We start from the raw sequence: 217,475 nt of genomic DNA on the forward strand, positions 1-217,475 counted from the left end.
TGGGTGCTAGAGATAACATGCTCAGCCGCACTTCTTACTGCTGCTCCAAAAAGGAGCAATATGAACTGTGCCTTATATCCCACAGGGCTTCCCTCCTACTGTCTTTGACCAATCCCCTCCCATAAGCGCATGGACCCAGAGCTTGGCCACATGCCCCAAGCTGGCTAGCCAAACTGATTAGAATAAAGAAACACTTCCAGGTTTGTTAATCTGATTCCCAGTATCACAGTTCAGGGTAACTGCACCAATATTTCCCCTCAGTGCTCCAGCCAGGGCGCCTACTCTCACACTTCCAGCTCTCCAGCTGTTGCCTTTCTTGGGGCAGTGGGGGCAGCCACATCTCACTCCTTTCTCACCAGGGGATTTCCAGGCTGCGCAGTTCCCTGCCTTCACTGTGTTATCCTAGTAGAGACAGGCTGTTCAAGCACACTTGCCTTCTCTTCAGAGACTGCCCAAGCTTATAGATAAAACACAGCTCTTTTTATGCAAGCCTATTTTATTCTTAAGGTAAAAGCACTACAGAGAAAACATATTAACAATAAAAAACATACACCATGGTAATAAGTTTACCAGACCCCACCCAAACTCTAATATGCGCTCTGGCAGGAGCAATCCTTCCAAGCCCCACCCCCTTTGGGTCACAAGTTCATCACAACTTCAGCTTGGAACAAGAATCCAATGCTATGGGCTTCAGTCAGGCCCAGTCCTTCCAACTCTTCTCTAAAGATTGGGGCCCTCCATTGATCAGGTTCCTCTCCATTTTCTGGGAGAAAGTACATTAGCATTCCCCCTCCACCAGAGAAGGTACGTACAATTAACCCCAAAGGTATAAACCTAATTCAATAAGATTTAATTTAATTCAATACAGGTTATCTTAATTCCAAAAGGTTTGTCCAGGATAATGTCAGCCTATCACATCCAGTCTTGTGCACAAGGAAGTGCTAGTCCATATCCTTCCCTGTGGGGAGACACTCTTTCCCACCTTGCACACTTAGGAACATAGGAGCAGAAGGGACTTCATGGGTCATTGAGACCAGTCCCTAGCTACAGCAGGCAACCGTGTCACTTGCTCAAGACAGTCAAATTCCTCCCCTCGCCACTTTTTTCTGGTAGTTATTTTCTCTTGCTACCCCTGCTGCCGCCCAGTTCTCCATGACACTGAATAGCTATTTTTGTGTTGAATTAGATACATTTAAATATGCTCTTTGATTCCACTGTAGAAGTGGTAGCCCAACACATTAGCCTGTTGGCAGGTTGTGGGGCCTAACTGTATTGGCCTGTAATGTAAATATCTTTTGTTTGTGTATGGGAACCCAGCTGTGCTAGTTCATTGCACCATAGCGCATGCTGTATCTGAGTGGTGACAACAACAACCAAAAACACCAGACGGTTTGAAGGCCCTGTAATTGAAATCAAAGAGGAAAAGACTGGGCTTTGAGCCCACTCAAATCAGTGCCAAGCAGCGCTGTCTGCAGAAAACTTCCTTGTAAGTGGTGGCATTTACAGACTTTCTAATTGGTTTGCAGAGCCGACAGCTGTTACACATGCAGAATTTGAAATCAGAGCCGTGCTGTGCTGACTGAATGGTTTTGAACAGCTTTGCCTGACTTTGCCTTGATCCAGGTGGCAGAAGAGATATGCCCTTCAAGTGGTGCTAAGGGAGACAGCCAACAATTCACAGGCTATTCAGCAAAATGCCATTCCATATTCATATTCTGCCCTGATTTTTGTTTTGAAGTAAATTGGATCAATGTTTCTATGGCTGCAACAGTGGTCTCATTATACACATATGCACCACAGGGTAAGGAAGTTTACATACATTCTTTTTTTACCCCCCATTTTTAGAAAGGAGTTTAGTATTGATTAAAGATGCCAGGAAAATAGCCTTGGAAATTAACATCCTCTAGGGCATTCTTGATTAGATCTCCTCTGAGCAGAATGGCCAGATTATTTGTTAATGGAACATGGAAGTGTTTAAAATGCTGGTAGCAGCAAGACACTCATTTACATTGTGGCTCCCAACATTGACCAGTGGGGAATCTTTGGAAAAACTTCCCTAGTGTAGACAATGCCTTTATTTATACCCACACAAGATGGTGTAAAAACAGACCAACTAACAAACCTGTGGGGCACTACATCAATTTGCCTTAATCCTGACTTGGAATGACCACCTTGAGGAGCGAGAGGATAATTCGGGCTGTATATCCACTCCATTTTTTGCCTAGCTGTCAAGACAGCCAGTGAAGTGAATCAGTTTGTGATGATGATTTTTGCAATGAAGCAAGGTGGCCATGTATTTATGGGAAGTGAACTGAGAGCACTAACTCAGCACAGCATTGTTAAAGAAAGAAATCAAATGTGGGCCCTGCATGTAGTATCATAATGTACACAAGATACTATTTGGCTTACTTTTCTGTAAGTAAGCCATATATATTCATTGGAACCTCTTTCTCACTGCCTTTCACAGGGCCGTTCCTAGCTATTCTGGGGCCCTATGCAGCCCCCCGTAGGGGGGAGGGGTGTCGGGCCCCAGGCCTCTGCGGGGGTAGGTGGAAGCAGGTGGGCTGGCCCCAGGCCTCTGAGGGGAGGGGGTGGGCCCCAGCCCTCTGCGGCAGGGCGGGGGGAAGAAGAGGAAGGGCTGGTCCCAGGCCTCTGCGGGGGGGGGGGGGGCTGGCTTGGGGGGCTGGGTGGAACCACCTCCCAGCACTCACCGGTAGCATGGCTGGGGCTCGGTTGCTGCACTCCCGCTGCCGGTGAGTGCAGGCCCAGCCCTGCTGCAGAGCTCAGGGGAGTGGGGGAAAGGCTGGGGCGGAGCAGGGGTGGGAAGAGGCGGGGTGGGGTTGGGGCAGGGGCTCTGGGGAAGAGCCAGGGCAGGGGCTGGAGCAGCACGCAACTGCGCAGGGCGCCAGGAAATATGGGGCACCAAATTTCCTGGTGCCCTATGCAGCTGCGTACTTTGCATATGGATAAGGACGGCCCTGGCCTTATACCCCTTCCAAACCACATTCTCCTTACATGATTTTAGCAAGTAACAATGAGTTTCTTTATACAGATGTACTCTGACCCGTCAGACAAGCCTGGCTCCATAGGTGAAATTTGAGCAGGGAGCATCTTTGCATCATACGTTTGTATTGTACCGAGTATAATGGGACAATCCTCTACGTGCTACCAAAACACAAGTACATGAGACAATGAATAATAACTAATAAAATAGTTGGCTGTGCTCGGAAGGCCTTACACTCAACTCAGTGGCATTTCTCTGATTGGATGTAGTGCAGTGTCATTTGAACCCCACATCCAAACAGCTCCAAAATTTCAGGGAATGACACTTCCAAAAGGAAACAAAAAAAAGAGAAAGAAGGAGAATAAAAATGCTTGGGAGGAATGGAGAGAAAAGGGACTAGAAGCACAGCACCCTTTTCATAAGGGGAAGGATAGACACCAGAGTCCCTGGCATGGGTGGCAGCGTCATAGGGCAGAGTTCCCTCACCATGAACTATCTGTAAAGAGTCCTCACACACACCAATGGCAAGTTCAACACAAATGCTTTAGTTACAGTGTGTTGTACAAGTCCCTGTCCCCCCATAACTCAAAGCTTTTACCTTCTCCCTAGGCAGGGGCAGGGTAGGGAAACTCACCTCCCTGAGACCCTGGGCTTCTCTGACCCTTCCTCCTAACCTTCCCCTCATTCCTCCTGCTGTCTCTCTTATCTGTCCTCAGCCCAGGAGCTGAATCATCTTGTTAACTGATTAAACATCCAGTCATTAACCAATTAGCTCCTCAATTTGGTCCATGCCAAAATCTTGCCAAGTGCACAGAGTGGTGAGTCAACCTTAGGTGACTAACACTATCACAGGGAAAAGTGGGGCATAGGGGAAGCAGAGCATAGGGCACACACAGCCCCAGGCAGGGAGGACAGGGGTATTGGCATGGTGGGAGGAGAAAAGGGGGGGCCCCCAAAGAGGCCCTGGGATGGGGGAAGAGCGTGTGGTGAGAGAATGGGGGGCCATGGTATGGTGGGAGCAGGGGCACAGAGCCCCTGGTATGGAGTGGAAAATGGGGAACCCTGGCATGAGGGAGGGGGAAGTGAGGAGCACACAGAATCCATGGCATGAGGGCAGGATGCAAGGGGGGGGGTATAGTGAGTCCATGAAATACAGGAGGATGGGAGGGTGGCACACAGGAAGTGTGTGGGAGGGAGAGTGCAGGAATGCAAGGAGCCCATGGTACGGGCAATGAGCTCAGCATGCAGAAGCAACAAGTGTACAACCATCTATGATATAATAATCAATAATATAACCACCATAATAATAAAACATAACAATGGAGAGGGCACATACAAGGGCCTATGTATCTTTTAAACCCACTTTATGCTCTTAGGCCATCTCAACACTACAGACCCATAGCGGTATAACGACATTGCTCACAAAATCCCCTCCTCCCCCAAATGACATAGTTATACAGACCTAACCCCCCACATGGACAGCAATATGTCAAAGGGAGAAGTTCTCAAAAATTATGTAGTAGCGTCTTCACTAAAGCAGTACAACAGTGCAACTGCACCATGAAGCTGCACTGCTGTAGCACTGTACATGAAGACAAGCCCTTTGTTAAGGGTTTCTGTGCTGCATGGGGCCTTGTGTGACCTCTCTGCACTAGAGTGAATTTCACTCTGAAGTTGTAGTCAGTGTTTTCCTCAGGAATTAAAATTATGGGGAAGGGGCGAGACCATTAGGGTGAACGTGGGCTGTATGGCACCATAGTGAAAACTGAAAAATGTTTAACTCATGTTTTAAAATCATCACACAAATACTCAAGCCTCCTATGAAGCACAACATCCACATCCTTCTTGGTTTCTTGTAATTTTGCACAACTCTGTTAATGAACTTCTCTGATGTAGTGCATTCATCTTTGGTGGATTCTTGTGTGTCCAGTACTTCCAGACCTTCATGATAGGCTCATGATCAGGCAGAAGGCAACTTCTTTCAGAACACAAAATTCTATTCAATGAGGAAAAAGAACGCTCAGCTGTAGCTGTTGTGACTGGGAGTAGCAAGAAACGAATTCCTACTTCTTTCATCCCAGGAAACATAGCAACGATTGGGTAGAACCACTAGTGATGCTAGAGAAGAAGTTGAAGTCATATTTTCATTCATTCATCGCAAGACATTCCACTGTGTGTTCAAATTCTCTATTCTGTCCTGATCACATGGCAGCCCCATTGCTGGTAGTTCCTCATTCCCACTCAACTATTGGTGTGTGATAAGACAGACATCTGTAAAAGCTATGTAGAGGTTGAGTAGAATCCAGAAGTTGCTGTTGTAGATTTGTAAGAATCCAGTCTGTTTACTTTTTCAAGTGGCTTAACACTTCTTGTCCTCTTCAGTTAAGGATTCAATACAGGTGCCTTCATTTGACAACTTCTGGACTGAAGTCTTTGCTTCTTCCAGTTCATTTTCAATGGATATCTCTGATTGATCCAAGTGCAGCTTCTATTGCAGGACAAAGATCTACTACTGTTGTAGCAGATTCTTGGATGGCATTGTTTAATGTCCTAAGTGGTTTCAACATTAGGCTTACAACAAGAGGGAGAATGGCAATTGTCTTCTCTGAACTTAGTGGCAAAAGTAGACCACCAGCCTCACTACTTAGAGCCATCCCATCTTGGTAGATACTTTCCGAAGCCAGTGATAATTGCAGACAGCAGCCAAGAATCGCTCATGAGAAAGCCAGCGGGTTTTCCCAGGTTGGACTAATTTGAACTTCAGTCCCAGTGCATCTTCAATTTTTTCCAAAATAGTCAGTCCTTTTGGACTCTTGCGGGGGGGTGGGAGGGAAGAGTATAATGAAGACATTAAATGTATGGCTTTTTAACGTCTTTTGAAGATTCTGCAGCTCGTACTAGTACTATTGGACTGGCTCACTGATGGGGGGTGGGGAGCGAAGGGGGCAATTGCCCAGGGGCCCAGACTATTTAAAAGGGTCCAGGGGCCCCTGGCTGCCACCTGTAGTGCAGCAGGGCTAAGGCAGGCTTCCTGCCCACCCTCATTCCTCACTGCTCCTGGAAGTGGTTGGCATATTCCTGAGGCCCTTGGGGAAGGGGTCTCCATGTGCTGCCCCCGTCCTGAGCACTGACTCAGATTCTGAAGCTCCCATTGACCAGGAACTGTGGCCAATGGGAGCTGTGGGGACGGTGCCTGCGGGCAGTGGCACATGGAGACTCCCTAGGCCTCCTGCCTAGAAGCTGCTGCCAGAGGGGTGTGCCCGTCGCCTTTGGGAGCCACCCAAGATAAGCGCCAACCCCGACTCCCTCCTGCACTGCAACCCCCTGCCCCTGCCTAGAGCCTGCACCCAAAGTCCCTCCCAGAGCCCACACCTTGCATCCCCGCCCACACCAGCCTGGTGAAAGTGAGTGAGGGTAGAGGAGAGCAAGCAATGGAGGGAGGGTGGATGGAGTGAGCAGGGGCAGGGCAAGGATCTCTGGGGTTGCATGATTAGACAGTTGGCAACCCTACTGGGTGGGCATGTGGAAGCCCTGGCTGTGCCAGAAGAGCTCGCTGGGCACCAGCAGCACAGATGGCAGCTCGCTGGGCACCAGCGGCACAGACACAGCACCGCCCAAGTGTCAGGCGGACTGCATCTGTGTGGGTATGGCTTGTGCATGCATGGGGGCCCATTGACTGTTCTGCCCTGGGACTCGGAATTGCTGTCAGCAGGCCTGCTAGAAGATGTCCTCTGCAGTGTGCATAGGAGAGATTAAGGTTACACTTTTCGCTGAGTAAAGCTTGTACTCCACTCTCTCTTCCAGATAATTTTGTAGTTCCATCAAATGCACAAGCAGCCATCTCTTTGGGGTTCAATTTGCAAGCATTTAACTTTTCTCAGCTGTGGGTTGTCACAGATACAGCCAATGTGTTTTCTATAACAGGAAGATCTAGAAATGCATCTATTGGCCTACCACTGACATCAAGATAACGTACACAGTGACTTAATACTTGATGCCCATTTGCATCAGTGCACTCATCAGCCATATATGCACATTTTCTGAATGTGGTGAGAGTTCTTCACTTTTTCAACTTCTGGGTCTTTCACTGTGGCACCACATGCTTCTAGCCAGTCAGCTGAGCTTCTTGCAGAAAGTTAGTGAACATTTGCCGGTCTTGCTCAGAACTAGTGTCCAACTTCAGGATTAACAAGTGACCATGCACTTAACATTGGCAACATCCATAACAACATCCAGTTTGTAGTATGTGGCATCTCTTGCTTAAATATAAAGCATGATGCAACAGCCACGTTTGTTCGTGTAAGCGGGGGAATAGTCCTGCTATTGGGGGGAACTTTCCTGGCTTCTGTACTACCCCGGTGAAGTGGGCTAGCGAAAGGATCCGAGTCCTCGCTCCCACTTCCTTTACCCAGTGCCCTCCTTGCCCTTGAGGACTCCCCTTCCACTCTCCTGTCTGGCAGAGTCCTTGTAACCCCAGCAAAGCTGGGCCCAGGATTCCTGGGAGGCTTGACCCTCAACCCTGCTGTGGTCACCTAGGACAGGGGCTAGGGTGTCCTCACTCCAGGGTACTCTCTCTGCACTGGGCACTTCTCTGACCCACTGACCATTACATACAAATTAAAGCAAATGCAAGTTATTTAATCAACAATTAATTTTAAAAAGAATAAGGAAAAATGGGAAAGGTTAAAGGAAACACATCAACCCACTCTGTGGCAGGGATCACCACAAACAGTGTCTGTGGAATGTCAGGGCAGTTCACAGTCTGTTCCTTGTAAGTCCCAGGCTTTCTTCTCAGGCCCTGGCTGTGCTGCAAGGATGCTGTGGGTTGGACACTTGCTTGGTGGTGGCCACATGCTCTCAGACTCTCAGTGGTAGGACCGTTCTTCCCAGTGTCGCCTCCGCCCTGTCAGGGTTACGATCCAAGCCTGGCCTGCAGACCCTCTTGGCTGAGGCATCTTCCTGGGCTGGGCCCGCTGCCCAGGGTTCCCCTCGCTCTGCCCAGCTGCTCATCGCACCCAACTCCAGACTGCTCCAGCCCCAGCTGCACCACTGTCTCAGCGCTGCTGCTGCTCTGCCTCCAGCTCCCTGGGCTGCTTCTTTGGCCCCTCTGCCTCTGGTTGCTACAGCCCTGCTCCCAGGACAGGTCTGCTCTGCAGGCTGCTTCTGTGACTCCGTTCTCAGCACTGACCTGCTTCCTGGGCTGCTTTTCTGGCCCCTCTGGCTCTGGTTGCTGCAGCTCTGCTCCCAGGGCAAGTCTGCTCGCTCTGGGCTGTGCCTCTGGCTTTGGGGCTGCAGCTCTGCTCCCAGGACAGGGTCTGCTCTCTCTGGGCTGCTTTTCAGGTCCCTCTGGATCTGGCACAGCTCTGCTCCCCAGCTTAGCTTTGGCCCCTGCTTTCTCCTTAGCTCAGCCCCACTCTGTCTGACCCAGGCAAATCCAGCTCACACAGAGGATGGGACTTCCCTGGCCTCCTGACTCTCTGATTAGCCTGCCCACCCTGTCATTCAGGCTGACCAGGAGCATTGGCCTCTCCCCATTATTCCTGGGGACTATCAGTCTCAGGGTCCTGATTTCCCATAGACCCATCCCCTTTTAGTACTGGGAGCTAGCCAACCATAACACCCCCACTGAATGTTAGTAAGGGGACAACAGTCCCCTTACATATGCATGAACTGTGTTTTGTCTCCAGCATTCTTAACAGCCTTGTTAAGTACATCTAAAATTGGCTTTGATAGCGAGAGGCTTATAAGGCTTTCTGAATGTTGTGACAAAGTTCCTGCTCTACCTTGGTGGGTCTTGAGCTTATTGGCGGATTTGCTCACCTCGGAGCTTCACGGCAGCCCTCAGCTTGGCCATTTTCGTGAACCCACAGTCCAGGTTGACTCCTCCTGTGTCTGACCATGAGTTGGGAGGATTTGGGGGGAACACGGGCCCACCCTCTACTCCGGGTTCCAGCCCAGGGCCCTGTGGAATGCAGCTGTCTAGAGTGCCTCCTGGAACAGCTGTGCAACAGCTACAACTCCCTGGGCTACTTCCCCATGGCCTCCTCCCAACACCTTTTTTATCCTCACCATAGGACCTTCCTCCTGGTGTCTGATAATGCTTGTACGCCTCAGTCCTCCAACAGTCTGAGTTCTCACTCTCAGCTCCTAGTGCCTCTTGCTCCCAGCTCCTTACATGCACACCACAAACTCAAGTGAGCTCCTTTTTAAAACCCAGGTACCCTGATTAGCCTGCCTTAATTGATTCTAGCAGCTTCTTGATTGGCTGCAGGTGTTCTAATCAGCCTGTCTTAATAGTCTCCAGAAAGTTCCTGATTGTTTGGAACCTCCCCCATTACCTTACCCAGGGAAAAGGGACCTACTTAGCCTGGGGCTAATCTATCTGCCATCTATTACTCTCCCATAGCCATCTGGCCCGACCCTGTCACAATGTCAGTGCAGTCCAGAGGCTTGGTGCTTTTCAGCCTTTTCCTATAGGTTGTCAGCACTGCCTTTGCTGATCAGTCTGGCAAACCAAGCTCCTACACTTTTACTATACAAATCCATGGTACGCCCACATTTTGAATACTGTGTGCAGTTCCGGTTGCCCATCTCAAAAATATATATATTGGAATAGGAAAAGGTATAGAGAAGAGCAACTAAAATGATTAGGGGCATGGAACACACTCCATATTATTTGTAACCCAACACCAGCCAAAATTGATCACTTGGGCAACACAACTCTGTGTGCTGGATAACTAGGCAGAGTAGGTGAGTTTATGTAAATACAGTCTGGTTCTGAAGCCTTATCCCCACCCCAGATCATCACTAGCTGTCAGGGGAAAGCTCATTCAGACATTGTTTACAGATCATAATTTGAAATTATAAGGTTGGCCAACATCACCGCAACGAATGTGCTGACATTGTCATAAAAAAACAGCTGTGTGAGAACCTAGTCTTTGTTCATACTTTTCAGACTTATTATGCTTTTCAAGGTAAAAGTATTTTATCGTATACTGTATATGCTTTTAAAATGTGTATTAATGTTTCCATTTCATTCAAATGTCCAACCAATGACTAAATTGGCAACACTGCATGTAACTAGTTGACTACTGGGATGGAGGGGGGGGGAAGGGTGATGAAGAAATTCGGGGGGGTGTACACCCCCCCCCATGGAGGTGTAGAGAAATCCCTGCAGTCCAGCTGTGCCATATATCTCCATAAATTCCACAGTCAAATATGGCTTAGCAAGAGGTCTTACCCTATCTTGTCTTCTGCCTCCCCCGCAAATATTCTAACCTGTCATTCAGGGCCTCTCCCTTGCTTGTGCTACCTAGAAATTTGAAAGCAATTCACCAAGAAGGAGCACCACTAAACCAGGTCTTTCCAAGCAACTCCATTAGCAAAGACCCTTCAGCTACAAAAATCTTCTTACTGTCCATTTAGTCACATGAAAAACAGAACCAAATGTTCCTGATGAATTTACCACGCCCTTTTCACATTAGTTTGGGGTCAATGAACTTGTCCGATTCTATTGTTTCTTTTTTAAATGCTTGCTCTATAGTAACAATCTCTGTCTTGACTTGTTTCCTTTCTCATGGAGCTTTTTCGATAATTAACAACAGCATTAAATCAAGAGAGTGAGCACTTGTTTAACATTTCAACACATTTTTTACTGAAATGATTCACTCAGCCAGCTTTCCTGGAAAAGGTGCTTTCTGGATCTGTAATCCCCTAGGTATGTGTTTCATCTTCCAATATTGAGCTGGCATCAACACATGGAGAGAAAAAAAATCTTATCTTGTAATAAATCCCCCTTCCAGAGAAAACAATGCCTATTTGGCAACCCTCTATTAAAGTTTTATGAGTAACTTCTCAATAGATAAGAAAAAAAAATCCCATGCACAAGAGGTAGGAATTAAGAATTTGCTTGCCAACACTTTATAACAAGTGCCAAATCTTTATTACTTTCTTGGATAGTTATCGTAATAACATGAGTCATGATGCATTCTTGTGGTATTCATATGGATAATTTGTGTAATCTCACAGGATCCTCTGTTGATCCTACATCGTTTGGATTTTCCCTTCCATTTACAGGTGAGAACCCTGTGAGCAACATGTGGAACATATTTTATGCACAACAATTCCTCATTCACATTTAAGTAGAGCCTATAAAAATCACTTATTCATAGCTCTATAATCCAGTTGTGATGGATTGTCCTTGTGAATTGGCATATGTGGGAGTAATAGCATGGATTCTTAAACAGAGAATGACTAAACATACAAGTAAATTTTGGAGGAAAACTATCATAGGCAAAATTTTCAAATGCACCTAGGGGACTTAGCAACCTAAAACTCATTTTCAAAAGGGACTTAGGAGCCTGTGACAGGGTGTACTGGACCCTTTGAGGCCCCCCACTGGAGGTTATACAGTCCTACCACAGCCCACTGCAGAAAAGGAGCAGCAAAGGTGGGTCCTCCAAGCCTTCCTAAACAGGATGCAGAGAAGCAGCCAACCAGAGCCCAGCAGGCTCAGTTAAAAGGAACTGCAGGGGTTAAGCATGTAAGTTCCTGGCTGGGACCAGAAGGGAAAAAACACAGAGACAGACTTTCCAGGCAAGGAGGCCCGGGGGACCCTGTGCAAACAGGGAACAAGACAAATAGAACCCATGGACCTGTAACCTAAGGTAACAGATGAAGGTGCTGACTCACAGGGTGGCACTGTGTCCCAGGCCTGCACCAGCTGCCCTGCCACTGTGACAGAGAACAACGCTGCCCTATATCAAGAGTGAAGCTATAGATACTCCCCTTACCCCCCCCATACTCCCCTCCTCTGCCCCATTGGCAGTTTCCTCTTTTGAAATATGGTAACCCTAAACTGTGGGGCATATGCCTACAATAATTTTATTTGATGAAACCAAAGTTAATACTCTATGTAAACTCAAATTCAAAAAACTTAACCAGTTATCTGAAAGTGTTTTGATGCTAACATTTGCATCTATTTGACATTTTATCTATTTACTTTCTCAAAGTCTCAGATGAATCATCACTTTCTTGGAGGTTTTATTTAGGTTATACAGTGGTTTGATTATTTTTTATTTAATGCACTAAAAATAAAAGCATTAGGCCCTTGGTTTATTATACAGAATACTGTTTGTTGAACAGGGGCATTTGCAGTGTGTAAAATGTTTCTCTGGAGTCTGGACCTTGTCTATGGCTTGACCAAGAAATTTGGATCTTGACCAAAAAATAGATTACCTTGGTTTAGAGCAGTGGTGGACAGCCTGCGGGCCACACACAGCCTGTCAGGATAATCCGCTAGTGGGCCCCGAGATAGTTTATTTACTTTGACCATCCGCAGGCGTGGCTGCCCGCAGCTCCCAGTGGCCACGGTTTGCCATTCCCAGCCAATGGGAGCTGTGGGAAGCAGCATGAACCATAGGGATGTGCTGGCTGCCACTTCCTGCAGCTCCCACTGGCTGGGAACGGTGAACCACGGCAACTGTGAGCTGCGGGCGGCTGTGCCTACAGATAATCAATGTAAACAAACTGTCTTGTAGCCCACCAGCAGATTACTCTGACGGGCCACATGCAGCCCATGGACCACAGATTGCCCATCACTGGTTTAGACTGTGTGACTTAGCTGGAAAAGTAGGCCACTGATGACCCATCTGAGAAGGTTAACAGCTGATGGGGTACCGTGAGCAGAGAGAGTGCAGGCTTGCACTCAACCAACAGGAGGTGCTCATGAAAGATGAGAGGCTCTGTGATGGTGCACAAAGTCTCATTAAAAGTCAAGTAAATGGTATTTAGGCTCCTAAGGGGTAGAACCACAAAGGGACTTGGGCATTGCAATGCCCTATTGCCTAATCAAATCCATTGTCTCAATAGTCAATGGGATTTAGACTCAAAATACCTAAACCACTTCAGAAAATGAGATTTTTTTTTTTAGACTCCTAAATCAGTTTGGCATTGCAATGCTGAGCACAGCAATGCCTAAATACCTATAAAAATCTGGGCCTTAGGCACCTGACTGAAGGGAGGTACCTATCTGTGTGCAGGATTCCTGCCTGTAATCAATCCTTCTCCAGGAGTTAGGCATCTTAGCCAGGTCAGCCCTTTTTCTCGTGTTTAAAATAAAAAAAAGGCCCAATTTACCTGGGGTGCAGGAGGTCCTGTTCTGTTCCCCCTTCTGCTTGAGGGGGAGCAAGGCCTTGAACCTAGCATTCCCATCTCTGGAGAATGCCCCTAACTGCTGGGCTAGAGAGTCAATCTCCCTCTGGCTTACTGAATATTTAATTGTTTATACTAAGTGGCACTGCTTTACCAGGAACGATTAAGAAAGACTTCTGCTAAAATTTTCAGTATGCTGTGTTTTTAGCTATTCAACAATATATTCAATTGTTAGGCCTTGTGAAATTAGGAATGAAATCCCGGACTTATTGAAATCAAGCAGAATTTTTTCAGTGAGTTAGAGATCTTGTGAAGTGAATCCTCGACTGACTGCCTGAGCCACTCTTTCTATAGTGCTCCCCTGTCCTGCTGACTGGAGGAATCAGAGCAGGGTTGCTCCTGAGCCTGGTCTCTTGCATAACTTAATACATGTTGGCTTGGTGGGTAACAATGAGTACTATAGAAGATCCCGGGAGTAAGTCCTAGTGCACTGTTTTCTCATTGAATTCTGTCCCAGGCAGGGATCATTCTGCATGGGTTACTGAATTTTTGTGGAACTTGAACTTTCAAAGCCTTTGTTCTGTGTCTGGTGTGTTTTAGAGGTAAGGCATTTTTCTGCACTCACACTCTTTACCTGGAAGGCTTTTCCTAGTTATTGGGAGTTACGCTACTTTGCTGTCTGGTATTTCTAGCTAACTGTGGAATTGTCACAGGAAATAAAAAGTATAGCTGTTTAAAACGGAATGAAATGTAAATTGTAACAAACATGTGACAAATGTGCAAACAGCAATAGAAAAGGCCACAGGGGATGATTTTCAAAGCAATTCAAGGATGTGAGCTATACCTCTTCCAATAATATTTGGAAGAGATGAGTCAAAAATCTGACTTGCCCATTCTGAAAGTAGTATGGTTACCCTAGCCTTTGTTGTTCAACCTGGGGAGAGACCTCTCAGGGATGATCTAGGCCTCTTGGTCCTGCCTTAGTGTGAAGGGAGGGACTAGGTGATCTCACCAAGGTCCCTTCCAACTCTATATTTCTGTGACTTACACTGGTGTAAAGTGGTAGCAAAATGCTAACTAAGCAGAGTGGCAGCATTTTGTTTTCACTGGGCGCAGATGTAAATGGCTACACAAGATGCAAAGCAGTGAAGAATTGGGCCTTTTGGTCTTTCCAGAGGAGGAATGGGAAAGAGTTAGGAATGACTGGGGGTTGTGTGGCTTTTGTGTGTGACACTTATCTGAGGAGTTAAGATTTCTTGGTATTATTGAAAATCATATAGGACAGCAGAGGATAAAAAAGCATATTGTAAAAACCATAACAGATTACAGAATCTCGTTTTATTCACACACTAAATCCTTTCTCCCTGAATACTTCTCAGACGTTTTAGTGCCTTGTCTATCAAGATGTCAAGAGCCCTCAACTTGTATTGACTTCCTGTGAAGTGCAGGACATCCTCATCTTCCACTGATCAGGCTCTTGAATAATTAAGTACTCAATCCTACACCCTTTGAAGTCAATGAGTGTCACCGTTTGTCTTAGATGGGGGCCTGATCCTGCACCCTCTGTCTTCAAAATGATGTTGTGGTTTCTTTTCTGAGGTGATTATATTTTTCATGGATTGTTAACACAGACTGCGACGATCATGTATATGAACCTCAATCAAATATAGTGGATAGCCACTGAGGCTTCAACATTTATTTCTTCTTGACTCAGCAAATAGGGTATTAAAATGAAAGAGGTTAATTTTTGCTTACTAGTTAGTAATCGAAAAATAGTAGCACATCTACAAGAACTCATTCAACGGGCCTGAATTCCTAGCCTCCCAATACCTGCAACTGAGCAATTCTGCTTGCACTAAAAAGTAATCTCCCAAGAGGACCTAAGAACTTAAAATAAATGCTGTTTTATTTGCACTCATTAGGACTGTATCTGGGTTCCTTTATGAGCACTTAGGACTTCAAATCTTTTGAACAGCATTCCTTTACAATTAAATAGGGAAAGGATTTAAGCAGCAGTCTAGGAGACAGACTGGAAGAACATACTGATTAACATACCATATAACCTAACAGAAATATAACACATTTTGGATGTATTTGGCCCAGACTATAATGTACACATTTTCAGACTGGGACTCAGGTGACTTTTGTATAGATATGGCCATAGCACTTCATTAAACGGTGTAGTTGTCCCAGAATATACAAATGCACAAATATGTAACCACATTCAACAGAGCAGAAACTGCAGCATCTTCTGGTCTAAAGGAAACCAACCTTCTTAGTAGCTACACAACACCACATGGCAGCAAAAACTAATACATACCCTAGGGAAGCAGTTCCTACTGGCAACTGGATATAGAATAATTAGAAAAATGCCCTTTACACCTTTTATAAATGAGTGGTCACAATAATTGTGCTGTTTCAATGAGAGAAGTGAACTCTCTTGCTGGTTGTACCAATTTTATTAAGAGATTTAGCCTCCCTTTGTTGAGCATGTAACATTCCTCACTACCCTGTTTGGCTAGCAAAGATATATAGTCATACTGTTGTGACTACTTTTTCTTCTGTATGCAGTAGGCATTTTAATCTGTTAGATTAATATATTTTAACAAACTGTTCAGAGCAACCAAAAAGATGAAGGTTAAAACATTTATTTCCTTCTGAATGTGAACTGAAGCAGTGCTGCCTTCCTGAATTTGCAGACAGGCACGTAGAAGAAACTAGGGAGTATTCCACACCAAAAGAGAATGGTGTACTGATTGGGGGGTGGCAAATAAGCAACAGGGTCTGGTGGGGTATGATTGAATGAGGTAGGAGAAGTAGTATTTGTGCAGAAAGATGGCCGATTAAAAGGAGGGTAGTGACGAAAGCATGTGGTCTCTGGATCTTTCCCAGAGACAAACTCTAGCCTTGACTTTGCCATCAGGTAGATTTGCATGTTTTTGTAGGCTGTACCGGACTGTTCCAGCAAGAAGGATTTTATGGTGTTTTTTCATTTTCTCCCTCTCCAGCAGTTCCTGCTGCTCACACCCGAAACCTACCTAAGCTCTCTGTTTTTATTTATTTATTTAAAGCACCAAAAGACAAATTAAGTACTCTGCTGGAAGCATTTTCACATCCATGAGCTCAAGAATAATTCTTAAATTTCCACATTTAAAAAATAAAGGTCTACAAACCATCACAAGCTAAGTGACAGTTCACACAGGACATAAATAGTTATTCTTTCCTCTTGCCCTCATTGATAGCTACATTGTCCATGTTTGACATCAGACTTATGGTCACAGATGGTTGGCACATCTGAATTACCACCATTCCAACCAGATCCCAGGTATGGTACGAGTAACATGCTTCTAACAGCCACTTTCTACCACCTTGATGGGCTCCAGCGGTAGTGGGGTTGACAGGTCAGCAGCTCCCTGTTTGTTCATCCTCTAATATTGAAAGAGAATTTTTATAGGGTTCATATGGATACACCCCTATGAATGAAGCTTATGCATGTTTCTTTTTGCATTGAACATCCCTTTGCTTAGGCATGAGCCTTTTGAAATGTGCTACCTCTGAGAATATTTCTGTATCTCTGCTAACAGGAGTTAGGAATAGGAAGGCTGATACAGTGACCAACCTTGAGCAGTGCACTAGAGGGTACATTTAGTTTCCTTATAAGTTTGGGTTATGGAATGAAGCAGATATGCCTTCACTTGGTTTGATGGGCCCAGTTCTGCCCCAGTGAACTTGATGGGAAATGTGTCATTAAGCAATGGGTGTAGGATAAGGCCCTATTTGAGTAGCTAATAGTTATTCTTACAGACATTACATAAGAATGGCCATATTGGGTCAGACCAGTGGTTCATCTAGTCCAGTTTCCTGTCTGTGACAGTGGCCAATGCCAGGTGCTTCAGGAGTTAATGAACAGAACAATCATCCATCCCCTGTCACCCATTCCCAGCTTCTGGGAAACAGAGGCTAGGGACACTTCAGAGCATGGTTTTGCATCCCTTCCCATCCTAGCTAATAGCCATTGATGGACCTATCTAATTCTTTTTTTTTCCCTCACTGGGCCCAATCCAACTTTAGCTGAAGTGAATGAAGACTCTCACTGGCTTCAGTGGAAGAGGGATTGGGCCTACTGTTTGTGTAAATAATTGTAAAGGGTCAAAAATAGCTTAAAAAGAAAACTGCATTAAGAAGCTTAATTCAAAGTACACAAATAGAAGAGAAGAGGTGTTCTTAGCTGAAGAGAGCAGTTCAACCCAGTTCTCAAAAAACTCTCCACCTAGACAAACTAGCAAGGATAATGGTGTGGCTTTATGCTGAAAAGTGACTGAACATGACATTGTAGGGTTCCATGTGTCTCAATGACTTCTATCTACTCATTTTAAGTAAAAAAAGTGGAATCTAATTCTGATCTCACTGAAATCAGTTTTTTCACTGGGGTAACTGCACTGACTTCAGTCGCTTTATTGCTGATTTACACCAGTGTAATAGATCAGAGTCAGGTGCTCTGTTTCTAACTGCCAGAGCTGCAAACTCCACTTGGAACCTGAAGGCTTTGCTGGGCTTTTTTCTACACTAGCTCACATATCACCAACAGTAAAGATTCTGCAACTAGCTTTTAGAAATTAGCTATTGAATGCAAGAAACCAGAACAGAATTTCTCTCATTCTCCCATAGCTATGTTGGCTCTAATGGGCTAACAGGAGTACAAAGGACTAAATTTAAGGGCCTGATTTTTAGATGTGCTACAGCTTCTAGTAAGTTTAACTGGAACTTTGGGTACCTATCTTCTCTGAAAAGCAGGACATGATTTGTGTCACTAACAGCAGATAACAGTGAATATAACCCTGCTGTGCTGTTGAGTAAGAAGGTGCAATTTTTACAGTGTCCCCTTTTCAGAGCATAACATAGTTGTAAATTACAACCATTACCTCTTCAGCACAAACTCTCATTGGTTGGTGGTCTTGAGAGCAAGACATTATTGCAAAGTTGATTGGCAAAGATTCTGTTTACAGATTAACTCCATTCATAGGATATGCATTTCACAGCCATAGGCCTCACAGAGCCTAAGGCTCCAACTTTTCTGTGGGCGGTTAGCATTGGGTTGGCTTTTTTGGTATTGTCCTCGGTAGTTTTCTATGCGGTGAGCACAGAGCCCAGTCCTGATACCTGCAGTAGGGAAATTAAAATTTAAACAATACCCATGTGTTGAAGTGAAGAAACAGATTGACAGCCAGAAGAATACCCAGAAGTCACCTACTCCAGGACAGGCCCATCAAAGAAAGTAACAGAAGGCCACTAGCTGTCACCTTCAGCCCCCAACTAAAACCTCTCCAGTGCATCATCAAGGATCTACAACCTATCCTGAAGGAAGACCCATCACTCTCACAGATCTTGGGAGACTGGCCAGTCCTTGCTTACAGACAGCCCCCCAACCTGAAGCAAATACTCACCAGCAACCACACACCACACAACAAAAACACTAACCCAGGAACCTAACCTTGCAACAAAGCCCGTTACCAACTATGTCCAGATATCTATTCAGGGGACATCATCATAGGGCCTAATCACATCAGCCACACTATCAGAGGCTTGTTCACCTGCACATCTACTAATGTGATGTGCCAGCAATGCCCCTCTGCCATGTACATTGGCCAAACTAGACAGTCTCTACGTAAAAGAATAAATGGACACAAATCAGACATCAAGAATTATAACATTCAAAAACCAGCTGGAGAACACTTCAATCTCTCTGGTCACTTGATTGTAGACCTAAAAGTCACAATATCACAAAAAAAACAAAACAAAAAACTTCAAAAAGAGACTCCAATGAGAGACTGCTGAATTGGAATTAATTTGTAAACTGGACACCATTAAATTAGGCTTGAATAAAGACTGGGAGTGGATATGTCATTATACAAAGTAAAACTATTTCCCCATGTTTATTTCCCCTCCCCCCACTGTTTACCCCCCTACTGTTCCTCTTGTCAGCTGCTGAAAATGACCCATCTTGATTATCACATCAAAAGGTTTTTTTTCTCTCCTGCTGGTAATAGCTCACCTTAACTGTTCACTCTCATTATAGTGTGTATGGTAACACCCATTGTTTCATGTTGTGTATATAAAATCTTCCTACTATATTTTCCACTGCATGCATCCAATGAAGTGAGCTGTAGCTCATGAAAGCTTACGCTCAAATAAATTTGTGAGTCTAAGATGCCACAAGTACTCCTGTTCTTAACATGGCTGTTACTCTGAAACCAAAATTTATTTTGTTCCTAAACTTAGAGAATGTAATTTTATATACAATTAAAAAAAAAAAAGAATATCAAGCTGACATAAATCAAATCCATCTTTCCAGATGATGGATAGAACTACCCAGAGGATTGCTTTTCTGGCATTCAAAGAAGGGAAAAAGCCTTCTAAGCCATTCACTTCCCAGGCAGGTTAACAGGCCTTAGCCCAGCATGCTCTGACCATCAGTGAACTAAATTTTTCCTACGACCTAGTCTCCCTGCTGGGAAGGAATTCAATACACAATCAGAGGTCAATGTGAATGTCGTCGTGCTAAAGGCAGCCAGCATTCATTCACAAAACAAGCCACTTAAACAGCTGCAGCAAGAAAAGGAAGTAGCACAGAAGAAAAGTGTGAAGATTTTGTATTAGGTCAGAGCAGATTTACAGCATAAAAATAGTTGCAAAAGGGCTGGATTGAATATTGGCATAATATAGTCTTAAAGCCGTTACTTAAGTGTGAACCAAGAAATGAAGGAAGATATTTTTGCCTGTTTTGAAGCTTAATGACAAACGTACACAAATAATGCATCCAATGAAGTGAGCTGTAGATCACGAAAGCTTATGCTCTAATAAATTTGTTAGTCTCTAAGGTGCCACAAGTACTCCTTTTCTTTTTACAGCTGCAAAGAGCACCAGTGCTGCTGCAGCGGTTGCCTATTGCAGTTTACAGAATAAACATTTGGGATCTATCTGGATAATCATGATATACTTTTCATGTAATCATCTGTTTATGCTTCTTTGGTTTATGTTTCTAATAACTGGGCTTTATGCCAAGGGGCTGGGGTATGGAATCCACAAACACACACCCAACCCCATGGGATTGCAGGGGAGAGCCTCTCTGCAGCTGCTGCTCGACTGGAGTAGAGACTTCAGTTCTTCATGTTCCCTACACCAGGGTTTTGTTTTTTTTTTTAAATTCAACAGCACATCCCCGCTCACCCAAGAGTAACCCTCTGGGCTCAGAAAAGAGGAGGCATCCAGATGCTCCCTATGTAACACAGTCATCTACACTTACCCTCTTTCAGAGGAACAATGTGAGGTTTAAGTGATGAGGAAGGCCTTGCATGAGCCTTCAGAATGAGAGTAAATTTCACACAGAGAACTAAGCAGCGTACTGTGCTCAAGACCTCGCTAAGGTAGCAAAATTCAAGGTAAACAAAGATACTTTGACTGCAGGGTTCTTGAGAGTGAGGGTGAAGGGGACAGGGACACAGGTGGTGTTCTCATCCATCCTGCTATTAGAAGGTAAGGGCCCACACAGGGACAGAAGCATGACTGTGCAGATGGTGTCAACAGAAAGGCTTTGGCTTCCTCAACTATGGGATGCTGCTCCATGAAGGATAACTCACAGGAAGAGATGGGGTCCAGCTGATGAAGATAGGAAAGAGCTTCTTCATACCAACTCACGAGCATAGCGAGAAGGACTTTAAATTAGGTTCAAAGGTGATACCTGTGCGCTTTTGTCACCCAAGTATAAAAAAGGTGACTTTGAGAGAAAGCAGGAAGGTGGTGAGGGAGGGAATGGAAAATTACAATAGTTAAGTTTATAGGAACAACAAGAAGGAGAACAGCAGCAGGATCTGTGCACAAATGCAAGGAGTGTGGGAATTAAACTGGAAGAAATTGAAGTCTTAGTACTCAAGCAAAATTATAATGTAACTGGAATCAGAGACTTGGTGGGATACATTTCATGACTGGAACATTGCTAGAGAGGTATAGTTGGTTCTGGAAGCACAGACGAGAGAAAAATAGTAGATGTCACACAGAACATCAAGGTTGTATGCACTTATTCTGAGGTCCAGAAGGAGGTGAGAGACAGATCAGTTGAAAGTCTCCTGGTGAAGATAAAAAGGGGTGATGCCATGGTACGGGTCTACTACAGATCGCCAAATCCGGAGGCAGAGGTGGATGAGGCATTTCTAGACTAAAATATCCAAACCACAAGACCTGGTAGAATGGGGGGACTTTAACTGTTGGAAAAATATGGCAAAACACCAAAAAGTCCAATAAGCTGTTGGAATGTGTTGGGGAGAATTTGTTTCAGAAGGTAGAGGAAGTAACCAAAGTGGCAGCCATTTTAGACTTGATTCTGGCTAACAGGAAGGAGTTTGTTGTAAATCTAAAGGTGGAAGGCAACTTGGGTGATCGTGAAATGAAGTCATGATTCTAAGGAAAGGGGGAAATGAGAGCAGCAGAATAAGGACAATGAACTTCAAAACACTAGATTTTAACAAACTCAGAGAACTGGTAAGTCAGGGTCCCATGTGAAGAAAATCTAATAGACAAAGTAGTTCAGGAGAGTTGGCAGTTTCACAAAGAAACAGTGTTAAAGGTACAACATCAAACTCTTCTGATGCAAGGGAAAACAGAAAGAACAGTAAGAGGCCAATATGGTTGCATCAGGAGCTCTTTAATGACCTGAAAAATCAAAAAAGACTGCTACTAAAAGTGGAAACATGGACAAATTGCTAAGGATGAGTACAAAAGAATAGTACAAGCATGTAGGGACAAAATCAGAAAGACTAAGGCACAGAATGATTTAGACATAGTAAGGGACATAAAAGGCAATAAAGGTTCAATAAATAATTAGGAGCAAGAGAAGGGAGGAAAGGAAGTGTAGATCCACTACTTAGAGGGGAAGGAGGGCTAACAGATGACATCAAGGAGGCTGAGGTTTAATGTCATTTGTGCTTCACCTTTCTTTAAAAAAAAATTAATTATGACTGGATGCTTAACACAATATATGTTAATAGCAATGGGAAAGGAATACAAGCCCAAATAGAGAAAAAAGAGGTTAAAGGCTATTTAGGTAAATTTGATGTATTCAGATCAGCAGAACCTTAAATAATTCACCCTAAATGGGATACTTAAGGAACTTTAGTGATTATCTTTGAGAACTCATGGAGGACAGGTGAGGTCCCAGAAGACCGGAAAAGGGAAAACATAGTACCTATCTTTAAAAAGGGGAACAAAGGATTCAGGGAATTGTAGACCAGTCAACCTAACTTCCATACTTGGAAAGATACTGGAACAAATTATTAAACAATCTATTTGTTAGCACCAGAGGCTAATAGGGTGATAAGTAATAGCCAACATTGGATTTGTCAAGAACAAATCATGTCAAACCCACCTAATTTCCTTCTTTGACAGAGGTACTGGCCTAGTGGCTACGGGGAAAGTGGTAGCTATGATTTAGCTTGATTTTACTAAGGCTTTTGATACAGTTCCATAAGCAAACCGGGGAAATGTGATCTAGACAAGATTACTATAAAATGAGTGCACAACTGGTTGAAAAACTGTGTTCAAAGAGTAGTTATCAATGGTTTGCTGTGAAACTGGGGGAACATATCTAGACGGGATCCCACAGCCGTTTGTTGTTGGGCTGATACTATTCAGAATTTTCATTAGTGACTTAAATAATGGAATGGAGAGTGCACGTATAAAGTTTGCAAAAAAAGACTAATATTCTTGGGTGTATTAAAAGTGGTGTAAGTAAGACATAGGACATGTTCCACTACTGAGCAATGATGAGAACTCAGCTAGAGTGCTGTGTCCAGTTTTGGGCATCATACTTTAGGAAAGATGTGGATAAACTGGAGAAAGTTCAGAGGAGAGCAACAAAAATGATAAAAAGTTTCAAAAACCTGACCTGTGAGGAAAGGTTACAAAAAATTGGTCATGTTTAATCTTGAGAAAAGACGACGGGGGGAAGGGGGAACTGATGACAGTCTTCAAATGTGTTAAGAACTGTTATAAGAGGATGGTGCTCAATTGTCGACTGAAGGTAAATAAATAGTAATCAGCTTAATCTCCTGCAAGAGAGATGAATCTTAGATATTAGGAAACAGTTTCTAATTGTAAGGATAGTTAAATATTGGAATAGGTTACCAAGGGAGGTTTTGGAATCCCTGTCATTGGAGGTTTTTAAGAACACATTAGACGGACATCTATCAGGGATGGTTTAGATATACTTGGTCACCAGAATAGCATGTTAAAGGCACACTGCCTAGTTTTCACCAGCATGTTAGCACAGTAGTTAACACACATTCCAAATCTTAGTCTAGCCAAGCCATTTGAGTGAAGGTTCCATGTTCAACCTTCACCAGGCATTTCCTGATTGCTGAGACTGTATGGCTAAAGAATTAACAATCTCATCCATTAACAAAGGGGTACATCAATGTATCAATCACAGGTGTGTAACCCTTCAGGAAGGTGCCAATGGCAGCAACAAGGGCCAAGTTCAATATGTCACGTGGTCCTTTGCTAAAATAAAATGATGGCTCAAGCCCCCAACCACAGCTGTACCCCTACTTCTCGCTCTGGGAAATTAAAATATAAATATCCTTGGTCACCGTACTAGTTGTTCTTGGGCATATGGAATCACAAATGTCCTTTTATTTGGGGGACAAAGGGAAGACAAACAAAAGAAGCACAATAAACTATGTATATTTACATATGATAAAGTAAGCAAAACCCAGTCCGTGTGTGGGGAGTATAGGCAATACCACAGTTGCAGGTATTAATTGCCCGGTTTGTTGCGGTTCAGAGCTCTTAGTCACAAACCAATCCTCACCCACAGGTACAATTATATTCTGGAATGACAGAGTTGGCTCTACTCTGCCTGTTTGCTGCAGTTCAGCGAAGGCCACAGCCACAGGTTCTACTCTAATTTGCAGCTACCTGTTCCAGTTCCATGGCTGGTTCAACTGGGCCTCACTTTGAATTCAGCTTTGCACCAACACTGTCACTGGTCTGGTCCATTCCAGTCCTGCAAAATCACTCCATACAGCATTCAGAATCTAAAAGTGGGGCACCCAGAGCACATTAGAAGCCTTGGACAAAGGCTCTGTTCCCCAGGATAGCCCTGCTGGTCTCTAGAACAGGGACATCTGCCCTCTTTTGTTGAGCCTGAATCCCATTCCCAAACCAGAGTCCATTGCCTGTAAACTCAGGGTGACCCACTTTCTCCAGGGTATATCTTGCACAACTCCTATGCCCTCTCACAAGTAACAGTCACAGTAGCAATCCCTTTATATAATCAGAACACAGACAAACACCAAATAAAGCAGCAAAACAGCTATGGAACTGCAAGTAACATTATAATTCATGTAAAGAGACTGGTCACAGCTGGCTCCCCTGCCTGCCTCCATTTCCCTTATAGTGGGAGCAGAGTTCCATCTCTCTAAGCTTTCTAACTCTGGGATTTACAAATGCAGAGAAGTACACTTATTTCCCAAAAAGAAAAGGAGTACTTGTGGCACCTCAAAGACTAAAAAATTTGAGCATAAGCTTTCATGAGCTACAGTGCATCCAATGAAGTGAGCTGTAGCTCACGAAAGCTTATGCTCAAATAAATTTGTTAGTCTCGTGCCACAGTGCCACAAGTACTCCTTTTCTTTTTGCAGATACAGACTAACATGGCTGCTACTCTGAAACTTATTTCCCAAAGTACATAATAAAAGTTAGAAAAATAAAGTTATGTATAAGACATCATCATGCACTAAAGAGCATGTTATGGTTGAAGATTCATATAGTTTGTTAAGCTAGACACAAGTAAGCATTTTAGCTTTATTTTTCTTGTAACCGTTTCTGACTTTTGTGCCTCATTACTTGTACTCATTTAAAATCTCTTTGTAGTTAAACTTGTTTGATCTAATCCAGTGTGTTTAAATTGAAATGTTTGGGTAACTCTATTTAAGATAATAAGCTGCTATATTATTCCCTTAGGAATCACAGATTTGAAATATTTGTACTGTCCAGGAGAGGGCTGGGTAGTAGAGGACATACATTGCTGGGGGAAGATCCAGGACTCGGGGTGTGTGTTGGGGTCACACTGCAGTATAACCAAGGCTGATGCGAGCCAGGTGTAGCTGGCAGGCTGCAGTTACACACAGACACTCAGGGTGTGGCTTGCAAACTGAAAGGCTGTTTGTGAGTGGCTCAGGAGGGAGCAAGTTATTGTAAAGGGCACCCAAGGTTGCAGGGCAGGAGTGACACAGCCTCCAACTACTCTGTCTTGTGCCCCACTATGTCACACTTGTCTACTACTAATATTAAGTAATGCCTGATAATGGAACTAGACTGAGCAACAAACGAGATTTCACAATTATTTTTTTCTTTACATGAATTTCAGTTTTAAGATGCACATTTTTTGGTCAGCAAGTTGCTGTAATAGTAACCTTCCCTAATGACAAAGGTTGCTTTGCTATCTACCTTCAAAGATCAGCTTGTAAATTTACTTTGAAACAATCATGTTTGAAAATTCACAGTAGAGAATCTGAATTCATCTAAGAATGGTAAAAAAAGGTGTATTCCAGGAGACTAGAAACCAAGAAAGAGTGGGATGGGAAGCCCATGTGTCTAATAAGGGAGTGAGTAGCTAAATATCTGAGGTATGACAGTAATTCACCGCTAAAATGACTTAATTTATGGTAAATTCAGGAATCGGACATTTCCCATCAGCTAAAGCTTGAAAAATGAATGCAGCAAGTTCCGTTTCAGAAAGATCATCATACAAAAGTGAACAAACAACCAAGAGCATGATCCAAAATTGCTGAAGCCAATGAAAAGGCTCCCAATTACTTCAATGGGCATTCAGAGCAGGCCTAAGACAGGCAGCAGCATTAAGCAGGGATAAAATTCCCTTAACTGGTTAGATGGATTAGATAGACTATGAAGGCACAGCACATGGTGCACCCTCCTTTTCAATAGTTTCAGTTTGCAGCCCAACCATCTCAAGGCATTATCTCATTAACCTAATCTTCTTACTGGATGCAGAGCTTGCCAAGCCAATTAGATCTAATAAAAGTGTTTCTCTTATTAGAGCACATTGGGCTCACTACTTGGGTAAGTGAACTCTAGGGAAAACCTAGGTGCTGCCTGATTTAGTGATGATGATTCAGTAGATATCAAGGTCCCCCCGAGTGAACACTGATCTAGTGCCCCAGCCTGGTGTTTGGGATCATTGTGCTGCTGGAGGTTCCATCTCTCAAATGAAACTTAAAATTAAGATCCTGATCATTTGTCATTAAAAATCCCCTGGCACTTTTTATAACAGTAGGTGTGTGACCCTCAGTGTCCTAGCACATTCTAACTCGGGCAGTGCATTCTATCTGTTTGCAAAGAACTTTGAGATCCAGCTAGATGAAAGTTACTATGTAGATTTTAAGGCCAGAAGGGAGCACTATGATCATCTAGTCTGACCTGAAAAACTCAGGCCTTAGCCTTTCACCAAATGGTTCCTGCATCAAGACCATCACTTTTAGTTGAGCTAAAAGCACATCTTTTAGAAAGACATCCTATCTTGCTATGCAAGACCATGATCATCTAGTGAGCAATATGCTCTTATTTTTAAATGTACAGGAGTTAACAAGCTAATTCTTCATAAATGAAGCTGAGGTAAGTGCAGAAGAACATTGCAAACATGGACTTTAAAAAGTTGTATTGAAAGGTGGAGTCAGCAAAGCCATCAGCCAAGCTGCTTGTGGATCTCAACAAGGTGCTAAAGAGCAATGGTGGAAGCAGGGCTGTTATGCAAAAAGAAGCTATGGTAAGGCTGGTTCAAAAGGGCAAGAGAGTCCTCCATCATGGTATATCTTCTGCTCTCTTATCCTTGTGCTCCATCTCTATTCCCTTCCCCCATTGCCTGCATTTCACACCACTAACTCACTACGTATGAACTAGCAGGTAAGCTAAAGTGTGTAGAATCTCAATCTCTGAAGCAGTCTGGGCCAGTACTTCCACAATCCTATAATTTAATAAAATGTTGCTTTGCTGCTAAGGGGAAAGCAGAGAACATCATGGGAAGTGGACAGAAGAATGCAGTACAAAGCGTTTGTCTGATTGCTAGGTTGAGGAAGGAATTTTAGGGTGGAACAAGCTCTCCATTCCTTAAGTCCCAATGGCATAATCTTTTGGTCAGGAAGAATATTGTGCGTACCTAAAAAGAAAAGGAGTACCGGTGGCACCTTAGAGACTAACAAATTTATTAGAGCATAAGCTTTCATGAGCTACAGCTCTGCATTTCATTTCATGCATCCGATGAAGTGAGCTGTAGCTCACGAAAGCTTATGCTCTAATAAATTTGTTAGTCTCTAAGGTGCCACCGGTACTCCTTTTCTTTTTGTGAATACAGACTAACACGGCTGCTACTCTGAAACCTGTGCATACCTAGTATCTGTACATGGTTGTAGCATTAGCAATGCAAACTCAACCATACTGCAACCACCTGTGACCATAATTACTGGTATGTGACACCCCATTACTACATATTGTAGCCACAAAAGTAAGAGGAGGACACAAGCTGACAAGTTTAATATTGATAGCCTCACAGGATGGGCTTTCCCAGCTCATAAGCCATTGTAAGAAAAAAAAAAAATTGCTTTCATTAGGTTTACAGCTGGATACACAGTATGAACACTCCCCCTTTAGCGATGCTAATTCACAAGCCCTTCCCTAAAAGTACAGGGCCCTAATCTCCATTTTGGAAATTCTGAGTCCAGTGAATGGAGAGAGTTATGGTCAAATGCAAGTAAATCAGACTGCTGGAGATCAAATCGCTTGCCAGACCTGGTGATCCAACAATAATTTCCAATAACCCCAACAGGGGTACCCACCATCATCAGGCACTTTGCTATGACCTGCCTGTGGTGGGGCTCACTCACCCTTACAGTGCCCTCTTGCATTGGTGCAGCATGTTGCTACTATCTTCAGCTCTAGCAGCTACTGTAGGCCACCTGCCTCTAGTGCCAGGCCATCCGGGGCTCAGACCTTCAGCCAAGTCATCTAAGTTCAGACCGCAGCCAGAATATCATAAATAAATCCAAATGAAACTGAACAAGTCTTCTGCCCCCTTGGGCTACAAAAACCTCCTCTTACAAACTTTATCTCAGGGTTTCCCTTGCAGGAGCCTACATTGTCCTACAGTACATTACCCTCATTGACTCTGTCTGTTACTCTAGCCCTGAGCTTCTCTCAGCCACAGAGAGCTAGCGCCTCACCAATCTACTTATTATGGCTTAGCTCCACCCCACAGCCGAGAGCCAATTAGCTACTCACCTCCCCAGATGCAAAGCATGACTAATTAGATGCAGGTGATGGAGGTTAAGGCCCAGAAGTGCTCTTAACGTGAGGAAGCCTTTTCTGTACCTGCCAGGGGTCTGCTCCCTGACTCTCCCAGCCATGGGCAACACAAGCTTCCCCCCTGCCATGGAGCTCTGCTGTCCCTCCTACATGTTAGTGACAGGACTCTAACCCCCAAGTCCTCCAAACAGCCACCTGGGAGTATTCAGCCCCTTATCCACTGGATACTCATAGAATTACCACTGCTTGCTAGTTACACCTTAGCCCCCAGGCTGCTTAACATACAGCACTTAGATGGGTTTGTAATGAAAATGAAAATAAGTTTGTTTACCAAAGAAGAGAGATTAAAATGCTAGTAAACAGAAATATTGGGAACAAAGAGCTACATATAAAAAAAATCATAACACACATGCTGGAGCTTAAACTTGACTAACAAGATGCCCTCTTGTATAATATGGTACTGTTTACCCAAAGTCCTTCTCACAGCATTTTTCAGCCAAGATGGCTGGGAGTAGGATCCCCCTTTCATGAAAGCAATCCCAATGTCAGCTTGTCTGCCCCAGAAGAAGGATGCTAAGGCATACTTCTGCACCCCTAGCTATATTAAAGTAGTCCTTTTTTCTTTACCTGTAAACAGGGCTCCCTCCCCGCATTCACCTCTTCCTGTTAATTTCTTCTCTGGAAGCACCCTTCAATCTCTTCATTAGCATTTGACTCAATATGCAAATTGACTTCCATTGTAAGACATATAATACACAATCGTCAGCTAGGGAGGTAATTTTCTCCCACCTCCTGCCTGGTGGGACCTGCCCACCCAGCGGCAGTGTGCCTTATCTTTAACTAGACGATCTTAGGAACATAATTTCTAATATATATACAAATCTCCTCCCATATTATCCACACACACTTTTCTCAAAGACTATGATGACGAGCATGACACAGGAATTCAGCAGAAACCTTCCATGACAGTCTTTGGTGAACTAGATCACATGCAGGGGACCCCTATAGCCCTTACACATCCCAGTGCCCTCCGCCAGTTGGCATCAAGAGGTCCTTGGGTAACATAGATCAGACAGCTCCCAGAGTCTCAATATTTCCCAGCATTCCTTCATTATAGTGCCAAGACATTTCCACTCTTTTAAAACCTGGTTGTAGTGCACAAACACAGGCATACAGTTACTTTATATTTGGGCTGCACAAGGAAATTCAGGGACCTAAAGAGGAGAATATTTCTAAAAATCCTTTTTTTCTCTCTCCTGTGGGGGTTCATCTCTCTCTCTCCCTTTTAAATATCACTGTGGAATATAGTCAACCTCTTGAATGTCTAAGGGACGCACAAGAGGATTGGGGTAAATGGGGATTTCTTTTCCCCCTGAGAATGATTTTTCTCAATCAATAGCTACTTTTTCTTCTTTTTTTTATTCCCTTTGTTTTCAGACTCAGGAAGCTCTAAATTCTTCAGCTCAGGATCTGTCTAAACCGGAGTTGAAAATAGAGACTGTGGCCCTTGTGATTAGAACAACATCAGTCTTTCACTCGAAAGAAACAGTTATTGGGAAAATCCAGGCGACAGTTCAGAGCAGGCTTTGGTGGATTTGTCTTTAATGTGTGGGGAAAGGCATGGTCTCATTTATAGAATGGTAACTGGTATTAGCTGATGTCTGGAAATGTCAAACCTATTAACATGAAATACTAAACTCATGTGAAATAAGCACTATAATGGCCCATCTAGTTAACTCCTTGAATGTGTTTTGGACTATATTGCACGCTAGGATTTAAACAAAACAAAACAAAGAAAGTGCTTGGTACTCAACAATAGTGCCCGCTTTACAGCTGACCCTTGTGTGTTTTCCAAAGTCCTTAAGCCTGCAGTTTTCAGAGTCGCTGTCTCCATGGATTTATGAGGTGTTTCCAATATTACTGCTTTCCCACCACCCCCTCCTTTTCTGTACCCCTTACCCCTATATCTGAGGTACTTTAACAGCATATATTTACACATCTGGGTAACGGAAACGAGACACACATGACTTCTGGCCTCAAAGAATGTGTCGTGACAATTTCCCCATGGACTTAGTACCCTCATGGCCTACTAATGTGTCCTGGAGATAGTTGATATCAAATGGAGAAGGGAGGAAAACAGTCCAAGGAAAGGTTACAGACAACAAGGTGTAAAGGCATCCCTCACTGTGTTTTGGTTATGACTGAGTGCTGAGCTTTCAATACATTTTGATAAGAAACAGGGCCTTTTCCTTCCAGGAGGGATTGGCTAGGAGCTGCAGTAGACAAAGCAGGAATTTAAACGCTGTTAACTCACAGCCTGTGATATACTGGTAGCAATGATACTCGATAGCCCCCTCCCTGAAGCCCTTGTTAATTTAAGCCACCCACAGTGAATGCATTCACATAAAAAAAACCCCAAACCCTATAGATTCCTTGTCACTAAATACCTTTGTTAATTGTAAAAGCTGTCTGGTGATGACGGTGCCCTTCAGGAAACATTCCATCTAGCCCTTCACAGAAAGGGCAACTGCACAACATACCCTTTGGATTGTTCTCATTTGCTTGGTTTCTGAAACACCACGAAACAGGCAGGCAAAACAAACCAGCCAGCCAAAAAGCACAAGAGAGAAGATGACTAAGGGCACAGTGCCGCAGACATTTAAGTCCTTAACTTTACTCCCATGAATAATCCCACAGAAGGTTGGGGTAATGTTACTTCTGTGCATGTTTGCAGGCCTGGGCCCCAAGAGATCACATTTTACTCATTTATGATCTAACATATGTAACATTTTTTTAAATAGCCTTTATGATGTCACAGAGTGACTGAAATCCTGAGGGGCCATTATTATATAGTACACCGGAATAGGCAGGTTGTCAAGCTACTCTAGCGATCAAAGCAAAAAGCTGGGAGTCAGGGATTCTGGATTCTCTTTTCATTGATTGATTGGCCTTGGCGATATAGATTTGTATCTGTGACACTCAAAAGTTTGGGGACCACTGTCCTAGAGCATCTCTTTTAGAACATCCAATCTTGTTTTAAAATGCTTAGTAATGAAGAATCTACCACACCTGTTGGTAAATAGTTCCAACGGTTAATTACCCTCACTGTTAAAAATTTACACCTTATATCCAGTCTGAACTTGTCTAACTTCAACTTCCAGCCATTGGATTGTGTTATACCTTTCTCTGCTAGACTGAAGAGCCCATTATCAAATATTTGTTCTCCACGTAGATACTTCTAGACTGTAATAAAGTCTCCCCTTAGACTTCTCTTTCTTAAGCTAAATACATAGAGCTCCTTGAGTCTATCACTTTAAGGCATGTTTTCTAAACATTCTCGTGGCTCTTCTCTCAATCCTCTCCAATTTATCAACATCTTTCTTGAATGGTGGGCACCAGAACTGGACTCAATATTCCAGGAGCGGTCATACCAGTGCCAAATACAGACATAAAATTACCTCTCTACTCCTCATCAAGATTCCCATTTATGCAGTCCTTTAGCCCTGTTGGGCTCAGCACCACATTAGGAGCTCATATTCAGCTGATTATCCTGGGAACCAGTGCCCCAGAAAAAGATTTGGAGATCATGACAGAGTCCTCAACCATGTAAGCATGGCCTACGCTCTTTGTTCGTAGATATAACATTTACATTTAACTGTATTAAAATGCATATTGTTGGCTTGTGCCCAGTTTATCAAGAGATCCAGATGGCTCCATGATAGTGACCTGTCCTGTTCATTATTTACCACTCCCTCAATTTTTGTGCCATTTGCAAATGTTATGAGTGGTGGTTTAATGTTTTCTTCCAGGTCATTTGTAAAAATGTTTAATAGTGTAGGGCTAAGAATCAATCCCTTCAAGACCCCACTAGAACACACTCACTCAATGATGATTCCTTGTCTACAGTTACATTTGGAGACTTATTAGTTAATAAGCTTTTAATCCATTTAACGTGTACCATGTTTATTTTATAGCGTTCTAGTTTTTTCAATGAAAATGTCATGTTAAATGCCTTATGGAAGTCTAAGCATCTTGCATCAACACTATTACCTTTATCAACCAAAGTTATAATCTCATCAAAAAAGTTATCAAGGTAGTGTGACAGGATCAATTTCCAAAAACTCATTTTGATTGGTATTAATTATATTACCATCATTTAATTCTTTATTAATTGAGTCCCATATTATCCTCTCCATTATTTTGCTCATGCTTGATGTCAGGCCTATAATTACCTGGGTCATCCCATTTACCCTTTTAAAATATTGGCACAACATTAGCTTTCTTCCAGTCTTCTGGAACTTCCCCAGTATTCTAAGACTTATTGAAAATCAAAATTACAGGTCCAGCAAGCTCCTCAGCCAGCTCTTTTAAAAGTCTTGGATGCAAGTTATCTGAATCTGCTGATTTAAAAATGTCTAATTTTAGTAGCTGCTGTTTAACATCCTCCTGAGACACTAATGGCATGGAAAGAGTGCTGTCACCATATGAGACTACAGCGTCTGTTTTCTTCCCCAAATACAGAAGTATTTATTGAACATGTCTGCCTTTTCTGCATTATTATTGATAGTTCTACTTCAATGCTGCTGGCTAGGGCCTTCATACACCTTTGCAAGGTATTGTACAGTTGGATTAGCTTAAACATCTGCCATCTGGAATAAATATATTAATTGATAAAAAACAGTTCCAACACAGTGCAATGTGTTTTGGTTCTTTGATTCTCTAGCACAAGCCAGCCATTACTTAAAAAAAAAAAAAAAAGCCCAGATTCCAGAGCTGTAAAGTGACTACAATGCTGGCATTGGTATGACATTTGGTGATTAATAGTCTTGCTTAGAAAAGTTTACAAATGTGTAGTAGAGTTCTATTCAGCAAGGCTTGCATAAAACTGATCTCTTCAAAACGAGCTTAACAGGAGTCAGCGGGAGCCAAGCATCCCAAAAGTGGTTCTCAGCATCTTGCAGGATCAGGCCCAGAAAAAACCTATGCCAACAGACATCTCAGGTCCCATCCCAGAACCATGAAAACATCTGCATCTATATAATCTCTTGAAATCCTTGGACCCAATTCACCATTGCTCTGCTGCATTTTGTATAGTAATTTACAAAGTGAATGTAAAAAGATGTCTATGCTGGGTTTGTACCATTCCTATTTGGTAACATTTTCCACTCACTTTGCACTGCACAGAATAAGATAAATATCAAAGAGTTTCTACCACATATTGGCTGAGTGTTACAAATTTGGGGCAAACCCAGGTTGGCTGAGCATATATGCAGCAGGCACGTATCTTTTCCACCAAATCGTGAAAGGGACACTGTTTCTTGGACTCGACACCCTACGTTGGAAAAGAGACAGGACAAAAGGTGCCAAAAAGCTCTGCCTTCTACAAGCTGGACAGGTATGTATCCTTGCTATTCGTATTGGTGGCTGGGTCATAGAAAATGCATGTCTGATGTAAATTAGCCTCAATCCTTAAACCTACTCTTTAAGTTTCACTGTCCCTTCGCAATTTCGGGCCAAAACCTACTACTAAACATAGGCCCTTTTGCCATGAGTAACCAGTGACTTCATTTGTGCTCTTCACCAAAGTAGGCATTATACTCTGTAGTAAAGGGCCCTATCTGCAAATCTTAGGCAGTAAAAAGGGATCCTTCTTCCAAATGAAATTGCCCACTTAACAACAAATGTGCTATTCAGTATTATTAATACAAATGGATCATACTTCAGCTAAGAACCTATTTCTATAAATCAGCTGCTGGTGGGAATCTTTACAGTGAAGTATCTCCACAGAAGCTCCAAGCTGCCCTAAGATAGGGAAATCAAATGTAGGGCTAGTCCACACTACCACTTAAGTCAATGTAGCTTATGTCACTCAGGGATGTGAAAAAGATACTCCCCGGAGTGACATAAGTTACATCCACCTAAGTACTTTCCAGACCAGCGCTACATCCCTGGGCAACACTCTCCCGCTGACATAGCTTCCGCCTCTCACGGAGGTGGAGTAATTTAGCTGAAAGGAGAATGCTTTCACATCAGCAAGGTGCGTCGTTTTCAGACACGCAACAGCTGCATCGGTGCAGCTGCCCCAATGTAGCGCGGTAGCGTAGACTTGCCCTTAGATACTACGTAGCTGACTCTGTTTAATTGTCCATATGTAGGGTAGTCTGAATGGAATTCTTTGAATCACAAACTTTCATATCTTTGGCAAATGGAAACGCAGGCATTCAGGACATGATGAATGTAGTGTGAATTGTATTATAATTGGAAATAAGTTGTCTATTGCCCTGTACTGGGTGAAATAACAGGAAGGATTAGAATAGCCGTGCTGAAAAAGCTCACACCCTACTTGCATGATTTTTCCTAACATTTTAAACTCATGCCACAGAATCAGCAATATTCTGCTAATAGAAGTTTGCCTATAATAAATTCAAAGAGCCATTAATAAGAATATAACAGAACAAAAACAAAACTTTTTTTTGAGTAGCAAAAGAAAGATCTAAACAACAACAACAAATAAAAAAGAAATGCATGACAAACAACAGCTGTACTATTTCAATTACCTAGGCCTGTATGGGTATGTCTACACAGCAGTTAAACACCTGTTGACTTGAGCTCAGGCTGTGGAGCTGTAAAATTGCTGTGTAGACGTTCAGGATCAGACTGGAGCCCAGGCCTTGGGACCCTCTCCTCCCCAGACCACCCTGTCCAGCACCATCCTGAATGTCTACATAGCAATTTTACAGCCCCGCAGCCTGAGTCAGCTGACCCGGGCTGGCCACAGATGTTTAATTGCTGTGTAGAAAGGCCCAAGAAATCGTGGCAGTGAAGCAAACATTTATATGAAGATGGGCCTCAGAAGTTCCCATTTACCTTTCAGCATCTCAGATATAGAGTAGATGCGTAGACGTATGCCACAGAGAGAATTTAGCACTAAAGACAAATTAGCAAATAGCAGCATGCTGCAATTAGATAATTAGAGTAACATTTACAAAGCTGGTTATTTGGAGGAAAAAAAATATTGACGTGGCCCAGGCTAGATCCATCTGAAAGGATAATTTTCCAAATCTGGGTGTTAGTAAGCAGATCCTTTACTAATGGGCCTGTTTGTCCTCAGTCCCCTCCAAAGCAAGGGTTTGTAATTATATGCAAAGCCTCTGTATCATATTACAAGTAGCATTACTGCCAGACTACGGCCTCTTTTAAAAAAACGCTATTTTTCCAGAAATGTTTATTTTAAATTTAGAGTTGTTATTGTTATTTCTGCTTGGTGGGTTAAGAAGGATTTTCTTTCCTCTGCACCGAGGTTGAAAATTCCTGGAAAGCCATGACAATATTCGGCATTCATGATTACGCAGACAGATATATTTCATCAAAATTGCATAGGCTTTTAATACAGAATTATGAATGAGCTCTAATGTTGAAATTAAATTGCTTTTCAGAACGTATTTAACATATTTCCATATGGAAACCTTGGGGTGTCCTTTCAATAACAGCAATTACTAAGGATAGGCTATTTTTTTTTAATGAAAACATTTGTTCAGAGTGGACAAGACTTCCTGAAAAATGTTGTACATCTTCATGGCTGACATTGCAGTTGTTTTGAATTAGCTTCCGCCACCCCACCATGTTTCACCATATAAGTCGCCATGTGCATCTCCAAACAAACCTAGAGATTTTCCTCAGAAATTTCTGCACTGTAACGTAAGTGCAGATGTGAAAATAATTTTTGAGTTGGGAAATAAATATATAGTCCAAGTTAGCCCATTACTCAGAAAGTATAAATAAACCTAGCTAATGTCAAGCTTTTTTTAAGGCAGTGATTTTCTCAGCTGATTCCAAGGGATTCTGTAAGTATTACCTTGTGAACAATCCCAAATTTGCTCTTTTCCTGGCCTCATACAGCTGACTGCTTGGTCCACTAACCCTGATAAGAACAAGCTGTTTGATTCCTGAATTGAGTGGAATAGAGTTCAGATTTACCTTTGCATAATGCTAAACACATTGTGATTATACATTACACAGTATACACAGGGAAGTATGTGCATTTGGTGCAATGTCTGAGACTTACCTTTGGGCTTTGCCTGAAAAAGCAGCTTGTGTGTGTCTGGGGAATGGAGGGGGGGGCAGGGGAGGGAGGTACATTTAGGTGAGATTCCCTCAGACGGACAGTTTAGTAAACTCTATGATTTACCCCTTATTTCTGGGGCCCTGTTCTCAAACAAGTGGCCAGGTTTTGTATTTCTTTTTCAGAAAAGGCTATGGAAAGTTTTTGTTAATTCATTTAGAAATGTATCCAGTACACTAGAGATCAAGATGGCTGAGCAACAGTTTTGCAGACTACATGGTGCTTTCAGATGCTGACGTTGCCTTTTGTTCATGTTGACTGGCAGCCACTTGGAATGCTGCACTTTGTTGAATGTGGGCTTCTACTCTTACTCACATGGATGCAAATCACTAGGCCATAGAAATCAAGTGGGTTATGCTGGTATAAAAGTGATGTAAATGAGAGATGGATGAGTCCCTTAACTGCATGGTAAGCAAGTTTGATAGTTCTAATCTATCTAATTTCAGCACTGGGCAAAAAATATATTTATTTGATATACTTGGTATAAATGGATATTTTCAAATGTAAACCAATAGCCCACTAGTAGTGTGGATCACTTACTTCTACTGAATAGTAACAGAACTGCTCACCCCATGAGTCACAGGCCAAATGGATTAGCTAAGAAAGGATTGGGTCACCTAAAACTGTTTTGCACGACTGCCCTGGTCATAAATATTTATCTGCTGATTCTTCTTTTTCTTTCTTATGACAAGAGAGGCAATGAACAATGATGCAATATCCAGGCTCCGTTTAGTGAGGCGTAATCTGCTGATTAAATAGCAATAGAGGAAAGTGCTTTTATTGTCGTCATCTATGGCAATTTTAGCTTCTGGACTGAAGATTGGGAGGAATAAAACAACACAAAGTCACACACACATTTGTACTGCATTATATACTCACACCTGAGGATGGAATTAGCTGGAGATGTACGCTCACCAACTCTGCATCAAGAAGTGGCATAGGCATTGGTACTGGAGCCTGTCCGTTCCACTGTAGCAGTATTCAAATATGGCAATTCCTATATTCCTACAACTCAGCCAATTGGTAACCCAGACCCAATGCCATGTGACTCACCTGACTAACCTCATTCTGGCAACCTGGCTCGAAACATGAAATAAGAATGAAAACCTTTGTGTGAAAGTGTCTGTCATCCAATAGTGACTTTTTCTGGGTCATGATATAGCAGCATTTTAACAAATTTGCTTCTTCAGCAGCACAACAAAATTCACAAGAAAGAACAAGAAAGAAAGCCATTTTGAAAAAAATCTTTGCATTCTATTTCACCCATGTCTAGGATGTAACAAAACCTACTGGTTAGTTTTGAATTTTATGTGGAGGGGAAAAAGATGGCCCCTTTGTGACCAATATGCTTTCAGACGCAGGCATTGTATCCCACTACTGGGCACAGCTTTACCCTTTGGAATCTCTTTCCACTAGAAACGTCAGCTGTAGCCAATACATATTTACCCAACTCACTTGAGGATAACTCCTGCAGGACCCCTGCACGGATTGAAGTATTTGATGTTCATGGAGGGAGAATACCAAATATTATTCCCCTTGGACGGACGTCATTCAGCTGTTGGACTTGCTCCCTTCATGTCACGGTGTCACTAGGGATGAATAAAGCCGCCCTTTGGCCAGGTCAGTGTTTGGTTTAGAATGTTAGGTTTGGTGTAGCAATTCAGGCACTGCCCACCACCTCTGCCCTCATTTTTCAATGCAAACAGGCGCTGGCGTCTCGTGACCTAAACAGCCACAAGAGTCTGCCCTTGAAAAACACAAACAATGTTATTTTAAACAAAAGGGCTCTCTGCTTCGACCTGCATCTTCTGGGGAATGACTGCCCTCCCCCTGCAGGATGTAAGCATTGGCCACCCACTTCAGTGGAAGCTACCAGGACTCTGGGGCTCTAAAGGGGAGAATAGGACCTTTGGTGCCTTCCCACCACCCACTAATCTTATCTATCTCAGGTGGAGCAACTGTGCTCCCACTGGGGTCAATGGCAAAACTCCCACTGATTTCAAACTGCACCAGGATCAGTCTTAATCAGTAAATTCTCAGCTATCCTTTGTCACTCATTCTGTTGGGTGATGATATTTACTATGTATGCACAGACCTGTTCTTGCACATACCACTCCAAGTACCAATTTATTGGATAATGGCTTTGAACTGGCAAAACACTAAAAGGACACAATGGCAGAGAAAAACTAGCTGATGAACAGAGAGGACACAGAATTCATTCTGCAACTTCTGACCGCTCAGGTCATTGCTAGCCCACAAAACTATATTCAGTGACCTGGAGACAGATGGCTAGAAATTCGTAAGATTAGGATTGGGATAATATGATAGGTTTTTTGAAGTCCTGTGCAACATTTGAGTCTGCAAAATATGTGGGAACCTATCATAACTGTGAAAGCCTGTAGTGACATACAAAGGGGCAGGGATGTGCAAATGGGGTAACAGTACCTGCAAAAAGACTGCTCAGGCACTTGTTTGCTTAGAAAAATGCAGAATTTCATGAATAAAGACGGATGCATGCATTTTGTATGGCACAGGAATTTGTTGAGAACTTGGTCCACTATTTTTAGAATGGTTATGCCCCAGAGCTCATACACTGGCTAGATCTCTGAGATGCTGGGCCTACATATGCTATGGGTGGGATTTTCAAAAGCAATTAAGAATTAGGCACCCAACTCTCACTGAAAGTTTTCAAAAGATTTTCTCTTAGGTGCTTTTGAAAATCTCAGTCAATGGGCTTGACTCTCCATTCCATTGTACCAGGTTTACAGGAGCTTAACTCCTGGCATAAAACTGATACAATGGAGTGGAAAAACCAAGACTTGTATTTTTGTAAATTATTTCAGAGGCTTATATTGTTTTATGTTTTGAGTGATTTTAGAGCTCATGGTAGCTGCCAGGTTGGAAATCCTTCTAGTGTAAGGCCTGTCTTTAGCCACAAAACAGGCAGAGGATGAACAGTGCGAATGCAAATTTCCCCACTCTGCTACCACTGCTAGAGCAAAGGCATAGTTCAGTCTCTGTGCTCATTCAGTTCTTGGATTATTGGCTGAGGCTGCCAATGAGCAGGGTTATTGGGGTGGTGGGTTTGTAAAGTGGTGCCAAGACCAACTCATTTCACAAAGGCCAACGAACAGCTATGAAATCATTGTGGATTTTGGCTATTACAGAGACAGGCCAAAATTGAAGTGGTGTTCTAGAGGCAAAAGTGTCTCTCCCCCAATGCATACTTCCTCAATTATCCAGCCCTCAGGGGCATACTTTCATGGAAAGCAAAACTTATTGCAGATAATTACAGATATTTTCCACACTGCCCAAGAGTTACACCTGACGATGTTCTCCAGATGTTCATGTATGTGCAAAATGTACAATAATGTTGTTAACTGGATGAGAATGCTCAGACTACAAGAAGAGGGCTGCATGAAAAACAGCCTGGAAAAAACACATTCTGAAAATGTACTAGCCCAGGAACAAAATCTACTTGTCCACTTTTACAGTGATAATGAAAGACATCTCTCACTTGTTTGTCATAACAGCTACTTGCTCTAGGCAAGTGGGTCGATGAATTGTGGCATTGCTCTTTTAGGAACATTTAAGACAGACATTACAATATTTTGATCGCTAATATTTTTGGGAACAGGTATTTTTCCCCACCTGGGCAGACAGGATGTTTGTAGTTCTGTGCTTGGGATGTAACATGAAGCCACAGTTTTCAGTAGGGTTGCCAATTTCAATTGGATATATACCTGGAGATTTCATCACATGACATAATCTTTAATTAAAGATTAATCTTTAATTCCTTGAGACTCCAGTACAATCCTGGAGGGTTGGCAACCCTAGTTTTCATATGTAAGTGAGAGAAAAAAATCCTTCACATTGGAGCTGCATTGACTTAAATGCTACCAGTCCAAAACCAACCAACCAAACAAACGAAAAAGGAAAGAAAAAATAAAGAAAAGAAAAACTGCCAGTAGCTGAAAATGGAAGTAGAAGAAAACAGATCTGTTGTCTTCAGCCAAAAAGAACTGCTTGTCTAATACAAGAGATTAGATTGCTGGTGTCATTCTCAGTGAAGCATTAAAAAACACCAAATCAGAAAGTCCTGTCTGAGATATCTGCAGACTGACATTTTTCCAAGTATTTGAAAGCTGTCCAAGAAGAACAGAAACAAGGATTTTTGAAACTAGAAGACTTTTTTTTTTCCCCATTTATAGAACAACTTTTCTTTTACTATTGGCCTGTTTCGGATAAGCAAAAGAAAGTCTGAAAAGTTTGACCAGAAGTGCTAGAAATTCTGTGGAGCAGGTTTGCAATTAGCCACACCTTAACACATTATTTCTGCTCAATTTGAATGGTTGGGTCCTGAGCCTGAAAACACATACACACGTGTAAGCATGCACATGATGGGAGCCTTATTGCTTAGGGAGTTAAGCACTTTTTACTGGATTGGTTGCCACTATAAGGACTACAGAAAAACTCAAGTCTGCACTGTCTGTACGTTTTCTGTCTTTCACAATTTCATTGACAGTGAAACATCTTGGGTAGAAATATTACTTTCATTTATTTTAAAAATTTATTGTGAAAATAATAATAGTGTCAATTGTTACCAGATTCTTGATCTGAAAAGACTTACTGAACATTCCTATAAACCTATTTTATAATAACGGGGGGGAAACAAGGTCAAAATGTCACACACATCATTCCCACTCAGCTACACAAAATGCCGAGTCAGATATTTTGCAGGTTTATTGTGAGCTATGTAGAAGGCCTCATTTTAATAGTCAATAAACTTAGCAAATATTAATTCAACTTTCCCACTGATCTAAGCAGCATTTCAACCTTGTAGTAGTGCATTGGGAAGCTAATGCATTTGTTCACAGTGCCAATCTTATCACACAATGATCCAGATTGTATTGTATCATGCCTGACTTATCGAATTGCCTTCTATGACGAGATAACCGACTCTGTGGATGAGGGGAAAGCAGTGGACGTGTTATTCCTTGACTTTAGAAAAGCTTTTGACATGGTCTCCCACAATATGCTTGCCAGTATATTAAAGAAGTATGGGCTGGATGAATGGACTATAGGATGGATAGAAAGCTGGCTAGATCGTCGGGCTCAATGGGTAGTGATCAATGGCTCCATGTCTAGTTGGCAGCCGGTATCAAGTGGATGGCCCCAAGGGTCAGTCCTCGGGCCGGTTTTGGTCAGTATCTTCATTAATGATCTGGAGGATGGCGTGGATTGCACCCTCAGCAAGTTTACAGATGACACTAAACTGGGAGGAGAGGTAGATACGCTGGAGGATAGGGATAGGATACAGAGGGCCCTAGACAAATTAGAGGATTGGGCCAAAAGAAATCTGATGAGGTTCAACAAGGACAAGTGCAGAGTCTTGCACTTAGGACGGAAGAATCCCATGCACCGCTACAGACTAGGGACTGAATGGCTAGGCAGCAGTTCTGCAAAAATGGACCTAGGGGTTACAGTGAACGAGAAGCTGGATAGAAGTCAACAGTGTGCCCTTGTTGCCAAGAAGGCCAATGGCATTTTGGGATGTATAAATAGGGGCATTGCCAGCAGATTGAGGGACGTGATCGTTCCTCTCTATTTGACATTGGTGAGGCCTCATCTGGAGTACTGTGTCCAGTTTTGGGCATCACACTACAAGAAGGAGGTGGAAAAATTGGAAAGAGTCCAGCGGAGGGCAACAAAAATGATTAGGGAACTGGAACACATGACTTACGAGGAGAGGCTGAGGGAACTGGGATTGTTTAGTCTGCAGAAGAGAAGAATGAGGGGAGATTTGATAGCTGCTTTCAACTACCTAAAAGGGGGTTCCAAAGAGGATGGATCTAGACTGTTCTCAGTGGTACCAGATGACAGAACGAGGAGTAATGGTCTCAAGTTGCAGTGGGGGAGGTTTAGGTTGGATATTAGGAAAATCTTTTTCACTAGGAGGGTGGTGAAGCACTGGAATGGGTTACCTAGGGAGGTGGTGGAATCTCCTTCCTTAGAAGTTTTTAAGATCAGGCTTGACAAAGCCCTGTCTGGGATGATTTAGTTGGGGATTGGTCCAGCTTTGAGTAGGGTGTTGGACTAGATGACCTCCTGAGATTCCTTCCAACCCTGATATTTTATGATTGTATTGATGTTATTTTTTAACAAACAGATAGTAGCTTTATTTTCATTCTTATGTTTATGGAAAACATTGCTTTAGAATGGGATGTGAGAGGGCACTATTTCATTACCTTTATTAGCTAACGGAGAATAAAATTGTTGGTCAAACCCTGATTTTTAACTTTTATTGCTGGCATTTTGTTACAAATTTGAAAAATAAGATGAATGTAAAGAACATTTATGACAGGTTTCAGAGTAGCAGCCGTGTTAGTCTGTATTCGCAAAAAGAAAAGGAGTACTTGTGGCACCTTAGAGACTAACAAATTTATTAGAGCATAAGCTTTCGTGAGCTACAGCTCACTTCATCGGATGCACCAAATGCATCCGATGAAGTGAGCTGTAGCTCACGAAAGCTTATGCTCTAATAAATTTGTTAGTCTCTAAGGTGCCACAAGTACTCCTTTTCTTTTTAAGAACATTTATGTTACACTAGGAAAGACCAGGTCTCAGCTGCCCTTATGGCTGCTCTGCATGCCAAAGTCCTGTTGAAGCTAGTGGGACTGCCAAGAGTGGAAGCTCTATAGAACTAGATCCAGTGAATTAATAATGAGATTTTTTCCTATAGTAAGTAAATAACTATTAAGCAGCATGACGGGGTGTACTGAACTCTGTTGAGTGCCTCCTGTTGGCTGGGAGTGGTGCTGCAATTTTCTTTTTCTCCTGTTACCCCTGTAGGGTGTTGACCTCATCAGGCGGGTTTTCAATGGCTCAGTCCTCCAGCTAAGTCACAGAGGCCACAATGTTACCTTCCCAGTTAACAAAGTGTTGGTCCTCTCCAAGGTCTTCAGCCCCATCTCTGGGCCTGTTTAAATTCCAGCCCCTTTCTCAGGCCTTTAGGACAGAGTTTTATCCCCTTCTCAGGGCATAGGTCACTTCCCCAGTGTCTGGTGGGTGGATCTGGGCACACCCACTAGTCCAGATCCCAACTCACAGACCCTATAAACAGCAGCCACCTGCTCCTTCCCTTTAATAGTTTCTGCTGCTGCTTTCCCTGGGGTGCTTCCCACTTGATCCCATCACCTTCAGCCATTACCTTAGGGTTACAATCCCTGGGTTCTCCCAGTCTGTTCCTTGTTCGAGCAGGTTCTCCCAAGTCTCCTTGGCTGCAGAGTTTCTCTGTTCTATCTCTGCTTGAGCAGGGTCTCCCCACAGCCTCTTTGCCTGGAGAGTTTCACCATCTTCCAGCCCTTCCTCACCTTTCTGGTCCCAGCCAGGAACTGCCCTACTCAGCCCCTGGAGCTCTTTTTATGTGAGCCTGATGTGCTCTAATTGGCTGCTTTCTTGCAGCCTTTCTAGGCAGGTCTGGAGGATCCAGCTTCACTGTTCCTTTCCTGGGGTGGAGTGTGGTATGACCACAAGGCCTCCAGCGGTGGGCCTCAAAGGGCCTGGTACACTCCATTACAAGGAACTATAGCATCAGCATCCGCATTTATGTTTGTACAGCACACAGGCGTAGGCTGCCCCCCCAAAACTGCAAGCCTCAGGCAGGTGTAGAATTCCCCCCCCATATAGAAGTCAGACTACGCCTATGATACAGCACTTAGCATAATGGGCGTGTCCTTCAGGTGCTACTGCAATATACATGTTAATTTATGCAGCAGAAAACCATAATTTGGTGAAAAAAGAGACAGAGACTTGCTGGTGCCATGGGATAGCAAGCTAGACTTATCTGTAGTTTGAGATAGACATTGTATTCCTCACTCCCTGTCCTAAAGTGGCAAGGAGTCTTGTTGGACTTTGTCAAATAGCTTCTCCAAGTCACCTGACTGGTGGCTGCAATTCAGGTGCAGATAAAGTGATTCCTATTATTATTATCATGGTATTATATTAAGTCAATGGGAGTAGGGCCTTCCATTTATATACTGCCCTTTATCCTGATAGATCACAAAGCTTCTATGAAAACATCACTAACAGATCATTTTACATATGCAGCTGCAAGTACAGATAAAAGTTCAGTTCATACATCCACATCACCTCACCTTTTCTTTCTTTTAAATGACTCTGCTATGGAAATACCTGTATAGATACCAATGCTACATCTACTGAATAGTTTCCTGAATGCATACTTTACTCACTGTATTAAGGCCCCCCATTGTAAGTGATTTCTCACACACTTTACGTATATGATCCTATAGTTTAAATATTATATATAAATATAAAATAAAATCAGATTCTCATATTTGTAAAGAGCTTTGGGAGTCATGAAATTCATATAAATGTAAGGTCAATGACTCACTTTCCCCACTACAAAAACGGAGCTACCTCTACATTGAAACCTGGCAGCTGTCTAACAGCTCACAGGAATACCATTTTTGAACAGGGAGTAAAGAATACTACATCTAATTGAAACTAGAGATAAAAATTTAGCTCACTAACCCAGAGCACCACCTCACTGTTCATTATGTAATATCAGTTAATGGCATGTCTAGAGAGCCTTAGGAGTTTCCTGAGTGGAAGGCACTATTACAACCGCAGGTTAATGGTCAATAGCAACCTCTCATAGACTGCAGTGGGAACAGCAGCACATCCTTTAGCATTATCTGTGGAGATCTGGGTTCAGCTCTAGTAAAAAAAATAAATGTGACAGTCTCATTACATTCCTTTGTGAATAATTTTTGTTATTACAAAACGATGACACAATTGGCCATAGTTTGATAGCCGACGCATGAGAGACCAACGATCAGAACAACAGGAATATTGCAGGTCCTGACTGATGTTTAGTGGCAGAGTTACATAGGGAAGCTTGCACCAAGCCTGCCCAAGTTATCAGTCACAACCTCATCTACAACCAAATGGCAAACAGTGCAACCTTGTGATTGGGGATGCAAAGTGACTTCAAGATCATCTTTACCTTCCGTGGGTCCAGCATGTGGGGCCCACCCCTCTGGGTCAAGATAGAGCAATCTAATGGCCCCCAAGGAGCCAAAACTGTAGCTGGGGATTAACATGAAATGAGGGTGCACCCTGGTCATTCCCCTTTTCCTCCGCTATGCCATCAGCTGGGAAGGGTATTGATGTAAAAGCCTCTACACCAGCTCTAAGCCACTAGAAGATCTTCTTTGCACTGACTGGGATACACTGGTGTTAGGGTCAGATTATACCTGCAGTGCAGTACAAAACAATCAGAGCATGAGAGAGAAGCTGGCCTCGTATCACATTTTAGTCAGTATTATCAGTCCCTCAGTCCCAGAAGCATCAAATGATCTATTAAAGGAGGCAGAAAGGGGAGGGGGTAGAATGGGTTGGTTTGAACTAATGTAGACTATACTAATGTGGCAAAATGAGTCCTCAGAATGTCACCTGACATTCTAATTGATTGTCACACAGATTGTCCTTAGCTGCCCTGCAATACGTGAGAACAATTAACAACTGAATTATTGCACCAATACCTCTTAGGTTCCCAGGAATGTAAACATGAAAGCAGGACTGAAAACAACATGAAAGCTCTCCATCCCCACCCCCCCCCCCAATTTTTGTACAACTTTTTGTAGAGTTGATTTATCAAACTGAGTTAATCTGTGAACAATGAGGCATTCCAAACCTGTTTCCCTAGAGACAAATCCTTAACAAAATGCAATTTTTTAGCCAAATTGTTCAGCTGCAGTCTATGCACTCGCATGGTATAACTCTTATAATTTGCAAAGTGCTATCCACATAGAACTCCCCAAAGTCCTACACTACACACACAAACATACAGAAGTGGCTGAAGTTTTTTGCTAAGGTGAAGGTTGAGCACTTATGTAAATGTTTCTCTCCCCTCAATTATATCTGGATCTCTCAAATACTTTCCCAGGGACTGGTGCATGTAGGGAATCAGAGTACACTACACTGCTTAGGCCCCTACTACAGAAAGCTGCTTGTGATAAAAAGTTGGATATATAAAAAAAATACACAAAATGCACACTGTCATAAGGGGACCCAGATAAAGGAAGCACCTTAGGATTGGCTGAAGTTGAAAGCAGATGAACCCATGGCAAAAACAGATACACTTAGGAAAGAAAACAGAACAGTGTGTATTCAGAAAGTAATTTTATTGCATATTCATATATGATAAATATATGAAAAGAAATTTTCATTGAAAAATGTATACATGATTTCTTAAAAGTAATGAACTGTTCTGAGGAAAGGTTTTAGGTATTAAAAGGTACTGAAGGGTGAAACAATCACTGGATATCTATTATATGTATGTGTACCTTTTACGTAACATTTAAAAAGTTATTCTGTTCAAACATCCAAGTTGCAATATAGAGAGGATATTATAAAAGATAGCTTTCTATTTCAGCATCATTTGCTTTCAGTATATATAAGCCTCCAGACAGTACAAAGTTTAACCAGATAGAAATGCTCACTTGTTACATTAGACAATGTGCTCAATTCCCAAGATCTTTTTGTCATGACCACAGGCTGACTGACCTAAATTTGGACTTTTTAATACCAGCCAATGCTGGCATCTTCTAACAGCACTTACCTTGCACTGTGCTGTGGTGCAGAGAGAGAACAATGAATTTCCTATGTTAAATGGTGCAACTCCCACAGATCACATACACCTCACCATATTGATTCAGTTCATTGCATTCCATATCCTGCAAAAATAAATCTACTGTAGGACAGCTGACATTATTGCTCACTGAAGATTTAGTAATATATTTCTCTAACATAAGACAGAAATACACTGAAACTTGATAACAAATCCAAGAGCAATCTGAAATTAAACCACATGTATGCACCACATTTTTATAATGTTGCATTTTTTACGTTTGTGTCAGAAAATGTGGTAGGAGAAAACTTACTTCTCTTCAAACAAAGGTAAGGAATAAGAACAGCCCTTCTCTTAGAAATTGTTAAAAAATAACCCTGAAAAGCTTGACTGCCTTTATACATTAAGGACTAGCCTGTATAACCTTTACCTACTTCAGTGAGTAATTGTTTACATGACATCAGTGGGACTACTCCTGAGTAGTGGCTCGTTAATGTTCAGATTGAACAATCCAGCCCTAAATATTTAGCACCTTGATTTGTATTCATTTTACTTTAAAGCATTTTATGCTGCCTCCCTACTTTTGTAGTAGTGCTAATGGGGCAATTCTCACCTTTCTATACGCTTTTACAGAGACTATTTTTAAAGTAAAGAGCGACTATGTCTACACTTCAAGCTGGGGGTGTGATTACCATTGGCATTGAACTAGCATGCTAAAAATAGAGTGTAGCCATTGCAATACAAGCCCTGAGTATGCACCCGGACGAGGCGCTAAGTGCAGACTTGGGCTGGGTAGCCCTTCCCTTCAATTGTGCTGCCACAGCTATGCTCTCTTTTTAGCAAGGTAGCTCAAACAGAGCTACTGCGTGTACGTCTCAAGGAGCTGGGAGCCACCCCCAGCTCGAAGTGCAGCCATCCTCTACATTTCAGGTAGTATGTTCGGTTTTATTGATATAATAGGCTCAATCCTGCTTCCATTAAAATCAAGGGAAATTTTGTTCCCAGAGGGAATACGATTGGACCCAATGTCAATCATAACAGGATACTCACAAAGGGAGTACTTGATCTGGTTGGTCACTGAGCATTTCAAGGCAAAATGATATTAGATAATATTGTCTTACTAAAGCTTAGAAAACCTTATTACTCGCAATTATATCCATATGCTACTAAATTAAATTCTAAGAGCAGTTGTGGACAATTTCTTGCCAGGGGAAACCAGCAACTTTTCTCACCAAGTGAATAGTCTAGCTTTTTGCCAGCCTTTTTCGTGCTCATTTGTTACATCCACCTCCGCACCAACATCCCTCGCCATAGCTACCTATTATAAAGACCTGGCCCTTCGAGGCTTTATGGTCCCAGGCCAGCTTAAATTAAAAATGGAGTATTTCAGAAGGGCGTCACTTTTCATTATGCAGTCCCACGGTTCCGCAGAGTCTGCTGATACCTTGTAGTGATTCCTTGCCTTGGGTAAGGCAAACAGCCCACCTACGTCAACCCACATCCACTTCAATTCTCTACAAGTTCTACCGGCTCCTGCCCAAATAAATAATCCCCTTTATATTTTAATTCAAGTCCAGACCTCTAATTGTTGTAGCGGAAGAAGACAGGGCCTCACAAAAAGCAAAGGCTATTCAGTGAACCTTGAACAAGTGAAGCTCAATAGTTTTGAGCTTGATTTAATACCCCATTCCAACATCCAACAAGGGGAAAAAATTTATTATAATGCAATATATATGTCCCTGCAACTACACCCTTTGTATTTTGGCAGTAATTTAGCCAAAGGAAGGGCTTTACATCTCATCCATCACTTTTAGTTGGAAGGGAATTGCCTAAGTCCAAGTTTTTGCAGGGTGTGGTTGATACAGTGAGATGGTTGAATACACATGACCAAAGGCCACATGCCTCACAAATCAGAACCACCACAGATGTGCTGGGATCTCAAGAATTTTATTACACTCAGGAGTTTTCTGTTGTCTGAAGATAACCACAATCCCCTTTTCTTCACGAAAAAAGGAAAAATATTCAGATCTATAGTAACAAAGCAAGAAGAAGAAAATAATAACTAATGGGGCTACAGTCTCTTGTTTTAAACCTTCCCCAAAGCAAACTCCAAAAACAAAACCAGGAGAGTCATTCAACAAATATTTAGATCCTATTATATAGTAAAATACATTGGCAAGCAAGGTCTCAATTTCAACAAAGAAAAAAACCTGATGGTACAGAATGCCTTTATACATTTTAAAATATGATATAATATAGCAGGCAAGTTAGAAAAAAACATTCGTCATAAGCTGTGAGTTTTCTGAAGACCGCCCTTTGTCCTACAGCTCGGTTTTGTCCGTTTGGGCAGGACTGGTGCTACTGCTGCCTTCTCCAGCATTGTTCTTATCTACAGGCTCGAAAGATAATGAAGCAGAGTTTATGCAATATCTTTTGCCAGTTGGACGAGGCCCATCATCAAAGATATGCCCCAGGTGAGCACCACACTGAAATAAAACAACAGAATATCATTGTATTTCTATACAACTACATGGCACGGCAATGGTATTACTATTAACATCTTAAGGTTAGTCTATAGTGGGACAATGTTTACACAGGAAATTAGATTGAAGAATTTCTTAGGTACCTTTCATTAGCCTAACCCCTAGTCGATGTCTCTGTGGGCTGTACTGTGCATATGAGGGAACACAGAATAGTGGAACTGTACATATCCGAAATCATTCAGAAATAATATCATTTCAGGTATGTTCAGATTTTTTGGCTAAATAATTGAAGCCAGGAATAATTTATAAATCGGATTGATGCTTAATTTGTTACTTGCAAGGAATGTGAAAGTATATGTGCTGTCATCACAGAGAGAAATATTGTTTTGGATGAGCGGATTTCAGATATGTATGATAGCATGGAAAAAGCCATGTTGCGGACAATAACAGAGGTAACATTCACTTTCCTTTAAATAGAGAACATAACATTTGAAGAAACTGATCCATTGAGCCATTACTGAAGAACTAAGACTGCTGTAGAGGCACATGATGTGGGGAGAATTAGGTTAACAAACATCTTGAAACCAACAGCATGCTGTAATTAGCCACTCTGATTCTTTCTTATTTCTCCAGCATGTCAGGAGGAATAAAAAATAAACCCCTGCACTGTACAAACATTCACCTTGAATAGGGAGTCATGCTGCTTTGCTAGGCCCAGTGCATCTCCCATTAAAGTGAATGGTTGATTCCAACATGAGTTGAAATCATTGGAGTTACAGCGGTGTCACAGTTCAGAATATATCCCCTCGTGGGCTAGCAGTCTGACAGACAGACAGTCACCCAGCTGGACATCCAGATAACAGAAATTAAAGCAAAGAATTATTCTTTACGCTTAATTCATTTCTAGCACAGTATCCAAAGCACATACTAGCAATATTGAGTATTCCTGGCTGTGCATAATTATTTATGTTGGCTAATTTCCTAACAGCTCAGCATACTGGGGATAATTTTTTGCTCTCTTTGGTCCCTTTTATTGCAGTGTCCTCCTCATGTTATAGTCCTCGATTCACCAAAGCACTTAAATGCACTCAGGCCGCCTATAGGAGCAGGCAGAGATCACTGCTGCAGGTTATACTCTCTTCATGCTTCCAAGAGGTATTTCACAATCGTGAAGGCTAGAAAAAGCTCTTCCCCCCGACCCCCAATGAAAACTGAAATTCTGACTAGAGCTGGGCAGGAAACTGCTTTCCCATCCATCCCTTAAATATTTTCCAGATTTTTGGGAGGGAGGGGAGGGGGCAACTGTCAGCTCAAATTGGGACAAAAAGTCAAAATCTCAAACATATTTGACAAAAATGTTTTATTGAAAAATTACCCACCTGCTCTAATTCTGATCAACACAAGGACTATAGGAGCAGGGGTCCTACGCATGTGCATAACTTAGTGCTGGACAAAGAGACAGTTCCCTTCCCAGGAAGAGTTTAAAGTTGAAGACTCCAATCCTGCAACCAGAGCTGTGTGGGCGGGATCCCTGTGAGTGGCAGGCTCCAGCTGTGGTATTGGGAATGGCACCATTGAGGGCTCAACTTCCCAGACAGAGAGTTTGGGAAGGGCTCTGTGAAACTCTTGTTGTTATGCACAGCCAGTTGGAATCAGCCATAGAGAAAAAAGCAGACCTCTTGCAAGCACCTTAAGCATTGAGTGATCACTGAAAACCACACCAGCTTCCCGAGGGCAGCCCATGATAAAGCCCTTCTGCCCTGGCAATGCAGCGGAAATGGCAGTGGTAGCTCAGTGGAAACACACCATTAGCCAATGAGACTGCTTCCACCCTGTGGCATCATCAGGAAGTGCTTTCAGTAGCTGCTGTTATGCAAATGAGTGCTGGGAAGGCACAGGAATGACTTTTAGGGAGGTGGTTAAGGAAGTGGTTAACAGCATTAGTAAAGCTGGGGACAGTAGAACTACCTACAATTATTTTTTTCAGGAAGGGGGAAAACAAAGGAGGTAATGAGGGTTAAATGAAAAAATAAAAGCATAATATAAACAAAGATGATGTTTTAAAATAATACAACTAGCAAGTCTGATGTCATTCATGACTGATCACTTGCTTGTATCCCTCTTTCCTAGCCCTGATCCCTTTTGTCCTTGGAGTTTGTAAGTTTTTTGAAGCAGGGATTGTCCTCATCTTATTGTTTTTTTACAGCATGTGGTCTAGCATAATGAGGATCTTATTCCAATTGGGGCCTTTGGACATTAACATACTACAAATAATCAATCATAATAATTTAGTTTCCCGACGTATTTGTACAAATCAAAAATATGGCAATTAATCTTCTTGACTGAGAAAGTTTTCAAACCTCATGGCTCAATAGCAAAGTCTTTTCCAAATTAACATTTACCAAAAGATTATTTATAGATCACTCATTCTTCAATGTAAAGGAACAGAGAAAGAGAAATTACACAGAGGAGCAGATTTCAGGAAACATTGACTTACAAATTTACGGACTATCAAGTCAACCTATCACAGCAGAACTTGGCAAAGAAAACTAAAGCCTCAACACCATTAGAGGTGGTTTCATTATATTTTTCTCTGGTAGCAGTCACACCAGGATCCGATTACTGAGAAATTGGTTATATTTTGTGACATTGTCTCTCACTAAAATTTACATATAGATTCCACGTAAACATGCGCTAATACTCATGTGCAATGAAAATAACTCAAATTCAATTGTTTGCACCAGAAAGGAATTGTTTTGAATGTTATTTGAGAGCATGAAAGACGAACTGTCCGTACACTACATACAACATTTCACCCATCACGGGTGCTGACTATTTTTCTTCGGTGACTGTTAAAGTTGGTAAAGCCTCCCCATGAAAATCATCCTATGCTGGTTTATATATTGGGCAGAACATGGCAAGATGATGGAATGCCAAGTGAAACTCTGGCCTTTGGCAGATTGGGAGCATAGCTGACCACAGCCAACTGACAGCATGGTTGGGTCTCTCTGGGCTCCTGGTTCTCGTTGGTTGCCATGAGCTGAAAAAAGCACTGTGCAATCGGCTGCTAATGATTTATTCAACGCATATCAACGTGCAACCAATCTTTTTGTGATTAAAGAATTTTATTGGTTTTTACAGGCACAACATAATAGCTAGAGAGACCCTAAGGGGAAGGACCCCCTGCACAGGAAAGGAAAAGGAAGGACACAGAATGTGCAACTAATTTAATATTATTCCCTAAATGTGCCTGCAATTAACATTTACCTGTAACAAGTATGACATTATGTGTATTTCCAGGATGTAGTATTTCTAACAGAACCCGTAAAAATTGTTTCTCAGATAATCCCAGGGATGCTTTTGTTTTATAGTAAGGTAACACCCCCCAGTGTTTGATCTCTAAATTGAAGACCATTTTAAATATTGGCTTTTACACAGAAGCAAACAGATGGAGGGACATTTACAGAAAAAGCAACTTACTTTTTTCATCTGCAAGAGATTAATACAGTTGGGAGCATGTGCGTGTGTGTGTGTGTGTGCGTTCGTTGGGGGGGAGTGTTTACTAAGAATTGCACTGCAGTAAAATTGTGGTCTTTTTTGCTGCTGGATACATGATTCACATTCTTAGGATTCACAGGAGGGGAGGAAATGGCTGTGTTATGGGTACACTATATGGTGGGGGGTTAGTTGTGTCTTAGAGAAGCTGCAAGTTGTTCCCCACCCTCAGGCTATCATCCTGTGTGATCTGCTGCATCTGCTGGGCCAAGAACGTGGGTTCTACTGGTGGGAAGTCATTGATGGGAAGCTGCTGTTGGACTTTGCTGTGGAGTTTAGCCTCATATTTTCTTACACTATTTAGTAAATTCAGGCTTTGGTGTGTTTTAAATTGGTGTGTGCATTGCTAATGCCATTCTGTGAAATCTGCCAGTCCTAGTTTCTCTGTAGCCAGGTAAAGGACGTTTTCAGACTCCTCCACCCTGACCACACGCTGCTTTGGGCTCCATTCAGATGAATCCAAAAACTTTGGGTTCTCTGGAAGGGAGCTGTCATATTTCAACCCATATGTTGGCCACAGGCTTCATTTGGCTGTACTCACGTCCTGCCAGGTGTCATTGAGCAGGCTGCATTTTCAATGAATGTCAGTAATCACTGAATAAAGGACCCAAATTCTGGTCCCACAGGGACCTTGCTAGTGGCTCACTGACAGCTGCCTGCTCAGATGATGCTGGCTTGCCTTCGCATTTTCTGCTAAGAGAAACAGAAAAGATGGAACGATGATACAAAGCATGATTTTTTGCAGATCCAGAATAGGGCAATTAGATCTCTAGGAGGGACACAGGTGAGTTATGCATCATGTGAAAGTATTTTATTTGATCCTGCTTTCAATTTGAAGCCCTGTGTTTGTATTATGAGAGAAGTAGACATTGCTCTCTTTACTATTCATTATTTGATATATCTCCACTATGTCACCTCTTATTTATTTCTTATTTATACTAAATACAAGAAAGCTCTGATAAGATGAAGATCTCAGAGGAATGCTTCAAAATGAAGTTACTATTTTGATATGAACATTAGATACATGGCCAGATATGGATTTCAGATAACAAAGATATTCAGATACTAGGGGCTGGTAAACACAACCAAAATAATTTTTAGCGTATGCTCATCTGGAAATTTTTCCATGCCTCTAATTTAATTTAATTGCTTTTCCTTGGATTTTTTCTATTTGTACTACATCCTTTTCAAGACAGCAAGACCCAACATGAACAGTGCTCTATGTGAGGCCATACCTGTGATTTACAGAATGGCATTATAATATTTGAAGTATTATTCTTTATACCTTATTACTCTCTAACATCTTGGTTGCTTTTCTAACCACCAAAATCCATTGATCAAATCTTTTCACTGAGCTGTCCACAGTAAAGTCCAGGTCTTTTTCCTGAGTGGTTTCAGTTAATTTAGAACCCATGAATATGTATGGGTAGGGACTTGTCTACATGGCGCCAGCAAAGCTCCCTAGAGAGTTGTGATTTGTACAGTGCTGTAACATGTTATGCACTAGCTGCCCCTTTAGACCCAGCTGGAGCACTTTTTCAAGTACCTGCTTCGCGTTGATGTAGTCCTTTTTCAGACCTTTAGAGCATGGTCTACACAGGGCAGTTGGAGAGCATGTTATTGTGCTTTTCAAATCACACCCCTCTAGCATGCTTTGCTCTGCTGTGTAGACAAGCCTTATTTTAATCGTTTCTTCCAAAGCACATGTTAATATTCAACTGAAAAAATGTGAGGTATCTGCAATTATATTATGGAACTGTTAAATCATTGTTAAATAGCACCAGTTACCAGCTGAACAGGGTCCTAAGCACAGACTGTGGCACAAAGTATTCTCAATATTTCTAGTACCTCAGTGAGCAGTACTGTCCTAAACTCAGCCAGGGAAGAATTAGTCCTTGTTCCCTCCACACATTGCCCAGCATGCATGGAAGGGGAGGTTACTTACTTATAACTGGAGGTTCTTCAAGATGTGTGTCTTTAGACTTGAAATCAGACGAAGGTTTTTAACCATCAGAGGAGTGAAGTTTTGGAATAGCCTTCCAAGGGAAGCAGTGGAGGCAAAAGATCTATCTGGTTTTAAGATTCTACTTGATAAGTTTATGGAGGAGATGGTATGATGGGATATTGGGATTTTGGTAAGTAATTGATCTTTAAATATTCAGGGTAAATAGGACTAATCCCCTGAGATGAGATATTAGATGGATGGGATCTGAGTTACCCAGGAAAGAATTTTCTGTAGTATCTGGCTGGTGAATCTTGCCCATATGCTCAGGGTTTAGCTGATTGCCATATTTGGGGTCGGGAAGGAATTTTCCTCCAGGGCAGATCGGAGAGGCCCTGGTGGTTTTTCGCCTTCCTCTGTAGCATGGGGCATGGTTGACTTGAGGGAGGCTTCTCTGCTCCTTGAAGTCTTTAAACCATGATTTAAGGACTTCAATAGCTCAGACATAGGTGAGCTTTTTCATAGGAGTGGGTGGATGAGATTCTGTGGCCTGCGCTGTACAGGAGGTCGGACTAGATGATCAGAATGGTCCCTTCTGACCTTAGTATCTATGAATCTATGTGTGCACCCTATCTATATTCCACTGAGGGTTATGAGCAAGCAGCCTGCGCCCGGAGCTGGAACTTTTCAAAGTAGAAATGTCCAGCGGTCTGTGCATGCGCCCTTGCACTGCCTCCTGGTTTTTCCCGAGGCAATGAAGGATGGGGCAGACTGACCATGTCTTTGGTTCCTTCTCTACCATGAATCTACCAGATCAGCAACAGAGGGGAAGGAGGGTGGGATTGGAGGGATCACACATCTCGAAGAACCTCCAGGTACAGGTAAGTAACCTCCCCTTCTTCTTTGAGTGATAGTCCCTATTGTATTCAACTGAATGGGAGTAGCAAGCTGTACCTAGCTAGGAGAAGGGTGCAAGGAAGATGATGGAACTATGGAGCAGAGAATCGCTGTGACAAACAAGGTGTCCATTGCAGAATCATGTACTAGAGCATAATGAGAAGAAAAGGCATATACCAAACTCCATGTGGCTGCCTTACATATGTCCACAAGTTGGCACATTTTGGAGTGTGGCGGAATTTGATGCTTGCACTCTCATGGAATGGGCCTATATCCCACCTGGTGGGGATCATCTCGATAACTGATAGAGCATAATGCACCCTCAGACCCACTATGAGATTCTCTGGGTGGAAATGGCCTGCCCTTTAATTCTCTCTGCTATGACAACAAATAATCTGGGAGACTTCCAGAATGGCTTCATTCTTTGTAGATAAAAGGCCAGGGCCCTACGTACATCGAGGGAGTGAAGCTGGCATTCCTCAGTTGAGGTGTGGGAAAGAAAGTGGGCAAATGTAGGGTCGGTAAAAGTGGAAGCAAGAAACCATTTTTGGTAGAAATTTGGGATGCAGGTGCAGTGAAACTTTGTCCTTATGGAACAAGGTGAGAGGGAGGTTTGCCATCATGGCCCTCAGTTTGCCAACCCTTCTTGCAGAGGTAATAGTAACCAGGAAAGTGACCTTCATGGAAAGAAGAGAAAGGGAGCAGAAGGCAAGAGGTTTGAAGGAGTGTTCATTAAATGATGTAAGCACTAGATTGAGGTCCCATTGTGGAGTGATATGCTGAATGGGCAGGTATTTATTTACCAGGCTCTTCCAGAATTGGGCAGTCAAAGGAGGGGTAAAAACAGAATGCTCCTCAACAGGAAGGTGGAAAGCACTAATAGCCACTGCATGCACCCTGATGGAGTTGAGAGCAAGTCCTGAGGCTTTCAGATAGAGGAAATAGTCTAAGGGCATTGGGATGTCCACAGCTTTGGGGGAAAGACCTTGCTCTTGGGCCCAGGAAGCGAAAAGCATTCATTTGGCTTGGTAGGATCATCTTGTGAAGTCCTTACTGCAACTGGAAAGGACATTCTCTACTGCCAACACACACTCCCATGCTAGTGCAGGCATCCATCCAAAAAGCAAGCTGTCAGCATCTGCGGATCGGGGTGTCAGTCTGCCATTGTGTTGTGTGAGCCGTTCCAGAAACATCAGGAGCAGGAGTGGAGGATGCTTCGACATGCAGAGAAAAAGAGGAAACCAGAACTAGTGATTGCCAAAACGAAGCAATCAGGATGACAATCACCATCTCCCATTGGAATCTGTGAAGGATGCACAGCAGGGGAGGGAAGGAGTAGTTGATCCAGTCCAACCAGTTGATGACTAGGGCATTGCCCTATGAATGGGCACCAAGTCCTCCCCTTGAGCAGTATTGAATGCACTTGGCGTTGGCATGAGATGTGAAGAGGTCCTTGATCAGAGTTCCCCAGTGACCAAAAATATCCACAATTACTGTGTCGTTCAACTCCCATTTATGGTCAGCTGCAAAGTTCCTGCTGAGAGCATCGGCAATCACATTCCAGGTTCCTGACAGGCAAGCTACCAACAAATGGATACGATGTGCAATGCAACATTTCCAGAAGCATACTGCTTGTGCACACAGCATTGAGGACTTTGTGCCTCCTTGCTTGTTTATGTAATCAACTGTAGTGGTGTTGTCCAACATGACAAGAATATGAAGAGAATGGATAGCTGGTAAAAACGCATGGCATGCCTTGCGTACCGCCTGAAGTTCCAGGATGGTGATAGGATATCCTTATCCTGACTTCCTGAGAGGTCCAAGAGCCTTGTGTCACATGATCTCCCCCATAGGCACCCCAGCCATTGAGTGATGCATCTGTTATGATTGTCTCCCACAGCGAGGACAGAAGGAAGGGCATTCTGGAGCAAACTTGGAACAGTTCATGAGGCCAAGGAGGACTTCCGAGTCTCCCCAGAGTCAATGGCCTGCAGTCTATGGATGGACCTGGGGCTGATAAGGGGAGTTGTCTCAGGACCCACGAATCATGAGATGCCAGCGGGGCCAATGCAGGAGGAGTATGTGGTGCTGGAACCAGGACCAGCCGATTTGATGAGCGATGCAACTTCTTGTCACTCTTGTGGGCTTTCAAAGGCAGCGTTCCTCTGTGGTCGGAACTCATGGATGGTGTGGTGTCTTTCTTGGATCTAGAGGAAGACTTACTGCCATACTTATGTGCATGCTTCCGAGACTCATGGCTAGGCTCCGGCATGGGTTCTATAGCACTGGTACTGGCAGAGCTGGACTGAGGCTCCAAGGTAGGAGGCACACTCTTGGATTGTTCAGGCCAATATACAGGGTGGGGTCCCAGCCAGGATCCGACTGAGGCCCCCTGGCAACCTCCATGAGCTGCTTCTTACAATGGAGGGCTTGGCCCTCCCATGTATGGGCAGGGAAGTTAGAGGCAGATACTTCACCGGATGCAGCACAGGCTTCCCCCAAGCCGTATGGACAGCGTTGGTGCTCATTGCTGAGCGAAAACAAGCAAGGGCAGGAAGCAAAGATTTTGAATCCTGGCATCTTTGGCACAATCCAGTACCCCAGACATGGGCTTTAAAATACAAATTGTCAACATCACATTTCAAAATATGTGAACTAAATATCCTTAAATCAAACTCTTAAGTTCTCATGCACACTTTTTTTTCTTTCCCCACTTTGGCTATCTGTAAATTTCAATTATTGATGGAAATATGTTTTCATTGCTGTCAAGGTTCCTTCCCCACTCTGAACTCTAGGGTACAGATGTGGGGATCTGCATGAAAGACCCCCTAAGCTTATTTTTACCAGCTTAGGTTAAAACTTCCCCAAGGTACAAACTATTTTCCTTTTCCCCTTGGACTTTATTGCTGCCACCACCAAGCGTCTAACAGATATACAACCGGGAAAGAGCCCACCTGGAAACGTCTTTCCCCCCAAAATCCTCCCCAAACCCTATACCCCCTTTTCCTGGGGAAGGCTTGATAAAAATCCTCATCAATTTGCATAGGTGAACCCAAACCCTTGGATCTTAAGAACAATGAAAAAGCAATCAGGTTCCTAAAAGAAGAATTTTAATAGAAGAAAAAGTAAAAGAATCACCTCTGTAAAATCAGGATGGTAAATACCTTACAGGGTAATTAGATTAAAAAACTAGAGAATCGCTCTAGGCAAAACCTTAAGTTAGAAAAAGACACAAAACACAGGAATATCCATTCCATTCAGCACTGCTTATTTTCGTAGCCATTTAAACAAACAGAATCTAACGCATATCTAGTTAGATTACTTACTAAGTTCTAAGACTCCATTCCTGTTCTGTCCCTGGCAAAAGCATCACACAGACAGAGAGAGCCTTTGTTTCTCCCCCCCTCCAGCTTTTGAAAGTCTCTTGTCTCCTCATTGGTCATTTTGATCAGGTGCCAGTGAGGTTATCCTAGCTTCTTAACCCTTTACAGGTGAAAGGGTTTTTCCTCTGGCCAGGAGGGATTTTAAAGGTGTTTACCCTTCCCTGTACATTTATGACAATTGCTTTGGGTGTATATAAGGAAATCAACTTTTACCAACATTTACTGATAAAAATAAAATCCTTCCAAGCCTATTTATAGTTATCATTTAGTTCCACAAATCAGTAAAGTGATGATTAGAAGCTCATAAGGTTCCTCAGTCTATTATGAAATAAAAAAGACACAGCCTGAGTTCCTCTAATATTGAGCAATATCTTTTTATGCAGTAAATTTTCCTGCAAGTTGTTAAAATTCTTTAGCAATCAGAGGTCGTAGTAGAGCTTTTGAGATTCCTAAAATGTGTACAGCATACTACCAAAAATGTGTTAAATGGCTTTCTTGCAGCATGTTACCTAGATAAGAATAATACAATTTATCCAATTATATTAGTAGATATTTCCCTTCGGACTGATTCAGGCACTGGCATGTTGGGCCCCATCCTGCACACACGGAAGTTCACTGAAATTTTGCCATTGACTTTAGTGGAAGCAGAAATGGCCCCAGAAGAATACATCATCATTTCAGAGACCCTCTTTCTTAACATGCTCTAAGCATTCCTGTATGAGCACAGAATAATCAGGATATATTTCAGCAATGCTGAAATCGGTTATCCCAGCCTTGGTCCGCTCTGGAAACACAAAGACAGGTTTATATAGCATGAATGAAGCTGTTGCATCCTCACCAGAAGGAGACTGAGGATTTAGAGCTGGATGGTTGAGAGTTGCTGGGTGTTTTTGTAACATGCCAAGTCAGCAGTTCCCCTCCCTTCATATAATGATTATGCCATTCACTTCACAGAAAGCTGGGCATCATAATGGATGAAAGCAAGTAGAACAAGACAGATAATGGAAAGTTGGGAGCATCTGGCATTATTATTGAGTTCATTATTATGGCAGATGGGATTACCTGATGTGGCCATTAAGATTGACCTGGGAATGGGTTTTGGATTTCAGTCAGTGCTGCTCTTCAGTAATGCACAGTGATGGTATCAGCATACAAATAGTCCCTACAATGCTTCCAACTTCTATCAAAAACATTTGTACATGGAGGTAGAGAAGCGGCGCTCAGGGATGAGCATTGACGTGATTCCTTTCAACAAGACAATTTCTGTATACTTGGCACCACTGATTCAAGCCAATGATGTATGCTCTGTTAAACAGTGCTTAAGCATACTCTTATTAGCACTTTGTACTTTGATTGGACCATTAGTCTGTCCTACTTGCAATCCACCATGCAATTTTAAGATTATTAGTATTTAATGAACTAAAAGCTTTGTAAATCACAGTGAAAAGGTAGGGTGCTGTAACAATATTTGCAGCCTTTACTATCAGAATGGACTCAGTGCTATATACTGACCTGACTGCAGCCTGTTTCAATCCTGTGCATCCCATAAGAGAAGTCATCGGTGAACGTAATTGCATCAGGACTGATCACATCATAGAATGAAGGCCAACCTGGAAAAGAGGAACAAGAGATATCAAGAGCTTCAGTATCTTTGTGTCAGATCGCGTTACCAACAACTGAGGGGAACACTGTCAACAGCACCTACGTGACTTAGGAGCCTAGGTACCATTTTCAGAAACACCTGTTACCTTGCATGTACAATTATAATACATTATTCACATTTAGGCCCTCTCAGAGAACAAGCTGCCAGCAGCTGCCTTTCTTCTGCGTCTGCAGAGTTCCCTGGCACGCACGTCCACAGACAGCAACTGCGGCGGTCTAGCCCAGGTAAAGAGATGGGTGCTCTGGTAACTCAGACACCGATTCCAACCATGTGAGCTTTTAAAGATCAATAAAAAATACTTTGAGTTCCACCCAGCTGCCCAGAGGCAACAACACTAGCTCATGGGATGTGCATGTTATGTGCTCTCAGTGGAAAGCCCCAGTTACTAAAGGGCTCCTGAATTCTGGAATAGCTCAGCTTCTGCATGGTTTCAGGTGCAGCCCCAAGTAGAGAGCATTAAGGGGTCTAATCTCAGGGCAACAAAGGCAAAGGCCTACATCCAAAACAAAAGACCTCACTTCACTTTGCCATGCACAGATGGAAACATGCGCTCTTCAACACAGCTGCTACCTGAGCCTTCTGTAGCAGCCTCAGGTATAATAAGAGCACTATATTGTGACCCCTATTTACAATTCCATGGCTGCACATCATCATCTGAAGAATGACTCTTCATTCTTTAACTATTTGCTCCCTAGTCTCCCCCTACCCACCAACACAGGGACTGGGGAACCCAAGCCCCTGCAACTACAGTGTCCCAGCAGATTCCCCTCACACAGACTGATTAGTTCACCTAAAAAGCAATCGAAGGGCTGTGTTGCTTATAGCTGGGCTTCCACATAAGAATCTGCCTGAGAGACTTGAAAGGTCACCTAAAAACCCATTCACACCTGATCACCACCAGATACCTGCCCCTCTCATGCAATCCCCTAAGGTCACTCACCCATACATTATACACATACACACACCATTCTCTCTCTGTGCATATATGCTCACACATACCAGAAGTCCTGTGTTCTTTCTCCTAATATCTGTTAAACATTTGTTATTAATGGTTTTATAAAATGCCTTGCAGTAAGTCATTAAAGAATGTAGCTGCAGCTACAAATCACTTTGCACAGCTGAATACAGGATGTACAGAATTTCCCACAAGATTTTTAGTAAAGGGAGGTGTGGAAGCTATCAAATGGTCTCAATATGTGCAGGGAAAGCATGTCAGTGTGGAACAATACTGCACATCTTTAGTCACATTTTACTGTGTAAGGTGTAGACGAAAACTTTTGAGGAAGAAACCATGTAAGAGCGAAATTAAAGGGGAAAAAACAGCCCCTCCCCGAGATGGTTCATTTCTCACCCTTTGGGAAAAACTTGGATAAATACAGTAATATCTTAATTAAAGCCCCAATCCTGCAACGAGTTCCAAGTAAGAGCCCACCAGGACCTGCAATGAAGTCCATGGGGTCTACACACACAAAGCTCATTGTCGGATCAGGGGCTAAAGGCGTTATCCAAGTGTGACCAATGAAAAAATGGACAAAGCTGAAGATCAAATACTCTGAACAAGGCAAACATCCTGCAAGAGAGAAACCCACCTGGAATCCCTCTAGTAATGTCAATCTTTAAAAAGAATGGTTACAAAGTAACAAATGTCTTTATAAATTACTCCATACTGTAAACCGTCCCTGCCAAACAATGCACATAGCTTCACAAACAAACAAAAAAAAAGCAGCCTATTACAAAGTTCTGCAGAATGGGAACCCATCAAAAATTGTTATCTTCCAGTTGGTGGATCCTCTCCAACAGTGCAAATTATCTCCTGAGCAGGAACTCCACCTAATGATGAGTGAGGTCTTAAGCAGACCTGGCTGAATAATTTTCAACAGAACTTTTTCTGTCAAAACCGAAATGTTTTGCGAAGCAGAATTCTTGTTTTCTGGCCAGCCCTAAGTCTTAAGTAAGAGAAGCCCCAAAGAAGAGAGCATTTTCCTCATAATGTGAAAGTATTTGAAGGAGGAACTCTTCACTGCTGTAGAAATCCTCAAAGGTAACCCTCCCTCCCTCCCCCTACGCACAACAATAAGGAGAAAGCTTCAAAGGCTGCTCTGCAGAGATTGAAGCAATCTGTGTCTTGCTGAGAAAATTATCTTGTGCAAAGGGGTTGGGGGGATATGTTTATGTCAGTTTTGACATTAAAGGAAGATCATCCATCCTCCTCTCTCCAGACTTTTCCTTTTGGTCTTCCCATCTAGCACAAAAAATTATTTGTTTTGGATTCATGCCATGCACTTTTTAAAAGTGAAGTCAGCTGAAAACCTGTACAAACAGAGTTGAGCTCCCTTAAAGCAGCCTTTGTACCCAACTGGAGTGACTAGAATTTAGTTTATTAATTTCTAGTGCACACATTGTTTTTTCAGAATGTCCCTTGTTCTATAGATTCTGCCAGTGAGGCATCTGCTCCCACAAAGTAGTGACTACAACATAGTTAGAAAATCCAAGCAGTGGTTCCTCAGATTTTCAACCACTTAATGCTAAATTGTTGCATTTCCACCTCAATGATATCTCCTCCACCTCATCGCCTCTTAGGGTCTCTTACAGTATTACTGTGATGAACTAATAACATTAAGAAGGTTGGTAGTACAGCTGTGTGAAACCTGCAGGGCACAGTTCATGAAGGGCACCATCATGTGGTTGGCCTGGAGATAGAACCAAACTAACCGCTGCATGTTTGATGGAAAGTTTGAATTCATTGGGCAAACTTACAAAGCATACCAGTACCCTTCCCCCTCACCTCTCTCACTCCCTCTTGCAGGAAATGTAGCATATAGGAATAGAAGGGTATCCTTTGGACAGTTTGTGAGCCTTCTAGTAGTGCTCATTGTGTACTATGTTTCAAAAGCAGCCAGAAACCAGTCAGAGCTGGATTATGTATCTAGCTAGACCTGGCATGTTTGTGTATATTTAGTAAACACACTTATCTGGCACCCAGTTGTACCCATGTGGCTTCTTCATATTGCCTGTATTGTGTAACTAGCAAAAGACACAATAGAAGCTTTCTTGTTTCTCCTCCTTTCCCAGCAACCTCCAGAAGATCTCTTCTTGCTTTAGGGTACATCTACACTACAACTTAAGGTGTAACTGTAGCTCAAGTAGGCTACATGTGCTAGTTTTAATCTAGCTAGCACAGGTCACAATAGGAGTCAAGATGTGGCAGCATGGGCTTCATTGCAGGCTAGCTGCCACAGTAATGTCTGTTTGGGATGCTGGTTGCTGGGGATGTACTCGGGTTTCAAGCCCATGCTGAAGCCTCTGCTGCCATGTCTTCATTACCATTGTTACTCACACTCACTAGAATAAAGCTAGGATGGGTACACCTATTCTTCCTTTGCTGCATGGCCATACCCTTAGGACTTGTCTACACTACCGGGATAAGTCAACCTAAGTTACGCTACTCCAGCTACGTGAATAATGTAACTGGTTGATGGAGCTTAGGTTGACTTACCCCGGTGTCTTCACTGTGCTGCGTTGATGGGACACACTTTCCGGTCGACTTCCCTTACTCTTCTCTGAGAGCTGGAGTACCTGGGTCGACTGGAGAGCAGTCTGCCATCGATTTAGCGGGTCTTCACGAGACCCACTAAATCGACCCCCGCTGCATCGATTGCACCAGCGTAGATCTCCCAGTAGTGAAGATCAGCCCTTAGATGTTGTAATCTCCCACCACTGCTCCCTCCCCCTGGGACCTAAGCCCTGCCACCCAGGGCCATCCCTAGCTATTCTGGGGCCCTACACAGATCCTCTGCAGGGATGGGGCCCCAGGCCTCTGCGGGGGTGGGGCCGGCTTGGGGGACATGGGAGAGCCACCCCCCAGCACTCACCAGCTGCATGGCTGGGGCTGGGCCACTGCATTACCTGCCGCCGGTGAGGGCTGGTCAGGCCCTGCTTCAGTTCTCGGGTGCAGGAAGAGGTGGGGCTGGGGTAGGGGTGGGAAAATGTGGGGCTGGGGGGGAGCAGGAGTGGGGGCCATGGGGAAGAGGCGGGCCAGGGGCTGGAGCAGCACGCAGCTGCGCGAGGCACCAGGAAATTTGGTGCCCCAGATTTCCTGGTGCCCTACCCAGCTGCGTACTTTGCATATGGGTAAGGATGGCCCTGCCTGCCACCTCCTCCTCCCTCCCGAAGTCTGGAAGTGGTGTAGAGTGGCTGCAGTAACATGGGTTTCAGGTGGCTGCAAGCTATAGACTCATGCTTCATTCAGTTTTTCAAAGGGCATTTTGGGGCTGGATGCTTCCAAAAGGGAAATAGTAACGGCGGAGAAAAAGCTCTCCCATTACTGCTCTCAGCTGGTTCTACTGCGTTGGGCTGAGAGGAACTGTAATCCTTTGCATTGTAAAGACTGTGCCCGTGAAGAGACCCCTCATTAATGTTCATGCGTGGTTTCTTTAGAAGGGTAGCACACTAAAATTGGAAGTTTATCAGCTCCAGCTCAGCAGATCTAGCTGGCAGCAATAGCAGGAGTGTTTTCCCTTGAAGAACAGTAAGCTTGGGGGTAGAACAGGACAGCAGCTCTCGGGAGAAGGGAAGAAGGATAATTGCAGGAGATAAGCTGGGAACAGGGAGTTTTGGATTTCCCAACTAAGTGAACAACTTCAACCAAAGTTTACAAATTTTTTGTGAATACATTGATCCCTGAACTCAAGATGCAGTTTGAGAAGGACTGATGCAAATGTTACACACAGCCTTGTTTGTTAGTAATTTGTATTGTATTATAGACATTTAAAATGGGTCTAATTCTTATCTTCACTAAGGTCACTTTACACCACTCTGACAGTGGAAAAGGGCTTTAAAACAGGAATATATTATATATATGCACTCACTCTAAGGCCCTGGGGCCTTTGTGTAAATGAGAATCAGCCCCATTTATCTTTGGTTCTGTGGGTTTCTGATATATTACATTACAGATTTAATTGTTTAGATATAGTGAACATCCATTCTGAGCCAAAAGTGCAAACATACAAAACAATGGAATTATTCTATCCATTACCTCACTAAAAAAGGTGTATAAACCATACATTAGAGACAGGTCATTTGCACTTGGCCCTGAATAACAAAAAGACTCTTAAACCAGTCGGTTTCACATATTTAATCAGTCATTTGCTACACTTCTCTCCACCTCCTCCATCTGGGATTTCTCCCAAATATTTTGTATAGCTGCACCCCTTTTGCCCTAAAATTGGGATTATTTGTTTTTTTACTGATGAACCTTAATTTGCTGAAGAGAAGATGGAGGTTCATACTCCTTCCTCAGGGAATGCTTTCTTCAGAACAGAGAACACCTGATGACTGCCCTGGGCAGCCAGGTTAAGAGCTGGAAGGAATAGAAATGTTTCTGCTCATACAGTATGTCTGATGTTGTTAGTCTATCACATTAAGGTTAAAAGACAGAAGGAAGCTTATTCTCCATGAAGATGAAAATTCTAGAAAACCTTTGGCATATGCACTCCCAGGGCATATTTTCATAAGGTGATCCTGACATCTGGGCAGTCTCCTATACAGTACACAACATATTTCCTACTTAAACCATCAAATTACAGCATAAATGTAACACATGATAAATATTTTCAAAACAGTCTACCCCCTGGATTTTGTTATTTATCTTTCAAGGAAAGTCTCAATCCTGCTTCCAATTTTGTGAGTTGGGGCACGTTTTATAGCACTTAGCCATCTAACTGCCTGCGTCCTCGAATTAGGAAGTTAGAGGTTTAACTGCTAAAATGTGAGCCTGTAATTATTTGCAGAAGCAAAACTGCAGGCTGCTTTAGAAAATCAGGCCCAGTTAGCGTTTTTTGTTTTTGTTTTTTGTCCAGAATATTCCTTTTGATAATTTCCTGAACAGCACAATTGCAATCACAAACCATTTTATGTTTTTGCATTAGTGCCCCATTCAGATACCTGTGAATTGGAGACCTCCTCTCTGTCTTCCATAGCAGTGATTTTTAGAGTTATGTTTTCCATTTTAGAATCCAGAGACAGTAAAGGGTAGGCTGCACTTCATCATTTTTTTGCTAAATTATTCCAAGCATTTCCTTCAGAAAGCTGTTTGCAAGTGGAAAGGTAGGGAGTGATGGCATATGCTAGGGCTGCAAAATGGCACCAGCTGGTGGGAGGCAGGGCAGGAGGGAAAAGGGCCTTGACCTGAAAAATGCCTGGTTTCTCTGATGGGTTGGGTTTTTGGAACTCTTATGCTTTTTAAACACAATTTTTGTTATTGTAAACCACAGTATTTAATGTGGAGTCTCATAGTTTGTCTTATTCCACTGAGAAACTACATCTTTGTAAAAACATGAAGCATACAAGGTTTAAATACAGTAATAAATCTTCCACTTTAAAACAGTTGTAGGTCTTTAAGTTACTTCACTCTCTCTCTCCCCATACACATTTATACTAAGACCAAGCCTGACAGAGATCCATATACCAGCCTCTAACTTCACACACACAACCTAGATGTAAAAACGGTACAACTGCTGTAATTTTGTTATATATAATGCTTTTGCAAATACAAGATGTGCTCTTGTTAATTTGGTGAGCTTTACACATTTATTTTCACAGCATTTTCTGGATGATGAATATGCAGCGAACAGTTACAGGAAATAAAATATTTCTTATACTATATCTTGCTTATGCTTCAGTAAAAAAGTGGTACCAGATTTGAAATACTGTCCTTGATTCAAAATACTACTTGCTGGGATGGTATTGGATAGAGTAGGCCTGATTATGGTTTCATTTATGCACATTTTACAGTGAAGGAAAATTAATTTCAGTGGAGTTACTCCCGATTTACACCAGTGTATCTATAAGCAGAATCAGGCATAGAAATCTTGTGAGCTTCCAGGATTATAATCAAATGTTATATACATCCCACTGGAAAGGAAACCATCCCAATTGTCCAATTCCTATGGCATAAGGCTTTCAGCAGGACCATGAACCCATATTATTAGGAAGAGACATGTAGGGAGCTGGCTGGGAGCAAGGCTGAGAATGTGGGGGAGCATAAGGAAAAAGTAGGGCCTGGAGTTTGGAAAGAGAAGTGGATGGGCTCTAACAAACTCGCTGTGATCAGCAGAGTTGCGCCACCACAACAAGGAAATATCACCCTTAGGAATTGTGTCTCAAGGAAATTTTACAAAATCATTGTTGATGTGAGAGGATCATCATCTTGCTATTCTGTCTTGCAGTAAAGGATTGGAAGTCATAAATAAAGACAATGATTTTTTTTCTTTCGATCGCTGCTCTCTGAATGTCAAAACAGGTCTTTACAAAACAATGTATCCAATCTGGATTTATTTTTTTTTTGCTTAGTTTTAGCATGATAAATCTGTTTAAAATGATTGCTGAGAAAAATCTGAAACTTCACATCTACAATCTTGTTTGACATTTGAATAACTCAGAACAATTGGATTGACAAGAGCAACCCAGATATTCCTGGGTCAATGAAAACATACTGCATCTGTTTGCTTTAGAAAATAACAACAATATTAGCATACAGCTATTGCTATGCCTCCTTCATTAATCCTTCCGGAATATTCTAAAATACCTCAATATATATATAACGGCTGGGAATGGGCTGCATTTCCTCTAAACTACATCAGACATCTCCAACCTTGGACTTTATTAAAATGCAACAGGTAGGCAGGAGCACTGATCTTTTCCCCAGTGTTCTTACAAAGATTCAGCTATGAATGATTTATTTTTGGTTGAGATTCAATAAAACTACTGAACCTAACGCACTTCATCCAAAAGCGTTTTTCCTCCCCTCATCTGAACAGTGCCTCTTGTAACTTTATATCATGGTTAATGTTTTTAAATGTATATCTTACACATAAGTCAATTGTAGATCTGCAGCAGCGAAGGATCTGAATAATATCATGTGTCGCAGCGTAACCTATAATTTTAAAATGTGATTAAGAAATGTCTCAGATAGTTTTTTATATTTACTATTGACATGATAACCTCAATCCAAAAGCATTCAGTTTTGGATAATGGATTTATTTTCCTTATAAGAGCCCGAACAGTAAAGCAAATGTATGTCTTGTAAGTGGCTTGTGATTTACATAATTATGTATTAGCGCCATAATTCACTAAATCAACCACAATTTTCATCCAATATAAATAAGTCAGTATCAAATTGTGACTGCAAGTTGTGTAGTTATTTACGTGAGTTAGCCTTGACAGCAACCTGATATAATGCATTAATGGGAAGAACCAAATGAATAAAATAAATACAGCCCAGTCATCAACATAATCCAACTAGAAATGAAACTATTATTATTTATGTTGTGGCAGCACCTAGGAGCCCTAGTTAGAGACCAGGACCCTAACTATGCTAGGTGCTGTACAAACTGAGATCAAAAAGACAGATCTTGCCCCAAAGAGCTTAGATCCTTTCATTTATACAGCCCAATCCTTCAAGATTTACTCAAAAAAAGCTCCCACTAAAATCACAAAGATTTTTCCTAAGTAGTATTAATATTCTAACATCACCACCACCTAGCTCTTATATAGCATTTTTCTTCGACAGATCTCAAAGCAATCTACAAAAGGTAGGCAAGTATCTTTAACCTCTTATCTTCCTGGCTATCCATATTAAAACCAAATTTAAAAAAAAACTAATTTACAAGAGACATTGCAAAATGTCACATTAAATGGGCAATATTTCATAATTTGTTACTTCTTTTAAAAAAGATGTTGCATTGAGGTGGCAAGGGAAAAATAATTTGAGGGCTTTCAAATTTCATGGGCCTGATTCTCTCCTCGTTTACACCAATTTGGTGCAACATATCAATCTTAGGTACTTAGATGACCCCATTACCATAGTATCTGAACACTTCACAATTTTTCTTATATTTATTCTCACAATATCCCTGCACTATTATCCCCATTTTACAGATGGGAAACTGAGGCACAGATAGACAGTGACTTGCCCAAAGTCACTCAGGGCGCCGTGGCAGAACAGGGACTTGAACCCAGGTCTCCTGAGTTCCAAGCTGGCACCTGTACAAAGGACCAAGTATCAAACAGCATGATTCATCAGACATAATTATTGATGAGCTTATATAACAAAGTCCCTTTTTACCAGCTGTAATCAAGTATGTAATGCTCTGATTTCTATGTTTACTCTATCAACTGTGCACAGAGCCTATTTCATTGGAATTCAAGCATGTTTTTGTCGTTTGAGAGGCCTGCATTTGTGACAACTTTGCTTTGGAGTATTTCAAGAACAGAATATCTATAATTGTTTTTTTTTTTAAAAGTGTTAAAATATTTTGGCTGTAATATTCTGTAGATCTATGGAATTTATTTTAGAAAGAACAATCACAGTTCGGTTAAAGAGAAAAACTAGAATCACGGTGATGGAATTCTGATAAGAAAATTGTTTTGACCCCCTAGTAGTTGGTAGGATATCACCAGATTAGAGACACTCAATCAAAATGTGCTTTGTTACTGAGCAACATGTCATAAAACATCATTCCACCCAAACATACTCCCGCATACATTTGAACAAACATGGAGCTCAGTACAAAGACAAGGTTATTAAACAAGGGAAAGAATTATGTGTAATGATAAAAAAGTAAGGCTCCCTTCCTTCTGTTTACTTTAGCTATTAAATGTGATGTCTTTGAAAGAGAATTTATGTGATACTTACATCACAATTAACTTAAAAGGAACAAAATATTCTTACTCATCAAGGACATTCTTTCATAATTTGGAACAAAACTTAGGAAGTCAACTGATGACAATTTCCACTCATGACCTACCAAGAAAACTGCACTCCTCTGAGACAAATCAGTTCACAAAGCCCAAGAGGGAGAGAGTGAAAAACGAGGAGCCATTGCTCTGAGGATCCTGTAATCCAAAGTAGTCTTAGCAGAAGGAAAACCGCCTACCCTGTGGAATTTGGCTCAAGAATAAATGAATATTAACATGGCTATTCCACAGATCTCTCCAGAACAAGTTCAATTTCATCAGGTGGACACTATCTCTCTTATATGAATCCCTGCTTGAGAAAACTAGAAGTTGCTGGTTTAGCAGGCCTCTGAGGTGCCAAACACCCACCAGTTCTAAGAGGTTCTGGATCCATTTTAACTTGCTCACACTACAACAAAAAGGCAGTCAGATTCTGAAAGGAATGTATCAAGCAGCACAAACACCTTACATTCTCTATCAAGAAAAAAAGTTGAACAACATTTTAATCTAAATTAAAATGAAGTGATATGCCATTATTTGGGCGGTGGGAGAGAATTCAAAGGAAAAAAAAAACAAAGGAAAGGCAACTGTCCTCAACACCACTCCTCTTGAGGGTGAAAAGCACATGTTGATATCTAGAGTGAAGATCTTATGTAGCTTTACTAATTTCTTTCTGAGTGGAGCTGAGAATTTTGCTCTCAGATCTGAAAAGTCCTTTTAAAATATTTAACTAACTCCAGGTCACAGTTCTGGAGTGAATGAATTGTGGTAGGGTCTAGGCAGCAAGTTATAATACTTCTTCCAGATTTCCATAATCAGAAGGCAAATGAATAATTGCCACAAACAATCTGGAAGCTGCCTGCTGCACTGCCTTCAAAGTTTCTTACTGCAAGCAGTATTTGTCTCTACCCAATCTGGACAAAACATTCTCAGCACGCTGAGTCATACAATCACATCTTCCACAGTGTCAGGAATGAAGAGTCCCCTTCCCTGGCCTTTACAATCACTGAACATGAGGGGAGCATAGAGAATTGTTGCTCCTTAATAAGAGCTTAGCTTTTCCCCCTCTTTAAACAGTGAAGAAGAAGAAAGAAACCAATGTCTGCTGCGTTGCCAACTTGACATGTGAGGATGCTATTTGAGAATGACCAGCAACGCTAGACCCAGGCCTATTGAGCTTTCACAATGTAGAACCAGAAGCTGAAGGTGCTCACCTAAAATTGGTCACTACTAGCAACATGAACAAGATTGTCTAGAATAGGTCAGAAGTCTGACACACATAAGAAAATCACTAAATAGCACAGAGCTGGTCCCCACTGGTAGTGACAGTATACAACTGGTGAATGAGATCCAGCAAGCAGGCTGCAGAAAGAGTGACATCTAAACTTTTGTTCCTGTCTCTACCTGCTGATAGGGAAAGTAAACCCACTTGCCCAGGCTAATACAGGATTTTTAGAAAGGCCTACATAGAAATATAAGATGACTGTTCTAAAACTGTGTTTGTGAAAGCACATCTATAGCTAATCATGCAGTTCTAACACCAAAATTTGGAGGTGAGGTGTGAGTGGATTGTGATAATGGCATAAATTATAAATGAATGTTTTCTTAACTATATTTTTTCCACTAATCTTCTTGAAGACAAGAGTAATTTTACCCTAGAACTTTCCCAGGCTCTAACATTTTAACATATGGATATAGATTATGCAATGCTAGCATATGTGCTACATTCAGCCATTTAAAATTGTCGTATACATGTATACGGCAATTCATTTATTCATTTGGTTTTCAAAGTAAATATCACAAAAAAGTATTCGCTACGTAGGTGCCAACTCTGTAGGTTGCTCCAGGGCTGGAGCACCCACGGGGAAAAAAACGGTGGGTGCTTAGCACCCACCAGCAGTTCCCCCATCAGCTCCCCCGCTCAATGCCTCCCACCCGCTGGTGGGCCTCGCCAATCAGTACCTCCCCCTCCCTCCCACTGCCTCCCCCCTGCCATGGATCAGCTGTTTAGTGGTGTGCAGGAGGCTCTGGCAAGGAAGGGGGGAAGGAGTGAGGGTGGGGCATGCTCTGAGTAGGGGAGGGAAGATGTGGGGTGAGGGTGGAAACTGGGGGCAGAGCCCTGGGTGGAGTGGAGGTTGAGCACCCCCCGTGAACGGACAAAGTCAGCGTCTGTGATTCACTATATCAATTTTTAATTTCAGAAACTATGGCCCTTTATTTAATGTGAAGCTTTTGATGCTGATTAAAACTGCTCTGCTACATTACTGATTTTAACTATTATAAACAAATGTGAAACCAGATTCTCCATTGGTACAGAGTAACAATTTATACTGAAGTAGCTCTTGTGATTTCAGTGAAATAATGTCAGTGTAAAACTGCTGTAAGAGTGGAGGATTAAGACCAAACAATTTGATAAATAAAACTGTACTGTGACTCTTTTAAAAATGAAATAATTACACAAGCAAGGAGCCTGTTCGTAAGAACAACATAAGAACGGCCATACTGGGTCAGACCAAAGATCCATCAAGCCCAGTATCCTGTCCTGACAGTGGCCAATGGCAGGTGCCCCAAAGGGAATGGACAGACAGGTGATCTAGTCTATCATCAAGTGATCCATGTCCCATCACCCAATCCCAGCTTCTGGCAAACAGAGGCTAGGGACACTTCTTAGAAAGTTTTGGTTTCTAGCTACAGTCTTCACTAAAATAAGAATTACTGTCACAAATTTATATCAGGGTCTAAACAGTTAGCTCAGAATATTTAAATATCTGAATCAGAAATTTGCTGATGGTCTCAAAAGACCACTTTCTTTGCTGTTTTGAATCATGCTATGCTATATGTATCTTCCAAAGTACAATGATCTGAGGATCCTTTACAACTGTCATCTTGCCAAATGAAGCTGAATTCATTTTTAAATGGCATTTAGGCTTACTCTTCAGTCTTCTTAGCTTAAGGACATTCAAATAGATCACATAACTCTAACAACAAACGCATTGTCATTTTACACGTAGAGAGAGAGAGAGAGACAGATGAAACTCCTTGTATAAGCAAGACTCGTTCACACTACAATCACTCTAAACATTTCTGGAACTCACATGTCAAAAAGTATCATCTTCAATTCACTGAACCTTTCAAAACAGAAACACACAAGGTTTCTGGTATTCCAACCTAATATGACTTTCACCCCCTTCAAAAGTAGTAAAAGACTAAAACAAGAAGGAAAAAGGCATTTCTCATCAATTGCTAAATGGTCCAATGTACTCGTAACTCTTTCTCTCTCTCTCTTTCCTTTACATCATGTGAGTGATGCAAACCTGATGGGAAAGCCTGCAAGCGACATACTAACATTAAATCACTGGGATGCACGCTCAGAATTAGATACAAATATTCATAAGCAGATATGGGGAAACTGCAGAGGCAGCAAGTGAAAAACATTGTCCTCATGAAAGGAAGAAGCCAAAAAGATTTAACACATTTCTGAATAAAATGACTACAGGTAAGGTACTGAAGGGGATCAATTTTCTTGAAAAACAGGAGTCAGTCTGTGACCTGGCTCTCCAGATATTACATGGAGATATGAAGCATAGCGTAATTTAGAAAGTAACTGCTTCAGGGAGCCCAGCTAAACCTACAGACATGAAATTCCAGTCAGATACAGGAAATTCTTTAGGAAATAAAAGAATTTTATGAGTCAGAAGATGAAAATCCCCGTGAATACCCAATCCAACTAATCTAATGAAGTACTGTCACCAGGAAAGGAGTTTGATGAATTTGTGTGTAGTGCACCACAAATTTAAATTAGGAAACTGAACAAACCTAAACCTGTTTTCCTTCTTGCATTCCCCCTCTCCCTCACACACTTTGTTTGTTTTTGGTTTTTAAAGGTGCAAAAACAAATTACTCCAGATTCTCCTGTGCCATGGGATTGCGTTTGAGATAAAAGAACAATTCAAAACTACTCAAATATTTGGCAAGTTCTCCCCTCTGTGGGAGAAGTCATTTATTTATTATTATTTATATTACTGTAGGGCCTGGAGGCCCCAATCAGGTCGAAACTCCATTCATTTAAGCACTGTGCAGAAATATAATAAAAGACAGTCCCTGACCCAAAGAGTTTATAATCTAAAATGTAACCTTTGCCTCAGTTTCCCCATCCACAGCATGTGTTCCTAATATCTTCTTCACACACTATTGTGAGGACAGGCACTTTCTGTTAAGTGCTTTGAATACAAAGAGTGCTATGCGGGCTTGATCCTGAATGGTGCTGAGCACTCTGGTCTCACTCAGCATAGCAGTTGGGCACATGCTTACCTTTACGCATGTGAGCAGTCCCATTGACGTCAACAGAACTACTCACATGCTGAAAATGAAGCAAAGACTGAAAGTTAAGCATATGCATAAGTGTTTTGCTAAATTGGGCTATAATGCTCAGCTTTTAGCAGGATTGAGCCTTAAATTTATTTACTAGCATTATCAGTATTCTACTTGGATTCAGAAATGCAACAAATCAAGCCCTAGACTCAATAGCTGGCAACATGATTATTTGGGGATACACAGCATGACTGGCCACTTCAGTTCAACATCACATACAGCATTTAAAATAAGGAGCTGGAGGGTTAATAGTGTCCCATTTTGGATGCCTCTGTGTGGGGCAAGGAGAGCTTTCAATGACTTCTTTGATGAGTTCTTAGTACAATTTCACTAATTCACATAAGCAATGTTTAGTTGTTTGTAATCAGCAGAATGCATTTTAGGACACTTAAACTATTAAAATATTTTTAAAATTGTGCTTGCCCAGAATTCTTGCTGTCTTTTGGCAAGAAGTTGTAAAAACTAGAGCTGCTCAGGAACCAGATTTTTCATTTCAGGGGGAGTTTCGCTATTTTGAAATCTCATCTATTCACAAACTGAACAAAAACGAAACAAAAAAATGAAATTATCCATGAACCCAAACTGAAAAAAATTGTGTTTTGCATCGATCTAAACCTTACATTCTGATTTTGATTTTTTTTCCATTTTATATTATATTTAAATTACTTTTACATTCATTTAATCTACTGCTTAGTTTAATCTCTGAACTGTCTGTCTGCATCCTTCTATTTGGGTTTGATTATGGACTCCACTTAAAATTGTAATTGTTTACATTAAATGGACAAGAGAATGCGTGATGTATTTTACCTGTCAAAAGTGTTGTGAATAGCAGCAGCTGGAAGAAGAATGTCTAATTCACTCACAGCCTTGTAGATTCAAGCCTCAAGCCTTCTATATTCCCTATACCAGCAGCTACATCTTTATTCTTGCATGCAAAAAATCCTTTTCTGGTGCAAAGGAATAGCACAGCAAAATAAAACAAACAGTGATATAGACTCCATAGGTGCTGCCATATTGGGTCAGAACGGTAGTCCATTTAATTGAGTATCTTATCTACAACACCAGCTAGTACCAGATCCTTCATAGGTGTAAAAATGTCCATTATGTTTCTTCCTAATTCCCCGTCACTGGTTGGCTGGTTTATGTCAGAGATGTGATACAGTTTCCCCTCCCTTGTAAATGTTATAAACATTGACTCATGCCTTTACACTCATCAGTTGTGGAATTTAATTCTAATCTCTTTAAAAAGATGTCTGTCATAACAGGATAATAATCACCAAGGGCTGAATCCTGGCCCCAGTGAAATCAACAGGAGTTTTACCATTGTCTTCAATGGGATTTCTCCTCTGATGTCCCTTTCATGATCTAGATGTTGATTTCTATTTGTTTAAAAGGACTTATGCAAAATAATTTGGTGATTCAGTTCATTTCCTAGTGATCAGGTATCCACATGACAAAAGACATCCTTATTCTTGGCACTCCCATCTGCGATCTCTGGAGAGAGAACAAATGCTTGAATGGTGATCGACACTACTCTGTCACCTCTGAAGGAGATCCCTCCCGATCAAAAGAACAACGTGTTGGCAGAATAGTGTAAGCAACCCTCCACTGCCTGTTCATGACCTCTGCAGAGGATAAAGAGAGAACTATAAATAGATGTCAAATTGACCCAATGGAGTCTGTGTTGTATTTGTATTAATACAAAAACAGAAATTACAAAAAATGTGATGAATCCAAGGATTCATATTTATGATTCAGCTGGGCAGATGTTGTACATAATGGCCTAGTTTATGTATTCCTCTCTCTTGAAATAAAGATTAAAATACTATTTATAATATTGCTCTTGTATGGTTATCTACATTACCTACATCCTACGTAGACTGGCACTTCATAAATGCCTAAGATAAACAGATTTTACATTAAATATATAGATTTTATATTATACAACACAGTCATTTGATGTCACAAGTAATATAAACAATGTTAATTTAAACAAAATATATGTTAATATCCGCTTTTCTGCTGCCACCTATTAATTTAAATTTACTTTTTAATTGTTGAGAAATTCATATTACTGGTTTAGTTTACTTTCTTATAAATGAAAAATCAAACAATAAACCTGGCTATACAAGAGCATGAGATACAAGACAACATAACTCAGCTTCTGGGAGATGAAAGTCAAGCTATGATTTTTTTTTTTCTTTTTCAGGCATTACCACCAGTAACTAAAGTTACTGCAGGCCAAATTATGCCTCACTTTTGCCTGTGCAACCCCATTGTCTTCACTAGCCTTGAGTTTAGTAGTTTAAGGTAACCATTTTTATTGTGGTTTATTTACTTGTTTATGAGGGTTTTCTTGAGGAAGATTTTTTTGGGGGTCTATCCCAGAAATGTAAGTGAATTTTAAAATATCAAAACAAAAAGGTAGCCATTTTTATTTAACAGGTTTGTTAAAATTCAAGCCTCAGTTAACTAATAACAGGGAAGTCTGTTTGAGCATTTTATAAAAACTCTTCAAACTTGGAAAAGAAGAAAAGTTCCCATTACAGAGCTATTTATATAGAATCATAGAATCATAGAATATCAGGGTTGGAAGGGACCCCAGAAGGTCATCTAGTCCAACCCCCTGCTCAAAGCAGGACCAAGTCCCAGTTAAATCATCCTAGCCAGGGCTTTGTCAAGCCTGATCTTAAAAACCTCTAAGGAAGGAGATTCTACCACCTCCCTAGGTAACGCATTCCAGTGTTTCACCACCCTCTTAGTGAAAAAGTTTTTCCTAATATCCAATCTAAACCTCCCCCATTGCAACTTGAGACCATTACTCCTCGTTCTGTCATCTTCTACCATTGAGAACAGTCTAGAGCCATCCTCTTTGAAACCCCCTTTCAGGTAGTTGAAAGCAGCTATCAAATCCCCCCTCATTCTTCTCTTCTGCAGACTAAACAATCCCAGCTCCCTCAGCCTCTCCTCATAAGTCATGTGCTCTAGACCCCTAATCATTTTTGTTGCCCTTCGCTGTACTCTTTCCAATTTATCCACATCCTTCTTGTAGTGTGGGGCCCAAAACTGGACACAGTACTCCAGATGAGGCCTCACCAGTGTCGAATAGAGGGGAACGATCACGTCCCTCGATCTGCTCGCTATGCCCCTACTTATACATCCCAAAATGCCATTGGCCTTCTTGGCAACAAGGGCACACTGCTGACTCATATCCAGCTTCTCGTCCACTGTCACCCCTAGGTCCTTTTCTGCAGAACTGCTGCCGAGCCATTCGGTCCCTAGTCTGTAGCGGTGCATTGGATTCTTCCATCCTAAGTGCAGGACCCTGCACTTATCCTTATTGAACCTCATTAGATTTCTTTTGGCCCAATCTTCCAATTTGTCTAGGTCCTTCTGTATCCTATCCCTCCCCTCCAGCGTATCTACCACTCCTCCCAGTTTAGTATCATCCGCAAATTTGCTGAGAGTGCAATCCACACCATCCTCCAGATCATTTATGAAGATATTGAACAAAACGGGCCCCAGGACCGACCCCTGGGGCACTCCACTTGACACCGGCTGCCAACTAGACATGGAGCCATTGATCACTACCCGTTGAGCCCGACAATCTAGCCAGCTTTCTACCCACCTTATAGTGCATTCATCCAGCCCATACTTCCTTAACTTGCTGACAAGAATGCTGTGGGAGACCGTGTCAAAAGCTTTGCTAAAGTCAAGAAACAATACATCCACTGCTTTCCCTTCATCCACAGAACCAGTAATCTCATCATAAAAGGCGATTAGATTAGTCAGGCATGACCTTCCCTTGGTGAATCCATGCTGACTGTTCCTGATCACTTTCCTCTCCTCTAAGTGCTTCAGGATTGATTCTTTGAGGACCTGCTCCATGATTTTTCTAGGGACTGAGGTGAGGCTGACCGGCCTGTAGTTCCCAGGATCCTCCTTCTTCCCTTTTTTAAAGATGGGCACTACATTAGCCTTTTTCCAGTCATCCGGGACTTCCCCCGTTCGCCACGAGTTTTCAAAGATAATGGCCAAGGGCTCTGCAATCACAGCCGCCAATTCCCTCAGCACTCTCGGATGCAATTCGTCCGGCCCCATGGACTTGTGCACGTCCAGCTTTTCTAAATAGTCCCTAACCACCTCTATCTCTACAGAGGGCTGGCCATCTCTTCCCCATTTTGTGATGCCCAGCACAGCAGTCTGGGAGCTGACCTTGTTAGTGAAAACAGAGGCAAAAAAAGCATTGAGTACATTAGCTTTTTCCACATCCTCTGTCACTAGCTTGCCTCCCTCATTCAGTAAGGGGCCCACACTTTCCTTGGCTTTCTTCTTGTTGCCAACATACCTGAAGAAACCCTTCTTGTTACTCTTGACATCTCTTGCTAGCTGCAGCTCCAGGTGCGATTTGGCCCTCCTGATATCTTTCCTACATGCCCGAGCAATATTTTTATACTCTTCCCTGGTCATGTCTCCAACCTTCCACTTCTTGTAAGCTTCTTTTTTATGTTTGTATGTTTATGTTTTTTATGTATTCTTCCTTGAGGTATTTTGAATATAATAGGTTTCAGACTAACAAGAGGTTGTTTTAATGGCTGAGACAGAACAATAGTTTTACTCAACTACAAAATAAACATTCATAAAACTTGTGCAAACAGTCATAGCACTGGTCCTTTTGGCAAATGTCACCATTAAAAATGGATACATTTATTTAGCACTTTCAACTGAGGAACACCTCTTTTTGTTCACCCTATTGCATGTTTTACCTGTATAATTGCCACTTATGTACTAGTTTAAAAAATAGACTTAATGAAGTGTAAAATCATGCACTGCATTCAAAGACAGTGCTGTACTTCATTTCACTTTAGAATTTATTTGAAAGTAAACTCTGCTGACACACTACATAAACAGTGCCTAGTGCATTTGTGAAGTATTTGGAAATCACAGAAACAAAATGAATTCATATATCAGACATACTATGACTTGTTTGGTATCTCACTAGCAAAAATTCTGCCAAAAACTCTCTGAGTCAAAAACCTGGGGATATGAATCCACTATACATTTGACTGGAAGAATAGTCAACAGCAAGATAGGCTTTGCCAACAGAATCATGCCTTTGCCAACCATCAATAATTAAAGAAAATTAAGGTTTAGGGTGGCACTAGGTAGAGAATTTTTTGACACCTCAAGTCATTAGAGGTCTTTTTAATCGTCAGTCACTCCCCTTATTTGTCCCCTCTTCTTTCTCCTGATTTTCATGAATCTTTCCTTCCGCTACCGGCAACCTTGTTCTTCTTCCGTTTTATTTAATGAGGCAGAGAACTTGTTTTCTGAGTGGCCAGCTTTCTCTTTCTGCAGTCTGTGCTTCAGAATGGGAAGCACAAAGCCAAAGGTACAGGGTTTCCAAATAGATCACTGGGAATTCTTTAGCATTGGGGGCAAGTTCCATGGCCCATTCTGTGAGGGGACAATAATCTCTATCCCTTCCCCAATGGAAGGAAGGAATGCTTCAAAGAGATCCTCACAGAGACTTTCACCAAACGAGACAATCCAGCCCAATGACTATAACTAATTCAAATGTTGGGGTTACATATAAAATACTGGCTAATTGAACTATAGAAATATTAGGCTAAAATTTCCACCTGATATTCAGAATCATAACAAATATCTTGAAAGATATGAAATGGCAGGTAGAGATTTTTCTGCACTCACAAACACATGCTCATGTGAAGATTGGGCTGACCAAGCTGGTACAGAATTGAATTATTTTCCTCTTACAGCACAGCAAGCAACTTGAGGTTAGCTTTTACAGCAGTGGTATAATATTGGCAGTATTATGCTGCTGGAGTTGTCCCAAGTGACTCTCTGGAACCATTTTGGAAGGTGCAGTAGGATTCTTGAAATTACTTACAATCCATTTTACAGGGTCACAACTGTCAGTGTTTCCAGTCAGCTAAGCCAAAAGCAACTTAGCTGCCATTTAAATGTCCCTTTCCTTTTAGGTCAGCCTCAAAGATGTAGCAACTAGGTAATTGGCTAAAATGAAGATCTACCTTGATATACCTGGATATAATTGAGAAATTAGGATAAGGCAAGACTTCTGCTCCTAGCAACTCCGCTGCTGAGTCTTTGAAGTTGCAACATATTCCAGTGATATAAGCTAACCATGTGGAGAATGTGTTCAGCTAAAATATTGCTGTTGGTCAGTGTAATTTACTTCTTGATTCATCAGAATTGATAGCTAAAGACGATCCAAAACTGGAACCTCATATCCAAACACTTCTGAATTTTGGGAGCCTTCAGATTCAACTCCTTATATCTAAACACAACCTGATAGTTTGGTTCTGAGTTTGACCATAAGAATCCTATTTTCTGGTTCTGTGGTCCCATGTTAAAGGCCTTCGCCATCCCAACACCATAACAAGAAAAAGAGCCTGAGACTAGAATTTCAAAAATCTAAGGGTATGTCCACACTGCAATAAAAAAACCTGCAACACCAAGTCTCACAGACCAGGTCAACTGATTTGGGCACATGGCGCTCAGGCTGTGGGGCTAAAAATTGTGCTGTAGATATTTGAGCTCAGGCTGGAGCCTGGGCTTTGAGTCCTTCCCCTCTTGTGAGGTTTCAGAGCCTGGGCTCCAGCCCAAGCCTGAACATCTACACTGCAGTTTTTAGTCCCACAGCCCAATCCCCACGATCCTGAGTCAGCTGACCTAGTGCAATCGCTGCCATGCCATGGGTCTTTTATTGCAGGGTAGACATACTCTAAGTTACCACCCACCAGTGGGCCTAACCTTCTCTCTGAGCAATTTCTAGAGTGTAAGGTTCTCAAGACAAAGACTATGAGTACTGCAAATCACTGAGCGTATTCTGGGTCCCTAGGAAATAATAAAAATGCAGAACATCAGCCAATTCTAAATTCTGCCTCTGATTCTACCTCAAACTCCAACCCATAGCACCAGCCTACACCTAACCTGGATTCATTTATATTGTACAAACTCAACACTCTTTTAAATACTACATGGCTATTTTTATAGCAAAGGTAAGATGTAACTATGTAAGGTATTTGCCAGCAATGTCTTTGCTACCAAAATACGGATCATCTCCCAGAGCATTTTCAGTTAATAGGATTACATGAGTTTGGAAATTTCACACAGTGAAAAAATATTTATTTACTTATTTACCCATGTAGTGATAATTGATTTACCCTTTCTGTGCATCAGGAATATAAAAACATGTGACTTTGGCACAGACGCCTTCAGCTAACTGTCTCAAAGACGGAAGTGTTTCTTGTGGATGAGAGGCGCACCCCTAAATACAGATCTACCTACTCTCTCATGCCAGATTCCACTTCTAACTCAATTCCACTTGAGATATTTTCCACTTTTTGTAACCTTTGAACCATCCTTCATCCTGACCTTCCCCTCTCTCCTGGATCTGCCTGCCTGCAAGTCTTCACCCTGTTGGGAATAATGCCTGTGTACCTTACTGCTTTGGCTTGCCTCTCCCGAAATCCTCATCCATGCCCACATTTCTTATAGCTCCCTTCTCTGCAACATCCCCAATTCCAAGTTGCTCAGATTCTCACACAAGCGGAACATTGCTATCCATATGCCCAGGCACGCCATACAAAGAAATTTGAACACGTCACCACCCCGTCCTCAACAGTTCTGCTGACTCCCTGTTCATTTCAGAGTCCAATTAAAAATGCCTCTCCTTCTTTATTAGAATACTATGCAGGCTTGCTCAGGCTTTTTCAGAGCTTGTCTCTCTGCACCCTTCTCCTGACTCCCTTTGCTGTTTCTTACCATAATCTCGCTATGTGGGTGCAGTAGCATTCTTCTCTGCCATGGAATCAGGCTATGTGTGGAGAGCCCAGCTGCTCTTCAGGGGCTTTAGCAACCACCACTGTGCAGGTGTGGCATGGCGATGGCCAATGGGTCACTGACTACACACATTCCACACAGCAGAAGTGGACACCACTAAACTGGGGAGGGTAGTAGCAATGGTGGAGCTTTGGTTGGAGCATTCTGTCCCCACCATACAGCATCCCTACCCCACCCCAAGTCCATTGATTTACGTGTGGGAGGAGAGGATTTGGCCCCATTGCAGTAACTGAGGTAATGTTAATGGACAGGCCCAGAATGCAAGAATTCACTGACTGAGAGTTACTCCTTCCCTTTGCATTCCCATCAGGTTGCCTCCCACATTGGCAGGCAAAAATGTGCTTTATGGCTGCAGTCAACTCTGATCCCTATGGAGAGGGTCTGCTTTTCTTAAGCTCAAAACTCAGCAGAAATCTAAAGGGTGGCTATTGCCCCTGAGATGTTTGTGGTCAACCCTGAAATATTTGCAGCCCTCTGAGAAGCTTGAACATACCAACAGCTTGCACACACTCCTGCTGTCACTGTATAGCACTCCGGGTGTTCTCAATAGGGTTCTTTACTATACAACCACTAAAGAAGTAAACCGCAGTCTAAATCTCTGCAGGAAAAAAGTGAACCACTAGGACAATCAGTTTCAGAGAGCTGACTTGGTTCCCACCCCACAGGCAGTAGCATACAAAGCACATCACAGAAGGCACTCAAACACCTTGCAGGATCCAGTTTAAAATCAAGGATCAAAAAGATCTGAGGACCCCAAATCATGAAGTTCCATTCCTGTTCTCTGAAAACACACAAGGGGTGTTGAGGCCTTGCAAACTCTGTTAATCCAGGACACATTTAGCTACGAACCCCAGCTGCAGCCATGTGGAAACAGTTCTATTGTTTATCTATGAAGTATAATTGTATTGATTACATCTCAGGGGGTGAACTGTGGTATACTTGGGATTACAATTTCTTAGTATTTTAAGATGCCTCAGTCTCAACATTTCAGTTCTCATTTTTATGTTATATTCAGAATATCAGTTTAGTGTTTAATTGTTGGTCTAATTAGAAAATATTTTCTCACATCCTAAAAAAATTTGAGGTCTAAAATGTCATGATATTGTACAAATTATGACTCATTTTCTAGAAAGACGCGAAACAAGCTAACCATCCTTTAGAGATATACAATTATTATTATTTGAACATTTTGGGTATGCTTTTATAAAGAAAAGTTACGGTAAATAACCAGTCCAAATATTTAAATTAGGTTAACAAGATAAATTATGTAGTTTACACCTTCTTCTTTCTGCCCTTGCTTTGACCCACCATCTACTTTACTCTGTCCATCTTACAACATTATTTACCTTATCTTGGCTTTGCATTTTCTTCATCCATCTTTATTAGGGCCTGATCCAAAGCCAGCTGAAGTCAAAGGAAAGACTCACACTTACTGAGGACTGCGTCAGCTCATTAGTGCCAGTCTTTTTGTTGTCTCCACTCACTTTCTGAAGGCTTTTAAAAATGAGTGCTATCATTCCTCTAGTCTCCCATTATCAATTAGTTTTACAATAGGCTTACATAAATAAACCATAATACTGAAATAATGTGCTAAGGGCACAAAGTTTCTGTAAACAGTCTGTATTCGGCATCGGCAGCTATTTCTTGATACAAGGATGATGTCTGCCCGGAGAAAAGTCATTGATGAGACTTAAAATGGCTGAGGATACCAATCCGTGCACTACAGGTTTTTCCACATATGTGACAGGTGGCTGCGTGGAGAGAGCACAACTGCAGATTAGGATGCTGTATACTTTCCTTCCTCCTCCGCCATTTCTCAGCTTGTTTAGCAAGGTGATTCTCTTCAAAATGGGTTCCAGCTTGATGTATGATGCAACGCCATTGCAGTCTATTGACAATCAGCTCTTCCTAATTCCTGGGGTCAATGGCTGTCTTCTTAAGATATACTTTCAGGGAGTCTTTGTAGTGTTTCCTCTGTCCCCCATGGATCCTCTTACCATGATTAAGTTGAGAAAAGAGGACTTGCTTCGGAAGACAAGTATTAGCCATCTACACACAACGACATCCCCAGAAAAGGTGATGCTTCATAATCTTCATCTCAACATTCGTGATGTTAGCTGCAGAGAGAACACTGGCATTGGTGTGACACTCTTCCCCTCTGATACAGAGAATCTTCCTAAGGCAGTACTGTTGGTACCACTCCAGACGCTTAAGATGGCTTTGATATGCTACCCATGTCTCGCACCCAGAAAGGAGAACGGGGATGACTACTGCATTGTAGACCAGGATCTTAATTTCCATTCACAGATCTCTGTCAAAGACATGATGGAGCAACTTTCTGAAGGATGTGTTGGCACAACAGATCCTATATTTGATCTCCACATCAAGATTGGCTGATGAGTAGAGGTGGCTACCAAGGTAAGGGAAATGCTCAACGTTTTCCAGGCATTCACCACTGATGACAATTTGTGGGAGAATGGGGGCAACTTGTGCTGGGGCAGGCTGATGGAGGACCTTAGTCTTCCCAATGTTGAGGGAAAGTCCCAGGCTATGATAGGCGCCTGAGAAAAGATCTAGGGTGGATTGCAAGTTCAGCCTTGGTGTGTGTGTAAGGATAGCACATTCATCAACGTGCTGAAGGTCAGTAATAAGCATCCTGGTGACCTTAGTTTTAGAATGAAGACACTGCAGGTTGAAGAGCTGGCCATTCATGCAGCACTCAGTCCCAATTCCAGAAGAAAGGCAGTCATGAATAAGAATCAAAATCACAGCAAGACAGACGGAAAAAGGGGTTGGGCCAATAACACAATAACCATTTGATATCAGTACGGATGGTGAACGGGTCCATCTCCAGCCCATTCCAGAGGATGGTGGTGATCACCCTACATTATGTAGCCTGAGAATGCAAATGAAAGTCAATGGACAACTGAACCGAGACAGCACCTTGCATAACACTTCATGATTGATGGAATCAAAGGCCTTAGTTAGGTCAATAAATGCCACAAACAATGGCTGGTGTTGTTCTCTACATTTCTCTTGGATCTGTCGTGCAACAAAAATCATGTCAACGGTGCCCGAGATGGTCTGAAACCACATTGGGACTCTGAAAGGACGTTTTCAGCAAGAGGAAGGAGAATATTCAAAAAGATGTGAGCAAGGATTTTCACAGCAATGGAAAGGAGGGCAATGTCTCGATAATTCCCCCACATTGACTTGCCCCTTTTCTTAAAAATGGTCACAATACTGGCATTCTTTAGGTCGGGTGGAATTTCCTCATTAATCCAAATTCTAACAAAAAGTTGATAAAGTTTCTGCACAAGTGCTATTACACCAACTTTGAAGACCTCCAAGGGGATACCATCTAGGCCTGGTGCCTTGTTGTTCCTAGTCTGATGATGGCACTCTAAACTTCCTCAGAAAATGGGGCGTCAGCAAGAGGTTCTATTAATGAATGCTGACGAATGAACTTGATAGTGGCAGCTGAGACTTCAGATTCATGGTTCAATAGTCTCAAAATGCTCCTTCCAATGTTGCTTGAGGGGTACATTGTCCTTAAGAAGGGTGAAGCTGTCCTGGGATTGCAAAGGGCTTGTGCCATTTGAGTTTGGCTTGTAGATGGCTTTTGTTGCTTGAAAAAACGCTTTTCATGCCATGTTGATCAGCACTCTGGATTTCCATGGCCTTTGCTTGCCACCACTGATTCTTAATGTCACGCAGCCTCCTTTGAATTACAGCTTTAAGCCAATGTAAGTCTCTCGTTTTTGCAGCTTAGTGGGTTCATTTTGCCAAGTGCAAAATGTGCTTCTCCGTTGACATTAGTAAAGGCATTCATATTAAGCTTTGTGAATTTTTTTTTCCAAAAGTAAAACCCTAGTATTATCCTGTAAGGTTCCTCATCACATTGTTAATTTTACAAAATGTTAGAAAATGGGTAAGGATACATATATATTAAAAAGAACAGTATGGCAGGTTGTAGGATCGTTTGATTAAAGACTTCACTGATATACCTTTGCATGTTACTATTCATGTCAATTTGTGAACAAGCCCTGAAATGACCAGTATAAATCATGAAAAAGTTGTGTGTGTGTGTGTGTGTGTGTGTGTGTGTGTGTGTGTGTACGCACGCACACACACACACACACACACTCCATTAGCCAAAGGGCCAAGGAAACACATTAATATCACTAGTACAGAAAGCTAGCAACTGATTTAAGCACTGAATTGTTGATGCCATTTGTAGCTGAACACACAATTCTGCGTTTACAAGGAATTTTCCTGCATAGGATAAAGATAATTCTATGCGTTTCAACTTTCAGAGTTTCCTGGGAATTCCTTCCATTTGGGAAGTGTGGGAAAGGGGTTATTCACACTGGAAAACAAGCCACAGGTTTTGTCCCCTTTCCTGATCTTGGGGAAACCACTGAAAGCAAGTAGCATTTGAATGGAAGCCACTGACCTCCTCACTCCCTGCTAGATACGGTCCCAGAAGAGTCATTTGCCAGGAGCACCTTTGACTGTGGCTGCCCATGGATTCCAAACTACAAAGGTCAAGCTCTTTATGTGACTGAACATGCTATCCACAAGACACTTACTTAATACACAGGCTACTCCTACGGGTTGGGAGTGGGGCAAAATGGGGTGGAACCCAGCTAACTTTACACACCCACTTCCCTTCCTCTCCCTCGCAGCTGAAACTGCTCCGAAAAAGTGGGGGTGGGAAACATGCTGTAAAAAAAACACTCCCCTTTGTTCCATGTTTCTTGGCCTAGATCCTTGGGCACAAATTCCCCATTGTGTGAGGAAGTATCAGGCAGCACAAGAGCTTACATTAACATAGGATTAAAGCAACATTTAGAGACTACCGCAAGGGAATTATGAGTTAAGATTACAATTCCATTCTCAATTCATTCTGTGATAGCTATTTTTCAAGGTCTTTAATAGTGCTCTTTCATACCACATGTATTCTAATACCTGGACTCAACAGGGCAAAAGTAACTAGATCCATAGGTTTCCACGGCACACTATTCTTGAGAATACTAAAAATGCTAAAAATACTAAAAATCAGGAGCGTTTACGAAGGGATAAAGGTCAAGGTCCACTGGAAACATGCTACAATTGTGAGGCAAGAGAAGAATCGAAAAGGTGCAAAAAGTTAAGAAAATAGGAACATGTCTAAAGAAAACAGTTCCTATAATTCTCCCCTCCATGGACCCAGTTAACTGTGTGAGCAATGGCCAATGTAACTTCAGTTTGCTACTGACAGTTTAAACTGACATTCCAAGGCTTGATTTAAAATCTAAGTCCCTCAATCCTGTTTCAGTCCAAGATCCCTGCCTATCCTTTAAAAATTGGTGTGTGTAATTTTAGGAAACCCCATACTTCCCCTCTAGCACATTTAAACTTGTTTCTAGTACCCCCAATCCAACATTTTATTCAGCAGGCTACATTATTCACTATGATATTTCTTCCACCATTCTTGGAAATCAGTTTTCAGAAACTGTATCTGTGCTGATCATTGGCATTCCAAGTTCCAGCCAAGTGCGAATTAAAATGACCGGGTCACTTTTAAACCCCTTAGAAACAGGGCACAAAACAAACAACAATTGACTCAATAGGAGACAATAATATAGAAGCTGTTAGATAAGCAATTAAAAAAATAGGATTATTAGTGGGAAAGACATTTTTTTATTTGAACTATTAAAAAAGGGAGTTCTGTTCCCTGAACCACCACTTTGAAATCCTTATAAAAGATAAATAGAACATTTCAAATAATATTTTAAATACACCTTTTTGTTTTAAAAAAAAGTTTTTATTGTGTCCTATGACAATAGCTCAGTTACCATGATTAACATATACTAAGTGATCTTAACAATTCTAAAGTGTTAATGAATAGCAATGTAAATGCAGCAAAATCCCTGTCTAAAGATTGAAAAAATTGCCAAATATTCTTACAAATTCTGAAGACTTGACAAAGACCAGCCTATTGTTTGGGGGTTGACAAAAGCTAATTTTTGTACATTTACAACACATTTTGGATTCATTCTCATTACTTCTATTCCATCTCCCCCCCCAACCCCAAACACAAACAAACAATTTCCCTCCACCCCAGAGTGGATGCTTATCGGTGAGTAATGTGTTTGCTCAGGTTGAATGGTATCATTAGGTAAAATGCACTTTCTGGACTTTACCACATTTGACAATATTTACTAATAATTCCAAGGCAGAAAAAAGAGGGTTGTAACATGAGTCGCTTTGGGAGTAGAGAATGACTGGGAGTGGATAAACAGAATTTCCTCTTAAAATTAAAAAAATATATAAGTTATTAGCACTGGATACAATTGTTACTATTACATTCATTACTTGTACACATCCACAGCACACAATGGGCCAAATTCTGCCTGCCTATGTATACAAGTGCATGGCAGAAAACCCAGCCGGCAGAAGAATTGAGAAGTTTATCAAACTTCACAGAGGTAGTGTTCTAACCATCCTACTCAACAGGAACCATGGAAAGGTGTAATGCAATATGGAGACTACACCCACTGATCACCTGTACCTGCATATACACTCCCTGACCCAGCAACGACCTCTATGGAAGCTCCCACTCATTCACTGCCTCAACAGGAATAGATTGTGTGAAGAGGCCAGGCACAGGGCTAACTGGAGAATGACCCAAATAATCAAAGCACTTAGATAACACAGTGATAGGAAAAAGCCAAAATAGATGGTAGATGAGACAGATAGAATGTTTATTCTGATTAGTCATATATTCGGAATATTAATATTTCAGTTTTCATGTAAACCTTGTTCAGAGAAGGGGATGGATAATATGCATCTATCCAGGAGCCTGCCAGAGTTTTATGACTGTTTCAGAAGTGGACATCCTTTTCTAAGCCCTGCTCAGCCAGACACCTGTAAGCATGAGGAGTTACTGATGAAAAAAGACTGGGACTGCTTAATTTAGAGAGAGACCAGTAAAGGGGAAATGATAGAGGTATACAAAATAACGAGGCAATAACACCCAGACACAAGGTGGGAAATGAGATTTATGGTCTAATCTGATATTCTTGCCTTGCAGAGCAGAATGACTTGGAAAATGCAGGCTACATAGCAGTGCTTCTGACCATTTTAATTAACTCATTGTCATCTTGTTTCCAGCCTGATCATTTTGTCATTACTCAGGTAAAACTCAGTGCAAGTTTTGTCTGACAACAGCCTTCAGGGTTAGGACCTTAATGAAGTTGTGATATCTGCCTTTCAACCCAAGCAGATGTGGGTGTGTCTGGATGTGTTTATTTGCCAATCCCACACTGGCAGTCACAATGCTATGATACAAACCTGTCTAAGATTAATGTTTAAACTCTGTGGTTTTGCCATTAAATTAATTCAGCAAAAGGAAAACTAATGTTCATTACTTTGTATAGGGATCAATGTAATAAATTACTTGCAAATAGTTATTGTAAAGATTTTAAGGGTGACCACTGAACATTGCAGTTTAATTAAAAGCAGGCTGCATTTTTCTTCTTACTCTTGCTGCTATAAAAACTAAATTCAGTTTGTTAATGAAGACTACTATTTGAAGAGGATTAAAAGATGACAGATCTCGCCTATAATTTCTTACTAGTCATAAATTTACAGCACTAATTCAAGATGGTCGTTAAAATGAAATGAAAATATTTTAATATACTTTTGCCATTAATCATTACATTTTTAACCAGACTGTATAGCTAAGTTATATGAAACAGATTAATATTCTTTACAACATCATAGCTTTCCATTTCTGCTCATTCTACATGATATCATCCTCCTCTTCTTGCTCAGAGAAGATTTTATAACTCAATTTCTCTTTTTTCTCTCTCTCTTTTTTTTTTTTTTTTAAAGCCAGATGGCCAAAGCTCTTACCCTTTTGTTATTGAGATCTATGACCTCACAGACCACGCTAGTTGAAATAGAAGACATGAAGGATTGGAGAACATCCTCTTGGAAAACAAGCTCATGTGTCAATTAAAATCAAGAGAGGAAAAAATGTATTATGTAACAAGAAATTAATGAGAGAAAAGTGAACATTCAGATCCTCCCATTTAGCTGAGTTCAGCATAAGACTGAAGATGTCAGGGCAAAGTTGCCTTTAAGACACCTTAATACTCCCAGATCCTGGTGGTTGGCTGGGGACCAGTCCACTCTTTCGCATATGTTAGAGAAGCTCAAGGAGCCACTGGCAACCAGAGATTGCTGGGGCTTAGGAATGCTATGGCCTTGCCCCATTCCCATTGGACATACCCCTATGCCAGAGGCTGGCTGGGTTGGTGGCGTAGTAGCTGCCACAATGGCTTTACAGTATGCAAGCTTTCCCCTAGGCAGGGGAAATCTTTCTAGGGCCAGATTCTCAGCCTTTATATGGCTGCTTTGTGCCATGGTAGCAGCACAAAGCTGCCTGAGCATGGGTAGGATCAGGCCATGGTTATTTTGTGGCCCTTGCCTCAAAATGCAGGTTCTTCACAGCATGGAGCTCTAAGTGAAAGCAACTGGCATGTTCAGTGAGTATTGTATGTGAGAAGCAGTCCCAGTGTGGGCTGACAGGCTACTGGCCATTTTTGCTTGATGGTGGTGCCTGTAATCAGAACTACATCTAAGACCAGATGCAATTATGCATTTTATTTGTATGCATTCATGAATGAATCCAGGCCCTTACTCCATAGCCTCAGAGGGCCCTTTGACAGCAGAAAAGGTGCGACTCCTCTGTGAGAGGGGGTGCTCGATCTAGGGAAGAGCTGCAACACATTGGTTGCAAACCCTTGACCCAGCACAGAGATCCACTCCACACCAGCTTGCTACATGGAAGGGATTGGATAGGGCAGACCTGAAAACTGTTCATTCAGTTATTTCATTTACTAATCTAATAAAAGAAGCTGTCTTTTATACCACATTTCAAAGACTTTTTCTACCAAAACTACATTTGCTCAATCTAATTTAAGATGAAATTCAGTAAGGACAAATGCAAAGTACTCCACTTAGGAAGGCACAATCAAGTGCACACATACAAAATGGGAAATGACTGCCTAGGAAGGAGTACTGCAGAAAGGGAGCTGGGGGTCATAGTGGATCACAAGCTAAATATGAGATAACAGTGTAACGCTGTTGCAAAAAATGCAAACATTATTCTGGAATGTATTAGTAGAAGTACTGTAAGCAAGACATGAGAAAATTCTTCCATTCTACTTTGCACTGATTAAGCCTCAACTGCAGTATTGTGTCCAGTTCTGGGTGCCACATTTCAGGAAAGATGTGGACAAATTGGAAAAAGTCCAGAGAAGAGCAACAAAAATGACTAAAGGTCTAGAAGACATGACCTATGAAGGAAGATTGAAAAAATTGGGGTTGTTTAGTCTGGAGAAAAGAAGACTGAGCGGGAACATGATAATAGTTTTCAAGTACATAAAAGGTTGTTACAAGGAGGAGGGAGAAAAAATATTCTTCTTAACCTCTGAGGATAGGACAAGAAGCAATGGGCTTAAATTGCAGCAAAGGCAACTTCCCAAAACTGAAAAACTTCCCAACTGTCAGGATGCTTAAGCAATGGAATAAATTGCCCAGGAAGGTTGTGGAATCTCCATCATTGGAGATTTTTAAGAGCAAGTTAGACAAATACCTGCCATGGATGGTCTAGATCAGGGGCAGGCAAACTTTTTGGCTTGAGGGCTGAGTCAGGTTTCTGAAATTGTATGGAGGGCCGGTTAAGGAGGCTGTGCCTCCCCAGACAGCCAGGCATAGCCTGGCCCTGCCCCCTATCCGACCCCTCCCACTTCTCGCCCCCTGATGGCCCTCCCAGGACTCCTACCCCATCCAACCCCCCCATTCCCTGGGGTCCCTTGCCCCATCCACCCCTGTTCTTGGTCCCCTGACTGTTCCCAGACCCCCCGCCCCAACTGCCCCCCACCACCCCATGCAACCCCCCCTCCTTCCTGACTGTCCCCCGGGACCCCTGCCCCATCCAACCACCCTTTCTCCTTGACCACCCCCAGACCCCTCGCCCCTAACTGCCCCCCACCACCCCATTCAACTCCCCTTCTCCTTCCTGACTGCCCCCCCGGGACCCCTGCCCCCATTCAACCCCCATTCCCTGCCCTCTGAGTGCCCCAACCCCTATCCACACCCCAACCACCCCCCAAACTCCCCAGCCCTCTATCAACCCCGTCTGCTCTCTGCCCCCTTACCGCACTGCCTGGAGTGCCGGTGGCTGGCAGTGCTGCTGCACCAGGACAGGCAGCCGCGCCACGCCGCACAGCATAGAGCACCAGGTCAGGCCGGGCTCTGCAGCCCTGCCGCCCAGAGCATTGCGCCACATAGTAGCATGGCCGCAGGGCAGGGGGGACAGTGGGGTAGGGGCTGGGGGCGAGCCTCCTGGGCCAGGAGCTCAGGGGCCGGGCAGGACAGTCCCTCGGGTCGGATGTGGTCCACGGGCCATAGTTTACCCACCTCTGGTCTAGATAATATTTAATCCTGCCGTGAGTGTAGTGGACTGGACTAGATCTCTCAAGATCCCTTCCAATCCTACGATTTTATGATTCTATAAACTAATGTACTTCAGAAAGGCAACCCATCGTTATTCTTCATTATTTATTACTATTATTTGCATTATGGTAGTGTCTAGAGGTCCCAAATGAGATCAGAGTCTCCTCATGCTAGAGGTAGACATAGTACATACATATAATAAGAGGCAGTCAGTCCCTGTCCTGAAAAACTTCCTGTATAGACAAGTCAGACAATGGCTGGGAGGGGAAATGGAGGCACAGAAAAGTCAAAGAGCTTGCGCATAGTCACACAGCAGTCAGTGTGGCAGAGCTGGGATCCAATCTGTTGTGCCTTTGCTCTCTACCCATCATTAAGAATATGAGGAAACCATGCAAACACAGTAAGGTTCCAAATAACTGTATTCACTAACTGTGACACAGACACTGCTGCTCGGGTAGATTCTGGTGAGTTTGGCCTCCCTTCATAAGCTCTACTCTATAAAAACATGTATGAAAGTTACTCCAGGAACTGTATGCTAATATTTCACTTTGGAATGAAGAAGTTACTCACCTTGTGCAGTAACAATGGTCCTTTGAGATGTATGTGAGAGACGGGTTCCTCTGCCCCTTGGGGTGCTGCCTGGAACTGGGGTACCAATGAGCTTACCTAACCCACCAGCCTGGGCTCCCTCTCACTCTGTGCTACTGCTGACAAGTTGCTAAGCTCTCCAAGCTTGCTCTTTCACCAACAGACTCACAGGCTGGTATACACCCAGCTGCAGCACTACACACACAGGTTCTTTAACCAGCCCCGGCATGGGAAGGCACAGCTAAGGCACCTCCCAGTTGCTAAGACACACACCCCTCTTTGGAGGGTAAACCCCAATTATACCGTCTTGCACTGCACAGGGAACTCTACAGCATAAGATCATAAAATTCACCTCCTCCCTCAATGCGGAGAGAGATATGCAACAGCTTTTTGCCCCAAGTTATAATTTCCACACACTGCTTTTAGACAAAATAAAAACAAGGTTATTAACTACAAAAGATAGATTTTAAGTGATTATAAGTGATAGCAAACAGATCAAAGCAGGTTACCTTAGTAAATAAACAAAACTGCACCAAGCTTAACACATTAGATAGGTAGGATACGAATTATCATATTCTCACCCTGAGTGATAAACAGGCTGGTAGATTCTTAGGGCACAAGCTGCCTTGGCTTTCCCAAGTTTTCATACACAGGGTAGCAATCTCTCTAGCCTGGGACCATCACTTTCCCCCTGTTCAGTCTTTATGCCTTAGGTGTTTCCAGGTGTGTTGTTGTAGGGATAGTGAGGTACCATCATGATGTCAGTCCCCCTTTTATATCTTCTTCCCACTTGCTGGAAAGTTCTTTTTCTGGGACCTGGGTCAAACAGTTCCCATTGTGTAGTGCTATCTTGGAGAGGTTTCTATTGTACACAGATCCTGTGGTAATCCTTGTGCTTGTGTGCATTTCCTCAATAAGCTATTAACATTGTTTTTCCTTTTTACTGTTGTACCCAAAAGGCTGATTGTGGGTGTTTTCAACCTTACAACATGTTTCAGTAACACATACATAGCCAAACTTCCTAACTTCACATACAATAGCACATACCATCCAACAAGATATTAACATCTAGCAGATCAAGACTTTTAGAATGATACCTCACAAGGCATACTTTGTACAAAACATATCCTAACTACATGACAGTGGTGAATATTGGGATACCAGGGTGTCACAGTATGTTCCTATGGGTGCTCTGTAGGTGCGCTTATGTCCTTGCACTGCTGATTGGAGAACTTTGATAGCAGTGTCTATTCGGCCCTCACATGTGCTGTACCCTCCTCATGCCCTGCCAAGAGGCTAAGCAGTGTACACAGTTCCTTTTCTACCACAGAGTCCTTGACAAGAGCTCTGAAATAGACAGGAGGAGGGTGGGTTATGGAGCACCCATAGGGGGACACATCCCTAAGAACCATCATTACTGCACAAGGTGAGTAATTTCCTCTTCTTCTTCTTCGAGTAGTGCCCCTATGGGTGCTCCACTGTAGGTGACTCTCAAGCAGTATCCCGACTGCAGGGCAGGGCTTTGGAGTTGAGTCGATTATGGATGAAAGTACCGTGGAGCTGAAGATGGCATCAGAAGTGGAGTCCCTGGTAATCGTGCAATGTTCTGCAAAGGTATGCACAGATGCCCAGGTTGCCACTCTACATATTTCTGAGATAGGGACATTTTTGAGGAAGGCAACGGAGGACAAAACCAATTTCCTGTAGGGAGTGCGGACTCCGTATGGAGGTGTTCTGTTGTGAATCTGGCAGCACTGTTTGAGACCCATTGGAGAGACCCTGGGCCGATATCTCTGTGCTCTTAGACCTCTCTGCAATGGAAAGGGAAAGCTTAGGAGACTTCCTAAAAGCCTTTATCCTATCCAGATAAAAGGCCAGGAAGGTGAATCAGTTGGTTTATGTGAAAAGGGGAGGTCACTTCGGGGGCAGACTGAGAGTGACCTTGTCTTGAAAGAATATTGTATAAAGGGGGTGTGCCATCAGTGCTGCTGCTTCCCCTATTCTCCTCCCCACAGTGGTCGCCACCAGGGAGGATGTCTTTATCGACAGGTATACGAGTGAACAAGTAGCCATGGGTTCAAAGGGAGGTCTAGTCAGGTGTTTTAGTACCAGGTTTAGATCCCATGTTGGGGTGGGATGTCTGGATTGGGGAAAAAGGTTTATTATTCTCCTGAGAAACTGTTTTGTGGTTGGGCGTGAAAACATGGAGTATCCCTCTACTTGTTGATGGAAGGTTGCTATAGCCGCTAGGTGAACTCTGAATGAACTGAGGGATAGCCCTGATTTTTTGAGTCAGTATATAGTCTAGGACTATTGGGAGAGTAGCAGATAACAGGAAAATTTGTCTAGAATTACACCAAACCTGAAACCTGGACAACTTTTGCAAGTATGATGTGCGGTAGATTTTCTACTGTATAGTAATACTTCTGTACTTCCTCAGAGCAGGATCTTTCTAGGCACTGTAGCCATCAAAGAGCCAGGCTTGAGATGGAGTATCTGCAAATTAGGATGGAAAGTGTGTCCTTCATTCTGTGATAGCAGGTATGGAGTGGGTTGGAGAGAGATCAGTGGGCACATTGCCAGTTGTGACAGGTAAAGGTACCAGGTCTGTCTCAGCCAGGTGGGAGCAATCAGTATGATGTTTGCTCTCTCTCTTTGTATCTTTAATAGGGCTTTTGATGGGGGAAGAGGCACAGAGAAGGTTTCTATCCCATGGAAAAAGGAGAGCATCCCCCCTGGAGTGTTGCCCTATCCCTGCCTCGACCAGTAGAGCGGACATTTCTTGTTCAGGTAAGTGGCAAACAGGTCTGTGGTTGCTGTCCCCACCACGTGAATAGGCCATGAAATATTGCTGGGTTTATCTCCCATTCGTGGTCATATGGGAACTTGCAACTGAGACTGTCCGCTATTGAGTTTTGTACTCCTGGAAGGTAGGCCGCTGATAATGAGATGTGGGACATGCACCAGTTCCATAACGTTAGTGCTTCTGTGAAAAGGGAGGGCGATCTGGTTCCTCCCTGTCAATTTATGTAGTACACGCATGCTGTATTGCCTGTTAAGACTCTTGCATGTGTACCCTTGATTAGTGGGAGGAAACGGGCGCAGGCATTCCTGACTACCAAGAGTTTGACGAGGTTGATATGAAGAGACATCTCTATGGATGACCATTTGTCCTGCATCATAAGGTCATTCAGATGCACACTCCACCCTATGATGGATACATCAGTAACGAGAAGTAACAACAGGGAAGTTTGTGAGAAAAGGATCCCCATGCAGATATCTGCTGGATTTTTCCACCAATCTGGGGAGCGTTTCACCCTGGTGGTTAGTGATAGGGGTTTGTCTAATCTGTCCCTGTTTGGTTTGTAGACTGAGCTAAACCACATCGGGAGGTACCGCATGTAAAGTCTGGCATGAGGTATCACAGATGTGCCTGCCACCACATGCCCCAGAAGTTGGAGGCAGTGTCTGGCTGATGTTTGAGGGCTGTTTTGTACTGTCTCTATGAGCATAGCCAAAGTGTGGAACCTGTATTGCAGCAGAAGCGCCTTCGCCTGTAACGAGTCGAGGCTGGCCCCTATGAACTCTAGGAGCTGTATGTGATGAAGGTTCTTTTTTGAATGTTGATCTGTTGACTCAGCTCTGTGAACAAGTCTATTGAAGTTTGGGTGACTCAGCAGGCCTCACTGAAGGAGCAGGCTCTGAGGAGACAATTGTCCAGATAGGGAAGTAGTTCATGATCCCCTGAGAGCATAGGTAAGCTGCCACTGTGAAGATGAGAGGTCAAAGGGGAGTACTCTGTATTGGTAATGATGCTGGTCAAGGATAAATCTGAGGAATCATCTGTGGGAATAGAATCACAGAAGATTAGGGTTGGAAGAGACCTTACGAGGTCATCTAGTCCAATCCCCTGCTCAAAGCAGGACCAACCCCAACTAAATCATTCCAGCCAGGGCTTTGTCAAGCCAGGCCTTAAAAACCTCTAAGGATGGAGATTCCACCATCTCCCTAGGTAACCCATTCCAGTGCTTCACCACTCTCCTAGTGAAATAGTTTTTCCTAATATCCAACCTAGACCTCCACCACTGCAACTTGAGACCATTGCTCCTTGTTCCATCATCTGCCACCACTGCAAACAGTCTAGCTCCATCCTCTTTGGAACCCTCCTTCAGGTAGTTGAAGGCTGCTATCAAATCCCCCCTCACTCTTCTTTTCTGCAGACTAAATAAGCCCAGTTCCCTCAGCCTCTCCACATAAGTCATGTGCCCCAGCCCCCTAATCATTTTTGTTCCCCTCTGCTGGACTCTCTCCAATTTGTCCACATCCTTTCTGTAGTGGGGGGCCCAAAACTGGATACAGTACTCCAGATATGGCCTCACCAGTGCCAAATAGGGGGGAATAATCACTTCCCTCCATCTCCTGGTAATGTTCCTACTAATGCAGCCCAATATGCCGTTAGCCTTCTTGGCAACAAGGGCAAACCGTTGACTCATATCCAGCTTCTAGTCCACTGTAATCCCCAGGTTCTTTTCTGCAGAACTGCCACTTAGCCAGTCGGTCCCCAGCCTGTAGCAGTGCATGGCATTCTTCTGTCCTAAGTGCAGGACTCTGCGCTTGTCCTTGTTGAACCTCATCAGATTTCTTTTGGCCCAATCCTCCAATTTGTCTAGGTCAGTCTGTATCCTATCCCTACCTTCCAGCATATCTACTTCTCCCCCAGCTTAGTGTCACCCGCGAACTTGCTGAGGGTGCAATCCATCCCATCATCCCAATCATTAATGATGATGTTGAACAAAACTGGCCCCAAGACCAACCCTTGGGTACTCCGCTTGATACCGGCTACCATCTAGACATCAAGCCGTTGATCACTACCAGTTGAGCCCAACAATCTAGCCCGCTTTCTAGCTACCTTACAGTCCATTCATCCAATCCATACTACTTTAATTTGCTGGCAAAAATACTGTGGGCGACCGTATCAAAAGCTTTGCCAAAGTCAAGATATATTACATTCACTGCTTTCCCCATATCCACCAAGCCAGTTATCTCATCATAGAAGGCTATCAGGTTGGTCAGGCATGACTTGCCCTTGGTGAATCCATGTTGACTGTTCATGATCACCTTCCTCTCCACCAAGTGGTTCAAATTGGATTCCTTGAGGACCTGCTCCGTGATTTTTCCAGGGGCTGAGGTGAGGCTGACTGGTCTGTAGTTCCCCAGATTCTCCTTCTTCCCTTTTTTAAAGATGAGCACTATATTTGCCTTTTTCCAATCATCCGAGACCTCCCCATATCACCACGAGTTTGCAAAGATAACGGCCAATGGCTCTGCAATCACATCAGCCAACTCCCTCGGAACCCTTGGATGCATTAGATCCGGACCCATGGACTTGTGCATGTCCAGCTTTTCTAAATAGTCCTTAACCTGTTCTTTCATCACTGAGGGCTCACCTCCTCCCCATACTGAGCTGCCCAGTGCAGCAGTCTGGGATCAACATGTGGATAAAAGCATCCTGTAGGTCAAGGACCTGTTCCAGTGATGGAATAATTGCGGCTAGTGTGACCATCTTGAATTCTGAGCTTTGACAAATTTGTTCAGAGCTCTGAGGTCCAGTATGGGTCTCCAGCCTCCTTTCTTCTTGGGTATCAGGAAATAACAGTAAAAGCCTTTGCCTCACAGATGCTAAGGTACAGGCTCTACGGCTCCTAGATGAAGGTGATGATCTATTTCTTGTTATAATAAACTCTCGTAAGAAGAGTCCCTAAAGAAGTATGGGGAAGGGTATTGGGGGTGGCGGGGAGGTAAAGTGGATGGAGTACTCATTGCAGATGATTTTCAGGACCCATCGGTCTGATGTTATTGTGACATTCTGTACCTTGGGGGAGCACCCTGTAACCCTCATATTCCTCATGTATACATAATTATGATCTTGCACATAAAGCAGGCCATGTGAGGTATCAGGGAAAGGTTATGATCTGCTGAAAGTAATTTTTCTATCCATATATGTAAACATTAATGTATATGAAGTCATGAGAATTGTGTTGCATGGTTGTCACTAAAACATGCTGTAAATTGGGGAATCAGCCAGATATCGGCTCCCCAGAGGCAACAGCAAGGAAAGTAACCAACACCTGGGCAGAGTGTCAAACAACCCATCAACAGCTATTGACCAGCAAGGGAGCTACAACTCAATGACTCACCTGCATGAGGCCACACCAGGGGAATTGCTCAGCCTTGCCTGGAGATTCAGTAATGCCCACCAGACATGCCTGGACTTGTGTGTTCCCCAAGCACATGGGAGTGAGGGTATATAACAGAACAGAGCAGGCCCATGCTTGGCCTTTTCTCCTGCCCCCACCTATGCTGCAAGCAACAGGAACACTGAAGACTTGAGACTCCAACAGAGGAGACTGGCCCAGGTTTCAATGGTGAAATCTGTATACTCTGAACTGCAATATCCAGTGAGGTGAGAAAAACTGCTAGATGTTGCCCAGTCTAATAGGATTGAGAATTTAGACTGGATGCTTATATTTTATTTTATTTTGGTAACTAATTCTGACTTTTTGCCTATCACTTATAATCACTTAAAATCTATCTTTTGTACTCAAATGTATTTTACTGTTTATCTTTACCAGTGAATTTGTATGAAGTGTGTGGTAAAACTGCCCAGATTGGAGAAGGTTGGCATATATCCATTTTCCATTGATGAAGTGGTGAACCAATTAATAAATCTGCACTGCTCATCTTGATGCTAAGTGATCACAGTGCCTGGAGGGGTTTGCTGCTGGTCACTAGCCAGGCATTGTGAGAGACAGCCCAGGCTGGAGAGAGTTCACGGGGCACAGCGCTCCAACAGTACCAGGCTGCGCCCCGGGGGTCCCGTCACAGTTATACATTCGCAGTTGTGGCAGAATGCGGCATGGTGGTACCCAAAGGGGAGTGATGGGTTGGTTGGCTGCAGTTGGTGTTGAGGGGAGTGGTCTGTCAACACCTCGACTACCACATAAAACCTGATGTTTTGAGGTAGATGGTTGTAATGCAGAAGGCTGTGGGCCAGGTTCAGAAAACCTGGATTTTTTCCCCTCAGGCTCACAGAAACATTAAGTTGGAAAATGCGAAGTGCAGGATTTATGTTGAGGTTGTGGATAAAACTTTTTTGTCCATGAGTATAAATCTCTAATGAGCGGAGAGTGGCCCTGGAGTTTTTAAGTGTATGAAGGGACTAGTCAGTCTTCTTGGCAAACAATTTGATGCCTTCAAAGGGAAGGTATTCTACAATAATCTGTGCTTCCCTAGGGAAGTCAGACAGGTGCAACCCAGGACGCTCGCTATAGACCAACACCACTGTAGAGATGGACTGGATTGCTGTGCTGGCTGCACCAAGTGCTGACTGGAGCACTGTCTTGGCCACTAGGTGCCCCTCAATGGCCTGACACTGGACACAGATCATGGTGCGAATCTGCGAGCTGATCAACAGAACTGTTGAGCTTTGTGTAGCTGTTGTAGTCATACTTTGCTATTAAAGTTTGATGATTTGCAATTCTAAACAGCAATGTGGCAGAGGAATAGGCCCTTCTCCCGAAGAGGTCGGGGCATTTCCAATCTCTATAATCAGAAGTGGATCTCACTTGGTGACGGCAGCTCCAGAAGTTTACGGCATCCACAACAACAGAATGGGGCAGGCGGGGGGGAGGAATGAGAAAAAAGAAATTCCATATCTCTACCTGGGACATAATATTTTTTATCGGCACGTAACAGGTGGGCATGACCAATGCCTGGCTTTGCTATATAATCTTCACCAGATCCAGAAGGGCCTTGTTGATGGGGAGGGCTATTCTGGAGGATGAGGAGGAGAGCAAGATATCCAGGAGCTTATGATGTGTATCTTATCTCCTCTAGGGAATATCTGCAGCGTGTCTGCTACCCTTTTAGCCAAGCCTGAAATCATCAGCTAAGGATGGGGGGGGGGCATTACTGCCTCGTCTGGGGAGAAGGAAGAGTCCTTGGCGTGACTTCCTCCTCGATTCTGCCCTCCTGTTCCTCCATGATCTTTTCTGGAGGTTCTGGATGCCATGGCTAATTGAGAGTGTCTCAAGGGCTCACAGTGATTCATGCTGGATGCCCGAGAGGCATGAAGTCTATATACTGCCCAGGGATCCCAGTAGGGACACTGGGGTGGTGGGACAGTGCCTGGTGATGGTGCCCATGGCTGGCCATACCATGGTGGTTGAGAAGCAGACGAAGGGTATGACTGGGAAGCCCCAGATTGATAGCAGGCACCATAAGGAGTGTGGGAGGAGTGGTGAGAGACGACCTCCTCTGGCTCACTATCTGAGTCACCACTAGAGAGTGAAGGTGTGTGATACAGTGCTGGTGAAGATTCCCACATCCAGAGACGATTCGGTACTAGAGCCCCAGTACCGAGCAAGGGAGACTCTGGTATATCAGATACCGTGAGTTCTCTTGAGTGCTGCAAGTCTTGCAGTGCCAGTGGTGGTTGTCAGGTGGTCGGTGTGGAGGGAATCAGGGATCTTGGCTGTGCTGAGCACTCCAAAGCTGAGTTGCTCACTGGTGATGGTGTTGATGGTACTGTTCGTACCAGCAGCATCTTCTTAGTGGTGGTGTGGCCTCTTTGTTCCTTGTCCTTATCTACTGGTACTGTTGGCCTATGCCCATCAGGTCTTTATGAGCATCAATGGTACCTGCTGCTCCTGACCCTCGTGAGCTATAGGTACCATGTTTAGACTGTCTCAGTATCAATGATACGGAGTGTGCTAGCAATCTTTTTTGGCTGGCTCAGGGCTCACAGCTCTCTTTTTAGAAGCCTTACATGAGGGGTCCATGGCTGTTTTCTTCGACCCTTAGTCCCTAAATGTGAAGGGCTATGGGGAAGATTTGTGCCATCCGAGTGACTCCTGGCTCGGGTCCAGGGAAGACTGAAGAGCTGCCTCTGTTGGGATAAGTTTTTGTCTCAGTTCCCCGTCCTTCCAAGACCTGGGCTTGAGTTGTTGGCAGAGACCACACTTGTAAGGAATCTGGCCTTCCCCGAAGCAGCAGATACAGCAAGAATATTTATCTGTTACAGCAGTGGTTCCCAAACTGGGGTTCGTGAACCCCTGAGGGTTTGCAAAATGTTACAGGGGGTTCCCGGGAAAAAATTCCCTAAGGGTGGACAGAGCTGTCCCTACGGACCCCAGGGCAGCACGAGACCAGCAGCCCGGAGCCCCTGGACTTCCAAGAGCTAAGCAGATCAGGACAAGTATATCTATCACACTGAGATTTAAACATCAAGACTCCTTATAAGAAATGGAAAGAGAGGTGGATATTTTTTGCTGTTTTTAAAAATTAAATAGGTAGTTAGTATTGTTTTTAAAATTATGATGAAGAACAAATTTAAGCTGTATTGTAATGTGCATTGTTTGCCTGGACTGCTCAAGACCTGAATGCTTGTGGAGGAGGAACTCTTTGAGTTGGCTTCTTAAATACCGTCATACTGTTTCACATCTGATACTCCTTGATGAAACATAGGAGCCGTGTCTTATAACAGGCTTATTCAAAGTGATACAAGCTACAAAAGTGAGATCTTAGAAGCGTATTGCCATTTTCATAATGTAATACAAATACTGTAATGATAAATAATAATTAATAATAAATAGTGTGTAATAAGCATGTCATAAAAACAAATTTTATATTTCCAAGATCACGGCTTTTATAATTTATACTTGGGTAAAGGGCGAAAATCCCTGGAAATACTCATTTTTAGGAGGGGGTTCAAGAGACCTGACATTTTAGTGAAAGTGGTTCACAGGTTGTCAAAGTTTGGGAACCACTGTGCTACAGGGATGGCCTCCTTACATGAGATGCACTCTTTGAAGCCCAGTGAGCTAGGCACGCTCTGCACTTGTGGGGAGGTGGGGGCAGATAAAGGGGAACAAAATCTTTTATTTTATTTTTTTTTTTAAAAGAATAAAGAGAATCTATAATTAAAAAAAATTGGGAATAATTAGCTATTGAAATGCTAAAGGAGAGAGAGACAGAACGATAACCATCCACAATTGAACTGCTAATGTCTGTCTCTTTAGCCAGGGGCAGTTAAGAAGGAACTGAGGGGGCGTCACCTCTGTGCGCTGGTGCGTGGTGGGGCATGAGGAGGGGACAGCACATGTGCGGGCCAAATGGACATCAAAAGTTCTCTGATCAGTAGTGCAGAGACGCAAGCACACCTACAGCAGAGCACCCATAGGGACACTACTCGAAGAACCACAATAATTCGGTTTACGTATAAAACAAACAGAATGGCAATATTATTGTACTTCCCATTTTGGATTTTTAGTGAGTATAGTACTGAAGAAAGTGACGGATTAATAATACTGACTTGAGCTATGTAGGTGGGTGTTGTGCAAGCCTATTCATACAACTCAGCCACTGCACCACATTTCTGACCCAAACCACTTCTCCTTTCCCATTCCTGAGGCTTCTCTTGAGCATATTCCATTCTTGGGGCTTTTTTTGCTAAATAAACCAAACTATGCCAAATGTAGATAATGTATTCACACTGTAGGTATCAGGATGAGATAACCAGACTCATTTTCACTAGTAAAGCAAGAAATAAAACTTTTCTGTACTCTAACAAGGTTGTTAAATACACAGTATTTCAGGAGCATAAGCAAAAGTCTCTTCTGATTTGTTCACTGCACAAGACTGCAGCAAGACCAGCTTTTGCAGAATATTTAGGTTGCTTCACTCAATATAAAATTGCACAACGAGTTTCAGTCCTGAGCAGGCTATTGCAGCTTTTCTGTTTTTAAGAAATACAGCACTCAAGATGTTATGCTGAGAATGATGCTTACTTGAAAGAGCAACTTAATGTGTGACAACGTAATTTTCTCACAGGCCAAGCTATCTGAATTTAATTACATTTCTGACCAAAAAAAAAATGTAAAACCCTGAGCCAATCTACACTTTGCAGTTTATAATGTAATCTAATTAAGCACCCTGATCTCCAAGTCCATGTCACAAAAACTCATGACTTGTGTGTGTGTGTGCGCGCGCGCATGCACGTGGATTTAGGTTTCAGAGTGGTAGCCGTGTTAGTCTGAATCAGCAAAAAGAACAAGGAGTACTTGTGGCACCTTAGAGACTAACAAATTTATTTGAGCATAAGCTTTTGTGGGCTAAAACCCACTTCATCGGATGCTGCTAATAGTTCACCTTAATTGATCACTCTCATTATAGTGTGTGTGGCAACACCCATTTTTTCATGTTCTCTGTGTGTGTGCGCGTGTATATATATAATCTTCCTGCTGTATTTTCCACTGCATGCATCCGATGAAATGGGTTTTAGCCCATGAAAGCTTATGCTCAAATAAATTTGTTAGTCTCTAAGGTGCCACAAGTACTCCTGTTCTTTTTATGTGGATTTAATTTCACCTCTTCTAAACCAACATTGACCTACCAAACTGTTTCTAATGTCAACCTTTTTTAACTGTGTTAAATGAACACAAATATTAAAAAAGTAAAAAAAGGAAAGAAGGGGGCCTCTGATAATTAGCTAGAACAGTACAAATTATTCTTCCAGATACAGTTGACAGATTTGCTTACATTAATACTATTAAATTGGAAAAGCTATATCTTGAAATATTTCCATTACAAACAGTAACTTAAATATATCTGAAAGCTACTGTCTCTGAGCAAGACAGGAGATTTGTAAAAGGAGGAGTGATTGCTAAAATAAGTGGAAGAGAAAAAATAAATAATCCTTGCTGACATTAAATTTTTAGTTCCTCGGGCAAAGCCCTTTAACACACACAGATTTTTTTAAATGCCATAACACAGTGCTTTCTAATTGCTTGGAACAAAAGTGGCTAATCCAGAGTGTTTTCTAGTTCATTGAGATGGTGAGTTCCTTGGTAACCTTGGAGTTAGGTTACTAAACACATGAGATGGGCAGAAAGAAGGGAATGTCTTGAGATTTTGAGGATATAATCCAGAGCTAAATTCCCTCTAAACTGCATGGTTGCACAGCAGGCTATAAATGGCCGTGCAGCACCCTGGAGAGGAGAGAGGTAGGGGGTGGGGGGGGGGACTGGGGAAGGGAGCAAGTTAGTTGGGGTGTGAAGGGCTGCCGCGGGCCCCTCCCCCATAGCTCGATGCTCCTGGAAGGAGGAGAGCATGGCCCCTCCCCCAGAGCTCGCTGCTGCCAGTGAAGGGAGGGCTGGGGGGAGTCCTCTGGCCCCAGCCCAGGGGCAGCGTGCCTGCACCCCAAACTCCTCATTCCTGGACACACCCCAGAGCCTGCACACCCCAGCCGGAGCCCTCACCAACCCTCTGCCCTAGCCCTGAGCCCCCTGCACACTCCAAACCCCTCACCCTCCAATTAATTTTGTTATGTGCACTAATATGGGAGTGATTCGTCACACATCACCTCCATATTGGTGCACATAACAAAATTCATTCCTCAGAAGTGGGAAAATTAGAGGAAACACTGATCCAGGGTAGTATTATTTATTCACCTTAGATAAAATACAAAAAAGAGATCACTCCATATTGGTGTAGATAATTGCAATAAGGTCACAAATCTGTTCAAGGTTGCTGTATTCTAGATCCTACATCCAAGGTTTATGTACTCTTTGGCAAGGTGGTCTGGTGCCAAAATGGGGATATGTATGCCATCTATCGCCCCACCACAATTAGGGAACCCCATCCACTATGTCCCGCACATTTCCCAGATTCACTACCCTTTGTAGTTGAAGTCATAGAATCATAGAATCATAGAATATCAGGGTTGGAAGGGACCCCAGAAGGTCATCTAGTCCAACCCCCTGCTCAAAGCAGGACCAAGTCCCAGTTAAATCATCCCAGCTAGGGCTTTGTCAAGCCTGACCTTAAAAACCTCTAAGGAAGGAGATTCTACCACCTCCCTAGGTAACGCATTCCAGTGTTTCACCACCCTCTTAGTGAAAAAGTTTTTCCTAATATCCAATCTAAACCTCCCCCATTGCAACTTGAGACCATTACTCCTCGTTCTGTCATCTGCTACCATTGAGAACAGTCTAGAGCCATCCTCTTTGAAACCCCCTTTCAGGTAGTTGAAAGCAGCTATCAAATCCCCCCTCATTCTTCTCTTCTGCAGACTAAACAATCCCAGCTCCCTCAGCCTCTCCTCATAAGTCATGTGCTCTAGACCCCTAATCATTTTCGTTGCCCTTCGTTGTACTCTTTCCAATTTATCCACATCCTTCCTGTAGTGTGGGGCCCAAAACTGGACACAGTACTCCAGATGAGGCCTCACCAGTGTCGAATAGAGGGGAACGATCACGTCCCTCGATCTGCTCGCTATGCCCCTACTTATACAACCCAAAATGCCATTGGCCTTCTTGGCAACAAGGGCACACTGCTGACTCATATCCAGCTTCTCGTCCACTGTCACCCCTAGGTCCTTTTCCGCAGAACTGCTGCCGAGCCATTCGGTCCCTAGTCTGTAGCGGTGCATTGGATTCTTCCATCCTAAGTGCAGGACCCTGCATTTATCCTTATTGAACCTCATTAGATTTCTTTTGGCCCAATCCTCCAATTTGTCTAGGTCCTTCTGTATCCTATCCCTCCCCTCCAGCGTATCTACCACTCCTCCCAGTTTAGTATCATCCGCAAATTTGCTGAGAGTGCAATCCACACCATCCTCCAGATCATTTATGAAGATATTGAACAAAACGGGCCCCAGGACCGACCCCTGGGGCACTCCACTTGACACCGGCTGCCAACTAGACATGGAGCCATTGATCACTACCCGTTGAGCCCGACAATCTAGCCAGCTTTCTACCCACCTTATAGTGCATTCATCCAGCCCATACTTCCTTAACTTGCTGACAAGAATGCTGTGGGAGACCGTGTCAAAAGCTTTGCTAAAGTCAAGAAACAATACATCCACTGCTTTCCCTTCATCCACAGAACCAGTAATCTCATCATAAAAGGCGATTAGATTAGTCAGGCATGACCTTCCCTTGGTGAATCCATGCTGACTGTTCCTGATCACTTTCCTCTCCTCTAAGTGCTTCAGGATTGATTCTTTGAGGACCTGCTCCATGATTTTTCCAGGGACTGAGGTGAGGCTGACCGGCCTGTAGTTCCCAGGATCCTCCTTCTTCCCTTTTTTAAAGATGGGCACTACATTAGCCTTTTTCCAGTCATCCGGGACTTCCCCCGTTCGCCACGAGTTTTCAAAGATAATGGCCAAGGGCTCTGCAATCACAGCCGCCAATTCCTTCAGCACTCTCGGATGCAATTCGTCCGGCCCCATGGACTTGTGCACGTCCAGCTTTTCTAAATAGTCCCTAACCACCTCTATCTCTACAGAGGGCTGGCCATCTCTTCCCCATTTTGTGTTGCCCAGCACAGCAGTCTGGGAGCTGACCTTGTTAGTGAAAACAGAGGCAAAAAAAGCATTGAGTACATTAGCTTTTTCCACATCCTCTGTCACTAGCTTGCCTCCCTCATTCAGTAAGGGGCCCACACTTTCCTTGGCTTTCTTCTTGTTGCCAACATACCTGAAGAAACCCTTCTTGTTACTCTTGACATCTCTTGCTAGCTGCAGCTCCAGGTGCGATTTGGCCCTCCTGATATCTTTCCTACATGCCCGAGCAATATTTTTATACTCTTCCCTGGTCATATGTCCAAGCTTCCACTTCTTGTAAGCTTCTTTTTTATGTTTAAGATCCGCTAGGATTTCACCATTAAGCCAAGCTGGTCGCCTGCCATATTTACTATTCTTTCGACTCATCGGGATGGTTTGTCCCTGTAACCTCAACAGGGATTCCTTGAAATACAGCCAGCTCTCCTGGACTCCCTTCCCTTTCATGTTAGTCCCCCAGGGGATCCTGGCCATCTGTTCCCTGAGGGAGTCAAAGTCTGCTTTCCTGAAGTCCAGGGTCCGTATCCTGCTGCTTACCTTTCTTCCCTGCGTCAGGATCCTGAACTCAACCAACTCATGGTCACTGCCTCCCAGATTCCCATCCACTTTTGCTTCCCCCACTAATTCTACCCGGTTTGTGAGCAGCAGGTCAAGAAAAGCGCTCCCCCTAGTTGGCTCCCCTAGCACTTGCACCAGGAAATTGTCCCCTACGCTTTCCAAAAACTTCCTGGATTGTCTATGCACCGCTGTATTGCTCTCCCAGCAGATATCAGGAAAATTAAAGTCACCCATGAGAATCAGGGCATGCGATCTAGTAGCTTCCGTGAGTTGCCGGAAGAAAGCCTCATCCACCTCATCCCCCTGGTCCGGTGGTCTATAGCAGACTCCCACCATGACATCACTCTTGTTGCACACACTTCTAAACTTAATCCAGAGACACTCAGGTTTTTCCACAGTTTCGTACCGGAGCTCTGAGCAGTCATACTGCTCCCTTACATACAGTGCTACTCCCCCACCTTTTCTGCCCTGCCTGTCCTTCCTGAACAGTTTATAACCATCCATGACTGTACTCCAGTCATGTGAGTTATCCCACCAAGTCTCTGTTATTCCAATCACGTCATAATTCCTTGACATCACCAGGACCTCCAGTTCTCCCTGCTTGTTTCCAAGGCTTTGTGCATTTGTATATAAGCACTTGAGATAACCTGTTGATCGCCCCTCATTCCCAGTATGAGGCAGGAGCCCTCCCCTCACAGACCTTCCTGCCTGTGCTTCCTCCCGGTATCCCGCTTTCCCACTTACCTCAGGGCTTTGGTCTCCTTCCCCCGGTGAACCTAGTTTAAAGCCCTCCTCACTAGGTTAGCCAGCCTGCTGGCAAAGATGTTCTTCCCTCTCTTCGTAAGATGGAGCCCGTCTCTGCCCAGCACTCCTCCTTCATGGAACACCATCCCATGGTCAAAGAATCCAAAGCCTTCTCTCCGACACCACCTGCGTAGCCATTCGTTGACCTCCACGATTCGACGGTCCCTACCCAGGCCTTTTCCTTCCACGGGGAGGATGGACGAGAACACCACTTGCGCCTCCAACTCCTTTATCCTTCTTCCCAGAGCCACATAGTCCGCAGTGATCCGCTCAAGGTCATTCTTGGCAGTATCATTGGTGCCCACGTGGAGAAGCAGGAAGGGGTAGCGATCCGAGGGCTTGATGAGTCTCGGCAGTCTCTCCGTCACATCACGAATCTTAGCCCCTGGCAAGCAGCAGACTTCTCGGTTTTCCCGGTCAGGGCGGCAGATAGATGACTCAGTCCCCCGGAGGAGAGAGTCCCCGACCACCACCACCCGCCTTCTCCTCTTGGGAGTGGTGGTCGTGGAACCCCCAACCTCAGGACATCGCATCTCATGCCTCCCAACCAGCGGAGTCTCCTTCCGCTTTCTCCCCCCAGACATATCATCTGGTCCACTCTCCGCATTGGTACCTGTGGAGAGAACATGAAAGCGGTTAGTTACCTGTGTCTGTGTTACTGGAGTCGATTAATGGCCCTGCACACTTGGAGCACAGCAGCTCCCACAGTTGATTTACCTATTTCGAATCGATTCCCCACTTACTGGTAACTGTCTGGCAATGCAAGCTTCCAAATAGCGATCACCACTTGCTTCTCCATTGTCAGAGCAGCTCTCATTTTTGTGTTGCTGAACTGCAGGGCAGGGGAAAGCTCTGCACAAAGTTCCTGGAAGGTGGCCTTCCATATTTGAAAGTTCTGCAGCCACTGCTCGTCATACCTGCAAAATGATGCGGTCCCAGCAGTCAGTGCTTGTTTCACAGGACCAGAAACAGCACTCAGCAAAGTGCAGCTGCTCTGTGACTGCCAGCAACAACTGTGAATTGTTTTTTTCAGTGGCTTGCAGCAGGGCTGCTTGCAGGACATGGCTATGTTCCGCACGACGAGCCCTACTTCAGCTCTGGAAATACTGCAGGAGAAGGCACAAGGTGTTTGAGATGCTCACAAGAGTGCACAACTGAACAGGCTCCATGCTTCTGGAGTTATGGCATACGCATGGCGGTTTTAAGGTGCAAAAACTACTGGGTTATTTGCCATTGATATGAGGGAGGGAGGACAGTGCATCTTGGGATGCCGACACAATGTGCCCATTCTCCCCTGTAACAATGTTTTGAAGCATTGCACAAACTTCCCAAAACACTGCAGCAAATTGCACTTTGGGATAGTTACCCACAATGCACTGCTTTGAGCATCGATGCAGGAGCTGCTAGTGAGGACATACGCCATCGAGACAATGAGCATGGTGTGGCCACGCACAACAGACTTAATTACTTCGGAGGCTTGAGGTCGAATTAGATAAAGTCAACTTAATTTTGTAGTGTAGACAAGCCCTAAGGAGCTACCATAAGTCCAGATACCGTGATGTATGTTGAACAATCTGACCAACTTTTCTACTCCTATGTAGCAAAGAGAAAATAGAACAGGTTGCTGATCAATTTTAGTTATCACAAGTCAGGGCACTATTTAGTTCTTCATTCCTTTATGAATGAGACATGTCAAAATGTTTTGTCCCAGTTCATGAGCATTCCTCATCATATTGTAGATATTAATCTGAGTTTACTATACCCTCCAGAGGATCCCTTTCCTGTCTTTAAATGAGGTCTAAATCTATTAAACACTCCTAAAATTTTTTTAGTAGGTATTGATAAAACGTTTGTTTGTTGGTTAGTCCACATTTGAATTTTAGGCTTTTGGGGGAGGGAGGGTCCAATGAAGACTGATGTTTAGTTTTTGCTTGGGACATGCTTTAGTTGGGGGATGAGTTTTGCTGGTGACTGTTGTAGGTTAGCTGCAGACTTTAATGGAATTATTTTTCAAAAAAAAACTGTCAAGGGAGTGACAGATAAACAAAGGCACTGTATATTTTGCATTTCTAAACAGAAATAAATAAAGGAGTGAGACAGGAGAGAAACCGTCTCTGGAGATGTTGCACTTGCTCAAGAGAAGCACTTTCATTTTTAGAGGAACAAACATCATATTAAGTCAGGTTAACTTGCATCAGCAAATGCAATAAAATTAAATGCAACAGTGTGCATCCTTGCATGCCTTTGTGTATTCAACTGCTGCAAATGTCTGTTTCAGATGCACAGTATTTGCACCTTTCTTATTTTACAAGATTTCCACATTCCATTCTCTGGTCTGAGTGAGGAAAATGCTTACTTGACATTTTTCAGAGTAGCAGCCGTGTTAGTCTGTATTCGCAAAAAGAAAAGGAGTACTTGTGGCACCTTAGAGACTAACAAATTTATTAGAGCATAAGCTTTCGTGAGCTACAGCTCACTTCATCGGATGCATTTGGTGGAAAAAACAGAGGAGAGATTTATATACACACACACAGAGAACATGAAACAATGGGTTTATCATACACACTGTAAGGAGAGTGATCACTTAAGATAAGCCATCACCAACAGCAGGGGGGGGAAAGGAGGAAAACCTTTCATGGTGACAAGCAGGTAGGCTAATTCCAGCAGTTAACAAGAATATCAGAGGAACAGTGGGGGGTGGGGTGGGAGGGAGAAATACCATGGGGAAATAGTTTTACTTTGTGTAATGACTCATCCATTCCCAGTCTCTATTCAAGCCTAAGTTAATTGTATCCAGTTTGCAAATTAATTCCAATTCAGCAGTCTCTCGTTGGAGTCTGTTTTTGAAGCTTTTTTGTTGAAGTATAGCCACTCTTAGGTCTGTGATCGAGTGACCAGAGAGATTGAAGTGTTCTCCAACTGGTTTTTGAATGTTATAATTCTTGACGTCTGATTTGTGTCCATTCATTCTTTTACGTAGAGACTGTCCAGTTTGGCCAATGTACATGGCAGAGGGGCATTGCTGGCACATGATGGCATATATCACATTGGTAGATGCGCAGGTGAACGAGCCTCTGATAGTGTGGCTGATGTGATTAGGCCCTATGATGGTATCCCCTGAATAGATATGTGGACAGAGTTGGCAACGGGCTTTGTTGCAAGGATAGGTTCCTGGGTTAGTGGTTCTGTTGTGTGGTGTGTGGTTGCTGGTGAGTATTTGCTTCAGATTGGGGGGCTGTCTGTAAGCAAGGACTGGTCTATCTCCCAAGATCTGAGAGAGCGATGGCTCGTCCTTCAGGATAGGTTGTAGATCCTTGATGATGCGTTGGAGAGGTTTTAGTTGGGGGCTGAAGGTGATGGCTAGTGGCGTTCTGTTGTTTTCTTTGTTGGGCCTATCCTGTAGTAGGTGACTTCTGGGTACTCTTCTGGCTCTGTCAATCTGTTTCTTCACTTCAGCAGGTGGGTATTGTAGTTGTAGGAATGCATGATAGAGATCTTGTAGGTGTTTGTCTCTGTCTGAGGGGTTGGAGCAAATGCGGTTATATCGTAGCGCTTGGCTGTAGACAATGGATCGAGTGGTATGATCTGGATGAAAGCTAGAGGCATGTAGGTAGGAATAGCGGTCAGTAGGTTTCCGATATAGGGTGGTGTTTATGTGACCATCGCTTATTAGCACCGTAGTGTCCAGGAAGTGGATCTCTTGTGTGGACTGGTCCAGGCTGAGGTTGATGGTGGGATGGAAATTGTTGAAATCATGGTGGAATTCCTCAAGAGCTTCTTTTCCATGGGTCCAGATGATGAAGATGTCATCAATGTAGCGCAAGTAGAGTAGGGGCATTAGGGGACGAGAGCTGAGGAAGCGTTGTTCTAAGTCAGCCATAAAAATGTTGGCATACTGTGGGGCCATGCGGGTACCCATCGCAGTGCCGCTGATTTGAAGGTATACATTGTCACCAAATGTGAAATAGTTATGGGTCAGGACAAAGTCACAAAGTTCTGCCACCAGGTTAGCCGTGACAGTATCGGGGATACTGTTCCTGACGGCTTGTAGTCCATCTTTGTGTGGAATGTTGGTGTAGAGGGCTTCTACATCCATAGTGGCTAGGATGGTGTTTTTAGGAAGATCACCAATGGACTGTAGTTTCCTCAGGAAATCGGTGGTGTCTCGAAGATAGCTGGGAGTGCTGGTAACGAAGGGCCTGAGGAGGGAGTCTACATAGCCAGACAATCCTGCTGTCAGGGTGCCAATGCCTGAGATGATGGGGCGTCCAGGATTTCCAGGTTTATGGATCTTGGGTAGCAGATAGAATACCCCAGGTCGGGGCTCCAGGGGTGTGTCTGTGCGGATTTGTTCTTGTGCTTTTTCAGGGAGTTTCTTGAGCAAATGCTGTAGTTTCTTTTGGTAACTCTCAGTGGGATCAGAGGGTAATGGCTTGTAGAAAGTGGTGTTGGAGAGCTGCCTAGTAGCCTTCGTTACCAGCACTCTCAGCTATCTTCGAGACACCACCGATTTCCTGAGGAAACTACAGTCCATTGGTGATCTTCCTAAAAACACCATCCTAGCCACTATGGATGTAGAAGCCCTCTACACCAACATTCCACACAAAGATGGACTACAAGCCGTCAGGAACAGTATCCCCGATACTGTCACGGCTAACTTGGTGGCAGAACTTTGTCCTGACCCATAACTATTTCACATTTGGTGACAATGTATACCTTCAAATCAGCGGCACTGCGATGGGTACCCGCATGGCCCCACAGTATGCCAACATTTTTATGGCTGACTTAGAACAACGCTTCCTCAGCTCTCGTCCCCTAATGCCCCTACTCTACTTGCGCTACATTGATGACATCTTCATCATCTGGACCCATGGAAAAGAAGCTCTTGAGGAATTCCACCATGATTTCAACAATTTCCATCCCACCATCAACCTCAGCCTGGACCAGTCCACACAAGAGATCCACTTCCTGGACACTACGGTGCTAATAAGCGATGGTCACATAAACACCACCCTATATCGGAAACCTACTGACCGCTATTCCTACCTACATGCCTCTAGCTTTCATCCAGATCATACCACTCGATCCATTGTCTACAGCCAAGCGCTACGATATAACCGCATTTGCTCCAACCCCTCAGACAGAGACAAACACCTACAAGATCTCTATCATGCATTCCTACAACTACAATACCCACCTGCTGAAGTGAAGAAACAGATTGACAGAGCCAGAAGAGTACCCAGAAGTCACCTACTACAGGACAGGCCCAACAAAGAAAACAACAGAACGCCACTAGCCATCACCTTCAGCCCCCAACTAAAACCTCTCCAACGCATCATCAAGGATCTACAACCTATCCTGAAGGACGAGCCATCGCTCTCTCAGATCTTGGGAGATAGACCAGTCCTTGCTTACAGACAGCCCCCCAATCTGAAGCAAATACTCACCAGCAACCACACACCACACAACAGAACCACTAACCCAGGAACCTATCCTTGCAACAAAGCCCGTTGCCAACTCTGTCCACATATCTATTCAGGGGATACCATCATAGGGCCTAATCACATCAGCCACACTATCAGAGGCTCGTTCACCTGCGCATCTACCAATGTGATATATGCCATCATGTGCCAGCAATGCCCCTCTGCCATGTACATTGGCCAAACTGGACAGTCTCTACGTAAAAGAATGAATGGACACAAATCAGACGTCAAGAATTATAACATTCAAAAACCAGTTGGAGAACACTTCAATCTCTCTGGTCACTCGATCACAGACCTAAGAGTGGCTATACTTCAACAAAAAAGCTTCAAAAACAGACTCCAACGAGAGACTGCTGAATTGGAATTAATTTGCAAACTGGATACAATTAACTTAGGCTTGAATAGAGACTGGGAATGGATGAGTCATTACACAAAGTTTTTCCACCAAATGCATCCGATGAAGTGAGCTGTAGCTCACGAAAGCTTATGCTCTAATAAATTTGTTAGTCTCCAAGGTGCCACAAGTACTCCTTTTCTATTTCCCCATGGTATTTCTCCCTCCCACCCCACCCCCCACTGTTCCTCTGATATTCTTGTTAACTGCTGGAATTAGCCTACCTGCTTGTCACCATGAAAGGTTTTCCTCCTTTCCCCCCCCTGCTGTTGGTGATGGCTTATCTTAAGTGATCACTCTCCTTACAGTGTGTATGATAAACCCATTGTTTCATGTTATCTGTGTGTGTGTATATAAATCTCTCCTCTGTTTTTTCCACCAAATGCATCCGATGAAGTGAGCTGTAGCTCACGAAAGCTTATGCTCTAATAAATTTGTTAGTCTCTAAGGTGCCACAAGTACTCCTTTTCTTTTTACTTGACATTATACTACTGGAGTACAAATGAAGTTATACACATTTTTTTTTAATTCCTTCCTTTTCCCCCATATCCCCCTACTTTCACCATCACTATAATCTGTGTCTTACACACAGTATCGCTGAGCAGTGACAAACTGCATCTTCTAAATTTTATAAAGTTTTCTTTCAAAGCTCCGTCCCTGAACATAAGCCCGAACCTACCGCGGTTTCTACAACATAAATTCAGAAGTTGGTGAACAGGGGAAAGAATGGCCAAAAGCTGCTTCTGAAGCTGTTTACTCCGTACTCCAGACAGACAGAAACTCCACAGGGAAAGCCCTCTCTGCCACCATCTCCTGGTGAACAAGGGGGAGTATGGCTACAGAGACAGTTCATTTGCATAAACTTTTTACCCAGAAATCCTCCAGTGACACTTTGAAGAATGAACAGAACAGTTCACAAACTCTGAACTGGTAGGGTAGTGGGAATGAACAGAGAAAGAAGGAGGGGTAAGGTGCTCCTATGTTGTGTCAGGGATTCTGCTCTATGGTCCTAAATGTAATGTTCCACCCAGAAGACTTTGCAAAGAGATGACACAGAGGTGACTCCACAGTGAGAGTCAACAGGCACAGAGATGGGTTTGTGGCAAGAGACACAGAGGTGGCTCTTTGCTGAAGCTGCAGAAGGCAGCAGCAGCCCTGAATGAACTCCATTGAAGGCCTCCTGTAAAGCTGAAATCGCCATAGATGTGTTAGGTGTTGGAGACTCAAGGCAGACCAGGCAGCACTCCCCCTAGAAGCTCGAGACAGGCCTGCCTGAATGCACTCCCAGACTCTGGGGATGTGTCTACCCAGTTAAAGGACTACTGCCAGAGATAACGCAGAGTGGGTGTTTTACTTTATTATTAGTGCTTATATATGTTGTAGCTGCATTTTCCCAAGTTAATGCTGTGTCCCCTTAAATCCTTGATTTATATACAAATGCCATGCTTGTAAGCGGGGATGTATTGCCTGTTAAGGGTGTCCAGAGAAGCTTTAGCATTTTTTCCTCAGGTTTCTGGGTGGGGGCTCCAGCAGGTGGTGGTGGTTAGTTTTAACATTTGAACCCAGCCCTCATTGCTGCCAATGACACATGGCAGAAGGGTTACATGAACAAAAGAGGAAAGTACTCACTGGCATTTCGCGCCAGCACTTCCACCTCTTTTGTAGTTAAATTAGGGAAGTTCCTGATAATGTGACACTTGAACTCTGAGTTGCAGTTCCAAGAGAACATATGGAGGAGAGGCAGGTTCCCTGATGGGGGGGGAAAAATCGACAGAAAAACCACCAGAGGAAAAACTAAGTGGTAGCTAAAGGTTCTACAAGAGAAGTTCTCTTCAATGATACCATCAAACTAAGGTTGTTTTTTGGGTACTTTACTATTACCAACAAAGTGTGTGCAATGATCACCTGAAATATACACATTATACAGAGTGAAAAAGGGCCATGAACACAATTCTTATATTTTACATCCATTCCATACAGCACATTAAAACTCTCCCCATATACCACCAGACATGCATGCTTGTCTCTCTTTTGTGTTAAATCACCTGTTCACAACACACTCCCAATCCAATTTATATGCAAGAGACTCATTGTAAAGCAATGATGCCTGATGCCCTAAGTGAAGAAAGGATTGGCCCCTCCTTCAAACACATGAATGCACTTCTGCCTTTTACTCCCACTCAGTTCAGCCGGTCTCACAATAACCTATGAGTTCTTATCCAGGGGGGTGGCCTGCTTTCTGCTCAGTAACAAAGGAGAACCAGGTGGGTAAAAACCCCACAAGCAGAATGAAGTGGTTATGGATTGGCCAGTTGATCAAGAAAAATGAAATTCCCAGTTCTATTGTGGCATTTCCTTAAGTGTAGCAAACTAGACAATTTGTAAGCTCTTGAGGAGAGAGACTACTTTTATGTTTATGCTGCACCTAGTGCAATGGGTCGCTGGGCATGATCAGGACATCTGAGCACTACCATAATAATCATACAACTCTCTACACAGTCTAGGCCATCTGTAAGTATCTGCCAACATAAAGTGATGTTTTTCTCTTGAGCAGAACAAATCTGACTTCACAGTAATGTGGCTACTTGTCAGCAACACTGTTTATAAACTGTAGCACAGTTCAACAGATAAGGCCACAAACAGGGAGTAAGGAGACTTGAGATTTATTCTGACTCTATGGTTCTCACACTGTGTAACACTGGCAACTTACTCCAACTCTCTGTAACTCTGGTTCCCCACTAGTAAAATGGGGATAACAATACTTAGCTATCTGCTTTGAGATCTACAGATTAAGAATGTTATATAAATACTAAGTATTATTATTTTATTACTAAGATTGACATTTCCCTTAATTTAAAATCCTTCTGTGTCAGATATACCACTAAAAGTCTACACAACATTAATCAGATCTAATTTACTGCCAACAGCATGATATTGATCTACAACAAGAGAATATGAACTGTTGAATTTTGTTCCAAAATGCCTGAATTTCCAACCAATCACCTAGCACAATGGGGCCTCTATACAATTTATTATTAATTAATCCATCATCATCATCTAAATGATACCATACCAAATGCTAAGGACATATTCTCAGCTTTGTTTTTCATGGGTTACTATGATGAATGGCAATTTTGAGAGAACAGGAAGACAAATACTATATTTTTGAAGTATTTCTTACAATAGATTTTTTGCTTTAATATATATATTAAAATTTAAATATTATTTAAATCCATAATACCATGATATAAAAGTAAACCACAGTCATTTTGTCACATAAGAACATTTACGGCATGAAGCTAATTTCATGTTCTTTGAGGCAAAATTTTGCCCTTGATAAAGATACAAAATTAGCACACAAAAAAGTTTTTCAGACAAATTTTTTAGTCATGAGGATGAAAACTATGTGTTCTGTGCAGATGTTATAGCTATTTACATGATAAATACTAATCATCAATACAGAAATTTTACAGCACACTTTTAAGTTAAATGTTCAAGTTCAAATTAATCTTCCTTTCACAATGTTTGCCTAATATTTCAGTGTTGTACAATGCTTCCAAAGTCTGCATTTACAGTGAACCTATTAGACTTTTTTTTTAAAAGCTACATTCCAGACTTTGTGCCAGCTTCAGAAAAAAAATAGTCCTGTCTTCTTTATTTTTCAATATTTTCACACCTGTTGCTAGGAAAGGAACAGAAGGAAATTTTCCCCTTCTTCCCCTAGAGTAGATTTTTCTCTAAAAATACTTCAAAAATAGTTTCCATTCTTCCCATCCCACCAAATACATACAACATATGCACATGAAAGTTACTGCAATCACAGGGTAACAGAGTACCAGGTTCCAATAGCTGGGATTCTTTATTATACAATCAAAAGAATTCTACCCATACTGACTTGCATCATATGCATCAAAACAAGTATATTTAACTATTTCACAAGGTAGAATCTCATTTTCAAAAAGATATTCTCCACAAACTCTCATGTGACCATTATTGTGTTTACATTACAAGGGGAAAATATAGGTCATTACAACATTATCAGTACTAGTTCTCAGTCAAAACAGGTCCAGCAGTCAAGTATTTATGAATGGCTCCTTCCCCTTTAAGGCACTGAGATAATTATGGAGTTGTCAGTCAGCAAACAAGAATGTCCTGTCTCCAGGGGCAGAAGCTTTGTAGGCTGAGGGCTCCTGTCCTCAGCCTCCTTCAAAGACACACCAGCAAGGCTCTCTCTCCTCAATACAGCACCCCACAAAAAATTAATTTTCTGATGTGGCACTACAGTTTTTCTAGCCTGTTTAAATGCCAGAATTTGCATGACTTTATTTTCCCCTTCCTCTGCCACAGTGGGAAATCTTTAACTATAAAGAGAGCAAAGATGGCTTCCTCTTGAAAGGTCAGCCCTGTGCCCAGAGCTGGGAAGCATGGAATCTTTTCTGAGAGTAAACCATAAGCTTAGCTTTACTCTGGCTCCAGCAACCAATCCAGGCAGCTGTCCCTCATGTTGAGTCCAAAGGACACAAGCAGACACACTTATCCATCTCAAAATGATGACTGTGACCTACAGACAAGTCAGGACTCCCCCAATCTATTCTATTTACTTGACAAGGAAAGAAAATACACTCCCGGTCTGTGACGCTAAGGACAAATCAGAAAAAGGGAAGCTTAGCCACCAAATTAGCCTGATACAAACAAAAGTATTCAAGAAAAGTATGTATCTAGGCCCTACCAAATTTGTGCCCATGAAAAACACGCCACAGACCATGAAATCTGGTCTCCCCCAGTGAAATCTGGTCTTTTGTGTTCTTTTACTCTATCTATACAGATTTCACAGGGGAGACCAGCGTTTCTCAAATTGGGGGTCCTGATCCAAAAGGGATTTGCAGGAGGGTCACAAGATTATTTTAGGGGGGTCGTGGTATTGCCATCCTTACTTCTGTGCTGCCCTCAGATCTGGATGTCTGGAGAGCGGTAGATGTTAGCTGGGCATCCAACTCTGAAGGCAGCGCCCTGCCAGCAGCAGTGCAGAAGGAACTCCACTTCCACTTCTCCACTGCTGCCTTCAGAGCTGGACAGTGGTGGCTGCTGACTAAGGGCCCTGTTCTGCAGGAAGCAGCGCAGAAGGAAGGGTGGCAATACCATACCATGCCATCCTTACTTCAGCACTTCTACTGGTGGTGGCTCTGTCTTCAGAGCTATGCTCCCAGCCAGCAGCCGCTGTCTTCCAGCTGCCCAGCTCTGAAGGTAGCACCACTGCCAGCAGCAGCGCAGAAGAAAGGGTAGCAGTACCACAACCCCCCTACAATAACCTTGCGACCCCCCACCCACAACTCCTTTAGGACCCCTAAAATTACAACACTGTGAAATTTCAGATTTCAATAGCTGAAATCATGAAATTTACGATTTTTAAAATCCTATGACCATGAAATTGACCAAAATGGACTGAATTTGGTAGGGCCCTATATATATATATCCCACCACTCATCTCCTTCCCATTTCTCCACAAAACAGGAAGGACTTTGATATAAAAATGAGATGAAGAAACAAGAATGTTTCCTTCCTGCAAACTTGTTCCAGACCAGGGCTTGCTGAGAAATCACAGCACTTGGACTTCAAATAGAAAAAGAGGATGTCAAAATAGTAGCAGACAAATATTTCCCTCAAGCTTCCACTAAGGAACTGAAGTTAGCCCTTAATTTAACAGTTGAAGCCATCATCATTACCATGTAGGAGCAGCCCTTCAAAAGTAGACAGATCGATGTGTAAAGTTGGTCTGTTGCCTGTTTCAGAAGGAAGAAGCCACATACATCATGGTGTTAAAGGTGGGTGCTACCATATCTGTCCATGTTAAAGACACATTCATACCAGAAGTAGGGGATTTCCCAAGCATGGTGACCAACAGAATGTTCAAAGCAGCTCTCTGGCATGACTACGAGGTGGCATCAGTATCCCACTAAGCTTTCTATGCCTCTACCCTCTTTGTATTCCCAGTGTAGTCACTCTAAAGAAAAAGCATGGTAAATATTGCCCATCAGGAGAGAAAGAACAAAACCATACAGAATGCCAGCATCCTTGTTCATACCTTAAACATATTCACTGCAAAGGGGAATTCTTTAATGAGCATTTTCATTCCAATTAGGCAACAAGGAAGAGCAACAATTGGTAGTTCTGTTCCATGACATCTTTAAGTAGTTTTATAAAAAAATACATCAGAAAACATTTAAAACTACCCTGCCTTTCAATTACATATTTACAAGCCATGGGCACCAAAATGAGCATTTACCTCACTTGAGCCATATCTGCAACTAGGAACCCCAAACACAACAATATTAATTAAAACCACAACAATATCACTCAATTAAATACAAATCATGAATTGGGTCTTATAAGTGCTTCACTCTTCAGATTTTACACCCTATACTGGCTGCTGCAAAGATACAGTCCAGTGTAAAAAGAAAAGGGAAAATAGTACAGGTACCTCACAATTCAAATTGAGATCACTGCTTTAAATGGGAAGAAAGGAAATATGTCATTTCTGAGAGACTTCTAGGTCACTAACATTGTAAAGTTTTCATAAGTATAATAATTTCAAACCCTGCATTAAATAAATTCATGGGGTAACATTAACTTAATTACAAGACTGCTCTGAATGTATATTAATATTGTTTTTCTATTTAAAATAATATTTTCCCTCTTAACTAAGATGTGTATTTTTGAGTGACTGTTTCAAGTAATAGACATTTCAGCTGCTGTCAGTATAAGAAATTATTTTTACCATTTAAGGGCATACTATTTTATAACTTCAATAAACACCCAGGTAGAAGTAGCTTAAGAAGCGGCAGTCTGCTTTCACCATCCCCATTTGGAGAAAACAGTTCTGTTTGCTGCTTTGTCTGTTTTGTCTTGTTAGATACACATGAATCTGTTATACTGACCTTCGCTTTTTTCCCTGGTTTCAGAGTAGCAGCCGTGTTAGTCTGTATTCGCAAAAAGAAAAGGAGTACTTGTGGCACCTTAGAGACTAACACATTTATTAGAGCATAAGCTTTCGTGAGCTACAGCTCACTTCATCGGATGCATTTGGTGGAAATGCATCCGATGAAGTGAGCAGTAGCTCACGAAAGCTTATGCTCTAATAAATGTGTTAGTCTCTAAGGTGCCACAAGTACTCCTTTTCTTTTTGCTTTTTTCCCTGTAACACATTAAAATTCTTGAAAAAGGTAAGTTGAGAGAGATTGCCTTTTGGTAAACCTACTATAGAGAAGTCTGCAGACTGGTCTGGTATACATTGTGTACATGCATCTGTCATGAAAATTTCACAACAAATCACCTGCTTCTTGACATACAGGCTGCACAAAATTCAAATTCCCATGAAATGTCTTTGTCCACTAGGAAGAAAAATGTTTTTTTTAAAGGTAATGATAATTACTAAGCTCTCCCTCTCCTCCACTTGGCTTTACTTTTTATTATGATTTAAAAAAAAAAGATGGATCAGTTAAAACCTACTGCAAAACAATGGCTTCCTGGTGATCATCTCAAGGTAAAAAGAAGAAAGTAAAAGAAGATATGAACCAATGAAGAGAATGAATTAAAGCCATCAGTGATAACAATGCTATTCTTAGGTGGTGAGTAAACTCAGGTCCTTTTCAAGATTGGCCTGCCTCAGTCTCATTAAAATTGAAGCTGAACTGATAAATTAGTCCGATGAGTATAACATGAATACAGTGTATTCAGCATGACATTGTAAATCTAAACATACCTGAATTGGAGTCAAACTTTGTTTCTGACCTGAAAAGGGAAACAAAAAGAATTTACATTATAAGAACTGCTTTTAATCATGGAAACTAGTTGACAAGAGGAAAAAACTACTGTATTTAAGAAGTAGGTATACCTCTGTGTTTTAATAATTCATGTATGCAAATCAATTTTAATCCCAAATGCTGCTTTTCATATTTAATACTTTTATTGGATTTGCACAATGTACAGATATAAAGAAGAGAAATTTTAAAAGAAAAAAAAATGCACAAGGGAAACCAAACACAGGATGTAAATATAAAAACAGGATTAATTTATATAACTATGAATTACAGCACATACTTGTAGTTATGAAATACATATTGTTCTAATTCATTTTAGTTTTCAAAATGTAATTAACAGAATTCCATATATTCACGAACGTTTCTAATCTATTTTTGAACCAGATACTATTTCATTAATATCATATGTATTGTATACAACGATCAGTATTTAGTTGGACAACATCTTATGAGGGATTTGTGTGTGTTTTTAATTTACTCATTTTGCAAATAGAAAAAAATAGTTCTGTTCTCTTTAAATACAAGTTGAATGGATTTTGATGACTTAGCAAAGATAATGATGTGTGCTAGATGCACAATTATCCTCCTTGTTGTGTACTACAGATTTTCACTCTCTAACAAGGAGTATTGTCTTCTAAGTGCTTAGCACATAGCAAATGAACCTAATAACCTGTACATTTAATAAGAAGGAGAAATAGTCTAGCCCTTGTGGGAACATTATGTTTCAGATATAGGTTAATAATAGTTGTAAATTCAGAAGCCTTTGAAGCTCTCAGTTCAGCTGTGGGAAAACTTAAGTTGGGTAATTATTCTCAAGATGCTGCTGATGTGCTGTCAAGCAGAATTAATCCTACCACTGAGTCTATCTGAACAAGCGGCTATAAGACAGCATTGTCTATATCTATCTCTCAAACCAATTAGCGGGCATGCTCCAGTCAGATGTATATTGCTCAATCAGTTGTATATATGCTCACAGCTTGCACAGCAAGATACAAGAACTGACCAGCAGGAGTCCTGTTAGAGGAAGTTAACTGGCAGAAAGACTTTTTGGGGAAATGCATTTAATCAAGAGAGAAATAAAACATTTGGCTCTTTTAATCTGTGACAGGATGCTGGGATGGCTTTGGAAGTTACAACCTTGCTTTATGAACAATAACTAACGTATAGGAACAAAATATAGATAGACAGACTTTGACATGTCTAAAAACAATGTCAAGATAATCATAAGGTGAGAATCTATAAGAGTAAATTAATGTTAATCCTCTACATTCAAGTGTTATACCAATAAAATAAAAACCAGCAGGATCTTATTCAAGAGGAAAAGGCAAAATGCCACATTTATTGTGAATACAGAAAGAATCATAGTAAGCAGTTAGTTATAACTATAACATTCCATTCAATTTCATATTTATTCACACATTCATTCATTCATTCATACACACACACACACACACACACACACACAGGTTCTGCAAGGTTGTTATCATAGTTACCAGCCTTAGAGTTGCTCATGCCAAGCCACTGGCCAGGTGGCCCGGACATGAGGAGGGAGCAGGGCCTCGTCAGATGCACATCTGATGCTCCTGGAAGTTGGTTTGCAGAATCAGACCCCAAAGGTCTCACTTTCTAGAGTCCATTTTTATAGAAATTTCTTCCTATGCCAGTCTATGAGAATTGTTTCATCATGCTGTTGCTGAATCAATCAGCAGATGGCACATTCCTGATGGCTCCGTGCTGCCAGATGTTATCTTGTTTTTTGGTTTTCCCATTCTTGAGGCTGTTGGGTGGATTCCAGTCTGCCCTCCAGGGGTCCTCTGGTTATTTCTTCTTGATGCCTTCTTCAGCCGAAGAAGGATGGATTCTTAGGCTGGCACCTCCCTGATCATTCAGTTATTATCCACACCAAGCATCCATCCACATACATCCTCTATCTCTATTTTAATCACAATTGTTAACAAAGCGAGATGAATACAACAAAAGAGCGGGGAGTCTCTGGGTGCTGTTTCTGTTGTTACAGAGTATTGCTTTGAGTCGCTCTCTGTGTGAGTAGTTGTTGTTACAAAGAATTGCTTTGAGAACAGACTCTGTCTTAGAATGTACTAACACAATTAGCAGCTTGCAAGTTTCACACAGAGGGAGAGAAACAGTACCAAAACCCAAGATTAGATTAATTAGAGTAATACCCTGGAATTTAAACTATGGGGAATCAAACTCATTTGTGATTTTAATAAAGAACTACTTTAAAAGGATCCAACACAAGAAAATTGGACAAATGTACACAATGAATATTTATGGAAGTATCGGGGGAAGCAAGAGAAAGGGAGGGGGTGAGTTAATCAAAAAGGAAACTAGAAATGTACCTGCCTCCCTTTTCCTTTCCCACTTCTCCCCATTTTCTCCTTCTTGCACAGTTTAAATGAAAACCTCACTCAAAGGATGCAGTGGAGAAGAAAATACAATGATATTTTCTGATACTTACAGCAGAAACACATTCTTATTCATTTTTACCAAGAGCTAACAGAAGCATTAAACAAAGAAAACCTGTAATTCATAAACATTCAAAATCAACACGATGGGAAAAGCTACACAGTTAACACTCTATTTTAGTTCCTTTTTTATCCTGGAGTGGAAGGGCCTGCTCTTGCAAACATTTAGGCATGTGACTTACAATGGGTATTTCCACAGAATTTCTTTTCATACCAAAAGAAAAAAAATACAGAGCAATTCCAAACAAAGAGATTCAGTATATTTTGCTTAACATACTCTCACCAAGTTGCACTATATCTATTTATGCAGTTTGATCATACCCATCACCATGTTATTTGAACACCTCAGATGCCTGGACTTACTAAGCATCAATAGAATTAATATGAATATGGGATCCAAGATAATAGCAAGGCTTTTCTATGGCTGGCAGGTGCTAGAATCACTATGTGCCCCCTACATAGCATATTTTCCAAATAGAGGTGACAGGGCAACTTCTCTTCTTAAAGAGGGCCAGGATCCCAAAAGGCCATAGTGGGACAGCTTCACTGAAGTTCTCTGGTTTCCCACCAGTTTAATTTGGGCAAATTTTGTGGACGGAGTAAATGCATTCCAAAACCATTTTTATCAAAAACAGACCATCACTTTTCGCTCTCATCAACACCACCTAGATGCAGTATAGATCTCATCTCTCTTTAGCTCTATTCAGTGGTTAATTTTGTGGCAATAAACATGCTACTTCATCTGTATTTGTTCTTCTCTCATGATTGGACTGCTTCAGGTTTTACTTTTTTCTTTTCATGAAACAGCTTTTACTGCATGACGTTACAAAGCATGGCCTCTCCAGTGCTATCTTTATATATAGTGTCATAAGCTGGAAACAGGACTAGGCTTTTTGATTGGGTTGGAGACCTATCATTCACCTTGTCATGTGAAATGTAACACACCGCGAGTTGCTGCAACAACCACCAAGGCAGAAAGTGGGGTGGGGGTGGGGGGTTGCCAGGGGTCACTGGGCAATGTAATGAGTACTAAAGCTCTAAATAGTCATAAATTACAGGACAGCAAACCAGGAAACTGATCTGAGGTAAGAAATTAATAGAACTTAATGTCTAGCAGTTGCTATGAAAGCAAACAGAACACTGGGATGTTGTCATAGAAATCATTTAATAAGAGAACATTATACCACTGTAGAGAGAGCTACAGGGACCAAACCTTAGAGTACTGGGCAAAATTTAGGTCACAGTATTACAGAAATGGTATTGATTGAAGAATTGAAAAAGGGAAAAAAGGTCAAGAATAATGAAGTGTCTCTGACACTAAAACTAAGCAATGACTTAGAGGAAAGACTGAAAAAGCAATCCTCCAGGAATGATTCAAATGTCAAGAAGGAAGATATTTAAGATGATGTTTTTGTTTCGAGTGGTTGAAGGAGGTACGGCTACAATTTAGGGGTAAAATGCTGGTCCCACTGAAGGCAATAGCAAAGCTTCATCTTACACCTCAAAGTCATTATATTTCTCCCCTTTCAATACAGCAGATTAACATATCAGAAACTAGGTTCATATGGCTATTGAAACTGTGAATAAGGAACCACCAATATCAGAGATGGTATTAACAAATTCCCAGAAGTAAGTTCCAAGGACAACTTGTTCTATTAAAAATAAAAATATTCCTTATGACTTTATTACGTTAACATTTCTAGATTACATTAACTAGCAGGAAGGACTTTGTGGTTCTGTTATTTGCTCTAATCGGAGTATGCTGAAAAGCAAGATTTATGACATGGAATCACATACTCATTTTGTAAACTACTTTTAATATTGTTTCCATTGTTTGTTTTTCCTTGAGTGTAATAAATCTATTGCTTAACTAAAGCTCTTGTGATTCTCATTCTTCATCTTTTATCCCTCCTATATATTCCCTTCTCCTTTGCCCTATGGGAATGTTCTGAAAGTAACAGCAGCATTCAGACACACAGGGAGCAGAAGATTATACAGTTGTACAAGGGCCATCCCTAGGGTGGTGCAGGGGTGGGGTAGAAGTGACGAATCTGTCTCTTCCAAAACTGACCCATCACTTCCTGGACCGACAGCGCTGGCCAATTGCACCAGCCTGCTGGGCCCCCCAAAGCGCAGGGCCCGGAGCTGTCGTCCCGATTCACCATACCCAAGGGATGGCTCCGGTTGATTGATTAATTGATAAAAGTGCCTTTCATCGCAAAGTGCTTTACAATCCATAAACATATAGCATGACGCTGGAATGCAGGGCAAGCAAACAAAACCACTAACACAGAAAAACAAAAAATAGTGTAACTGGAGCATTGGGAAATGTTAGCTAAGGACATTCAGACAAACCCTTTACTCTTACAGAAGGTGCCATGAGATCTATAAATATCCACAGGGAATGGAGAAAGCCTCTTTTGAGGGTCAAACACAATCAATTGCATGTTAGTCACTTCATCTACTTTGGAAAGTTGAAAGGCAAATCAACCTTGAGAGGAATTGAACCTGTGGTTCCAGGACACCTAGGTGATTTAAACCTGATGTTTTGACCCTGAAGACACTCTCCCAACAAAACTGAGCAGTGAGAATCACAAAATGATTCTGAAGAAGCGCTCTCTGGAGCTCAAAACCAAGTCTCTCTCACCAACAGAAGTTGGTCCAATAAAAGATATTACCTCACCCACCTCGTCTCTCTCAAAATGTTTCTATGCTGTTGACTGTCATATATTCTTCCAGTATATAACTGAAATGTAACAACAAATGGCCTGTAGCACATATGGCAGATGGACCAGTAGTGGCACAAATACAACTGTGCATATCTGGCATGAGAATTGATTTGCCATTTGTCAGTGGGGCAGGTTTTTTTGGGATGCGGGAGGGAGCAGGGGGAATTGCCCACAGTTCTTTAAAAGAGAATTCCACTAATCTTCTGCAACAGCTCAACATTAGCACCATTACTCATTTTTCTTCCTCTGTCCTTCCATATCTGAGTCTCTATCAGATTCTTTAGCCTTCTTCACAACTGAGTGAGATTTGTTTTAGTTGGAATTAAATGAACACAGGGAACAGATACCATAAAGCTCACTGTCTCCTTGAATAACATCTGCTGCAGCCTCGATAGTTCCTATCTTTACAACAGCTCTTTTCCTTGTAATAGTTACAAGAGGGAGGGAGCATTGACCCTTTCAGTTTGTCAGTACTTTTTCCTCAGACTCATATTTTATATGGATACCAGGCTATCTTTTTCCCAATAATACCAGGTATAGCTGTGGCTGGAGAAATATTAGCAATTTCATACCACTCCAAACGGAGCTTTGTTGATCAAGAATCTGTTGGAGTTGGAAACAAAGGTAACTATGGGCCAGCTTTCTTCACTTATTACTTTCTACTTTTCCATAGGGTTGTATGAATAAACTTTGCTCCAGACTGTCTATGGCCATGGGCTGGGGAGACACAGATGTAAAACATGCATACAAGCGGTCTGACAAATTGTAGTCAAACTGATGTCCTGATCACTGCTGGCAGAATGAAATAAAATCTCTAATCATTCTTCCATTTTCTCCCAAATACAGATAATACTAAGATAAGAAGTATTATCAGCAGCCTCATCCCCTTTCCAAGCATAGACAGTGCCTCAACCAAAAATGCTCACAAACCCTATTTATGCACCAAGCCCCAACCAACAAGACAAGTTTCCAAAAAGAAAGAAGGAAAAAAAACATCATGGATTGAAAACTAATACCTGGTGTAATTATCCATCCAGGGATTTATACGACCCCATTATTGTGGTATCTGAGCACCTTCCAAGTATTTAAAAAAGAAAAAAAAAATCTCTTCCCTTCTCAGCCTGTAAGAGAAACAGCTTCACTAACTGTAGGTTGTTATTGTGTGTATTTGTGTTCAACTGCTGAACTGAAAAGAACAGTTTTAACTAACTGTGGTCAGCAAAGTGACTCCAGAATGATTTCCCCGCAATGTTTATATTAATGTTATTGGAGACAACATATGTGAATTTTCTGCAGCTTGTTATGTAGTTCAATACCTATTCACTGGGCCCAATTATCTGTCAGGCTAGATACAGTAAATATGACTAAACCTAACAGAGTAACCAGGACTGACTGAAGAGTCTAGGTCTTCCAGTCAGGGCTGATGTGTAGTTAATCTGAGATGGCATGTATTTTAAAACACAGGAAACGGGATACAAACTTGACATTTCTAAACATGTAAAGCTAAACTTTGCCCTCAGACACAAACTCCCTCTGAAGTCCATGGGTACTACACATGGGTAACTCAGGACAGAATGTGGTCATTAGTATCCATAGAAATCTTGGCATTTATTACACCTTACCCTTAAACATTTTAAATAGGGGCTTGCACCTCAGTAGTGACTGATAATGGTGAAACTAAACAATATCAGAAGTTTGATTGGATGAGTTCTGAAATATTAATCAACTTGTATTGGGGGTGAGGGAGGAGGAAGAGTCTCTCTCTTCTTTTACTTTGTCCTTTACGGTGCTTCGCATTCTTCTACCACCCTCTTCCAACTCCAGGCATATCCTTCCCCTTCTGGAAGTCCTACCGTCTCCAAATTCCTCTACCCAACAGACTATACGATTCTCGAATTCCCTGTATCCTCCCCAGAAAATACTCTACTATAGGTGTTGTTCCATCAAGGGAATGTATAAAGGGAGAAGTCTCAGATTTAGTGCTCTCCTAGATTGTGGCTGACATTTTAATTATATGTGCTCCTGGACTAGCCGAGGATGTCTTAGCATCCATGAAATTTATAGGCAGCAGCCAGCCTGGTAGAGTTTGCCAGAGTTACAGAAAAAACAAGACCAACTTTAACAAATGTATATGGCTTGTCAGGAATCAGAGAAAAGTGGACATCTACTGTTAGTTTTCTAAACTGGTTCGCCCATCCCTAAGACCGATATGAAAATGTTACAGGAATTGGATGTTTGCATGTCTATTAGCAAACATACATATACTTGTTGCTCACATTTTAAAGGTATCTAAACTAATACTTATGAGGTTTGCCAAGAGGTGGCAAATCAAGAATTTAAAGTTACCCATGTAATTATTACAAATTCTACATATTTGTATTTTCTCTAATTACTGCAGCTCCTATAAGCCACGCTTGTCAAACAAAAACAGTGAATCAAGTCTTTCCCCATTAGCTCTGTAGCTACATCCAAGGGAGACAGTACTCACATGCAAGAGATCAAGGTTGGGAATGGGGGGCTGAAGCAGCTGCAGGCATCAATAAGATTTGCTCAGCCTGTTCACTAATCAGTAGAGTTGTGTAATTCTTTCATTAAGGCGCTATTGAGAACTTGTAGAATAAACTGCTTTTCCAACTTGCCACAAAAGACATAGATGGCATGTGAAAACTCCAGGAATGGCATGGTGTGTAGCTGTTCACTGACTCCTGTAAACTTGGTAAAGCGCAGGCTTGTGGCCAGGGCTGGCTCCAGGCACCAGCTTTCCAAGCAGGTGCTTGGGGTGGCAATGAGAATGGGGCGGGAGTCCATGTGTCGGGGCGGCAATTTGACGACAGCTCGGCTGCTGTTGCGGTGGCGGCAATTCGGCGGCGACTGCTTGGGGCAGCAAAATAGGTAGAGCCGCCCCTGCTTGTGGCAAAGGGTTCATTTGCTAGTATCAAGTGCTAGTGAACTGAGTCACAGCACCAACTGTGCGACTGTATTTCAACTGTACCTTTCTTGCACAAATATTCCCATTTGGTACATTTCCTAGAAGCCTCCAGTGCAATGCTACTCTATGCTACCAGAAAATTCAGGGCATTCCTCATCTCTTTCGGAACTAAACTCAGTCACTGATGGAATTCACATTGAGAATCACACAGAAAATGGACTTAACACTAATTCCCCATACACACTAAATCCACTATCTAGCAATAAAGGTTTTTGAAGTTGGAAAAATCAATCAAATTTAGTGTCTTTTCTTCTCTTTTTTCTGGTCCACACTGTCCTTGCTCCCATTACTTTTACCTGGAAGCCCATTCAGGGACTGCACAATTCCTGCTGATGAAAGCACACAGGCTTCTCTGTAACTGAACTCCAACAAATGGCTCAAAATTCCAAACCAGCTTTCTTGGCATTTAGAAAACCTCCTTTAAAATCTTATGATGGTTTTAGAGTTCTTCCCTTTCCTTTCCCAATAAGGTTACACTATCAAATCAGGATATCTTTATAATTTATTGTGGGGTAAATAACTCATTAGTTTGTGAAGACCAAGACAGTGGCTATGCTGACTAGTGTCTTTGATGACTCACTAAGACCATTTTCTTTTCTCAAGCAGTCCCTTCATGTATCAGCCTCTTCAGGATTCTTTTATCTTGCTGATAGGGAACATTTCCTTGCACTGTACCTTTTTGTTGTGTTGCTCTATTACACTGGGTATCAATGCTACCAGAATGAGAAACAGGCTGAAGAAAGCACAATAGCCAGGGAAGCTCCTAGACCAATGTATGTCTTCTGACTTGCCTTTGGTTGTGGGGGAAGTGGGTGACCGGAGGGGCTTCCAATGGAGAGCTGTTCCATTGGCAGCAGCTCTATCTCCCTTCTGGATCAGCACAGGATTTCATGGCTGCCATGACAAACCTGGGACTGTCTGAGGTGATTCTGGTTTAACACACACAGCTGGTCACATTATGGATCTAGTATTGAGTATGGGACTGGAGATGGAGAAAGTAGAAATTACTCCCATAGACTGATCACCACCTCTGGCAACCAATGGTTGCATTGCTCCTTTCCTGCAGGGACATAAGACTTGTGTTGTGGTTTTCAACCCTCAGGAACTTATTGAAACTCCATTGATACAACAGCCCCAAAATATACTCTTGGCTGGTTTCACCTTCACAGGTCACCATTGTTTAAAGATGACCTGCAACTTATGACACAAGAGGCAATCATTGCCTGATGCTGACAGTTATGTTCATAGCATACACAAAGAGAAATTAGATGATAACATAAATTGATAAATTAGATAAAAACATAAGTTGCTGGAAAGTTGCAACATAACACTATTTTATATCTTACAATTCAGAACAATAGCGCACAAGAACCCAAAACCAGAGAGAAACCACAGGCTGCTCCCTAAGACAGCAAGGCACAACTTACCTACTTTGTTTGGAGCTGGCTCTTTCCAGACTGATTCTGATTGCATGCTTTACTACAAAGTCCCCTAACCTACAAGAAGCATAAAGAACCGCCCATACTCCCCACCCGTAATGCGATAGCTTGCAATTCCAACACAGTTCTCAATACACCACAACAATCTTTCAAACTATCAACCTGATCTTCCTTTTTTGAGAAAGGTCACTGATCAGATTGGGGCAGATCAATTCTGGCAATTTCTGGTATCCTCAGATTCCCTGGACTCTCACCACTCAGGTCGTAGAGCTGGGTTTGGAATGGAAACCACATTGGTAACAGTGGCTGCTGATTTTCTTCTAGCAATGGAGAAGGCTAATTTATGTGAGCTGATTTTATTAGATCTGGCAGCTATCTTTGATACAGTTGACTATGAAGATTTGTTGGGACGCTTGTTGTCACTCATGGGAATGGATGGAGTTGCTAAGTGGTTCTGGTTTACTCCTATCCATTTTGGGGCAATCGCTTGTCCACTCCAACAGCTCTCTCATGTAGTGTTACTACTGGAGTTGGTTTTATCACTCCCTCCTGTTCAGAGAGAATATGAGACCATTACAAAACTTGGTGAGGAAATATGAACTAGCTGCTAATGATAGCTCTATTTCCATCACATCAGATCTGATTGGAAAGTGGAACAAATAATTTAGTACCTTTCCAAAAGCACTAGGAGTGAGCTGAGTGAGGGTTAATCTAGGTAAGACCATTATAAAGTTAGTGCATTGGAGGAAGTAAGCAGAAGGGTTGTGCTTCCAAGTCTGGATATGTTAACATTCTGGATGCATTGCAGAGCATACCTTTCTTTTTAAGCAATTAAGGAGATTAGGCACTTATAGATGTCATGATGGAAATTTGGTGATTAAGAGCTGATTTAGATGGGTCTTGTGCTATGGATATGGCTGGGTGGAGTTCAATGGGATTTTTGTGAAAGACTCCACTAAATGACTTGAAATACTGCATTAATGCATTTAACTTTTCTAATGGTTTGCTTTGAAAATGTTGAGAGGTGCCAGAAGTGCCACACAAGTCAAATAAATATATAAAATGAATAAATAAATACATTACTATTTCTTTCACCACATGGGAGGGGATTACCTAACACCCTTGCCAAAGAGAATTCCTTTCAGAAGCCAGCAAAGGTAGCAGTGAAGGACTGGCTAATTTATTAAGACTTGGTGACTTTTCTTGCACCTCAGAACTGGAAGTTTAGACAACAATAATATTAAGGGGGAAAAACTAGTCAATTCCTGGGGCCTCCCAGTGCATCTTGTCTGCACTATGTCTCTCTTGTATAGGCTATCTGTTCTTTTACTTCTTGTATCAAGCACAATGCTGATGTTTAATAAATAATTCACTATAGATTTTCTTCTGTGGAAGTGACTTCAGAGTGCAAATTACAGTTGCGTGTCTCTGAGGAAAGACACCGACCATTCTAAAATCCTTCTGCCACGGTTGCTGAGAAAAAGCTATTTTTGCATGGTAAAAGGGAAATTCCTTTAAAAATCAAGCTAAGAGTAAAACACTTAACATTCTTGGTCTTTAGAAAACAAACAGCAAATTGGATTTGTCGTTCATCATTTATAGAGTCATTTAATTGTACTGGTGTTCTAGTTTTCTGTGAACTGCCATGAAGTGACAGATCCCAAAGATCCTGCAAACTAAATAGAGATGGCACAGCAAAAGATTTTTCAAGTGTGGCGCAGAAGATATTAGAGGCAGAAGTCTACAAAAGTGAGCTCCTGAGACTTGCTCATTGTGTATCTCACACATCCCTTTCCTTAGCTATATTCCAATATGGGAGACTGTCTGGAGTAAAGCTACAGTGAAGTTCAGTGATGGAACAATTGGAATTAAAGGAATGATATTGTTTTTTAAGTTTGAGACACCTTCTGACTGTGGAAAAAGTGAAAGCACATTCTCCATAAACCCGTGGTGGTATCAGCAGTTTAAATGAAGAGAGATGTTGAGTTTTAATTGTTTCTTTTGATCTCTTCTACTGATAAAGATAAAATTCTATCTTAAGCATGTAGCAGAAAAATAGGTCTTTCATCTGGGCACAAAATTCATGTGTTCCCTGACCTTGCGTGTCACATGGTAATGAAACAGCGTAAATCAGACCTGTTAAAAGTTGAAGTTTGTTAATATTATTACTGAAGCTTCAGTCTCCTTCCTGGCTAAACTAATGGGTCCATAGTTCAAAACATCTATATATTTACAGGCTACACTGATGCAAAGAAAAAATTAATGGGCACCCAGCAGGAGCCAAATGTGGGTTTCAAATGAAGATCTGGAGGAAAAACATTCCTATTTGCCTAAATTTTCAGTTTTCAGCATTATGGAGTTTCTTCTTTCACTAGATAGTCTCTCCTAAGAGACTATATTGGTGATTTAGCCTTTGTATGGGGACATTTATTGAATAGCATCGATTTTGTACTCTCCTGGTTATATACTTTTGCTACCATTGGTAGCAATTTTCAACTTTTTTGGGCTTTAACAATCTCTCAGTATCTTTTCCTAGTCATCAATTTTAATTCATTCAACATATAGTATATCTTCTAGTCGATGAACTCACTATTCCTTGCTATTTTGCCTCTGAAACGGATGATTACAACAGACAAACTACTGAGTTACACTGTAAAATATTTGCTTTTGTATTCCTCAGCATGACAACATTGATGTCTACATAGGTTTTTATACCTATCACTTATCTGAGCACCTTTCAAGTGCAAATTGATATTGATGATTGGCAAGAATAATCCCATTTTTGTGTGTTTACTTTTAACATCACTTCAAATGTGATAAATAAATATTTTAAAATATACCCTGCCCAATCACTGTATGGTATGCCAGACATCCAGATACCCAGCTGGTATAAATGAGCATAGCTCCATTGAAGTCAATGGCATTACAGTGATTTGCACTAGCTGAGGATCTGGCCTGAAAAGCTTGAATACTAATCATGGCAGGCACACCAAAGATAGTTTTGGTGGCACTCAAAGAGATAGGCACACCAGGGTTTTTGCAGCTGCAGGCAGGGGGTGCCCACTCCTTCTTCTCCCCATCCTTGGCCAGAGATGCTGGATGAGGCTTTGAAAACCGCGAATTTCCCATTTTCAGGGATACATGGTTGCCTTAACCATGAAATGCAAAATAGTGAAGCAGGACATGGATTGCATGAATATCTTCAACACTGCCCCTGGCAATACAGCATGTAAACATACAGTGGACACAATGACCTAATTTGCAGAAATACTGTGTATTAGTATATGTGGAAAAGAGAGAAGCCAGGGCTTGTACAATGGTACAAAGTATAGCCAAATTCACACATGGCTACAGAAACCGAATTCAATTTATTATCTTTACTTCAACTAAAAATACCAAGGCAGTGCCATAAGAGCAGACTTAGTCAACACTTCTCACCTGAGAAAGTCACAAGTAAGTCTTAAAGTGGAATTTGTTCTATCCTGGATCCTGAAAACTTCCCCCCAAAGTGGCAGTCTGAACATGGGGTTTGAAAGAGTGCACATACACTTCCAAACAATTTTGCTTATTACTGATCTTAGGACACTTTCATTTGCCATTCTTCCTATTTTCTGCTCTTGCTTCCTTCTTGACACAGCCTCCTACCCCCCACCCAACACTTTTAAACAGGTTTTAGGGATGTCTCATGCATATATCATTCTACTGATCTCCTTTCCCCAACCTATTCAGAGATAAGAGCACTGTCCTGACCTGCTGTCTTCCATATGCTCTACAGAGTGAGAATGTAAAAGCAGATGTTGCTGTTTAAGGGAAAGATCAGGTTAGACTTGAGACAAAACAGGGCAGGAGAAGAAGTCAGAGTGAAGAAATTATAGTCAAAAAGGAAAGTGCCAAAACAAAAGTGAAAAATATTTTAAAAAAAGAGTAATTAACACTATTTAATCAATCAGTTATGCTTATAGTGACCCATTTTGTAGGATATTTCCCCCTAGTACATTTAAAAGGGGCTTCATTTTAAGTTAGCAGTCTGCTTTTGAAAAATCTTGGCCTAAATGTCTAATCCAACTCTTAATATGGAATAATAGACATGAAAATTCAGTGAGCACACATAATTTCCCTTGAATAAGAAAACCAACTATTTTGTCTCTCTGTGAACTACTTGGGTAACCTTTTGGGAAAGGAGGAGCCTATACAGGAAGGATGGACTCTACCTAAATTAAAACAGAACCAGACTGTTGGCATGTGAAATTAAAAAGGTCAGAGGAGTTTTTAAGCCAACAAGTGCAGAGGAGCACACGATTTGGACAGAGAAAGCCCTCTGGGGAAGATTTATTGAAGGGGACACTCTATATCCTAGTAAAGAGGAGAGGATAGAAATTGATAAAGTACAGGTAGTAACTGAAGAGAAACAATCAAATGAAAAAAAAGAGTCCCATTCAATTACATCACATGAAGGCAGACAACTAAATATTATTAGTGCGGGTATATAAATGCTAGAAGTCCAAGTACTAGGATGGATGAATTTGAGTGTCTGGTATTAAATGAGGATGTTAATATAATATCCATTGCAAAAACTAGGTGGAACAATGATAATCAATGAGACACAGTAATATCAGGGTACAAAATATACAGGAATGACAGAGTAGGTCATGAGGGTGAGGGAGTGGCACTATACGTGAAAGAAAGCAGAGAATTAAATATAGTAAAAATGTTGAATTAAAAACAAAATGTACCAAAGAATCTCTATGGATAGAAATTCCATGCTTGAATAATAAGAATATAGAAATAAGAATGTACTTCCAATCACCTGACCAGGATGCTGATAGGGAATCTGAAATATTCAGGGAGATTAGAGAGGCTACAAAAACAGAAAGCCCAACAATAATGGGAGAGACAACATTTTAGACACCATTAATGACTGATTCTTGGAGCAGCTAGTCCTAGAACTCACCAGGGGGGCGGCAATTCTTGATTTAGTGCTAAGTGGTGTACAGGATCTGGTCCAAGAGGTGAATATAGCTGAATCGCTTGGTAAAAGTGACCATAATGTAATTAAATTTAACCTCCTCGTAGGGAAGGAAATACCAAAAAATCCCTCCACAGTAGCATTTACCTTCAAAAAGGGGAACCACACAAAAAATGAAGAAGCTAGTTAAATGAAAATTAAAATGACCAGTCACAAGAGTGAAATGCCTGCAAACAGCATGAAAATTTAAAAAAAACACAATAGAGGCTCAAACTAAGCATATACCTCCAATTCTAAAAAAGTAAGAGGACCAAAAAAATGCCATGATGGCTAAACAACACAGTAAAAAAAAGAGGCTGTTAGAAACAAAAAGACATCTTTTAAAATGTTGAAGTCATATCTATTGAGGAAAACAGAAAGAAGCACAAACTCTGGCAAGTCAAGTGAAAACTGTAATTAGACATGCCAAAAAAGCATCTGAAGAGAAACTAGCAACAGACACAAAAACTAATGGCAAAATTTTTTTGTAAGTACATCAGAAGCCGGAAGCCTAACAAACAACCAGTGGGGCCACTGGATGATTAGGGTACTAAAGGAGCACTCAATGAAGACATAAAGCCATTGCAGAGAAGCTAACTGGATTCTTTTCATCGGTCTTCACTCCAGAGGATGTGAGGGAGATTCCCACACCTGAGCCATTCTTTTTAGATGGCAAATCTGAGGAACTGTCCCAGATTGAGGCGTCAGTAGATGTGGTTTTGGAACAAATTGACAAATTAAATAGTAATAAGTCACAAGGAACAGGTGGTATTCACCTAAGAGTCATGAAGGAACTCAAATATGAAATTACGGAACTATTAACTGCAGTATATAATCAATCACTTAAATCAATCTCTGCACCAGATGACTGGAACGTAGCCAATATAATGCCAATTTTTAAAAAAGGCTCTAAACACTGGCAATTACACACTTGTAAGCCTAACTTCAGTGCCAGGCAAACTGGTTGAAACTATAGCAAAGAACAGAATTATCAAACACATAGAAGAACACAATATGTTGGGGGAAGAGACCACATTGCTTTTGTAAAGGGAAATCATGCCTCACCAATCTATTAGAATTTTTTGAAGGGGGTCAACAAGCATATGGACAAGGGTGATGCAGTGTATAGGGTGTACTTTGACAAGGTCCTTCACTAAACATTCTTAAGCAAAATAGGTAGTCAGGAGATCAGAAGGAAAGTCCTCTTATGATCAGTAACCAGTTAAAAGACCGGAAACAAAGGGCAGGAATAAATCGTCAGTTTTCACAATGAAAAGACAAAGATCAGGGTCCCCCAAGGATCTGCACTGGGACCAGTGCTGTTCAAAATATTCATAAATGATCTGGAAAAAGGAGTAAACAGTGAGGTAGCATCTTTGCAGAAGATAGATAGAAAATTACTCACGATAGTTAAGTCCAAAGCACATTGCAAAGAGTTACAAAGGGATCTCACAAACTGGGGAACCAGGCAACAAAACAGCAGATGAAATTCAATTTTCATAAATGCAAAGTAATGCACATTGGAAAACATAATCCCAGATATACATAGAAAAATATGGGGTGTAAATTAGCTATTACCACTCAAGAAAGGGATCTTAGAGTCATTGTGGTTAGTTTTCTAAAAACATCTGCTCATATGTGCAGCAGCTGTCAAAAAAGCTAATGGAATGTTAGGAAACATTATGAAAGAAATTGATAAGAAGACAGAAAATATAATGGGGGCATGTTGAATACTACATACAATTCTGGTCACCCAATCTCAAAAAAGATATATTGGAATTGAAAAATGTACAGAGAAAGGCAACAAAAATGATTAGAGGATATGGAACAGCTTCCATATGAGGAGAGATTAAAAAGATTGGGACTGTTCAATTTAGAAAAGAAACAACTAAGGGAGATATGACAGAGGTCTATAAAATCATGAATGGTATGGAGAAAGTGAATAAGGAACTGTTATTTATCTCGTCACATAACACAAGAACCAGCGATCACCCAATGAAATTCATAGGCAGCAGATTTAAAACAACATAAGAAAATACTTCTTCACACAACACAGTCAACCTGTGGAACTCATTGCCAGGGGATGTTGTGAAAGCCAAAAGTAGAACTGGGTTAAAAAAGGAATTAGATAAGTTCATGGAGGATAGGTCCATCAATTGCTATTAGCCAAAATGGTCAGGAATGCAACTCCACAATCTGGGTGCCCCTAAACTGCTAGAAGCTGGGACTGGACCACTCAATAATTGCCCTGTTCTGTTCACTCTCTCTGAAGCTTCTGGCACTGGCCACTATCGAAAGATGGACCATTGTTCTTGCCCAGCATGGATGTTCTTAATGGTCTAACCACCCGACTGGAGTATGGATAGACTATCTCCATAGGGCCTACATGAGCCTGTAGAATGGGGATCACTGGTTTACACCCACATCTGAATCTCCACTGCTGAAATAATGAACTCAAATAACTCTAAAGTCACCTCACCAGCTAAGTCCATGGCACTGTATTATAAAACTCATTTCCCAGTCAAGTTACTTATACTACCAGACTCCAATTTACTGTATTATGCTATTTAAATTTTTTTATACTATCTTTTGGTTTGAATGACAGATCATTCTTAAATTTTATTACAAAGCTACTGTAAAGTCTCGAACACGAGAGATTACAGTGGATCATAACATAAACTAATACAGAAAGAAGTCTTGAAATTATATTTAATGTACTCACTTGAATAAAGGAGTTCCACAGACAACACATCTGTATATCCCATGAGCTTTATGATGTGTGTATTCTCCCTCAAAGGCACTGGGAAAAACAACAATGCTATTTTAAAAATCAGTAAGGGAATAGTGTTTTTTAAATACTATATTAGAGTGTAAAAAGCTGAACTCAAGAGATAGCCGTTATTCTTTATCAAATGAAAAACTGAATATCTTCATAAATTTGCCTTAACAGTTCCATACCATTCAGGAGGAAGCAAAATGTCACACACATCAAAGATAAGAACACAAAAACCAATTGCTGTTTAAAACTGTTTGGCAACATCCTACAATTAGTAATTTTTAAACAAAGATGGTTTAAAATTCAATTAATCTTGAGCATTTCTTCAGCTTTAGTTTTCAAACAATCTTTTAACAATGATTTCAAATGCTCAACAAATAAAGCACTCGTGTAGTGGGTAAATGACACTTGGTTTGTTAGCACAGGATGGGCTGCCCTTGTGTTAGAGTCGCAGAAAATGAAACAACTGGTCCATCATTTCAAGCTGCGTGAGCCTTATATTTTTAGTCAAAAAGGAATATTACAGTTTTAAGGGAATATTTTTCTAAGTTAAACTTAAGGGCTAGGCAAGTCATTCATCTAATACAAATCAGCTGTGCTAGCCCTACAAAAAGCCTGTGTGCTCAGCAGCTTGTTTTTATTATCCTTTCACCTTTTATGAGATCCAATTTTTTTTTTTTATAAACAGGATTTTTAAGAGTGACCTACTCTCCAATTGTTTGTGTGCATTAAATCATTTTGCTCATCATGTATACAACAGTATGTGATTGAGGTGGAAGAAGGTCTCACGAGTGGAGGCTCAGGTCCCACTGGCAGCTCATTTAGGGGGTGGGGGTGGGGGTTTGTGCCAGTGATTCCCATTCATTACATTCAGCGAACAGTATACTCTGATAGGAAGAGTGTTGCCTATTAACTATGGACCCCATGTGTGGTAAAGAGCCCTTTCAGGTCATGAATGAAAACAAGCAGTTACATCATTAATACATTTGGATCAGAGGTAAGCTAGGGCCTTGTGCCAAGCTCCATGGTATAAATTAGACAACAAAATGGTTAGACCTTGGCAAGTTGCCTTCATGCTGGAATCAGCTGAGAGAGACTATTCACTACGAACAGTTTGGAAGTGAGCACTTTTTTTTCCATCCAGGATTTAGGGCTAGCTTCCAGGGACTAAAGCCATGTGAGGGCAGTTATTGAAAATTTTTGACATTCCTACCACAAATGAGCCAATAAATACCTTCTCCACATGTGCTTCAAAAAGAAATTGGAGTGGGGTGGAAAGGAACTAAATAATGCTACCTTCTTTTTGCAGCCAAAATGTCTATACTTACAATGGTCACCTTCAAAATTTCAGCCTCTGGGCAAAGAGCCATTTTCCTCGTGGTTCTGCTCACTGTGATGTCTTCCAAAAAATGTACCTAAACCGCTATTACTTCCACACATTTTGTAGTAAACTAAAAACAGACCCTAAACATAAGCTCGGTGACTTTATAAGACACTTAGTGTTCATTTAACACACACACACACACACACACACACACACACACACACACACACACACACACACACACGTCTTGACCACCACACTGCAGATGCCTGTCTTTTCAGTGGTGTTAATTTGTAGGGGTTAGTAAACAAGTGGAGAATTCTTCAAAGCAGTTGGTGGGGAAATAGCAGCAAAGGGGAGGAGAGAAGGAAAGATGCCTATTTCTTCATGAATGTGCTTCCTTCAGCCTGCCTTACCTTTCAGTCCCTTTCTCCTGAGTGACATGGTACTGTAAAGGCGTCAGCCGCTTCCTCAGGTCCAGCTGGGAAAAGACCACCTTGCAGTTCTTTTTATCCCTACATGACCCTGTAAAAGGGAGAGGATATGAGAGAAGGAGTCTTTTTAGCTTAAATCTTGAATAATTGTTTTGGCTGACGGCCACAGCATAGCTTCTGCATTCACTTGTCAATGACCAGACCAGTCCCTAATGCAATAGAATGGCTCAGCTGAACTGCAGCTGATTATTTCTTCAAATCCAAGTTTTAAAAGAATGTTGCTCAAAAGCCAGGTGATTCCACTGGAGCAGTGACAATGTGCTACAGCCAAAGCCTTCTGTGCGCCATCCTAAATCTTTACACAGTCATTCATGAGAAGGTAACATTTTCCTACTACTTAAAAAAAGTCTGCAGAAAATAATTCAAACTCAATGTTCTTTGCAAGACATCTATATTGTAGACATAAGGTAATGGGCATATGATGTTTAGCCACAATTCAGCATCCAAGGATTTCACAACCTTTTAAAGACGTTTTAAATATTATAAATTGTTATACTTCTAATATGGTTGATTTCTCCACAATCCTTACATTTATTTTAACTTTGTTTCAAAAGGTGTATTTTTGTCACAATTGAATTATTCTTAGGGACTATGTCTTATAATGCAGATCAAAATATTAGCCCTAAGAGAAAAGTCATTTCACTATTCTAAAAATTGTGGAGTCCTTAAAAATAAAGTTGTCTTAAAAATTAGAGCTGGGATTTATTAATTAATTTGTTAATCAATTAAAATTAGAGCTGGCTCATACTCCCTTGAAAATCCCAATTTAGGCTATGCCTAGTTCTACACAGAAAAAGAAAATCTAAATGGTCTGAAGGCATTATTATAAAAACATCATTGTTATAATGCAAAATCTGTAATTACTCTAGAAAAGAATTCAAAAAAATTTTTTTGAGGAAGGGGATCTGAGATTTATACTTTTCAGGACCCTATACTGGTTGCTCAGGTGAATGAAAACCAAAAAAGTTACACTAGTGTAAGTGTGCTGAATGTGGAAATAGCTTTACTAACCATATGTAATACTTCACATAAAATAACTCTAATTATTCAAGTAATTATAATATGCACAATTAGAAATAAACAGTCCTGACAAAAATATTTGTCAGTAATATATACACTCATAAAAAGTCCAATTGTGTTCCCAAAGTAGAGGGAACAGAGCTACCCATCTGTATGTCATTTAGTACAAGAGAAGCAATAGCAGGTTTAAATTACTTGGTATTGGATTGCAATTTCCTAACATTGGATGCTTTTCTGCTTTTTTACCTAGAGTCATTACTAAGAGTGTTCATAAAAAGTAGCTTAAACACAGATGCTTTCAAATCTTGTCGGCAAAGATGTTTCTCCCCCACCCCCACCCCTTCTTTCTCCCTCTCCCGTGTTTTGCTTTGGAAGAATAAAACTGTTGGTCACTGACTAACTTTGTCAAGTAGGTCCAAGGAGAAAAAGTAAAATTGAGAACAGCTGATTGAAATAAATAACGCAACCATAAAAAGCTTGGCTACTGAATGAAAAGTATTGAAAAGCAACTTCATTTCATAGATTAGAAATTGCTTTTGATCCAAACATTCTTAAAACCAGATTGTTTTCTGAAACATCTCATTAACTGTGCTGCAGAGCCCGCATTTTAATGGCAAGCTTTGAAAGAGCGCTGCTATACTCCTTTGTTAGTTTCAATCTTATTTGGGAGGGGGATAAAGATTTCATTCCAGGTTTCTTTGTTTGTCTTTCAAGAACCACTAAAGAAGTATTCAGACAACTTTTGCAGGAATGTGCCCTGTGCCATGGCTTACAAATTATTTGGTTTTGGTGCACTTAAAGGTCACCTTCCAAATTAGCAAAATTTTCCTACATCCTGGCTTTTCAACCTTAAATGTAAATATTGTTTCCTAACTGTAAGTGAGGTTTGTTCTTTATAACATTTGGTTGCTTATTTAAAGATGTCAAACTTTGGAGATTTTTATTCTTAGGCTGTGCTGTCTTCTTGCTCTAATAAGTCTTTCAAAGTATAACTAACAGCAAAAAGAAGTACATGCATTACATAAATAACTCAATGTTGCATTATGCAGCTCAGTAAGAAATTGTCTGAGCATTATGAATCCTCAATCTTATATTTTAATATTAAAAAGCAGCCCAAATTGGTACAATGAGTTTTATAGACAACCACCCCTTTATTTTTTTAAAAACTTGCTCAAAATTATTTTGGCTTCCAAAACTTCATCTCATTCCTTAATATTTAAAAAAAAAAAAAAGTTATGTCTCAACTTTGAAAAATCATGGAAAAGTTGAGTGTTTGAAAAGAAAATCTCATTTTAAACTCTTGCAATGACTCCTTAAGTGGGTACCCTGATTCTATCATTTTAGAATCAGCATTCTTTACTGGGTATAGTCACTACTATACAGAAGGAAATTTCCATTTCACCGAATATCATTTAATCCATGACCTTGCAATCAGAAGTAGGAAGCATGTTTTAAGAGATTTTTCCCTCGTGTTTTTATACTTACCTGTATATTTTACAAGACAGACAAGTATTTATGTGTACAGTGAAATCTTGCTACTCTGCCCTGGTGTAAACTGCAAACCTACACTGGAGAGGGATTTTCAAGGTTTGCAGAGCACTGGCCAGCAAAATTCTAATGCTGTACTACAGCCCAGTCGGAGGAACCACGTGTCATTGCATGGCCCAACCCTCAGATTTCAGGAACATTCTTAAGCAGAGCTTTGACACTTATGGTTTAAATGTTCAAGGCAAACCAATAGACCAGTAAATTAACTAAGCCTGTTTCATGTTGCTCTTGAATGCCAGAGACAAGGGGTAATATGGTGTATAGCCCTTGGCTACCCCTCCACTTGCTAATCTGGAATGGGTCTCCCCTGTTAGGGCGAATTAGGGCATGTCTACACCTACCTCCGGAGCGATTGATCCAGTGGGGGTTGATTTATTGTGTCTAGTGAAAACACGATAAACTGACCGCCGAGCGCTCTCCCGTCGACTCTGGTACTCCACCGGAGCGAGAAGTGTAGGCGGAGTTGACAGGGGAGCACCAGCAGTTGACCTACCGCACTGAAGACTCCATGGTAAGTAGCTCTAAGTACATCGTCTTCAGCTACGCTATTTTCGTAGCTGAAGTTGTGTAACTTAGACTGACTTAGCTCACCCTCTCTCTTCCCTCCCGCCCCACCCCCCTAAAGTGTAGACCAGGCCTTAGTGCGGTTCTAGTGTTTCAAGTTCTTTATTTAGGCCCTAGTTCAGAATAGCATCCCTTTACAAGGGAGCACTTAAAACATATGCATAACTTTAAGCATGGGCTTAAGTGTTTTCCTGAATTGGAGCCTTATTTTACAATACTATGTCATGCCAGATTAGCCATCCCATGCAAAACATGCACAGATGCAACATCTTTACTTTGTGGTTTATAGCAATGCTATCACCACCATTGGTTTAAATAGAACGAGGAAGAGGCAGCAAACTAGATGAGTGAAAACGCTCACTTTGCACTAAAATAATGCCTGTATTCCACACTTCACACTGAAAACCTTATATGATAGTTTCTAAAGACAGTTGTTTGTGTGCACTTTAAAAAAATTATCTTTTTTTGCAGGGGGAGGGGAATCAGTGGGAAATGCAAGATGAAATATAGGGAGTACAGGGAAACAATTATAGATGGATCATTTCTTCTATGGTGATTATGTAATAAATAGCAACTAATAATGCAACCAATATGGTATTCATACCAATTATGAAAAAATAGCAACAGTACAGAACAAGAGCCCAATCAAATCACTCTACTGTTCATAAAGAACACAGAATGAACCTGTTCATCAGCCCATGCCTGTCTTCCTTGTGTTAGTTCTCTCAACAAGGGATCAATAATGGAGTTGAAACAGGATTTCCATGAAAGTCTCTAACACTTTAGAAGGCTTCTTAATTTCCTGGCAAATCAGGAATTTGTGTGCTGCTTATCCACAAACTCTGCAGGCCAATGTGAAAGAGACAAATAATCTGCAGGTTTAAAATTAGCATGGCATCCACTTTGGACCAGTCATTTCATGGGACCATGAGGAGGGCGGAAATCTTAAATTTTCACTCCAGTTTTTGTCTCCTTGAAGTAAAAAGCAAGAGACATTTTAAACAGATCCTCAAGAGAGTAAGCGTGCAACTGAAAATCCTGTTTTGGTTTGTTACACCTGCCCCTGCTTCTGCAGTGAGCTCCTTGCATGGAGCTCCACTGAAGTGTGTAGCAGGGGCTACCTGCATGGAGCGCAGAGAGATCTGGGCCCCAATTGAATATCTGTTGTTTATCCTTCCCTCTGCATTCTCATTACTGTTCATTATAAAGGCATTTTGCAGACAGCTGTACTTCAAGGAGATGTCAACATTTCCATTTTAGACTTAAGTTTTAGTTAGATCCTTTTTGCTGCCAAAAACAGCAGCAGTGCTAACCAAAGTGAAATCTGGCTTTCAAGGCTTCAAAACAAGGTAGAGGCTTTTTCAGATTAAACTAATAATAAAACAGGAATGTCTATTTTTAGGCTAATAAATATGCATAAAATATCATTTTTGGATGTTTTATTGATTTCTGCATCTCAAAAATGCAAAGCACATTGGAAATAATTACCATCCTCACCGTCACTTCCCCTAGTTTTACAGTTTGTTCCCTCAACTTGGAGCCCAGCACTATAAAACAGAAGTGAGCTGTAAACATTTTCTGGTGTTGACCTTAGCACCTCACCTCGTTTCTAAATTCCTATTTTTGTGAAGCTTTCCAAATATGGGGTTCATAATGAAGACAAAAACACCAACATATACACAATTTCCTTTGATGTAATTAATAAAATAAAATAAAATAAAAAAGAGCAGAAAGGTTTCTTCAGATAGAGTGACAAAAACTGTCAGGTCATTACTCCTGGCCATTGTCCTTAATCTGCTCCTCTGTGCCTGAGGGACCAGATTAGTGTATGACATACACATACTGTAATATGTAGGCACATTGCCTACTGATAGCTTTCCTTCTTTAATACTCTTTTGAACTGTTAAAATTTTATCCTTTTTTTTTTGCTTCCTTTCTCTTACTGCATTGAAAATAACTCACATTTCAAATTTCATGTAAAGCACTGTGTATATTCTCCTCTTTGTACATGTGCATAAGTCCCATTCGCACTAACGGCAACGATAGGCATGCAATGAGTACATACTATTAAGACTTCCTGAATTAAATACAGCAACACAAATGTTCCAGCACAGCATCACTGTATAATAAATCAGGCTTCCAGTTTTCAATATTATTATTAAATTTTTCAAGCATGCATCAGTGAGGTTTAATCCTATGTTTTTTATTCAGCACCATAGGTCCCAATTCTGCCATTTGACTGGTATAGAGCCCCCTGAGACTATGCAGAGCCCCACTGATTTCAAAGGGATTCTGTGTGGACAGAAGGGTCTACTCACGCGGATCAGACTGCAAGATCTATGTCTAAGTATACATCTCCTTGCTTCTCCAAATCACGTGCCCCCATCTGTGGGGTATACCTTCCTCCTTAAAGGCGAGTTACCTAGTACTGATGTGAAAGGAATGTTGCCAGACTCAGAGTTATATTTCTTTTTAGATCAAATATCCTTACCCATACTACCAAACTTTCCATTTCATTAAAAATTGAAATATCTAATTTAGTTTCCACCATTTATGCTATTAGTTGACACTTTGCAATTCCCTCATCTTGAAAGAATGAAAATAGGCAGGTCAGTTTCATTTTTGTTTAGTCTGTTTCTCTTTATGCTTATTTAGCCTTAGCAGAATGCCCCAACATAGGAGAATGTTGGTTTGTTTTTGTTTTTAAAAGAACACTATAGAAGAAACTTTTCATTGGAATTACAAAACAATTGATGGAAACATTTATGTTGATTGAGTTTGAAAACATTTAGAACTCAAAGCTTTAGGTATTGTATTTTGACCTGCCAGCATTTCCTTAAGATGATAACAAAACATGCACTGTCAGGAACAGTAACAATGGGAAACAAATGAAATCAGATTCTCTCTCAATGTAAACCAATTTATCAGTCAACCTGCTCTCCCGTTTTCCATGCAAACCATCACTAAAATTTTGGACAGTTGATTAATCGCAGTTAACTAACGCGATTAACTCAAAAAATCAATCATGATTAAAAAATTAATCATAATTAATCGCTGTTTTAATCACACTGCTAAGCAATAGAATATCAACTGAAATTTATTACATTTTTCAATGCTTTTCTACATTTTAAAATATATTGATTTCAGTTACAAACACAGAATACAAAGTGTACAGTGCTCACTTTATATTATTTTTATTACAAATATTTGTACTGTAAAAATGATAAAGAAATAGTATTTTTCAATTCACCTCATATAAGTGCTGTAGTGCAATCTCCTTATTGTGAAAGTGCAATTTACAAATGTAGAATTTTTTGTTACATAACTGCACTCAAAAACAAAACAATGTAAAACTTTATAGCCTACAAGTCCATTCAGTCCTACTTCTTGTTCAGCTAAGACAAACAAGTTTGTTTATATTTACAAGAGCCAGCTTCTTATTTACAATGTCACCTGAAAGTGAGAACAGGAACTTTTCTGGCTAGTATTGCAAGGTATTTATGTGCCAGATATGGTAAACATTCATATGCCCGTTCATGCTTCGGCCATGCTTCCATGCTGATTGCACTCATTAAAAAAATAGTGTGTTAAATAGATTTGTGATTGAACTCATTGGGGGAGAATTGTGTGTCTCCTGCTCTGTTTTACCCACATTTTGCCATATATTTCATGTTATAGCAGTCTCAGATGATGACCCAGCACATGTTGTTTGTTTTAAGAACACTTTCACTGCAGATCTGGCAAAACTCAAAGAAGGTACCAATGTGAGATTTCTAAAGATAGCTATAGCACTCAAACCAAGGTTTAAGAATCTGAAGTGCCTTCCAAAATCTGACAGGGACGAGATGTGGGCATGTGTTCAGAAATCTGAAAAGAGCAACACACCAATGCAGAACCTGAACCACCAAAAAAGAAAATCAACCTTCTGTTAGTGGCATCTGACTCAGATGATGAAAGTGAACGTGCTTCGGTCCGCACTTCTTTGGATCATTATCAGCATGGACGCATGTCCTCTGGAATGGTGGATGAAGCATGAAGGGCCATATGAATCTTTAACACATCTGGCATGTAAATATCCTGCGACACCAGCTACAACAGTGCCTGTTCTCGCTTTCCGGTGATATTGTAAACAAGAAGTGGGCAACGTTCTCTCCTGCAAATGTAAATAAACTTGTTTGTCTGAATGATTGGCTGAACAAGAAGTAGGACTGAGTGGACTTGTAGGCGCTAAAGTTTTACATTGTTTTATTTTTGAAGACACAATTTGTTCTGCACATAATTCTACATTTGTAAGTTCAACTTTCATGATAAAGAGATTGCACTACAGTATATGTATGAGGTGAATTGAAAAATACTATTTCTTTTGTTTTTACAGTGCAAATATTTGTAACAAAAATAAATATAAAGTGTGCACTGTACACTTTGTATTCTGTGTTGTAACTGAAATCAATATATTTGAAAATGTAGAAAACAGCCAAAAATATTTAAATAAAGGTATTCCATTATTAACAGCATGATTAATTGTGTGATTAAAAAAAAATCTCGACAGCCCTACTAAAATTACATATTAGAAGTCTTATGTTAAATTAGAATTTAACTTTCTAGATTTTCCCCCTTTACTCCACAACTTTCGTCTAACTCCATCTTTTGGTTCTTTGTTTCTGTTCTAAGTTTCCTCATAGCTGAATTCAATCATAGACCGTCTTTGAGTTATTTATTTAAAGTGTTGTTCAGAAGAGTGGAGCAGCTAACAGAGGGAGTTTGTCTGGGATCTGTCCGAGAGGAGGTACGCTAAGTGCTGCAGTGGGGCGCTGTGTTGGCGAGTATCTGAGTCTGTTGCAGGGTCAGTTTGACGGTGGGCTTGATTGTTTGAAAAGCGTGAATTGGGAGTGCTTTGTTCCAGGTGGGTGTTGAGTGGGCCTGACTCATAAAAAGCCAGTCAGCTGCGAACCAGCTGAGCGCAGGGCCGGTGCAACCACTAGGCGAACAAGGCAGTCACCTAGGGTGCCAAGTGGTTGGGGGTGGCCAAAAGCGCTCTCTGGGGAGGCGGTGGAGCAGAGGTGAGCTGGGCCAGGGGGGCCGCCTGCAGCAAGTAATGGGGGGTGGAAGGCACACAGGGGAACCGCTTCCTGCTCCAGCTCATCTCTGCTCCGCCTCCTCCCCTGAGCACGCCGCCCCGCTCTGCTTCTCTCCCTCCCAGGCTTGCGCGCCAAACAGCTGATTGGTGCCACAAGCCTGGGAGGTGGGAGAAGTGGTGGCATGCTCAGGGAGGAGGCGGAGCAGAGGTGAGCTGGGGCGGGGAGCTGCCGCATGGCTCCCGGGGGCAGCAGCGGGGAGTTGCTGCACGGCTCCCCGGGCTGAGGAGGGGTGGGGGAGGCGGGGAGCTGCCGCATAGCTCACCGGGCTGAGGAGGGGAGGGGGTGGCGGGGAGCTGCCGCATGGCTCCCCAGGCCAAGGGGAAAGGGGGAGAAAGGGCGAAGTGGGGAGCTGCCGCAGGGCTCCCAGGGGGGAGGGGGTGGGCGCAAGTTGGAAGTTTCGCCTAGGGCGCAAAACATCCTTGCAGCGGCCCTGGCTGAGCGGCGATCAGCAGAGTGGCTAATAGAAGGAGTTTGCCTGGGGAGAGCCCACTGAGGCTTTCATCTTGCAGGCTTCACTGAGTAGTTACTGCAACAGCTGAGGAAGCTCGTAGAAGGAAGGTAATATGGACGGTGAGCGTTCAGTTGTTGTTACCTGCACAGGAATGTGCCATGTTTGTCTTTCTTTCAGAGGACAGAAGCAACTTTGTCTGTATAAAGTGCAAGCTGGTCTCCATATTGGAAGAGAAGGTTCAAGGTCTGGAGAAACAAGTATCGACCCTGCGTTGCATAAGAGAAACTGAAGATTTCCTGGACAGACATCAGGATATGCATCTACAGGCACAATGTTCTGAAGAATCAGAGCAGGCTGCGCAGCGGGGACAGAGGGACAGTGAAGAAATTTGGCAGCATGTGACCTACAGAAGAAGAAAGGGGAGCGTCCATGTATTAGCAACGCAGATACAGGTGAGCAACCATTTTCATGTTCTCTCCACAGGTACTAATGCAGAGAGTTGACTAGATGATACATCTGAGGGAAGGGAGCAGAAGGAGACTCCACCGATTGGAAGGCATGAGAGGCACTGTCCTAGGGATGGGGGTTCCATGACCACTGCTCCCAAGAGGAGGAGGCAGATGGTGGTGGTCGGGGACTCCCTCCTCAGGGGGACTGAGTCATCTATCTGCTGCCCTGACCGGGAAAACCAAGAAGTCTGCTGCTTGCCAGGAGCTAGGATTCATGATGTGACAGAGAGACTGCCGAGACTCATCATGTCCTTGGATTGCTACCCGTTCCTGCTTCTCCACATGGGCACCAATGATACTGCCAAGAGTGACCTTAAGTGGAGCACAGCAGACTACATGACTCTGGGAAAAAGGATAAAGGAGTTTGAGGTTTAAGTGATGTTCTCGTCCATCCTCCCCATGAAAGGAAAAGGCCTGGGTAGAGATCGTCAAATCGTGGAAGTCAACGAATGGCTATGCAGGTGGTGTCAGAAAGAAGGCTTTGGATTCTTTGACCATGGGATGGTGTTCCAAGAAGGAGTGCTAGGCAGAGACAGGCTCCACCTAACAAAGAGAGGGAAGAGCATCTTCACAAGCAGGCTGGCTAACCTAGTGAGGAGGGCTTTAAACTAGGTTCACCGGGAGGAGGAGACTAAGCCCTGAGGTAAGTGGGGAAGTGGGATACCAGGAGGAAGCACGAACAGGAGAGCTCAAGAGAGGAGGACTCCTGCCTCACACTGAGAAAGCAGGATGATCAACAAATTATCTTAAGTGCCTATACACAAATGCAAGAAGCCTGGGAAACAAGCAGGGAGAACTGGAAGTCCTGGCACAGTCAAGGAATTATGACGTGATTGGAGTTACAGAGACTTGGTGGGATAACTCACATGACTGGAGTACTGTCATGGATGGTTATAAACTGTTCAGGAAGAACAGGCAGGGCAGAAAAGGTGGGGGAGTTGCATTGTAAGTAAGAGAGCAGTATGACTGCTGAGCTCCGGTATGAAACTGCAGAAAAACCTGAGAGTCTCTGGATTAAGTTTAAAAGTGAGAGCAAAAAGGGTGATGCCGTGGTGGGAGTCTGCTATAGACCATCAGACCAGGGGGATGAGGTGGACGAGGCTTTCTTCTGGCAACTAACGGAAGTTACTAGATCACAGGCCTTGGTTCTCATGGGAGACTTCTATCACCCTGATATCTGCTGGAAGAGCAACACAGCAGTGCACAGACAATCCAGGAAGTTTTTCGAAAGTGTAGGGGACAATTTCCTGGTGCTAGTCCTGGAGGAACCAACAAGGGGCAGAGCTCTTCTTGACCTGCTGCTCACAAACTGAGAAGAATTAGTAGGGAAACAAATGTGGATGGGAACTTCGGAGGCAGTGACCATGAGATGGTCGAGTTCAGGATCCTGATACAAGAAAGAAAGGAGAGCAGCAGAATACGGACCCTGGACTTCAGAAAAGCAGACTTTGATTCCCTCAGGAAACTGATGGGCAGGATTCCCTGGGAAATAACATGAGCGGGAAAGAAGTCAGGAGAGCTGGCTGTATTTTAAAGAATCCTTATTGAGGTTACAGGGACAAACTGATGTGTAGAAAGAATAGTAAATATGGCAGGCGACCAGCTTGGCTTAACAGTGAAATCCTTGCTGATCTTAAACACAAAAAAGAAACTGACAAGAAGTGGAAGCTTGGACAAATGACCAGGGAGGAGTATAAAAATATTGCTCAGGCATGCAGGAGTGAAATCAGGAAGGTCAAATCACACTTGGAATTGCAGCTAGCAAGAGATGTTAAGAGTAACAAGAAGGGTTTCTTCAGGTATGTTAGCAACAAGAAGAAAGCCAAGTAAAGTGTGGGCCCCTTACTCAATGGAGGGAGGCAACTGAATGAGAGAATGTGGAAAAAGCTAAATGTACTCAATGCTTTTTTTGCCTCTGTCTTCACGAACAAGGTCAGCTCCCAGACTGCCGCACTGGGCAGCACAGCATGGAGAGGAGGTGACCAGCCCTCTGTGGAGAAAGAAGTGGTTCGGGACTATTTAGAAAAGTTGGACAAAAGCACAAGTCCATGGGATCGGATGCACTGCATCCGAGGGTGCTAAAGGAGTTGGCGGATGTGATTGCAGAGCCATTATCTTTGAAAACCCATGGCGATTGGGGGAGATCCCGGAAGACTGGAAATAGGCTAATGTAGTGCCCATCTTTAAAAAGGGGAAGGAGGAAGATACGGGGAACTACAGGCCAGTCAGCCTCACCTCAGTCCCTGGAAAAACCATGGAGCAGGTCCTCAAGGAATCAATTCTGAAGCACTTTGAGGACAGGAAAGTGATCAGGAACAGTCAGCATGGATTCACCAAGGGCAAGTTATGCTTGACTAATCTAATTGCCTTCTATGATGAGATAACTGGCTCTGTGGATGAGGGAAAAGCAGTGGCTGTGTTATTCCTTCACTTTAGCAAGGCTCTTGATATAGTCTCCCACAGTATTCTTGCTAGCAAGTTAAAGTAGTATGGGCTGGATAAATGGACCATAAGGTGGATAGAAAGCTGGCTAGATCGTTGGGCTCAATGGGTAGTGATCAATGGCTCCATATCTAGTTGGAAGCCGGTATCAAGCGGAATGCTCCAAGGGTCAGTCCTGGGGCCAGTTTTGTTCAATATCTTCATTAATGACCTGGAGGATAGCGTGGACTGCACCCTAAACAAGTTTGCAGATGACACTAAACTGGGAGGACTGGGAGATACATTGGAGGGTAGGGATAGGATACAGAGGAACCTAGACAAATTAGAGGTTTGGGCCAAAAGAAATCTGATGAGGTTCAACAAAGGACAAGTGCAAAGTCCTGCACTTAGGACGGAAGAATCCCATGCACAGCTACAGACTAGAGACCGAATGGCAAGGCAGCAGTTCTGCAGAAAAGGACCTGGGGTTACAGTGGACGAGAAGCTAGCTAAGAGTCAACAGCGTGCCCTTGTTGCTAAGAAGGCTAACAGCATTTTGGGCTGTATAAGTAGGGGCACTGCCAGCAGATCGAGGGACATGATCATTCCCCTCTATTCGACACTGGTGAGGCCCCTCTGGAGTACTGTGTCCAGTTTTGGGCCCCCCACACTACAAGAAGGATGTGGAAAAATTGGAGAGAGTCCAGCGGAGGGCAACAAAAATGATTAGGAGGCTGGAGCACATGACTTATGAGGAGAGACAGAGGGAACTGGGATTGTTTAGTCTGCAAAAGAGAAGAATGAGGGGAGATTTGATAGCTGCTTTCAACTACCTGAAAGGGGGTTCCAAAGAGGATGGATCTAGACTGTTCTCAGTGGTACCAGATGACAGAACGAGGAGTAATGGTCTCAAGTTGCAGTGGGGGAGGCTTAGGTTGGATATTAGGGAAAAAAAATTCACTAGGAGGGTGGTGAAGCACTGGAATGGGTTACCTAGGGAGGTGGTGGAATCTCCTTCCTTAGAGGTTTTCAAGGTCAGGCTTGACAAAGCTCTGTCTGGGATGATTTAGTTGGGGATTGGTTCTGCTTTGAGCAGGGGGTTGGACTAGAAGACCTCCTGAGGTCTCTTCCAACCCTGATATTCTATGATTCTTTTCAACTAGCAAGACGAAGTGCTATTATTTAGAATATATGCAAAACCAAGTTTAAATAAAATACAAATCTTGGTCTTAAAATTACTGTTTCATGGATTGAGGGGGAGGCGGGAAACAGCTCTGTATTTATTTGTGGAATGGCTCCTTCATTTCCCTGCTTCAGGTGACTACATCCCACCTACATCCCATACCATTTGCAGTTTTAAGCAAGCACTAGCAATGGAGAAAGGGATCATTTTTACAACACTGTGTGTTGGAAATCTGAGTGCTGGAGATGATATTTTGGGCCAGGTGACAGTTAAATAAATATCACCCCCCTCTTTTATTTTAACACTCAGAAGGGATAGAAGGAGGAGCTGACAGTGAAGGGGGAAGCTGGTTCTTTTAAAATGTATTTTATTGCAAAGGGAAACTTACAATGGATCTGGAGTTGTCTAATTTGTTTTTAATCTGGATGTATCATCAACAAACCATGGCCATGATGTTTTGTTGACGATCCACATATACAGGCCCTCTCTCTCTCCAGATATTTTCAGCTCCATCATGTTTCCGATGCAAAAATCAAACTTCCAAAAGATCTCAATGACTGATAGCAGTGTAAACCAAACCAAACCCCTTTTTTTACATCTTCTTTTAAGCTGGACATTGGTATTGGAACTGTTTTTTTTTGTTTTTTTTAAATCATCTCACCCTTTAGAGCTAGAGTCACTGGAAGTTATGGGTGCCTGGTTCATCTCATGCCTAGCGTTTTCCCCTTTAGTTCCATAAAACTGCCAGTGGAACAATGGTGGCTATGTGGCTGAGACAGAGCTTGTGAGAAACGACTTATCCCATGAAGAACAAATACAGAGCTGCTTTTGCAATGTAAAAAACATTTAAAAAAAAAAGTAAAAAGAAAAAAGTGTTTTTCATATGGGAAAAATGGCTCTGTATATCATCTGTATGGGATGGCCCCTTTACTTCCTTATCAGAGGCATCTGTGTCCTGTGCACTACTGAAATATCACCACTAGTCATTGACGCTTGGTTTTACATCCTTTCAAAATCATAATCACAGATTTATACATAGACTAGGCAAAGCACTCAAGCAACTATCTTGCACAGGTTGGCAGGTGACTTATAGGGCTTTTCCATCTATTCTTTTTAGGATTACTATGATTATGGCGGCATAGTGCTTTGTAAATGGAAGCACCTGCACTAAAACTGAGCAATCCTGGTACTTAGAAAATTTGAATAGATATTATAGATCAGCCTCTTTCAAGGATATATGTATATGAGGTCACTGTCCTTGCATTTCAGCTAAACTCCAAAAGGTCCTGGAAAAAATGTTGCCATATTATATATAGGGCTGTCAAACTATTAAAAAAATTAATTGTGATTAATCTTGTGATTAATCGCACTGTTAAACAATAATGGAATACTATTTATATAAATATTTTTGAAAGTTTTCTACATTTTCAAATATATTGATTTGAATTACAACAGAACAAAGTGTACAGTGCTCACTTTATTTTTATTACAAATATCTGTGCTATAAAAACAAAAGAAATAGTATTTTTCAATTTACTTTATACAAGTACTGTAATACAATCTCTTTAACATGAAAGTTGAACTTACAAATGTAGAATTACGTACAAAAAAATAACTGCATTCAAAAATAAACCAATGTAAAGCTTTGGAGCCTTCAAGTCCATTCAGTCCTACTTCCTGTTCAGTCACTCACTCAGGCAAACAAATGCTGCCCATTTCTTGTTTACAGTGTCTCCTAAAAGCGAGAAGAGGTGTTCACATGGCACTGTTGTAGCCAGTGTTGCAAGATATTTACGTGCCAGATGTGCTAAAGATTCATATGGCCCTTTATGCTTCAACCTCCATTCTAGAGGACATGTCCATGCTGATGATGGGTTCTGTTCGATAACGATCCAAAGCAGTTCGGACTGACGCATGTTCACTTTCATCATCATGAGTCAAATGCCACTAGCAAAAGGTTGATTTTCTTTTTTGATGGTTTGATTTCAGTAGTTTCTGCATTGGAGTGTTGCTCTTTTAAGACTTCTGAAAGTATGCTGCACACCTCATCCCTCTCAGATTTTGGAAGGCACTTCAGATTCTTAAACCTTGGATCGAGTCCTGTAGCTATCTTTAGAAATCCCATACTGGTACCTTCTTTGCGTTGTCAAATCTGCAGTGAAAGTGTTCTTAAAATGAACAAGATGTGCTAGGTAATCATTCGAGACTGCTATAACATGAAATATATGACAGAATGCAGGAAAACTGAGTAAGAGACATACTATTCTCCCCCAAGGAGTTTAGTTACAAATTTAATTAATGCATTACTTTTTTAACAAGTGTTATCTGCATGGAAGCACGTCCTCTGGAATGGTGGCCGAAGCATGAAGGGTCATATGAATGTTTAGCGTATCTGGCATATAAATACTTTTAATGCCAGCTACAAAAGTGCCATGCAAACGCCTGCAGTCACTTTTAGGTGACATTGTAGATAAGAAGCGGGCAGCATTATCTCCTGTAAATGTAAACAAACTTGCATCTTAGTGATTGGCTCAATAAGAAGTAGGACTGAGTGGACTTGTAGTTTCTAAAGTTTTACATTGCACTCAAAAACAAAACAGTTATGTAACAAAAAAAATTACATTTGTAAGTTGCTCTTTTATGATAAAGAGATTGCATTATGGTATTGTACGAGGTCAAATGAAAAACACTTTCTTTTGTTTATCATTTTTACAGTGCAAATATTTGAAATAAATAATATAAAGTAATCACTGTACACTTTGTATTCTGTGTTTTAACTGAAATCCATATATTTGAAAATGTAGAAAAACATCCAAAAATTATTTTATAAACTTCAATTAATATTCTATTGTTTAACAGTGTGATTAAAACTGTGATTAATCACGATGAATTGTTTTAATCACGATTAATTTTTTGAGTTAACTGCGATTAATCAACAGCCTTAATTTTATACCTTCAAGAAGAAAAAAAGCCAATATAACACTAAACTTCTAAATTAATGACAAACTGGGAACAGGATAGCTATGGTGGGTTGGTAATAGGACAAAGTTTTTTACCTTTAAGTTCTGAGTCTGAATTGTTCTATAATTGTTCAGTGGCCTAGGTGATACAAGTTGATACTCAGCATAGCTCCCAACGGTAACATCCACGTAAAAGAAACCATCCTCACTGTAGTAACTGGCACCTCCGCTGGCGGTCTCATCAGAAAAGCTAAAAACTGAGGAAGCATGAAGACTGACCTATTCTCTTCATCCTTACAAGTGAACACCACAAGCCAAGATTAAGACAGGTGGGCTGAGCGGGGAGAAACTTATGCTACGCTATCTTTTTTCTCCCCAGAGAGGAGACTTCTGATTCCAATGCTGTCATTTTGGCACCTTTCACCAGGCATGACATAAAAATGAAGACATAACATATGGAAATATTTTATTAACATAAGAATTAAGCTAAATTTAAAAATAGCAAATTGCTCTGTCTTTCCAGCTACCTTATGCATTTAAAAATATTTCAGTAACCCACCAAACTATGTATATTCCCACAGCTTTAATAAAAATCTAACCCGCAGTAGAAACAATTAAAAAGCAGCATTTGCCAGCAGTTATCACAGTGGTGTGCAACTTATAGTTATTCAGGCTGTTGCTAAGTCCTCCTGGTAACTTCCTCGGCAATAGCAACGTGCCACCTTCTTAGTCTGCGGACAGAACACAGTATTTCAAAAGGCCAAGGTGCCACAATCAATATTTTGGGGCACATTCTCTACCCTATTTGTGTCCTTCTGAGCTGCTAAGAGCTGAAACTACCTGCAAGTCCCACAGCGTTCAAAAGTTCCTAGCAGGCACAGCTCGCTCCTATGCATACGACCATCGGCACAGAGAGATGTACTGAGGACAAGAGGATAAAGCTGGAGCTTACAGTGCTCCAGCTATCCCCAGCGTAGATTTGCTGCCTAGTGGACTATTGCCAGCTGGCAGCACTTAGCCCCCAAAATGCTCTAACCTGCAACAGGCCTAAGCCAGAAAAACAGGGATCCATAAATGGTTTTTAGTTCTCAGCTTCTCTTTTCCCACTCTCCTACATGGCTATGTGGAGGAGGGAGCTCATCCTTCGCTAGCTATTCCCACAGGCTCAGGAAGACCCAGCTGAGCTCCTATCCTTCTGTGCTCTCCTTGGGGCTCCCACAGCTCAGCAGGATATTTGGCAATGGAGTAGCCAGAGGGGATCTATTGAGTAAATGCAGCAGGAAAAGAACAACAGCTGCTCAGAGCACTCCTTGGTCACATCAGAGCTGCTTCTGAGGCTGCAGGAGAGGCGATGCCCAGCCACTTCCTTCCCGTAATGATGGACTCAATTCTAACACCTCCTTTATTACATCCCAAGGCATGGCAGGCAGAGCACATTTTCAATTTGTAATCAAAAGCAAATTTTCTGTGTAAGGTGCTTTAACAGCCTCCCTAGAGGGCCACAAGTTAGACAACACTTCTCTACCATTTCTCCTGAATCTCTCTCTTCCTCTCCATTCTTAGTGCCAAAATCTCCACCCATGCCTTGGTAATGCCACATCTATGCTATGGCAACATTCCCCTTCCTTGCTTATCTGACTCGCACTTTGTACTACTGCAGGTCTAATTGACAGGCAGACACCGTTCCCCTTTGGAAGTCCCTTGAGTGTATCCAGAACACATCCTACATCAACTCCAAATACATCACCACCTTCAAGTGTCTATGCAACTCTTGCCCAGCTAGTATCTCCTCTCTTCTCTCCCACTCTGCTAATTCTGCTTTCCAGTATATCCTTCCCACACAACACATCTGGGCTTTAACCCATGCTGCTCACTACCCTGATCCTGTATGTAATGCAACCTCAGTCAAATGCCTCCTCGAAACCTACTGCTCACCACACCCTCTCCAACAGTCTCCTGTTCTCCCTGGTCAACCTAATAAAATCTAGATTCATTTTCTTTTTTAAAAGGGGGAAGTAACATGATATATAAATTTGAAGGAACAAGAAACCTTATTTTGTGTAAGCCTCCCTTCTTCTTGCTCGAGGTCATCTCCCTCTGCACGCTATCCTCTCTAACCTGGATTAAAAACTCTTTAGATCAGGGAGAGTTTCTTTGTTGCCCTTGAGGAATTACTCAGGCCTATGGGGCTGTTTATATACAAAAGTTAAACAAGAACATGATAATTGCTGGCAAAATATTCATTTTTCATGGCCACAACTGTATAGTCTCTAAAACAATGAAACCCAGAGTTAAGGCTGAAAATCTATCTTTAAATTACCCTAGTGTTTCCCAGGCTCAGAGGAAGGGGCAAGCTACCTCAGCCAAGATGTTGTGAAGCACAGAAGTGGAACGATGCGTGCTAAGAAAGTTCTGACATCCCAAAACTACCCCATGTCTGCCCTGCAAACATCCTACTTCAGCAGCTCCCAAACTGTGGGATTGCGGCAATCCCTAATGTGCAGGGGATGCCATTTTGCTCCACACTGCCTGACCTAGCATGTATAGTGACCTTGCAGGCAGGATGCCATTTTGTAGAGCAAAACGACATCCTCCGCACAGCGTGACCTTATATACACCATATGTATGAGGTCACATTGTGCAGAGAACACCATTTTAAAGAGCAAAATGGCATTGTCCATGCAGCAGGGTCTCACACGTATGGTGTGTGCAAGGTCACGCTGTGCGGAGGACGTCATTTTGCTCTTCTGGAGTCCCGGCAGAAAATACTTCATTAAAATGGGATTGTGCCAGTAAAAAGTTTGGGAGCCCCATGCGATGGGGTGGGTCCTTAAAAGTCATCATCGCATTCCCACTCTGCTCCCCCTGGGATCTCCAATGCAACAGACTGTGGAAGTGGCTCTTTGTTTGCAACGATGGGAGCATAGGCACCTGCCCACCATCCCAAGCAGCTTCTCTTCTCTCACAGCACTGTGCTCAGCCACTAAGCACGGGCCACTCAATGCCACCTGGATTTCCCACCAGATGAAGCATGTAACAGGGCCTTCCAGTGAGTCAGAGAATGAGGAGACGACAAAAACCCAAGAAAACAAATGCAGAAAAAGAATGCAAAGGAAAAGGAACAAACACAAACAAAGATATAAGAGATGAATACACAGAAAATGAAAGGCCCTGGCAACAATGCCTGGACATAGCATTGTGGGAATCAAGACTGCCTGTCCATCAATTTCTTGCAAGGGTGCAGGGGTCCAACTGAAAAAAGAGGGGTGGACACCAGTGACTTAACATGACACGCCTATATTGTGTAGCTCATGTGGAAAGCATTCCTGTTGGTTACTTCTAATATGGGGCAGAGAAGAGGATGTTAAAGAAGGAATTTCAGCCTTTTATACAAATTCCGATTTTTGCAAGTATAAGGCATAATATAAATGTTACTCAAACCAACCAATTTTATGAATAAATTTCATTCCCTCATTGATACTAAAGAATGAACAAATATTAAACAAAACCTTTTACATTGCACATATACAAATGTACAATATTTAAACAATTGCAGATTTAAATAGTAGTAAATGATGCATTAGTTTCCAAAATGATCAAAATATCTGAGTAAATTTCTATTCAGGCACCTTTAAAAAGGTGATTTTTTACCTCATATAGGTGTGTCTTCCTCCTTTAGAGCCATTACATAGATATGACAACAACATACCATGTCAGGTTACAACAGGGTGCTATTATGATGTCACTAGGATAGACACAATAAAAATCTTGAAGAAAGGTACTAAGTCTCTATAAGTGACAACTGAAAGCACCATTTTTATGTTAACTAAATACATTATGTTAACTAAATACATATGTTAAATAAATACATTAACATACCATTTACTGTGGCACTTACATAGTACTTTTCATCTTCAACACTCTATACAAGCATTAGCTAAGTAATTCTCTGTATCCTGTCAAATTAATGAACTAGCAACATGAAAAATTGTATTTCAGATAAAAACAGTATTTTGATTATAGAAGCATAAATGTATTTAAATCTTCAAAAAACAGTGAATTTTCTTCTCTCTTTCTCTCTCTCTTTTAAAATACTGTTTGAAGAGGGGACAAAAGCGCACATCTCAGACCTTGTATGACAAATTTAAGCTCAGAGCAAGTTTTTACATTCAAGTTATAAACCCCACAAAACAGGAATTTATAATGAAAACACTGACAGGCAGTTAACCATAGGCATATCCGTAGGTGTTTCTAAAGTTAGTATATATTCTCTCTCTCTCTCACTAATATTTTTTTTCAAACCACATGGAGACATCTGCTGTATGACATTCTTGGTAACATACGAAGAGAAACTATGGGAAAGTTACAGCATATATGAAAATCATATGTACACATATACAACAGATACATTTAGACATATTTAAGTTACACAATATATACACATTCTGTATAAAATCTAACAGTAATTATAATTTTGGTGGATGCGCAGGTGAGCGGGGGGGAGGGGGCATGGTTGATTCAAGGTTTCTGAACTTCCGTTATAAAATCCAGATTTTGCAAAAACCATGTGTGTGAGTTAATTTAACTGACATGAGTAGTCTCTGAGTTCACGTGGTTCACACAGGTGAAGTACTCATGTTTGCAAGAGCTGCCCCGACATGTAATCCTTCATGTTAATGGATTACTGCAAACAGTCCAATTTTGATTATCTATACAGTACATTTTACTTATATTGCCAATTAATTTCCAAATAATTGAGATTTAATAAAAGGTGTTTTGAAAAAAACATACTACATATATTTATTTAATAAAAGAGACTTACACCATATGCCCAGCACCCTTTTCATACAGATGTATTGTAATACAACAACCATATCCTAGAAAAGTGTGGTTTGCCAGTACTATTTTAATCATTCTAGTAATTAAACACTGCACAACAACTGAATAATTTAAGTCTTTATTATTTCATATACCTATGCGAAAATGTGCACGTAAGCATACCCAAGCTTTCTAGAATTTCGTATCATTAGTTTTACTTAATTTTTACAAATACTATAATCTTTCCTGATACACAGCAGCAGAAAACCGTATTTCTCTCTCATGCAAAAAAAATGTGATGCAAGCAGCACAACATTCAAAGTGTTAAAAAAAAGAAAGGACACTTTTTAAAAGGAATGAGAGCCCATAATAATTCAAAGACACAGCAAAGCAAAGTAAGATTTTTCTTTATAACTTGGTGCTCTGCTACAGAAAACATATGTATATGGAATATGCATCATTACTGCTTGTATCCGTGACTTGCTGGTATGCATTAAAGTAGCCAAAGGAAAATTTGTTCTTATCTTAAAAGATTTCAAACCAGATCGATTTCCTTATGAACCCAATCTTAAGAGATGCTGACTGTCTCCTACATTTCACTGGACGTGGAGCATGCCGGGTTAGGGCCAAACAGTGTCATTTTATTCTAATTAATGTGAAAGTATAATGGAATTGCAACTGTTACTGGAAATGAGGAAACCTCTAACATTATATGAATGAAGTTTGTGTATAAGCCCAAACTTGGGTGATTTTTCATAATGCTCATGCTTTTCTTATGATAGTTTACACACACTTTAAACTAAATTCTCAGATTGTACCTATGTATGAATGATTCTAAGTGGAAACTTTTCATTCTGTTCTATTTATGCAAAAGAATATATGATTAGTGCCACCTACTGGAAGTTAGGAGTACTGGGGTACATTTTAGCTATTTCTTCCCTGCTCACTATAAATTAGATTTAATCCTATTATTTTGTATAGTTAGAAGAATGCATTTGTACCTTAGGCATTAATATGTGGATATTAAAAATGCAAACAAACCTTCCATCAAATTAATAATAATATGAAAGGTATACAGTTTATAACATAACTCAGTGTGCATCCATAAACTTCAGAATGGTCAAAAGACAAGACAAAAGTTACAATATACTGAAGATTTTTGAATGGGAAGAATTACTCGAAATAAAAAGCAGATGTTCTAAAAATTAATGCATGTACTATTCTGAAATGAAATTGAATGTATTTGTTTTGAAAAGCAAAAAAGATTTCATTTGGTCCAAATCTATAAATGACAGTATATTTGAACTCCATTTTATAGCACAAGCAAAGCTTAGGGGCAGTATGTAGATTACATATTTGGATTGAAGCACTTATTCATAAAAGGCAACAGCTAATTCTGGGTATCATCCAGAAAATTAAAATGGGTATAAAAATTACATTATTGTGCCCAATCCAGCAAATATTATAAGTGTTGAACTTTATTGATATGAGTTATCCCAGTTTACCAATTACAAGATAATTTAACAAAGCTAGAGCCTTGGTTTTATGCCTCATTTGAAAGATGGAACCTCTGTCAGCACACTGCTCCCTAAAATTATTTGGTGGCATTGGTTCATTAAGTGATGCACGTGAAATTATGCCTCCTAAACCACTTCTTGTACAACCTGGATTTTCTTTGAAAATTTCTAACCAACTAAAAGAAGACCTAATCCTGCTTATCTTGAGACCAGATGTGCTCACAGCACAAAGTGATACAGTCGTACATCATATATTTTGTACAGAATATGATGGTGAGGGGCACAAGAAAATAATTTTCATAAAATGCTTGAAATTCTAAAGAAAACAGGGCACTTTTCTGTCTTTGAAGGTAAACTCAAGATCCAGTTGGACTGTGGCATTTATGCAAATGTTGCTTCTAGGACTTATTCTTGCATTTATATGATACACCCTTCACCATTTACTTCTGTTCCCCACCTCTACTACACATAAACAAATTGAAGACAAAATTAGCCAACATTAATTTATAGAAGTGTCTAGGAAATTTAATTTCCTCTTAGAATACATGAAATATGCAGTTATACATTATTCTGCTATCAGTGGATGAATTTTGTTTTATAATATACATCTATAAAGTAGTCACTGTAACTGATCTGTTAAAGTTTGGGTAGCTATGGATCATAGAAGCAGAAATAAATTGCAGAGATATAAAAGTTTTAATAAAACATGTGAATATTGGATTATGCCAGTGACACAGGTGACAAAATGGTTAATGTGATGATTCATGAGCAGGTATGCACCAGAAATACTTCTGTCAGATTCTGTTCCTAACAGACCAGTTTTGAGATCTGCTTGTTATCTGCTTGTTAGAATAGGCACAAAATGAACAGGAAAGCTGTAAATGCCTCATTTTAAGGCAGGTCTCACTAGTGTGAGCTCACATCAAAAGTGCACAAAAAGTTAGGAAATGTGCTTGTCCTATGTTTTTAGGATTTGAAGCCTGAGTCAGCAGCACATATAATTGGAAGCAAAGATCAGGCTAACACAATGGGGTCTACTGTCTCCTTATCAAGATGGATTGTAACTCCTGTTTAGGTTAATGGGAGTTATGGAAAGGAAAATAGACCCCTATGCCACAAACTTGGGCTCAGTTTTGATAGTTCAAATAAAACAGCTCTAGAAAAATCAATTAAGCTTAACTGTTGTGTCCGATCACCAAAAGCATTTATGATACTTCTTCCATATGCAATATGCTGCTCTGAAATTATATTAGCAAACAGCAATGATGCTTTAATTGTTGTATTTTGTGCCTATATTCAGTGGCGATGGGTGCATAACAAATGTCCAAATTGGAAGGTTACTTGGGGTTTCAATCAGTGATTATTTACAGCTGCATCTTAGTTTTTATTTTGACTTTTTAAAAAAATAATTCCAGATAACCTTTGAACTCTAAAAATTAACCCACTAAAGTTGTCATTTCCTGTCAAATAGTCAGATTTGGTATCTTATAAAGATATTACATATGTTACTGTTTAAATGCAGATATTAAACATTTAGACTAAGGTCTTGCAGTCAGATTCACATGGACGGGCCAGTATGCCCCAACAGCAGCCTTTGGAAATCCAAATTCAGAAGCGGGGCATTACACGTGAAGTGTAGTTATTTCTCTTTAAATTTTTCTTAAAGGTGTATGTTTTTTCTAAAAAAAAAAAAAAAAAAAAAAAAAGCAGCTGTGATGGAGCATTTTGGTTTGTTTGAACTATAGTAGCACAACGAAAGTACGCATTGTGAGGGAAAGAAAATTACACTACAGCTCATATCACTTTCTGCATGAACCTTTGTGTGCACTCTTATTAAAAGTAAATTTACAATAAAAATTTCACACACTCACACACACAAAGGAATAAATGGTGAAAAAGATTTCAATGCACTTGAACAGTATTTGTAAAACATTTTCCTAAGACACTTATTAAATAACAATATTTCATATATTAAATGCTGCTAAGCAATTTCTTATTAAAACCATGTGCAATATGTAATACAACTGTGATTTTCAAGTTAACTGCATAGTCTATGTCAGGGGACAGGAAGATGCTATCAAATTTGAGATATGGTAACTTATTGGGCAAGGAAGCTGGACAATGTTTCCAAAGCATTCTAAAATCTGGGCTATGAACACACTAAAAGCAAAGCAGTGATTTATAACAAACTTCCGGCTTCAACAGAGAACTCTAATAAATTGCAACTAAATTTAGTAAACCATAGTGTATCATTTCCTGCAGCAGAGACACCCATTCCTAAAAGGGCCCTCAATATGCATGACACAACAAGCAGCACCCATTCAACCTGAGGGAAGCCCACAGGCTCGCAGGGCCACTGGCTGGCTCTTTGTCACCAAATGCAGCAGGTTGAATGCAGACATCACTGTGATATCCTCACCAACAAAACCAGAGGCAAAGAACAGGGGCAAGAGCTGAGTAGGGAGAAAAAAAAAAAAAAAAGATGAAAACATCAAAAATGTTAGATACATTCATAGCAAAACTGATGGTTATGATTCTATCTGAAAAGAAAACATAGGACTACGGAATTCCGAATGCACATTTATTAGTTAGTTTAGCCCCTTTTTGCCTTCTGCTGTAAGCTTGTTTACATTTGTTAATTAGAATACACAGCATACAATGCTGCAACTCTTTGTTAATTACCAGGCCGGGGGGAAATCTTAATGTCGTGCAATGCAGGGCAACCCAAATTTGCAATTAAAAATTTACTAAAAACACGTCTATGTGGTGAATACTGGTAACCAACCATTATGAAAACCTGTTCAGTTGGCTGGTTGGTTAAACAAAGCCAAACTTGATTTTGACAAATAAACTTTCCATTACCAGAAAAAATAATGAGACAATCATTTCTTTAAATAAAGATAATGTAGATCTTAAATTCTCCAAGGGATACATTTAAGCAATTTTCCAGCTGGCACTAATATAGAAGAGAGGGATATGGCAGTGGGGATTTTTTATTTTGCAAGATGCAACATGTGTCTATGGTGATTGTTTTGTTTACCTCACAATAGGAAGGATGAAATGCAGCTACCTCATAGGATAGTCATTCATAGTTGCAGTCTGCTTCAGAAGACTACTGCAGTAACTGGCACCTGGGATTCAAACCCACCCCCACTGAGGTCAATAGTGAAATTCTCGTTGATTTCAGTGGGAGCAGGATTAGGCCCCGCATGGTTAATGATTTGAACAACAATGCACCACTCTCAACTTCTTCCTACACACATTTTTTAAAATGGTTACAGAATGGAAATGCCCAGAAATGTATTCAGGAATGATTTTCTCTTGTACATTTCCTGAACCAGAAGAGAAGTCTGTGCGTGGTCTCTTCTGATCCCTGAAGAACAAACACATAATAAACAGTAATATATATTATCACATCACTCTGGAGTATATCTGACAGGAATCTGCTTGCATTAACATGCCTGAACTCCGACTTCTCCAAACTAAACTCACTACAAAACCAAAACATTTTTATGTTACTAAATGGAGACAAAAGAGAGAAGGAAGGTAAGTGCCACACAACGAACAGCTCGAAAGAACCATTAAACATAAATAAACATGTCATTTTCACGAGTGACTGCAGAACTGGTTAAAAAAAATCCTCCAGAGCAAACTACTGACTAATAAAAGATCAAAGATCTATACATAATAAGCACTACAAATAAAAATGTATTTTTTTCTAGTGACCTTCACTGTGAGAAGTAAAGTGTGCAGTGAAAATGTAATTACCTAGCAAAGCTGCAGTCTTATTGTGCTCCCGCAACTGATCATAAAACGTCTTCCTATTTTGTTTCATCAACTGCAGTACCAGGCAGCCTGTGCGCTTACCAATCGCAGCCATCTGGCTTGTGTCAAAGCCTGTGAGTCAGGCAGCTACAGTGCAACAGGAAGAAAGGCAGTGATGTCACTCTGCAGGTCAGGCAAAGAACAAAGATGTATTCTACAATTAAAAAGCTGGGTGCCCCAAGAGTAGGGGGTCTCCAACATGCTCTTACTGGATGACTTATAGTTAATACTGTTTTTACTATAAGCTAAATAGGAGAGCACCATCTAGTGGTTATTGTTGCAAAAACATCTTTAAGGGAAAAAAATCATTCAGTTAGCAAAGATATAGCTGTGTTGCTAAGGTTAGTTAATGGACTCTGAAAGTGTTAAAAAGAACTTCATACAGCAAGATGGACAAAGGGTATGGCTTGCTTTCAGTCAATGATCTTTTGCCCCTATACAGCAATTGTATCTATTACATGGCACAGTCGCACAAGCAAGGTGAAATGTTTAATATTTGCCAAGTTTTGGCACTAAGGCTGAAATACTTCCTTTGACTCTCATGAGTGAATTTGGAAGTAGGAGGGAGGGAGTGAAAAGGAGAACAGCATCTCTGTAGTGATTTCAAGTGTAAACAAATCAGGATTTTGTTACTTCTCTGAGAGATCACCTGTCTTCCCAGGCCACACCACCACAGATGTGGTCAGCGGAGACCCAAGAGCTGGAGTCCCCATTGGTATAAAGGGGGCTGTTGGCAGAGCATTCTCCATTTAATCACTGATTGGTCTCTTGTTAGAATAATTTATACTGCAAATGTATATCAGTTTAACAGATGTAATCCTTAGGGCGATAAGATATTATTGATTTGCATGCAGAATTTGTCAATGAAGTCAACTGGCTTCTGTAAAAACTGATTGCATAACATCGCCTTTTAGTTTTGTAAACTCCTCAGGGCAGAGATTGTGTCCGCCTCCGTTGAGGTGGACAGCATCTAGCCAACTGTGGGTGCTACCGAAATACAAACTGTAATTCAAAGAGTAAGACTAGTATCTAGTTCCTAATGTCTGCATTTACATCATTCAAATCCCAGTCCTATGCTCGTTTCTCAGGCAAAACTGCCACTAGCTTCAATGGGAACTTCCTGTAGATATTATTTTAGGTAGGCTTGGCTCATAAGAAATTCACAAAATAGTACTACTTTTAATAAACTAGGAATCTGCTGAGAAAACTCTTAGTTATTTTGGAGACCTTGGTGTCAGACATCAATTTCTGTAGGCCAAGGTGTGATAGAAGCTGCCTATACCATGTTTGATATGTAGTTTACCAGAGATTTTCTAACTGCAGCCAGTTAGAAATACAATATTCCCCAACATTGTTGCACTGAGAAATAGAAGATAGAAAAATAAAAATACTTAATTTTACACTTTCTAAAAGAACATCATTATTTATGTTTTTTTCACTTTGTATCCTCTGTTCACTATTCTTTAGATAGATACGTCCCATTGGATGACAGAGTAGCTGGCACATCCGTTTGCGAGGGGAAAGGAGGGAGAAATGTTAGTCTCCTCTCTTTATATTTTCCTCATGTTTCATTTTTCCTGTTGTTCCTTCCCTCTGCTTGTTTCATAGATTTGTTTCTTAGAATCATAGAATCATAGAATATCAGGGTTGGAAGGGACCCCAGAAGGTCATCTAGTCCAACCCCCTGCTCAAAGCAGGACCAAGTCCCAGTTAAATCATCCCAGCCAGGGCTTTGTCAAGCCTGACCTTAAAAACCTCTAAGGAAGGAGATTCTACCACCTCCCTAGGTAACGCATTCCAGTGTTTCACCACCCTCTTAGTGAAAAAGTTTTTCCTAATATCCAATCTAAACCTCCCCCATTGCAACTTGAGACCATTACTCCTCGTTCTGTCATCTGCTACCATTGAGAACAGTCTAGAGCCATCCTCTTTGAAACCCCCTTTCAGGTAGTTGAAAGCAGCTATCAAATCCCCCCTCATTCTTCTCTTCTGCAGACTAAACAATCCCAGCTCCCTCAGCCCCTCCTCATAAGTCATGTGCTCTAGACCCCTAATCATTTTCGTTGCCCTTCTTTATACTCTTTCCAATTTATCCACATCCTTCCTGTAGTGTGGGGCCCAAAACTGGACACAGTACTCCAGATGAGGCCTCACCAGTGTCGAATAGAGGGGAACGATCACGTCCCTCGATCTGCTCGCTATGCCCCTACTTATACATCCCAAAAGGCCATTGGCCTTCTTGGCAACAAGGGCACACTGCTGACTCATATCCAGCTTCTCGTCCACTGTCACCCCTAGGTCCTTTTCCGCAGAACTGCTGCCGAGCCATTCGGTCCCTAGTCTGTAGCGGTGCATTGGATTCTTCCATCCTAAGTGCAGGACCCTGCACTTATCCTTATTGAACCTCATTAGATTTCTTTTGGCCCAATCCTCCAATTTGTCTAGGTCCTTCTGTATCCTATCCCTCCCCTCCAGCGTATCTACCACTCCTCCCAGTTTAGTATCATCCGCAAATTTGCTGAGAGTGCAATCCACACCATCCTCCAGATCATTTATGAAGATATTGAACAAAACGGGCCCCAGGACCGACCCCTGGGGCACTCCACTTGACACCGGCTGCCAACTAGACATGGAGCCATTGATCACTACCCGTTGAGCCCGACAATCTAGCCAGCTTTCTACCCACCTTATAGTGCATTCATCCAGCCCATACTTCCTTAACTTGCTGACAAGAATGCTGAAACAACCTGAGGCTGTTTACCACTGCAGCACAAGCTATTTTTTCCTCTTTTGTTATAAGTAAACAGGACTGCAACTCCCCAGAGCGTACACTGCTGAAAAACTATTTAAAAACCCCAAAGATTTCGAACTAGACAGATCCTGATCTCCTGAAAAAGCCAGCGTTCACCAAATTGTTGCTATTGGTCCCATGTATCTATAAAGGATGTAAGGCTATAACTCTACAAAACCTAATAAAACTGAACTAGCATTCATAAAAGAAAACACTAAGGCAGAAGGCTTTCTTCTCTCTTTTGAAGTTTAAGCGCTATTTCTATTACTTGTATTGCAGCAGTTCCTAGAAGCCTGAAGCAGCACCAGGGCCCCCCTGAGCTAGGTGTTGTGCAGACACACACGAAGCCACAGTCCCTGCCACACAGAATTTACAATCTAAGCTGACAAATGACGTGCAAAGGTGGGTGGAGGGAAGAAAGATACAGTAAAAAAGAAAAAAAGATAATTTTTAGCATAAGCTAATGCAAGATAAATGTGCCTAAGAAGCTGCTGTACATTCCTGCCCTGTTATTTCCAAGCAAGAGTAAGAGAGAGTGTAGTTTGAAGGGGAACAGTGGTCAGTGGTGGATTAGCCACTGGGCAGACGGGGACCGTGCCCAGGAACCCCGGCCAATTGAAGGGCCCTGGAAAAATAGGCACCCCCGTGCCCTGACCCCCCTTCTGTCATGTTTCGGCTCACGGGGAGCAGACGGAGCAGGACTGAACAGCTTTTCCCCTACACTCCGGATCCTGCCTCAGCAGCTGGACACCGCCTCCTGGGTCCTAGTGTCCACCGGTTGCCTCTACAACCCGGATGCCCGGGAGGGGCAGAGCAAAGGGGGTGGGGTGAGGAGAAGGGGAGAGGAAGGGGGAGGAGGAGGAAGAGAAGGTGATATGGGAATGGGTGGGGAGGCGGAACAGCAGCCCAGCATGTGGCGTTCCCTGGACAGCAGCAGCCCCAAGAGGGAGGCAACCGCAGCAGCAACAGAGCAGGGACATGGCTGCAGCAGCTAGTGCCGGAGTGGTCTCCAGCAGCAGCTGGAGCTCCCCCGCGATGCCGTCCTGTCCCCCCCACCCTCCACTGGCAGCCCTGGTACTGCAGTAAAGGGAGGAAAGAGGGGACTGGGCAGTGAACCAAGGGGACTTGCTTCAGCGTGACATGTGTGTGCATGTGTGTGCGCGCATGGGCACACTTTGCCCCCTCAAACATAGCAGTCAAACTACACTTATGGCCCCGGGGCTGGAGGAGCTCTGGCTCCCTGCTGCGGCCTCAGGGCTGGGGGAGCTCTCACTCTCCGCTGCGGCCCAGGGCCATGGCAGAGGGAGTGGGGGCAGAGCTTTCTCCCGACTTGGGGCTACAGAAAGGAGCAAGGTTGCAGAGCCACAATGGGGGGGGGCAGGCAGAATGGGGCTGACCGTGTGTGGAATGGGGCGGGGCAGCAGGGGAAGGGGCAAAGTGGGGTGGGGCCATGGGCAGGGCCGCAGAAGCAGAAAGGGTGGCAGGGTTGCAGACGGAAGGGATGACCATTTGCTCTGGCCCAGGGCCCCACGAAACCTTAATCCACCTCTGATAGTGGGTACCGTATCTGGATATCAGTTAAATCTGTTTCTACTTTGCCATAGACTTCACAGGTTCAGAATCAGACCTGCAACTTGGATTTCTAAAATAAGTCATCAGCCCACTACAAGGAACTTAGGAGGAAACCACTGTTCCAGTATCTTCAATGCCAATTACCATTCTTGGGGAGAGATTTTATGCTGTGCCTCTAGAGCAGTGGCTCTCAACCTTTCCAGACTACTGTACCCCTTTCAGGAGTACAATTTGTCTTGCATAACCCAAGTTTCACCTCACTTAAAAACCTACTTGCTTACCAAAGCAGACATAAAAATACAAAGAAGTGTCACAGCACACAACTACTGAAAAATTGCCCACTTTCTCATTTTGTCTGTATGAAATTTTAGTTTGTATCGACTTCACTAGTGCTTTTTATGAAGCCTGCTGTAAAACTAGACAAATATCTAGATGAGTTGACATACTCCCGGAAGACCTCTGCGTACCCCCAGGGGTATGCGTATCAGTGGTTGAGAACCACTTCTCTAAGGGGTGCAGCACAGAATGCTTAGCCCAGGGAGATGGTGAGTAAAATGGTTTTAAGCCACCTTTGCACTCTTCCAGTCCTGGACTGTTCTGGGGACTGAAGAGACTCCCCTCAGCATAATACAGGCAGCTCAGGGGGGCCTGTCTAAGTTATAGCAACCTCCCAGGGCTGCCCTATGGACTGCAGCACTGTGCAGATTCTGTGGTGCTGTGCTACAGCTACACCCCCTCCTGCCCCAGCTATGCACTCAACACATCCCTTACACTAAGGCTTCTCTCCCAACTGGAACCAGGGTTTTAGGTAAGGTTGCCAACTTTCTACTCACACAAAACCGAACACCCATGCCCTGCCCCACCCCTCCGAGGCCACTACACAGCCCCACCCCTTCTCTGAGGTCCCGTCCCCTGCTCACTCCATCCCCCCCTCACTTTCCCCCACCCTCACTCACCCGCTCATTTTCACTGGACTGGCTCAGGGGGTTGGGGTGCATGAGGTGGTGAGGGCTCTGGTGTGGGGCAGGGCACGAGGAGCTTGGGGTGCAGGAGGGTGCTCCGGACCGGGACGGAGAGATTTGGAGGATGGGAGGGGGATCAGGGCTGGGGCAGGGGCGCAGGAGGGGATTGGGGTGTAAGCTCTGGGCAGTGCTTACCTGAGGCGGCTCCCAGAAGCAGTGGCATGTTCCCCCTCTGGCTCCTACGTGGAGGCAGTGCCAAGCAGCTCTGCGTGCTGCCCTGTCCACGAGCGCCATCCCCGCAGTTCCCATTGGCCGGGGTTCCTGACCAATGGGAGCTGTGGAACTGGCGCTTGTGGCAGAGGCAGCACATGAAGCCCCCTGGCTGCCCCTACCATTAGGAGCCAGAATGGGGATATGCCGCTGCTTCCGGGAGCCGCACGGAGCCACAACAGGCAGGGAGTCTGCCTTAGCCCCGCTGTGCCACCAACCGGACTTTTAACAGCCCGGTCAGCGGTGCTGATCACTGCCACCAGGGTACTTTTTCAACTGGGGGTTCCGGTCAAAAACCAGATGCCTATCAACCCTAGTTTTAGGGCCTCTTTGACCTGGTGCAAAGGGGCCAGAGCAGGGGTGTGGCTCTCCCTCTTGGTGTTTAAGCAGTCTTTTTTTAGATTGGCTCTCATCTCCAAACATAGTGCCCATGTTCTATCTTGTTAACCATACAACTACAGTAAACCACAAATTCCACTAGCTCCTGCATTGCCTTACTAAATCATTAGGTGGGATCTGGAAGCCATTTGTTTGTATTATAAACCCAAACAATAGCTTCAGGAAAACCTTACTTTTTGGATTTTGATACAAAAAGGGGACACTGGAGTGTTGTCAACTCTCATTACTTCAGTATGGTCAAATGTTCAAAAATCATGAGTCAGGTCCCCAGAATCATGAGTATGGCTTAAAAATCATGAGAATTGTTTTAAAAAAATGCAGGTGTTCTATTTTAATTTGCCTTCTGGATTTTGAGTCTTTAGGGTACAGCTGGGTCATTTTTTTTTACAAGGTGTTAGCTCTACAACTATGAAGGGTAGGAACATATGTTTTTAAAAAATGAGAGCTGACACTCTCGTATTAGCATATGGTTCTGAGAGCTGGAGCTATAGGTAAAATATCAAGAATCTCAAGACTCACAACAAAATCATGTGAGTTGTCAATACTATAATTATCTTGTGAGTCCTGCAACGTTACGTGTTTTTCTGAAAGCCACAGCTAACTGGAATCCAGTGATTATGCAAGTATCTCAACTCTCATTTAAAAAAAAAAATTCTAGCCCTCACAACTGCAGGCAGTTCCTTTCCTTTCATTTTAAAAACTTTATTCCTTAACTGTACAAATATTAGATTATAAACTCTTGGAGAAGGGATTATCTTTTCATTGTGTGTGTACAGTGCCAAGCATAATGAAGTCCTCATCCTTGAGGCTTTATATCACTGCTCCTGGCCTTCCCCCTGGTTTAGTCACCTACTCAGCTACATACGTATGAAGTCTGTTAAAACTAAGCACCTCATAGTATATGAGTGGATGGGAACCTGGGAGGCAGTGACCACGAGATGGTCGAGTTCAGGATCCTGACACAAGAAAGAAAGGAGAGCAGCAGAATACGGACCCTGGACTTCAGAAAAGCAGACTTTGATTCCCTCAGGGAACTGATGGGCAGGATCCCCTGGGACAATAACATGAGCAGGAAAGGAGTCCAGGAGAGCTGGCTGTATTTTAAAGAATCCTTATTGAGGTTGCAGGAACAAACCATCCCAATGTGTAGAAAGAATAGTAAATATGGCAGGCGACCAGCTTGGCTTAACAGTGAAATCCTTGCTGATCTTAAACACAAAAAAGAAAGGTTTCAGAGTAGCAGCCGTGTTAGTCTGTATTTGCAAAAAGAAAAGGAGTACCGGTGGCACCTTAGAGACTAACAAATTTGTTAGTCTCTAAGGTGCCACCGGTACTCCTTTTCTTTTTACAAAAAAGAAACTGACAAGAAGTGGAAGCTTGGACAAATGACCAGTGAGGAGTATAAAAATATTGCTCAGGCATGCAGGAGTGAAATCAGGAAGGCCAAAATCACACCTGGAATTGCAGCTAGCAAGAGATGTTAAGAGTAACAAGAAGGGTTTCTTCAGGTATGTTGAAAGAAAAGGAGTACTTGTGGCACCTTAGAGACTAACAAATTTATTTGAGCATAAGCTTTTATGAGCTATAAGTGAGCTTTAGCTCACAAAAGCTTATGCTCAAATAAATTTGTTAGTCTCTAAGGTGCCACAAGTACTCCTTTTCTTTTTGCGAATAGACTAACACGGCTGCTACTCTGAAACCTGTTCAGGTATGTTAGCAACAAGAAGAAAGCCAAGGAAAGTGTAGGCCCCTTACTGAATGAGGGAGGCAACTGAATGAGAGAATGTGGAAGAAGCTAATGTATTCAATACTTTTTTTGCCTCTGTCTTCATGAACAAGGTCAGCTCCCAGACTGCTGCACTGGGCAGCACAGCATGGGGAGGAGGTGACCAGCCCTCTGTGGAGGAAGAAATGGCTCGGGACTATTTAGAAAAGCTGGACAAGCACAAGTCCATAGGATCGGATGCACTGCATCCGAGGGTAATAAAGGAGTTGGTGGATGTGATTTCAGAGCCATTGGCCATTATCTTTGAAAACTTATGGCGATCGGGGGAGATCCCGGAAGACTGGAAAAAGGCTCATGGAGTGCCCATCTTTAAAAAGGGGAAGGAGGAAGATCTGGGGAACTACAGGCCAGTCAGCCTCACCTCAGTCCCTGGAAAAACCATGGAGCAGGTCCTCAAGGAATCAATTCTGAAGCACTTCAAGGACAGAAAAGTGATCAGAAACAGTCAGCATGGATTCACCAAGGGCAAGTTATGCTTGACTAATCTAATTGCCTTCTATGATGAGATAACTGGCTCTGTGGATGAGGCAAAAGCAGTGGCTGTGTTATTCCTTCACTTTAGTAAAGCTTTTGATACCATCTCCCACAGTATTCTTGCCAGCAAGTTAAAGTAGTATGGGCTGGATAAATGGACTATAATGTGGACAGAAAGCTGGCTAGATCATTGGGCTCAATGGGTAGTGATCAATGGCTCCATGTCTAGTTGGCAGCCGGTATCAAGCGAAGTATCCCAAGGGTCAGTCCTGGAGCCAGTTTTGTTCAATATCTTCATTAATGATCTGGAGAATGTCATGGATTGCAGCCTCAGCAAGTTTGCAGAGGACACTAAACTGGGAGGAGTGGTAGATACACTGAACGATAGGGATAGGATACAGAAGGACCCAGACAAATTAGAGGATTGGGCCAAAAGAAATCTGATGAGGGTTCAAGAAGGACAAAGGCAGAGTCTTGCACTTAAGATGGAAGAATCCCATGCACTGCTACAGGCTGGGGACCGAGTGGCTAGGCAGCAGTTCTGCAGAAAAGGACCAAGGGATGAAAGTGGATGAGAAGCTGGATATAAGTCAATAGCATGCCCTTGTTGCCAAGAAGGCCAATGGCATTTTGGGCTGTATAAGTAGGGGCATTGCCAGAAGATCGAGGGACATGATCATTCCCCTCTATTCGACATTGGTGAGGCCCCATCTGGAGTACTGTGTCCAGTTTTGGGCACCACACTACAAGAAGGATGTGGAAAAATTGGAAAGAGTCCAGCGGAGGGCAACAAAAATTATTAGGGGGCTGGAGCACATGACTTATGAGGAGAGGCTGAGGGAACTGGGATTATTTAGTCTGCAGAAGAAAAGAATGAGGGGGGATTTGATAGCTGCTTTCAACTACCTGAACGGGGGTTCCAAAGAGGATGGATCTAGACTGTTCTCAGTGGTACCAGATGACAGAATAAGGAGTAATGGTCTCAAGTTGCAGTGGGGGAGGTTTAGGTTAGATATTAGGAAAAACTGTTTTCACTAGGAGGGCGGTGAAGCACTGGAATGGGTTATGTAGGGAGGTGGTGGAATTTCCTTGAGGTTTTTAAGGCCCGGCTTGACAAAGCCCTGGCTGGGATGATTTAGTTGGAGATTGGTCCTGCTTTGAGCAGGGGGTTGGACTACATGACCTCCTGAGGTCCCTTCCAATCCTGATATTCTATGATTCTGTGAGCTATATGAAGGAAGCAGATCCTCCTACATGTTCTAGTTTTTGCAACCCTCCCTTTACCTTTCCTTCCCTGGGTTCTTTGTCCCCTTTACCCTCCTCCACCACGCCCCAAAGAGGCCTGATTTATGTCCGTATATACAAAATTAACTGGTATTGTACAGTATGAATGCGTCAGGGGCCTTCTAAGACACTGCAACAATTCCAGAGGAATAAGAAGGTTGTCATGTGGAGAAACCCAAATAACTAGAAGCATTAAGCTGGTACACAAATCAATGAAATGAAAGTGTTACGGTAGAAGCTTAACTGAGCTCAGGGAATCACAGAACTTAGAGATAGAAAAGACGTATTTTTGGAATGTCATCCACTCCACCTCACTGCCAGTGTATGACTGTTCCTTAGAGGACATTTAATAGTGCTTGGGCATTTCCGATTTTAAATGTCCCAAACAATGAGGTTTTCACCTCTCTCTTAGGTATCTCAAGCACTGTGGCTTCTATTTCCTAGACTTTGAGTTTGTAGGCTGTTCCCATAAAGTTGAATTTCAAAAGTGTTTTGACAAATTTAAGCCCAACAACTATTTCAAAAGAGTTTTTGTTTTGCTTCGTTTTCTGCCTTAACAACTCTGTACCAAATGCTCAATGACATGACTGAGAGTGGTGTTTAACGTGTACAATTATTCCAGCCTTCCCTCTTTAATAATTTAAAAACACTTTTTAGCTATAGCACAGTTCTACCAGCCAGCTCCCAATCACAAAAGGGCTTAAATATGTAGAATTCTGAAATACCACAACTATCAGAAATTTGGAGGGAACACTGGGAATTGTCTATGGAAATCCAGGTAAGTGGACATTTTTAATTGCATCACATCAATTTGAATTTAAATCATTATTTTTAATTTTGGTATAAAAATGGTACTTTTAGACTAATGTATGTTTCAGCTCTTACTCCTACCATACTTGAGGCATTCAGCACATAATAGTGATGTTACATTTCAAAAACCTTTGAAATTCACCTTTATGAAAGGTCTTAGGAACTAGATTTTCATGTGTTTGTAAAATATATCAATTGATAATGTAAATTGCACATGTTCCAGATTTTCTATTAAAATCCCTGGCAAGAGCTGCTACATGATAGGAGTACGATATTCCAAATCATTAATAGTTAACAGCATGCACCTATATATCATTTGCAAGGTTGGTGTTCATAAAATCAAAGGTCTGCTGGACAATACATTTCAGAAACTTACGTAGTCTTTCTTAACTGTAAAGTTGATTATGTAAGTCCTTTAAAATATTAAATACAGGCCAGATTCTAAAACTTTTACTCACGTTGAGTAGTTCCTTACTTCTTGTGTAATTCTACTGATTTCAATGGCTTTGGTAAAGTAAGAAAATATTGACTATAATCAGAGGTGTCAGACTCCAGTTCTGTGAGGTATTTGTACATTTCCTTTCTAGCTATCAGGATAATTCTAGTTTTGATGGAAGTGATTTCTCTGTAGAATAGGAAAATTACTTTACATTTGACTTGAGGAGGTCAGAAAGTGACACAAAATTTGTATTTAGTAACTGAATTCAGTTAAAACTTCTTTCTGGTAACAGCTGTAAGAGATGTGGAGTTCATTTCCCTTTGCCATCTGATTCTGATATTCTTGTTTGCTAAGTTGTTCACTTTAATAGCATCTGTCTGTGTATTCCAAAAGGTCAGCTTTCTGAATTGTTGGTATGACAAAAGAAATATAAATATACCCCAGGAACAAATAAAAAATGATGTGGGAAGGGTAAGAGGAAGTTCAAAATAAACTGACTCTTTTGGATTCTAGACCACTAATAAAAATGGAAAATAAAAGCACATTATCATTCCTCTTTTACAACTACTCTTATGTTTCCTGCCTTCAGGGAGATAGCTACAGCATTGATTCCTCATTATTTTGTTACTTAACATTGGTATTCAGCACCATAGCTAAGACGCTGCACTCCTCTAAAGGGTTTTATAGTCTAAATTGCCAGTTCCCAAACTGTGGACCACATATCACTCGCTATGGTTCAAGGAGGCCTTAGATGATGTATTAGGAATGGCCAAACCACAGCTTGTGAGCCATATGCGGCTCTTTTACAATTACACTGCGGTTCATGGAACCGCCCCCATGTTCCTTCCCATTCTCCACCAGAAGGGGATGGGGGACGGCTGGAGGCTTCTGCCCTGCAATGAAGTGGTGGGGCTAGGGGCTTCTGCCCTGTACTGAGGGAGGTCTCAGGGTTTTAGTCCCATGCCCCAGCAGGCACTGCCCTGCGAGGCAGGTTGTGCATGTCTTGTGGCTCTCGAACTTCTGTAGATTATTGTATGTGGCTCAGAGGGTCAGTAAATTTGACCACTCCTGCTATACATGTTGGGCTGGCTTCTCCTCGTTTCAACCTATAGTGAAGGCTCTTGCCTGAAGGCCTAAAAAAAGGATGGAAACAAGAAGCAGTAGCTAATCTAGCTGCGTTTAGCAGAGGCCACTGCTAAAACAGAAGAGGAAACAGAGCACTGCACTCTGCAACCAAAGTCAATGTGGGACTGGAACTGTAAGGCACCAACAACAGAGGGTTATCCAGGGAAGAGGATGTTGGGTCTTCTCACCCCAACCCCAGATGGAGCTCTTAACTGCAACAGCTTGAGTGTGATATGTGATGAGTTCGGGGGCTGGGAGTTTGTTTATAAACAGATGCAGGTGATTAGGATAACAAAAGACTTGTCATTAAAGTAAATTAAGGATTCTTAGATCAGAGGTTCTCAAACTGTGGTAATGAGCTCCATTCAGGTGGTCCACAGATAGTTCCCTCTAAGGTGGGCACCTGGATGGCCGCATACAAGAGAATGGGGCCACCCACCTAATTAGTGGAGCCGCACAGGCATGGCTCCCCTAATTAGGTGCCTGGACCATGGAGAAGATGCACATGTAAGGTGAGGTGGTGGCCTTGGGGGGGGAATAGGAGGTAGGTGGGAGGGGGCAGTGGGGTGAGAATAGGGGGTGGGGGGGAATTTGGGATGCGCAGGGCTGCGGCAGCCAGAGAAAGAGACTATTTTCCCCAGCTCCAGGGCTGCGGCTGCTGGGGAGAGACAGCCCTCCTTCCCAGCCTCAGCTCTGTGGCGGGGGAGAGAGAGCACATCTATCGCATTAAAAAAGTAAGACTTACTGATGCTAAATATGAGTTGTGTGCTTTTATTTGTAGAACAAAAAAATTAATTATTATTAAATTTATATATAAAGAGAGAGAGTGCGCTTTTATCCACAGTGCTTTACAATAATTAGCTAACAGTACAAACAACATTTGAAAAGATTATTAATTGATCCATCGAGACCCTGAGCAATTTTCAAGTGGCCCACACAAAAAAAAGTTTGAGAACCAATGCCTTAGATGATCCTGAAAACACTGCCAGGCACTTCAGTTAAAAGATAGGAAACAAAGGATAGGAATAAAAGATGAAAGTGGAGAGAGGTAAATAGTAGCGTCCATCAGGGGTCTGTACTGGGACCAGTCCTATTCGACATATTCATTAATGATCTGGAAAAGAGGGTACGCAGTAAGGTGGCAAAATTTGCAGATGACACAAAATTACTCAAGATCGCTAAGTCCAAAGCAGACTGTGCAGAGTTACAAAGGGAGCTCACAAAACTGGGTGACTAAGCAAAAAAGTGGCAGAAGAAATTCAATGTTGATAAATGCAAAGTAATCCACTTGGCAAAATATAATCCCAACGATACATACAAAATAATTGGGTCTAAATTAGCTGAACCCATCAATAAAGAGATGTTGGAGTCATTTGTGGATAGTTCTCTGAAAACATCTTCTTAACGTGCAGTGGCAATTAAAAAAGCTAACAAAACATTGGGAATCATTAGGAAAGGGATAGATAATAAAAGAAAAATATATTTTTCAAATATGATATCAAATATAAATCCACAGTAAGCCAACTGCATGCAGATCTCAAAAAAAGATTATTTTATTTGGAAAAGATACAGAGAAGGGCAACAGAAATGATCCTGGGTATAGAACACCTTCTGTATGAGGAGACATTAAAAAAACAGACTTTTCAGCTTGGAAAAGAGATGATTAAGTGGGGATATGATTGAGGTCTATAAAATCATAAATGGTGTGGAAAAATTGAAGGAGAAAATGTTTTTTACTCCTTCACATAACACCAGAACTAGGGGTCACCAAATGAAATTAATAGGCAGCAGATTTAAAAACAAAACAAAAAAAGTATTTCTTCACAGTCAACATGTGGAACTCTTTGCCGGGGATGTTGTGAAGGCCAAAACTATAACAGGGTTCCAATAAGAGCTAGATAAGTTCATGGAGGATAGGTCCAGCAATGGCTATTAGCCAGGATGGGCAGGGATCCATCATCATGTTCTGCTTGTCCCTCGCCTCTGTTTGCCAGAAGCTGGGCGTGGGCAACAGGGCAACTTGATGATTACCTGTTCTGTTCATTCCCCCTGGGGCACCTGGCATTGACCACTGTTGGAAGACAGTATACTGGGCTAGACGGGCCATTGGTCTTAACCAGTATGGCCATTCTGATGTTCTTATATAGAACCCAGATGTATCTGCTCCCCGCTGTAACCCACTAGACCCCGCTCTCTTCGCAGAGCTGGGATATAACTCAGAAGTCCTGATGGGGTCTCTCTCTCCGCAGAGTTAGTAATAAAGTAAGAATATACATTCAAATTTTAAACCTAACCAGTATCCCATAAGTGACTTGCCACAAGATGTCAGAACATGTTATTAGAGCTGAGTAGGTCTAATATTTATTTAATTTTCTTTCTTTTATAAAGGAATTAGATACAGGGCTCCTGTCAGCTAACTGCTAACTTATCTGCCAATAAACTAGAGTTTTCAAGTGCCTAAGTAGCCCCAGGAATCACGGTTAAAATAGCTCCCTCCTACCAAAATCTGAAATGGCGCCCCTGGTGTCAGCCAGTATGTCCAATGACGTGGGGGAGATGACGATCAGGTGACTGTTAGCCTATGCTGGGAGAAAATGAACAGGGCAACAAGGAAGTATATGAAAGGGGAAGAGGAGGAAAATGGAATTCGGTATAAGTATGATCAGGTGAGCAAGGGATGAGAGAAGCATGTGACAATAAGAGACAAAATGAGGTAAAAATAGGAGACAGTGTGATTAACTTTTTTTCATAAAAGATAAAACCACACTCCTCGCAATCTCACTTTCCCAAACATGGGACTGCTGTAGTTTCTGCAGTTACGTTATGCAATTGCAAATGGGAGGGATATGGTCAGTGAGAAGAACATGGGGTATCAGTGACCTGTGAGAATCTCTCTAAGAGGTGGTCTGCACTATGAAAGAGTTTTAGAATAAGGTTATAGGGCTTCTTGGGTAATTGTGATGCACATGACATCAGTTCCTACCCTTTAAGGATCTATTTTTTTAAAACAAAATTAATTCCTTTTAAACAATAAAAAAAGTTAGAGGATCATTGTTTGAGGGACGGTGGGAAAAAGTTGAGCTTTGAGGAGGGATTTGAAGTAGGTGAGGGAGGTTTCATAATACAGAGGAACAGGAAACACATTCCAGGTGATGGTGCTGCTGAGGTAGACACCAAAGGAGCGATTGCAGAGTTTGGAGGAGAACCAGTCAAGTATTGAGTCTCAAAAGCCCAGAGAAAGGATCCATCATTAAGCAGTACCTAGAGTCTCTGAGCCTTGTCAGTGCATGCAACTGCTTCATTTCCATATTACTATTGCCCGAGAGTACAACTGGCAAGACTTCTCCAAAATAAAGTAAAATTGGGTCAGTATGGATCATCCCTTCTTCTATTCCCAGTCTTCTCAAGTCTGATGCACTAAAATAGAGCTCTGTTATATTTTTGTTTTCCCGAACTTGGCAGCATACCAACATACAGCACATTTCTTTTATGGCAGTAAGTTTACATTTTTTAAAAAAAATTACAATCCTTTCAACATCTTGTAAAATATCCCTAATCTTTTCCATTCCAGGATAGGCCTTAACAGTGCAACAGCAAAGGTTAGATGGCTTCTGGTGCTCAAAGGACATGATGCAAGTATTCTGAAAGCACACTTTTAATTTAATAATTCCTACTGGCTGGCTTGCTAGCCTGCCATTTTGTTCACTGATTAAGGCTAGAATTTCTATCCTGCTCTTCAGAAATGACTTAATATTTTAAATTCTGAGAAAACAGACCAATTCTGAAGTTTCACCCCTTGAGTGAAGATTAAACAAATGTATTATTTATTTTTTGAGACTCTATTGTGGTTCTATCCTAAAGTGCAATGCCCCATCTTCTTCGTCCTCCATAAGTATATGACGTTTGTCTAAAAAGTGGTACACAGTATGTATGTGAAATGGTGATGTGCGTCGAGTGAAGCATGTTGTATAATAAACCACAATAAAGAATGATATGTAATAAAATTCTCATACTTTAATTACCACTCATAAAAATGTTTTTAAATGGCCTAGTTAGAAGACGAGTGAGGCCCCATTCTTGCCAATTGTCCCATTATGACAAGGACTGCCACATCCTGTGAAGTAGCATTTTTGTCCCCATTTTACACGTGGGCAAAAGCCCAGCACAGCAACATTAAGCAATCTGCCAAATCTGAGGCAGAGCTGAGATTAAAACTCAAGAGTTCATTGTTCCGAGTCCTAAACTTGGTGCACTAGATTATGGCACTGCTGCCTTCTGCTGTACTCAGTGTACTCTGGAAAAAATACTAAACTCTTTAGCAGGTTAATTAATTATTATATCTCATTTGCACTTTGACAGCTCTAAAAGGCCCCAGTTGGGATCTCAGCCCCATTGTGCTAGGCATTATGTGAGTGAGGAATTATTTTCATTAATGACCAGCGCTGGGATTTTCAAAGGAGCCTAAGGGAGTAGTCTAACTTTTACCAAACATCATTGGGACCTAAATAGGACTTTTAAATTCAAGTCTGGAGGAAGTACACTGCTTTGAAAGAATACTCTTGCATGTTTGTGTTGCTTTTGTCTAAAATAAATGAGGATGTGACAGCTTACTGTGGAAGCTAATTTACAGCTTGCTGAGCGTGCACGGTATCCCTAGGTGGCTGATCAATATGCAGAGCTGCCCGTGCAGATGCTTTATTTTAATAAATTATGCATCAATACGGCAGTCAGTCACTTTTCGAGACCCCATTTGTGAGGCACTGCAGGACAAGAAGAAACACAGAACGAAGAAAAGTTAATACAATGATAGGACCAGCTCCCCAAATGCATCAAAGCATTGCTCAGCAAGGCCGAGAACACAGATGGATTCACACCGTCTTTCCACCCTCAGATCCTGGGGGCTCCCAGAGCCAAACTTATGCTTGGGGCTAGCATCTCCCAAAGAGCTCCAGCTCCAGCCTAGATTGTCCCAACACACCACAGAACACCCTCCATGCAGAATCAGTTGCCACTGCTATATCATGGTGCCTTTGGGAAATGTCTAACAAATAATCACTAGGTATATAGCCAGTAGAGACTTAGGATATATTTTTATAAATATTTTATAAATTAAAATAATTGATCTTAAACAAAATGTGATACATCATTAAATGAACATGCACTCCAATGGAGAAGCTGATTTTCCTAGAGACACCATGACTCACACCTGTATATCAGAAATCAGCCCTATGTAATTTCATTCAGTTCCTGATTCTTTAACATAATCCCTATTTTTTTAGCTTCATCTTATCTCGTTCTTTTGCAGTTTGCTACTTTTTAAAATTTAGAATAAACGTATATTTAAAATTTTCAGTCACAACCATGAACTAGTGTGACCCAAGCACCCCTGCATTCACACCCCACACATTACTTCAATGATATTTGAATAAATTATGCCCTGTGAGGTACCATATGAAAGCTAATAGCATGCTGGTTATTAATATCATTGTAAAATGCAGGTGTTAATGTTTGATATGAAGTTATGAATTCCCTGTTTATGATGTTACTAAAACATGTTTAAGACCAGACAGTCTAACCTACGTAAAGGTGATAAACATGTCTGTCCTAGACAAAGGAATGTGGGCTTACCTCAATATACATATGAGCCATAAATAAAGCTGTAGAGCTAAACCAGCAGGGGTTAATCCTGAGCCTGAACGCGAGACAGAAAATTAACATGGTTCCTGCTCTGCAGACACACACACAAGAGCCTGAATCCCCAGGATGCCTTCCTGACTTGTACGACTAAGACATCCCTTTGGGGATATAAGGACATAGATGATGGAACTAGGGGTGCTGAGGGTGCTGCCACATCCCCTGATGTGAAGTAGTAACAACAACCCAAATACATGGTTTCCGCCGTCAGCACCCCCACTGTAAAAAAGTGTTCTACCACCATTGTATAAGGAACAGGACAGACTCCATCTTTATCTTTCACCTGAGGAGACAAAGAAACCATCCAATTTGATCTCTCTGCTGGGTCATGTCCAAGCTGGCCATCAAAAAGCTGGAAAGGAGACTAGGGGTGAGAAAACCCATCTTGAACGAACACTAACTTGCTAAACTAAGTTTTATATTTTTAGATGTGTTTTCACTTTTATTTGCTTGTAACCATCTCTACCTTTATTTCTTTTATTTGGTATCACTTCATCTATGCTCTTTTGTTACTTTTACTATAAACAAATTCAGTGCTGTTTTTGAGGGGAAAGATGCATCTACCCCAGTTAAACTAACGAACTGTGATGTACTGACTCCTTAACAGAGCAACAAACAATATCTTCTATGAATGCACAGTGGTAGGGGCTGTGCATTGCAGAGAAACATCTCTGAGGAACTCAGGGGATGAAGTTTACTGGCTGTTACTTGCTAGGTGAGGTTTGGGCTAGGAGAGCCTTGAGAAGTTTGCTGATGAGGAAGACAGACTGGTGTGGCAGGAGGCTGTCACACAGTCTGCCAGCAAAACTCTCACTTGCTGAGGCAGAGGGGTAACACAACAGCTCATAGCTCAGGTTCCCCTGTAGCATGTTATAACCAGAAATCAGCACCATTTCAAATTTAGCAAAAAAGCTTATTATTTGAATATAGTTTTTGGTAAAATACCGTAATGATTTCTCCATTAGTTGATCAATTACTTTAGTACAGAGTATCATTTGAGAATCATTAGGTTCCTTTTTTAATTTCTTTTTTTTTTTTTAAACACCTCAGCTATTCCAAAGCATTTCAGGTTAAAAGGATCACAGTCACCAGATTCTCTCTCAGGCATTCTCCTTACATGGAAATTTTCCCAGGAAGCGTTTTTTTTTTTAAACTATCAATACTACTTCCACCACAATCTTTTAGTAAACTTATGTAATTAATAGTGTTCTGACCTATCTTTAAAACAATGTTTAAAAATGTTAAGCACACAAAAAAAAAGTCTATGCATCCAGCAACCGAAGCAAAATATTTCTTTAAAAATGCAACGATTACCATCCTATTGCGCTGTGCCTGCACCTAAAGTAACCTTGTGAATGTGCAAGTTAAAAGCTGGCATACAAAAACTAATTATGTTTTTTTTCTTAAATAGTCTAAAGAAGATATACCAAATACTGCACCCACAACATGAAAAGTACTGTTAATGTGCCACAACATCTAGAATTAATCTTTTTAAAAAAGCTGCTTAATAAGCGTAACAAAGCTATTAAGCCACTGATACATCTTTATATACAAAACAGAACATTCTATAAAGTGCAACATAAGCTAATTGCTATCATCTGATTTATAGATTTTTTTCCTTTTAAATAATAGAACTGCTGAAAATATACTAAAATGTCCAGTAATATATAAAAACTATGTTAATACTCAATGTTCATACCTTTTTTGAAGCTACATTTGTTAGAGTGTTCATACTGAGTTCTAGTGACTGAATAATATGAGAGAGGGGAAAAACCTAGTTCAAATACTATAAACTTGATTGATACAAAATATTTAGTTGGTAAACTACCATCACTAAATGACAGTTTTTCAGAACTGAAGCCTTCCAAATCTTAGACGTATTCAAGAGAATAATTTATGAAGAACCATAAACATATACCAATACAGTGAAGCCTCAGAGTTACAAACACCTTGGGAATGGAAGTTGTTCGTAACTCTGAATAAAACATTATGGTTGTTCTTTCAAATGTTTACAACTGAACATTGACTTAATACAGCTTTGAAACATAACTATGCAGAAGAAAAATGCTGCTTTTAACCATCTTAATTTAAATGAAACAAGCACAGAAAAAGTTTCCCCTTACCTTGTCAAATCTTTTTTTTTTTAAACTGTCCCTTAATTTTGTAGTAGTTTACATTTAACACAGTACTGTACTGTATTTGCTTTTTCTCTCTCCCTCTCTGCTGCTGCCTGATTGCGTACTTCCAGTTCCAAATGAGGTGTTTGGTTGACCAGTCAGTTCATAAATCTGGTGTTCATAACTCTGAGGTTCTATTGCATTATATTGTTCTACAGTATTATGAGTAAAAAGTATATGCAATCAGGAGACAAACCATTCAAGTTAGATTGCAAATTTTAAAGTATGACTTAAAAAAAGTAAGTCATACCTTTCTCCTCCTTAAAATATCCTACCCTTTAACAAAAGTGTAGGTAAAATTAATGCTTATGAAAGCATTAATGATTTTTTAGCAGCATTGGCTAAAGCTAAGTACCACTTCTATGTAGTAAGCAAGCAGTTTTGACAATAAGAAAAGGAGTACTTGTGGCACCTTAGAGACTAACAAATTCGTTAGTCTCTAAAGGTGCCACAAGTACTCCTTTTCTTTTTGCGAATACAGACTAACACGGCTGCTACTCTGAAACCTGTCATTATGCAAGTTTTGACAATGTATCTCAAACCCGAGGTGTAACAGGCCATCAGTCATGGAAAACCTGTTTTGTTTTGTGGCCTTGGTGAGTAGTAACTTTTTGCTTTTGCAGTCAGCTGGGAATTACAAAGAGCTGCTTTCACATGTACATAGAACGAAGTTCAATATAATTTATAAACATAAATTGATTTTCTGCTGACTTAAGGCTGTGCTAATACAGCCAGCAGGCATTGATCCAGAATTGGTGGACCATGGACAGGATGTGTAGGAGACCAGAGAGGAAAGGACCAGGAGGGTCACTAAAGCTATGAACACTGAAAGGAGGGCAGAGGGAAAGGGTCTGGGAGGGACATGGAAGGGTGCCATGGGGCCACAATTCTTGGTCTCAAAACAAGGTCAGTAAAAGAGGTAAAAAGAGGAGTTGCATGGACTGGGGCCAGTGATCGGCACAGTACAGAGGTGAGCAATGACTTTTCAACATAGGTGGTAGTGAGGTTGTGTGTGGGAGGGGGGTGTTTATTTTTTAAATGTGTAGAATTTTAGTAAAGAAAGCAATTTTGGGGGTGTTTAGAGTCAGCTGAAACACTTTTAGCCTTAGCTTTTTTTAAACTAAGGTTTTTCTTTGTGTATCTATATACATACAGAGTATATGCATATCTTATAAACATACTGCAAATGAGGAAAAATCTAAACAGAAGCCTGTCAGAAGGATAACATTAGTGTTTATTCATGCTCTATGACCATGCCGTCAGCCATGACAATCACATTTCAGCATGCTGAGTTCTTGTATGATTTCTGATATCCACAGCTTAGACAAAGCAACTCTGCAACACAGAATTAGAGTCCTTTAAGACAGAGGTGCTCAACCTTTCCAGACTACTGTACCCCTTTCAGAGGCCGATTTGTCTCTTGCATACCCCAAGTGTTACCTCACTTAAAATATATTTGTTTACAAAATCAGACATAAAAATACAAGTGTCACAGCACACTATTACTGAGAAATTGTTCACTTTCTCATTTTTATCCTACAATTATAAAATAAATCAATTCAAATATAAATATTGTACTTATATTTCAGCATATGGTATACAGAGCAGTATAAAACAAGTCATCTGTATGAAATTAGTATGGACTTTGCTTGTGCTTTTTATGCAGCCTGTTGTAAAAGTAGATAAATAGCTACATGAGTTGATGTACCCCCTGGAACAGGGGTTCTCAACCTTTTTCCTTCTGAGCCCCCGCACCTCCAACATGCTATAAAAACTCCATGGCCCACCTGTGCCACAACAACTGGTTTTCTGCATATAAAATCCACGATGTTAGGGGGGAGCAAGCAGAGTAATTGCCCAGGGTCCCATGCCACAGGGGCCCCCATAAAGCTAAGATGCTCAGGCTTTGGCTTCAGCCCCAGGTGGTGCAGCTCATAGCTTCGGGCTTCAGCTCCATGCGGTGGGTCTTCAGCTTTCTGCAGAGGGTCCCAGTGAGTCTAATGCTGACCCTGCTTGGCAGACCCCCTGAATCCTGCTCATGGCCCCCCAGAAGGTTCCGGGCCCTTGGTTGAGAACCACTGCTCTGGAAGAACTCTGCGCACCCCCAGTTGAGAACCACTGCAAAAGATTTACATCAACAAGGTAACTATCCTCTCTAGAACTACAGAGTCCATATAACCAGCAGTCTGCTAACAAGGCAAGCATGCTAGCACTCTTAGACAATGACACCAGTTATTAAATGTGTACGCAGGATCTGAATGAATTCTCCCCCGATAGCTAGCTGGGAGGGAGAGAGACTTCAGGAGCAAACTGTATTTACATGCACACACCTACTCTGCTTAGATATCCAGCAGATAGAGCGCTGTTGCTCAAAGTAATCAACTATCGCTGGTGTTGGGTTACAAATCACTTTGGTACCGAATTCAGGGGTAGTGAATTGCTGTTACCAATGTTGTCATTATTGTATGAATAAAGGGGAGCAGAACTGTGCTTAACCTGTCGCTAATGAGGGGGTCACCCTCAGCTGAAAGGCCCACGTTAAGCCAGGGGCTCAAATGCCAGAGCCCTGTGAAAGTAAGAGGGGTGGAGACAGGTGTCCCAGTCAGGAGGTGTGGACCCTCCCCAAAAGTCCCCAGTCTGGTTTAACCTGTCCCCTCCACCGTTCAAAGAAAGAGCTAAATAAGCTTCATTAGGAGCCTCTTTGTTATATTAAAGTACTCAAATGAGAGCTGAAATCACTTGAGATGGGGAAGTGTTTCTGCCCAGCCTGCAAAGAGCTGAAAATTACTAAGAGACTGATGTGCAGAGATCACAGCAGAGAGGCATGTGGCAGCAGCAGGTGACCGACAGCCGGTGAACAAGCAGCTGGCGAGGCGGTGAGCAGAACAAGAGATTGGTGGGGTGGCCAGGAGCAGCTGCTGGCGGGGATGACCAGCAAAGCAAGTGCTCAGATGGCAGAGAAAGTAAGGTGCCTTTTTCCCCCAGGTGGGAGGTGAACTCACACAGATGCAACTCTGGATCTTGGGTCCTCACTGACCAAGGACAACCACTGTGAGTGGGGTATGGTGAAGGAGCAGAGAGGGGCACAGAAAAGGAACTTTTAGTTGTAGGACACAAGAACATGAGGCAGAAGGCACTGCCCCACCCACTCTGGGGTGAGTGTCCTGCTCAGTTTTATAATTATGAATCCCACTTGTAGCATTTTCCCTAATTAATGTCAGGTGACTTCCCTCCTTTCATTAAAAGTTTATTTTCTACACTCAGACTCTGTGCTAGAGAGTGGGCAAATATTGCCTCTCAGAGGTGTCCAGGGGTGGTGCGTAATTTTCCCATGTTACTGGGTAGGGGCTCGAGCTGGTTCTGTGTTGTACTGTTGAAAAGGATATTGAACCCGGCCCTGGTTGCTACTGGCTCCAGCTGGCAGAAGGGTTACAAATACATTTTTCCTCTGGGGCTCATTGAGAATGCAAGTAAAACAGCCATATTTGATAGACTAGGTGTTTAGGTAATATTTTTTATAGGACTAACTTCTGTTGGTGAAAGAGACAAGTTTTTGAGTTACACAGAACTCTTCTGATCTGCTCAGCAACAGGTTAGCAGAGTTGGAGTACAAGTAGATTTCAGGGTTTAGCAGTTCAGTTTCCTACTTGGAGCAGAACTCTAACACAGAACTAGGTATTTTCTTAGTGTAATATGTTTAGTTACAAAATGTACATGAGTCCTGTTTCCTTGAACAGGGGTAGCAACACACTGCACATAGGCAACTCTCTCTTACGTCAACCTAATATAAGGCACCTCTGCCCTGTCCCAAGATTAGAAGCAACTGCCTTTGACTCTGTCTCTCTCAGACTTGCACTCCCATTTCAAACCAATCCAACAATTTAAAACACATCTGAGCCCCATTTCTTCCCTCACTCCCTTCACTTTACACCTAGGAAACCCCTAGTCCAAGAATCTACTGGGACTAAAGTGATCTGTAAAGGTAGCTGGGCCATTAATCTTCCTTTTGTGCCACTGCTCTTCAATACAAAGGAAGCTCAGAGAAGTCTAAAGGCCCAAACAGAGACGAGTGTTTTAACTCACAAAATATCTAACAGTTTTCTGGATATGACTACTGCAGGGCATCTCTCATGTCTTCTATGGAGAGTTTCATACTGGGTGGGGTGTTTATGCCTCAGTAACCCCTAATGCATAAGCCATCAGCACCTTCTGCCATAACAGTACCGAGGATTACTTACTAGCAGTGTTTACTCCCTTCCATTTTCATAGTATTTTTTTAAATATACTTGTTGTTTTTATTATTTATTATTTGTATTACTGTAGCATGTAGGAGCCCCATTAGGCATTGTACAAACAGAACAAAAACAGTCCCTGCCCCAAGGAGCTTACAAACAAAGCCTAAGATAAGAGACAACAGCTGGACACAGACAGATGGGGAATATTAGGAAACAATGAGGCAAAGGTGGTCAGCATGCTAGGCAATGGTCTGAGCACACAAACAGCCTCACTTTTGTCAATTTTTCTGTATGCATCAGAGCAAAGGAGAGTTTTGAGGAGAGATCTGAAGGTAAATGAGACAGCTCTGCAGATGTTTATGGAGTGCTCCTTCCAAACATGAGGGGTAGCATAGGAGAAAGCACAAAAGTGTTTATTTGAAGATGTAACAAGTGGGCAGTGGAAACTGGTATCACGGGTCGATCAGAGGTGAGCTTTGACATTCAGTAGTGAGTGAGAGATGATAGGTAGGGCGGGGACTGCCTGTGAAGGGCTTTGAAAGTAAATACAAATAGCTTATGTTTGATGCGATAGAGAAGGGAGATCCAGTGAGGATTCAAAATGAGGCTATCCTGCATGCATATTTATATATTTTCTAATGTTGATGTGTATATATTTAGAGGTTCAGACTGAAGCAGATATCATTTAGACACTTATGTGGCATTTTTAAGCAGCTGGTTGAACAAACAAATAAGACAGTGACTGGATAAGCCATATAAGCAGATGGCTATTAAGTCAATTTGCAGATCTTGATGTTCGTGAATTTAAAAAGATGTACACAGTAGACTGTGTTTGGAATTAGGCACTACCCACCAGATTTGCTATCTATATAATCTGACATGCTGTCAATGCATATTCTGGGGCTTTTAAAAGAAAAAGCTTAGAAAATTGTTTCAAGAAACAGTAAGGGCTAATTCTAAACTGTTCAACATCTACTTAGTAGATGGATCTGTCTTTGGTCACAAATCATTAGCACAGTAGAGCATGACAGTCACTTAGAGCAGCAATGAACTATCATGTGAATGAAACTGCTGAAGTTGCATATTATGGCTCAACAGTTTATATACTTTCCATTGAAAGAAAACATGGAGTACTCATAAAAGTTCTACAAGCCCCAAAATTGCCTGGAACTTTTTTTTAAAAAAATGTATTATATACAAAGTGGTGGGTTATGGAAGCATGCAAATAAAAACTTGTTTTTTGGCTAAGACTTTTATAGCAACTATCAGCCCTGGTCTAATTTTTTATTAATAAATTTTATACACCTCTGACCTGGTCTCTTTCTATGTTTCCCACCCTCATTGCTCTGCCGAGAGACGATTTAATAAGGGTGGCACTTTCTCCAACATGTCTCCCTGCCTTTTTCCATGCTGTCCCAGCATTTGGAATGCCTTAATGAAATCTACTCATCAAGCTTCCATGGTCACTCTTCATATCATTCCTAAGAACTCCTAAGTATTACTTAGCTACAATGTGAGAGAATCCACATTTTAAATGAAATACAGAAGTGTAGATGCTTCTGGGTGGTTATATGCCTAAACTGAGAAACCTCAATTATATTTCTGTAACCTGTGTCCTTGCCCACCCCTCTTTCCTGACATACGTTATTTCTCCAGTTTTCCCTCAGTTCCATCATTCAGATTTTAAGCACTTCGGCCCAGAAAGCTGGCACTGCATGAAGCTAATTCCTGGGACAAACCACTAGACCTTCTCACACTTTCTAAACATTGATTTTTCTCTTACCTGGTTTCTAGCAGGAATTTTAGGAAGCCTGGACTTAAAATAAATTAGCTTCCTTATTGTTCCCTTTTGATTTTTCTCACCTAGCCGTGCTCTTCAATAGCTCCTTAGCTTCCTCCACAGTTCTCATATGTTCTTCCTTCCCTGACAGAAAACAGCTTGCTGAACATGGCTAGACAGGTGACAAGCTGTGCCTCTCTCTTTCCCTATTCCCTTCCTTCCACCCTCTAGACCAGGAGTGGGCAAACTACAGCCCGTAGGGACGCACCCAGCGCTTCAGACATTTTATTCCAGCCTTTGAGCTCCCACTGGGGAGCAGGGTCCAGGGCTTGCCCTGCTCCAACACTCCAGCCAGGGAGCGGGGTCAGAGGCTTACCCCGCTCTGCACATGCCATGGCTCCAAGCAGCAGCAGCAGCAGCAGGTCCAGTGTTTTCCCCAGGAATTGAAATTGGGGGGGTGTTATCTTTGAATTTACGGGGCGTGGGGGAGGACTGATGAGGCGTGAGACCATTAGGGTGAAGGTTGGCTGTATGGCATCATAGTAAAAACTGAAAAATGTTTCATGACCATTTTATTAGATTTAACTCATGTTTTAAAATCATCACACAAATTAAAGTTGGCTACTCAAGCCTTCTATGAAGCACTACATCTACATCCTTCTTGGTTTGTTGTTATAATTTTGCACAACTCTGTTAATGAGCTTCTTGAATGCGATGCGTTCATCTTTGGTGGCTTCTCGTGTGACCGGTACTTCCATTCCTTCAATTGATATGCTCATTAGTTCATTCACATGATCAGGCAGAAGGCGACTTCTTTCAGAACACAGAATTCTATTCAATGATGCAAAGGAAAGCTCAACTGTAGCTGTTGTGACTGGGAGTAGCAAGAAATGAATTCCTACTTCTTTCATCCCAGGAAACATAGCATAAAGATTGGGTTGAACCACTCATGATGGTAAAAAAAGAAGTTGAAGTCAAATCTTCATTCATCTGTCATATGATATTCCACCCTGTGTTCAAATTCTCTATTCTGTCCTGAGCACATGGCAGCTCTATTGCTGGTAGTGCCTCACTCCACTCAACTGTCAGTGTTTTATAGGACAGGGATTTGTAAAAGCTACATAGAGGTTGAGTGGAATCTAGAAGTTGCTGTTGTAGATTTTTAAGAATCAAGTCTGTGTACTTTTTCAGGTGGCTTAACAAACACTTCTTGTCCTCTTCACTTAAGGATTCGATATAAATGCCTTCATTAGTCAACTTCTAGACTGAAGTCTTTGCTTCTTTCAGTACTTTTTCAATGGATAGCTCTCTGATCCAAATGTAGCTTCTATTGCTGGACAAAGATCTACTACTGTTGTAGCAGATGCCTGGATGGCATTGTTTAATAACCCAAGTGGTTTCAACAGTAGACTTACAAAGGAGAGAATGGCAATAGTCTTTTCTGAATGTAGTAGCAAAAGCAATCCACCAGCCTCACTACTTAGATCCATCCCATCTTGGTAGATACTTTCCAAAACCACTAACAACAGCTGGAGTAATTTTAAGACAACAGCCAAGGACTGCTCATGAGAAAGCCAAAAGACTTTCCCAGGTTTGACTAATTTGAACTTCAGTCCCAGTGTATCTTCTATATTTTCCAAGATATTCAGTCTTTTTGGACTCTTGCTGAAAAAAAAATATAAATGAAGACATTAAATTTATAGCTTTTTTAATGTCTTTTGAAGAGTCTGCAGCTTGTACTAGTGCTAGTTGGAGTAGATGGCCTCTGCAGTGTGTATAGGAGAGATTAGGGTTACACTTTTCTCTGAGAAAAGCTTATACTCCCCACGGGGGAGGGATAGTTCAGTGATTTGAGCATTGGCCTGCTAAACCCATGGTTGTGAGTTCAATCCTTGAGGGGGCCATTTAGGGATCTGGGGCAAAAATTGGAGATTGGTCCGGCTTTGAGCAGGGGGTTGGACTAGATGACCTCCTGAGGTCCCTTCCAACCATAATAGTCTATGATTCTGTCTTCCAGAGAGACTTGCAGCTCTATCAAATGTACAAGCAGCCATCTGTTTGGGGTCCAACTGACAAACATTTAACTATTTTAAGATTTGGGTTGTCACAGATGCAGCCGATGGGTCTTCTATAACATCTTCTTGAACATCTAGAAATGCATCTACTGGCCTACGACTGACATCAAGATAATGTAAACAATGACTTAATACTTGATGCCCATTTGCATCGGTGTATTCATCAGCCATGTATGCAAATCTTTTGGATGTGGTGAGAGAGTTCTTCACTTTTTCAACTGTTGAGTCTTTCACTGTTGCACTAAATGCTTCTAGCCAGTCAGCTGAGTTTCTTTTAGAAAGATAGTGACCATTTGCTGGTCTTGTTTGGAACCAGTGTTCAACTTAAGGATGAACAAGTCACAATACACTTAACATTGACCTCCAGTTTATAGTGTGTGGTACCTCTTGCTTAAATAGAAAGTATGATGCCACAGCCATGTTTGTTTGCATGAACTGCATTGTGTCTCCAGCATTCTTAACAGACTCATTAACACTCACCAGTGTTGTCCTTGGTCTGTGGAGACTCAGAGTTCAGAGGTGCTTTCACCTGAGTTCACCCCCCCGGTGGGTGGGGTAAGAAGGCACCTTGCTTGTTCCTCCAGCTGCTCACTGTTCGCTCTCACCACTGTTGTTCGTTATGCCACTGTTCACTCCATTGCTCTGTTGCCAATGGCCCTGCACCATCACCTTCTGCTGCCATCTGCCACTGTGACCCTTGCGAGTTAGTCTCTTGAGGTTCCACACAGCTCTCAGTGCTTCCAGCTGAGCTGTCGGGGGCGGGGGGGGGGGGCGGGGGGAACCTCACTGCTAGTGCAGACTGGGCTGTCTTCCACAGAAACACTGTCCCACAGCAGGTCATTATCAGTGATTTCAGCTGTAGTGGTCACTTACCAAAACAAAAGACTATCTATGGAGCCTAATCAGCTCTATCTTTAAACAGTGGAGAGGGGCAAGTCGAATAGTACTTGTGACTCAGGTAAACCATCAAGCAAAACACCAGCCCCCACCCTCTCTCTTGATGCCCTCAATCAGCACAGGCTAAGTAGACTTCTACTGCCCTTTACTTATACAATAAAAATAACATTTCATTACCTCCCCCACCTCCATATTCAAGTGATTTGTAATCCAACCCCAACCAAAATCTATCACTTGGGCAACACAATTCTGTTTGCTGGATATCTAGGTAGATTAGGTGTGAATGTAAATATAATCTGGTTATGAAGCCTTTCCCCACAGCCCCAGCTCATCACTAGCTGTCAGGGAGAGCTCATTTAGACTTTGCTTACAAATCATAGTTTGAAATTATTAGGTTGGCCAACATCACCGACATGAATGCACTGACATTGTCATGAAAAACAACAGCTGTATAAGGAAGCTAGTCTATGTTCATACTTTTCAAATCTATTATACTTTTTCAGACACACGTATTTTATCATACATATTATATGCTTTTAAAGTATGTATTAATGTTTCAATTTCAATTCAAATTTCCAAACAATCACTAAATTGGCAACACTGCATGTAACCAGTTCACAAAACTGGGGGGGGGGGGGGTAATTGGGAAATCCCTGAGCATGTCCCCCCTCTGGCTCCTACACATAGGGGCAACCAGGAGGCTCCACATGCTGCCCCTGCCCCAAGAGCCAACCCCGCAGCTCCAATTTCCTAGAACTGCGGCCAAAGGGAGCTGCAGGGGAGGCGTCTATGGATGGGGCAGCGCACAGAGCTGCCTGGCTGCCCCTCTGTGTAGGAGTTGGAGAGGGGACATGCCGCTGCTTCCAGGAGCTGCTTGAGATAAGCGCCACCTGGAGCATGCTCCTCTGCCCCTCCCATGCCCCTGCCCCAGCCTTGATCCCCCCTCCTGCCCTCCAAACCCCTCGGTCGCAAGCCAAAGCACCCTCCTGAACCCCCAACCCCTCATCCCCAACCCCACCCCAGAGCCTGCACCCCAGTCGGAGCCCTCACCCCACCTCACATCCCAACCCCCTGTCCCAGCCGGGAGTCCCCTCCCGCACCCTGAATTCCTCTTTTTTGGCCCTACCCCAGAGCCCGCACCCTCAGCCAGAGCCCTCCCGCACCCCAACCCCCAATTTTGTGAGCATTCATGGCCCGCCATACAATTTCCATACCCAGATGTGGCCCTCAGGCCAAAAAGCTTGCCCACCCCAGCTCTACACCCAATTATTAAAATAAAAGGAGAGAGAGAGAGAACTCCAATACCTGGCATTGACAGAGTTGTACCACTTCTTCACTAAACTCATTTGCTTATAGTGTTGTATCCACATCCTCCACTCCACATCCTTCATCTGTTTGTGTTTTCAGGACAGGGATTATTTCTTTTCTGTATTTGTAAAGAATCAAGAACAATGGGGCCCTACAACATCATAATATAAATATTTACTCCTACTACTACTAATAATAATAAAGCTCTCTTCCATGTGTCCCCTGTGAAGCATCTAACATATTTGTTCTAAGTGCTTGAAATAATATATAAAATAAAATAAAAACAAAGAACAGCTCCAGAAATAATACAGGGATGACACTTGCAAAGTCAAATTAAACTTGCAGTTTTTCAGACAAAAAAACCCCTGCAGCTCTTAGCTGGGACAGTAATCAATACAGAATCAGTTTTGCAGGATTTCAAAAGAATGCACTGGACTATAAAATGGATTATAAGAGTATAAAACCTCTATTTATAGCAAAGCAGTCTACTACAAAGTATCTTGTCACCCACTGCTACAGGATTATAGTTCTTCGATTTCCATGAATGCTAATGAGAGTTTAGTGTAAAACATCCTGGTATAGGGACAGCAAAATAGATCATTTTCCAATTGTTTCCCCAACTTTAGCGTAACTAACCTACTTCAAACTAAGGCCTTTCCACACATACACACAGTAGCAATTTTAGTTAAATTGGTTTAGAACAGTCATTCTCAACCCACGGCCCAATCAGCACACAGCTGCAGCCTATGTGACATCCACAGGGCCATACAGATAGTACATATATTGTGTGGATGCGACCCACACAACACAGAGAGAGCTGCATATGCAGCCCATAATGGTAAATAGGTTGAGAACCATTGGTTTAGAAATTGATTGGTGCAACCCGTGTCTGAACACCCTTCCATTGGTTTAAGCATGTCTACACACACACTGATGCAACTGGATCAGTTTCTCAAGTGATTTAATTGGTACAAATTGTGTTTAGACAAGCCCTGAGTTAATAGGTGGATTTTACATATACACAACAACAATATGTCTATACATCCATTTGTTATAGCAGGTATGCAATATCAATGACAACACCTTTTGAAAATTCTACTGCTCAATAAGCTCCCTGCATGTTCGCACCATGACAAGACACAACAGGTAGTACGTTTGATATTTGAAAAATGGCAGTTTTATTGCATCTACTAAAAATATGGAGAAGGTTTAAACCCCTGGTGAAGGATGAATGGAATGATAGGATCTGGTATATCCTGACTATGGATAAACTGATCAGTAACTATTTAACCGACAGGGGGAAAAAAGAGTAGGAATAAATGGTCAGTTTTCACAGTAGAGAGAGAGATAAATAGTGGTGTCCCCCAGGGATCTGTGCTGTTCCACATATTCATTAATCATCTGAAAAAAAGGATCAACACTGAGGTGGCAAAATTTGCAGATGATACAAAATTATTCGAGATAGTTAAGTCCAAAGAAGACAGCAAAGAGCTAGAAAGGGATCTCAAAAAATTAGGGGACTGGGCAACAAAATGGCCGATGAAATTCAGGGCTGATAAATGCAAAGTAACGTACATTGGAAAACATAATCCCAACTATGCATATAAAATGATGGGGTTTAAATTAGCTGTTACCACTCTAGAAAGAGATCTTGGAATCATTGTGGATCGTTCTCTGAAAACATCTGCTCAATGTGCAGCGTCAGTCAAAAAAGCTAACAGAATATTAGGAACCATTAGGAAAGATGACAGAAAATATAATGCCACTAGATAAATCCATGGTATGCCCTCAGTTTGAATACTGATGCAGTTCTGGTCATTCCATTTCAAAAAAGATATATTAGAATTGGGAAAGGTACAGAGAAGGGCAACAAAAATTATTAAGGGTATGGAACAGCTTTCATATGAGGAGAGATTAGAAAGAACAGCACTTTTTTGGAAAAGAGACAGCTAAGAGGGTATAGTGAGGTGGCTACCCTGCTCCTAAAACAGAAAGGATTAAAAGCAGCCCTGGAGAGAGCTGTGACTGGTGATGGCTGATTGTGGAAACAACCACAGCTGGGCCATGCCCCAATCAGGCCCCAGCTGGCCTGTATAAAAAGGCTGTGAGCCAAAGGCCCCAGGAATCTCTCTCCAGGCTGGGAGAGAGCAGGGCCTGCCTGACAGGGTACTGAGGGTGGTGCAGTACTGGGGAAGAAGCAGGCTGAGCGTGGGCGCTCCAGGCTGTAGGGCCTGGTCCAAGGCCCAAAGAGGAACTGGGAGGCAGAGGAAGGCAACAGGTCTGACCCCCCTTGCCTATGATGAGTGGCCTTTACACTGCAGTCTGCCCCAGGGAGCAGGGGCTTGGTGATGACTGGCAGTAGCCCAGACTGAGGCAAGGTGGGGATAGTGGGTTGGCGCTTCCCCAGGAAGCGAAGACCCAGAGGCAGAGTGTGGAGGTACTGCCAGGGGGCAAAACCCCAGAGGAAGGGGCACTGACGTCTGTGAGGGACACGGGGGCCAGAGCTGTGCGGATCACCGGCCTGCAGATGGTGCTCCAGGCTGGAAACGAGCTAATTCCCAATGACCAGCAGGAGGCACCGCAAGGGTGAGTCCACTCCATTACAGAAGGGATATAATAGAAGTCTACAAAATTGTGAAGTGTGAAAAAAGTGAATCAGGAACTGTTTACTCTTTCACATAAAATAAGAAACAAAGGTCACCCAACACCAAGAAAACTAAAGTGCTCCTCCAGCAGGCTCTGAACCTTCAGGATCCTGCTCCTGTAATCAAGTTCAACACAAGGACCCTGAGGGACACTGAGCACTTCCCCCATCTCAGTAATTATCTGTCACAAAAAGCCGACATTGATGAGGAGATTCAGCACCACCTCCTATACATCATTGCAGCTATCAGACGTATTTGAAAATTGACATCAAGAACCAAACCAAGCTTCTCATATACCAGGCTATCATTATTCCCGCTCTCCTATTGGGTGCTGAAACCTGGATCATGTACAGTAGACACCTCAAGGCTCTTGAATTATGCCATCAATGGTGCCTCTGCAAGAGCTTCCAAATTAAGTGGGATGACTGATGCACCAACATAAGTGTCCTGAACCAAGTCAAAACCTCTAGCACTGAAGCTATGATCATCCCCCACCGACTCTATTGGGCTGATCACGTTCTTTGAATGCCAGACAACTGACTCCTGAAGAAGTCAAGTCATATTCTCACACCTGAGCCAAGACAAACAGATGAGGGGAGAGACTCTCAAAGCCAACATGAAGAAGCGCAACATTGACAGATGCAATGAAGACAATAGGAAATGGAGAAATAGAGGAAGGAATGCGCTGCAACCCAACTCAATAATCCAGATCTACCCCCAACTGTGATAATATCTATGGATCCCTGACTGGTCTTATTAGCCACCTGCAGATCCACCAGCGATAACTGGTTATCATTTCATGGAATATGATCATCCTCGAACTCCAAGGGATTGCCACCTATTGTATTGCAAATAGTGTTGCACTGGAAAAAATGTTACATTGAACTGCTACATTACTGTAACTTGTCATGTTTTGAATGAAAATGCATCATTCATTCTATATTTTACGTAACTGAATAACAATGAAAAAACAAAACTGCATTTATTCAGACAAGTGCTCAAAATTAAAAGACTATGTAGACAGATTTTGAGGAAACTACAGAGTATCCACTGCAATCCTATACACATAGCAATTCAACAACTGCTAAAATAGTTTGATTCAATTCATCATCTCTCAACTCCACAAGTCAAATGGCAAAGCTGTTCACAATTTATGACCAGGAATGATAAATACAGCAAAAGACCAGAAGCCAGGAGGGTCTAGTGTTCTAAGTCACTGTGTGATCACAGGAAAATCACTTAACTTCTTTGTGCTTCAGTCAGTAAAAGCAGGTGTGCATGCCAACTCACAAAGAGCATGCAGGGCATTACGTTTTTCTCATATTGTTTTAGAAGTACTATTGCAATAAAGAATATCTTGCAACTGTTACTACTGTTTCATTATCTTTTTCTGAATACATATTAAGGTTTAAATTTGGCTAATTCTTGTGGGATTAAAATCTTAAATTATGGTTCCCACAGCAAACATACTTGTTTATATTGCACACAAATTCACACTAACAGTGCTGAAATCTGTCTCACTACTGACAGTTGAAAGAAGGGGAATCACTTCCTCATAACTGTGAATTTCTTGACTTGTATTTAAAATTTTAGTTATACATACTGTATATACACCAGAATGCAACCTGATGAGAGATTAAAGCAGTTACACAGACAAAATGATTAACTGGCACCATGTGTGCTCCTTACTGGGAGAATGTACGAAATGCTACCACTTCTCTTAAGTGGCTTTCAATGCCTTCTGGTGAGGGGTTAAAACTGACTGGTGGTAGCAGGCCTGAAACAGAGAATTTTTTTTTTGTCCAGGGAACTCTGGCAGAAGAAGGGAGATGCTGCACATGTTCATCATGGTGCTATCATCAGAGAAACTGTACAGGGCTCTAATTTAAATTTCTGTAACCACAGAGGGATCCCACAATCCATCTGTGATGGAATACTTCCCTGTATTCACACCCTCCACACTACTGTAATAATCTTTGTACAAAGTGTGCCTTGTAAGATATCATTTGAAAGCTCATAATTTGCTAGTCAGTATTGTTCCAGTAAAGTTTGTGGCAACACATAATGTGAAGTTTTAAGATTCCGCTGCATGATGTTATTACCACATGTTCCAAATCCCACAGCCCTTCCCAGGCAGAAAGCAGGTCTGCCCTAAACAAAGGAAGGGATATATGCTTGCCTTGATTTGCATTTAAGCAGTAACAGAGTCATCAAGCAGGGAAGGAAAACAAACAGATGAAGAAAACCAGCAGGGAATATCCTTCCACCTAAATTCTTTGTCCCACAGGTCCCAGCTAAAATGTTTTTCAAGAGGGGGACTGAAACTATAAAAAGGAGGGACACGCAGCCCAAAGCACCCCTTTTCGCCCCCTCCCCCATTGCATTCACTGCACCTGAAGCAGCCATAGGATTCTGAGGGAGGAGTCCTGACCTAAAGAGTTTGATCAGTAAGACTGCCAAGAGCAGGTGGTGAGAATAAAACTTTTGCTTTGAATTTAATGTTTTTATATTAGCCTCCAGGAAGTGTTTGATCTTTATTTTTCTCGTAATCATTTCTGACTTTCATACCTCATTCCTCTCCTCACTTAAGAGCTCTCTTTGAAGTTAATACATTTGTTTCATTGTTTTTAGTTAATCCAGTGTGTTTAAATTGAAGTGTCTGGGTAACTCCATTTGGGGTAACAAGTTGGGACCATATTATTCCCTTAAAGGAATAATGTACTCAATATATTTGTACTGTCCAGGACAGGGCTGGGCAGTACAGGATATACACTTCTGGGGAGAAATCTGGGACTAGGAGTTGTTGGGGTCACCCTGTGGAAATCTTCAGGCTGCTAAGAGCCAAAGTGTGGCTGGCTGGCTGCAACACACACACACAGCGCGCGCGCGCTGGAGCGACTTACATGCTGAAGGCCGTTTTGTGAGCAGTCCAGGCTGAAAGCTACAGCAGCAAGGCATTGTAAAGGGCACCCCAGATTACAGGGTGGGGTGACACAGCTACTCATTAGTCTGGATTGTACCCTGGTATGTCACACCATCCCATTCTTAAATTTTATTTTGGAGCCTCTTTTGGCTACTGGTACAATTATAACTAGAACACTAATAGCCAAAAGATTCAAATACAGAATTTTCACTCTAAAATTAATATTTTTGTATTTTCTCTCTGTACCTTCTTCCTCCTTTCCCAATTTTTTTTTAATTAATTTCTCTCCTCTTTTAGAAATCTTTTGGGTCCCTTTCTCATCCTGGGATTTTTAGTCAACATTCCCTCCCTACTTTAGGGGTTGTTGTTTCTCCTATCTTGGTATTTTTGGGGCACCTTACCCTTCTGGTTGGTTTGAGGCAGGGAGATTCATGCATTTCACCTCTCCTTAAAATCCCTTCTGGATTTTTGTTTGGTCATTCTCCTACTGTGGTCCCTTCAGAGAGTGCACTTGTTCTCACTTACTCTATTCCCCAAACTCACAGAAGGGTGCTATCAACACCCCTAGTGTTGAAACTGGTGAAAAAGTAGCCAATTTCACCCTCAGGAGCTACAAAGACCACTGTAAATCCAACCCAAGATAAATCAATTTCACTCTTCCCCTACACAGTTGCTTAAAGTGCTGTAAGTGAAACGGCCTAGACTGCCTGAACTACCCTGGGTTTCATTCTGGCACAGCAGCAGCAGCTGTATCCTTGCCTGTACACTCACCTAATATGGAATTTTCAAGATGCATTAGGAAAAGGGGCATAGGAAAACCTTTCAGCCAAAACTGAACATTTGCTGGGATGTTCTCTTTTGGCTACAACTGGCATAGATCGCTTCCTCATGAAGTTTTTAGATGTCTTGCATTGAAGATTTCTTTTTCATTGTGCTGTCCGAGTGAAGTTAATGGTATTCAGCAGCCAGTCTTCATCTGTTTTATTGTCATTTTCTGGTACTAGTGAGGTGTGTTCTGTCAGGTGAAACTTATAATCATTTACTCTCCCTGGAAGGAACAGTGAATCAGATTCCTTCAGGAAAAACTTCCAGACTCAATGTGTAAAGTTACTCATTTATCCTTTGGATGGGGTGGCACTTCTTAATAATGTAATTGCATTGCTATCATGTATATATTTTGCTAGACTGCTACTTAAGGTTTAAAGAGATCACTATCTACTATTGATAATACAAAATAACTAATCCACGTGTTTGGGATAGTCAGGTGGGAAACTGCATAGTAGTCCGCTCTTAGGCCTGTCTTGCCTATACTACAGTCACAAGTTGAATCATGTTTAAACATCGAACTTACTGAGAAAGCCACTTCCCCGTCCAATGTGAACAAGGATGAACCATGCCATTAAGCATATTACAAAATTTTGCTATACTAGGACTTAAGTCTGCACAGCTAGGGAAACTATTAACAACTTGCTAATAAGAACGGTCTTTGAACATGTTTCTGGCTAATTTGGTTTCAATTTTCAGGCCTTAAACTGTGTAATTGAGAAAAAGATGCTTTCCTCCTAATAACAGTATTCCAATATTGTGTCTTCTCAGTCCTCAGTCGCAGTTGTGAAGGATACTGAATCCTTAACAGAGATCTTTTCTTCCAAGTTTTAAACCATCTCCATAAAAATCAGTTCCCTCCTCAATTTATCAAGCTTCACTTCCTTGGAGTTTCTGCTATAACACACCTACTAACTGTCCAGTCACCTAGAGAGTCCTGTAGCATAGATGGGGTTTTATCCTGTAGAATCTGCTTGGGGTTTTATCTATTCTACAGCACAGCTCCCAGCGCTCGGAGCCTGTCTACACTAGCGCTTTAAAGCGCTTATACTTGCTGCGCTCAAGGGGGGGTGATTTTTCATACCCCTGAGCCAGCAAGTTAGAGTGCTATAAAATGTAAGTGTAGACAAGCCCTTTGTAGCCAAAGCCAAAAACCTAAGCCAATATGGTTGACAAAAGGTGACATGTATAAAACTGATGGTTTGCTCTTTGTGCAGAGAAATGTATGATTACACTTTTCTTCCTAAAGGATCCATCTGAGGTGACTTCTGAACCACCAAAGAAATAGAGAAAGGAAAGTAAACCAAGAACTCAAATTCCAGATTGATTTATACATAGTATGACTCCATTGACTTAAATGACTTTGTGAAAGTCACTGCAGAATGTTGCACAGAGATCTCTCTCTTAAGTGGACACTTTATTTTCTGTAAATCACAATGTGTGGATGACAGTGAATAAAGATTCCACCTATAACAAAGATTTTTTTTCCAATCCCAAAGCAGAGATTCTCTGTTTAATTTATCTAATATTTCTTTTTCTGTAACCCAGATTTTTGCTAGGACAGACACTTACCTTCCTGGATTATTTAGCAATGTGATTAGTTGTTCGCCATATTTAATTCCCTATACAGATTAAATATCTTTTTGTAGTCTGTTAAATATGTTTTTCTAGAGTGAGAAATCTCTAAAATAGCGCAGGCCATTACTGTATCTTAAAAACTAGGAACAAATGCCTGATTAGGATTAAAAGCCACATGAAATTTATATCCTGAATCAAATCTCAAAAAGCAATGCAACTAACAAGACTTGCCAGATAAGTTGCCCAAGCACCATGACAAAACTGCAAAGGCATGCAGCAGGGAAATCAAAAGGAAGGAAAAAAATAATCAAAAAATGAGACTGTAAGCACTGGTAACAAGTCAGCAAGGACAAAAATATAAACAAGAAAGATTCTTAGCATTAAACACTGGATTCAAAGTAACTGGCATTAGGCCACAGTGTGGGTGGATTCCAAGCTACCATTTATGGACTGCAAGCCATCAACAGAGCCCCATATCACTAAGGCAAACCATCTGTATACTGTAGATATTTTGCTTGGTTATCTTTCAGAGCAGTGTACTTTTAGAACCATCTTGATTATAAAAAAGGGGAAGGTTAAGGGAACTGACAAACCATGACATATGCAATATAAGGCTCAAGCTGTTCCTAAAGTAAGGGCATAGGCAGCTCAGCAGTCTCTAAAAAAAAATATTGTACATCCATCTTAAGTCTAACACTTATTTTACAGAGGCACTAATTCCAAAATACAGTATTCCTTTATAATTATTGTGCCTTGTTATTAACATTCACGAAATATGGTAAATGTTGACTAGAGCATCCCACTATTATTCTAGGATGCCAACTTGTGCTAGGCTCTCAGCTCCAAAGGGCTCGGCAGTAAGCAGGAACAGAGCCTTACCTACCAAAGGCCGAGTGACTGGATCCACTCTCAGTTTCTCTATTTTGTGTGTTTACCTTTGGAAGACTTGGTTAGTTTGCTGTACTACAAAGAAAGGCAGCGAAAGGCCATCTCCCTCTTTCCCCTAAGAAAGGATGTGGGGCTGATACAAACCCTGCAGAGACCGGCACCCTGGGGTGAGCTCAGGGTGGGCCTAGCCCCAACTTCCAAAGGGTCCCACCTTTCTGGTGCTGCTCCTGTCATTCTGCCCACGATCCCCACGGGCTCCCAGGGCCCAGTCCCCTCCTGCTGAATATGAACAGCTTATCCAAGCCACTTGGGGCTACTCGTTTCCCCCCCCCCGCACTGCAGGAGTTGCTTTCGCATTTCCCCCCCCCCCCCCCGCATCATCTCCTACCCCATCGCCGCCTCTCTCCCCGCCCAGCCCCAGCCCTGCACCACCCCCACGCTCTGAGCCCTCAGCCTCCCGCCCCTCGGGGTCTTCCCCGCACCCGCGCGCAGAGCCATCACCTCCTGCGCACCGCGCGGGGCGGCAGGAGCCTAAGCGCCGCCGGGCCGGCTCTGGAAGCGAGGCGGGCAGGTGGCTCCCCGCCCCGGGGGGCTCGGGCAGGGCCCCGGGCCTCTTACCTGCTGCTACCGCCACAGCGGCCGCCAGGCAGAGCGAGAGAAGCGGCGGCCGAGCGCGCATGGGGCGGCCCCGCCAGCAGCTCCCTTCCCACCCCCGGGAGCAGAATGACGGGCCCGGCCGCCCCGGGAGGCATGACGGGAAATTCCTGGGCACCGGCAGCTAATGCCAAATATGAGCATGGAGCCGCGGAGAGTGCACGGGCCGGCTCCGGCCTGCCCCGCCCCGCCCCGCCCGCCGGGCACCCACCCACCCAGCCGCAGGGCCGGGCTGCCGCGGCTTCCCCCTAGAGCAAACCCGCCCCCGAGTGTTGTTTGCGGGGAGACCCCACCGGAGCCGGCGCCCTGGCCAGCTTGCGTCAGGCGCGGAGCGTCCCTGCGCCCGAGGGTGGGGAATTGCCACATGGGCTGTAGCGCAGCCTGAGGAGTCGGACGCGGTGTGGCAGCCCGGCAGTGATTTCAGCCGGCCGCCGGGAAAGGCCTCGCGCAGCCCCATCTCCCCGGGGAAGGACGGCGCAGCGAAAATGGAGCAGCCCCCCCCCCGGTTAATACCACCGGCTCCAAGGCAGCTCCCTTGCGGGCTGCGGGGAGCCTGCAAAGTGCTAATTGCAACAGTAGTTTTTGTAACGTGAACAATATTTAGCAGCAAGGGTCAGACAGCAGATGGGCTTCTGGAATTAACGATTTTCCTTAACTGTTCTCCAGACCCTAGAGACAAGATGTATTTTGCTCCTTTTGTAATGCTCGCTGACTCAACGTAGAAACCAGAATTACAACATAGCTAAACATAAGCTCAGGAAAGCTTATGCTCAAATACATTTGTTAGTCTCTAAGGTGCCACAAGTCCTCCTTTTCTTTTAACATAGCTAAAGAAACTGTTCTGGGAAACCAGAGGATTTAACAAAAGATAGATGTTTCTAAAGAAATCTGTGCCCATGTTTCAAAAACAGAAAAAACTTAATAGCAGCATAGAAGAAACCAGGAAATAGTAAAAATATTTCCAACTTTGAACTGTTAAGACTTTTCTGATTGAGCTATTTTTGTCACTTTCCCCTGCTCCTACTCACGCTTGTTGTGTTTTAACCCAAAATCTATAGGGAATTTCTTCATCGCACTAGTGGGCTCACCTTTTGATATTTCAAAATATGCAGGTTACAATTTCCCTAGTACAGTAACACAGCTTTTAGACTTTCAGGCACCTATGAAACATTCTCGTCTCCAGGAATAGGCATTTATTGCAGTCTAACGTTTGTTGAAAACATACAATACTTTAATCAAATAAACGATTAAGAGGTGACTTGGTCACAGTCCACAAGAAATGGCATAGGAAAAATACTTGTCACAGTAGAGATATCTACCAGAAAAAGTATAATGAGATCTAATGGTTGGAAGCTGAAGCTAGACCATTCACAGTAGAAATAAGGTCAGTTTAAGAGTGACTGTAATGTTACGAATTATTCCAGTTAGGACATGTACAGTTCATTTCTAGGCTGAGGCAACCAAATAAAGACAGACTGCAGCGTGTCTCAAAGTTTGTAGGTTTATTATGCTCGAGCGTGGTACCGCTCTGTTAAGCGGAACGGGACCCTGACAACAGGTTACACAAAGATTATATACTGTTGGCAAAACATCCTGCCTGTGTGCCTGGGGGGGGAGGGGGGCCTAAACCTATAAACAGGCCTTCTCCTTATCTATTACCAATCCCCTGCAGCCACCTTCCCCATGCAAAATAGCTGAAGCAGCAACTATTTCAGGCATGTCAGCTGGTTCCTGTCTCCTTTGTTTCCCTTATCTTGAAACTGTCCAGCTGTCCACCTTGAAGGATCCTTCCTTCCTTGGTACATGATGTGCTCACTTCTAGTTAATGGCCGACAGGAAACCCAAAATGGAGTCACATATGCTAACTAGGTTGATTTCCCCTAACAGTCCCTCCTTTTCTTATGTACGTCAGTAAACTATACCGGGGCAGAATAACCTCGATGCAAGATTAAAATTGACTGGCAGCACATACTACAACATTATAGGCATACAAAGAAAAATACAAAAATGGAAACAGCCATAAGAATGAGGTACAAAATATGCCTTCCCCAAGCCCCCAAGTCTGGCAGCCAGGAGGTGAGCCAGCCCCAGGCCTCATGGAATCCGGTATTGGTGTTGTCAAGGGTAACACGATGAAGCAAGGTGGCCTGCTGCATAAGGATGTGGATATATATTTCCACCTTGCGGTGTTGATTCACAAAGACACAACAGCTTGAGTTAACGAGCACAAACTCCCCCCTGGTTTACAAGGAGATAATCCAAGGCTAAGTGGTTCTGCTGTGTGGTCTGAGATAACTGAGTCACCTCAATTTGAAGGGTAGACAAGGCGTCTGCGGTGGCATTTCCCATTAATTCTAAAGCTGCAGAAATATTAACTATAGCCTTTTCCAATTCACTCACCCCCAGGGCAAAAAACAACAAACAAAGGAGTGAAAGCCTTTGGCCGTTCAGAGAAAGGGTTTAATGGGACATTTAGTCAGTTCCTCCATACCAGGTTCCAAATTTCCCCCTGAGCCAGGGTCTGGTGTACGGCAACAGTAAGTACTATGGCTCCTAAAGTGCATGTACCACACCAACCTACCAGGAGGACCTTATAAGCCGTGAGGTTGCACAATCAGAACCAGCCTGATCCCTCAGGGACCAGCCACGGCTCCCTGGAATACTTGGGGGAACTTGCCGCACCAGAGCTAATGCGGGTGGTATCATTGCACCCTACAAAGTTACCCACAAAAACGGTATTTTCGAAATTCTTACGTCGTGACAGACATAAAGCATAACTACCCTGGGCCACCATATCAATAGACCAAGTTTGGATTGTAACATTCCAGTTAAATGGAGTGTCTGTCCATAATCTGGCCTGGAGGGTTCAGTTGAGAGGCATAGGCACCCCTATCAGCTGGATTCCCTGACCTACGTACGTGGGGGTATGCATACAGACCCAACACTGCGTTTGGTTAACCCCCTCTGCTAAAGCATGGGTTAAATCCAGGAAGCTGTTGCCTTCCCATCCATGTACCGAACTCGGGAATAGAGAGGGGATTCCACAGGCCACCCATACCAGTATTTGCATCCTCCCGTGTACCACGCAAAAAACAGGACAACAAATATAAGTCCAAGTAACAAGAAAACAAGATGTTCTGATGGAGTCTCGAGATCCCAATAGTTGGGGAGTTCAACCCAGGGACTGCCAGTGGTGTTCATTCATGGGGCGGCTCGTCAGCTCGTCGGGCCCAGGTGGAAGTCCCTGCACCAACTTAGCGTAGCTGTGATGGATCCAGGAACTTTTACCTGCAACTTTTAAAGCAGAATAAGTACATAACAGAACCTGGTATGGCCTCTCCCATCGGGGTTTCAAGGGGTCTGTACAGGGAATTTTTTTTTTACCACCACCCAATCCCCTGGTTTGAAGGGATGAACCTGTAACCCCAATGGCGTGGTTCGAAACAATTGAGCCGCAGACTGGTTATTATTGAGCTCTATTTGTAATCTGGCTACATACCTGGCCAAGGTCTCATCTCCCTCCAAGAGGCTAGTGTGAGCAGGAACATAGTTTCCCGGAACCAAAGCCGGCCTCCCAAAGAATACCTCGAACGGGGACAAGACCAGGGACATGCGTGGGGCCCGCCTTACATGCCACAGGACTATGGGCAAAACCTCTGGCCACTTCAGTCCAGTCTCTTTGCAAAACTTTGCTACCATCGTCTTCAGGGTTCGATTCATGTGCTCCACCTGCCCTGCCGACTGGGGGTGGTAAGGGGTGTGAAGTTGTCACGCAATCCCCAGGCACCGGTACAGCTCCTCTAAAATCTTTGCAGTGAAGTGTGATCCTCAGTCCGAGTCTATGACTTCAGGGACTCCAAATCTGGGCACAACGTCTTTCAGCAGAAATTTTACCACAGATCTGGCATCTGCTTTTCTGGTTGCTACTGCTTCAGGCCATCTGGAAAGTTGATCCACTATTACAAGGAGGTGGCGAAACCCCAAGCTTTTAGGCATTTCTGCACAGTCCATCTGTAATTGCTGAAACGGGAAGTCAGCCCAAGGTCTCCCCCTGCAGTGTTGGCATCAAGCCGAGACCAAGCAGAGAAGGCCAGACAAGTAGAGCAGGAGCCAAGAACTCGCTTCACCACCGGATAGACATGAGGCGCTGCCCAACATTTAAGAATAGCAGCTGCAGTGGTCTGAATGCCAGCATGACCCAAAGAATGAAAATAGTGGGCGGCCGAGAGCAGATAGTGATGGAGGAGAATAGATTTGTTCCTGATTCGCTAAACCTTATTGACGCCTTCAGAGCCTTCCCAACATTTCCAGTCCTGGAGCTCATCAGGCGGCACATCAGCATACAAGTTTCCAGTCCGTCGGCGGGAAGGACGTATCCAGAAGAAGAGTTGCTGACACCGGGAGCGGCTGAAGGGCAGCAGTCTTTGTGGCCGCATCAGCCAAGGCATTACCTTGAGAGACAGGATTCTCAGACTGCTAGTGAGCATTACAGTGGACAACAGCCAGTTCGAGAGGACCTTGAATGGCACCCAAAAGTGCACAGATTAAAGGGCCGTTTGCAATCTTAGTGCCTGAGGAGGTTAGAAACCCTCGCTGTTTCCAGAGCTAGCCCGTAGCATGGCAAACCCTGAAGGCATATCTAGAGTCTGAATAAACGGTAACAGATTTCCCAACAGACAACAAGCAAGCCCTAGTAAGAGCATGCAATTCCACACCCTGAGCACTAAAGGAAGGTGGAAGAGGGGTTGCTTCTACAACGGTTGTCTGAGTAGCGACAGAGTAGCCAGATACCCACTGGCCCTCCAAATAGGAGGAGGAGCCATTGGTAATAAGGGACAGGTCTGGGTTTTTCAGAGGGAGGTCGCATAAATCCGGGCGGGGCTTACCGCTCTCAGCTATGACATCCATACATACATGGTGAGGCGTGCCATCCTCCAGAAGCGGCGTCAGTGTAGCAGGGTTGAGGATGTTGCAGCGGCGAAGGGTGATTCATGTTGTCAGTGGCCAGCAGAATCAGTTCGTATTTGTGTGCCCGCTGTGGAGACAGCACCTGTGTTGTATGCTGTTTTAAGAGAACCTCAACCTCGTGGGGGACCGATAGGGTGCCCCAGAACAATAGGGCGTGACTGTTCCACCATAAAGAAAAGGAGTACTTGTGGCACCTTAGAGACTAACAAATTTATTTGAGCATAAGCTTTCGTGAGCTACAGCTCACTTCATCGGATGCCATCCACCATAAGGGCTGCAGCGGCAATGGACCGCACACAGGAGACTGATCCCCGAATCACAGGGTCTAATTGTACGGAATAGTAAGCTATGGGGCGTGGGCGATCCCCTAGGTACTGCAATAGGACACCGCTGGCCACTCCCTGCTGCTCATGACTGAAGAGAAAAAGTGGTTTACCATAACCCAGGAGTCCCAAGGCAGGTGCAGAGATCAGGGCTTTCTTTGTGGACGCGAAAGCGGCTTCCATCTCCGGGGTCCAGAGAACAGGATCGGGGTTAGAAGTTGTGGTGGCCTGGTCTAACAGTTTCACCAATTCCCCGAAGGCCACTATCCAGGGTCGGCAGAACCCCGCAGCCCCCAGGAAAACCCCAAACTGCTTTTTTGTAGTCGGCATGGGTAATCCTGGATTGCCTGCACCCTATCAGGGGAGAGTAAACGCTCTCCAGGCCAAATCACAAAACCTAAATAGATCACCTGGGTTCAGCACACCTGCAGCTTGGATGGAGATGGACGGTGGCCCTTATTAGCTAATGCAGTAAGCAGAGTAACAGAATCAGCTAAACATGCATTATAATCAGAGCTAGCAATCAACAAATCATCCACATATTGGACTAGAACAGAGGAGCTAGGCAAAACAATGTCCTTCAAATCTTCAGCTAGAATTCGGGAAAAGATAGTGGGGGAGCCTGAGAACCCCTGGGGGAGGCCTGTCCAGATTAGCTGCTGACCCCCCCAAGTGAACGCAAATAGATATTGTGAGTCAGGGTGCAAAGGAATACTGAAAAATGCAGCACACAAGTCTACAACCGTGAAACAAGTAGCCGACTGGGGAATCAGTGTCAGGATAGTACTCGGATCAGGGACCACTCGGTGGGGGGTTATAACATAACTATTTATCGCACGCAGATCTTGAATGAACCGATAAACTGGGCACCCATCCGGGCCCAGTTTTGGCTTTTTCACAGGAATGATAGGAGTATTACAAGGAGAACTGCACGGAACCAAGACCTCCTGGATTAAGTATCTAGAGATAAGAAGGGAAAAACCTTCCTCCGCCTCCTTCGGCAAGGGATATTGTTTTACGGAGGGAGGCAGCCCATCCCTCACCTGCAGACTGACTGGAGTGGCTGATTTAAGGAGGCCCACGTCGGTGGAACTCACGCTCCACAAACTGGGTGGAATGCTGGACAATTCTGTGGGGAATCGGGAATCGGGATAACCGAGGCCATAAAAGAAGCAACCGCCGAGTCCGGGACAGATATGTGAAGCCCCTCGGGGGCACACTATATGTGGGCTCCCAGCTTGCTAAGCCCATCCTGCCCAAGAAGGTTAGCAGGGCCTTTTGGCACAACAACAAATCTATGTGACAACTTTAAGTAACCCAACTCCACAGGGACGGGGCAGGATAGGGGAGCCAGACATGGGTTGCCCTCAATACCCTGCACCCAGACCTTGGTATTAGAAAGAGAGCCCGGAACAAAAAGTTAAAGTGGAAAGGGTGGCTCTGGTATCCACCAAAAAGGGCACAAACTGTTCCCCAATTTTCAAGTAAATTTGCGACTGCAATCCAAGATCCCGTTCCAACTCTCCCACGGCTCCTAAAATCTCTGCCTCTAGTCAGTGGGGATTAGCGAAGTCCTGGGGAGCGTTAGGGGGAAAAGGAGGTACTGGTCTCCGGCTGATCCTGCCAAGGAGCTCCTCGTGGAAGCAGGGGGCATTCCCTCTTCCAGTGCCTCAGTTGTTTACAATAATTACAGTTCCCATTCCTTGTCCCACCCCAGCCTCCTCCCCATCCTGTCCCGCGACCGTGTCCCCTCCCCCTTGTATTCCCGTGTCCCTGCCAGTGCTGATTCCCCAAAGGAACCTGCAATGCGGCTGCCAACATACTTACTTCCTCCTCCTTTTGCTGATGTTTTTCCTTAGCTTTCTCCTCGTCCCTACCATTAAACACAAAAGTGGCCAGGCGAACTACTTCGCTTAGGGATTTCCCTGGCCAATCGGGAACGTTTATTTAAATACTTCTTTATGTCCGGCGCCGCTTGATCAACAAAGTAAGAGACCATCATCGTGTGGCTAACCTCGGCTTCTGGCTCCACCCCTCCCCCATGCGTGCTCTTTTAGGTCTTGCTGGCACTCTAATTTTTGACCAATTTGCAGTCTTATTACTTGCCCTACAGATGCTCTCCAGGAGCCCTTCCCAGGCAGTTGAGAGGTGGGCCCAGCCATCAAGGTTGTTAGGATTCCAACTTGGATCGGCTTCGGGCCAAGGGGTGTGATTCTCAGCGTCCCCCGCCCAATGCCGATTAGCATTTAGAATAGAATACCTCTCGTCAGGGGTAAATAGGGTTTGCAAAATAGCCTGGACATCTGCCCAATTGGGGTTAAATGCCATAAAAGACTGAACGGATAGTCTGTAGGACTCTTTCCGGATCGGCACGCAACCTCGGCATCTGTGACTGCCAGGGTACCAGGTCCCCAGGGCCAAAAGGGCGGTGGACCGTGACCATAGTGACACAGTCATTGCTTGTCACAACGGGCTGTTTTATCAGGGGCACTTGAAGTGCAACAGGGGGTAGGATTAGAGACAGGTATAGAGGGGCAACAGGAGGAGGAGGAGGGGGAAGAGACGGAGGAGGAAAAGCAGCACAGGGCGGAACGGAACCCGCAAGTGGCATGCAAACCTTAGGTCTGGTACCACAGCCCAAAGTCGAGGGCTTATGCCCAATTATCCCATACATACCAATAATCCATTTGAGCTGGATGCTTGTCTTCCAGCTGTTGTCTAAGTCAGACTAATTCATCCTGTCCAAAAGTTCCATCAGGTGGCCCTCCAAAGGGTGTCTGAATCATAGTCAGCGCTGGCCACTCGACTTTACACAAAATTACAGCTCTCCTTTTACCTAACCCATGGGTGCCAGAAATATTTTTCCAATTCTCAAGACTCTCAGTCAACGGGGTTCCCCTGCTCACACTCTGCCCGGAGCCCATTCTAGGGCTACCAAAAGAACGCCTAATGTGCTACCTTATCGCCTAAGTGACGGCCCATACTCCCGTTCCTCTGAGTTCTCGAAGGTGAACTCACCCGGTGCCGGCTGGAGTTGTCTGAGGGAAGGAGTGCAGCTTTGCTTACCAGGGCGAGCCTAGAGTCCCATCTGGGTCGCCAAAACAGTTACGAACTATTCCAGTTAGGACACATACAGTTCGTTTCTAGGCTGAGGCAACCAAATAAAGACAGACTGCAGAGTCTCTCAAAGTTTGTAGGTTTATTACATTCGAGTGTGATACCGCTCTGGTAAGCAGAATGGGACCCTGATTACAGGTTACACAAAGATAATATACTGTTGGTAAAACATCCTGCCTGTGTTCCTCAGGGGCCTAAACCAATAAACAGGCCTTCTCCTTATCTATTACCAATCCCCTGCAGCCACCTTCCCCATGCAAAAAAGCTGAAGCGGCAACTATTTCAGTCATGTCGGCTGGTTCCTGTCTCCTTTGTTTCCCTTATCTTGAAACTGTCCAGCTGTCCACCTTGAAGGATTCTTTCTTCCTTGGTACGTGATGTGCTCACTTCTAGTTAATGGCTGACAGGAAACCCAAAATGGAGTCACATAATGCTAACTACGCTGATTTCCCCTAACAGTAATCAATCATGGAAATCTACCTAGAGACTAAACATTTGCTATA

General features: G+C 42.3%; 1 protein-coding gene across 10 annotated transcripts; it reads right to left on the reverse strand.

Annotated features, from left to right (window-relative positions):
* Positions 1 to 46,836: 46,836 nt before the first annotated feature.
* Positions 46,837 to 208,710, reverse strand: MSRB3 (methionine sulfoxide reductase B3). Of its 10 annotated transcripts, XM_038387550.2 has the most exons (9): positions 208,529 to 208,679; positions 199,049 to 199,169; positions 190,544 to 190,874; positions 167,475 to 167,601; positions 142,942 to 143,050; positions 141,148 to 141,225; positions 123,720 to 123,748; positions 61,074 to 61,171; positions 46,837 to 49,787 (listed from the first exon to the last, which is right to left on the reverse strand). In XM_038387550.2, the coding sequence occupies exons 3-9, from the start codon at positions 190,640 to 190,642 to the stop codon at positions 49,623 to 49,625; spliced, it is 705 nt and encodes a 234-aa protein (XP_038243478.1). In that variant the 5' UTR covers positions 190,643 to 190,874; positions 199,049 to 199,169; positions 208,529 to 208,679; the 3' UTR covers positions 46,837 to 49,622. The 10 variants fall into 10 exon arrangements, with proteins under 10 accessions (XP_038243478.1, XP_038243481.1, XP_038243487.1 ...); XM_038387553.2 differs by lacking the exons at positions 167,475 to 167,601; positions 190,544 to 190,874 and adding an exon at positions 168,917 to 169,060 and having other exon boundaries at positions 208,529 to 208,680; XM_038387559.2 differs by lacking the exon at positions 190,544 to 190,874.
* Between the last annotated feature and the right edge of the window lie 8,765 nt (positions 208,711 to 217,475).

The sequence above is a fragment of the Dermochelys coriacea genome, chromosome 1 (genome assembly GCF_009764565.3).
Source record: "Dermochelys coriacea isolate rDerCor1 chromosome 1, rDerCor1.pri.v4, whole genome shotgun sequence".
Taxonomy (NCBI): domain Eukaryota; kingdom Metazoa; phylum Chordata; order Testudines; family Dermochelyidae; genus Dermochelys; species Dermochelys coriacea.

What these genes read in the sequence shown, in the direction of transcription:
- MSRB3 (XM_038387550.2), bottom strand. Translation starts at nt 190,642, where the DNA reads ATGGGGGCCCCTGTGGCATGGGACCCTGGGCAATTACTCTGCTTGCTC. An exon ending in AGCCTGTGGGCTTCCCTCAG is followed by an intron (nt 143,051 to 167,474) that starts GTTGAATGGGTG and finishes TCCCTTTTACAG; the next exon opens with GGTCATGTAGGGATAAAAAG. An exon ending in AAAGTTTGACTCCAATTCAG is followed by an intron (nt 61,172 to 123,719) that starts GTATGTTTAGAT and finishes CCTCTTTTCCAG; the next exon opens with GTTGGCCTTCATTCTATGAT.